We start from the raw sequence: 256,532 nt of genomic DNA on the forward strand, positions 1-256,532 counted from the left end.
CCCTGGCCTTCAGCTAAACAAGGCCGAGAGCCTCCAAATAAACTCAGCGTGCATCTGAACTGGATTCGGCATCACCGGAAACGGCAACTCCCACTTGGGGCGCTGCGGACACACGAGTTAAGGCTGCCTTCCAGGAAGCCAAAAAAAAAAAAAAAAAAAAAGGGAGAAAGAGAAAAAGGAGGGATAGTGGGGAGCAGGCCCTCGACCGCCACCCACACGCCGCGCCCCCACCTTTTCGCCGCCCCCGCTGCTGCCCTTGGCCTTTGGCCGCCCCCCCGGTGGCCTAGCCCTCGGACCCTGAGGCCTGCCGGCCGCTGCCCGCTGGTGGGGACCTCAGGTGCGTACCCCGCCCCCGCCGCCATTAAAAGCGGGTGCTTTCCTTGGAACTTTCTCCTCCCGCGGGCCTGCAGCTCTGAGGGGGAGGTTTATGGAGGTCGCCCGCCCAGGCGCACAGAGGGAGGTGCCCCCTTCCCTGCTGGGTCAGCGGCCCGAACCCGGTTGCTCGAGGGTACGGACGGAGGAGTGGGGGTGGGGCGAGGAAGCCCTGTCGTTGGGGCAACGGTCCTACGCACAGAACGCTCATCCTTCTCCCTTCTGATTGGCTGGGCGGGGTGGTAGGGGAGGATGCTGCAAGCCACCGGCTCTCGGGGGGCCAGATGCCTGTGACATCAGGCCTAGTCTGACTTGTGCTTACGCGGGACTGTTGGCTGCATGAAGAAGTGCCTGATTGGTTAGGTGAGGGGGCGGGGCTTCCTCTGTTGCCTGGTAACTGCCCCCGTTTCCAGAGTGGAGGCGCCCCGACTCCGCCCCTCACATTGCGCGTTACCGCGTTACCGAGTGACCTGTGGCGTGGGTTTTGTCGTGGAGGTCAACCCGCCAGTCTCCAGAGGCCTGATGGCAGAAAGTAAACCCAGAGGGACTAAGAAGAGTTTCTGGCCCAGGATGGCGGTCCATCACTTATGGTTTAAAAGGGAGAAAAGTCTCGCAGGGCTGTATTTCCCTCCCTTCAAACCCTAGCTTTGCTGTTTAATAATAGCTTTATTGAGATATGCTATAAAATTCACCCTTGGAAGTTCGTAATTTATTGGTTTTTATTTTATTCATAGAGTTTTGCAACTATCACCACTATCTAATTCCAGAACACTTTCATTACCCGAAAAGAAATCCCAATTCTAATGGCAGTCGTTTCCCATTTCACACCCCAGCCCCTCTCAACCACTAATGTACTTTCTGTCTCTATGGCTCTGAATGTTCTGAACGTTTTCTGCAGATGGTTTGTTTCATTCTTTTTATGGATGAATAATCATTGTATTAGTACAATATTTTCATTTTCTGTCCATTTACGGCAATTTGGGTTTCCACTTTTTTTATTTCATTTTTTTACTATTATGAATAATGCTACTATGAGCATTTGTGTACGTCTTTTGTGTGCATATGTTTTCAACTCTTGGGTATATGCCAAGAAATGGAATACCTGGGCCAAGCTTTGTGTTTTAAGGGTAAAATTCTTTCACAGTTTAATTTCATGGTGGTAATTTGAAGTAAGCAGATGTCTAGGTATAAGGTTGGATATTGCTCAGAACTGCAGCTGAAGAATTAAGCAGCCTTTTCTTCCACTTGGAGAGGAAGGCTTGATCAGTGTCACTGGCCACCTTGCCTTTAGTGGACACAGGGCTTGGCGTCAGCTGCAGCAGGTGTTACTCTGCAGTGGCGATTTGGAGTGGATCACCACCGTTCTTTTCTTTTGTTTAGCCCCTGATGTTTGCTGCCTACGGCTCCGGGTCTTTGCCCGCACCTTCAGCCGGCACAGTTTTTCCCCTCCTTCTCAGGCTTCAGAACTTGCTCAAGTGCCCAGTTGTTGACTCTCTCTTGCCACGTGCTCTGGACCACTTCAAGGACGCCTGGCTTTCATTTTGCCTTTGTTATCTGCTGTTCATATCCATGCAGGTGCGCCTCACTTGAACGTGCAGGGGGCGGATTTTACTAACCTTTGTTTCCCTCTGCCCATCCTGCCAGCATGTATGTTTTCACATATGAGGTGCTCAGTACATTTTTGGTTGTTTTTTAAATTTTTATTAATGTATTTGACTAAGCTAAAGTTCTTTCCTATTTGTTAATCATTTAAATTTTATTGAAAATACATGTTATTTCTATTTCTTTTCCATACTCCTGTATCATTCCAGAATAGAAAGAATACCTTGTGGAATTTATTATTCTTTTTTTAAATTTCCAGTTTTATTGACATATAACATTATTTGTTGTAGGTGTCCACCATAGTGATTTGATAATATGAATGTATTGTGAAGTGATTGCTACAATAAGTGTAGTCAACATTCATCAACTCACATATTATAATTTTTTGTTCTTGTGATGAGATCTTTTAAGATCTACTCTCTTTGCAACTTAATACAGTATTGTTAACTCTAGTCACCATGCTACACATTACATCCCTAGGATTTGCTTATTTTAAACTGGAAGTTTGTACCTTTTAACCATCTCAATATGTTTCTGTTGAATGCTGAATTGTGGAGTAGGTGGCACCTCAGAAACTTGTTAATTAAAAAAGCAAGACCTCAGAGACTTGAAAAATTAAACTTTTAGGAAAGGAAAATTAGAAATACTCTAAAAAATAAACCAGGCCTCTTTTTCAAGATTTCAGAAGTTCAATAAACATAGTGGATGACATTCTAAGTTATGAAAATTATAAGTGATGGAAATGAATTCTAGATCAGAGATGAGCAAACGTTTTCTGTAAAGGGCCAGATAATAAATATTTTTGGCTTTGGCGGCATATGGTCTTGTCAGGTCTTGTCACATGCATACAATCCAGCCTTTGCAGGAAAGCAGCCATAGACAAGATGTAAATGAATGTGGCTGTGCTCCAATAAATCTTTACTTACAAAGTAGGTGGCAGTCTGGATTTGACCCACAGATTGTTGACTCCTGTTCTAGATGTTTTCATTGGTAAAATACGTCGAAAAGGCAAGGAAGTCCTCAAGGATTGCTGGAGAAACTACATGAGATTTGAGAGTATTTTTTAGTTTACATGTCTAGTTTTTACAGAGCAAAAAAGTAAGTATTATATAAAATCTGTGATCTAAATGAATGTTGATCATGCTTTAGATTTGAATAGAAAAGAAGTTAATTACCACGTAGACTTTGGGAGATTTTACTCTGTGACACAAGCTTTCATTGTCAAGGATTTTTCGTTTTATTAGGATGCAAAGATGTTTTTCTCAGGGAAATGTTCTTAGTGCGGGGAAACCCCATGTTAGCTTATAACCATGTTTCATTATTTTTGATATGTTAATACATGATGTGTTCTAAATTAAAAATATAAAAGACTAAGTTCCTGCTTTCATTTATTAAGGATACAAACAAAGCAATAATTATAAAACATTCATTTTTTTAATTATTGCTGGTATCCCAGTTGATACCAACTGAAAATATGATTCTGAGATCCACCTAGTTTAATTCTGCCTATTATTTTATTCTCTCAAAAACCAGAGTTTTGACATCACAGTCCTCTTAGGGATTACTGTGGTGTAATTAGCAGAAACAGTATCTTTACCACTGGCACTAACAGATATCAGGCAAGCAGTTTACTTTTGTGTTTTAGAGGAAGGCTTTGTTGAAGTCTTCTCTAAGGAAAGAATCATGTGAAATAATAGACAATGGAGTCACACTACGGTTGAGCTACAAAAATAAAATGAGAAAAATACCTCTTAAAATATTTCAGGTGCTTTCTGCCATCCCAATATAGGAGCATTTGACTTAGCAGCAAGCATGAGCTGGGAACCTGGAATATGCCAGTCCCTGCTTATATAGTCTTTCTGGGACAGGTAGTTACTGCTCCCTTGGATAATTTGGATGATGCTTGAATCTGCCTTTGAGTATACCTACTTCCGTTGTAAATAGGACTCTGCTATATGAGACCTTGTCTTTATTTTTTTTTAAACAGTATTTGAAGTAGTTTATTCTGAAAGATAATGGTCACGAATATCAGCTTCTTAGTCATCATTTTAAATATCAATAATATATTAAAGAGCTTTGGTTGTAGACTTATCTTTTGAACCGGGCCCATTTACCCACATTAATCCTTTTTTAAAACAAATATTTGCCTTATTTTAGATGAAAATTGAACACATGTTCAATATATTTAAAGTTTATTTTAAAATCTTTATGAGATGTCTATAGCTTCTGTGGAAAAATAATTTTAATATTTCAACCAAGTAATGCAGTTAATTTTTAAAAATACAAATAAGAAATTGGAAGGAAAACTCTAGTTTTGCCAATGGGCGTAGTTTGAATAAAATAGAAATCATTTCAACTTGTGCCTTTTCACATGAAATTATTTCATCTGAATTCTTGATGAAACATTCCAGATATTGATTCTCCCAAAAGGAATTACATAGTATTGACCATATAATTATTAAAAACAGAAATGAACATATAAATGACATATGTTTAGGTCAATTTGTAAAAATAATTTTTAAAAATCTGAAGCAATCTTGAACTTACAAAAAATTGCAAGTATAATACCAAGAACTTTTATTTTTTTTCTGAACTACTTGAAAGAAACTATCAACCTGAGGACACATCACCCCCAAATACTTTACAGTGAGTATTGTCTATAAACAAGAATATTCTCCTGCATAACAGCAATAATACAATCAAAATTAATCTTAGTACATAATAATCCTAAAACCTCATTAAGTATTTTTTAAGACTTTATTAGTTTATTTATAGAGATTGGAAGGGAGGGAGAAAGAAAGGAAGAGAAACATCAATGTGAGAAACATCAGTCCGTTGCCTCTCACATTTACCCTGACCAGAGACCAAACCTGCAACCAAGGCATGTGCCCTGACCTGGAATTGAACCTGCAACCTTCAGTTTGTAGGACAATGCCCAACCAACAGCCACAGTGGTTAGGGTTCCTCACTAAGTTTTACCAGTTGTCTCAGTAATGTTCTCTATAGCAAAAGGGAAAACATTTCCAAATCACATATAAAGGTCTTGTCTCCAGAATATATAAATAATTCTATAAATTCAATAATAAAAATAAAGAAGCAATCCAGTTTTTAAATGGACAAAAGATTGGAGCAGGCATTTTGCCAAAGATAATATACAAATGGCAGATAAGCACATGAAAAAATGCCTAGCACCATTACACATTATGGAAATGCAAATTTCAACCACAAAGTGATATCACTACCCATCTATCAGAATGGCTAAAGTTTTTTTTAAGCTGACAATTCCATGTGTTGACAAAGATGCCAAGCAGCTGGTGTTCTTACGTATTAGTGATAGGAACACTAAATGGAACATTCACTTTGGAAAACAGTTTGGTACTTTATTATAAAGCTAAAAAAAATACTTTTGATATGACCTGGCAACCCCCCTCTTGGTTTTTACACAAGAGAAATGAAAAGTTTGGTTGAAACAAAAGGCTACATGTGAGGGGTTGTAGTGGCTTTTTTTCATAATCATAAAAAAACGTACAAATAACATAAAAACTCTTTAACTGACAAAAAGATAAATTATGTTACATCCCTACAATGGTAAACTCACTGATAAAAAGAATAAGCTGATACAGTGAACCGCACAGCATGCGATTCCATTTGTATGACAATCTGGAATAGGCAAAACTGATCAGCTATGGCCAGAGGCTGGGGTGCATGGTATGAATTGAGTGCAGAGTCATGGAGGAGTTCGGGGGTGATGGAACTGTCTGTCCTATACTTTGGTTTCAGTGGTGGCTACAGACTTGATATTTGTCAAAACATATAAAGCTGTACACTAAAAACGGGTATAATTACTATATGTAAGTTATACCTTAATTAAAATTTTATGACATGAACAGGTATTTCACCTTTAATAATCAAAGAAATGAAACAGTTCTAATGAAGATCTGGTTTACATCAGTCAGAAGTATTTTTATAATATGGTAAAAATGTATTCCTTTACTTGAAAGAGTAAATGGTCATTTTGACCATTTTTCTTCTTGCTAAAAAAATATGCAGACATAAACAGCGTTTGAGCTCAAAGGTGACGTCCCACTTTGATTGCTTTTTGACACAGGTCATCAAGAGACCTTTGAGCGTGAAGGTTGTTTTAAGGACGCACAACATCATGCCCTCACTGTTTTTTCATTTTACAAATCATCCGCATAGGACCACGTAGGACCATTTTATAGGCACCTGAGAGGGAAGAGAGTGCTGTTTCCGGCCTCACCAAGGCAAGGTGAACTAGGACTGTCCTGGCCCAGCACATGTGGCCACTCTAATCCTGGGGCACCTGTCCCTTCGAGGTCCGTTTGAGGTCCTCTGTCGACGTCTTCGGTTTGCTCGTACGCTCCGCCGCTGTGGCCCCGGTCCCTGCTCCACCATGAGTCGCTGCACAACCCTGAACAGGCTTCCTCCCCACTCCTAATGCTTGCATGGCAGTGATTTTTCCCTTAGCGAGGGTGTGAGTATTAAATTGGATTAAGAGAAAAGCACTGGCACCTAGTATGTGTTCTCTGAGGGTTAATTTCCTTTTTCTTCATCCGGCCTCTTTTTTATTTCATTGGATTGATTGATTTTTTAGGTGATGTTTTATTGTATCTTTTCCATTACTATTTACCCCCTTGATTTCCACCTCCACCCACCTGATTTCATTTGATTTTTAAAAACAGGTTTATTTAGACGAAATTCATATACCATACAACTCACCCATTAAAGTATACAATTAAATGGTCGGTAGTGTATTCAGAGTTGCGTGGTCATCACCACAGTCAATCTGGAACATTTTTGTCACCCTAAAAGAAGCCCTGTACCCTGTAGCTACCCCACCCCTCAGCCCCAAACCACCGCTGAGATTTGTTTGTCTCTATGGATTTCCCCATTCTGACCTTTTCATTTGGATGGACTCATAAAATATGTGGTTTCCTTGATTTTAAAATGAGGGGACTCAGAAATGGTCAGAGGTGAAGGTGGTTGGTTTAGTGTTTCCTTCACAGAAGAGGAGCCTGGGTGCAGTCCACTGGGGTCAAGGTCAGTGGTCTGGGAAATGTACTACCTGGCTCTCGTGGCAGCCGGTTCTGTGGGGACCAGCGCATCGTGCCCCATGCGCCATAAGCTTGCGTCCGCAGCCTGGCCTGCTTTATGTACCTTTTACTTACAAATGTAATTAAGCCAGCTATGTCAGGGGCATAACATGTGTTGATTTTTGTATGCTTTATTTTAAAAAACTTTCTATGGTGTTAGAAAAACTTTTTCAAAGGAAAATTTTAATGCTAACTTGATACAGAGTTTGGCGAAATTTAAAGTGAGCTTTTATGCAGGGAAAGTCCTAGCAGGAAAAGAAAGGGGATTTTCTCTTCCCATCTTCAGGATGCAAACGCACTCATCTCCTTTTTCTGTGTAGGTGAAAGGGAATGTCGTATCTGGCTGCCATGTTGAAATCTGACAAAACATCATGGGATCAGTAAGGTTCATTTCCTTCCCCGCTTCAACTAGGAAGTAGTTAACATGCTTCTCTAGCATAACACCTGAATTTGCTTTATGAGGAGGTGATTTCTAGGTTTAGTGGAAAATACACTATATGAAAATTAGCATTTGTATACAGAGGTCTTGGAGTTACTTAATGTCTTTAAGGGTCAATTTCTTCAGCTCTAGAGGGGGTTTGAACCAGGTCATGTGGAGGACCCACCCAGCTCTAAATGAGTGTTTAGCAGGACACGGTGGGTTTCTGCCACTCACTTTCTCCTTACTTCTCTTGCACAGGAATCATGGCCCAAGTAGCAATGTCTGCCCTGCCCGTGGAAAATGAGGCGTCCTCAGAGAGCAGGATGGTGGTGACGTTCCTCGTGTCAGCTCTGGAGTCCATGGTGAGAAGGTCTACGGTTCTGTAACACGTGCCATGCTGGGTCACTGTAGAAATGACAGAACTGCGAAACACTTCACTGTCATTTTTAAATTTCAACTTGAGTTTTGCATGCTGTCTGTGTTAAGCATACCCTTCTTCATAGAGGATATGGGCTTGTCAGATAATTTGTTTAATTATCTTTTTTTTCCTTATATAACGGATATAATGATATAAATTTAAGCTTTCCAGATCTGAAAATGTAATGAAGGCATCTACGTTACCTTGTTTGAGAATATATTTTCTCTAAATTTAAAGGTAAATTAATGATCCACTTACATACATCTATTTATATCCAAATGGAAACTTTACCTTGTGTGAGAAAATTTGATGCTAAATTTCTATACCCTCAAAGTATCTGATCACAAAGTACTTGATTGATTAAAAAGGGAAAGCCACACACTTTATAAAAGTGGAGAAACCAAAGACAGCCCCTTAATCGAGTGATTCACGGGGCAGACTAACATCATGTGCCTCCCTCCGTGAGGCACTTAGAAGGAGCAGAACCACTTCTGTGGCGTTCCCACCAAAAGTGCACACCCTGAGTCTTGTGAGAAAACGTCATACTAGCCCAAATTAAGGGACATTCTACAAAATAATGGACTGGACTTATATAAATATAAGTGTCATGAAAGATGAGGAAACTGTCCCAGATGGAAGGAGACTGAAGAGACAGGACACCAAATAGAAAGTGTGACCCTGGATTGGATTTTTGACCAGAAAAATATATATGTAGCTATTTATTTATTTTTATTTTTCTATAAAGAAATTATTGGGTCAATTGGCAAAGTACCAAACACACACATAACACATCCACACATGCATGCGCGCACACGCACCCCTCAACCTATCATACTCAAACTGTAGAAAACCAAATAAAGAGAAATTTTGAAAACAAACTATGATAAATTGAATAATGCCTCACCCCCCTCCCCAAAGATGTTCATGTCCTCATCCTGAGCCTGTTATTAGAATATTACCTGATTTGGCCAAAGGAACTCCACAGATATGATTAAGTGAAGGCTCTTGAGATGGGGAGATTTTCTTAGATTATCTGGGGATAAATAAAACTGTTTTTCCTTTAAAAAAAACTTGGAATAAGTTTTATTTTTTATTTATTTCAATAAATAATGTTTTGGGTTTCTTCAGTTAAATATCCTGAAGTGGAGTTCTGGGTCCTTCTTTGTCTCTTGCTATAGCCTTTTTTTAAAAATATATTTTATCTGGTATAAAAGTATTGCTTTTTTGTTTTGTTTCTATTTTCATGAAATATCTTTTCCATCCCTTTATTTTCAGTTTGTGTGTGTCTTTTGATCTGAGGTGAGTGTCTTGTCGACAGCATATGTAGGGGTCTTGTTTTATAGTCCATTCAGCTCACCGTGTATCTTGTTTTTTCCTTTCTATTGAATTTATTGGGGGTGACACTGGTTTCAGATGCACGATTCGACAGCACATCATTTGTACGCTGTGTTGTATATTCACCACCCCTGGTCAAGTCTCCATCCATCACCATCTATCCCTTTCATCACTTCGTATCAGGGGTTCATGACATCAGCATGTCTAATCACTGGTGACATTCACCTTGATCACTTAGTCAAGGTGGTGTGGTGATTAATTTTATATATCAACTTGATTGGGCCATGGGATGCCCAGACAGCTAGATAAATAATATCTTCGGATGTGTCTGTGAGAGTGTTTTTTGGAAGAGATTCGCATTTGAATTTGCGCCCTGAGTGAAGCAGGTGGCCCTCCCATTGTGGGTGTGCATCATCCACTCTGTTGAGGGCCCAGCGAGAACAAAGAAATGAAGGGGGCGGAATTAGTTCTCTGCCTGCCTGTTGAGCTGAGACATTGATCTCATCCTGCCCTCTGCACTCCTGTCTTCAGACTTGGACTGGAATTTAGTCCATCAGCTCTTTACCTCTCAGGCTTTTGACCCACACTCCAGGCTTTCCCACAGCTTGCAGACAGCGGATCGTGGGGCCTCTCAACCAATTACATGAGCTAGTTCTTTGTAATAAACCTCGTATTATGTGTATAAAGTCTCCTATTGGTTCTGTTTCTCTGGAGAACCTTAATACAAGTAACATCTGTCACATTTCTCTGTTGTCAAGTTACTATTTTTCCCTCGTCGTGTCCTGTTCTGGGATGTAAGTCACTGTGCCCAGCCCACAGACAACAGTTCTCAGTGCTTGTAACGGTGAGGTGGCGTGGACTCCACCACAGGGCTTGTGGGAGCGTGGGCCCCTCTGAAGCACTGTTTGTAATATGTTTCAGGAACCTTAAAATAATTTATACCCTTTGACTGAGGTGTTCCACTTTTCTGATCCCATCCCATGGAAATAAACATGCACAGAAATATTGATGTTCTTGGTTGTTTATTATAGTATTGTTTATAATAGGAAAAAACTTTTTAATAATGTTATTGGTTAAACTGGCATATGGTGATTACATTGGGCCCAACTGGACAATTCAGGACAGAATATTATATATTCATTTTAAAATCATGTTTTTCAGGATCATAAATGCTCATTAATAATAAGCAGAAGGCCAACCTATATACAGCAGTATGATTCTAACTTTATTTTAGAAAATTGTATATGTATGTGTGCATATTTCAGAACATGAACGGTGGTTAATTCTGGATGATAGGGTTACAGGGGATTTCTTTTTTTCTGTGTACTTTTCTGTATCTGTTATTGATAAAATTTTTATAATATGCCTATTTCATAATGAGAAAAAGTGCTTTTAAAAAGATCTTTGCTACTGATGATGACCAAAGTAAGGCTACAAATTGGCAACTTCACCTGATACCAGAGTCTGTGTGTTGGGTTAACTGCTGAATTTTTAGCTCGTTTGATATGAACAGATCTGCCAGGAAGCGACAGAGCCTCGGTTCTGGGCTTCCCACTTGCCCTGACCCTCCCCCGGTCTTGGCCGAGTCCTAGCAATATGCGCATGTGTGTTTTTTGTAAAACTTGCTAGAATAAGGTATTTTAATCACATCAGTGAAGGTTGCTGTCTCCTTCTACTCTTTCTCTCTGCCACCGCCCCTGAAATAGTTTCCTGTGGCTGCTGTAAAAAATTACATCAACTTCGTGGCTTTAAACGACACCCATATATTATCTGATAGTTCTGAAGGTCAGAAGTCACAAAAGAACTTTGTGGGGCTAAAATTGAGGTGTCAACAGAGCTGCATCCCTTCTGGAGGCTTCCAAAGAGAATCTGTGCCCGGCATTTTCCAGCTCCCAGAAGCCACCAGTGCCCCTTGTCTTGTGGCCTCTTCCAGCAAGGGCACCGCTCTGCTCTCTGATTCCATTGTCACATCTCCTTCTGCCTCCTTTTTCCTTGTCAGGCCTCTCATGCTTACATTGGGCCACCCTGGATAATCCAAAATTATCTTCCCATCTCAAGATCCTAAATACAATCACATCTGCAAAGTCCCTTCTGCTATGTAAGGTTACCTGTTCACAGGCTCTGGGGATGAGGACAAGGACATCTTTGTAGGGCCATTATTCTGCCAATTGTATCCACTGTGTCCGGTGATGTTGGAGAGGACATGGCATCTTTGGGGTCTTGATAAGGGGAAGTTGGACTAGGGATCCCTTTAGTTTTAGTTTAGCAATAATTAATAATAATTATGTGGCTTGCTGTTATTTTTATATCTGGTAAGTTATTGATGCACATCTCAGTGCAGGAATAGTTTCAGGAATATTCCCACAGTCCTCTGTGTCCTCTCATCCAGTAACATGACAGCAAGAGACAAAGCCTGAGGTCGTATTGTGGTGTGAACATATCTGGGTAGTAGACATGAAACAAGGTCTTAAATGTACAGAGCCAAAAGCTCATCTGGAGGAAATTCTTCTACTTATTTAACAGGTAAAATCGTAAACAGGATTTGTTTTTCACTGATGCCTTTTCGAAACCAAACTTCTTTCTAGTCAGGAATATGCCCAGTAATGTAGCATATGTAGTTATAAATACACCAAATATTCTTTTAACTTTCTGAAAGAAAATACACAAAGTAGAATGTATCAGAATGCTTGTCTGGAGGCCATAAACCTGCAAGTATGTCTGTGCATGAATTTGCATGTGTTATGCATCCCTGCCATCAATAATAAAAACATAATCAATCATGTTGGAGGAAATATTAAATTATTAAAATGATATCTAAAAAATTATTGTCCCAGGAAGAGGCAGTCTAAGAATCTATAGCCAAAAGTGTAGGAAAAAAGATTCTGCACCCAGTTCCCTTGCATTGGGGCAGGTTTCCCACACCAACAAGCAATTCTCCAACCACTGCTGACGTCTTGCACTTCAACTCAGTTCTCACACTATCTACCCAGAGACAGCATCCAGTCTCACAGGTTGCCAGCTCAGTCCCCCAAGACTGCCCCCGCCCCCACTTCGGATGCCAGTTGCAGTCAAGGTTGTCACCGGTGCTTCTGATCTATCATATCTGATCTGTCATAAGCGGGGGTTCCTATGACCCCCCCTCCTCAGGTTTGATTAATTTGCTAGAGCAGCTCACAGACCTCACCTTTATCTCTTCACTTAGAGAATTCCAAGGGTTTTATGTGCCAGGAACAGTGAACAAAGACCAAATAAACCTATTTTTGTTGTAAATCACAATATCACAGGTAGTTAATAAAAATATGTTCTTCTTGCCCTGACTGGTGTGGCTCAGAGGATTGAGTGCCAGGCTGCAAGTCAAAAGGTTACTGGTTCAATTCCCAGTCAGGGCACATGCCTGGGTTGCAGGCCAGGTCCCCAGTTGGGGGCGTTCAAGAGGCAACTTATTATTTCTATTGCTCAACGATGTTTCTCTCCCTCTCCTTCTCTTTCCCTTCCGTCTCTCAAAATAAAGAAATAAAATCTTAAAAAAAATATGTTGTCCTCTGGGTTTTATGATGCTTATGGTATTAGCTTGATAAATTTGTTTTTTTTTCCTTGGTGATTTTTCTCATTCTAAATAAATAATTAATTTTGTACCTGAAATTTTGTATTTTCTTAAAGCACACCTCTGAGGTCCTACAAAAATCTGGATCTACCCTTGAATAAAACACTTCATTCTTTGGATTTCAGTGCAAAGAACTGGCCAAGTCCAAGGCAGAAGTGGCCTGCATCGCAATGTATGAAACAGACGTGTTTGTCGTGGGAACTGAGAAAGGACGAGCTTTTGTCAATGCCAGGACGGATTTGCAAAAGGATTTTGCAAAATACTGTAAGTGTTAACAGTTTCATCCTTTGCATTCATAAACCTTAAAGTATTTACAGGCAGGTCTTATGTAATGTTTTCCTCTAAGATATTATAAGCATTGTTCTAAAAATCGTTCTGACATATCTCCTTTGACGTGGCATACCAGTGAATAGATACTTAACACTGGCAAGTCCAAGAAACATTGTCATTGTGTTTTGTAGAGGGTCTGCAGCGGGGCTCAGGTTTTGTAGGCTAAATACGAAGCACATAAAGTAAATTGTCTTTGATTTCTAAAATAAACCCACATTTAAAAAATACTCTTATGTTGCTCCTTCCCAAAGGAAAGGGTAAAACTCCATCAGGGCTTATTAGGTATTATTTTTGGTTAACAACCATTATTCTCCATTTCCCCTTTTTTTACTATGGGACTTTCAAGCCTTCAGTATGCCAATATGTGTTGCAAATGCCCAGGGACATTATGTAGTCTTATTCTAGGGAAATGATACTCTCAGGCAACTGTTTTCACCCTTTTTCATTTCATGGCACACATAAACTAATTACTAAAATTCTGTGGCCCACCAAAAAATACAGTTTTTGCTGATCAACATAGGTATAATTAACAAAAATGTAGGTATAATTTTGATTCATTCACACTGGACAGCTATTGTTGTGTTGGCTATTGTCATTTTTCAATTTTACAGTCTAAGGGAAAAGAGGTCGATGCCCCTAACTAAACAGTCAGGTATGGCATGTTTTAAAAAGTCTTGTGACATACCAGTTGAAAATTGCTCCCCTAAGGTGTTAAAACCTACATTTTGTATAGTGATTATCTGTACCACTGTAGAACATCTACCAAGTATTGAGTTAGCAATTTTGTATATCCTGGAATCAAGATAGGGGAAAAAAAAAAGTTTAATCAAAGGGTAAGTATAGAGATAGCTATACATATAAATATAGATATATAGGCATGTAGATGTCTCCAAGGATTGGCAAAGGCTATATACACACACACACACACACACACATATGTATATATGTGAGTGGATCTTGATGTATTTTTGTGCATGCATATATATATGTATAATCTTGATTTGATAGATATACATTTGTTTTTAATTAAAATTATGTATATATAATTTTTTTCAAGGACGATGCCTGGGTCGTGTTATGTGCCCCACACAGCATTGCCTTTGGTCAGGCTGAAGGAGCCCCGATCTGATAGTCTGGGGGAGATAGAGGCGAACACAGAGCATGACTAAAATTGGAAGGGCCTTAGAGATATACAGAGAGCGGGCACACAGGCTCCTTGGGAGACTTGTCTCAGAAACCGCAAAGGCAGGACACCTTACCAGGGGGCTCAGGGCCTGGGGAAGAGACCTTGATGCTACTTCGACATTAAGAAACAGGCTGAGCTGGGACATGTCCACCAGCTCCCTTCCCACTCACAGGAGACTTTCATGTACATATGAGATTGATGAATTCAGATTGACTTCTAAAACCAAAACTTAGGGTCTCTACTATCAAGAAGATAGATTGACAAATGAGGCAGTGAATATGGTAAGTATGTGATTGGTAAACAAGAAGAATATTCTCCGTTCATTCGTATCAGCTGGCAATTGGATTTCTAATGCTGAAATTTAATTAGAGTTTTTTTAAAGTTTCACAATTGCATGCTAATTTTTTATACATAGGGCTATTCAAGTTTTTTTTTTCCTTTTGTACCCATTTCAGTAAACCTTTTTTTGTTATTTGTTTTAAATTATGTTTTATTGATAATGCTATTACAGTTGTCCCATTATTTTCTCCCCTTTATTCTTCTCTGCCCTGTACCCCACCTCCCACCAGCAGTCCCCCAATCCCCCCTGCCCTAGTTCATGTTCATGGGTTGTACATGTAAGTTCTTTGGCTTCTCCACTACCTGTATTATCCTTTACCTCGCCCTGTCTATTTTGTACCTACCATTTATGCTTCTTATTCCCTGTACCTTTCCCCCCATTTTCCCCCTCCCGCCCACCTCTGATAGCCCTCCATGTGATCTCCATTTCTGTGATTCTGTTCCTGTTCTAGTTGTTAGCTTAGTTTGTTTTTGTTTTCTTTTAGGTTCAATTGTTGATAGTTGTGAGTTTGTTCTCATTTTACTGTTCATAGTTTTGATCTTTTTCTTAGGTAAGTCCCTTTAACATTTCATATAGTAAAGGCTTGGTAATGATGAACTCCTTTAATTTCACCTTATCTGGGAAGCACTTTATCTGCCCTTCCATTCTAAATGAAAGCTTTGCTGGATAGAGGAATCTTGGATATAGGTCCTTGCCTTTCATGACTTGGAATACTTCTTGCCAGCCCCTTCTTGCCTGCAAGGTTTCTTTTTAGAAATCAGCTGAGAGTCTTATGGGAACTCCTTTGTAAGTAACTGTCTCCTTTTCTCTTGCTGCTTTTAAGATTCTCCCCTTATCTTTAATCTTGGGTGATGTAATTATGATGTGCCTTGGTGTGTGCTTCCTTGGGTCCAACTTTTTTGGGGCTCTCTGAGCTTCCTGGTTCTCCTGGAAGTCTGTTTCCTCCACCAGATTGGGGAATTTCTCCTTCATTATTTTTTCAAATAAGTTTTCAATTTCTTGCTCTTCCTCTTCTCCTTCTGGCACCCCTATGATTTGGATGTTGGAACATTTAAAGTTGTCCCAGAGGTTGCTAAGCCTCTATTCATTTTTTTGAATTCTTGTTTCTTCATTCTGTTCTGGATGAATGTTTATTTCTTCCTTCTGCTCCAAATCGTTGGTTTGAGTCCTGGTTTCCTTCCCTTCACTGTTGGTTCCCTGTATATTTTTATTTCACTTTGCATAGCCTTCATTTTTTCCTCTATTTTGCTACCACACTCAACCAATTCCGTGAGCATCCTGATTAACAGTGTTTTGAACTCTGCATTTAATAGGTTGGCTATCTCTTCATTGCTTAGTTCTTTTTCTGGAGTTTTGATCTGTTCTTACATTTGGACCATGTTTCTTTGTCTTGGCACACCTGTTATGTTAGAAGGGTCAGAGCCTCAGGTATTTGCCAGGGTGGGGCAGCTCATGTCACTTGGCCTTGTGACACTGTATGTGGGGGAAGGGGTCTGAGAGGGAACAGTGCTGCTTGCTTGCCTCTCAGTTGGCTTTCAGTCACTTCTGCTGCTACCCACAAGCAAATTGGGCCCTTCTGATGCTGATTCCCAGGTGGGAGGGTTTGTGTACATTCTAGGACCCTGTGGGTCTCTCCAGTGAACTCTCCTGTGAGGCTGGGAGTTTCTCCCACCACTGCAACCCCCACAGATTTTTACAGACAGAGGTTTTGAGGCTTTCTTTTCCTCACGCTGGAACCCTGGGTTGCTTGGTCTGACTTGCACCCCTTTCATTCCTCCTGGTTTATCTGCACGCAAGTGTGAGACCACCAGCTGCCATCTGTCCCACCCAATCCTCCAGCCACTGCCTTGCCTCAGGTCCCCTCCACCCCAGCTGCCCATCTCCACCCCTCCTACCAGTCTGGATGAATGTTTCTTCTTTAACTCCTCAGTTGTCGGACTTCATAGAGTTTGATTTTCTGGAAAATCTGTTTTTTTTTTTTTTTTTAATTTGTTGTTCTTCTTTTGGTTGTGCAAGGAGGCAAAGTGTATCTCCCTACACCTCCATCTTGGCCAGAAGTCCAGTAAACTTTATTTTTAATTTCCTTATTTCATCTAAGTTGTCAAATTTGTTGGCATTAAATGGTTTATAATATTTGCTTTATAATTTTAATCTCTGTATTGTTGTCTCTACTTTAGTTTCTGATATTGATAATTTGTGTTTTCTCACTTTTTTCTTGATACATCTTGCAAGGAATTCATCCATTTTACTTACCTTTCCAATGAGCCAACTTTCAGCTTTATGATTTTTCCTTATTTGTCTGTTTTCTTTGTCAATTATTGTTGCTCTTAACTTCATTATTTTCTTACTTATAATTTCTTTGGATTGATTTGCTTTTCTCTTCTATCTTTTTGATTTGGTAGCTTAGGTCATTGACTATTTAAGAAATTATTTATTTAAAGTTATGATTTTCCCTTTAGGCTCTACTTTAGCTGTATTCCAAAGACTTTGAATGTTGTGTTTTTATTATCGTTTCAAAATATTTTCTAATACCCCTAGTAATTTTTTCAACCCATGGTTACTTAGGAGCATGTTCCTTAATTTTTTAATATTCAGGGATTTTTTTGTTATTTATATCTAATTAAATTTGATGGTGCTCTAAAGATATACTCAATATGATTTTAGTATTTTTTATTTATCAAGCCCTCATTTATGGCTTAGCACATCATTTATGTTGGTGACTGTTCCGTATGTACTTGACAAGAGCCTGCAGTTAATAGACCAAATAGGTCAGGTTGTTAAATAATATTATTCAATTCATCTATATCATTTTGATTTTCCCTACTTATATTTATCAATTACTGACAATGGATTGTTAAAATCTGCAACTATATTGTGTGGAAGAGTTTCAGGAAACTGATGTTAGTTATTTAAATATTTGATAGAATTCTCCAATGAATCCATCTGGTCTTCAGCTTTTCATTGTTGGGAGGTTTTTCTTTATTGATTCAATCCCATTACTTGATTTTGGTCTGTTCAGATTTCATAGTTCATAATTCAGTTGTGGTATGTGGTGTGTATCTAGGAATTTATCCATATTTTTCTAGGTTATGCAATTTGTTGGTGTACAAATACTCATGTATTCTCTTAAAATCCTTTTTATTTCTGGGGCATTGGTTGTAATGTCCTTTCTTTCCTTTCTGATTTTAGTTATTTGAATTTTCTCTCTTTTTTTAATCTAGCTAAGGGGTTGTCAATTTTTGTGACCTTTTTAAAAACCTAACTTTTAGTTCCATTGATTTTTAACTTTCTTAATTCTCTATTTCATTTATCTCTGATATATTCTTTATTTTATTTATTCTTTATTTTTATTTAATTTTATTTATTCTATTCCCCTTCATTCTGCTACTTTGGGGTTTAGTTTGCTCTTCTTTTCTAGTTTTTTTAAATTTTATTTTATTTATTGACATGAGAGAGAAGGGGGGGAGAGAGAGAGAGATCAATTTTGTTCTACTTATTGATGCATTCATTTGTTGCTTCTTATATGTGCCCTGACCGGGAGATCAGACCCTCAGCGTTGGCTTATCAGGACAATGCTCTAACCAACTGAGCTAGCCAGCCAGGGCTCTTTTCTAGGTTCTTGAGATGTAAAAGTTAGTTGGTTGATTTGAGATCTTTTTTAAAAATACTAATTTTTATCTACAGAGTTTCCTCTTAGCATTGCTTTTGCTATAACCCTTAAGTTTTGGTATATTGTGTTTTCATTTTCATTTCCCTCAAAGTATTTTCTAATTTCCACTGTGACTTCTCTGGTCCATTGTTTAATTTACATATATTTATAGGTTTTCCAGTTTTCTTTGTGCTATTGATTTCTAGTTTTATTCCATTGTGATTTAGAAAAAGATACTTTGTATATCTTTCATCTTCTTATTAAGACTTGTTTTGTGGCCTAATATTTGGTCTCTCCTATAAGATGGTCTGTGTGCACTTGAGAAGAATGTACATTCTACTGTTGCTGGGTGGTCATGTCTGTTATGTCCAGTTGGTTTATAGTGTTGTTTCATTCCTCTATTATTTTTTTATTTTTTGGTCTAATTGTCCTCCCCACTATTGAAAGTGGGGGTAGTGAAGTCTTGTACGTTATTGTGTTTCTCCCTTCATTTCTATTTCATATATTTAGGAGCTCTGAGATCTGGTCCATCAATATTTACAAGTATTCTATCTTCCTGGTGAATTGACCCTTTTATCATTATTTAATGTTCTTCTTTGTCTCGTAGCAGTTTTTTATTTAAAGTCTATATTGACTGACTTTAAAAGTAGCCATTCCTAGCTACTTTTTGCATTACCATTACCTTTTGCATCTCCTTTGGTTATCATTTGCATGGAATATTTTTTCCATCCTTTCATGTTCAGCCTATATAGGCCCTTAAATCAGAAGTGAGTCTTATATGACATAGTGTCCGTAAGTCCTTTAAGCTTTCTTCACTTTTTTCTTTATTTTTTTCTTTTTTCGCTCCTCTAACTTAATGACTTCAAATGACTTATTTTGAGTTTGTTTATTCTTTCTTCCATCTAATCAAGTAGGCTGTTGAACACCTCTAATTTTTCAGTTCAGTTATTTTATTTTTCCGCTTCATAATTTCTGTTTGGTTCTTTTTATAGTTTCTGTCTTTGTCAGTATTCTCATTTTGTTCATGTATCATTTAGTTGCCTATCTGTATTCTCTTTCAGCTCACTGAGCATCTTTGCATTATGGCATTATGACACTTTTAATTCTTTGTGAGGCAGTTAGTCCATAGATCTTCATTCCTTTAGAATTGTTTCTGGATCTTTATTCTGTTCCTTCAGTTGGGCCTGTTTCCCTCTTTCTGTGTATGCCTTGTAAGGTTGTTTTTTTGTTTTGTTTTGTTTTGGCTGGAATTTGGGCATTTGAAAAAACAGCCACCCCTCCTAGGCTTTGCATACTGGCTCTGTGCAGGCAAAGACCTTCACCAATCATCCTGCTGGCTGTTCTGAGACCTCTCCAGCCTTTTTGAATATCTTTCTCCCTTGGTGTTTACCCACAAACCTGCAGCTCTAACATGCTCCTCACCCCTGTTTTCAGCAGCTGCCAAACTGTTTTCATCATACCATACCATACCATACCAATGTTTGATCTCATCATACCATACCATACCAGTGTTTGAAATAAGATGAGACAGACACTGGTTTCTCCTGCAGCCACCAGCCAAGCCAGAATGTTGGACACACAATCCACTCTTTTGTTTCCCTCCCAAGAGAGGAGCCCCAGTGTGGTTTCCTCCCAGTTGCTCTGCAGCTGTATTATGGAGAGGGAGAGGCACAAATACCCACATCAAATGCCAGGAATTTTCCTGCCCCTTCTACTGGAATCCCTTCTTGGTTTTACAATGACTGAGGTGCTGTGGCTTCTCAGCTGGCCTGTGGAGTTCCTACAGAGGTGTTCTGGTCTATTGTTAATTCGCTGTATCTATAGGGGAGAGAAGGGTGGTTACTTCTTTATCTGCTGTATTGCCAACATCACTCTTCCTGCTTTTGTTTTTGAAGTATATTTTTAGGTGATATGGAATTCTAATGACAGTTTTTCCTTTCAGCCCCTTAAAAGTTTTATTCCATTGCCTTCAGGCTTCCATCGTGTTAGATACAAAGTCAGGTTAGAGTTCTTACTTTTTTTCGGAAGGTAATGTGTCATTTCCCTTTGCTCTCTTTAATCTTTGGTTTTCAGCAGTTTGGCCATGATATGTCTACTTGTGGCCTTCATCAGGTTTGGACATTTTGGCCATTATCTCTTCAGATATTTATTCTGAACTTTCTCTTCCTCATTTACATATATAAAAGAAAATTTGATATTTCTTTCATACTACAATAACAAGCTGAGTGGCTGCAACAGAGACTCTAAGGACCCACAGTCAGAGAGTGACCTATTTTCTCCCTGCCCCATTAAAGAAAAGAAAAAGTTTGCCAATTCCTGGTTTATTCTATATTGTTTTTAATATTAAGCATGTATGTTGGTTTCTAACTTCAGAGTGGAGGTAAATGTGTGTGTTTTTTAAATCTTCACCCAAACATGTTTATGGATTTGGGGGGGGGGGAGAAAGGAAAGGAGGTTGGGGGCTAGAGAAAGCGAGAGAGAGAGAGAGAGAGAGAGAGAGAGAGAGAGATAGACATCGATGTGAGAGATAAATATCAATCGGTTGCCTCCAGTGTGCCTCCCAACCGGGAATCAAACCTGCACTATTTTGACGCACAGGACAATGCTCCAACCAACCAAGTCACCTGGCCAGAGCTAAATGTGTTTTCGACGCAATTCCACAGTAATTTTTTCTTACACCCAAGATAACTTTTAAAGAAACAAACATCACATATTCAAGAATCACATCCAGTATTTCAGTTGCAGTGATGGCAGAGAAATGTGTGTATTTGCCAATAACAGCAATAGGCTCTGGACAAAATATTAAAATCAAATATTTGAATACACTGAAGTTGTCACCAAAACCAGACAGAAATGAGAAGGAATGCTATCTTTGAAAGAAGGAAAGGTTAAATACTGAGTGAGAGTCAGGCTGAACTGGCTTTTCCCCTGTTAGGGATACCTTAGTTCCTCAGGTTCTCAAGGAAAGAGAGCTTAACCAAAACGCAGCATGTTTGCCCTGGCTGGTGTGGCTCAGTGGACTGAGCACCAGCCTGCAGACAGAAAGGTTGCTGGGTTCGATTCCCAGTCAGGGCACATGCCTGGGTTGTGGGTTCAGTCCCAGTTGGGTCATGTGCAAGAGGCAACCAATCCATGTTTCTCTCACATTGATGTTTCTTTCCCTCCCTTCCCCTCTCTCTAAAAATAAAGTACATAAAATCTTTAAAAAAAACAGAGAGAGAGAAGATAGAATTCTAGAAATAAAAAAATAACTGGAAATGAAAATATTAAATAGTAAATTAAAAAATATTTTTTATTATTATTCTTTTTTCTATTTAAGCTTCAAACTGGATAGTTTCTGTTACATTTGAGGACACTGATTCTTTCTTCAAAAGTGTGCTGTTGTTAAGTGCATCATGTGAAATTTTCATTTCCAGTTATTTTTTTATTTCTAGAATTCTATCTTCTCTCTCTCTGTTTTTTTTAAAGATTTTATGTACTTTATTTTTAGAGAGAGGGGAAGGGAGGGAAAGAAACATCAATGTGAGAGAAACATGGATTGGTTGCCTCTTGCACATGACCCAACTGGGACTGAACCCACAACCCAGGCATGTGCCCTGACTGGGAATCGAACCCAGCAACCTTTCTGTCTGCAGGCTGGTGCTCAGTCCACTGAGCCACACCAGCCAGGGCAAACATGCTGCGTTTTGGTTAAGCTCTCTTTCCTTGAGAACCTGAGGAACTAAGGTATCCCTAACAGGGGAAAAGCCAGTTCAGCCTGACTCTCACTCAGTATTTAACCTTTCCTTCTTTCAAAGATAGCATTCCTTCTCATTTCTGTCTGGTTTTGGTGACAACTTCAGTGTATTCAAATACTTGATTTTAATATTTTGTCCAGAGCCTATTGCTGTTATTGGCAAATACACACATTTCTCTGCCATCACTGCAACTGAAATACTGGATGTGATTCTTGAATATGTGATGTTTGTTTCTTTAAAAGTTATCTTGGGTGTAAGAAAAAATTACTGTGGAATTGCGTCAAAAACACATTTAGCTCTGGCCAGGTGACTTGGTTGGTTGGAGCATTGTCCTGTGCGTCAAAATAGTGCAGGTTTGATTCCCGGTTGGGAGGCATACGGGAGGCAACCGATTGATATTTATCTCTCACATCGATGTCTATCTCTCTCTCTCTCTCTCTCTCTCTCGCTTTCTCTAGCCCCCAACCTCCTTTCCTTTCTCCCCCCCCCCCCCAAATCCATAAACATGTTTGGGTGAAGATTTAAAAAACACACACATTTACCTCCACTCTGAAGTTAGAAACCAACATACATGCTTAATATTAAAAACAATATAGAATAAACCAGGAATTGGCAAACTTTTTCTTTTCTTTAATGGGGCAGGGAGAAAATAGGTCACTCTCTGACTGTGGGTCCTTAGAGTCTCTGTTGCAGCCACTCAGCTTGCTATTGTAGTGTGAAAGCAAAACGGGGTAATATGTAAGTGAATGGGCGTGGTCAAGAAAGCCCTATTTATGGACACTAAAATTTGAATTTTCATTCATGTGTCATGAATGATAGTCTCTTTTGAAACTTTTTTTAACCATTTCAAAATATAAAAATCCTATTTTTAGCTCACAGATCGTACAAAAATAGGCAGTGAGTCTGCAGGATCTGGCCCACAGGCTGTAGTTCCCTCACCCCTGGAGTAAACTCTACAGGAAATATTGTCACTTCTCTAGCACTCTATTCACTCTTTACCTGTAAGCGAAAATTGTTTGAGTGACCAAACACATGTAGGTTTTCAACTGCTTCCTTCTTTTAGCCTGGTTGACTATTTCTAAGATATAAATGTGCATAAGAATTGCTTCACAGAACTGTATATACAAAACTATATATTCTGCACTTAATTGCCTGTACACAATTTTTGCCTTATGCTTGACCTTAGAACGTGACTCCATTGTATGGGCCTCTCTAGCTCAAGAAATCGCTGTAACCGTTCCCTGTGACAGTTATCAGGTTATTGCCTCTGTACTCCCGGTCCACCCCTCTCTGCCCTGCCTTGGATGTTGGAGGTGGGCCCTGTAAACATTTCTCCTTCAGCAGGACACAGTGTTCACCTTTGTCAGAAGAGAGCTGAGGAGGTGTGCTGGAGAGGTAGGAGCTTCTCCTCCTGATTCCAGTGGGTTCTCAGCTGCTTGTGCCCGTGGCACCTGATGACCCGAAGCAGTTGGGATTCCCAGGAACTCCCCTACCACACTCAGCATCCAGTCAGTTCCACTGGCACCCCAGCCGGCTTCCCAGCAAGTCTCACAGAAGTCCTAGAAAGTTCCAGAAGGAGACTTCCCAGTGAATGTCAATAGCACCATCCCCACAGATAGTTTCTCAGGGAGGTCCTCCAGGGCCCCAGAGAGCAGCTTCCCAGCGAGTTCTGTTGGCAGCACCCGCAGGTGGTTATCAGGGTCCCACCAGCACCCCAGAGGGCAGCTTCTTTGCAGCTCCCAGCAAGCCTTGCAGGCACCTGGGGGCAACTTGCCCGTGATTTCCCTAGCCACCGCCAGGTGGGTCGTGGCTTGCCGGCCCCTGCTTGCTGCATCCCAGCCAACTTTTCCACTGTCCAATAGGCCATGACTGCATTCGCCCCAGAGCTCTGGATCTCTCTGGGGACCCCTCTTCCAGAGTAGTTCCTTCCTCAGGGCTCTGCCTCAGCTCCTGCAGTGGGGCTGCTCCCACTACTGCTGCTGTGTGTTCTTTGGAGTTCTTGTTGCTCCTTAGTAGTCAATCCCTTGCTAGTATAAATAGTTAATGAATCATTTATTATACTTTCCCTCTTCAAATTAACATGTGGTTTCTGTCTCTTGACTAGCTCTGATTAAAACCACCAGCCCTGGCCTGGTGGTTCAGTTGGTTGGAACGTCATCCCATGCACCAAAGGGTTGTGGGTTTGATCCCTGGTTCATGCACGTGATGAGGCAAATGATTGGTGTTTCTCTCTGTGTCTCCCTTCCTCTCTCTCTGAGGTTGATAAACATATCCTTGGGTGAGGATTAAAAATAATAAACCCACCAGTTTCAAAACTTTTGGAACAGCAGCTGATAGGGGTGATAGAAGGCTGGTGCAGAACATGTTCAGTGGTGAGGGTCTTCCTACACAATGACCGTTAAAAATAATTTACTTTGAACTACAAATATTTCCTTGTGTGTTGTATGACTTACAGTTCTTTATCAATTGATTCATTTCAGAGATGATCACTATGTTATATTATCCTGTTCATTATAAATAGCTCATTCTTTGTTTTTATTTAAATAAACAAAGATCTTGTTTTATGTTTATTACTCTGTTTCCCTTTTTATTTTCCGTATACAAGAAGCATAGAGGTTAAGAATGTGTATGGTACAAACGCCTGGAGACTGACTTTGCGCTGATGACTTGTTCACAGGCATAGCAGAAGGCCTGCCTGAGGTGAAACCCCCGCTCCCGGTGAACAGGACACAGCTCCACTCGGGAGAAGCGGAAATACTCAGAAAAGCAGTTGAGGACTATTTCTGCTTTTGTTATGGTAAAGTGCACTTGAAGCACTAATTCCCTGAATAGCTCCGGAGGACGACTAGGACAGTGTTAGATCATCTTATTGATGTGACAATTTAGAAGGTTTCTAACATTTGAAAATCCACATTCTCATCAAGCAAAGAGCCAGTTCTTAATGTACTAGGTCAGGCTTTGTTACAGAAGACAACTTGGTTTATTCTGGTCCATAGAAAGCTCCGCCGTGGTCAGTTTTCAATTTTTGCTCCCATTTTAGGGAGCCCCCACTCCTCAGCCAACCCAATTGATTAAAGGTTTTTATTGCTGCCCTGGTCACCAGTTTCACCCTCATCTGTCTCTCCATCTACCCACATCTTTCCACAGGCATTAAGACGGGGATTCTTTTAAAAAATACCTACACAGTGTTATAAAAAGCTAGGTAACTGTACAGGTGTTGTACTTGTGATATACGTACCCTAATGTCCCGAGGCCTTGTTTATCATTCCTAGACAGCTGCGCACACTTATGTGACCTGCAGGTCCCTGTGAGTCCTCGACTTTGGGGACTCCCAGCACATGAGGTCTTGGGACCTCAGGCTACAATTCTTTATGAGGAATGGAGCTCCGGCACCTGAGGGCTGGCTGGCCAGTATAGAAAGACATGCAGCCCCAGGTGGTGACAGGAGACCATGGTGACTTCATAACTCTTCCACAGGCAAGGTAGCCTGACTTGTTGGTGTGACATACAGACAATTGTCCTCTTTTGGGTGCAGTCTGAATAACCGTGGGGTGCTCTCTGCAGCCCTGGGCGTGCTGGGGCAAGTACCCCAAATTGTCCAACCCCCAAGAGAATGGAGAAAAAAGATCTGTTATTTTCTTTCTTATGTGAAGGCTTAAAGTAAATATCATTAATTTTGGGGGGGTCCTTTGGTTGGGAATTTTTCTGACTTGGGACATAGAGAAGTAGGGTACCTTATATTTCTAATGTATCTTCAAAGCCAGATGTCACCACCTGTGTTTATTACACTGAATGAAACTGACTGGTGGGGTTTTACACTCGTACCATTTAAAGTCAACTTGCCTCTTCTTCTAGGTAAAGCATTAGGAACAACAGCAATGGTGCCTGTTCCGTATGAGAAGATGCTGCGAGATCAGTCGGCTGTGGTAGTACAGGGGCTTCCAGAGGGAGTTGCCTTTCAGCACCCAGAGAACTATGATCTTGCAACTCTGAAATGGATTTTGGAGAACAAAGCGGGGATCTCATTCATCATAAACAGGTGACAAGCCCTGTCCTTTTATAGCAGTTAGTTTACTTAAAGATAAACTGAGGGCTTAATTTCAGTTAGTTAATTATGTTCTGTTACATTTAGAAGTTGTTTATTTCGATGTTTAATCTTTCTGTTCCTGTTGGGTAATAGTGTTGGTTTTCTTGCAGACCTTTCCTAGGTCCGGCAGATCAGCTAGGTAAGTGTAAGCTTCTCCTACGTCGTGACTGCCCTTGGCCGCTAAACAACCTCTGCTTTTCTAAATAATATGCAAGTTCGGAACATTCTAAAGCTTGTTTATTCTTTGCCTTCTCCTCTTTGAGGAAGCAACCTCGCGACTTTCCAGGGTAGGTGGTCATGCTGTTTTCCGGATATGCAGCTCAGGGAAAAACACGCCCTGCCTGGAAAGCCGGGACACCACCCTCCCCCCAGCTCCCATGCCAGCGAGTTTCTGCATCCAGGTTGCAGACAGCAGTAGACCTACCTTGTCCTGGTCCCAAGAGTGTGGGCATTCTGGGGTCATGCCGTGGTCTTTGACCACCACCACAAGTCAGGCATTGTTGGGTTCAGGAGTGGGACTAGGATGTGTGGCTCTTCCCATGCTGCTGAAATTCACAGTCTAGGAGGAGTGAGACTGTCCAGCAGGGGACCAAGTGTGGCCTGTGCTCTCAGAATGGCCAGGGGAAATCGCTGAGAGTCCCTGAAAAGGGGTTAGAATAGCGTAATCAGAACGGCTTCCTGAGGGAGCGGGCCCTCCAGATAAGCAGGGTATCCACAGGCTGGTTCTTTCAGGAAGCATATGAAGTGTGATCAGGCAGAAAGCTATGTGGAGAGTGTTTGAGGACACAGTGGAGAACCACTGAGTCCTTAAAATCTCCTGAACTTATGATTATGAAGAGACAAAAAATAATAATAATAATTTACCAGAAGCGTTTAGAGATCTACCTATGCCCACTTCTTTTCTGAGGTTACTATTCAGAATGTAAGTGGAAACCATAGCTGGATATGAAAGATCAGGTCTAATAGGGACGTCATACTGAGCCTGTGTAGGTAGAGGTGGCCTGGGGGGTGTAGGTAGGGTACTCACAGTGCACAAGGCACACTTGGGGTACAGAGGGCAGCGTGACATGCTCCAGGTCTTATGCGCATGGACTACACACAGAGCAGAGTTTGTTCCGGGAACAGTTGTGAGCTCCTGGAATCCTCTAGCTCACCTGAAAGGAGGGACTTGAAGGTGAGGGTGGCAGGTGATCAGGTGATTGTTGTGCCAGATGACTTGTATTTTCATTTTAAAACAATAATAATAGTGGCTGGCACTTATTTAGTGCTTATGGTATGCCAGGCACTATTCTAAGCACTTTACATGTATTAATCCTCACCCAACCACCATTTTCTGGTAAAGAAACTGAGGCACAGGGAGGTTTAGTAAGTTGCTGGAGGTCAGCCAGCTGGTGAGCAGCGACGTGGGACCCACACCCGTGCTCCAGCCCCAGCCTGCTCCTCGGCCCCCATCCTGCCCACACACGGCCCCAGAGCTCGGGGTCAGGCTTGAGTGGGTCTCTCCCTGCACTGCTGTTCCACGGCGACTTAGAGATGAGAGTTCTGCACTCTCTGTACTTGCTTTCACTTAACGCGCCTTTGAATGTTGTCATATTTCAAGATATGGAAAGAGGCTAGTGTGTGTCTTTTTACTCCTGCACAGGTGGCCCTGGCATGGTAACAGATGCTGAGCGATCAGTGCCGTCGCCAAGTGAAAGGTAAGGGATGAATAAAAAATACAACCCACATCTAGCCCCAAAGTGTTACTTTTTAAACTGGAATGTCTTCCTTACTTTTTTTATATAGCAGACCCTTGAACAACATGGGTTTGAACCACATGGCCCCTCTTGTACCATTAGTGGACCAGTGCAGTTCAGACCCACGTTGTTTAGGGGTCAGTTGTATTTCCAGACAGGGCTGAGAAGCACGTATGCAGAGGGTCAACATAAATTATACTCGGATTTTCGACTGTGTGGTCGGTTGGTACCCCTAATCCCCAAGTGTCCACAGATCAGCTGTATATTCTTGGTTCAAAAAGATGTTCAGGATTATAAGGCTACATTCAGCTGACACCTTTAATTTTGTAAAAGATTAATAAGAAAATTAACATTAAAGTTGTGGCAGTTTTGCTTTCAGTTTGCTGTGGGAAGGGAGATTTGACAGCATGGAGATCTGGGGAATTTGAATTCACCGTATACCGGTGCTCAGTTGTCCCCCGCCTGTCTTGACCAGGGTTCCCTTCTCCTTTCAGTTGTGGCCCCATCCATGTGAAAACTGAACCCATGGAAGATTCTGGTATGTACACTAATGATTTTAAAATCCAGTATTTAGCAGGTTATCATTCGACTCCTTTCTTTTGTTTTACTTAAAAAAAAAAAAAGGTGGGGGGACTCTCAGTAAACTTAGAGGGGAACTTCCTTGACTTGATTTTTTTTTAAATCTACAAAACATTACAACTAACAGTATAGCCAATGGTGAGAAACTAGAATCTTTCCCCCTAAGTTCAGGAACAAGGCAGGGCTATCCCCTGTCATCACTCCCTTCACCTTCATACTGGAGCTCCTAGCTAGTGCAATAAGACATGAGAAGGAAATAAAAGGTATACAGATTGGGAAGAAAGAAATAAAACTGAGTTTGTTCACAGATGATATGATGGTCTGTTCAGAAAATCAGAACAAATCCACCATAAAAATGGGAATTAAGGCACTAATTAACCCCAAATGGGACCTTATTTGCAGAATAATCATATTTTATTCACATACCTAGAAAAGAAATGTTTAATTCAGTAAATAATAGGTATTTGATATTATTTAGTAGATGTATTTGTGGCAAAAAATATTATTTTAACTATATTTAAATTAGAACTTGTATGTGAAATGAGTAAAATGTCTTGAGTACGCATTTGGAATTATGACTTGATTTATAAATAGAGTAGTGTTTTCATTTTTGGATATATTTTACTATTTTCTTGCACTCTTCCTTCATTGCTAAATGTTCTATATCCCTGGCTGGTGTGGCTCAGTAGATTGAGCACTGGCCAGGGATCCTAAGGGTCGCCAGTTCAATTCCTGGTCTGGGCTCATGCCTGGGTTGCAGGCCAGGTCCCTGGTTGAGGGCCTGTGAGAGGCAGCTGATCAATGTTACTCTCACACATCGATGTTTCTATCCCTCTCTTTCTCCCTCCTTTCCCCCTCTCTAAAAAATAAATAAAATCTTTTAAATAAGATAAAAAAATAAATAAATGTTCTACAATAAACATGCATTACTAAGACAATGTAGAATGGAAAAAAATCCCTCTTCAGTGATCAGAGTACTTTGTCCCCATCCCTGCCTCTCCCCACTCCTCAAAAAAGAAAAATGGCATTGAGTAGAGGGTAAATATTTTTTTTAAATAGATTAAAAAAAAAACTCAAATGTTTAATCAAGAGATGGGAAAATATTGAGAGTATTAGAAGTGGAAAGGTTAGAAAACTCAAAATAATCACATATATAAAACTAAAACTCAGACCTCAAAAAGGTAAACATGAGCCCTTCCCAGTGTGGCTCAGTTGGATGGAGAGTGGTCCTGTAGACTGAAGGGTCGCTGGTTCAACTCTCAGTCAGGGCACATTCCTGGGTTATGGGTTTGGTGCCAGTTGGGGCGCATGCAAGAGGCAACCCATCATATTTCTCTCTCACATTGATAATCCTCTCCCTCTCTTTCTCCCTCCTTCCCCCATCTCCAAAATCAATAAGCATATCCTCGGGTGAGGATATATTTAAAAAAAGATAAAAACAAACACAAGCTGACTATAAAAAACAAAAACTAGAATTTAATAACGCACACAAAAGCAACCTAGAATGTGAAATAATCAGTTTCAAAATGTAAAGTTAAAATTAAATCTAAGATAGCTCTGGCTGGTGTTGCTCAGTGGGTTGATTGCCCACCTGCAAACCAAAGGGTCGCTGGTTCGATTCCCAGCCAGGGCACATGCCTGGGTTTCAGGCCAGGTCCCCAGTAGGGGGCATGGGAGAGGCAGCCACATATTGATGTTTCTTTCCCTCTCTTCCTCCCTTCCCCTCTCTCTAAAAATAAATAAAATTAAGATAATCTAAAAGAAAAACAGTATTTAATGCTGAGAAGAGAAGATGTGAAAAACAGGGAAATAGAGACTTACCTTGAGTAGAGTGGAAGGCAGAGCACCAGCACCATAAAGCCATCGAGATGTGGTTTATCCTCAGGAGCCCCCCAGTCACTAGGGGGACCCCAGTAGCCAAGGGTCTCCCCACCACAACTGCAGGTGCTTGTGTCCCTTCCATCCACATGTAAATATGTGCTTAGTAGAAGCTCCACCTTAAATGACAGAGTCTGAAAAATAATGGTGCTAGTCCACTTTAGTTATTGTAGGTAAAACCAACACAAGTCAATGAAAAGAAAGGAGCCATGGATCTCAGCTGAGCAGAATTCAGCTGTGGAGTCTTAATCTCACACATGACATTGTCTTCGACTCGCACCCATTTCATCTTCGCCTTTCAAAGCTTTCAAAGCTCAGATATGTCTTCCCGCAGTCTCCTCTCAGAAGGATGACAGGTGGGGGCGGAGGGAGTCGTCAGCTCTCTCCAGGGGCTGTTTCATGGGTCCAAACCCAAACCCCCCATCACCTTCTTCACCAGCTTTTGGCCCAGTGAGCATTTCCCTCCCACTTAAACATAGGCCTCTTGTTGAGGCCTTCTTTGGAGATGTGGTTCTGTTTAAACCAAAAAAAAATGCTATTGCCCTGACTGGTGTGCTAGGTTGGGTGTCGCCCCACAAAGCAGAAGGTCACTGGTTTGATTCCAGTTCAGGGCACATGCCTGGGTTGCAGGTTTGGTCACAAGAGGCAACCGATTGATGTCTCTCTCTCACATCGATGTTTCTCTCCCTCTCTCCCCCCCTCCCTTCACCTCTCTCAAAAATAAATAAAAGTCTTATTCAAGAAATGATATTAATGAATTCTACTGTGGATTTCGTGATGCAATACAAATTGCTTCCAGCTGCCTGCAAGGCTTCTGAGAGCCAGCCATCAATGGGCCTTATTTCTTGGGATATTTATGTAGCACTTGTTCCATAGAACAAGTGTTTAAATGGTTTTGAATTTTGAATTCCTTTCTCTCTCTGTCTCTCCCTTTCTCTTCTCCCCCCCCCGCCCTCTCTCTCTCTCTTTCATTTTGAGGAAGAGCTGAAGTAAATGTTTTCATTAGCATTTCACACAGATTCTGCACTGTTAAATCTGGCTTCAATTGCCTGGATTAAAAGAAATTTTCCTTGATAGACAGCTGTCATATGTTTATCAAATGTTTCTGTTAGTAGAGTCTTTAGTGCCTAATCAACTTGGAATATGTACTTGAATTAAAATTTTATTATAAATATTACAAAAGTTATACATGTTTAAATTTTTTAAAACTCAGACTTTTACATGTAATAAGAAAAATTCCTTTTCACCCCTTCACTCTCCCCTCTCAAAACCCCATGCCCCCCTAAGTCTCCCTGCACAACTCAAATTGCTTCTCCACATTAGACCAACAACTTTTAACCAATGGGTGAAAATTCTTCCAGATTACTTACAAATAAACACATAAATAGCATCTTCCTTTTTTCTTTTTTGAGCAAAAGTAGACGTCCATTTGATGAAACTTTTCTTTCATCTTTCCATCAAATTACCTTTTTGTCTTGTTTCTGAGCAAATTCTTCAACTTAATCTACCATTTCACGAATAGGTCCATCAGCTGCATCCATTCTGTTCCTCAGTGGTTCTAACAAATTTTCCTTTTTGATAATCACGTTTTAACTATCCAGTCTCACTCTCCTCATACCAACAGCTGTTCGTTTTTGGAAGACCCCTCAGAATTGTACATTGACATTAAACAGTGAAGCCCATGCTGTCCCACAGTTTTTGCTTTTGATGTTATTAACATTCATGGTAAAATCACATGTATACTTCAGTAGCAGTTATCCATTGCTGTATTAAAAGGCACCAAAACTGTGGCTTCAATGGTTCCGTTTTCTCACAATTCTGTCAGTCAGGTGCTCTACCCAACTGAGCCACCTGGCCAGGGCTGTATTATTTTATTTTTATATTATTTGTATTTTTATATGGATAAGCCATTTGCTCATAGTAAGTAAACAAGTTCTTTTGCTGATTATACTGTTGCTATGGTAATCAAAACAGAACCTGGAAGTGCTATCAGCTGGTCATATTTCTGTGTTGGTGGGTTTGACCTAACACATAATTCTGTCATTTCCATTGCATCCAAAGGCATTTCATTGAAAGCAGCAGCTGTGTCAGTCAAGAAAGAATCGGAGGATCCTAACTACTATCCATATAATATGCAAGGTAATACTGTTTTATAATCATTTTTTTCTCCAAAAGTTATTTGTGATGAAAAACTTTAATTACCTCCCATCTGAAAACTAGGCAAAGACTAATAAAGACCCATGCACATTAACTTACGTTCTAGCATGCTGTCATTTAAAGCAAAAAATTTATAGTTACTAGGTAGATTCTATTTAGCCCAATCCATATGCTCCTAAGCATATGTGAATGTAAAAGTATTTCTGGGTGCATTTTATTGAGTTTGTCTTTTAAGTTCTCTTCTTTTGTGTGTTCTAAAATATTTCCGTCTTAATCCTGTCCAGTCCAGTCTGTCCCTGTGTTACTAAGAAAATATTCAAAGCTAAAAGAAATGGAGGCGAGAGTTAAGAAATTCAAATATCCTTCCTTAACAATAGTTGCTTCAGTTGACATTAGTTGACATCATGCAAGTTAAGTGGGGAGCGGAAGAGCATTATTACCAAACACACACAATTGTCAAATGTGACACAGGTAGGCAGTCTCTACAGTTCTGTGGCTCAGTCTTCTACCCAAAGACAAGAATCCTGCTAGACCCCAGTGTGACACCAGTTTGGTGAGAGGGTTTGTCACGTTGATGGCTGTTGTACAGCCTCCCGATCTTTTCTCCATCTCTGAGCTCCTGTGTGAATGTGGGCAGGGTGCTGGACAGTTCGCAATTTCATTCCTTAAACATTGTTATCACATTGGAAATGCTTTCTGCAAAATCTTAACTTGGAAGTGTTCCAACAGCATCATGTAGCTCCATAAATTTTACTAAAAACTTTTTTCAAAAAAATCTAAAGGCAGAGACTAATGGAAGTGTCTGTTTTTACTGCTGTCCCTGGCCAGGCCCCCCACCTGCCTGCTGCAACCTCTAGTGACCAGTCTCCCTCCCTCTGGGCGGGGACTGTCCATCCTATAGCATTCCCTCCCGCTCAGAACAGCTGTTCTCTGAAAACTGCGGCCTGTCCACTGACCCCCTCCTGCCTGTGGCTCCTCATCACCTGTAAAGTCCCAGGTTGCAGCAGCATCTCTACTGTGCTTTCAGTCTGCTTCCCTTTCTACCACCCTCCCTTGATTCTTTGGACACACTGCTCACTCTGGGATTCCTTAAACAGGCCCCAAATCCTCCTTCCACCCAGCTTTGTATAACTCCATCCCTTCGTGGGACACCCTGCTTACTTGCAGACTTCTGATGAGTCCCAGCCCTCTTTCTGGTGGCGAGGATCTCAGCTCCCTAATCACATGCAGCATTTAGTGTGACCTGCTGTGTTCTGTCCACGCCTTTGCTGGGGACTCCCTTAACTCGGCAGTGAGCTTCTGGAAGGGAGACCCAGCATCTTGCTCCAGCCCTGCAGCACCAAGCCTAGGGCTTCATAATCACTGGGCACTCAGATGTACTTGGTGCTGTTGTTTTGGGGTTGTTTTTTTAAAGATTTTATTTATTTATTTTTAGAGAGAGGGGAAGGGAGGGAGAAAGGGAGAGAAACATTGATGTGCCAGAGAAACATCAATCAGTTGCCTCTTGCATGCCCCTAGTCAGGAGTCTGGCCCACGGCCCAAGCATGTGCCCTGTCTGGGAATAGAACTGGCAATCTTTTGGTTTGCAAGACAAAGCTCAACCTACTGAGCCACAATAGCCAGGGCTCATGTGTATTTGTTGACTTGAGTGTGTCCCTCATAGGGAATCAGTGTAACCTCTATTTCTAAATTACTGTGTTTTTTTAAAGTACTTATAATTAAATTATGTCTTGATTACCAAGAATATATTTTTTGATTATTTATTGATTGACTTTATAGAGAGGAAGGAGAGAGAGAGAGAAACATCAATTTGTTATTCCACTTATTTATACATTCACTGGCTGATTCTTTTATGTACTCTGAGTGGGGATCAAACCCACAACCTTGGTATTTCTGAATGATGCTCTAACAACTGAGCTACCTGGACAGGGCGCCAAGAATATAGTTTTTGAACTTAAATGACCTTGGTGTTGATCAAAATGTGTACAGTTGGGGGTAAGCTACTTGTAGAGCCAGCTCCCAAAGTTAACACTGGAATAAATAAGTGATTAGATAAATGTACCTGCAGTCCTTCTGTCTTAATTTTCCAGGAAGAAGTACATTATTTTTAGAAAAACATTTAGGTTAAATGTATAATATATAACTTTTCTCATGCTTGGCTTGGAAATGACAGAACTAATCAAGAGATATTCTTTGTAGAATTCCTTTAGTTGGGCAGCTTCCTTCTTTTTTAAAAAAAATTTAGTTGCAATCATACAACCAATACACATAGTGCTTTTTTTTTTCTGAACAGGTTTTATTACAGAGGGGACGGGGCTCAGTCCTTGGCTGCTGCCTTCCTCATGGTGCTTTAAAAAAAAACAAAAAGATTTCATTTATTTACTTTTAGAGAGAGGGAGAGAAAAAGGGAGGGAAAGGAACATCAATTGGTAGCCTCTGGTATGCGCTCCAACTGGGGACTGAGCCCACAACCCAGGCATGTGCCCTGACCAGGAACCGAACTGGCAACCTTTTGCTTTGTGGTACCATGCCCAGCCAACTGAGCCACACCGATCAGGGCAACTTCCTTCTTTATGGCCAAAGAGTTAAATATGCCAGATATCATGGACTGTTTCTAGCATTGCTTGTTTTTGTACCCATTTAGGTTAAATACTCCAAATTTGAAATATTGATGTCTTTGAATATTCTTTAAGTAAGGGAGAAATTTTTAAATTCGTAAAGACAACAAATGTGACCTCCTCAGACTGATGGCTGGCCCTTGGGGAGACCCCAGTAAAGTCAGCCATTGTCCCACAGTGTTCAGAAGCTCATGTAATGTTTCTGTGAAAACTCGATTCCCCACTCAACCCCACCAAAACCTCACGCTGTGTCTGCAACACAAACCCCTTAGAAAACCCCCTCTCTCTCTCTCACACACACACACACACACACACACACACACTCTCTCTCTCTCTCTCTCTCTCTCTTTCTCTCTCTCTCTCCCTTGGTCCCTGTGGAACCTACAGAAGTCCCATAAGGTCATTTATACATGCAGGGACCTCATCACCAGGGCCCCTGGAAATGCAAAACCTTAGGTAGGAGCTTAGCTGAGATACACTGTGTTGGCCTCCCCCTGACATTGGTGCGTGTAAGAATATGAACACCAGTTCAGTTTTCTTTCCATCTGACAAGTATGACCTAGGAGAGGAGCCTTCCAGGCAAAGGGAGAAGTGGATGGAAAAGCCCAAGACCAAGGAATTAGCAGTGTCTTCTCGCAGCACGTCACTCTGACACTGACTCTTCTGCATCCCTCACCCACATTGTGATTCCACTGAGCCCAGCAGGATAACGCAGGATAATTTTTCCCGAAAGTCAGCTGATTAGCAAATTTAACCCATCTGCGACCATAATTACCCCTTGCATGAAGCATAATATAGTTAGAGGTTTCAGACATCTTTGGTTGGGGGCATGTGCCTACCACAAATATTATGAACAATTGTAAGCCAACAAATTAAGTAACCTAGATGAAATGGACAAGCTAGTATAACTGACTGAAGGTAAAATACAAAATTTGAGTAGTCATATAGCAAATAAAGTTTGAATTAGTAATAAAGAAATTTCTACAAATAAAAGCCCAGGACCAAATGACTTCACTTGTGAATTCTACCAAGCATTGAAAGAAGAATTAATACCAGTCTTTCAAAAACTCTTCCAAAAAATAGAAAAGGAGGAAATACTTCCCCACTCGTTTTATATAAGACTAGCCCTACCCTTGTATCACCAAACAAAAACATAAGAAAACTAAAGAACAATGACCTTATTAATAAAGACACAGAATTCTTCAACAGAATGCTGGCAAATGAATGCAACAACAAATAAAAAGGATTACACATCATGACCAAATGGGATTTATTCTATGAATGCAAGGTTTGTTCAGCATATGGAAATCAATCAATGGAATATAACATATTAATAGAATAAAGGACAAAAACTACACAGTCGTCCCAACAGATGTAGGAAAAAGACTTATGATAATCCAACATCTGTTCATGATACAAAAGAAAACTCAAGAAACTAAGAATTGAGGGTAAGTTCCTCAACCAAATAAGGAGCAGCTACAAAATACTGCTAATGTCATACTTGATTATGAAAAACTAAAAGCTTTCCCCCTACCCAGGAACAAGACAAGGATGGCCATTTTTGCCATTTCTTTTCAACATTGTACTGGATATTCTAGGTAGGGCAATTATGTAAGGGGGAAAGGCATCCAGTTTGGAAAGCAAGAAATAAAATTGTTTCTATTGGAGATGACATGATTTTGTATATAGAAAACCCTAAAGAATACACACATACATGCAAACTATTAGAGCTAATAAGTTTAACAAGATCTCAGGATACAAGATTAATATACAAAAATCAATTTTATTTCTATAATTAGCAGTGAACAATTAAAATATGAAATTAAGAAAATTCTCTGAGAATCAAGATGGCGGAGGAATGAGTGGAAGTTACACTGGCCTCCTCCCAGGACCAACCGGGAATTACAACTAAATTGTGGAGAAATCGCCTGGAACAAACAGCTGAACAATAGCAAGAGAGGAGCCTTTTAACCTCAGACAGATAGAGGAATCAGCTTTAGCACAACCTAACTGGTAAAGAGCATGGTAGAGACTTGACAAGGTGGGCGAGGTGCCCATTGGTGGCAGCACCAGAAGGATATTGAAATGGCCAGTTGGATCCCCCTGAGAAGAGCGGGGTCTAAACCATAAGCGGAGATCTCCAGCCTACAGCACCAGATCTCAAAAAGCACACAGATAACAGCCAGCTGTGAAAAGCTGCAGTGTGCTCTCTGCCTAAGACAGGCAGCTGGAGATGCAAAGAGCTGTTTAAAGGGCCAATGCATACATTTTTATTGGTAGCCGCTTACCCTGGGCTTCGGCAAAGGCGAGGGCACAGTGGGCTAGAGACACCTAAGGAGAGACTGGGGAAGGAGGCTTTGAAGAGAAAACTGAGAGAGTAGCCAGTGGGATCCCAGTGCTGACTCATTCCCCATACAGTGGCAGCCAACTTACTCAGACAGACCACTCCCCTGAATGGCAACAAAGTAAGAGGACACAATAGCCCCACCCCTGGGAGGAACTCGGCCCTGCTGAGTACAGAGTGGCAGTCACAGATATGAGATCCCTGGCTAAAAGGGGCACAGAGTGGTCTAGAGACTCTTGAGGAAAAACTGGAGACTAAGGCTCTGGGGAGAGAATGGAGAGAGTAGCTGGCAAGATCCTGGTGCTGACTCCTCCCCGACATGGCAGCAGCCCTCTGGCTCAGGCAGACCACGCCCCTGAGCGGTTGCAGTGTGAGAGGACCCAATAACCCAGCCGCCAGCAGGGACTCTGCCCCGCCCTGTGGTGTCTCTAAGCCGGCCTGCTAAGTGCAGAGTGACTAGATTAACAGCTGAAGGAGACAGTCACAGACAGCAGATTCCTGGAAGTCTTGAACAGACTGCCTGAGGTCACACAGGGTCAACTTCTGACATCATCAGAGGCAGATCTTGAAAGAAAAAACAGCAGTCTCCTACCATAGGAGTTCACACCACAAAGTCAGGAAATGAAGACAGATCAATTTAAGAAGCAGAAGCAAAAAAGAAGAGTCTCACAAATAATGGGAAGACAAAGAAACACCCCCCAGTCAAAGGGAAAGGAGGAATCCCCAGAAAGAGAACTAAATGAAATAGAGGCAAGTAAACGATCAGATATTGAGTTCAAAACAATGGTTCTAAGGAAGCTCAATGAGCTCAGAGAGAACTACAAAAAACTACAGGGAAACTACGAGGAACTTACTGCAAACCATATCAGCATGAAAAAGGACATAGAAACTATCAATAAGAGACAAGAGGAAATGAAGAATACAATTTCTGAATTGAAGAACACAGTAGAAGGAATCAAAAGCAGGCTAGATGAAGCAGAGGATCAAATCAGCAAGTTGGAGGATAAGGTAAAAAAAAGCTCCCTGAAAGAGCAAAAATTAAAAAAGACTCAAGAAGAATGAAGGGGCGTTTACAGAAATGCAGGACAACCTGAAACATAATATCTGTATAACAGGGATACCAGTAGGAGAAGAAGAGGAGCAAGGGATAGAGAACCTGTTTGAAAAAGTAATGATGGAAAACTTCCCTAATTTGAGAAGAGAAAAAGTCATAGAACTCCAGGGAGCATTGAGGGTCCCATTCACGAGGAACCCAGTGAGGCCCAGTCCAAGACACATCGTAATCAAAATGGCAAATATCAAAGACAAACAGAATCCTAAAGGCAGCAAGGGAGAAACAGGTAGTAACATATAAGGGAGCCCTGATACAGCTCACAGCTGACTTCTCAACAGAAACACGACAAGCAAGAAGGGAATGGCAAGAAATATTCCAAGTCATGAAAAGCAAAGGCTTGCAACCAAGACTGCTTTACCCAGCAAGGCTCTAATTAATATGGAAGACGAAATAAGGAGCTTCTCAGAAAAAAGAAAGCTGAAAGAATACACCTTCACCAAGCCAGCATTGCAAAATATGCTAAAGGGACTGCTTTAAGAAGATAAAGAAAAAGAATCTATAAATACCCAGTTCCTTTCACAGTCACTAATACTTGATATTGCTGATAGTTTTAATACTTAATCTGATTGTGACAATGATGTGTTAATTGTTACTTTACTATTGGTTGAAACTAAACCTGTTTTTGTAGATTTATTGCCTATTTCTATTATTTTTTAAAAAAGCTTTAATGACTTTTTGGTATTCCTTATCCATTTTTTGATTAAATGTTTGTAGAATTCCCTCCCCCAAAAAACTATTAACCCTTTTTTAGATGTGTTACAAATACTTTCCTATTCTATTACTTGTCCTTTAACTTTTTTATACATATATTACTCTACAGTCTTAAATGTTTAATATGCTCATATTGTCAATATCTTACTTTATAGCTTCTGGGTTTGAATATGTTACTTCAGGATAAGGAAAATATTATTTTGTATTTTCTCCTAAAACTCCTTAGATTTTACATATTGATTTTTAACTCACCTGAATATTTCTTGTATAATGTGTGAAATAGGGCTCTATATTTGTTTTATTTCAAGTAACAGTGAATCACCGTTACATGCACCTTATTTGTTGAATAAGCCTTATTTTCCCCATTGATCTGAAATATCAATTTAATCATATATTACATTGTTAGAAAGATATATACATTTGTTTCTACAGTGCTCATTTTATTTCATTGATTTACTTGATTATTTCTCTGCTGGTGTCATTTTGTTTTAATTGCTGAGACTTTATAATGGATTTAAATTTCTTAAAATTTTATAATGGATCTTGACATTTAAGAAAAATAAATAAAATCAGTCTGCATTTTAAAAAAAGAAAGAAAGAAAGAAGGAACTCTTAGCTTTTGAGACAACATGGATGGAAGTGGAGAATATTATGCTAAGTGAAATAAGCGAGTTGGTGAAGCACTAATACCACATGATCTCACCTATGAGTAAAATCTATTCAACAAAATAAACTAACGGACAAAATAAACCAGAGACAAGGAAACATGGAGCAGACTGACAGTGACCAGAGGGGAAGAAGAAGGAGGACAATGGTGGAAAGAAGGAGAAGGGACTAGACAAAGAACATGTATGAATGACACATGGACATGGACAACAGAATGGAATTGACTGTGGGAGAGGGGGGTGGGGTGGGATGGGTGGGAAGGGCAAAGGAGGAAAATTGAGACAACTGTAATAGAATAAACATGATTTAAAATGTTTTTAAAAATGAAGTTAACTTCAAAGCAAAAAAATATATACTATGTATTATTTTAAATAAAATATCCCTCTACAAGAATGTAAGCTCCCTAATGGGACTTGTTTATTTTGTTCCCTGAGGTACTTCTCAGTACTTAGAAGTTTCTCAATAAATTAAACTAAATTATGTGAATTCAAAAAACAAAAAACAAAAAAAGAAAATTCTGCTTACAATGTATGAAAAATAATAAAATACCTAGGAATAAATTTAACCAATGGAGTATAAGACTTGTACACTGAAAACCACAAAAACAAACAAACAAACAAACAAACAAACGTTGAAAGATATTGAAGAAGACCTAACTAAATGGGAAACCATCCTGTGTTCATGGTTCAGAAAACTTTCATAAGATTCAAATGGGAATGCGGGGGACCCTGAATAGCTAAAGCCATCTTTAAAAAGTACAAAATTGCAAAAACCAGTAAAATTAGAGAAGTTATCACAGCCAAGAGGAGTTTAAAGAGAAATGACAACTAAATGTATTCTGGTAACCTGGATAAAATCCTGGAACAAAAAGAACATTAGACATAAAGAAAGAAAATTTGAATAACTGTGGATTTTAGCTAACAATATTAATATATCAATATTACTTTATTAATTAGGTAATTAATGAGGTAACAAATATACCTTATTCATGTAACATTGTCAGTTTAGATGGTATAAATATCTTCTTTCTATTTATTAATTTTTCCATGGTTCTTGTGATATACTTTATTAAATAAAAATTTGAAAAACTTTAATAAAAAAAAGAACAAAATTGGAATACACAAACTTCCTGATTTCAAAACCTACTACATCCCTGGCCAGGTGGCTCAGTTGGCTGGAGCATCGTCTTTGCACCAAAAATGTTGTGGGTTTGATTCCTGGTCAGGGCACATACCTAGGTTGCAAGTCTGATCCCCAGTCAAGGTGTATATGGGAGAAAACTGATTAATGTTTCTCTGTCACATCGATGTTTCTCACTCTCTCTTTCTCTCATCAATAGTGTGAGGATTGTTTTTTTTAAACCTACTACAAAACTAAAATAATCAACTCTCTGTGAAACTGGCTTAAAGGTAAGACGTGAATCAATTAAATAGTCCAGAAGTAAACCTTAAATTTGAAAATTGATTTTAAACAGGGGTACTAAGACAATTCAATAAGGAAAGAATGATCATTTCAAAAAATGGTATTAGAGTCCTGGCTGGTGTGGCTCAGTGGATTGAGTGCCTGCCTGCTGTGAACCAAAGGGTTGCAGGTTTGATTCCCAGTCAGGGCACATGCCTGGGTTGTGGGCCAGGTCCCCAGTAGAGGGTGTGCAAGAGGCAACCACACATTGATAAAACGCTCCCTCTCCTCCCTCCCTTTCCCTCTCTCTAAAAATAAATAAAATCTTTTTCAAAAAATGGTATTAGAACAATTGGATATTCACAGGCAAAAAAGTAAATCTGGATCTCTTCCTCACATCATATAGAAAACTAATTCAAAGTGAATCAAAGACTTTTAGAAAAAAACATAAATGTACATCTTTTTTGTTTTTTAAAGATTTTATTTATTTATTTTTAGAGAAGGGAAGAGAGGGAGAGAAACATCAATGTGTGGTTGCATCTTGCACACCCCCTACTGGGGACTTGGCTTGCAACCCAAGCACATGCCCTACACTGAGAATCAAACCAGTGACCCTTTGGTTCACAGGCCAGCACTTGATCCACTGAGCCACACCAGCTAGGGCTAGATGTACATCATTGTGACCTTGAATGAGGCAATTGTTTCTTAGATATAACACCTAAAGCAAAAGCATCCAAAGAAGAAATAGATAAATTGAACTTCACCAAAATTAAAAACACTTGTGCTTCAAAGAATACTATCAGGAAAGTGAAAAACCACCAATAGAATGTGAGAAAATATTTGCAAATTATATATCTGCTAAGATTCAGTATCCAGAAAATGTAAGAACTCTCTCAACTCAATAATGAAAAATACAAACTGCCCAATTCAGAAAATGGGCAAATGATTTAAATAGATTTTTCTCCAAAGCTATACAAGTGGCCAATATGCATGTGAAAAGATGCTCAACATAACTAATCATAGGGATATACAAACCAAAACAAAATGAAATATTACTTTATACCCATTAGGATGACAATAATTAAAAAGGCAGACAATAAAAGTGTTGGTGAAGACATAGAGAAATTGTAATCCTCATACAGTTCTGTTGGAAATGCAAAATGGTCTGGCCGCTGTTGAGAATAGTTTTGCAGCTCCTCAATAAGTGAGAGAGTTACCATATGATTCAACAATCCACTCTTAGATGTATGTATAATTCTATGTATATACCTAAGAAAATTGAAAACATATGCCTAAACAAAAACTTGTACAATATTCTCAATAGCCAAACGTTGAAACTAACCCAAGTGTTAATCAACTGATGAATGGCTAACAAAATGTGGTATATCCATACAACAGAATATTATTGAGCCATAAAAAAGAATGAATTAGTGATATGTGTTGTAACATGGATGAACATTGAAAACATGCTAAGTGAAAGAAGCCAGACACAAAAAACTACATATTGTATGCATACATTTACATGAAACATTCAGAATAGGCAAATCCATAGAGACAAAGTCTGTAAGTAGTTACAAGGGTCCGGAGCAAGAAAGGAGCGGAGAGTGACTGCTAGAGGGTATGGGGTTTCTTTTGGGGGTGATGAAAATGTTCTGGGAATAGATAGTGATAATGGTTGTACAACATTGTGAATTTACAGAAAGCCAATGACTTGTATACTTTTACAAGGATAAATTTTACATTGAGTCAATATATCTCAAATTAAAAAGTAAGCAGATTCAACATAAAGTTAACCTATAATTATGATCTGTATAAATCTGTATAAAATAAAATTTGTGAATAATTTTAACATTTGACTTGAAAAGACTGATTATCAGATCATTTCAACACATTTGATACCTATTCACTAGACATGGTTTTCACTGTTAAATCTCTAGACTAGGAAAATATTTTTGTTACAAGTGTCTATGAATAAAGTTACCAGCATCCTTATTCTGTTGGTAAATTGACATTAGTCATCTTTTTTTAAAATTATATTTTATTGATTATGCTTTTACAGTTCCCATTTTTCCTCTTTTATGCTCCTCCACCCAGCACCCACCACTCTCTCAGGCAATCCCCACACAATTGTTCATGTCCGTGGGTCATGCATATAAGTTCTCTGGCCACTCCATTTCCTATACTGTACTTTACATCCTCATGGCTATTCTGTAATTGCCTATTTGTACTTCTCAATCCCCTCACCTCTTCACCTATTCCCCCACACCCCCTCTCCTATCTGGCAACCATCAAAACGCTCCCTGTATCCATGATTCCGTGTCTGTTCTTGTTTGCTTAGTTTGTTTTTTAGATTCAATTGTTAATAGATATGTATTTACTGCCATTTTATTCTTCATACTTTTGTTCTTCCTTTTCTTAAATAAGTCCCTTTAACATTTCATATAATAATAGTTTGGTGATAATGAACTCCTTTAGTTCTCTCTTGTCTGGGAAGCCCTTTATCTGCCTGCTGTCAATTCTAAATGATATCTTTGCTGGCTAGAGCAATCTAGGCTATAGGTCCCTTCTTTTCCGGACTTTGAGTATTTCTTGTCAATCCCCTCTAGCCTGCAAAGTTTCTTTTGAGAAATCAGCTGACAGTCTGTTGGGAATTCCCCTATAGATACCTAACCACTTTTCTCTTGATGCTTTTAAGATTCTCTTTTTACCTTTAATCTTTGGAATTTTAATTATGATGTACCTTGGAGTGGGCCTCTTTGCACCTGTCTTGTTTGGGATTCTCTGTGCTTCCTGGACTTGCCTGTCTATTTCCTTCACCAAATTAGGGGAGTCTTCTTTCACTATATTTTAAAATAGATTTCCAATATCTTGCTCTTTCCCTTCTTCCGGCCCCCGTATGATGTGAGTGTTGGACTACCTGAAGTTGTCCCGGAAGCTGCTTATACTATCTTCATTTTTTTTTATTCCTTTTTCTTCTTCTTGTTCTGATTGGTTGTTTTTTGCTTCCTTATGTTCTAAATCATTAATTTAATTCTTGGCTTCATCCACTCTACTGTTGTTTCCTTGTATATTGTTCTTTATTTTAATTAATGTATCCTTCGTTTCTGACTGGATCTTTTTTATTCTGTTGAGGTCCTCACTAAGTTCCTTGAGCAACCTTGTAACCAGTGTTTTGAACTCTGCATCTGATAAATTGCTTATCTCCATTTCGTTTAGTTCTTTTCTAGACTTTTGATCTATTCTTTCATTTGGATCATGTTTTTTTGTCTCCTCATTTTGGCAGCCTATGTTTGTTTCTATGTATTAAATAGAGCTGCTTTGACTCTGTGTTTTGGTAGTGCGGCCTTATGTAGCAGGTGTCCTGTAGGGTCACAGCCTTGTCTATCACCCAAGCCAGGTACTCAAGGTGTGCTCTTCGTGTGGGCTAAGTACACCCTCCTCTTTTAGTTGAGACTTGATTGCTGTTGGCAGGTCAGTGGGAGAGATTTACCCAGGCCAATCAGCTGCAAGGACTGGCTGTGATCACTGACCACCACCCTCTGCCCTCTGTGGAAGATCGGCTGTGTAGGGAGCAGGCTGGTGATGCTCTGACGTGGCCAGTAGCTGTCCACTGGGTGCACAGGCTCTGGGGTTTCCAAGGTGGTACAAGCCAAGGTCAGCCCTCACCTTTGTTTTGCCCAGGGCCACCCTGCCTGAGCTATAAAGCAATCTGAGATGGCTGCTACTTGTACTGTGTTTGGAGATTCCCAGGTGAACCCAAGCTAGTGAATCTAGGCTGGTTGTTGCTAGCTCAGGACTACTAAGCAAGAGGTACAGGTGCTGGGGCTCACAGAATGGGCTGCTGTTGCTTGTTTGAGAGGATTTATGAAGTTGTGAAGCCTGAGCCAAGACCTGCCATTCATATGAAAAAGCAGCTTGAATGAACCCATAAGTTGTGTGGGATGGAGTCTCTAGGGACCTCTAAAGTCTCTAAATTGGGTCAAACAGTGTTAGCCATGTTGATGGAGTCTCAGATAAGGCATCAGCCTGCCAGCTCTGTGGCTCTGTGTGGGGAGGGCTCAGGAAAGGGACAGAGGCTTCTGCCTGCCTCTCTGTCTAGGAGAAAGCTGTCTCCCAGCTCTTGCTTTGATGCCAGACATTTCAGTTACTCTCTGTATGTCACTGGTCCCTTTCAAGCTTGCTTACCCCAGTGCTGGAGCTCAGAGGGAGTTAGTCTGAGTAAGTCCACATGTGGGTTCTTTAAGAGGAACTTCTTGGGACTCTAGAAGGTTCTTCCCCCAACTCAAAACCCCCTGGTTTTTGCAGCCAGTAGTGATAGAAAGTTACCGTGGCACTGGAACCCTGGGCTTGGGGGCCTGGTATGGGGCTGGGACTCCTCGCTCCCAAGACATCCCTCCTGAATTTTCATCCACCACATGTGGATGTGGGAGCAGCCCATTCCACATTTCTACCCCTCCTACCAGTCTTGATGGACTTGATGGTTTGTTTAATTCCATAGTTGTCAGACTTCCACTCGCCTCTAATTTCTGATGGTTCTGAGTAATGGTGGTTCAATATTTTAGTTGTACTTTTGATGTGGTTGTGCAAGGAAGTGAGCTGTGGTTGCCTATTCCATCATCTTGATTGAAAGTCGACATTAATCTTCTTGTCTCTCACTTCCTTTTTTATATATTATTGTGGTAGAATTATTTTAACCATTTCTAAATGGACAGGTAAGGACATTAAGCACATTCACATTGTTGTGTGACAGTCACCACCATCCATCTCCAGAACTTTACCATCTTCATGAAGATAAAACCCCATACCCATTAAACATCAGTTCCCCACTCCCCCTTCCTCTCTGCCTCTGGCAACCACCATTCTATTTTTTGCCTCTATGAATTTGTTTATTCTAAGTACCTCATGTAAGTGAAATTATACAATGTTTGTCTTTTTGTGACAGGTTTACTTCATTTAGCATAATGTCCTCAAGCTTCATCCTTACTATAGCGTGTGTCAGAATTTCATTGCCATTTGTTTTTAATTTTGCCTTTTTTCTTTATGAAATGACCTCTATTCTATATTTTTAACCCAAATTTGATGACTAAATTTGTAGAAAGGACCTGCTTCGTATTTTGTATTTTTGGAGGCTCCGTGTTGCCCAGCATGAACAGTTTGATGATGCAGTGTTGAATTTACTTGGTGTTCTGTAATGAGCCAAAGATGGCCTCTGTATATTGGCCCTTAGGTGGTTTATCTCTTCACAGCAGGCTAAGACCTATTAGCTCAAAAGCCTGCTGGTGCCAGACTCCAAGTACACCCAACATCTGCTAGGGACGTAAGTGAGGAAAACTCCAAGACCATAAAGACCCCCAGCACTGCTATCCCCCGCAGCTCCCTGACCCAGAGACCCCCCATCCACGCTGCTGAGCAATGTCACTTAGACACCTAAGCCCCTCTCCTGTCTCCCTCTCCCTGGGCATTCCCTTGCCGCTCACCTTCCTGCATGTTGGTTGCGGCACTGAAGCCACAGGACCTTTCATTCTGTGAGGGACATCCCCCACATGCAAACCAGTCCCAAGTGTTGCCCCTACAGAGCTGTGTGTGCTCGCGCCACCTGGTGGTCGCATCTCTTTTTGGTCAGCCCTGAAATCCCTCAAACCCCCCAAGCTTGATCTTTAGCTGAGTTGTGACACACATAGACGAACTGATGAAGCAGTTTGCATATTCAGTTGTCACACTGTGCACTTCAGCTGTTGAAAGACTTTTCCATCCTCAGGTGAGGATTTTTTTTTAATAAAAATAATAAAATATCTAACATAAAAAAAGAAGAAAGGCTTTCCCTGTATCTGTTCTGCCTGTGAGCAGCCCAAAATGAACTTGTCTTTCCTGTCACCACAGAACCTGTGCAGCAGTGTGCTGGAGATTTAACACGGCAGTGAGAGTCACTGGGTAAGGGGACCGAGGGCCTGTGACTACACAGCCCCACATGAGTGCTGGTGGGAGGGCCCGCCAGGGGCCTGTGCTGGTCTGTGTGGGTAGCCCTTCTCCCTCTTACCAATAGCCTCTGCTCAGCCCACATTCCCTGCGGCCTCAGCCTCCCTGCTGCCCCTTCCCTTCCAATATGACCAAACATGGCAAGAGGCTGGAAAGAGAAGAAAACCTTTCTTCCAATAATTGCAGAATTAGTAAATAAATTAAAAGTTAACTGTGGTATCAGGCTGTGGGCCCTCCTGCAACACTGTTTGCTATGAGTGTCCAACTTGAAATATGCAAGGAGTCTTCCTTTAAGACTTCAGTAGCTCTGACTTCAGCCATAAGAATGGGCATTAAAGCCCCACGTTGTTAGTCATCACACAGTGAACAGCGATAACATGGCAGGTTTCTTTTTGTCACTCACTGGAAGAAAAACTTTATATGAGTTAAGTTCCATGCCCATGTCTATGCTTCACAGTGAGGAAAATAATATAAGAAAAGCATAAAAGCAAGACTTTTGGTTTTTTTGTTCTTGTTGGCACACAGACATTGATTAATAACTTTATCCTATAGTTAGAATCATTGATAATAAAAACCAAAATGTATTGGGATTCATTTGCCTAGTAAATAAAGTATTGCTGAATTCCTCCTCCTCCTCCCCTCTTCCTCCTCCTTCTCCTTTTTCTTCTTTCTCTCTCTAATTACTTAAAAGAATTTTGGGAAATAAAACATAAGGCTTTGAAAAAGAACTCTGGCTGGTGTGGCTCAGTGGATTGAATGGTGGCCTGCGAACCAAAGAGTTGCTGGTTCGATTCCCAGTCAGGGCACATGCCCGGGTTGCAGGTCAGGTCCCCAGTAGGGGGCACATGAGAGGCAACCACACTTTGATGTTTCTCTCCCTCTCTTTCTCCGTCCCTTCCCCTCTCTCTAAAAATAAATAAATAAAATCTTGTTTAAAAAAGTTTAAAAAAGAAAAAGAAGTCATAAGTTGTCCCTGTTTTGCAACCCCTGATATAACAATGCATCCAGAGTTCATCACAAGTGGATCAAGTTGACAGGTCCTAACTCACTGGCTCATTATTAACCTTATACAGTAGAGGTAACCAAATATTATGTACCTCCTAATGGGACCTCGTATGAAGTACACTTTTGGTATTCTTGCCCCCCAAAATCAAACCTAAGTCTGATCCAGTCTCTAGACTTAACTACCAATTTGTAGGAAATTCAGGAGATACAGGAACATGGGAAAACACCACCACAAGGACTCATGCAATAAACTCCAGAATGGGAGAAACGCGACAAGACCAATGTGCTGATTTCTTCCTCATATAATTGCAGGGTTGTTTTGTTGTATTTTGTTTTTTAATGGAGAGAAACCTGTTTTGTGTTACTAGGGATTTAAGAGGCATTTCAACCAAATGCAATGTGTGGGCCTTGTTGGGATCCTGATTTGAGTAAACCAACTGCAAAAAGACAATTACTTCCCGTGGAACACCAAATGATGACTGATAAATGACAGGAATGCTAGAGTTGGAAAGTCATTATTTTTTAACCATTGTAATAAAAGATTGGATCAAGAAGGAATCATCAGTGGATACTAAATCTAGAGAAAAATTTAAGAGTAGAATACTTATACGATCTTAAAATTGCTTGTCAGTTAATAGGGAGGGGAAAAAACAGTAATTATACAGTGGAGAAATCAAATAACACCTTGATCAGATGATCAAATTTCACATCACCAGAGAGAGACAGACAGACAGATGAGTTCTGTCTTAGTCTGAGATACTATGACAGAATACCATAGATCAGGGGGCTTAGAAATAACAGATATTTATTTCTCATAGTTCTGGAGGCTGGGAAGTCCAAGATCAAGGTGCTGGCAGATCCAGTGTCTGGAGAAGACCCACTTCCTGGTTCATAGATGGTCATCTCATTGTGTCCTCCCATGGTGGAAGGGACAGAGGAGCTCTCTGGCATCTCTTCTATAAGGGCACTAATGCCATTCATGAGGGCTTCCCCCTCATTACCTGATCACCTCTGAAAGGTCCCAGCTTCAAGTACTATCACACTGGGGAGTCAAGAGACTGACTTATGAATTTTGGGAGGATACATTTAGTCTCTAGCAGACATCAAATGCCTCCAGATGTGATATCCTGAGAAGGACACACCATCATCCAGGCAGTATTCTGGCTGAAAACACAAAACCTGCATCCTATCATGAAGAAACATAAGACAAGCTCAAAATGAGGAGCATTCTGTGGGAGGGAAAGGGGTTCCTAGTCAAAAAATGCCATAAATATCAAAGACAGGCTATGGAACTGTTACAAATTAAAGGGAACTAAAAGAGACGTAACAGCCAAAAAAAAAGAAAGAAAGAAAGAAAGAAAGAAAACCATCCTGATCTCAAACTGGATTCTCTACAGAAAAAGGAAGAGCTACAAAGGGCGTTTGGGGCAGCAGACAAAATTGGAATATGAATGATAGAATAAATAAAAGTGTCTCAGTTTCAAATGCTGTGATTTTTATAACTATAATGTGATCATATAAGAGAATATCCCTATTCTTTGAGATAAAGGGCCATGATATGTGTAACTTTCTCTTAAATGGTTCAGGGAGAGGGAAGTATGTATATATACAGCTACCTCTCCCATATAGATAGATTGGAGGAGAAAGGAGAAAGATTACAAATGATGAAGGAAACAGTAAAATGTTAACATGTTATCTGAGTAAAGGGTATAGAGCTCTTCTTTGTTCTGTTTTATTTTTGCAACTTCTCTGTATGTTTAAAATTATTTCAAAATAAAAATCTCTTTTTAAAAAAAGACATTTATGAGACAATTGAGAAAACTTGAACAATGACTAGATATGAAATGAGATGAGATAGAGAATAATTGTTCATTTTGGGAGCCACCATGATATTGGGGTGATGCTGAAGGAAGAGAGTTGTTGTCTTACTGGTACCTACGCGGTGTTTGCACTTTAAATTCTACCACATCTGGGATTTAGTGGAAACCAGAAGTGAGCAGGGCTGGGGTGGGCTGACCTCAGACCAAGCAGGATCACATGCGTCGGTAACTGCTGACGCTGGGGGTTGGACACAGGGCTTCTTTATACCATCTCTTTGTTTTGTATGTTTGAAATTTTTCCAAAGGACAAATAAAGGAACAAAGAAAAAATACAAAGAAAGGATCATTTTTGCAAATTTTATTTAAGGAGTCGAAGTATTTCATGTACATTCCTGTGCGGGTCTTGAACTGTTTGCATTGCTTTAAATTACTTCTTTTTTTAATTTGTATTTCCAGCTTTTTAATACATTGTTTGCTTTCCTTTCAGAAAGCCATCATTCCTCTGCAATCAATGAAGTAATTGAAATGGAACTGCCAATGGAAGGTCAGAAAAACAAAGCATTTTATTATATATACTTTTTTTTTAAGTCTACCATATTTTACAGAGAACACACTCTTTTAAACAGACATTTGAAAATAAAGAAGGGGACTACCTGGTGTACTTTTTGAGAAAACTGGCTGAGACCTAGTCCTAAGATGTCATACTTTTTTAAAGATTTTATTTATTTATTTTTAGAGAGAGGGGAAGGGAAGGAGAAAGAGAGGAAGAGAAACATCAATGTGTGGTTGCCTCGTGAGCGCCCCTTACTCAGGACCCGCCCCACAACCCAGGCCTGTGCCCTGACTGGGAATCAAACCAGTGACCCTTTGGTTCACAGGCCAGCACTCCATCCACTGAGCCACACCAGCCAGGGCATAAGATGTCATGTTAAGAATGCTCTCACTCTCTTACTTTCCTAATTAGTAAGTGATTCTGCTTAAAGCACTTGAATACAGAAATTAAGTGGTTAAAAAAAAAAAAAAGTCAGTGCTTTAGAGAGAGTTTGTTGCTTTATTTGATTTTGTCTTTTTGATGGGCATGCCCAAATTCTTTTGAACTGATTTAAAAAGTATTATAGGAAATTCTTTTTTTATCCTCACCCAAGGATATGTTTATTGATTTTAGAAAGAGAGGAAGCAGGGGGAGAGAGAGAAAATCAATGTGAGAGAAAAACATTGATCAGTTGCCTCCTGTACTCACCCCAACTGGGGAGTGAACCTGCAACCTTTTGGTCTGTGGGACAGTGCTCCAGCCAACTGAGCCACCTGGCCAGGGCTTAGGAAATTCTTGAATTAGAACTAAAATTTGACAGTACTTCCCTCCATTCATTTATAAATCCTGAGCCTCATATTTAAGGCCTGAACTCTTAAAGTGGTTTACATATGTCCACAGTAACATTAATAAAGTATACTTCCTCTCCAAATTTAGAGGCATGGAACATCTTTGTCAGTTTACAGGCAAGATGATCTTGTTTTAAGGAGCCATACATCTGTCTTAGTAGCAAAATGACTTGTATTTTTTCTCTAAGTCAAAAGCTTTCTCCAAGGAGCTGATTTGTAGTTGTTTTATTTTATTTTTTTAACCACTTTTTATTGTTACTCTATTATAGTTATCTTTTTTAAAATCATTTTTTATTTTTATTCTATTACAGTTGCAGTCATTTTAATAGCTTTTCTGATTTGGGGGGCCTGGGGTTCTCTATTGTGGAGGACAGTTCAATAGCCCCCTGAGCCATTTGTCCAATCTGCTAACCTAAAAGAATTTGGATAGATTTTGCCAGAGATCATACTATACTAGAGTCTGGTCTTAGAATTATTCATTCCCTCATAAAGTTAGTCGTTTTGAACTTAATTGCTTTAAACCAGCAAAACAAGTTAATTCTGTCATTATTCAACTTCTGTTTATTTTTATAAATTATATGCCATGTCCTGCAGAAGTAACCCCTGCCTGAGTGTGGTTGGTAGGGGAATAATATGGGAGTAATAATTTCTAGTTTTAATTTGAACACTTCACCTAAAACGTAACGTGGTGTGCTTGAGTGTGATATTGTTATGTTACAGAATTACATGCTTATAATTGTGAAATAAAAGATTTTGTAATAAGAAAGGGGCGTTATTTGTGCTGGACCCTTTATATATTTTTTAGTTGTGGTAAAAACACATAACATAAAATTTACCATCTTAACCATTGTTAAATGTGCAGTTCCGTACTGGCTGAGTCCTAAGTGTTAAGTATGTTCACATGGTTGTGAAACAAATCCTGAGAACTTTTTCATTTTGCAAATCTATTCCATTAAAGAGTCCCTTCCCTCCTGCCCTGGCAACCCCATTCTGCTGTGTCTCTATGAACTACTCTAGGTGCCTCATGTAAGTGGAATTTTATAGTATTTGTTCTACTGTGACTGGCTTACTTCACTGAACATAGTGCCCTCAGGGTTCATCCGTGTTGGAGCATGTAACAGAATTCTTCCATTTATTTTTTGGGGTTTTTTTTGTTTTCTTCACTGCAATCTCTGACCATCTCTGGATGTGAGAGAAGACAATTATTTTGAATTCTGTGGAAATCTGTTCCTCCACTGTAATACTTTACTTCCCTTTGTTCAATCCTAAGATGTTGTTTGGTCATTTTTGTTAATGGATAGATAGTGTTTAGAAAAAAGAAAACCTATGCAGGAAACAGTCGTACAATTGGTGTTCAGTGAGAGTCAAAGATTTCATTGGATGTTGCCTTTGAATTACTTTATTTCTGAAGACATTTTTATTATCACACAATAGTGGGAAGCCTATTTTTGATAGAGCTGAGTTAGTTTGATCTCTTCTTTTAATTTTGAAATAATTATAGATTTACAAGATGCTGCAAGAATGGTACAGAGAGGCCCTATATTACCTCCACCCATTCTCCCCCAAGGTTGCATCTTGTATGACAATAGTACAATATCAAAACAGATAAAATTAATTTTGAGTTCTAGTCTTCCTTCCTATCCTAACAATTAATGTAAGCTTTGCCAAATTTTTCTAAAATAAGCCAGTGTTAAATGAGATAATCTAACCAGACTTTTACCCGCAGGTAAAACTTAGTAATTTGTTATAATTCTTGTCCACCAGAAAATTTGGTTGTGCGTCCACGTAGTAAGAGACTGTGAACACCCATGGGCTGCTAGCAGGATAAGAGGGGAGCTATTAACCAAAGCAAATGACTTTTTGTTTTAATCCTAGTAATTCTTAATGACAAGAAGAAAACACTGTGACCACATGTATCCCATTAGCTCAAATAGAAGGATATTCTGTGTCCATTAATGTGGATGACTCCGTATTATTTGATGTGTGAAAGGTTCTTATTTCTCCTTATCCCTTTTAAGTATATCCTTTATTACCCTTTTATCCCTTCTGAAATTAAAATTATCTTTATGTTTATGAAGCACCAAATGTATTTAAAATTCCAGGATAAGCTATATTTTGGTGTAGGAGCAGTAAGATGTTGGAACATGAGAATACATAATAATGAATGTCATTTTAGAAATTTTTTTTTCAAGATTCTACTCAGCTTGTCCCTTCAGAATCGAATGAGAACCCTGAAGCCAAGGTGAAAATTGAAGGTTAGTTGCCAAAAGCTTCCTCACATTCACGCTGCTAAATATAGTTTTCATTTCTTCTTAAAGGATTATTATGGGGAAAAGATTGAACTTGATGCTTGTGCACGTATGACCAGAGCAACGCATGTTCCCGTCAAGTACATAGTGCTCTAGGCTTTTTAGACTTTGATTAGGGCATGCAAATTAGCACTGGGCCACCAGGGAACCAAATTGCACTCAGTCCTAGTGATAACAGAATGACGGGGGAGGAGGGAAGGAGGGGACAGAGAAGGAAGGGGCTGGTTCACTCGGGAACATTCCTTTCCTACTGGAGTGTGATAAACAGCTCAAAAATTACAACCAATCAGGCCAGGAATCAGTGAACTCAGTTTAAGTGTAAGTATCTATGCAAGTGAACGTCAAAGTGTGACTTTAAAAAGATTTATAAAATCCACTATGAAAGATTATTTACTTTAAAATACTTGCAGTCTGTTTGGTTTGGGGTTTTTTGTTTTTTATTTTTTTAATGTGGCATAATATTTTATTAAAACTACATCTTTTCTAAAATTAAATTAATTGCAGTGACTGGGTTTTTGTTTGATATTTGTTTAAAACCTACACCTAATAGTCATAAACATATTCCAAGGATATTCTTTATAATTACAAATTCCTAAAAACATTTTTTATTGTTCATACAAATTAAACCATTTATCCTGGAGTTTGTGGATTTTTCAACTCACTTAGTTAAAAGAATGTATCTATTTTCTTTCACTGTAATCCATTTAATAATCTGCTAAAAATATTTTTATCTCTGATGCTGGAATATGAGCTGATCCATAGTGTCTTCCTAATATGAGAAGTTCTTTTAGTTTATGTATTTAGTAATGTTAATGAGGTCTCAGAATCAATGTCATTAGGTATATAATTTTACCATAGCATTTAATAAAATCTCACTTATATGAACAGATGTGATTTTAAACTAGTAAAATCTGAATTATAAAATTGCAAGTTTATCTTTTTTCCATTGGAAGCATGATTTAACAAGAAGACATTAGTATTTGGGTAATAATGTGCAATCTATACAAATTATGCTTTGAAAATAAACATTTATGCCCTTGAAGTTGTATTTACTTTTGTTTATTGAATGAGTCCTTTTTACTTATATATGATATGACTTCCCTTGAAATATCATAGGGTCTGAACCGGTTTTGCCACGATTGGGGGAATGTCGAAATTAAATGAATATTCGTATCCTAACTTGTTCATTCTGACGTACTTCACTTTTTTTGAATTCTAAAAGTGGTTTCATTAAGTTGATTATTTTAGGGGGAAGAAAAACCTCTCTTGTCATTGTTTATAATAGTGAAAAAGTGGGTACAATTTAAGTGCCCAGCAGGTAGAGAACGGATCGTGGTGATCCATTTGGAAAAATGCTCACAGTACGTTCAGCAGGAAACAAAACTGTCTGGCTCAAGACAAACTATACACAATATAGAGGGGAACTACAAGACATCACAATTTACTGTGGGAATCTCAATTTTGTTTAGGGCTTCTAGTCAAGATGGCAGAGTAGGAAAATCACTGTGCTCGCCTCCTCCCACAACCATATCAAAATTACAACTGAACTACAGAACAACCATCATTGAGAATCCCCTGAAGTCTAATTGAACAGAGGTCTTATAACTAAGGATAAAGAGAAGAAGCCACATTCAGACTCATATGGGGGCCCGAGGCATAGAACGGGCTGGTCCCACACCTATGTGTGGCAGGTTAAAATCTGAAGAGATATCTTGGCTTCAGAGGTCCTCCCTGAGGAGCAGGGGAGCCCAGCCCCACACCAGGCTTCCCATGCTTGGGAGAGAAGTCCCCATAACCTGGCTGTGAAACCAGCGAAGGTTGTGGTTGAGTAAGACAGAGGGCAACTGGAGTTTAAGGTGTTGCTCTTAAAGAGACTGCACATTGACTTACTCATACTTACTTGCTCTGAGCTCCAGTGCTGAGGAAGCAGCTCAGAAGGCACCAGGGACATACGGGGAGGAAATGAATTGTCTGGATTCAGGACAAAGGCTGAAGGGACAGCTTTGTCCCAGGCAGAAATGCTAGCAGACACCATTGAGTCTTTGTTGAGTCTTCCATCCTCTCCCTCCCACCACAGCCTGCAGGTACAGGTGAGCGCCATATCTGATTCTCCATCAACCTGGATAATACCTTTCACCCTGACCTGTTGATTCTCTGAGACCCCAATCTACCTGACTTGCAGGCCCAAGCCTCTTTCACTGGCTTTTCCATACAAATGGCCTGTCTTTGTCCTCATACTGTGGACTTCCCTAAAACCTCTCAAAGGTTCACCCATACAAACAGCATCTGGCCTCAGTGTGCAGCATACCTCTTGCTAAGCAGCTGCAAGCCTGGACTACCAGCAGCCAGCCTTAGCTTGCAGCTTAGCCTCTCCCAGGCAACGCTAGGTCCAATACAAGTGACAACCATCTGCAGATCACTTTGAAGTTCATACCAAGTGGCCCCAGGCAGGGCTCAGACAGTGGCTGAACTTGACCTGCAGCAAAACGCCTCCTAACAGGCTCTAGAACCAACACACCTGGTGGCCACCTTCAGATCACACCAGAGCAGCACTCAACCACCTCAACAAATGAACCCAAAGAGCAGATTCAGCAGGCACCAGAGCCCTGCCAAAGTGAATCCAGCTCCATAGGGCCAGCCCCTGTACAACAGCTCCTCCTCTGGAGTCATGGCCAGTCCTCACAACCAGTCTGCCTGGGGGCTGACTGACCTCCCACTAAAGTGCCAACAAGAAGGCACATGCAACTCTCAGAAGGGGTACACCTGGAGTACCAGCTCAAGTGACCAGGGAAACTGCACCAGTTGGCCCTACAGGACTCCTACTACATGAGGCCATGCTACCAAGACTGGGAGACACAGCAGCTCTACCTAATACATGGAAGAAAAAAATACACACACACAGGGAGGCAGCCAAAATGAGGAGACAAACATGTCCCAAATGAAAGAACAAAACAAAACTCCAGAAAAAGGACTGAACAAGATGGAGACAGGAAATCTACCAGATGTAGCATTCAAAACACCGAATATAAGGATACTCAATGACCTCAGTGAGGACTTTAACAAAGATGTAGGAAACAGCCCTGGCTGGTGTGGCTTAGTTTATTGGAACATCATCCCACACACCAAAAGGTCAGGAGTTTGATTCCCAGTCAGGGCACATACCTAAGTGGTAGGTTCCATCCCCAGTTGAGAGGTGTATGGGAGGCAAATGATTGATGTTTCTCTCTCACATCAGTGTTTCTCTCTCTCTCTCTCTCTCCCCCCCCCACCCCCTTCTTCTCTCTCTAAAATCAGTAAACATTTTTTAAAAAGAGAAGGGAAACATAAAAATGGAGGTAGAAAACATAAAGAACTAGTTACAAATGAAGAACACAGTAACTGAAGTGGAGAATACACTACAGTGAATCATTAGTAGATTAGATGTTACAGAGAATCAAATCAGTGATTTGAAAGATAGGGTAGCAGAAAATACCCTGTTGGAGCAGCAAAAGGAAAAAAGAATCTAAACAAAAAATGGTACTTTTAGAGGCCTCTGTGTCAACTTCAAGCATACCAACATTCTCATCATAGGGTACCAAAGGGAGAAGAGAGACTGCAAAGAATTGAAAACCTATTTGAAGAAATAATGACTGAAAACTTCCCTTACCAGGTAAAGGAACTAGACATATAAGCCCAGGAAGCACAGAGTCCCAAATAGGATGAACCCAAAGAGGCCCACAAGACACACCATAATTAAAATGCAAAAGGTTAAAAATAAAAAGAGAATCTTAAAAGCAGCAGAGGAAAAGCAGTTAGTTACCTACAAGGGAGCTCCCATAACATTATCAGCTGATTTCTTAACAGAAACTTTGCAGGCTGGAAGGGATTGGCATGAAATATTCAAAGTGATGAAAAGCAAGGATGTACAACCAAGATTACTCTACCCTTAGTAATTTTCAACCTTTTTCATCTCATGGTACACATAACTAATTACTAAATTCAGCAGCACACCAACAAAATATATTTTTTGCCGATTTCACAAAAAAAAAAGGTATACTTTGATTAATTCATACCAGACAACTATTGTTGTGTTGGCTGTTGTCATTTTTTTAATTTGACAATCTAAGGGAAAAGAGGTCAGTGCCTCTGACTAAATAGTCAGATATTGCATGTTTTAAATTTTTTTGCAAAATACCAGTTGAAAATCACTGCTGTTCCAGCAAAGCTACCATTTAGTATTGAAGGACAAATAAAGAGCATCTCAGACAAGAAAAAGCTAAAGGAGATCATGACCACCAAACCAGTATTACAAGAAATGTTAAAGGGACTTCTTTAAGAAGAAGGAGAAGGAAAAGGAGGGGGAGGAGGAGGAGAAGATCAAAAACATGAATAATAAAATGGCAGCAACTACATATCTATCAACAATTACTTAAAATGTAAATGGATTAAATGTGCCAATCAAAAGACATAGAGTGGTTGACTGGATAAGAAAATAAGATGCTTACATATGCTGTCTTCAAGAGACTTTTCAGATCAAAAGACACACACAGACTGAAAGTAAAGGGGTGAAAAAAGATATTTCATGAAAATGGAAACAAAAGAAAAGCTGGGGTAATAATTCTTATACCAGACAAAATAGACTTTAAAACAATGCTGTAACAAGAGACAAAGGACTGAGCAATTCCACCCCTGGGTATTTATCCAAAGAAACAAAAAACACTAATTTGAAAAGACATATGTATCCATATGTTTACTGCAGCATTATTCACAATAGCCAAGATACGGAAGCAACCCAAGTATCTATCAATAGAGCAAGTAATATTCCATATACAATGCCATAAAAAAAATGAAATCTTGCCATCTGCATGGATGGACCTCGAGGCTAAGTGAAATAAGTCAGACAAAGAAAGACAAACACCATATAATATCAATTATATGTGGAAATCTAAAGGGCAAATGAACAAACAAAACAGAAAACAAACTCATAGATACAGAGAAAATTTTGATGGTTGCCAGATGGAAGCAGTGTTGGAGGAATGGGTGAAAAAGAGGAAAGGATTAAGAAATACAAATTGGTAGTTTCAAAATAGTCACAGGGATGGAAAGTACGGGGGATATATAGTCAATCACATTGTAATAATTATGTATGGCGTCAGATGGGTGCTGGATTTATCAGGTGAACACATCATAAGCTATATAAATGTCTAATCACTATGGTGTACACCTCAAACTAATATTTGTGTGTCAACTTTAATTGAAAAATAAAAAATTATTTAAAAATTAATATGTAGGAAAAAAGTACACAAAAGAAAATACAAAAAGAACTATACCAACAGTATTGGAATTATGCAGGATTTTACATTTCTTCCTTTTACTCTCACTATTCCCCTAATTCCCCACAATAAGCATATATTACTTATGTATTAAGGGAAAAATTCAGGTATTGATTTGGTCTGTGTGAATGGACAGCTTCTGCTGTGTTTAGCCCACTAACAGCTTTCCTAGAAATTATGTGTGATGCTGTCTGGGTAACTGAGTACCAAGGAGATGCTTCCTCTCTGAGGGTGATGTCCCTGACCCACAGATGGATTTTCCATTAGTAACGATGGATTTGTGCTGATTCATCTGTACTTGAAATCAGTGGGGCCTGAGTAGGTTAATGGATAAAACATTTATATGGCCCAGTTTCACAGTCATCATAGGGTCTCAATGTGGCATCAGGTTCCACCATTCTGAGCCATGCAGTGAAATTTTTTTCCCTTAAAACTCCACCAAATAAAACCCTTAAGTTACTTTTAAAATACTTTGTTGAGCCCTGGCTGTTGTGGCTCAGTGAACTAAGTGATGGCTGGGAATCCCAAAGGCTGCCAGTTCAAATCCCAGTCAGAGCACATCCCTGGGTTGTGGGTCAGGACCCCAGTTGGGGGCATGCAAAAGGCAACTGATCAATGTATCTCTCACACATTGATGTTTCTCTCCCTGTCTTTCTCCCTGCTTTCCTCTCTCTCTAAAAATAAATAAAATCTTTTTAAAAAATTTTATTGAGCCGAAGTTAACGTAACATAAAATTAACCATTTTAGAGTGAACATTTCAATGGCATTTAGTACATTCACAATGTTGTGCAACCAGCACCACCTCTCTATAATTTCAAAACATTTTCACCTCCCCAAAGTAAAACCCCATGCCCATTGAGCTAACCTTCCTCCTTCCCCACTCCCACTCAACTAACTAACCCCTGCTGCCAGTGATTTATTTTCTGTCTCTATCAATTCTCCTCTTCTTCATATTTCATATTGATAGAATTATACAGTATGTGGCCCCCTTTTTTTTTTTTTTTTTTTTGGCTTCTTTCACTTAAAGTCTTCAGGGTTTATCCATGTTGTAGATATGTCAAACTTCCATTTTAAGTCTGAATAGTATCATCTATTGATGGACACTTGGGTTGTTTCCTTAAAGTACTTTTAACTGTAAAGAATCCCACATTGGCATCAAAGTCCAGCAGTGATTTGAATGCCGGAAATGTTCTCCAAGGCAACCTCTCTACTGTGCCACTGTCTTGTGGGGCATCACGATTGCACAGGAAGTGTAGGCTGGACCACGCTTTTGCTCTGGATAGAAGTTTTTAAAAGAATTAGCCCTAAGTTAGCCCTGGCTGGTGTGGCTCAATGAATTGAGCATCCACCTGCAAACCTAAAGGTCACTGGTTTGATTCCTGGCCAGGCCACGTGCCTGGGTTGCTGGCCAGGTCCCCGGTTGGGGGCATGTGAGAGGCGACCACACATTGATATTTCTCTTCCTCTCATTCTCGCTCCCTCCTCTCTCTCTAAAAATAAATAAATAAATAAAGTCTGAAAGGAAAAAAAAAGAACGAGCCATAAATTACTTGGCAATTAATTTAGCCACTAACAAACATGCATCTAACAGAGGACTAAAAGTTTTTGGAAGTTCATCGTAGGAGTGTTCATGTCCTTCATCTGACAAGGATTATTATGATGGTTCATAGAATATGAACCAGAAGAGCAGTTTTAAACTAACTTACAAAGTTACTGAGCAGTCAATTCAAAAAGAGTCATTGTTTATGTAAAGTGAGACTTTTAGAGGAGTTACAACTTAGACCCATTAGTGAAAATGCCACCCATTTATTTAAAATATGTAGGGTAATTAAAATGGATTAACTGCCAATTTAGCCACTAATTGCAATTGGATTTTTGATCAGTTTTTAAATTGTGCTTCGTGTGTTTTGTGACAGATGTTTATATTATGAGGAGTCAGTTTTAATGATAAAACATAAGCACTTTGTGAGAAATGCTGCCTCCCTTCTGGCGTGCACTCTCTCCTTGTTGGTTCTAAGGGCCTGAATTTGGTCCTGGGTGTTTTGGGGGCTCAGTGGTGTTAAGTCTCTGAAAGATTGTGCTTATTTCAATGTGATGATGAAACCTCACAGTAGTTTCAGTAATCCCTGAATGTTGAATCTGACTTAAGAATCAGACCTTACAGGATTTATTAGATCAGAAAAATGACTAATTTTGAGGAAAAGAGCAACAAATTTTCCCACATTCCCTTCCCCATTTTCTGTTTGAAGCAGCACGGAACACGGCAGGGAAACCTGCCGGCTGCCGTTGCCGGTGTGCCGCCTTGTGTCCCTCTGAGGCCTTGCTGTCCGGACGGGTAATCTCCAGGGCCCAAATGGTCACTCACACAACGTGTGGACTGAGCTTTGAGTCCCTAGGATAGGACTACACAGGCTCATTTACATTTGTCACCTAGAGCTTAAGCGAATGTTGTATTTGTCATTTGACAAAAATCATGATAACATCAACTCTGCGTTTACTGTCAACATTGAGCGTTTTTTGTGACTACATTAAATCTTATTTCACAGGATGTCTGCTACTTACATGTCCTCTTGGACACATTTGTGTGTATTATTTCCTTTTTCCCCCCTTTAAACTGAGAATAACAACAAAGGTAATATACTTTTAAACACATTTCTTTTAATATCTAATTAGAGTGGCTGAAGTATTGGGGCTACGAACTAAGTAACAGCAATAGTGCCCGCCCTGCCCCACCCCCCCGACAGCACCATTAAACGGCAGAGACTCAGATGTCAACTTACGCCACGCCATCTGGTTGTCCTCCAGCTAAATTTTCTCAAGCTTTAAAAACTTCATTCTGGGCTTCTGAGTAATGGCACTTAGACATTTTTAGAGGAGAATTGGCCTAATTTTCTGAAAGTTCTAAATTTCAATTTCTGTCTTAAGGAAACACGAATTCATCCAATATTTCAAGTTCTGCAAAAGGTGTAGAAGATCTTAACATCGTTCAGGTGACAATTCCAGGTATGGAAGTTTATCTGGCTTTATCATAAATAATAATATATTTTTTATTTTGTTACATTTTAACCATTTTGTGACATGAATTAGCCTCTTGGAGTTGTGGCATTTTTTGTTTTTATTTTTGGTTTTTTTTCTTAGTTCATCCTGTCAACTATGGAATGACAAGTCAAGAATAGAAAATATGCTGCAGATTCCCACACACTAAATATCTTGCTTTTATCAAACATTGTAAATCAAATATATTGCTCTCCCAACCATACATTGGCATTATGTGGAAAATACACCTCAGGGCAGACAACTCCAAGCATTAGCTACCATTGAATTAGACTTGGCCACATCATTGAAATTTATTTCCTGCCCATCAAGCAATCTCCTTTTCTGAACAAGCGTATGTAAAATGTATTCGGAGAGATACACAGAATCTAATAGCATAGCTCCTCCGAAGAAGGAAACTGAGAGCTGAGATAGGGATGGAAGAGAGATGTTTCATGATATATTGTTTTATATCTTTTTAAAGTATATTTTATTGATTATGTTATTACATTTGTCCCAATTTTACCCTCTTTGCCCCCCTCTGCTCAGTACCCCCTTCCCTCCAGCAATACCCCCTTCGAAGTTCATGTCCATGGGTCATGCACACAAGTTCTTTGGCTTCTCCATTCCCTATACTATTCTTAACATCCTCCTGTCTATTTTGTACCTACCAATTATGCTTTTTAACCCCTGCACCATTTCTCCCATTCTCCCCCTTCCCCTTCCCAGCTGATAACCCTCCAAATGATCTCCATGCCTATGATTCTGTTCCTGTTCTGGTTGTTTGCTTAATTTGTTTTTGTTTTTTAAATTCAGTTGTTGGTAGTTGTGAATTTGTTGCCTTTTAATGTTCATAGGTTTGATCTCCTTTTTCTTAAATAAGTTCCTTTAACATTTTATGTAATAATGGCTTGATGATGATGAACTCCTTTAGCTTCACCTTGTCTGGGAAGCACTTTATCTGTCCTTCTATTCTAAATGATAGCTTTGCTGAATAGAGTAATCTTCGATGTAAGGCCTTGCTTTTCATCACTTTGAATATTTCTTGCCTGCAAAATTTCTTTTGAGAAATCAGCTGACAGTCTTATGGGAACTCCTTTGTATATAACTCTCTGCTTTTCTCTTGCTGCTTTCCTCTTGCTGCTTTTAAGATTCTCTCTCTCTCTCTCTCTCTTTAACCTTTTGCATTTTAATTACTGTGTGTCTTGGTGTGGTCCTCTTTGGGTCCACCTTGTTTGAGACTCTCTGTGCTTCCTGGACTTGTATGTCTATTTCCTTAACCAAATTAAGGAAGTTTTCCTTCATTATTTTTTCACATAAGTTTTCAACTTCTTGCTCTTCCTCTTCTCCTTCTGGCACCCCTGTAGTTCGGATGTTGGCATGTTTGGAGATGTCCCAGAGTCTTCTTACACTATCCTCATTTTTTTTAAATTCTTGTTTCTTCTTTCTGTTTTTGTTGGATGTTTGTTTTTCCCTTATATTTCAAGTCATTAATTTGAATCCTGGCCTCCTTCCCTTTACTGTTGGTTCCCTATAGATTTTTCTTTATTTCACTTAGTGTAACCTTCCGCTCTTCCTTTATGTCATTGCCGTATTAAATGAGTTGTTTAAATATTCTGATCACCAGTGTTTTGAACTGCATCTGATAGGCTGGCTATCTCTGTTTTGTTTAGTTCCTTTTCTGGGGTTTTGTTCTTTCATTTGGGGCATATTTCTTTGTCTGCTCAATTTTGCAACCTCCCTGTGTTTGTTTCTGTGTATTAGGTAGAGGTGCTTTGACTCCCTGTAAAAGGCACCTGTAAATTGTGTGGGGTGGAGCCTCAGGTAGTCACCAGGGTGGGGCAGCCCACTTCACCACTTTGTGGCTTTGTGTGTGGGAAGAGCTCAGAGAAGGGACTGTGCTGCTGCCTGGCTTCTGGGGGTTTGCCCGGCACTTGCCCCATTTCCCTGAGGGATCTCTTGCTCCCCAAATATCCCTCCCAATTTTTACCCACCACGCCTAAACTTGGGACCACTTGTTCCTGTTCTACTCTCTCTCCACGCCACACTGTACCTCCTCTCCTCTCCATGCTGTCTCCATGTCTTCGCCCCTCCGACCCATCTGGATGATTGTGGCTTCCCCAAATCCATGGTTGTCAGTCTTCCATACAGTTCGATTTTCTGACAGTTCTGGGTGTTATTTGTTTTGAGATTTAGTTGTAATTCTTTTTGTGGTTGCACAAGGAGGCAAAGCATGTCTACTTATGCCTCCATCTTGACCGGAAATCCTCTATTTTATATCTCTTGAATTTTGTACCATGTAGTTTCTTTATTTATTCAAAATTAAATAGAATAAAATTTTTAAGGACTGAAAAATCTTCCTTCTAATATTAATACATCTTATTCATTTTTACACATCATCGCATTGGCTAGGATTTCTATTATAATGTTAAAGAGTGGTGGTGAAAGTGGACATCCTTGTCTTACATGATATTGAAAATATTCCTGAAAGTAGTACATAGTATGTTTATATGGAGTTATAATTTTGAAAATTCTATACCATCTATAATGGCTTCCATTTACAAATTTATAAAATGCTTAATTTTTGCTAAAACTAAACTGAATGATAAGCCAGGTAAAATGATTTTTCATATGCTAATGAGCATTTTCTTTAACAACTTTTTTTGGGGCAAATACATTAATAATCCTAGTTTACTTATTTGTTTAATTATTTTTAGATAATGAGAAGGAAAGGTTATCAAGCATTGAAAAGATAAAACAACTCAGAGAACAAGTCAATGATCTCTTTAGCCGAAAATTTGGTAAGTGTTTTTATCATTACATATCTAAAATTTATATATTTGCAATATTTCTTTTTGTAAATAACTTTTTAAAAAATGTTATTTATTTTTTAGAGAGAGGGAAGAGAGGCAGAAAGAGGGAGAGAAACATCGATCAGCTGCCTCTCGCACACCCCCAAGCAGAGACCTGGTCCACAACCCAGGCATGTGCCCTTGACCAGGCGACCTTTTGGTTTATAGTCCAGCATTCTGCCCACTGCAGCTCACCAGCCAGGGCATGCACTGTTTCTCTTTAATTGAATACTTTAGCTAAGAAGCTGATTTTTGTGTGAAGGAGCTATGATCAAAATTAGTGTGTATTTTTACTGAAGAATTTTTTCATGGAAACACTAATTACATAATAATAATAGCTATCTTTGATTTACTGCATTCTTACCATGGCTGAACATTGTTTTTGGTGCTCAACACATGATTAAACATTTAATCCTCACAAAAACCTTTTTTGGTAGATACTATGATAATACCTATTTAATGGACAGAGAAACTGAGTCTGCTATACTACCCATTGCCAATTCCAAAATCAGTAAGATTATTCATACATCATAGAACGGCTGGAAATTAAAGTAATAATGGCCGATCACCAGCGCTGTTGCTTGATACAAGTGATTTTTAAATCTTGACATTAAAGATAAAGCATGGTTTGGGTAAGCACATGATGAGCACAACTCATTTTTTGCTGTTTATTCACCACAGGTGAAGCCATTGGAGTGGATTTCCCTGTGAAAGTTCCCTACAGGAAAATCACATTCAACCCTGGCTGTGTGGTCATCGATGGCATGCCCCCAGGGGTGGTATTCAAAGCCCCTGGTTACCTGGAAATCAGCTCCATGAGAAGGATCTTGGATGCTGCAGAATTTATCAAATTCACAGTCATTAGGTAAGTAAGAAGTCCCCTCTTACCCATGAGCATGAATCTGCAGGTAGTACCTTGACCAAAGTGGACTATAGGGACCTATAGGGACCATAGGGACCTATATCCAGGGAGGTGGGTGGTGGGTCCCTGGAGTCAACTGCTGTGACAAGCTGCCTCTCAACTCATTTTATTGTATTCCACTTCTGCGAGCTGTGTGTCCTTGGTCCTGTTTCTTGATGAAAATGGGGAGCCTGTCTCAGTTTCAACCCTCACTGCTTACTTAGCACACAGTTGGCACTCACAAAAGTTTGTCAAATGGAACTAAATGGACGTTGTTGCATTCACCAATGTCTCTTTCTCTTCAGACCACTTCCAGGCCTTGAGTTCAGCAATGGTGAGTATTCGGGGTGGTGAGATCATTCCAGCAACCACCGTGCTGTGGGAAGTGTCGGTGGAAACTGACCACAGGGTCCTTGCTTCTTGAGCCTTAGAGCAAAGCATGCTGCTCTTTATAGGCATTTTATTTTTCCTGCTTGTTGGAAAGTGTTGTAATTCTGTTCCTTGAATTTAATTAGCCAGGCATTTTTTTTTTCACACATCAGTTTGAGGGAGCTTGCTACACAGTAGAGTGTGTGTGTGTGTGTAAGAGAGAGAGAGAGAGAGAGAGAGAGAGCCCAGTACAGTCTAGGCTCATATCATGATACTGAACTACTCCTTCTTAGTTGGTAGAGAGTGGGTGCTTGGCCACCCCAGCCCCACCCCCTGGGCCTCCCAACTGCCCCAAACTCCCACAGTTCAGAACCAAGAGGGGTACCACCTGGAACAGCAGGTGCTCCCAGAGTACCCCCTAACTGCCCCTTCCGGTGCTGAGGTTGACATCTGTTCTAATTGAGCAATGCCCAAGGCACTCTGCTGGGTAAATAAATATTGTGAATGTCTCCCCTGGAATTCTTACAAGCAAGTCAATATCCTATAGTGTGAGTGAGGCAAAAGGTGCAAAGACTTCTCAAGAGCTTGAATTACTAGGGAACCTCCTCAAAGTTTGGAAACTTAAATATTCTTTTCAAATGCTCAATTACTCCTAAACTCCTCTGGTTCTAAATGATTGTTTACATTTTTAATAACTTTATTGAGGCATAATTTACACACCAGAAAATTCACTTGTATGGAGTGTACACAATTTAGTGGTTTTTGTAAATGTAGGGATTGTGCAGACATCACCACGATCTGATATTAGGACATTTCCATTACCCCCCAAAACATTCCTCCCAACCATTTTCAGTCATTTCCCACTCCCATCCGCAGCCCCAGGCGAGCCAACCACTAAGTAGACTTCCTGTCTCTGCATATATTTTATTTTTTTTAAATTTGATGTCAAGTTCAAGCATTTAATTTTCTATCGAAAGACTACCAAAAGTGAGTTGTTATGTCTGTGTTCTCTTGAAGTAAAGCTTACCTGCATCGTGGCCGGGTTATTTAAATTGAAACAAGTAAGTTCTGTGGCTGTCACCTGTGTCTTTTGTGACTCACAGCAGCTAAATTATATACTTTCTGTGCTCATTCCCTTCTCTGACTTCAAAGTTCTCTTGAGAATCAAATGAAAAAAATATCTGTTAAATGCAAATATACTTTCAAATCATTCTTGTTTAAACAAAATGTGGCAAATAGAGCTACCTGTTGAACTTCACCAAAGATGTCTTTTGTTTGGCTCATATACCTTTTAAAAATGGGAATTAGTTGCCAATATTAAAAGCCAGGGACTTTTTCATGAAAATCGATTTCCAGGTTTTCTTTAGAAATCTGAAGCTCTGGCCTCGGAGGGCCCATCACCCTCTGGCAGCAGTGTGCTGCGGTGAGAGTCAGCTGTCCCTCTCTGCAGGGGCGGGTTCCTCTCCGGTAACCACGCCTCCTAGCCGCTTTATCTCTCCCGTGTATCATCATGCTTTTGCTGTTGTTTTTCTAATAGTAGAGTTAAAAGAAAAGTGAAATGTATTTGTCTCCATGTCTCTATCAAAAGTGGGAAAAAGAAAGATAGACCAAGAAGGCCGTGTATTTCAAGAAAAGTGGGAGAGAGCATATTTCTTCGTGGAAGTGCAGAATATCCCTACGTGTTTAATATGCAAACAGAGCATGTCTGTGTCAAAGGAATACAACCTAAGACGCCATTATCAAACCAACCACAGTAAGCACTATGACCAGTATACTGAGAAGATGCGTGACGAGAAGCTTCATGAGTTGAAAAAAGGACTCAGAAAGTATCTCTTAGGGTCATCAGAAATTGTGTGTCCTGAGCAAAAACAAGTATTTGCAAATGTGGGTCAAAATGAAAATGCTGTGGTGCAGCCCGTAGAAGATGTGACTGGGAACTTATGGGAGAAGTTGCGTGAAAAAATCAAATCATTTGTGGCATACTCTATTGCAATCGATGAGATCACAGATATTAATAATACCACTCAGTTGGCCATATTCATCCGTGGTGTTGATGAGAATTTTGATGTGTCAGAAGAACTTTTGGATACGGTGCCTATGACAGGTACAAAATCTGGAAATGAGATATTTTTGCGTGTTGAGAAAAGTCTTAAAAAGTTTAATATCGACTGGTCAAAATTAGTAAGTGTGGCCTCAACTGGCACCCCTGCCATGGTAGATGCGAACAATGGACTTGTTACAAAACTTAAGTCCAAGGTGGCAATGGTTTGCAAGGGTTCAGATCTGAAATCCGTTTGCTGCATTATTCATCCGGAATCACTTTGCGCTCAAAAGTTAAAGATGGACCACGTCATGAATGTGGTAGTTAACTCTGTGAACTGGATATGTTCCCGTGGACTGAACCATAGCGAGTTTACAACTTTGCTTTATGAACTGGACAGCCAATATGGCAGCCTCCTATACTACACAGAGATCAAGTGGCTCAGTCGTGGGCTGGTGTTGAAAAGATTTTTTGAATCGTTGGAAGAAATTGATTCCTTCATGTCATCCAGAGGAAAACCCCTTCCTCAACTGAGCTCTCAAGACTGGGTCAAAGACTTGGCCTTCTTGGTTGATATGACGATGCATCTGAACACTTTAAACATTTCTCTCCAAGGGCATTCACAAATTGTTACACAAATGTATGACTTGATTCGGGCATTTCTGGCTAAACTGTGCCTTTGGGAAACTCATCTGGCAAGGAATAATCTGGCCCACTTTCCCACACTGAAATCAGTTTCTAGAAGCGAAAGTGATGGCCTGAACTACATTCCCAAAATTGTGGAATTAAAGACTGAATTCCAGAAAAGACTGTCTGATTTCAAACTCTATGAAAGTGAACTGACCCTGTTCAGCTCCCCTTTCTCTGTGAAGATCGAGAGCGTGCATGAAGCGTTGCAGATGGAGGTTATTGATCTACAGTGCAACACAGTGCTGAAAGCCAAATACGACAAGGTGGGAATACCAGAATTCTATAAATACCTCTGGAGTAGCTACCCAAAATATAAAAACCACTGTGCAAAGATTCTCTCCATGTTTGGGAGCACCTACATTTGTGAACAGCTGTTTTCCATTATGAAACTGAGTAAAATGAAATACTGCTCCCAGTTAAAGGACTCACAGTGGGACTCTGTCCTCCACATCGCGACATGAAGAACATGCTTCCGGCAATTCCCCATGGGATGTAACACCAGAATCCTCTAGGCCCATGGGATTTTGAGATAGGGAAATGAGTTATTAAATGTTTCTGTTTTTCAATGTTTTTCATTATAACTTGGAAACATAATTTACAGTATCATACTTGTTTTTTTAATGATATTTTATGCTTCACTATAGCCCAGTAAAAATCAAGAAAGTTTTCTTGTATTTCTAGGAGTTGACTTTTCTTATGCCTGGCCCGTGTCACTCATTCACATACTTGCTTGATGCCTGTAGCCCTTGGGGATGGGATCTCCAGGTTTAAATAAGTCAATAGAGAACAGAGGTAGGTGTGTGTATTCATTGAGGAGCACATATGCACACACACTTATCCCCACCCACCCTTTCAGGTGACGTCCCTTGTGACCTAACATGATTCCAAGTTTAAGTAGAGTTGGTTGGAAGCATATTCACAGACTGTAATGTTCCCGTGTTATCAGTCTGCCTCCACAGGAACCCAGAAAGGTAGGGCTTAAAATGGAAAGCCCCAAAACTAGTAACATTTGCCTTAAAAAGGCAAAGAAAGTTGAGCCCTAGCCCTATTTGTATTTTTAGCTTTATTTTGAAATAATTCAAATGTATAGAAAAGTTACAGAAATGAAAATAATATGCCTTTTAGCCAGATCCTCATATTGCAGCATTTTACCCCTATGTTTTATCACTTGTTTGCTTTCTCTCCCTGTCTCTCCTATGTGTACAACATTGCCTACAAGTGTATAAATGAATAACTGTAACATGTATATACAGGTCTGTGCATAATTTTTTATGAACATTTGAGGGAAAGTTTTATACATCATTTACCTCTAAATACTTTATGGAGTATTTTCTAAGAATAGGGATATTCTTGCTCTGACCAGTGTGGCTCAGTTGCTTGGGTGTTGTCCCGCAAAGAGAAAGGTCACCGGTTCAACTCCTGGTCAGGGTTCATGCCTAGGTTGCAGGCCTGGTCCCCATTGGGGCATGTGCGAGAGGCAGCCAACTAATGTTTCTTTCCCTCTCTTCCTCCCTCCCTTCCCCTCTCTCTAAAAATAAATAAATCTTTTTTAAAAAATAGGGATATTCTCTTAATATTACCAGGATTTAATTACCAACTCCAGTATATTGGACGTTGATGTAATACTTTCATCCATTTTACCATCCATACTCCAATTTTGTCAGCTGATCCAATAATGCCCTTTGTTTTATAGCATTTTCCCCCTGGCAGGTTGTCACTTGAAAGCACGCGCGCCTGTGTGTGTGTGTTTGCGTGTGTGTGTGTGTGCCGGTGTTCTTAGTCTCTGCCGTTGGTATTAGTGACCGAAAATTGTGAATACTCTCCAGGTTATAGGAGTTAATCTCACTAGGGCGCTAACAGGCTTACGATTCTGACCTGATGACCCACTCAGGAAGCAATGGGGAAGAAGGCTTTAGTAAAAGTGAGGGGAGGCTGCAGGAGGGAGAGACCCACCCCCAGGTGGTTACCAGACAAGGCACCCAGCCCCCACTGGAGCCAGAATGCTTGTCCTCAGGCACAGGGGAAATGGCCCAACCCTGGCAGTTCCCGTCATTGGAAGGTTGACTGCAGGTACAGCTGGGTCCCGCTAGCTCAGAGGCTTACTCCCTGGAGAAGAGATCCAGGGTAGACTGGTTTAGGTGGGGGTGGGAAACCAGCTCCTGGTACCTCTTAGCAGCTGTGGACGGACCCCGGATATCGGAGGTGGGGCCCTGCATTAACCAGACTGGCCTGAGATTTGGGATCTTGAATAATCTGCAAACACGGGTTGGTCAGCAGGGAAAGCTCAGCCTCTCCATTTTAGGGACAAGCAGCTGAGGCTCAGAGTGGTTGAATGGCCTGCGCTGGTCACACACCCAGTAGAGGAGTCTTCAGGATTCACACCGAGGCTTGTGTGACTCCAAAGTCGGTGTTCTCTTTCCTTTTCTAAGTGGCTACTGTGCCTGACATGGAAACCTATTGTACAGCCTCAGCTCGTCGTCTGTCATGTGTGTGGCTCCCTGATGGTTAGCCTATTGGTGACAGGCAAGGGACAGCCGGGGATGCCTTCTCTAGACTGGACCATGTGTGGGGTGCTTTGAACTAATTCCTAAGGTCCCTAGATTCCTTCACCTGGCAGTGTGTGTTGGGACCTGGGTGGCTTGACCAGCACTGTCACTCATGTGACTGGGGAAAATGATTGCACAAGCAGGGTGGTTTCCAGGGTCATGGTGATGCAGGGGCTACGAATGGGAGCACTTTGGGGAGCTGTGGTCACAGAGATGGGGAAGGCTCAGCCCAGGAGCTGGGGCCTGGATTTGGTGGGTCCCTGTCAGTCCCTGGGGCAGGGGTGTCCTGCATCTGCCCCAAGGCCCTGTATTCCCACCCAGGGTGGGCAGGGGAGCTACTTACTCCTCCAGCATAGGAGACGACGTGAGGGGCTGCGGAGGGCTCTGGAAGCTGCCCCGCATCACGCTGTCTCCTCTGAGTGTCCCTCAATCGCAGCACCGCAGGGTCAGGATAATGTGGTGGGTCCGGTATGGCTTTGGAATCAGAAAATGAAATCCCAGCTCCACCTCCCAACTCTGCCACCTACTTTCCCTGTTACCTTAAACAAATCAGCTATATTTTCTGAGCCCTGGTTTTCTCATCCCTAACGCACCTACCTGACAAGATTGTTGTCAGAACTAAAGATAATGTAAAGTGCCCAGCACTGTGCTTGGACTCAAGGAAACTGGCTGCACAGACAGTGTAGGCCTAGCTTAGACCCCGGCACCTGCCACACACCCACCCAGCAGCACCCTAGTCTGCTCCCTGTGCATGGCAGAGGCCTGCAGGGGTGCCCTCCGGACCTCGGGCACACCCACTACCAGGGTCCTCCACGCCAGCGTGCTGTTGTGGGGCCAGCACACCACCACCTCCAGGGAACAACAAACACAGAAAAACATGGGGGAAAGCACTTTACCTTGAAGAAAAAAAAACTAAAAATTATTAAAGTAAGTATTTTATCTTATACTGTATTTAAGTTTTTTTAAGTTACAATTGCAACTGAACAAGCAAAAAGGTTGGGGTGCCTGTGGTTAATTTTCCCACAGCTTTGCATGACAGTCCCTGACACTGGACTCTTCCAGCAAAGAGGCCTGCAAAAAAGCAAAAGAAGGGCCCAGTGGTTTTCTCCAGGCCTCTTTCAATCATTTCATGGTCAGTTATTCTCTTGAGAAGCATCTGTCTCCTTACCGATTTGCTCTGATCTCTAAGGGGACCAGCCTTGGCCATCCTCAGGTAGACACTCTCCCACAGGAGGAGAGCTCTTCACATCACCCATGGCCTTGGTTACAAGCTGCATCTTTGCAATACTTGCAGCTCCTGTGTGCACCTTAGAGTCTTTGCATTTTGGGAAAGACCCACCAGGAAAGCCTTGAAGCCATAGGCTGGCAGTAATCCTGGGGTAAGTTGTGAGGATCTGTTCATTTGAATATTTGCTTTCTGGGACAGCCTCCTTCCTAACTGAGCACATTCTTGCTGAAGAATCAGAGACTCCTCCTCCCTATACCTAAATTACTTTTTTTTGGTCAACTAAGGTGCACACACGAACACGAAGTCACACACTTTCCTGTCCCCCTTCGCTGGGTACTGTGTCCAACTTCTTCAGGACTGTTCTGCAATGGGGCCAGAGTTCAGAAGGCAGTTGGAGTCCAGAAGTTCCTCTTGCATTTGGCCTTGTGCAAAGTTGATCTTGGCCAAGGCCACTGCGGTATGCAACCAGACCTTGGCTCTTGCAACTTCCCCCACCACCACCACCACCCCAGCAGAGCTCACAGCCATGTCCTAATTCTAGCCCAGCACCCCTCGCGTCTCTGCAGAGCCTCTGTCCTCACCAAGCAACATTTATTGAGGGTGGAGGATAGCTAGGCAGAGCGAGGCCCAGAGCAACCCTAAGCATCCAGACCTCAGGCTCTAGTAACATATACAGGGATCCGGGCCTTAGGGGGCGGAGGGACCTGGGCGCCATCTGGGGGCTGTGCCAGGGCCTCAGACAGCAGACGCCAGCTTCCGTTTGGTGCTCTCGCTGCAGCGGTTCAGGATGAGGTCTGCACTAGGCCGCGGGGGCACAGCCGGCTGCGGCTTCGGGCGCTCGGTCTGCAGCTGCTCCTCTGCTGCCAGAGAAAGCGGCAGGGTAAGAGGCCCCGCCTCCAGCCCGCAGCCCTTTTTCCCCGCTCCCTGCCCCACCTCTCCTCCCCTGGCCCGGCAGGATCGCACCGCTCTCCGTTAGGACCAAGGTGGCCCCGCCCTGCCCCGCCCCAAGGACGGATACCGCACTCACCCAGCGAGCTCCCTGCGCTCTGCGGCCCTGGCCGCGCCTGGCGGCGGCGCTGCTGCATAAAGCGGACGCTGTTGCGCCGATAGGTGTCTTGGCTGAGGCGCTTTCGTGATCGCTGGTGGATGCTTTGCGCGTTGCGAATTGATGACCTGGACCCAACAGAACGGGGACATTGGTCATCGTCGCGGCATCCCCGCCGCCCCGAAGCGGCTGCGTCCCTGCCCGCGAGAACTCGCATGGTCACCTCTGGGGTCCAGCTACAGCCCCGAGGAAGTGGGGAACGGCAGGGGAACGTGGCGGTAGGGGTGGGAAGGTTGGGCACGGCCTGAATGCGGCTGCCCTTCGGCGACGCGGGCCTTTACGGTGCCTCAGAGCCCAAGTCCATTTCCCACGCCCCTCGCCAGCCCTCAACCAGCTCCACCCCCCACCCCCCAGGAAGCCCTCCGGACTGCCACAGCCCTCGCGGACCATCCCCAAAGACTCTGGGCATCAACGCCTTCACCTCCACCTCACACCCCTGCTTTCCTACCAAGCCGGTGCAAGCGCCACAGCGCGGGGTAGGGGAGGATGTCCAGACTCTTGACTCAGCGCTGCCTTCCCTGCCAGGCTCAGAGCCCCTACCCTGGCCTGCCAATCCAGGACAGACCGAGGGAACCCGTGGTATACCCCAACCCCAAGGACTCACCTCCGGGGCGGTGCCCCTCGGCTCTTGATCCGGCTTTGGGCCTGGGCTATGTCCTGCCCGGCCTTCTGCAGGTACATGGATGGGAAGTAGCCTGTGACATCACCTTTCCTGCAGCAGAGATAGAAGCCAGAGAAGTGGGAAGATCAGGGTCCCCGCTAAACAGCTGGATAAGGCAGCTGGGAGGTTGCAGACACCCACCTGGCCAACACCAGACCCTGCCTCTCTGGGCCTCAGTTTCCACATCTGTGCAACACAGGCCCTACCAGCTGTGACGTTAGGGGAGGAAATTAGCAAATCCAAATCTCTCCAGGGACGTGTGTTTACTATAAAACATCTTCAAATATTGTATTTATCCATTTTTCTTTTATGGTGATTACCTTGTGTGTACTAAGAAACCTTTGCTCAACTCCATGCACCAACTTCTCCTATGCTTTCTTCCAAAAGCTTTTTGTGCTTGGAAAAACCTGTGATCCAGCCAAAATAAATGTGAATGGTATGAAGTAGGGGTCTCAGTGGGGTTTTTTCTTCCATATGGATATCCAGTTGTTGAACAGATTTTTTTTTCCCAGTCTCACTATTGTATTTGGGAGTGAAAAAAATTTTTACATAATACAAAGTTTACTTGGTAAAACTCTGATTCTTCTTGGCTGGTGGAAGGATCACAAGCAGATTCTCAGGGGTGCATGATAGGGGTTAAATGTGAGTCTAGAAGGGTGAGAAACCCTGTCTCAGAGCCTCCAGCCCAGACCCATGCAGAGGATGGTTGTTACGGCCACAAGCTCACCAGGGTCATGCACTGGTCTGTGACCCAAGGGCCCGAAAGCATTGTGCAGGGACCTGGAGAGGCCCACCGGCTCCAGGGATATGTCTCTGCTTTCCCCAGAACTGCGGGGAAAATTAATATGGAATTTCAGTGAAAGATTTAAAAGGAAAAGGGATGAAGGGTCAGTTATCAAACATAATAATTAATACAAAACAGTTATGTTGCTGAAGAAGGGCTAATAGATGGACTGGTCAGGGTAAGTGACCCCAAGTAACAAAGGAAAAATGTACCCACTCTGATGAGGACACTGAACCCATAACAGGAAGGGTGGGATTATCACTCATCTGCTACCATAATGGAAACTGAGCCCCGAGAGGTGCTTACCCCGTGTCACATGGCCGAGCAGCAAGCAAGTCAGCCCAGATCCCAAACAGGCCCTGCCCGGGGCCAGGGCTGGCGCACTGGGAGGGAGGGGTGCTCTCTTACCTGATGACCCACCAGCCGTCCAAGAGCTTATGAATGACCTCGATGGTTTCACCTTCCTGGAGGGACACCTCATCCTCCAATAAGGCAGTGTAGGCTTTGATGGCGACGTAGGGCTCACCTGGTGCACAGTGACGGGGAGGGGCCTGGTGTGAGCATCTGCCCAGCACAGGACTCAGCACCCTGCCTCTCCGCTCTGGGCCTGGGGCTTCCTCCAGCAGGTCCTACTTGGTCTCCTCCTGCAGGCTCCTCCCGGCCTCACGTGGGGGCGTCCTGGAGTTCTGCCCTCTCTGCCCTCTTGACCCACTCCCACCCACCACAATCCACACCAGGGGCCAGGAGCTCCCATGACTTCAAAGCTTTGGTCAGGCATCTACCCAGAGAAGTGGGCCCGCAGGAAGTGTGGGGGTGGGGTGCCCCCCCACCTGGTTGGTTGGTCAGTGGCAACCAAGCCACTAACTCCAGCCCACATTGAGCACAGGGCTGCAGGCCCAGTGTACACACTTTTCCCAGTTTTTAAAGAGGACCCATAAACCCACATAAAATGGTGAAATCTCTCCATTTTGAAATATGGGGAGCCAATTCTGATTTTTTTTCAAACTCCACTAGAGCCCCATTCAGCCTGGGGGCTGCCAGCTTTCCCCTCTAGCTGGCAGTGATGTCCCCTCCTGCAGGCAGCCCTCCTTCCTGAGCCTCAGGGTCTACTCGCCATTCAGCCTCCCTGAGACCTGGCCCCCGTCAACTGCCCCACAGTCAACAACCCATGTGAGCGTCCCAGGCTGACGGCATCACCCCCACCTCATTCCTCCTCCTGGTTCCCTGACCACCTCCTACCAGAGCCTCCAAGACAAAGTGGGAGATCTCAGCTCTGACTCCCCCTCTGCCCAGCCCCCATGATGTCCCACCCCGAAGCAGTCCCTTCTGGCTTCTCAATATCCCCAGGCCCCTCCCACCCCTTCCTGCCACACCCCTGTGGCCATGGAGGATAAGGGGTACCTTCATAGTTGGGCTCTGGGTCCTCTGCCTCGTCGGGACTGTCCAGGGGCTCCAAGTAGGAGGCCGGGACCCAGCCTCGCTTTGTCTTCATTTGGCAGAACCACCAGCCTGCGCCCAGGGTGTGAGGCAGTCCGTCAGGGCAGGCCTGGCAGCCTCCCTCAGCCACGGGGCGGGGAAGACTCAGACACACAGGCGTCCAACGCTCAGGCTCAGAAATGTCACCTTCGCCACACTCCACACTGAAGTCTCACCCACCCACACACACAGGGTCACAGAATCACAGTTTGGAACCCACTTCACACACACAACGACGAGTCGGCCTGCCCACCCGGATATGACCCCCCGAGACGTGCAGCGAAGCCGGCCACGTGTGCAGATACCCACAGCGGCCCCCGAGCGCACGCTCAGAGACAGGGTGACCCGCAGTGTGGGGAGGACAGTCAGCGCCCCGGGGCAGAGGCTTGGCGGGGGGGCTTGTGGCCATGGGCCCAAGCAGCAGGGGAGGGAGGTCCAGGCAGGGCAGGAGGCTGACCGCTCTCGCCCTTCTCCACGACGTCCACCACATCGCCCGCAGCCAGAGACATCTCGGAGCCCGAGCTCTTCTCATAGTCGGCGATGGCCCGGTACGTCTGCAGGATGATGGGGCCTGTGATGTCTGGGCAGAGGGAGCACAGGGTGAGCGGATGCTCTGGGGGTGCGCTGCCTCCCCCGGCTCTCCCTGTGGGGCCACCGGACTGGCACTGGCGTCCCATCCCCGCCAGCTCCAGGCACGCCACAGGCGGGTGCGCCCTGCAACCGGGAACGCAGCAGAGAAGAGCTGCGCAGCCCTGCATTGGGGAGCGCCTAGTGTGTTCCAGACACTAGTCACACACTTTGCACACTCTCCCTCATTGGATGAGGTTAGTGAGCAGCCCTCCTCAACTTTAATTGCACACAAATCACCCAGGGATCAAACTGAAATGAGTTTCTGATTCTACACAGGTCTATGGGGAGACCAGAGAGTCTGCGTCTTCAACCAGCCCCCTGATGATGCAGCTGCTGGTGCCACGTTGTGGGCTGAATTGTGCCCCCACCCCCTGAACTCTCACACTGAAGCCCTAACCCCCAGTACTCTGGAATCTACCTGTATTTGGAGACAGAGCCTTTGAGGAAATGATTGAGGTTAACTGAGGTCATAAAGGCGGAGCCCTGATCCAACAGGACTGGAGTGTTTATCGGAAGAGGAAGAGACACCAGGGATGTGTGTGCAGAGGAAGGGCCATGTGAGGGCACGGCGAGAAGGCAGCTGTCTGCGAGCCCAGGAGAGAGGCCTCAGCAGAAACCAGCTCTCACACCTTGATCTCAGACTTCCAGCCTCCAGAATTGTGAGAAATAAGCATTTGCTGTTCAAGCCACCCAGCCTGTGGTACTGTTATGGCAGCCAGAGCTGGATAAGACACTGCTGTGTCACCCCTGAAGGCCACCTTTGCCCCGAACCTGTTCATTCATTCAGCCATCGCATCCCCAGCGTCTGTGCTGGTCTCTGCAGCCACGAGGGCAAGGGAAGTGCCTTCACCACGGCTCTTACCTCCTGCTCTTTGCCCTGTACACCCTGAGCTCAGGTCCCTGACCGCCTTAGGGTGACCTGCACGGGCTGCCCCCGGCCCTCTCACCTGCAACATTAGTCTTGCCATCTTTAGGCACTAGGTAAGTCTCCGGCTTTTTCGCCCTGCAAGAGAGAACGGTGTGGGTTAGACGCTTAGCTTTCCCCCGGGAAATGGGACGCTCCCAGTGGACCTACAGAACTTCCCACAAGGAAAAGGAATGTGGGAAAGGGCCACTGCAGAGAGAAGGGGCATGGGGGTCTGCGGGGTGGCTGTTATGCCAGCCTGAGGAGAGGACCCCAAGGAGAAGGCGCCAGCTGTGAAAAGAGCAAGAGCCTCCTGCCCTGGCGCACGGGATCTGGGAGAGGCTCCCGACAGCTCCGGGGCCACCTCCCCTCTGGAGCCTGGGGAGAGCGGCCAATGGGAGGTGGGGGCCTCCACGCCTCTAGACCCAGAGCTGATGGGAGCTGCCCAGCCCCGCATCAGGGTGAGCCAGGGGCCCGTAAACACTGGCTGGAACGATTGTCTACGGCAGCCCCGTCCTTTGGTCGTCCCCATATTCAGTGTCCAGAGAGGGAACCTTCCCAGACTGTTCCCCTGAGATCTTAGCCTCTCAGATGACGTCCATGCAGGGGCCTGAGGACAGGAGACCTCTGGGGCAGGGGGCAGGCAGAGAATGAGGTGACCAAAGGGAGCCAGCGGCCTGAGAAGTGTTCGGCAATTAACAGGGGCCGCCAGACCCCCACACCCTCTGGCACTCCACCACTGTAAACACGCTCGGGACTGCATTTGGCGCTCACCACCCCGTCACACACGGATAAACAGCATTCAGAAGGCTTTCAGACCCTGCTCCCGCCCACCCCATGCCTCCTGCGGCCATAAGACTCAGAGGGGTCCAAGCGGAGACTTGGAAAGGATGGTCAGTGGTTAGAGGTCACATGGGTGAGAGTTGGGATCTTGCCTCCTCCTCTTTCTGGCTGTGCACCTTTGGGCAAGTTGCTTCCCCTCTCTGAGCTTCAGCCTCCTCATCTGCAACACGGGGAAGTCCAGCCCCCATCTGGGGTGGGGTTTACCACCCCACATTTTCTCCCACCTGCCTCCGAACAAGACAAGGAAGTCACTCACTGGCTGTCCGTGGGGAGCTTGAGGTCGTCGGGGCGCACCTTGAAGAACTCAAGGAGGTGTGGGCAGCGGGAGATCTTGACCGGCAGGGCCATGAGCGTGTTGCAGTACTCGGTGAGCGTACCCTGGCGGCTCTCAGTTTTCCGCTGCCCATCAAACCACCTTGGTGCTGAGAGGACCAGGGAGGGGCACCAGAGAAACAGGGAGCACATCCTTGAGGTCAAGTCCAAGAAGGGGCGGGGGAGGAGGGGGCAGCTTGAAGCGCAAGTGAGGGGAGCCAGGACAAGTAACCCCGCCCAGGTGACTCAGCCCCTCACCTGGCAGGTGGGGGATGATTCTGCTCTCTGGGTTGATGTCCCCTGCCTCAATAGGAAACAATTCCTTTAAGGTTTTCTAGACAGCAAAAAAGACAGAAAAGAATATTTTTTCATTACAACACTGTAAAAGCACATTGGAAACAACCTAAATGCCCTCCTAATTGGTCAGGCTACAAACTTCTGGAGGCATCCCCGACTCCTCTCTTTCCCTCCCTCCTCACATCCAGCCACCAGCAAACCCTTTCAGTTCTACTCCAAATGTCTATCCAGAATCTGACTCTTCACACTACACCCAATGCTTGTCCGAGCTTCCACAAGGCCTGGATTTTACAACTCTCTTAGGTCATTCCCTGCTTCTACCCTAGTCTGTCCTCAATCCAGCATCCAGAGGGGGCCTCTTAAAAGCTACATTGGACTCCTCTCCTCCCTGCCTCTCAGCTCACTAACAGTGGAAGCCAAAGGCCTCGTGTGGGTCAACAAGGCGCCACTAGACTTGGCCCTGCCCACCTCACTCGCCCTTCTGCCACCAATGTCCCCGTTGTTCACTCTGCTCCAGCCAACCTTCAATACCCCAGGCCCACTCCTGCCCCAGGGTGTTTGCACTTGCTATTCCCATCCTTTCTCTACATATATCAATGGTGCTCTCTCTTTCCCTCCCCTTCTTCAAGTCTTTGCTCAGATATCACCACCACCCCGCCCCCCGCATTTAAGCCTTGTCTTTGACAATTGCCCCTCCTTCCCCACCCAATCGTCCTCTTCTCCTCCCTGCTTTATTTTTCCCCATTGTTCTAATGACCATCTAGCGCACGGCATAAATTACTTGTTTTTGTCTGTTATCCTGACTTCTCTACTAGAACTTAAGGTTACAAGGGCACGCAAGGATTTGCACCCATCCGTTGTTTGTACCCTTATCACCTTCAATAGTGTTTCCTGCTCACCAAACACAGCATGCCTGGCATGCAGGTGGGGCTCAATAAATAGTTGTTGAATGAATGAGCCCACCCATGAATAAAAGGGGCTAATCCTACAATGAAGTAACTCAGAACAGCTTAAAAGGGTGAGATGGAGCCACACACTGATCATCAAGGACAGATCTCAAAAACATAGCCTAGGAAGCCAGTGGCATACGGGTGGCTTTTATATAGACTGCAGACAGTGCACCCTCAACACTACCACACATGGCTCTTGAGCTGGGTGTGTGTGCCCAGTCACCCAGGATGGAAGCTGGGACAAGGTATGGGATGCAAGGGGCCTTCCACTTCTTTGGTAACATTTTGTTTTGCTTATATCTAAAAAAGCTTTGTAGCAAATAGCCCATGACATCAGCTGCGATGCGAGGTGCTGGGTGTCCGGGGCTGGTTAGAGTCTTCTTCACATTTATCTGCATTTTGTTTTAAATGCTCCTCACAAGAGAAATGCAGGAAGCCGCAGAGTCCGGCTCCCTCCCTGGCTAGGAAGGGCCGTGCGTATGGAATGGGCTCTTGGGGGGACCCATCTGGCTTTCGCGGTCCCTCCATCCACGTGTCTCAGACCAGGACCAGGCAGCTGAGCTCTGCACAGCATGACCCCGGGGAAACCACCCCCAGTTCTGTCCCACCAGTGGCTGGTGTGGGGATCCTATGAGGTTTTAGAGCCATTGCATTTGCTCACGTAAAACTTGATGACAGCCGACACCCACAAAAAAAAGGTCCCAGTTTCTTGAGTGTCAGGCTTCTCAGCCCTCCTCCTGACCCCCTGGCAGTCCTCGGCAGGCCATTGACCATGAGCGAAAAGGCAAGCTCCCGGGGGGACGGCCGTGGTGCTGACACTGGCCAGGCCGTGCCCCTGCAGGGACAGAGCATGGCCCTAAATAATGCCCCTTTGAGTCCGTGTCAAATGGGTACAGCGTTTCTGTGTGGGAAGGTGAAAATGTTTTGGATGGTCGTGACCGACACACGACACTGTGAATATATTTAATGCACAGTATATTTTACCACAATAAAAAATATATTAAGGAAAGTGTTTCTTAAAGTTTAAAAAATGTCCCCTTAACTGTGGGCTGCTGCGGGCAGACCCCGGGGCTCCTCACACCCAGTCGGCACCTGGGTGGCTCTCCTCCCCAAAAGGCAGAGCTGGGACTGGGTGGGGGTCCCCTCCCTGACCCCTGCCCACCGGACACTCACGTGGAACTCATAGATCTCCGTGAACCGCCGGTAGACCACCTTCTCAGACAGGTCCTGCCACTTCACCAGGAACATGTACACCTGGGGGTGGGAGGACCTAGCTCAGCTTCCAAGGGGGCGTGGCCATGCTCCCGGGGCTGCGCCGCACCCGCTGGTGGAAGCCAGAAGGACAGGGGGTGGAGCGCTCTTTAGGGCGACCTGGGCCACAGAAAGGGCACGAACTTCATGGACCCCGGAGCTGCCACTCTCCAGCTTTAGGACCCGGGACAAGATGACCAACCTCTCTCATATTAACTCAAATTCCTCACCTGCCATTGGAGATAAAAGTAGGACCTCCCCCAGGGCTGGTAGGAGAGAGTTACAGGAGATTAGATGCAGAAAGGGCTGGACCCAGGCAATACAAGAACACTGGAAGGTATTGTATAGTTCCATATATGAGGGGGAACCCCCCCAAAACCGGAACTTACTTATAAAAAATATATTTATTCTTACATGTTAAACTTCAGTCCCCTTCAGCCATGACTGGTGTGGTTCAGTGGACTGAGTGTTGGTCTGCGAACCAAAGGGTCGCTGGTTCAATTCCCAGTCAGAGCACCTGCCTGGATTGCGGGCCAGGTCCCCAGTTGGGGGCACACGAGAGGCAACCACACATTGATGTTTCTTTCCCTCTTTCTCACTCCCTTCCCCTCTCTCTAAAAATAAATTAAATCTTTAAAAACAAAACAAAACAACTTCAGTCACCTTCAAGGTACTCTCCATTTGATGTAATACACGTACCGAGACTTTATTCCGCTGCTCAAAACAGTTTTTGAACTCATCTTTTTTGACGCCTTTTAGTGCTTCTGCCATTTTTTGTTTCACCTCTTCCACATTGGCAAAATGTTTCCCTTTGAAGACTTTTTTCATTCAGGGAATCAAAACAAAGTTGCTCAGGGTGAGATCAGGTGAATAGGGAAGGTAGGGCATGGAGGTCATGCCGTTTTGTGTCAAAAACTGCTATACACTCAGTGCCATGTGGGCAGGTGCACTTGTAAATCACCCATCATGAAATGGGCAGCCGCACCGAAAGAGTCTTAAAAAAATTCACTGAAGCCAAACGCAGCTTCTCACAACAAGGGCAGCTGGTGCACTGATACAGCTGTGTTCCTAGAACACTCACCTAGCGGGGGAAGCCTGTACTACAAGGAGCTGGCCCTCCAAAGATAGTTCCGGTCTTTTTAGGGTCCCCCCTTATGTATACATATATGTATATATGTATATATACACAAAAATAAGTATATATGTGTGTGTATGTATATGCACTTATTTTTGTAAAGAGAAATACAGAAAAGATGAACTAGAATGAGTCTTTGAGTTTATTCTTACAAAGTTTTGATGTCTGATCACATGTGGATAATTTACATATTTAAAAATAAACTTAAATCAATAAGGAGGGGCTTCAGGTCCAAGGTGGCAGTGTAGGAAGATGTTGAACTCACCTCCTCCCAGGAATACATTGAATTTATACCTATAGATAAAGTGATTTCCTGAAGGAAAACAGGGCTGAATAGCTTCTGCACAACAAATGACAGAGACTACACAGAAACAGACAGGAGCGCAGGAGACAGGCACGTTGTGGGCAACCCACCCAACACACATCCTGCAGTCGCCTGCCCTTGGGCATAGCTTAATAACAGTGATCTAGAAGGACATCTAGGCTGTAGAGGAAGGAAATCTATTTAATAACCCTAGAGCATTTGCTAAGTGGCAGAGGAACTGCGGGTACTCTCTGGAGTTGGAGGCAACAGAGTGCCGCTTGCGCCCCCTCCTAATGATCCAGGCGCTCTAGCCGCAGGCCAAGGCTGTCCCAGTGCACCCCAGCCCCCAGCAGCTCTGCTGCTTGTCCCCAGGGACTCCCCACAGCCAGCCGGCTCCAGCGCCCAGTTCCAGCTGGCCTGGCAGGGCAGTCCTGTGCTGCTTGCCTCTGGGACTCCCCTCAGCTTCACGCCTGCCCTAGCTACAGGTTCTGCCCACATGTGGCTTGTCCCCTGGACTTGCTGTAGGAAATGCCACTTCAGCTACAGCCCCTGGGGCTCACCCCAACTCCAGCTTCAGCTCCAGGCCCAGGTTCATCTTGCCCCTGGGGCCTAACTAAAGCCTGAGCCCACTCCGACTACAACTCCTACCTGCCTGCCAAGGCAGTCCTGGTGCAGCCTGCCCCTGTGACGTTCCTTGGCCCATGTGCCTATTCCACCTATAGCCCCAGGCCCCAGTGAAGTTGGCTCCTGGGACTCCCTTAGGCCCGCGAACACTCCCGCTCCAGCGGGCCTGCCAAGGACACCCGGCACACACAGTCCTACAAAGGGGTAGCCCCTACACAAGGTCACTCCTTCAAGACCAGGAGACGTTGCTGTTTCACCTAATTCATAGAAACAAAAACAGAGAGACAGCCAAAATGAGCAGAGAAATATCTTCCAAATGAAAGACCAAGACAAACCCCCAGAAAAAGAACTAAATGAAAGAAACAAGCGATCTATCAGATAAAGAGTTTCAAAATACTAGTTATAAGGATGCTCAATGAACTCAGGAGAAGAGTAGATGAACTCACTGAGAAATTTCATAAAGAGAGAGAAATCACAAAAAAGAACCAGTCAGAAATGAAGAATATAATAACTGAAGTGAAGAACACATTAGAAGTCAACAACAAATTAGTTGATGCAGAATAATGAGTTGACACGCCAGAAGGCAAGGAGGTGGAAATCACCTTTTCAGAACAGCAAAAAGAATAAAGAATTGTTTTAATATTAGGGTAGTTGAAGAGATGCCTTGGATAACATCAAAGCATACTAACATTTAAATCATAGGGGTCCCAGAAGGAGAAGAGAACAAGAAAGAGATAGAAAGCCTATTTAAAGAAATAATGGCTGAAAACTTCCCCAGCCTGATGAAGGAAACAGACATCCAGGTCCAGGAAGCCCAGAGAGTCCCAAGCAAGATGAACTGAAAGAGACCCACACCAAGACACATCATAATTAAAATGCCAAAAGTTCAATCAACAAGGATTTTTCTTTAACTTCGAAGTTAGAAACAGAAACAAATTTACCAGTAAATCAAATGGGTAATGATCATATTAAAAAGAAATGAAAAAGAAAGAATCCAAGTAACTTTTAGCTACAGTACTTTCACTCCTCTCAGTCTGAAGATAAATGGACCAGAAAAATGGCAAAGAAACCTTAAATTTGACTTAATAGATTAGCAGGTTTATTGTTAATAGTGGTGTGGGCGTAGAGATCCTGAAACAAGTTTATGAGTATTGCAGAATTGAGCAAAGGAGTAAATATGTTGATTTTGTTGGGAGCCAGGCTTCTTGGGTGAGAGAACGGAGCTACAAATATAAATTGATGAAAGGCAAGAATGATATGAAATGGCAATTTTCCCCAGTCTGTCCACTGGAAGGACATGAGCGATGACATCTCAGTGACAATGAGCACACCTAGCTTCCAGATCTTGGGTTCTAATACCACTCTCACTGAAAAGAATCAGGGGTCTTTAGCAAAACGTCTGGGTCCAAGGCTGGGGGAGGTGGGCGAGTAAGCATGGATCATCCTGTGCCAAAAGGATGTGCTCAAAGAATGACAGGCACAGAAGCCAGCTTGGAGGAGCGCCCACTGGCCAAATCTGGGACAATCTGAGCATCAAAAGTAAGTCATGATATAATGGATTATAACCCATTGAATAAAATCAGAATCCATGGATCCATATGGACAGAAGTAAATAAATAAGGGAGAAGGAAAGACCCTTACAGTAAAATGTTGAGTAATAAATGCAGAAGGAATGATTGAGTTTAAAAATCACTATCTGGCGTCCTGGCCAGTGTGCCTCAGTTGACTGGAGCTTTGCCCATAAACCAAAAGGTCGCAGATTTGATATCCATCCAGTAGGTTCAAATCTGGGTCAGGGCACATGCCTTGGTTGCAGGTTCCTTCCCAGCCAGAAAGGAGAGGCAACCTATTGATGTCTCTCTCTCACACTGATGTTTTTCTCCCTCTCTTTCTCCCTTCCTCTCTCTTTTAAATCAGTGGGCATGTCCTCTGGTGACCATTTAAAGAAAAACAATCATTATAGTAATTTGATTCAGGCAAGAGCCATCAACTACTATAAAGAACAGGATATTCCTACTTGAAATAATCTCCCCACAGTTTATTTGCTTATTACAAAGGGGAACTATACTAACTTTACATCAGAGATACTTGTAGGGCATGTCTAGGACTTAGTGGATCAAAGTTAACATCACCAATATGGGGAACAATTCACAATCTCATGCCACCTGATAGGATCAATGAGAAAAGCATAGGATCTCTTCTGGAGTATTCCTGCCATTTATGCACAATCTGAAGCTAATGAAGCATCAATGAACCCAAATCAAGGAACAGTCTACAGAACAATTGGTCCCATCTCTTCAAAATGCCTAAGTTGAGAGGACAAAGCAAGACTAAGACTGATCCAGATGAAGGAAGGCTAAAGAGGCATGACAACTGAAATGCAACAGAGGATCTTGGATTGGATCCTGGGCCTGAAATATTACTACAGAGAACAAGTAGGACAAAGGGTAAAATCTAAATAATGTCTGTGAGTTGAATAACAGTGTTTTATCAACGTGAATTTCCTAATTTTGACACGTTTGCATTGTGGTCATGTAAGAGAATGTCACTGATTTTAAGAAATAACATGGTATTTAGAGGTTAAGAAAAAACTTCTCCAATTTGGTCTCAAATGTTTCAGAAAATGTATATTCAGAGAAAGAAGGTGTGAGAGAGGAAAGAGTAGAGGGAGAGGGAAAGATGGGGGAAGAGAAGGAGAGGGGGGAAGAGGAGGAAAGAGAGAGAGACTGGATATCCTCCCTTGTCTTCCTCTGGGCTTGGGGACACTATGGTGGGGTGCCATGTCTGGGCAGACACTTCCCCAGCTCCTCAGAGGCAGGAGGGGGGAATTCCCCGCCCCTGCCCCCCGGGTGGTTTCACCCTACTGGAAGGGATATGACTCAGGTAACTGACCCCACAAGCGGCTAGGGGAACAGAAGGGCCTCCGCCCTCTGCCCCCGCGTCCCCCGCCCCCTCTCCCTTAGGGAGGACCACTCCCTAAGAGCTGGGATGGTCCGGGAGGGCTGCGTGGAGGAGTGCGTCCGGACCTGAGCGCCGGCTGGCGGCCGGGAAGGATACTACAGGGAGTGGAGACTGGCCTCCTGGCTGGGGCTGGAGAGCCGGGAGTGAGGTGGGCTGGCGGGGCCGTGGTGCCAGGGCGCGCTCCCTTTTAAGGACCCACATCCACTGCGGACCCAGACGGACAGACTGGGGCCCAAAGATAGGGAGCCGTTTGCCCACGATTTCGCCCTCCCGGGAGCCCGGGTCTCCGGCGGTGGTCCTAGGGGGGCGCTGCGTGGCCCCGCGCGCCTGCCCGGGCCCGTCCAGGCGCGCTGCAGGGCGCGCCCGCTACTCACGTAGTGCTGGCTGGGGACGAAGCGCTTCTCGAAGCCCAGGAGGACGATGTGGCGGATGAAGGTGCCCTCCATGGCAGGACTGTGCGCGGCCACACTTGTCGGGGCGCCCCCGGGCTGGGCCTTAAATGGTCTGGAAAGAGGAAGTCGCTGCTGGGGACTGTGAGCACGGGAGGGGGAAGAAAGGGCTTCCTCCTTTCAGTTTCTGGGACTCCTCAGGCTCCCGCCACGTGGATGTGGACAGCCTCACACACGCGTGCGTGCGAGGACAAGCTTGGCTTGCCCTTCTCACGGTGCCTCGCAGGTCGGGGGATTCCATCTACCGCCCCTCTCCTCGTGGCTCTCCCTGTCCCCCGCCCCGCCCTGCCCCGAGCGGCCTCGCGGCGGCCCCTGGCACACCTGGGCCGCCTTCTCCCGCAGATCTGTCGGTAACTCCCTCCCGCCCTTTCTCTGCGTTTCTGCTCAGATGGCGCGCCCTGTGAGAGGACTTCCATGATAACTACACAGAAAACAGCCAACGCCATGCTTCCGCCATGCTGCTTACCTGCCTTTATTCCGAGTACTCACGGCAACTGACATATTACTTATTTTACTTGTTTACGATGTTTCTCCTTACCAGAGTGTGAGCCTCAGGAGAGCAAGGGCTTGGCCTGCTTCAGCACCCAAAGCTGGGACGGGCTTTCTAAGCTGAGTTCAAACGCTGATCAAAGAACAGACCCTCAGCCTTGGCGGGTGGGACTCATTGGGTTGAGCGTGGTTCCGCCAAGTGAAAGGTGCGCGGTAGAGGTCAGTCAGGGCACATGTGGGGTTGGTCGGGCACGTGGGAGAGGCAACCCATCGATGTCTCTCTCCCTCTCTCCCTCCCTTCCCCTGTCTCAGAAAATAAGTAAATAAAACCTTAAAAGGAAACAGACCCTTAGGCCCCTGCTGGGTAGCTTGGTTGGACTGCCCTCTGGATACACCAAAGGTTGTGGGTGCCATGCCCTGTCCGGCACAGGCAGGAGTCAGTCACTGACTGAGTGAATGGGCTGAACAAGTGGATGTCACTCTCTCTCTAACATCAATAAATTAAAAAATAATAATAAAAGACCCTAAGAGCTGACTCAGCTTCCTTCTGAGTGAAATGGGGACTATCCTCTCTGCCATCTCTGCTCAAAAGGGGATTGGGAGGAAGAGGGGCAGAGGGGGGCAGCGTGCCTGAACAGAGGCTGAGGCCCGTCGCACTAAAACCTGGGGCACTAGGACCAGGCAGATGGGGGCCTGGAAGGCTCAGAAGTTATGGAGCTGGTTCCAGAGCACACAGCCAGTGGCTCAGACCCTGGCAGCCTGGCTGCAGGCTCAGGTGGGGAGGCACGGGGTGTGGCCCAGGGGAAGACTGCAAGGCTGAGAGACATGGCAAGGCAGTTTGCAACGGAAGTACTCATGGCTGTGGGTCCCCCTGGACTATCGGGGCAGAGGGTTGGCGTCTGGCTCAGAAAGATTTGCTTGGGAGATCCCCTCCCGTTACTGCTGCCCCCCCCCCCGCCACCCCAGGAGGTCACCCTGGGTGTGACAAGCCTTGCAGGTCCTTTCTCTGGTCATTTCCATTTATGTATCCAGGATCTTCCAACATAGAAGGATACACTACACAACAGTGAAAAGGAATGGCCGCACACATGGGTGAACCTTCCAGACACACGTGGTGGGAGAGAAGGCAGACACAAAGCACCCCTGCAGAATGTTTGTCCCAAGCCCCAAACTGCTCAAGCCAGTCCGTGGAGTTGGCAGCCAGGGTGACCTGGGGCGAGGGTGGGGGCTGGTAGTGACTGGAGGGGAGCAGGAGGCAGCAGGTGATGGTCTTGTCTTTTTTTTGTAAAGATGTTATTTATTTATTTTTAGAGAGAGGGGAAGGGAGGGCGAAAGAGAGGAAGAGAAGCACCAATGTGTGGCTGCCTCTCATGCAACCCCCACTGGGGACCTGGCCTGCAACCCAGGCACATGTCCTGATCGGGAATCGGACTGGCAAGCCCTTTATTTGCAGGCTGGCACTCAATCCACTGAGCCACACCAGCCAGGGCACCTTTTCTTGATAAGGATGCTAGTTCCACAAGGGTGCTCACTTTCTGAAAATGAACCTAGCCCCAGGCACAGAAGATTTGTCTATGGCTCTGTTCTGTGGGTATGTTTTACTTTAATAAAGAGTTGAAAACAGAATGGGTTGAATGGGGTCATATGATGGATGACTGTTCTCACTTAACTTCATGGCAGGAAGGCGGCACCTGGCAGCATAGGGCTTCGGCTCACTGTGGAGCAGCTGCCCCACAGATGCTGCCTTGAGGTTGCCACATAGAGCCAGGCCCACAGCATTGTTCTCATGGACAGAAGGAGAGAGGAAGGGCAGAGCAGGACCTCATACTGAGCCCCGGATGCCCTCAGCACTTCCTTCTCTTCCTCCCAGTGGCCTTTCCACTCTTGCATAACTGCCTGGCCGGACTGCCCTGTCCGGAGGACACCCACCGCAGCGGCCAGAGCCATCAGCTGCTACCTTTCCACTTCCCTCCTGGTGGCCTCCCTGCGGCTCCCCTGGCAGAGAGACATCTGAAGTACGAAGTGAAAGGAACGCATGTTTTACCGAGTCTGCAGGCTCAGAGCCTTTTGCCAGGATGAGACAGGATTTGCTTTCATACACAGATGAAACAAGGGAGTGACCAAATGATTAAAAGAGAAAAGGAATAAACAAAAATGAAGGAGGTAATAAATAAAAGATGTGGGGGGTATGAGATAACAAAGTTTGTAAAGTTTTATAACTTTTAAATTGTGAAATATGTAGAAATTGCAGAAAAATGTACAGTTTAACCAATGATTATAAAATTTTGGTTATTATAAAGTAGAGGTCTAGCTATACGTGTCTGGTAGAAGTAATGCTTGCTTGAGTGTGGTTAGTAGGGGAATAATATGGGTGTAATAATTTACAGTTTTAATTTGGACATTTCACCTAAAATGTGTGCTTGAGTATGATATTGTTATGTTATAGAATTGCATACTTATAATTTTGTAATAAAAGAGTTTGTGATTTAAAAAAGAGGCGTTATTGGTGCGGGACCCTGTATCTCGCCAGCCTGGTATAAGAACAATGCCAAGTGCCCACAATCCCCCCTTCCCATCGAGTGTTAGTGAAGGATTTAACCTGTGTCAGGGGTGCTTTATATCTATGATCGCTTCTTATCCTCCTCCTGAGGCGGTCGGGTAGGTACTATCATCCCCACTTTACAGATGGGAAAGCCGAGGCTCAAGAGAGGTAAATACGTTGCCACAGCTGGTAAGTAAAGAACTTGGATTTGAACATAGGCACTCTGGATCCTAGGCCATGCCCTTAACCACTGGGCTCGCCTGCTTTGTTCTTGAAGACTATATGAATGAATGATAGTTGGCGGTTCACAAGGGAGGAGCTGACCTGCATGATACCCCAAAAGAGGGAGACTCTCACATCAGGCCAGAGTGGAAGGGAAGCAGGGCTTCCCCGTTGGGCAAGAATCTTGGCTTCTCCCCAGATGCCACTTTCTCCACACTCAGGCCTTACCCAGATGGGCTGGACTGACCAGTTCCTCAGCCAGGAAATCCCCAAGGCTGTGCCATGGGGACAGGCTGTGTGGAGAGGGGGTTGGCGTCACAGCCTGCGGCACTGGCAGTGCTTCTGAGGGGATCTTCCTAGGATTGGAATGAATCAGGCCTCGCTATAGAACAGTTCTTTCCCAAGTTTAAGTATTTATTTATTTTTGAAAATCCTCACCCAAGGATATGTTTATTGATTTTGGAGAGAGGAAGAGAGAAAGAGAGAGAGAGAAACATCGATTGGTTGTCTCCTGTACGTGGCCCTGAACGGAGATCAAACCGGCAACCTAAGTGTGTACCCCAACCAGGAATCAAACTCTAAACCTCTTAGTGTGCAGGGCAACATTCCAACCAACTGAGCCACCTGGCCAGGGCTTTCTCCCAAGTTTGACTTCAGGCCCTCCTGTCCCTTCTCAAGTTAGAATGGCCTGGATCTGCATGCCAGGCCCTGTGACGAAGGCCTCCTGGGCCAGCCCACAGGACAAGTTCTTACCTGGCGCTGGGAGTAGACGTCACTGCTCACTGGGAGGCAGAGGGGCCAGTTGGTGGTGATGCCAGCTGTGCGGGGCTGAGGCTCTAACCACAAGCAGGTGTCTCTGCAGCAATGCAGACCCCTCATTGCCTCCCGAGGGACCTCGAGGATTTCTTTCTCGGCAAAATCAGACTAGGAATGGGCTCTGGCTGAGTCTGGGCTGGACCTTGAGGCCTCATCAGAAGAGAAACAGGTGCCTGCACTCAGGAGGCAGGCTCAGGGCACACCCGAGTCACAGTCCTGGGAACCACACACCCTGGGAATTCCTTCTCCCATGGCCTCGGGACATGGGAGGACATGCACACACTGACCGCTTGGCTGTGGGCAGTGGCTTGGTAAGTACGCGGACCTGCTTTGAACTAATTCTTTCACTTCTAGTTGCATCCTTTGGCGAGGTAACGCAGGCTTCCTGCTTTTTTTTTTTCTCATCTGTAAAATCACACTAACAAATATACCTATTCCTTGGGCCGTTAAGTCCCATGAAAGCAGACAATCCAGGCTGCTGGGACCACCTGTGCAAGGCTTGCGCCACGGGGCAGCTTGTATTCTCTGTGGGAACTGTCGGTGGAGAGGTGGGTAGCAGTGTGTGGTGCAGCCTCTGGTCTAGACCTGGGAGACCTCAGCCTTCGCTCTGCCCAGGGATGGAGTTGAGGGCAAGGCCTATGGGAGTAGGACGTTCTCCCAGGCCAGCTTGGGCTGAAGACAGTGATCGAGGCCATGGAAAAGAGCCTGAGAGTGCTGGGGGCAGGGCTGAGTTGTTCCACGGTAATGCAGCTTCCAGCCAAACTCCTGACACCAGCCCAGCCCTTGGCAAATACCTAATGAACGGGGACTCCAAGCACGTTCCACTGCAAGGCCAGGAGCTCTGACTCCTCCCACACTGGGCACCAGGGAGCCCCCCAGGGCCTGCCCTACCCACCCCCTTCCAGACCCGCCTCCTGATGCTCTTCCTTGCTGTGTGGGCCCAGTTGTGTCACGCAGTGAATTATTTGAAGCTTATCACCCAACCACCAAGGCTAAAATCCAGCAGCAAGCTATGACCGCAGGGAATTTTGTAATGTTTGAATTTGAAACTAATTCCTGTCATGGGGAAATTATGCCTCTTGATCCAGTCACCAGGGCTGGGTGGCTATTTCTACATCTCTCCAACCCTGACGGCACACAGTGCAGGAAAATCAGCTGGCAGCAGGATGAAGTCAGACTGGGACTTGTTAAGGGCTCAGTACCTTTGCCAATTCCAAGGGGATACATAACAGTAAAGACACAGGATGCCCTGACTGGTGTGGCTCAGTGCACTGGACATTGTCTTGCAGACCAAAAGGTCGCTGGTTCAATTCCCAGTCAGGGCAAATGCCTGGGTTGTGCGTTCAGTCCCCAATCGCTGCACATACAAGAGGCAACTGATCAATGTTTCCCCCTCATATTGATGCTTCTCCTCTCCTCTCTCCCTTCCTTCCCCTCTCTAGAATCCACTGACTGGATACCAGTTTTTTAAGACACATAGGTGTGAAGTGAGGAAGCGGGTCCCCTGTAAACAGGTGGCTAACAAAGGTGTGAAGCAGCTGGTCTTGCATCAAGCATCAGAAGCAAAATGATGCCATTTGTTGGAACGAAAGCTCCTGAAGGCCAACAAATCAACACTTGCTGTGGCGTTATGACCATACATCACGGGTTGCCTGTTCAACCTTGCCTTTTTGGAACTCGGCACTTCCCATCCTTTATCAAGGATTTTTCCTATAAGATCTAGACTGTTCAACATAAGGGAGAGGACAATTTCAGTCTAAGTGCAAAGCATCAACAGACCCTTTCATGATCTAGATCTTTGCATGACCTAAGAGGTGGGCTGTCTCTTCTTTTACTGCTCCTTGGTGGGTCTACTCCACTGCTTTACTGAAACAAGTAGGGACAACCTTGCACCCCTCCACCCCGGGGCCAGGTCCCTCAGGCACTGCCAAGGGCATGGTCTTTGATAAGGGTCACCATCACTTTATAGAACTTGAGACACTGACTTCAAGTGGGCAGCCTTGAGACCATGCATGTTTGTAAACTACTGGCTCTTGCTTCTGAGAAGGAAATCCGGCAGGAAACATCTTTACAAATGGGTATTGTATCATAGCTTGCTTTCAGTGCTTTTTCTGACACTTCCTCAAAACAAAACCACAAAGTAAGTGTGGTTTGGGGGTGAGGCAGGGCAAGAGAGGGAGGTAACATGACACATAAGACCCTTATTGACAAGAGTAAGGAAGCTGAGAAAGCCAAGAGCCAATCCCGTTTTGCTTTGTTTTCTCCATTTCTGGGGATGAGGCGGCCCCTCTGAAGCAGCCGGGCTCAGCCAGGTCCCGTCTTCTGTCAACAGGCCACCAGCCTTGTAGGGAGTCGTGATTTCTACCGCCAGCTGCAAGCTGCCTCAGATTGTCCTTTTAGCCAAGGTTGGCAGCCATGAGGTGAAGTACAGAAGCTGATGATCTCTATCACACAGCGAAGTAAAACAGAACCCAAACTGGTGGTCTAAACAGAAGGACGAACGGTCCCATCTGTGCTCATCCCACCAGACTCGCATGTCTGAAAAGCATGGGGAGTGGGTAAAAGGGGCCTTAAGGTCATCTCAATTCCTAAAATCCTGCTCCCTCCTCCTTCCCTGCCACAGGGGCACCGAGGGATCCCTGAGAGAACTCCTCACTTTCCAAACACTTTCACTGAGGAAAAAACAAGTTACACTTCAGATGCCCACTAATAGTTAAGCCAAGCAAGTTCCAGGAATTTTAGGAAGGGCCTAGGGTGTTAAGTGAACACCAGAAAGGCCCAATCAACCTACCTTCCTCTCACACTGACTGATCTTCTTGCCCCTGAAGCGCAGGCTAGCAGGAGCAAAAAAAGCAGAAATGGAGTGGAAGGATGCTCAAAATGACCAGCCTGCTTCAAAAGGGAACTGGCTGCATCCAGCCCTGTCATGGAGTAAGGCTGACACCTAACGTCACTTCCCATATTATATGTAGTTTAGACCAATGAACAGATAAAGGCAGCATGGTTTGCCACTGAAAGGAGTAAGCGGTGTTCTGAGTAGTTCATATTTAGGTAGGCTTAGCAAAGGAGAGTAGCTACTCAGCCTGCCCTCAGTTGCTCTGACCAAGCCCCACCCACCCCCATACACCCACGGTTAGAGGCTGCTCCAGGCAACTGCTAAAGGTCCAGGACTCAGGATGGGGTTAGCATTTAGCCCAAGTCCATGGACAGCATTTAATACCACGTAATACTTCCTTGGTTTTGCTGTCTTCCTAGTAGAAAGTCCCTCAAAACAGCAGCTGTCTAGAAATGGAGCTTGGGTAGGTAACAAAGCCTGTTTCTAGTCACTCTACTACACTCCTGGTAAAATGTTTAACTTTTAACTATTAATGGAATCAGAACATTGTTTCAGAAACACTAAGCACACTGAAATTATTTCTTAGACCTATCTGAACTGTATTGTAAGTCTGGTCCTTACTGACCTCATAAAGACCTTGGTGGGCCACTTGAACCCCCACCCCCAAAACAATTTTTTTTTTTAGTCAACTGTCTCATTTATGGATGCACTGACTATTCATTATTATAGGAGCTAAAGGCTTCATCCCACCAACTGGGCTCTGGTTTAGTGAGCCAGGGAGACACTGGCACTCATCTTTGAGAAAGGCCACAGTGCTGGAACCAGGGTTAATTTTGCCACGTGGGCAAGCAGACAATTTACCAGGAAACAGCGGTGTTCTAAAGGAAGCTTTACTAAGAGATAATCTGACTGCAGGAAGCAGAGACTGAGTAAGGCATGTTAAAGCTTCAGGAGACAACGGTAAATTAAAAGGACTTTGTACCACCTTTCTGAGTTTTCCAGAAGACAGAAGCAACAACAGCATCCCTTGCCTGAGGTTCAACATTTAAAAAAATTTTTTTTATTCATTCTTAAGAGACAGGGGAGGGAGAGAAACATTGATCGGTTGCCTCTCACACACGTCCACAACCCAGGCAGGTGCCCTGACCAGGAATCACACCAGTGACTCTTTGCAGGATGCCACCCAACCAACTGAACTACACCGGGGAGGGTGAGGTTCTACGTTTAAGGAATTAAGCCTGTTCTGTTTAGGAGAGAAACATAATGGAACAGGGGAGCATTCCTTTGAGGGTACAGCACTGACTCAGTGCTGTTACCCAGAGTACAGAAATGGTCTACTTCAGAGGTGAGAATATTTTCTTAAAAAATGCTTTCTAATAGTGTGTAAAATGTGTATTCATATACAGACTTTAAAAAATGCTAACATAATGTATAAAAAACCAAAAATATGGGTATGCACATACAGGCTTTTTAATTTTTTTAGGTGGTTTTATTTTTAGAGAGGGTGGAAGAGATAAACAGGGAAAGAAACATTGATGTCCGAGAGAAACATCAGTCAGTTGCCTCTCACACGCCCCCAACCGGAGGCCTGGCCCCCAACCCAGGCCTGTGCCTTGACTGGGAATCAAACTGGTGACCATTTAGTTTGTGAGACAACACTCAATCCACTGAGCCACACCAGCTAGGGCTAAATAGACTTTTTGTACTAGATAAGAAAACAAATCTCTTTGGTTAAGTCTGTAATCCCACAATATTTTGGTTAAAAAAAAAAAGTTCTGTGTAGTAGCTTACCTCCCTTTAAAAGCCACCTTTGGAGGGCTGACTCCAACAGCTGGGATGGAAAGTGTGGGGAGGGCAGCACAGCTGTCCTCGCTTTCTTAGGACACCTTAAAGGACCCGTGAGATTCTACCGTAGGATCTGTCTCCTCATTTTGATTCATAGATTAGGAACAAATTAGCTTCCCTGAGCCCAGATTTCCAGGTACAGCAGAGGCAGAAGGCTCTGCTGAGAACAAAAAATACCCTGAGCCAGTGTGATTTGTATGTGGAGGAGCTAATGCGCACACACTGTCAGGGAGGGATTCCGACCTCAACATCACACGCCAGCGGCAAGCAGCCGGTATACACAGATAAAAAGCAGGGGTCTCCAGTCTCAACTCAAACTAGACGCACAGTCTCAAAAACGCCAGAAACAATGGTGTGCTTACCGACGGTGTTCAGAGGACCTGGGCCTCTGAACAGTGCCCACCTAACCCTCATTTTGCGCTCCACCTACCACCGACCCACCCACAAGGTTCCCCAGACATAATCATGAAAACACCTTAGAAAGAAATGAATTAGTGTGTGAAAGGCATGGATGGATTTTATTTATTACCCTATATCTACATTTTAATTTGAGGTAAAATATAAGCAACACATAAAAATGCCTATTTCTGCTACCATGTAATATAATTCTCCATTATGAATATTGTGATAAGCTAATGAACACGCTATGCCATCACATACTCTAGCTTTTCGTATAGCTGGTATTTTACAACTCTTATTGTCTGTGAAATCTCAACACATGTAAGATTCTCCTACAAATGGCGCAGAATATCAGCGGGTGCATAATTAGCTTATGACCCCTCCTCACTCCCCACACTGGAGCCTCAATGTTACAAGTAGAATTATAAAATAATGAAGGCAATGAAAACCCCTTGAGATTGATCCAAGCTGGAACAGTGTTCCAAAAAAAATCCACACAACACCAGGTTCCACGATAGTGAGGCTTTAGTGTCATTTAGCTTGCCCAAACACTCATACCTGATCTTTAACTTCTGGTACACCATGCATTTTATTTGGATGAAATGTAAATGTGGAAGAGGTCCTTTGTATTCCATCTATAAGCCACATGTTGAGATACTGACCTCTTACTGGCTACTAGGTAATCCAGGTGGTTGTGTTTTTTTTAATTATGATAAAAAAACATATGAACCATGATAGATAGCTTAGGAAAAGATTTAGTCAAATATACAGATACTAAGTGTTCACTCAGTCATTAAGGAGAGCCGTGAACAAAAGGATCATTTAAATGATTTTTCAAATAGAAAAACTAAAGAACTAAACTATCTCAAGTGTTTTCTTCACTGCAGAAGCTGAGATGTTCCAGTAGGAGATATCTTCTCTTGATTGGAAAATAAACACCATGGCTGAAGGCTCTGCTGAATCCATAAAAAAATCTGGTGAGATTCATCCCTGTCGTTTTCCCTGTCGTTTTTCCAGCATTGCTGTAAAATCCTTATAATACATTCCAAAGTAAACCAGCCATTCCAAATCTACAGTCACTCTGCTCTTTAATTCAATTCACAGAACTGCTGAAAAAGTAGACATTTCTATCTAAAAGTAGAAAAAAAGGTTTGTATAGAAGGTATTTCTGTTATACAAGTATATTACACAGCTTGGGGCAGTAACAGGTCCAAAAAGCTCTTCTCACCCATTGATACTTTAAGCTAAAATAGGAGAGAAAACAAATAAAAAAATAGGTTAATTTAATTAAAAGAATTTAACATTCACAAATACCACAACGTAGTACTTAAACCCACAAACTGACAGTACATGGCAAACCCCATGACAAAGAGTCTATATTAAAAAAAAAAAAAAAAAAAAAAATGCACCATCAGATGCAGATCTGGACTGTCAAGCTGCAACCTGTAACTATCACCTAGTCCCAGACAGTCAACAGCGCAGGCGTACTGAGGTTCAACAGACAACGAGAACCAAGTTTTGCTGATTCCTGGTCTAGGGCTGCCCCTCCTGTTACTGACCTGGCCAAGTTTAAGTCTGGAATAACGGGATCAAGCTTGTAACTTATGATTATGGGAAAAGTCAGTGTGGTGGTACTGACTCAGTGAATTCCAATGTGAGGACAAAACTTACCCTGTGAATTAAAACATTTTCCTTTTAAGGCCAAAGTGCATTTATATCTTTGAATGACAGACACGTATGGATCCAAGGAAAAGTCTCTGCTGCAATCTTGTAGCTAGAACAATCCCACAGGGCCCTTGGACCACATATGCCCTGAAGGCAGGGCCACCAGTTATAGCCGAAGCAGGGACAACACATGGGCGTACAAATACACAGCTGGGCTCAGACGGACACTACACGGCATCCCCGACAAAGAAGCTGAGTTACCCTAGGAGGGAAGAGGTCTACCACGTAGGGTCTGGTTCTTGCTTAATCTGAGAGCTTCCATCAGTCTCCTTGATTTCTATCAAGAAAAACAAAAGGGAACCCTTTAATTGCACTATCAATGCCAATCTGCTCAATTATAAAGCCACTCATACCAAATTATTGACGAACATGATTTAACAGGAATAATGATACTAAAAATGACATTTTCAGAAACGTTTCTTTAGCTCTAAGTCCCAAATTTTGCTACTTATGTTCTCAAAATAACATATATCTTAATTACATATGTATATAAAGGATTCTCACTACCTAGGCTACATAGCAGTCATCCTGTGTTTTCAGGATTCATTTAGAGCCACTTGAGGAAAATGGAACCAAAGAACCCAGGAGCCATCTCCAAACACAATGTTTCTGGGCATAAAACTATAAATCCTACTCACCCAGAAACAAAAGAACAAAACCACCACAGTTCTAGTTTAAAAGCTGTAAAAACACGATTAATCCTTTCTCCTAATGAAAGTCTTAAGGAACTTTTTTTGACAATCAGGCTACCCTTTTTACCTTCTGTTGCAGGAACCTCCAACTGGCTTGGCTCAGCTGATTCTGAAAAGAAACATACGCAGATTTACTGTAACATTGTTCAAAAGTCGCTTTCAATTATTTAAAGAGAACAGACGGAGGAAAAAGGAGAAAAAGCTCCTCAAACTGTGTACACAAGTCACAAGTCTAAGATGAAACAGCAGCAACAGACTTGGGATAAACACAATTACTCAACTAGACTTTCAAAAATCTACTCTTCTGAAATGTGTTAAGTAAGCTTACAAAACCAAAGTCTTAAATAACAGTCTTAATCAACTCAGCGCTAACAGGATAAGCAAGAAGTTCCTTTTTTTATCATCCTCCTCCTTCTCTAAGTTCCCGTTTAATAAATGCTTTTCATTACTTTCAATGAATCGCAGTATTTGTTTCTAAGGAATTTAAAAACCACAATAACATGCATTTCCACCCAAAATAATTTGGCTTACAAACTACCATTATAAACAAATGGCATGAGAATAAAGTTAAAAAAGGTGACCTTCTCACTGAAAAACTGCATTCTATGCCATTGATCTTCAGGTGCCTGACCTTATCATACCTGAGCTGGGACAGTGGGATCAAACGCGATGTGGTCCACAGTTCTCAACTATGGCCTACAAACTGAACTTATACAGGCTTTCAAACACAGGAGTCAAAGAAACAAAGTCTCAGTGTACGAATACACGTGTGTGCTGTGTAACTGACTCTTTAAAATATCAGACAAATATAAGTATGTGAAGCCACACAATTTTATCTGATCTATTTTACTGAAAAAAGTAGGAATAGTCCTGTTTCACTCTCATTAGCTTACCTTGTATCACTGGGCCTTCTGACTCACTCTGATCAACCAACTCTGAAAATAAAGCAAATTCATTTAATAATTCAATGGCATACTATTACATTTGAAAAGCATTTTTATATACATTCTCTATTTTGATGCTCTAATTCTGCCATAGCAGGTACTATTTTCCTTATGACAAGAAGGGAATAAACATTAAGAGTTCTGGTATTTCCCAGCAAATAACTAATTCATAGTAATTACCACAAAATTACTACAGACCTGCACAATGATGAGAACAAAATCGAACATTTTAAACATAAAGAAGGCAGAAAAAGATTACAATACAATATTCTTTGAAACTAAAAATAAGGAGACAAGGGAATTGGGATTAATAAAAAAAATTATAGAAAAATAATTATAATGGGATTTCTTTAAAATAACAAAATTCCCTGGTGTGGTTAAAGCTGACTGTCACAAAAATGACTTAAAATCTATGAAGCAAGATACACCTCTCTTTCATATGGACATTACCAGATACTAACATACTTGGCCATGATAGAGCATATACTAAAAACAAAATCTATAAAAAAAAATAACTCATGGATTCAAGGTATAAGCAAAAACTTGGAGGCAGAAGAGAGGTAACCAAATCCATGATCCTGAAGCATGAAGGTGAGAGGACAGGGTTGACAGGGTCAACAGTGTAAAGCAGAAGGGATGGCAGGGGACAGGGGTAATGACAGCAAGCACTCCTGTCAGATCAGGGGGGCGAATCAACAACTCACAAAGTTCTGTCACTCAACGGTCACTGATGACTTCTCAACATGAAACAGAGAGGCTTTCCCAATGTAAGTTTATAGTTTATAGAATAAACTATAGAATGGAATGTCAAAGAATTTGTATTTATTTATATATTTATTTAATCAATCAATCCTCACCCAGGGCATGCCTAATGATTCTACAGAGAGGGGAAGGTGGGGAGGGAGGGAAGGAAGACATCAATGTGAGAGAAACATGGATCAGCTGCCCCCTGCAGAAGCCCTGACTGGGGACCGAACCAAGTGATGCCCAACCAACTGAGTCACAATGGCCACTGTAAACGTAGATGGATTTTAAAGAATCAGAATAACGATACTAACTGAAAAAAGACTGAAATGCCAATTGTATTAGAAAAGGATCATTCTCACTTATAAAATTTTTAATAAAAATTTAATAGAACATAAAACATATGAGCACAATTAAGTATTGCTAAAAACTTAATTTAAACTTTAAATTAAGTTTAAAATGATATGAACATCACAGAACTGGAAGAACGTTTAATGTGTTCATGCAAATGTCTACCAGACACTCTGCTTAATATTAATAGAAGCAAGCTAAATCACATTAAAAAGACCTATTTATTTCAGCACAATAATTATATAACAATGATAAAAGTAATAACAACAGTGATAACAATAACAAATAAAGATTTTATTTCCTCAGGACATACTATAAGGCCAGGCATTGGTTAACAAACTTTTTTATAAAGAGCCAGTCAGTAAATATTTTAGGCTTTGCAGATCACATAAGTCCCTGTTTCAACTTGTCAATCCTGCTGTAAGCAAACTGGCCTGGCGGTGTTTTAATAAAACTTTATTTACAACATGGGCAGGAGATTGCAGACCCGCGTTTTAGAAGCCTGGCATATAAAGGGCCATTTAAAGTGTCCTAAAACTCCCAAAATGGGCACTAATATTATTACAATTTTATAAATGAGTAAACTGAGATTTTAAAAAGTTAAGCAACTCATCTAATATACATCTAGAAAGTGCCTAGCACTTTAACACTAAAGGCTAAATTAGTAATGACTTTGCATGGTTACTGCTATAGGTATATAGTAAAATCCTGCGAGCTAAGTCCATGGCATACAGCCACACCCTCTCAAATTTAAAAAAAAAAAAAAGACAAAGACTTCATGAAATACTCACGGTTATTAATCACAAGTCCTGGAAATGGTCTAAAGAAAGAAATAAATTATACAATAGTTTATTTCTACTCTACAAGAATTTACAGGTCTATTCAGTTTATACAACTCATGACACTTATGTGCTAGAATGAGAAATGTTATCCACTCCTTTTTAATCTTATATACTCTTAAAAAAAATCTCCACCTGTTTGTTGATTTTAAAGAGAACGGAAGGCAAGGAGAGAAGGAGAGAAACACCAATGTTACAGAGAAACATCAACTGGTTGCCTCTGTATGTGCCCCAACCAGGAATCAAACCTATGACCTTTCGGTTTACGGGACTACATGCTTCAATGAAGCCACACCGGCCAGGGCTTAATCTTACAGACCTTTTAACCAAGTGACTGATTTATATATATACGCACTAATATGAAACATTAGAAAATGTTACACTAAAGATGGTGGAAAAACAAACAAACAAAGAAAAGGGGATGGAGTGATTATACTGAAATAATCTAATGGAAAAAGGCAAGTTTCCCAGATCCCCTGGGGCACAGCATAGAAAATAAACATTGGTTAAGTGCCAAAAAACAAAAAAAGGAAATTTTAGGGAAAGTGTATTGGGAGAAGATGAGCAGTTGAGAAAAAGCCTTGGTAGGGTAACATTTAGCTATTTCTGAATGCTAGTCCTAAGCCATTTAAACTAGAGACAGTGGGAACTTAAAATGAACTCACCGGGGTAGACTTAGTGATAGCTACGTTTTTGTGAGTTGCAAGAGAAAAGTGAAGACACCTTGGGACTTATGAGTAGGTGGATGTAAGAGAGGACGTTTGTTGTACACTGTGGTAAGTACATATTAATGATGTCATTCTCGTAATGCTGTTACAGGGAGGTAAACTCATCATTCCTACTTTGTGGATTAAGGAGTTGATGCTCTCAAAGGAAACAAGAACAATCTCACTGTACAGTCAAGAAAACAGAAGTGACTTGGCTGACCTGGGACCAACTCCCTGAAATGACTAAGATGGAAGTTGGCAAAAGTTTTCTGTAAAGGCCAGATAGTAAATATTATAGGCTTTACAGACCATAGTGTCTCTGTCCCAATGTCTCCATTTCATCACTGTAACATGGAAGCAGCCATAGACAATATTTAAACAAACAGATGTGACTATATCTGAAAAAGATTTTATAAAGACAGGAGACAGGCTGATCTGGTTCACAGGCCATGGTTTGCTAACCCGTGCCTTAAGACCCAAGGAATTAAGAGAGTCAGCTCAGAGAAGGAGAATCTAATAGTACAATAACTATTTTATTCAGTTATTACATAGTAAACATGATTCTATGACTGCATATAACTACATTTTGAAAGATGACAGCCTCATGATCGGCAGAGTCATTCTTATGAGCAAGCAGGGGACTCTCACTTACCTAATGACTGTGAACTTAATGAACTCAGCTGAATCTAGAATCCTCCTCATGGAGCTGATTTCCAGGTAACTGGGGGCTTTGAATGATACTCCAGGAGGCATGCCATCCACCACCACACAGCCAGGGTTAATTGTGATTTTCCTGTAGGGAACTTTCACAGGGAAACCCATACCAATAGCTTCGCCTGTATCGAGACAAACAGCATAAAACATAGGTTAACCTATCAGCTTAGGGAATGTTTACAAAGCACATGACAAACATTTAAAGACTGTCCCCACTGCTAACTAAGGTCTTTGAATACTTCAAACAACCTTACATACAAACCTTAATTTTCTTCACTTTGATATTGACCATTATCAATAGTACTGATACATTTAATGCATTCTTACCAGAACTTTAGCAAAACCAAAATACTTATTTTATAACTTCATTTCCTTTTAAATAAGATTATAATTATCTGAGCATAATCTACTGTTAAGAGCTTATTGAAACAGAATTTCCTCGCTTAGTGCAAACTGTACTACGCAAATAAAAAACTTACCAAATTTACGACTGAAGAGGTCATTAACTTGTTCTCTTAGCTGTCTAGCTTTTTCAACTTTTGACAGTCTTTCATTATCATCATCTAAAAAAAAGTTAAGAGAAAATTCATTATAATTTAGCAATGCCATTTTAATTCCAAGTAAATTTTAGGCTCTCAGCATACTTCACTTTATGGTTTTGGAATACTTAAGTATTTTGAACTAATCAATATTGGAATGGTTTAACCAAATGATTTAACAATAACACCAGACTGAAAATGCTACAATTTTATTCCTGTTAAAAAGAACTTTACCTGATGTTTTATATAGATTTTTAAAAACAAGACACTAGGTATCCGGGTAGTCAGTAGGTTTTAGCTCACGCCAAGTTCAATAAATCATCTAGAGCAGATGAGCAATAAAACTGACATGCTGATACATTTGGTTAATTTCTGTAGGGAATGGGAAGAACACAACAATGTGCCATGTACTCAACATCTCTGAATGAATAAGGCAAACCCCAATAATCCATACGCTGAAAGAAAACACTGAAGAGGAAACCACCCCACAAACTATGATAAAGGCAGAGAAAGCATACCTGGAATTGTCACCTGAATGATGTTAAGATCTTCAACACCTGATGCAGTAGTATTAACATTGGGCGATGAATTTATTTTTCCTTAAAATAGAAACTTAAAATTACAACATTATACAAAATGGAATTAAACATTCTCAAATAATGTGTTTACAATTCAAACTACACAAAATACTATTTTCACCCAAACTTTTGTTCAAGGTTTGTGGCTTTTCATGGAGTGTTTAGTCACTTAGTGACATTAAGCTTCCTGAAAGGCTTTTTATTTTTTTCTCTTCCTTGTGATGCTTAGTATAGCACACACACAGATATTCTCAATTATTAAAGAACTAAAATTCCTAAGCTAATCACAACCCCATTTTTGAATGAGCTTTCCTGGTTTTAGCTCAATAGCTGGTCTTCAACAATTTTTTAACCCCTGATGCAGAATGAATGTCTAGTAACACATTTCCTGCAGCAAGAGCTTACTTGGAGGGCTCTTAGAGGAAGAGGTGCTCTCCTTAATTGCAGTCTCAAACATTTCAGGCCTAAAAACAAGAGGAAAAAACATGTATGCTAATTATCCAATAGTAAAATATTAAAAATTAAACAAGTAAAAGATTTTAAAACCAGTAATTCTCTGTAAATATATACTAAGTTCTTAGTAACGAAAGAACAGAAAGGCAAGTTTATCTCAAATAACACACACAAAAAGTTTAATTATCATTTTGATTATAACATCCATCCAGCCCTATCTAATTTAAACAGCTGCTTCTTCCCATGATTTTAAGATATCCTGGAAAGATCCAGTGTTAGACTTGAGAATGGAAACAGGAAGCGCCCTGTGTTCAGGTACCATGGAAACGTACGACAGGTTGTGATAACTTGAGCAAGAATCTTTCTTCTTTGAAGGCAGAAGCAGAGGCCATACCTCTATAGATTTGGATGAAAGTACAAAAGGTGGCCATTATGCTTGGCAATGTCAGCTTTGATTATCTGGAGGCACTGCTGGGTGACTCAAAAGTAAGCGTTAATAAACAAAACCTGGCTCCCAGCCAAGATGGAGGCGTAGGTAGATACACTTTGCCCCCTTGCATAACCAAAAGGAGGACAACAACAAATTTAAAAACAAAAAATAACCAGAACTGCCAGAAAATCGAACTGTATGGAAGTGCGACAACCAAGGAGCTAAAGAAGAAACATTCACCCACACCAGGAAGAGGGGTGGAGAGGACGCCTGACAAAACGCTGGCTGGCGGACCACAACTGCGTGCGGATAAGCCAGGAGGATGAACAGGGGAGTGAGACCGTGCAATCCAAGGTTCCAGTGCAAGAAGAGAAAGCCTCTAAACCTCTGGCTGTAAAAATCTGTGGGGGTTGCGGCAGTGGGCCAAACTCCCAGACTCACAGGAGTGTTTGTTGGAGAGACCAATAGGGTCCTAGAACATACACAAACCCACCTGCCTGGGAATCAGCACCAGAAGGGCTCAATTTGCTCGTGCGTAGCACGAAAGCAAATTGACTGAAAGCAAGCTGAGAGCCAAGCAAGTGGCATTCCCTCTTGGACCCCTCCCCCACATACAGCATCACAATGCAGCGACCTGGGTTGCCCCCCCCTTGGTTGAATGCCTAAGCCTCCACCCCTTACAATGGAACAGATCAAAGCTCCAGAAATAAAACTAAGTGATGAAGAGATAGCCAGCCTATCAGATGTAGAGTTCAAAACTGGTAATCAGCATGCTCACACAGAAATGGTTCAGTGAAGGCTATGCAAAGTGAAATAAAGAAAAATATACAGGGAACCAACAGTGAAGGGAAGGAAGATGGGACTCAAATCAATGATTTGGAGCAGAAGGAAAAGATAAACATTCAACCAGAAGAAAATGAACAAACAAGAATTAAAAAAAATAAGGAGAGGCTTAGGAACCTCTGGGACAACTTTAAACATTCCAACATCTGAATCATAAAAGTGTCAGAAGAAGAGGAAGAGCAAGAAATTGAAAACTTATTTGAAAAAATAATGAAGGAGAACTTCCCCAATCTGGCCTAGGAAATAGACTTCCAGGAGACTCTGGAAGCTCAGAGATTCCAAAAAAGTTGGACCCAAGGAAACACACACCAAGACACATCATTACTCAAGATTAAAGATAGGAGAGAATCTTAAAAGCAGCAAGAGAAAAGGAGACAGTTGCTACAAAGGAGTTCACATAAGACAATCAGCTGATTTCTCAAAAGAAACCTTGCAGGCAAGAAGGGACTGAAAAGAAGTACTCAAAGTCATGAAAGGCAAGGACCCACATCCAAGATTACTCTCTCCAGCACAGCTATCATTTAGAATGGAAGGGCAGACAAAGTGCTCCCAGATAAGGTCAAGTTAAAGGAGTTCATCATCACCAAGCCCTTATTATATGAAATGTGAAAGGGACCTATCTAAGAAAAGAAGATAAAAAACTATGGATAGTAAAATGACAACAAAGTTACAACTATCAACAACTGAATCTAAAAAAAAAACAAATAAACAAACCAAACAAACTAAGCAAACAACTAGAACAGGAACGGAATCACAGAAATAGAGATCAGAGGGGACAAGGACAAGGGAGAATGGGGAAAAAGGCAAGGAGAATAAGCAGCATAAATAGTAGGCACAAAATAGACAGGGGGAGGTTAAGAATAGTATAGGTAGTGGAGAAGCCAAAGAATTAATATGTACGACCCATGGACATGAACTAAGTGGGGGATGCTGGTGGGAGGGGGAGTCATGGTGGAGGGGAATACAGGGGAGGAAAAAAACGGGACAACTGTAATAGCACAATCAATAAAATACATATTAAAAAAAGAATAAACACAACATAAAATTCATTTCAATTAATTTCAAATAATTCTTGAGCATCAATATACATTTCCTAATTCTACCTATTATTATCTGTTTCAATTGTATTGGCTTAATTCATAGATCTCCAAGCACTTAGGAAAGAAATTTAAAGTACTGTGTAAGTTGGAGAAATAAATTGGTTTTGTAAAACTGAACCACTGGTTAAATTCCGGCAGCATCAACCATTGAAAAATACAACTGTGGATAGATCGACCAAAATCAAGTTGTTATCCTTCTGAAAAGCTAGAGCCCTACTTCCCTCTTGACCTATTTTAAAAATTTCAAACAGATACAAAAGTCCAGCTTAAGGAGCATTTTTTGACATTGGGGCTAACATGGCCCTACCACGAAGGTGATTCCATATACCCGCCTCCCCGTGTCGAACAGTATCAGCTCAGGGCCAATCCCGTTTCATCTAATTTCCTTACTTTTTAATAATGAACTTAATTTTCGCTTTGTTTCTGAGTATCTTCTCCAGCCTTGGAATGCCAAAAGTAGACGGTCGTCGAAATGGCACACCCTCAGGTAAGCCTTCCACGTAGAAGTCTTCTGGGAAAGACTCAAATAATGCAAATGGCACTTTCACAGCTTGTTTAAGGCCAAGAGCTTCACCTACAAAACACACACATACATTTCTCACATTTATAACTTAAAAAAAAAGAAAGCTTTTTAAAACATGCATTTTAAATTACATTTTATGGCAACTAAAATTACATTTAAAAAGTCACATTAATTTTAATTTTAACTTGTAAAAAATTTCTTAAATTTCTCAATGCTCATAAAAGTGGGAGAAATTATGAAATACATACCTGCAAACCCCACACACTTCCAGTAATAGCATAACTTAGATGTTGAACATTTTATTCTGCTCACATTCTTGTACTTTTAAAAAGCTGCCTCATATTTTAATAATAATGTTTCAGAATAAACTTACCACACTTTTCATTGAAAAGATTTTCAACTTTTTGTTTTAGGTCTGTGATTTTGGCATTCCAGGCCTCTGTATGTGAAAAAACAACATAGTTAACTTGTTAGTAATATTTACCAATACGCCTTTCATGGTCAGGGGTTTATTTTAAGTACAAAAGAAGAAAATATATAGGTTTTTAAAACAGTCATGGCTTGACAACTACTCCAATATAGTGACACATTATTTAACTGTTTGATTATATGACTAATATGTTGGCTACAAATAAATGACATATGCTAAAGCAAACAATAAAATAATAAGAAACAAATAAAGCCCAAAAACCTCCCAAAAGACAACTATAGTATCCACTAAGTGCCAGGTATAGTTCTACCTTATACATGATTTAGTATTTATAATCCTCATAATAACTCTATGAAGCATGAAGTAATGTTATCTCCATTTCCAAATAAGGAAACTGAGGCACAGAAAAGTTAAGCAGCTTGCCCAGGGTAACAGAATTACATTGTACTGGCACGAGATTTGAACTAAAGCAGTCTGTCTATATCAGTAAGTGCTAATATATACTGCTTACAAAATAAAAAACAATTAGTAAAATATTTTTATGAATTCCTTTTATTTAAAACGATGGAATCAAGAAAAGTAAAACGCATATTTACCAAAGGAAAACTCTCTCCCTCGGGGCTTAAAAGGAACATTAGAGCCATTAGTCTGAGTAGGGGTTCGAACAGCTGAGGTCTGAGGGTTGTTGTTATTAGGGCCTAAATAATTTAAAAAAAAAAATAACATAATCAATACACATTTAATCATGCCTACTGAAGCCTAGCCTGTGCCAGAAAACAAAGTTAGATTCAAACAGTACATAAGCACCTTGCAATGAAAACAGGTTCTGCTGCTAGTTTCACAGACTTCTACCCATTTTCCCTCTTGCATCCCTACAATGAGGCATTCTCTCCACAAAACAGAATTAGCTTTCCGTCTCACCTAAGGTTCATACAATTCACTTAATGCTTTATCATGCCCTCTCAGAGCCATGCAATTTTTGGTTGCCTATATTTGCTTATGTTTTCCTTTCAGCCCTTGAACACAAACACAGCTTCAGGTGCAATTATATTATCTCCAGTGCGAAGTTTTCCTTTGGATTCTCCAGCTGACCCGGACAGAGCCTTTCTTTGAATTCTTAGTACAACTTAGAAGCAATCAGTTGTTTATCATTAAATGAAAATTAATGTTAGTTTCAGCGATCCTTATAAACCCCAAGCCCTAACCCTTCTTTACGAAGGATCATCTAATGCTTAAACAATAAGCTTATCTTAATCTGAAGCTAACAATTAAAAATAAACAAACAGACTTCAGGTGATGGTACAGGCAGACACAACTCCCCTCTTCACACAGTCATATCAAAATTACAACTAAAATATAGACCCACCATCAACTCAGAACTGTCAGAAATCGATTGACTGGAATTCTGACAACTATGGAATTAAACAAACCATATCCATTGAGGCTGGCAGGAGGGGCGCAGACACAGAACGGGCTGGTCCCACATCCACGTGTGGTGGATAAAAATTCAGGAGGGATGTCTTAGGAGCAAGCAGTCCCAGCCCCACACCAGGCACCCCCAGTCCAGGGTTCCAGTGCCAGGAAGGTGAGTTCCCACAACTTAGGGCTGCAAAAACAAGTGGGGACTGACAGTGGGAGAAACTTTGAGAGTCCCAAGTAGTTCCTCTTAAAGAAGCCACACACAGGCTTAATCAGACCTACTCTCTCTGAGCCCCAGCACCGAGGTAGAAGCTTAAAAGGCACCACTGGCATAAAGGGAGAAACTGAGGCATGTGGCATCAAGGTGAGCAGAGGCCATTGTCTCTTTTGTAAACCCTCCCTTCATAGCACTGGCAAGAGGGTGTCATATATAAGACTCCATCAACCTGGCTAACACTGTGTGAGCTTCCTTAGAGACCCCTAGAGACACTGCCCCCGACCCAACTTATGAGTCCACCCAAGCTGCTTTCCCATATGAATGGCTGGTCTTTGCCCATGTTTTACAACTTCCTAAATCTGATCAAACAAGCAACAACTGGCCTCAGTGAGCCCCAGGCACAGCACTGATTCACAGTTTGGCCTCGCCTGGGAATCTCCAAGCCGGGCACAGTAGCAGCCATCTCAGATTGCTTTATAGCTCAGGATGGGTGGCCCCAGGCAAACACAGGTGGGGGCTGACCTTGGCTGGCACCACTGAGAAACCCCAGGGTCAGCACAACCAATGGATGGCTACTGACCACACTGGAGGACAACCACCCTGCCCCTGCACAGCTGACCCTCCATGGAGGGCAGAGGTTGGTGGTAAGTGGCCACAGCCAGTCCTTGCAGCTGACTGGCCAGAGTAAATCCCTCCCACTGACCTGCCAACAGCAATCAAGGCTCAACTACAAGAGGAGGGTGTGCTCAGCCCACAAGAAGGATGCATCTTGAGTACCCAGCTGGGGGTATAAGGGGAGACTGGTCCCTATAGGACACCTACTACATTAGGCCACACTACCAAGACAGGGAGTCATAGTAGCTTTATCTAATACATAGAAACAAACACAGGGAGGTTGCCAAAATGAAGAGACCAACAAACATGGCCCAAAAGAAAGAACATATCAAAACTCCAGAAAAAGAACTAAACGAAATGGATATAAGCCATCTATCAGATGCAAGAGTTCAAAACACTGGTTATAAGGATGCTCAAGGAACAGTGTGGACCTCAGCAGCACAAGAAAGATCCAGTCAGAAACAAAGGATACATTGATTAAAATAAACAATTTACAAGGCAACTACAGTAGAGTGGATGAAGCTGAGATTCAAATCAATGATTTGAAACATAAGGAAGCAAAAAACAACCAATCAGAAAAGAAAAAAGAATAAAAAAAATGAGGATAGTATAAGCAGCTTCTGAGACAATTTCAAGAGGCTCAACATTTGCATCATAGGGGCGCCAGAAGGAGAAAAGAAAGAACAAGAACTGGAAATCTATTTGAAAAAATAACAAAAGAAAACTCCCCTAATTTGGTGAAGGAAATCGACATGCAAGTCCAGGAAGCAAAGAGAGTCCCAAACAAGATGGGTGCAAAGAGGCCCACTCCAAGATATATGAGAATTAAAATGCCAAAGATTAAAGATAAAGAGAAAATCTTAAAAGCAGAAAGAGAAAAGCAGAGAGTTACATACAAAGGAGTTCACATAAGACTGTCACCTGATTTCTCAAAAGAAACTGCAGGCAAGAAGGGACTGGCAAGAAGTATTCAAAGTGATGAAAAGCAAGGACCTACAACCTAGATTCCTCTATCCAGCAAAGCTATCATTTAGAATGGAAGAACAGCTAAAGTGCTTCCCAGACAACGTAAAGCTAAATAAGTTCATCATCACCAAGCCATTATTACATGGAATGTTAAAAGAATTTATTAAGAAAAAGAAGATCAAAACTATGAACAATAAAATGGCAAAAAACACAAGCCTATCAATTGAATTAAAAAATAAACCAAGCAAACAAAAACAAGCAGAATCATGGATACAAAGAGCCTTTTGTTGATTGCCACATGGGAGGGGGTGTGGGGGAATGAGTGAAGAGGTGAGGGGACTAAGAAGTACAAATAGGTAGTTACAGACTAGCCATGGGGATGTAAAGTACAGAGTAGGAAATGGAGCAGCCAAAAAACTTATACACATGACCCATGGACGTGAACAGTGGCGGGGGGATTGCCTGAGGGAGTGGGGGGTGCGGGGTGGAGGGGGGCAGAGGGGGAAAAATCAGGACTGTAATAGCATAATCAATAAAATATAATTAAAAAAATAAACAAAAGAGTCCAAATAATGAAAAAATATAAAAAAATTAAGTTTCTTCAGATTTCTTCAGAAAATAACCAACATTTTAAAGATATATCCTGAAACTATGAATTTTCCAATTTGCAAAAATGTTTGTATAGACTCCAGGTTTTCGTCTCAGTTACCATTCTACTGAGTTATCTAACTTCCTATGGCTATCTTCACATAAAGGCTTTTGCTTAAAGAACAATTTCTGAAGCAATACTACTGACAGCTAAAAGCACATACTAGTCACTGTACCAAGAATATCATATGTAGATATTAATTTAGTTTTCATAGGCATTTCTACTTTACCTATGGAGAAACTGAGCCATGGTGGTTATGTGCTCAATGACATCACTGGTACATGGTGGAGTTGGGATACCAACCTTCAGAGTCTAGCTCTTCAGCCTTTACCACTACACTATCTCCCTGAAACACAATACTTTCATGAATCATTTTCTAGATTTAAGCAAAGGACGGCATACCCACAGCACACACACAGCCACTCCTATCTTCCTTGCTTAACCTGGATATGGACTCAGAATCCATTAAGAGTATTGTAAGTGTCTGATGGGAATGGAGGATGAAGTTGAAATTATCTGTCGTTCCCTATGAGATGTCAAGATTCAACATTCTAGTCTCAAAGTATCTCAAAACTCCTGAATAAAAACCACAGCTTCCTGCCCTGGCTAGTGTGGCTCAGCAGATTGAGTGCTGGCCTGCAAACCGAAGGGCCACTGGTTTGATTCCCAGTCAGGGCACATGCCTGGGTTGTGGGCCAGGTCCCCAGTAGGGGGCATGCAAGAGGCAACCACACATTAATGTTTCTCTCCCTTTCTTCTCCCCCTCCCCTGGTCTAAAAATAAATAAATAAAACCTTTATAAATAACCACAGCTTCTTTAGACAGTACAGTGATGAGAGCAAGGTGTTTCTGGACTACCTGGCTCTATCAACCTGGTTTACTAGGCAGATACAACAACATAGAGGAAATCAGTACATTCTGTTAACCATAATTCTGTTATCAGGCTACCAAGGTCATCTGACAAACATCTCTGCTGAAACTCCATGCTCTTGAAACATCTTAGTAACAACAGGGCAACACAGGAAGAAATTTATGATCAGCTGACAGAACTGAGTGGAGTAAAACATCCAGTTCATAATTCTAAATCAATAAACTGGCCTTTGGTATATACTTACGTGAAACAGCACCATGCGGACACTACAGTAACTAAATTAAAGAGAATGAAAATACCAAGTACTGTGAGGATGTGTAGCAAATATCTAGAATTCCCATCCATTCCTGGCAGGAGTGTAGAATAGTTAAACCCCCTTGGTAAACTGTTGGGCAGTTTCTTAGAAAGATAAAACCCCAGCAATTCCACTCTTAAATATCTACTCAAGACAAGAAAAGCATGTCATATTTGGTATGAAATGTTCACAGCATTTTTATTGAAGACTAAAAATAAACTCAAAAGTTCATTGACAAATGTATAAGCAAAATGTGCGGAATCCACACATGGAGTAATAATACTCAACCAAAAGAAAAAAGGAAATACTGCAACTGGCAACAGCGAGTATAAATTTAGTAACACTACGCCGAGCAAAAGAAGCTAATCATTAAAAAAAGATACAGCAATATTCCATTTATTTGAAATTCCAGAACAGGCAGAAGTATTCTGTGGCAACAGAATGTGGATCAATGGCTGCCTGTGACCTGAACTCTAAGGGACTGACAGCAGAGGAACATGGGGAGAAACACTTTGGAGTTGACTTAAGTGATTATAACAAATGTTTTTCAAAATGCAAACTGCAGAGTTAAAATGGGTACATTTTATGATGAATAAATTTTATTATACCCGATTAATTTGATTTTTAAAGAAATAAAAAATTCCACTTATAGGCATGATGCATGATTTAAAATATTAGTGAGGTACAAACAAAATACCTCCTTATCACTAAAATGACAAAAAGGTCTAGGATACAGACGCAGCTATTCACAACTTAAATCACTTTCACGTACTAGTAACTTTTATGGTATTTTAACCTATTTAAATTAAACTGATACATTTATAGCACTAGAGAGCTACTGTGAGACAGCCACCTCTATTACTGGCACATGTAAAGGAAAATAAAGCTATTAATTCATTTCTTTTGACGCAGACACCAAAAATAGAGGAAAGTGTAAATGTGCAAAGTGAAGATTTAACACTAAGATGGTATTTTTTCCAATTTAGAAACATGATGTCTGGTGTAACAAATAGGTTACCTAAAAGAAAAGCTAAGGAACATGGCGGGGGTAGATTTCAGGATGGAGGTGTCCTCTATGTTCTATCTGCAGTTATGTAAAAAAACTGTTTTAATTAATACATTTATTTGTACTTAATTATCAAATCCTCAAAAAAAGGTTAATGTTGAATTAAAAACATATGTCCACACAAAAATTTGTATATGAATATTCAGTTGCGTTACTTATAATAGCCAAAATGTGGGCACAACCCAAGTGTTCATCAAATAATGGATAAACAAAACGTGGTATTATCCACATAATGGAATGTTACTTCATCAATAAAAAGGAATGGATACCTATTAGGATGGATATTATCTAAAAAACAGAAAATAAAAAATGGTTGTGAGGATGTGGACATTCAAACTCTCCGGGACATTGCTTATGGGAACGCAGAGTGACGCCACTGCTGTGGAAAATGATGGCAGCTCCTCAAAACCTTAAACACAGAATAACCGTATGGCCCAGCAATTCTATTTCTGGATACAAAACCAAGAGCACTGAAAGGAGGCACCTTAACAGCTATTTGTACATCTAAGTTCATAGCAGCGTTGTTCTCAAGAGTCAAAAGTCATCAGGGGCTGGGGTGAGAGGGGAAATGGATGGGGAGTTACCGTGCAACAGGCAGGTTCAGTAGGACAGATGCGAAACTTCTAATGGTGGGAGGTGGTTATGGTCACAAAAATGTGAATGTACTAATGCGAATGAACTGTACACTTAAAAATGGTTAAAATGGTAAAGTTTATGTCATATACATTTTTAAAAAAGCATTTTTTAAGTGGGAGGGAAAAAGAAATGGCATGCTGGTACATGCTACAACTTAGATGAACCTGGAAAATGAAAGAAACCAGTTGAAAGGAACCACTTATTATATGGTTCTATTTATAGGAAAAATCCAGAACAGATCTATCCATAGAGACAAAAAAGTAAATCAGTGGTGGGAAATGGGGTACAACTGTAAACTGCTGTGTGTTTTTTCTTCTTCCCTGGGTGATAAAAATGACTGGAATTACATACTACTGACGGTTGCACAACCTTATGAATATAACTAAAAACTACTCAACTGTGTATTTTAAAATGGTGAATCTTATATGTGAATTTTATATATGAACTTAAAAACAGCATGAGTTAAGCACTATTCTTGTTCCCATTTTACAAATATGCTAACTAAAACACAGAGATTTTAGTTATGTGCCTACAATTCAAATCCAAACACACTGGCCTCAGTACCTGTGCTTTATTTTATTTTAAATCCCCCCCCTCCCCGTGGCCATCCAAAAGACTCAGAAAATATCTGCTAGGGAATTCCAGAAAAGCGCCTTGCTTTCCTTAACAATGGGTGCAGGCAGGACTGAGGCTGCATTTCCTTTATGTCTTGCCATGAATGCAGAATGGTCACTGAAGCTCTACGGGTCATCCTGTACCCATAAAGGAAGGGCCTCCAGGAAACGGTGAAGCCAGTCAAACTGTTTGAGCTATTGAAGGAAACCTACCATCAGAATTTTTTGTGTATGAGAAAAGCACGCATCTCCCTATTGGTAAAATCACTACTGGCTGCAAGAGAATACAATCCTAAATTATAACCTTACTTCTATAGGCCTACTCATTTTAACTCATTACATTCACTCTTCGCTTCTCTAGTTTCCTAAGATCAAATTAATATATGTTTACTCGGTAAGCTTTGCTTTAACAGGCGCAATGGATAAAGTCTAAAAATATCTCAGAGTAACTTCTAGAAGTACATCCCTTGTGTGTGAACTGACAATTATGAATTAATCTAGTTTGGGGAAATGTACTAATTCTAATACTCTACAGTATAATAGTGCCTCTAAAACTGGTGTGTATTAAATGGCTGTTTGAAACACTCACAGATTCATTTATTAGAGAACAGGACACCAGTGTGTACACAATGTAACTTTACACTAGTCCAAAGGAGAAAAAAAAACTCTAGAAGTTGTAGTGACTTTTACTACATGTTGTCCTGTGTATAGATGGTCTTAAGCCTTTCTTAATGTCCAGAATGTTTGAAAATAAGATAGTTTGTATGTCTACCAGGGTTCTTTGACAGCAGTGTCTCCCTTTTTGAGATGCACACTGTTTTCTTAGGCCACTTTTACTCCTATCACAGAATATACTGTATATAGTAAAATACCTTTCTTACCTCTTAATTTAAGCATGTGTTATTCTACCCCATCTTTTCTTCCAAACTGTACTCTCTTCCTGACCTCTAATCTCACAACCTAGTTACACTTTGGGGCCATTACTCCTTTAATGGCTTTTCTCATCAATCTATCAAATGAAGATAGCATGGATCACTCATTTCAAGAAGACAGCTATCATGACCCTAGAATCAGCTGGTTCCAGGACTCTCCCAGCTATCGGTGTCTGAAAAGTTCCTAAGATAACAAGTACAGTTGGAACAAGACACACAACTATGCTACTATATTTAATCAGCACCTCTGCTCACACTATGCTCTCTCTGGAGTAGCCTTCCTGTGTCTCTGTCTGAAGGTATTTTACTCTTCCAGCAAAGCCTAATTTAACTGTAATCTTTTCTATGAAGCTTTCATCACCATCTTATGCAGTATCAAACTGTTCATATTGTTAAAATCTATATGGTTTCAGTCCCAGGTTTGTCCAGTTCCTCAGCATTTGTGTCTTTCTACTAAAAGTAACACCACAAGAATCTTATTATTTTGTACTTGAGTTTATTCAGGAAAGTATGGAAAACTTGTGTATTAGAGAAATCTTCCTCAGATCTTATTCAAAAGGAGGAAAGTAAAGGATTGAAACATTTAAATTTAATTCTTGGCGATTTTTAACAGCAATGATTAAACTGGGGTATGATATCCATAAATTACACAAAGATTCCTGAACAGGGAGGGACTAAGGCTCCACTTAATGTCAACGTGAAAACTCAATACAAAACTTGAGGTTCTGTGACAACAAAGAATTATCCTAACGAAGCTACCTTTCTCTTCTGCACTAATGAAAAGACAGAAGGAAACGTGCACACCTAAGATAAGGCTGAGGATTGTCTTTAATATCGTACAAAGTACTTTAATACTGTGATCCTGAAAAAGAGAAGAATCCTACAGACCCAATGGAAGTGGAAAGAAGGAAGTAAACCTGAGGATGTAAAAGGAACTAGTTTAATCAAAGGTATTGCTGTTTAAAACATCCCTAAACTCCCTTTTTTCCTGAAAAGAATAGGAAAAAAAAAAAAGGAGATAATCTCACACATACCTGTCTGTATCCTTACTGTTTTAGTAGGATAGAAAAGCATTTCAGGGATTTTCTTGCAAGCAGTTTACAATATATGCACACTGAGTATCATGTTGATCATTTTGAAAATCTCAATTAGAAACATTCAGAAATTTAGCTTTAATCAGGTAGCCTATTCACATCTAAAACCAGTTTTGTAAAAACTCATCTGCATTAAAAAAAAACACACACACAATAATCTGAAGAATCAACAGATGAAACTAGCAACCTGGAAAATCAACAGATGCACACAGCAGAGTGGCCTCACCTTCCACAGTGACCTCAATTTCAGGAACTTTAGAATTACTCCCAGGGCTTCGTGGTCTTTTCGGGGACTGCAAGGCTGTAAAGTAAGCGCACAGTTACTTTTGCATATTATATGGGAAAAAAAGAAGGGGATGCTTTATAAGAGCAGAGTATTAAAATTCATACAGTTTGGCTCTTTTCAAAGAAACCTGAAGAATTAAACTGGTTGTGTAATCCTCCACATGAGTCTCAACAAAGCTGTGGAAACATGAATGAAGGAGGATTGGAAATTTTCAATAAATGTTTGAAAAAATAAAAGGTCCATTAAATAAAAAACCTTAAAAATATTGGCCAATGATTCAGTATGACTTGGGTAATGTTGAAAAATAATGTTTAATGCACTGAAGTATAATAAAGAGCATATACAATCTCTTACCTTTAGTGTTTATTTTACTAGCCATTCCAGGAGGCAAGTAGGAAATAACTAGTTCAGGTCTAGAGAAAAAACCAAGAAGCATTACAGTAACCAGTATAATATTGGTCTTCACAGCAAGTAAAAATGATCATGACCAATGTTTTTTATAAAGGCGATCCTAGGATCATTCTGTAATGCAACAATAACGCCTATCTTTCTGGATCAAAAAAACTCACTTTTCCTTCCCACAACTATCTATCTGCTAAATAATTTTAGGAAGAGCAGGTAACTTCTTTCACGGAAATAAAAATTAACTCTAGTTTCCTCAGCTACTGAAATTCTGGAGATATGTAACTAAAAAATTTAATCAACGAAATTCAGTTGTCCGTAAGTTTAACCAGGGATAAGAGAGAAGATAACAATCAGCGTTTTCATCTTCCATCCAACTGTTCAGGGATACTAAGAGACATAGTGTCTCTAACCAACTTGGACACCACTGTGAAGCAAGTGTTCCAATTCTTGTACTAACGAAGAAAAATCAAGTGAAAAGATTTGCGAAGGTAATGGACAAGGCCAGGACTGTAGCTCAGAGACACACTTTTCCATCATGAATGTCAAAGCCTTAGCTGTCACATGTAGCTAGAAAATAATTTAAATAAAACTTTATCATTTTAATTCTAGAAATAACTACACTGGCAAAAAGAACTTACTTTTTAACAACAAACTTGATTTTATTACTGCCACGGACAATCCTTTCGAGTCGTGGAATTCCAAACCAGGTAGGGCTTCGAAAGGGAATTCCTTCTGGCAAGCCTTCTACATAGAGGAACTCAGGGTTTGATTCAAACACAGGGTATGGTACTTTTACTGCCTCTGTGAGTCCAAGAGCTTGCGCTGAAATTGTAAGAAAATATAAATATAAAAAGTAAAATTTTACACTCTTTTATTTTTGTCTGACAGTATTCTTTTTATTTATTATCTTTTTATTGAGGTACAACTGATATATAACATATTAGTTTCAGGTGTACAATATAACCATACAGTATTTGTACATATTGCACAATGTTCACCACAATGAATCCAGTTAACATCTGGACATTATCAAATGTGTCATGCAAAAGTTCACTACAATCTATTAATATCTACTTAATATGAAGGCATTTGCTCAGTATATTGTGAGAAACTGAAGAACAAGCCTAAAAATAAGTACTTTTAAGATGGACATATTAACACTTCAAATCAAAAGGATAGTTCATATTATTAGCCAAAATTATCTCTGGCTCTGGGCAGAAATGAACTATAGCCATTCCACATCGAAAGCATATGTACCCAGCCTTTGTGTTATCATCTAGAGTGAAGTTTGCTGTTTAAAAAATAAGCTGCAAATGATATATCTAAGCATAACTCAAGTTACAGATCAGTGGCAGAGCAATTAAGATTCCTGATCTAGGGCACCATCATCAATACCAGGCAGTAAAGTGATGGACGCGACCGCCCAGGGAACAGGGCTAACAGGGCTATCGCTCCCGCTCCTTACTTCCTTCTCCATGACAGACACACCCAATCAACTGAAACACTCTTGCTGAGCCTCCTCAGAATCCTCAAGACAGTGCTCCAGGAAACCACTGTCAACAAATCTACGTTGAAACAAATGGTGAAACCTATTTGCCGTCCGGTGTTAGCCAGATTGAAAGTACAGACAGTGGACTGAGATTTATCCCAACTCCTCCCTTCCTTTCCCATTCTGATATGGGAGAAAACCGAGTCCAAGAGAAATAAAGTAACTTGTGGGTTTAAGTAGTGAATTTAGTAGCAGAAATAAACTAAAACCCAGCTTCTGGGACCCTCCTTCTTTAGGTCCTGAACTTGCTGTAATTCATTCAGAACCACTGCGTTTTACTTACCAAATTTCAAATTAAAAATCTCTTCTACTTGCTTTCGTAGCTTAGTAATTCTGACGTTCCAATCTTCTTTGACTAGAGGCAAAATAGAAATCTAATTACCAATGCTCCTTGTTGGTTCTGACACAAAATTAGATTGGAAGCTGTTTTTGTATTTGCTTTCGTGTACATCCAGTGATGCCCTTAACTCTATTTTGTTAAAGATCAAAAAACTTTGGGTCTTAAGGAAGAATGGTTTCCTTCACTGGTCAAATATCAGAAGAACTGAGGGAAATAGAATTCATATTTAAGTTCACATTGTAAATAAAGTACTTGTTCATAGGAATGCTTTAAATGAGTGGTTTTCAAACACCCCTCCTCAGAGTCACCTCAGAGAACCCTGCGGGGACTGGGAAGGCCAGTTGTGTAAGACTCCAGGCCTCCTACACCAGGTTCAACCACAACAGCTTCAGTTCTATTTACTTTCCATATAGGCATTCCCTGTTTTATTGAAACAGAAAGGGCAGAGTGCGCAAAAGTCACAGTTAACTGTGAAAGTAACTAGTGTTTGCTGACAAAGGCGGTGGAAGACGTTGGAGACGTTCTGAAAATACCGCTAAAGTTGGCGTCCTCAGAAAGTCTTTTAACATTTCTTTACTTTTATTGTAAAAGTACTTTAAAAGAAACCCCAGCATCTCAAGGGTTTAACACAGTAGCTCAACCATTCAACCAGAATAACTCAGGTATAAATCAAATCTGAATTATCACTGAAAAGATATTTAGCCTCTCTTTTCCCAAGGCAAAGAGCATCTGTTGACTTGTTGCTCAGTCACCCCTTCTGCCTCATCCTTCACTTCCTTCTCTGGTATTTGCTACTCTAATAAAAAACATCTCTGAACTACTACTCTCAAGAGCCAAGTAACATCTCATTCTTCCCATTCAAAGCTCAATTACTTGGCTAGTGCCACAACGTACCCACAGCTGACATACATCTTTTACCAAACTGAAGGCAAAGTCCATTCACAGTGTATTTAAGCATACAACTGTCACCTAATCCCAGGTCATGCCAAGAACTAAAAAGACAATGCTGATGACAACAGGACTCACAAAATCCTTCTGTTGTGTAGTCTATGACTTGAGTTGGCCCAGCAAAATGCTAATGTTTGGTTCACTGGCAGACGAAGTTAAGGTTTTGTTGGAATGAACAATGATAACCATTCATTCTTTCCAAAATCTATGACTAATAGGAGGCGAAACATTGTAAATGATTCAGAGAATCGAGATTCTTCTTTTGATAACAGGCATTAAATTATGCTAGAAGACAGCAGATCAAGTACTGCTGAAAATGACATTACTCAATCCTTGGAGTAACCGCTATGGTGTCTGTACATCCCTTCAACAACACATGTTTAACATTTTTCATTTATGATCAATATTAGAACTGCCCCTAACAAAAGCAGTGATCAATCACATTAATCACAGCTTTGAATTTGAGGTCTGTCTTGAGAAATGAGGCTCAAACAGACTTTCATCATATCCTGCCTTATTCATGTTAAAGCTCTACCTTTGGGAATGATTTTATTTCTATTACTTCCCTTAGCAAAGTCTGTGTCATCTCCAATCTTCAATTCATCACCAATACTTTGTTTCTTTGCCTAAATCAAAAACATGCTGAGGAGGCTGCTGTGCAGATTTTGATGCTCAACCTGATTATTAAACATTGATTATATCTTCCCCTGATGAATTCCTGGCACAGGATAATTTTTAATCCCTAGTTCAGTACTTTTCAACCACTTCTCATGCCATGATAAAAACGAAATTATACAATCCATTTTGCATACTGGCTGACCTTTACCAGTTACCTCGGGTACCCTAATAGTTGAAGGATCAGGTTTTAGTACAAATAACCCCACCGTAGTGTTTACAAGAATGATTAACTACATGAATTCAGAAACAACCACTGGTTCTTAGCAACAGAAGTCCCTAAGTTGTAAAAGGTCTACAAGTTGTGGTCACTTTTCTAATATTATGCAACGGTAAACAAAGAGATGTGAAAGAAATAAATGCAGACTTATGGCTCAAAGAAAGAAAATAAAACCCTTAACACAACTGAGACTGAGACTTCACAGTTCTTTTTACTGGGCAAGGACATCGGTGTAGCTGCTGGAATTACAGTGTTTTCTTATTTCAAAAACAGGGTCTGTGTAAATAAAGATTGAGGTCTAAACCCATCTGGTCTGAATGGTCTGACACATTAATCACATTTGGCAACTGGGCACTTGAAAGTGGATAGTTCAAATGAGACTGAGTATAAAATACACATGGCCATTTCAAATAAAATATAAACATATAAAATAAAAAATGTAAATTTCTTCATGTATTTTTGTATTGATTACAGGCTGAAACATAGAATTGGCTACTAGAAAATTTAAAATAACAAGTAGCTGCATTTGTGACACACCTTTTATTCTTACTGAACACCACTGGTCTAAATTCAAAGCTCAAGTTTCCAAAAACTGCTTATATTCGTATTGATAAATTAAAGGATGTCTGCACTGAGCTTCCTCAAAAGATATTTTTGGGGGAAAAAGAGGAATTCCATTGCTTTAAGAGATTTTTTTAAAAGCTAAAAAACAATTGATCTAATAAGCTTTTTAAAAAAGAATTCACAATTATTTTACCTGGTGTATTCGTTCTTGGCTGAGTAACTTCAGTAGTACTGTGAGTCAGAAGTTCTGGTCTGTAAAAAGACAGTTGATATTAGTAACAGCATTTAGGAATGCCTTAGAGGCTTTCCCCACAAATCTGTGCATTGCAAATGATTTTCAATGTGGTTCATTCTACCTTCTTATGCAGTGAAAAGTATCATTCTGGTGGACTCCACATTATTTAGACAGTAACAATTTTAACAGATTGAGGTAGGACCCACCTTTGTGTCCTCAAAGGCATTTTAAGCTTAAATGTACCAAGTGTCACCTTTCCCCCCAAACAGCTCAATCTTCTGTTTCTAAACCTCAGATGAACTATACCACAATACAGCTAGAAATATCTAGGTCTGTCATCCTCAAGTTGCCACTCCCTTCTACAATTAGTCCAACAAACATACACAAATGCACAATCCCCTACGATTAAGCAAGCATCCCTGACCACAACCCTTCTGTAGGAAAGACAGGCCTTCTGTTCATACTCCCTGCTCCCAAATTACCCATTCTGCTATCCTTCAAACCAAAGCCAAAATAGCATTTCTAAAATGCAAATCCAAATTATTTCATTACTCCACTGATTGTATAAGACATAAGGCCTTCCCTCCACTTGGCTATCTCCATCTATCATACCATGCCCAAAAGGTACCTCACTCATCCCAGACAGAATGGTGTGATTATGTAAACATTAAAGTACATTTGACGCCTCCCTGTTCCTATTTCTATTACTTCCTTTTATTTTCTCATATCTCTATATACAAGTGACCAATCTACACGCTACCCCTTGTCCTCTTCCTCAAAGTGCTTAGTAACACTTGATTGCATTTATCTCTGTAATAAGCCTTCCAAAAACAATTCTGTACATCTGGTGCCTGATACTAAACATTTGCTCAATAAATAAATCTAAACGTAACACCTTAATTCTGAATATCAGAGTAAGTCCAACTGAGAGGGAAACAAAAGACCCATTTTCATGAAATTAATATTTTCTTAAAGACAACATTAAGTTTTTTTCTGCAGATTATAATCTTACCTTTTAATAACAAATTTAATTCGATTGCCCACTTGAATGATTTTTTCCAGCCTTGGGATTCCATACCACGAGGGACTTCTAAAGGGAATGTTTTCTGGCAGTCCTTCCACGTAGAGATCATTAGGATGTGCCTCAAATTTCTGGTAAGGCACAGCCTTGGCTTCAGTGCTCCCCAAGGCTTCAGCTTTACAAAAAAAAAAAAAAGTAATTGAAGAGACTAAGTTTCTGCTGAAATCAAACTGTGGTACAATCCAAAGCGATGTACATGTCAACTTTTTAAAAAGGCCAGTATACTCTGGAAACACATACACTAACTACTAAAACAGACTGAAAGCCGCAAATGCAAGTACAAAGGGCCCCTGATCAAGGGTGACTTGTGTGGACTTAATGTTTCCTGATTCTAAGACCATCTTAATAATGCTAAGATCTTATGAAAAATTTTTTCTGTATCTTTGGGAAAAAATAAAAAAGGAAAATTATGACACAATAAAGAATGCAATTTAAATACTGCTTTTTCATATATTTGAAGACAGGTTTTTGCTACTTAATGTTTTTAATGTAATAATCCTTTTACTGGTTCCTGCAACTGTGAGATTAATATTCTTTACCCTTTAAATTTTAAACATCATGAGTGAGCCATTTTACAAGGAAATAACCCTCTACAAAGAATATATGGAATGGGAAATAAAAATATTAAGCAGAGTTTGGTTTAGATTAAAAGCAACATATCAACCAATTAGTGTATGAACCTTATTTAGATCTATATTCAAAGCAAAAACTTCCAAGGTACTTCCTGGATGAATGAGGAACCTCTATGAGGGACTAGATAAGAGCAGATACAAAGAAATAGTTAATCTTGTCAGATATGATAATAAATGACACTGTGCTTCTGTAAGAAAATGTCAACACTGTCATGGATGCACACTAAGTAAGGAAAATGACACAACACCCAAAAGAGGAAAAGATGAACAAATGTGGAAAAATCTTAATGATCACTGAATTTAAAATTGGGTATATTTTTCAGCTTTTGAACAGGTGTAAAACTGAAATTTTAAGATTTAAAAATGAAAGTCCTAATCCCTGCTCTGAAACCACATCCAAACATAATTTTAATAAAAGAGTCAAACAGCCCTGACCAGTGTGGTTTAGTAGGATGAACGTCCGCAAAGTGAAAGGTCGCTGGTTCAATTCCCAGTCACAACACATGCCTGAGTTTCAGACCAGGCCCCCATTTGGGGGTGTGAGAGAGGCAACCACACATTGATGTTTCTCTCCCTTTCTCTTTCCCTCCCTCCCTGTCTCTCTAAAAATAAATAAATAAAATCTTTAAAATAAATAAATAAGAGTCAAACAATTTACACAATTTCAGCATATATAGGTTTCCCTTGCATTCTGTGTAAGTATATTTAATATTCTACAATCTGATGGTTTAACAGTGCCTCCCTGAACAATTAATCTGCATTTCTTTGATTCTTAGATTGACTTTCCTCTCAAATGTAAAGCTCTTCTGTCTGAATTTCTTCCTTTATTTCATTAACACCAAATCTGAAGGGCTCAAGTACATAATCTCTTTGATATGAAAAAGGAATGTGTACTTGAAAAACCATATACAATGTAATGAAGATCATAGCTGTTAAAGAAACATTCCCTTAAAAAATATGATAAAGGCTTTCACACTCATCTGGGTGTAGTATTAATTACAGTTAAATATAACAACGAAAAAAGTATATCGTAATTCTAACAGATTTTCTAAAAAATAACAAAAGAATCAGTTTTTGGTGTTGAGAAAGAGTGCAAGTTATAGAAAATGGTGACAGCCCACTGCATCAGTTATTCATCAACAAGGCCTCCTCTCTATAAAGTAACAGTCGCCCTGTCTCCCTAGTCCCCTTATTCTGCTTCATTTTTTCCCCCAGGCTAATTAACACCTTATATAACACACATTTACTCGTTGCCTTACTATGCATCTTCCCCTACTTTATTAATAAATGCTTCTTGGGGGCAGGGTGGGGGGAATGTCTTTGGTCTGCTGGTTCTCAGCACCTGACACACAGGCATTCACAGGTACTGAATGACTGCTTATGCTGCTGCCATACTGAAAATTTCAAAACTTGTGGTGTTTGACAGTTACAGAGAACCTAAGTTTTCATCTTTCCCTTTCAGGAACCTTAACTTAAAGAAAGCAGCATTCTGCTGGCTTCTCACTCTCTGAAGTTGCTAGACTCCTAGACCCACTTAAGGCCATTCAAACCAACAAAAAAGAGCCAGGCTTTTGTTGTTTGTGATGCAGTAATACATAAACTCTTACTATTTTCTTAGCTCTGCCACAATGCCAAAATATTTTCCACTGGCCACTTTTTCTTTCCTTTTTAAACTGTTTATTTATTTAATCCTCATCCAAGAACCTTTCTATTTCCATTGCTTTTAGAGAGAGAGGAATATCAATGTGAGAGAGAAGCATAGATTGTTGCCTCCTGCATGCTCCCAACCAGGAGTCAAACATGCCCCACAGCCTAGGCATGCTCTTAGGGGAAGATGCTCCAACCAACTAAGCTAATTCATTGACAGCCTCTTCTCTCCATGGTACAGAAGGAAGCTTGCCTGGCAAGAATCAGTGATGCCATTAGGTTTGGCTGCTTCTTTTACCAGGCTCATTTCCAGAACCAAAACATGAGGGCATAGTTTAAGCCTGTTCATGCAGATACCCATTATCGAACGTCACCTACTCATGAATTACAATAACACTATGGTAGCATCTCTAATGATAAACAATGTACTTCATCTGATTTATTTTACTAAGTTTCTTGGAATAGTTATTTTTAAAGTGGTAAAAAGTTTGTTAATTAGCTGATTTTGACAGATTAAGGAGACACATTAACACTAAAGTTCTATATTTGTGTTGGGCAGTCAGGATGCTGAAGAGGAGGAAAATCTTAAAATTCTGATTTTTTTCCTGATGCATTAAATTCTCAGGGAGTTAAACAGTATAATAAACCACATGGTAAGTACATGCATTCGGCAACCACCACCCAGATAGTGACCTCAGTTTGTAGCTGCCACTTGAGTTGCACCTAAAAACTGGTTTATTGGGATTTTAAGACCCAGTGCCAAGCAGTCCTCTTGGAAACCACAGTACAAACAAGAATCCTCACCCAGGAGACTTTCCATGCCAATAGCAGCAGTGGCACTTCTGTACTTTGGTCTTTTCAGTGTTATAATTCAATGAGGCACAATGTATGCTATGTGATAGAAAGGCCCAGTGATTTCTGAGAGTGTTAGAAGACACTTATCCACTCAGTGAATATTTGCTTAGCACCTGACCAAGCACCAGGCAAAGTTCTAGCAGTAAACAAGACAGACAAGATTAGGGTGGTCATATCTATTGTGTTAGAGTGAGAGGACATAGAAAACCATGAGTGTTTTGAGGAAAATATGAGGGTGATTAGTTATAGTGTGCTTAGCAGTTTATGCTAGATGTGTACTCAGTGAAGACCTCTCCAATGTGGCCACATTTAAATTGAGATGTAAATAAAAAGGAGAGGCACAAAAAGACCCAAGGTAAGAGCATTCCAGAAATAAGAACATTAAAGTGCAACAGTCCCAAAAAAGGTATGAAATGAAAAAGCACAGAACAAGTAGATGGCCATTACAGCTGTTAAGAAGTGAGCAAGTAGGATAGGGAATGAGTTGACAATAGAGGAAAGGCAGGATGGCCATGATCAGGGACTGTGGGGTTTATTCCAAACAGAAAGAAAAGCCAAAGAGTATGAAACAGGGAAGTGACATGCCCTATGTTTTTAATGAGATTAAAACCTGGCCACGTTGTGGCACTGGCTCTGACTGCAGTGACAGTGGTAAGGAAGAAAAGGATATGAACCAGGGATATGTTTTAAATGTAGAGTCAACAGGGGGCCTCATGAAAATAAAAAATAAAGAATAACTAAATCCTAGGGGACATGGCCAGGATAAGTGTGTAGAGTGCGGTGCCACTGGGTGGCCTGGGGAAGGAACTTTCTGCAGCAGGGGAAACCAAGGTCTGGTTAGTACATGGGAAGTCAAAAGACGTATCAAATACGTGAGTGAATATAAAGATCTGGTGGTAAGGGAAGTTTTTTTAAGACTAGAGACTTAAATTTGAAAGTCATCAGGATATACACAATGTATAAATTTAAAGATACAAGATGAAATGTGGTTAATTGTGGAGAAAGCATAACAAGAAAAGAGAAAGAGGAAGGGCTCAGGACTGAGCTCCAGAGAACCACTCTCAAAATTTAAAAACTGAACAAAATGGAAGTGCCATCAAGAGAAGGAAAATGACAGCCCATAAGACAGGAAAAAAAACAAGAGTCAATAAAGCCTGAAACTGCCCATTTTAATAGTTTTAAAAAGAAAAATAAGAAAAACAACTATGTTGAATGCCTCTACGGAGCAGGATAAAGGAGGGGAGAAGAGTGACTTCTGCCACACAGGTTGCTATGACAAACGAAGTCTAAGTATTTTAGGTGTTCAGGGACACAAGCACAGCAAGCAGAACAAACAGGATAACCACTGTAGTGTAGCCATGTGACATTTTCTGATAACCACCAGTGTACGACACAGCACGCCAGTGAAATGCCACTGAACGTCTCCTTTATTCCAGAGAAGCACACTAAACATTGTTAAAAGATTCCAAGGCAAAATGATTCCAAAACTGTGAAATGCCCTATGCAGAATAAACTATACTGTATTAAAAAAAATTACACAAAAAGACTATCTAGAGGGTTTTTATACTATTTTTTCATACAGATTTAAAACTTTTCATTATATATATATATATTTGAAAACAATAGAAGAAAATTGGAAGTGAGTCACATTCACTGTCTTTACTTTCATAAAGCAAAGTTGAGGAAAATTATTCTGTAGCATATTTTAGTTGGGGGAAAATCAGACTTACCAAATTTTTTGCAGAAAAGCTGATCTACCATCTTTCGTAATTTAGTGATTCTGGCATACCACTCTTCCTTTACTGTAAAAATAACAAATATAAAAATTTCCTCAATTTGATGGTATTCATGTATTATAATTTTAAAATAGGTAGTATTATTTTTCTATTCTTACTAAAATTATTTCTAAGATTTCAGAATGTGTTTGTTAAAACAGTACTGACACTGAATAGAATGAGTAAGAAAAACAGAACATGGGGAAAATGGAAATTTTTAACTGCAGAGTAATTTTACATAGGTATTCTAAAGTACCATAATTAAAGGTAGGAAATACCACAATTCAGTTTACTGAAGAAGAGCTCACAGGAGATTTTTGCAATGATAAATTTAGGCATTTAAGGCTATTAGCAATCATTCCATTAAAATTCTTAAGTGATGTAAATTCTTTGTTTTTTAATTTTTATTTATTGATTTGAGAGAGAGAGAAAGAGAAATACCAGTTTGTTAACCCACTTATTTATGTATTCATTGGTTGATTCTTGTACGTGCCCCAACCAGGGATCCAACCTGCAGCCTTGGCATATGGGGACAATGCTCTATAGCCAACTGAGCTACCTGGCCAGGGCTCGAATTCAATTTTATACATGCACCCCCACTCCACTCCAGAGCAAAAGCAAGCAAGAGGACACATCACGACTGTATTTCCTTCAAAATACATCTAACAAACAAGTGATAATAACATTGGCTATATGCTTTAAGAAGTATATCTATTTATGTCCTGGGTATATTAATAAATCATTATTCAATTCACTAATGTAAACTTGGGTAATACATTTTTCAATACTTTATGCCAGATAACTTTTGCATTTCAAAAGTAGAAACAGACATGTCCTAGCCAGGTGGCTCAGTTGGTTGGAACATTGTCTGTTACACCAAAAGGCCGTGGGCTCAATCCCTGGTTGGGGTGCATGTGGGAGAAAACTGATGGGTGTTTCTCTCTCTTTCTCTCTAAGCAATAAACATATGCTTGAGTGAGAATTAAAAAAAAAAAAAAAAAAAAAAGTACGACACACATGCTTCTTCAGTCTATCCCAAAATATGATGCAGACTCATACTTATTTATAATGGATTAAGAAGAAAACTAGTTTATTCTTCTGGAGAGTACTGAACAGTATTTTGATATTGTGTATTTCTTATACATAATACTCTGATTTCACACAAGACTGGAAACCCACCTCCGGAAGCAGGTTTGTCAAGCTGTAAGTCTTCACGTGTTGAATTCAGAAGTTCATGTCTGCAAGGTGAGAAAAAGTACTAAATATTCACAAAGTAATATTGAGCAAAATTAGTAACTACTAGTACTTATTTAATATTCCATCATCAAGACCAGTTTAAAAAGAGAAGATAATCTGGAGTCCTGACTACAATTAAATCCAAATGTCTTGAGATTGCCTCAGAATAATAAAGCTATATGGTAATTATACGCTGTTTCATAAGGTGCTTCATAGAGCCTACATACTCAAAGGGTTAATTATGCAAACCAAAGGAAACAAATTACAAAAATTTTATATGAGATCCTTTAATTTTACACTTCAAGACTACCTTACTTCAATGAATCTACAAAGTCTGTCCGGAAAAAGTCCAGCCATTGTTAATGTAACGAGAATGGTTTGTGTGACATCAATGTAAACTGGCAGCCAAGGAGAGTGGACTGGAATGAGCATGAGTGAAAAATGATGACTTCATTGTACTACTCAGTGGGGGTGGTAGATGCCACTGAGTGAGCATGTACTGTGAGACAGTCGCATTCAAAATGACTAAGTGAATAGGGCAACAATTCTGCATCAAAGTTTGCATTAAGCTCAAACATTCTTCCATTAAAACTAGTCAGATGATTCAGAAGGCTTTTGGGGACAATGTAATGGTGCAGTCCAAATAAAAGCATGGCACAAATGCTTCAAAGACATTCAAGAATCTGTTGAAAGCGATCCACGATCTGGAAGGCCTACAACAAGCAGAACACCTGAGAATGTTGATAAGAGCTACAATCAACACAGTCTGGCGACTGACAGTGCAAGAACTAGAAGCTGATCTGGGAGTTCCAAACACTACTGTGTCTGAGATTTTGATGCAGGATTCTAGGCAGGAAACATATCGTGGCAAAATCTGTTCCATGGTTTTTTTGCTACCAGAGCAGAGGGAACACATGCTGCAATTGCTAATGACTTGATTCAAACCGCTACCGATGAACCAGATTTCCTCAAGAGGGTCCTAACCAGATAAATTGTGGGTCTACAGCTAAGATCTGGAAAGGTCCCAATGGAAGTCGCCTGGTTCTCCATGCCTGAAGAAAGCACAACAAAGTCGCAGACAGATCATGACCATGTTAACTGTTTTTTATTTTAATTGTGAATGTTTTGTCCATCACAACTATGCCCCTCCAGGCCAAACAATAAATAAGGAGTACTACACCTCAATGTCCTTCATCAGTGAGAGACGCAAACAACGAAAACAGCCACAGCTATGGGCAACTGGTGATTGGCAGCTTCATCAAGACAACACACCCACTCATGCATCACATATAGTGCAGAGTTTCTAGGCAAAACATCAAATCATCCAGGTGTCTCAGTACCCCTACAGCCCAGATTTGGTGCCCTGAGACTTCTAGTTCTTCCTAAAACTAAAATCATCTTTGAAAGGGAAAAGATTTCAGACCTTTGATAAGATTCAGCAAAACACAAAGGGGCAGCTGATGGCGATTCCAACAAAGGATTTTGTAGAGCATTCGAACAGTGGAAGAGACGCTGGAAAACTATGTGAGCTCTCAAAGTGCTGACTTTGAAGGGTACTAAGGCATCATTGTCCTATGTACAATGTTTCCTGTATCTTCTTCAATAAATGTCTCTATTTTCCATATTACATGGCTGTACACTTTCTGGACAGACTATGTATAAACTGGTTACAGAAATCCTAAATACATTTCAATACTACCATTTGCAGGACAATATACTTGCTTTTAAGAATTTTTCCTAATAAACAAACATCCCATAAAACATAATTTTTAGAACACACAATTTTCACAATCTTAACTTCCATATCCCATTATCACTCTATTTTGTCATAATGGCCTAAAGTAATTGGGGGTGGAAGTGGGGGGAAAGATAGAAAAAACATACATAACCATGCTTATATTAACAATAATCCCAGAAATGATGGAAACTAATATAGGATTAAGTCAGTGACATACATAATATTTGATCAATATTAGTAAACTGTGAAATAAAACATTTGCTAAACTCTATAGAATTATCCTTTTAAATAAAAATTTTTTTAATGCATAATATGAACATGGTTCAGAGACTCATTCAAAATAGAACAACTTAAAAATGAAAGCCATGCCTTTCAGAATAAGCAAATCCATAGTCACTCTCTGGGTGGGAGGGTGAGTACTGCTTGATCTAAACACATCAAGATACTCTTTTTCATGCCTGGGCTTGGTTGAGAAATAAGCACTTGAAATAATTCTAACCAGAGAATTAAGGCCATATTCCAAGGTTTCCGTGCTCTCAAAAAGAAACATAGGTCGCTACTGTCTTTCCTGCAGAGAAGTGTCTAGCTGCCATGTCTGGAACTACTGCATCCAGCTCAAGACCAGCCTAAGGAAACTATCAAAGCAAGGAAGGAAAGCCCTGGCTGGTGTAGCATAGTGGATTGAGCGCCAGCCTGCGAACTGAAAGGTCACTGGTTCATCTGCAGGTCCAGGCACAAGTCTAGGTTGCTTTGCGACGGGCAACCAAACTATGTTTCTCTCCTTCTCACTCTCTCTCCAGTTCCCCTCTCCCTTAAAAAAGAAAAAAGCCCAAATCTAGAAAAAGCAGAAGCAAAGCCCTAGGTGCCACAAGTTTCAGTCACTGCATCTCTGACCTCCTTGCTAGATGAGATAAGCAACTCACTGTACTAAGCTAATTTGAATAAGGGTTTTTGTTACCTCTGGAGATACCCTAACTGCTCTCTTTCCTTTTCCAAGTTGAAAAATCTCTATTTGCTTTCATACTTGTTTGGTTGGCTATAGAATTTGAGGGTCATAACATTTTACTTAGAACTTCGAAAGAATTACTTAATAGTGTTAGAATACCTATTCCTGCTTAAAGCAGGTTTTCATCAGTGTGGTTTCATTCTTTATGGGTGACCTGCTTTTACTTTCTACAACCAAGTGATTTTTTTCCCTTATCGTTAGGGCACTGAAGTTTTATGAAGTGGCTCATTTTTGACACTTTCCTTCTCTTTTCACTTTAAGTCAGATGTCACTAGATAACTCAGTATCCTTTCTTGTGTCTCATATACACAACCTTCTTTACAATTTACAAGACTAACAACCCTTGTAACCCAATTTCATTGAAAATTTTAGTTTAGCCATTACATTTTATCATTTCCTAGAAAACTATTCTCCAATTGTTCCCTTTTACAAGTGTATCTAGTACTTGTTTCATGGATGTAGTGGGAAGTGTCCATATTTGCATTGCAGAAATCTGCTGATAAATGCCCTCTTTGTTTTTTAAATCTTTTACTGTAATCTTAATAGAATCTAAGAGAATAGAAAATACAGAAATGTGGGATGTGGCTGTTGTTTTAAAATGGAAGCATTTACACATCCAATTGCTGCACTCATTTTTTAAAAAGAGTTCCTTGTGCTGTGATTGGTGTGGCTCCATTCGATGGGCATTGTTCTGTCAAGCAAAAGGTCACCAGTTTGATTCCTGGTTGGACACATGCCTAGGCTGTGGGTTCAGTCCCCGACTCGGGCACATGAGAGGCAACCAGCAGATGTTTCTCTTCCTCCCTCCCTTCTCCACACTCTAAAAATAAATAAAATCTTTAAAAAAAAAAAAAAAAGAAAAGCTTGTCACAGCCTCTATGTCAATGTTAAATAATTTATAACATTTTACTGTCTTAATTTTTCCTCCCATTCTTACTTGTGTTGTTTCATTTATTGATTTTTTTTTTTTTTAAGATTTTGTTCATTTATTTTTAGAGAGGGGAAGGGCAGGAGAAACAGAAAGAGAGAGAAACATTGATGTGCAAGATATACATCGATCAGGTGCCTCTCGCATGCCCCCAAACTGGGGACCTGGCCCACACAACCCAGGCATGTGCCCTGACTAGGAATCAAACGGGCAACCTTTCAGTCCGCAGGCTGGCACTCAATCCACCGTACCACACCAGCCAGGGCTTGTATTGTTTATTTTTAATCTCACAATTTACATATACTTCCACATATGTGTTAAAAAATTCAGACCTAAAAACAAGGCATTAATACTGTATTACTACTTTCTTTAGCATACTTAGCAGAAAATTGGAGAGGAAAATGACAGTTGTATGCAATCAGGTATGGCAGGTGTTCGTGTTCCAAAAGCCAACTTGAGCATGACTGACACAGATACAATGACAAGTGGAAAATAAAACAATATATAATAATTCAAACTTAATTTAAGTATAGCCCTAGTGGTTGAATATTTGTCAATATTTTAAAATACGCACTAATCATGAACAAAGAGAAAAGTCCAGAAATCTTACTTCTTAATCACAAAACGAATCCTTTCCTTTGCCAGTAATATTCTCTCAAGGCGAGGAATTCCGTAAGTAGATGGCCTTCTAAAAGGAATTCCTTCCGGAAGTCCTTCTACATAAAGATCTTCAACATGTGACTGGAAAAGAGGGTATGGGATCGTCACAGGACCTTTGGCTTTTATAGCTTGAGCTTTAGGGATAAAAAGAGAAAAGTGAAAAATCATTAAATGACAAGGATTAAGCACGAAATAGTTGAATACATACTGCTCTGTAACTTTTATAACTTTTATTTACTCCCGTTTATTATAATTAAATCAGAAAACAGTACAAAAGAACTAAAAGGAAAAGAACACCAAAGATGCCAATGCTCTATTTAATCAAATCTGCAATGAGTTAAAGTATATTTTAAATTAATGTAGATAATAGCCACACTTCCTCTTGAAATTTAACCTACATATGAACCCAGAAGAACATACCAGGTAGTATCAGCTAATGCATAGAGTATGTAATGAGAGGAGTATTTTTTAATCATTTAAAAGATTAGTGTAAAAGAATTTTTAAAAACTGAAACAGAAGATTTAACTAAAAATTCTGCTAGATTTATTTACTCAAGAGGAAAATAATCCAAGAGCTTCAAAAAGTCAAAGCATGGGGAGTATTAAAAATCAAATACACTCAATAACATTATAATAACTTTGTATGGTGACAGTTAATAGATGTCACGGGGATGATCAGCTCAGAATGTGTAAATGTCAAAGCATTATGTCGCACACCTGAAACTAACATAATAATGTATGCCAACTATACTTCAATTAAAAAAGAATAAACTATAATGAGTAGACCTTGATCTTATTCAACAAACTATAAAGGGTCAGTTTTTCTGAACAATAAGAGACATTTAAGTATCACTGGGTATTATATATGTTTTTATATGTGATAATAGAACTGAGATTAAGAAAATGCCTTCCTCTCACCCGACTCCCCAGTTGACATACAGATTTGTGAAAGGTGAAATGACATGATATTTGGGACACTGGAGTTTTAAAATATTCCTGCATCAAAAAGAAATGGGACAAAAGAGAATAAAGAAGAAAACACTGTAAAATGTTACATGCTGTTGAATGATGAATACTTAGAGGATCTTTAATTCTTCACTTTTGTTTTTGTTTGGAAATTTTCATGATAAAAAACTATTAAATAAATATTAGTATGTTCATGCATAATATGGGCACATTTATAGTTAGTATTAACATTCCCACACGTAAGCCTTTTGTCACTAAGCCAAACTTTCTATGACTACAGACACGTATCATACACATTCCATACTTCTTTCTAAGGCTTCCATCTCATTTAAATCACACAAGTTACCTAAAATGCTTTTTAGTAGTTGAAAGAACAGCAAAGGTGCTACTGTCGCTGCTTAAAATGTCCCAAAGCAAAAATGACTCCTATGGATGCCATTCAACCTCTCTTCCCTCAGGAATTACCATCAGAACAGCCCCACTTTTTTTGCTGGTAGTTTATATAATAGTCTATTTGCTAAACATTAATGTTTGTACTAAAATTTCAAGTATACCAGTTATATATTAATAATGAGTCAGATTTAACATCTTTGTTGATATACTACATCTGAAAATCATATTCACATAACAATGAAAATAGTTTCCCGTAAGGCAATCATCATGTTATATTGCTTCCTGTATAGTGTTATCAGTTCTTGCCTTTTTTTTTAAAGATTTTATTTATTTATTTTTAGAGAGAGGGGAAAGGAGGAAGAGAAGAAGAAAAACATCAATGTATGAGAGAAAGCCATTGGTTGCCTCTCACACAGCCCAACTGGGGACCAAACAAGCAACAGAAGCATGTGCCCTGACTGGCAAGCCCTTGCTTTGCAGTACTATGCTCAACCAACTGAGCCACACAGGTCAGGGCCAGTATTTGTTTTCAAGTGGATCAATTAAAGTCACTGGCAAAACACTGTGACAATTGAAAAGTGAGACAAACTGGCCAGTGCGGTTCAGTGGACTGGGCACTGGCCTGAGATCTGAAAGGCTGTCGGATGGATTACTAGTCAGGGCACATGCCTGCATTGCCAGCCAAGTCCCCAGCTGGGGGCGTGCAAAAGGCAACCAATTAATGTTTCTCTCCCTCCCTTTCTCTCTTCCTCCCCACTTCTCTCTAAAATGAATGAATGAATGAATGCATAAGAGAAGTGAGATAAATATTACGAGAACCAGAAAGATAATAAAAAATTTAAAGAAATGTTATTTAATTACTAAATTTACTGTAATTCTAAATCTTCATTGAGGTTCATTCATGATAAACAGAAATGTTAATTTCAAGTTTATTAAAGTAACTAATGCTAATGTGGTTTATCATTTAAATACTTAGAAAAATTCAGTCATAAAGAATACCACACCACAGAAATTAAATTTTCAAGTTAAAATTCAGTATATTATACAATTTTATAGTTGATAGCAAAGAATCCTCCAAATAACCCCTCCAGCAAAACATGGTATTTTTAAATAATTGTTACTTTTTATTATTATTATTATTATTTTTCATCCTTACCTGAGGACATTTTCATTTGCTTTGTTAAAGAGTGGAAGAGAGAGAGAAACATTGGTGTGAGAGAAGCATCAATTGGTTGCCTTCATATATGCACCCAGAGACCAGGGGTCACAAGCGTCTGCACCTGGACAGGGGATGCACTCACGCCCTAGGCATGTGCCCTGACAGGAATCAAACCCACAGCGTTTCAGTTGCAGGATGATGCTTAACCCACTGACGTATACTGGCCGGGGCTGTTACTGTTTTTTAGGTGAGCATCTGATGTACCATGAGATGACAATGAATTGCTTGTTTCTTTGATTACTATATAAAGTATAGAATAGTAAAATAAAAGGAAAAGAATTTGTGATGTAACTTAAACTCAGTTATATATCAAGATAAAATAAGGACATCTAGACGAATACTAAATTTAACATAAAAGATTAAGAAAGATTATTATTTAAGAAAATAATCTTCAATTAAATCTCTATGAACCAAGACTCTGCAACATATCTGGGGGGAGGGGGTGCAAAAGTAGGTTTACAGTTGTTCATATGAAAAACAATACAATTATTAATAAATAATATAAGAATAAACTTTGGCCCTGACTGGAGTGGCCCAGTGGGCTGGACGTCATCCTGCAAACCAAAAGGTCACCAGTTTGATTCCAGGTCAAGGCACATGCCTGGGCTGCTGGCCAGGTTTCCGGTTGGGGACTTGCAAGGGGCAACCATCCATGTTTCTCTCCTTCTCCTTCTCCCTCCCTGCTTCTCTGTCTAAAAATAAATAAATAAAATCTTAAAAAAAAAAAAAAAGTAATAAACTCTGTGTTTCAAATACAACTGTAAACCTACTTTTGTCCCAAGAAGTGCTTATCGATACTTAAAGGGAAAAAACACTTTTTCTAAGCTTTGTACTCATCTAGAAACAAAGACTGTAATATTTGGTTAGACACTATCCAATAATCTTTCGAGGGACAGATATGTAATTAAGGCATGGTTTACTAATAGAGCTGAACCTTCTCACATTCAATGATCAGTAACTCCATTATTAAGAAGCTTATGAACAAGCCCTGGCTGGGTGGGCTCAGGTGATCTGAGTGTCATCCTGATATGTGAAGGTTGCAGGTTCCATCCCTGGTGAGCATATATAAGAATCAACCAATAAATGCATAGGTAGGTGAAACAAGATATTCCATGTTTCTCTCTGATTCTCTTCCTTCCCCCCCTCTCTAAAATCAGTAAATTAAAAAAAAAATTTTAAACTGCTTATGAACAAATTATTACAAGAATTTTTTAATTTAGACTTACCATATTTTCTTTCAAACAACTCTTCAACTTGTTTGCGTAGATCGGTAATTCGAGCATTCCATTTCTCTGAAAATTGAAAGTTAAATCTCAATAATAAATCCCTCTTTGGGAACACTAATAAGTTCTTAGGACAACCTAATATCTAATAGCTTTTTCTATATACCACATTCTAATTTGTTAATAATCCATCTTCATCTATACAATTTTATTGCTTTCCTAAGAATTTTACCCTTTTTGGTGGTTCTAGAATTGATTCAATAGGAGATTACAGGGGCTGTTTTAAAGTTTATTTTTTAAACAATTCATACCAAATACCTCTTTTTAGCCTTATAATCTCTGAAAAGCAGGAGTGCAGAAAAGACCAATACAATATAATTAACACTACAAAATGAAGGCAAAAAAGAGGGAGGCCTCCAAGGTCATTCAGGAATCTTTCTAAATCACATCTAAGTTGTATGACCATGAGACTGTATGACAAGCTGAAATATTAACATGCTTTCTTAAATGTATACAAGCTAAAGGTTCTATCTACTCAAAACAGAGATCACAAACACAATCGGCCACTAAAATTTTATTTAGTCCCTTCAAAAGGCTACATCAACCACCGGGGTTTGGTTAAATTAGCTGCTGTCAGTTACACAAAGAAAAACTATACTGAAAATATAAAAATAAATAAAGGCTTTAAAGCTAAGAAAAATAATTAAATTACTAAGTCATTAACACTGATTTAAAGTCTGCTCATTGTAGTTAGACATCCAAGATGCAATGTCTTACGCTCTGGTAAACCCAAACTACGTTTAAACCATGTAAGTTTACTTCAAACTATCCATGGTCTTCCTCAGATCAGATTATAAAACAGTAACACATGTTAAAGCATGCCCCTAAAGAATGCTGTAACTTTTATCAGTAATAGAAGTTGTTCAGAATCAAAGAAAAAGGGCTTGTATTAAATCAAGAACTTACCAAAGTTGAACTCCCTCACTTTCCGTTTTCCGGCATTGGCAGGTTCAGTGACTGGCGGCTGGGGTGGCTCGTTGCTCTTTGGTCTCTTGGTAGGTGGAGAATAATCATCATCTTGAAAAAGAAAACTGTCATCAGTGGGGGAACAGACTAAATAAGTTACAGCCATTCACCTGTTAAATCCTCAACATTCAAAAGATATGGGGGGCTTTAAATCATTATTTCTGTACTGTCATTTTCAGCCAGTTTTTCCCAGTTACATTTGAAGTCTTCCTACTCTATTGGGGTATAGTGCTCAAGTGAATATACCTCATTTTGCCTGTCTTCATTTTTTTTTTTTTTACTTTGCTTAATTTAAATTGTCACAATAAATTTTTCCTCTCATTAACTGCTCTGAGATAGCTGCCTAGAATTTTGTCTATTACAAAAAAAAAAAACAAAACAACTCTGTTTTGTCTTTCAAAAAAAAAGGTTTTGATGGAGACAGCCACCTACAACTATACAAATATATAAGAAAGGGGATAGAAAACACAGCTTGAATGGAAAAAAAGTTAAACTTACATAAAATTCAAGCACATAAACAAGGGAGGTTGAACAACTATATATCAAACACTTAAACACAGAATATATATAGAATTAAAGAAATATAGCTATATTATTTGTGAAACAGGTAATATTGATTTGGTCAATACAAACCCTATGTAGAAATGAGCAATCATATATTTAAGCACAAAATATAGACTTTTGTAAACATTTGTAGCAGGAGTTCATGCTAGTTTCTTCATGGATATGTCTGTAACAGAACACTGCTATGATACTTTAATATATATAAAATGCTAGAATTAAAGACATTTGGCTCAAATAAAAAAAAATTCTATCATCATATAGTCCCTGAAAATGCTGCACACTAAGATTTCTACTCAAATACCATGTGTAAATTACTGAAAATATAATTGTACATTTATAAATATGGGATAGAGAAGAAAATAATTACTGTATTAAAGATAATAGCAATAACAAAAGATACCATTAAAATACAAGTCACCTTTTTAGATTAGTATAATTTTCATTCTCATTTTAAAGGTAATGAAATAAGCTCAGAGAATGTTATATGATTTAACCACGTCACATCACTAGATAGTGCAGCAGAGATTAGATTATGGGTAAAACTCTTTCCACTACACTAACCGGTAAATTCTCAAATAGATAGCACGAATCCACATTCAACCTAACATACAATGTTGCCTGAAAGACCAATGGATAACTATTATATACTTTGCATATTAATCAAGAAAAAAATCTGAGTAAAGCCTAAAATATTTTGTATCGCGTTGCTACCACAGCCTCAGAGTACAGACATTGCTGCCCAGGTGCACTGACTTTGGGTTCTTCTTATAATACCTACAGATAATTCTGGTAACCTGAAATCATTGACTATAGGAGGAAAAGGTACTAATGTCACCAGTACCAGATGACGCATCATCATGATCCAATTATGTGTTGGAAAAGGCAAAAACGCTAATTTAGGGGATACTACTTCAGGAAAACATTATCATACAGACAATTTACAACATTAAAAAACTTTCATGTGCTGAATACCACTGAAGAAATGCATGTTCAAATATAGAAAAAAAATCTATGGTAGAAAACTACTGAAAAATGACAAACTACTAGTAAAATAAAACTTGACTATGTCACCTGGGTTTATAATTATTAAATTAGTATAAGAATTAAAAATGGTCAAAAGACCTATAATAGATTACTAAGTAATTAGATTCAAACCTAAGTAGATACATTGGGGAAAACATTAGGTATCATTAATATGTTTGGCCTTCAATTCTGAAAACATGCTGAAAAAATAAACTGTCTTTTCCAACTCCTGAACAGGTTTTTAAAAGCCTAAGAATATTTTTATGCTAGTTTCCAAAGGGTAAAATGAAATATACTAGCTTCATCTATAAATATTATCAAAGCATTTTAAATGTTTATTTAATATTAGTAATTCTTCCCAAACATTAAGCAATGACATTTAAAACAAAAGTATTTTCCATAAGCTAATGTTGCCTAAAATATTTATAGATCATCATTTAAACTGGTTGCTAACTAAATTACATAAAATGAAAAAGAAAATATAGTTGTAGGATGGTAATGGAGAATTACAGTTATTAGTAATCTCAATTATAATGTGCACTGTTTGAAATTGAGGCCAAGGTGAAGGGCCAAGAGTGTTTTTCTTTAATGTCAAGACCTCACTTCTTCAGTCTAATCTATGTTAGAACACAAAGGGTTTAACAGTATAAATATATTTATAAGAGTAAACCTCATATAAATATGAGGTTGATCATAAACAGGAAAAGAAAACAGAGAAAAAGGCAAGTCTGGGAGAGTATTTTTTAACAAAACAAATGATTTAAAAAGTTTAACAAAGATTATAAAATATTAAAAGTGTTACCACATTTCTCAAGTGACAAGTACTGAAGAGATTAATTTAATTATTTGTGATAACATATCATACAACATATTAAAAAAGTAACCCATTTAAATCATATAAAACATGCAATTAAATCATAATAGCTATGAACTTAGCCACACCTTCCTTTTTTATCCCCGCTCCGCTGAAAAAACTATATTTGGTATTAAGGATGGATGAGAAAATGTTTTTAATTGACCTCAAAATCAAAATTATTTCTCTGTAGCAGAGAATATAAATAAAACTCTAAGACTTTACCTCTAATAACTGGGTCCAGGAGGTAGAACTGTTTTCTAAATATCATGGTGTTTCAACATTATAAACAACTACTTTTGTGTAAAAAGACGTGTTTTACAGGATGCTTCAAAATTAAACCCAAACTACTTATAGCATCAAAACTAAAAGCTTAAAAAACAAGTTTCAAAATATTTTTAACATGCAAAAACTGTTACTCAGAAATATATAATAGTTATTCTGCCAGTATTAACAGTAGTGGTTCCACACCTCAGAACATGGCAGCAACAATCCCTAGCTCAGAATTTGTATTTAGAAAAAAACCTGTGTTTCTTTTAGCATCGTATTTACAAATATGGTTGTAGATAATACAGACTTCAGAGCTAAAAACTGTTACTACAATCTCATTGGTAAATGCATTAATAGAATATGAAGCATTTTCAGCTACTTTTACTTTCATAACCAAATTGGTAATGTTTTATCACACAAACTGACATCTATTCAAAGTAAACAAAAAACAAACTAAAATCAACCAGGCACTGTATCCCTTTTGAGATTACCATACACAGTTCAAACTAATAAATGGCATTTTTCATCCATGGATCCAGGCCATAACTCCTTTAACAAAATCTTTAAATGCTAACCTACTCGATTACAGATTCTATGAGCTCTCCAGTTACATTTGCAAGATAAGGAGAGCCCTGACTGGTATAGCTCAGTGCGCTGGGCATCATCCTACAAACTGACAGGTTGTTGGTTTGATTCCTGGTCAGGGCATGTGCCTGGGTTGTGGGCCAGGTCCCCAGTTGGGGGCATGCAATTGATGTTTCTTTCTTACATCAATGTTTCTCTCCCTTTCTTTCTCCCTCCCTTCCCCTCTCTAAAAATAAATAAATAAAATCTTAAAAAGATAAGCACAATAATTAAAGAATGACAAACAGCAAAGCATATAAGCTTTATCTTTAGAACAGACCCAAAATTCAACCCCTTAGGTCCACTTCCAGCATCCTATTTCCAAGCACCATGTTACCTGCCCTAGATAACTCTAATAGCCTCCTAAGTTGGATTTCTTGCTTCCACTATGTCTGCACTCAGACTTTTGCAACACAGCAGCCCTGCTTCTCCAAAGTGAAAGACAGAACTGCTGCTCCTTTGTTCAAAACCCTCCAATGGCTCTTGCCTACCTTGCCCACTCCTAAATCCCTGACACCGAGTACAGTCCTTCCCCAGTACAAACAAGTTGCTTGGTATTTACAGAATGATTAAATGAACATTTGAATAGTGTATCCTTAATTATATGCACCAGCCAAATATTTACCAAGGCGCTAAGCATGAATTTCACAAAAAAGGATACCACCAGAGGATGACAACTACTTGAAGCTCTACAACAGTCCAAATTGTAGTTCATGTACTGTATGTGGTAATGTGAACCAACTCTATGTAGAACTGCATTCTTGTGTTGAAAGTTACATATATTTTTAAATGTATTTAAAAACATCAAAGACAGTTTCACTTTGGAAGATACAAAATTAATTTTTAAATGGATGTTTAAAATCAATTTAAAGAAAAAACTAAGGAATGAACAGGGGTAAGGTTAGGCCACAGCAGAATGAACACATGTGAATGGCTCAGGTTTGGGGAACAATGCCTTAAAAGAGAACTGCATAATTAGTAAACCTCTTTCAAAGCAAAAAATTTCCCATATTAGTTTGTCCATGACAGCTAGACCTCAAACAGGGTTGAGCTAAGAAGTTGCCTGCACACATCAAAGATAATCACACAAAGGTAAGCGTGACAGCAATTTGATTTTACCCAAAGTGTAGTCGTGATGTTTATGAAATTAAGGCTTGCACATTCGTCATTTGTATTACTGCAAGGGCTACTTCTAAGTCACACAACTTGTAAATGTGTACCACTGATGTAAGCACAGGTAGATTACTACAAACGGAGGAGCACACCACCGGCAATGGGTAAGGAAATGTTATCCTGAAGAGATAATGCATTTGCATTAATGCCAATTAGCCCCCTCATAACTCCACATAATTTCAAGTAAATATATCAAAGTTAAAGTACTGTGGAAAACGTGACAGACTTACAAGACCAAGTTCTTTTTTAAAATCTTTTCTATAAACTATTTGGGAAATGCAGAAAGATACAACAGGGGAAAATAAAAGTCATCCACAGGCATGCAGGATTATCTTCATTTATCTTCTTCCAGTATTTTTCTGAACAAAACGAACATCATTCTCTATGTACACTTCTCCTTTTAAACTTGCCTTGTTCATGAAAGGCAGGAATTCCACCCCCCACCCCAACTAAACATATGACAATAGGGGTCTTTTTCTGGACCATTTACATTAAACAAACCAACCAAAAAGTCACAATTGCGGGGCCTGTATGTTTTTTTCTATTATGAGGATATACCAAAAGTTAATTTTCTAACTATAGATGTTTAATGAGTTTCTACCATTTTGCAACCTTTCCAGAAAAAATAAATATTATTTATCAAACAGATGCGCAAGTTCTCATTTGACCTTCCTTGCTAATATCACAGACTTAAACTTTACCCTCCTTAATGTACTGATAAAAAACAATCTAGGCGCATTATACACGGCAAAACCATTTAGGCGTCCCTGAAAAATCATGTGTGTTTTTTGTCTCGTGCAATCCTTTTACCTTCTTCTGGAATCACCTTGGTTGAAAGAGAGATCCCACTTTGACGCTGCTCCAGATTGCACGTCTTCACCCCCGGCCTCTTCGGAGGCTTCCCTCGCATTGCCTTCTTCTGCCTCGGCATCTGAAGAAGCTTTTCTTCCTGCTGCCTCCACAATCTGATGACACTCTCTGCGGGAGGAGGTCCAAAGTGTCTCTCGGCAGCTCTGTTGCCATGCTTTTTAGCATATTTAATAACTTTTAGCTTAAAGCTTGCAGTGTACGAAAACCGTTTCGACATTTTCCAAGGGATTTTCCAATAATTTCTCCTGCCTAAAGTGTACGAAGAGAAATGTTGCGCTGTTCACCCGATGGTAATAAAGTCCGCATCACCTATCTTATCAAGTGGCTAACAAATGGCATCATCTATTTTACTCTGTGGATAACAATACGTCGCTCTTCATTTCATTTCGTTGAATCGCTGGCCAAAACTGCTTTCGTTGCAAGTTCGTCGTAAAATCAAGAAAACTGCTCATCGTATTCCATGGTATTATTTTGCATAGGGATATTGTTATTGCTTTCCAGAGTTAGACTTTTAACACGTAAGTATAAATAAAAGAATTAAAAACATTTACACAGATACTGAATTAGTACTACTCATGTATAATGCACATCCTTATTTTTCCCTCAAAAATTGAGGCAAAAAATGCACATTATACACAGCAAAATACAGTAGTAATTTCATTAAGGTTGATATATAGTTTGTTCACAAACATATGTGCCACAGAAAAACTACTCTGTGAAGTAATTACTTACAAAATCCTGGTATTTCACTGGTATTCTGAACATAAAGCCACCTATATAGCAAAATTCTACTACTTGTTGACAAGTCTGGATGATAGAAGCTTTTGTAGTATGTCTTAGTTTTAAAAAATAAGATTTACCACTCTTTCCGAAGACTTAAAATTGAAAAGATCGACACATTTCAGGTTCATGAGCCATTTATTTTGTGATTATCATTAACATCTCTTTAAAGGTCTTATACTATATAAAATCATGTGTTTACTTTCTAAACACTTTTAATACAGCCATTATCTGCTCTAAGATATGATAAAAAGTAACTTGGTTTCCTATTTAAAGCTTTGTCCTAATAAACTTTAATAATAATCTGTTTCCCCTATCTGTATAGAAAGGACAAAGTTCTCAGTATTTATAATATTTATAAACTCTTAAGATTTCCTTCTTTGGTAGTTAATGAGGCTTAAAGTAAAAATTTAAATTATTTAATGCTGAACTATAAACAATTCAAAATTGCTTTTAGGTTAGTTAAATTAATGATAAAAGTAGATATTATTTTGAGACATGAAGGATGAAAAAAATCTCATGTTAGGTGAAAAGTATCAATCAACTTAGATTTTTTTTAGAAGCAATGAAGACATACATTTTAAGTAGTTAGTTGTTAAATAGCCAAGTATTATAAATAACCAAGTGACACCAGAAGACATGTTACTTGAGAGAGAGAGAGAGAGAGAGAGAGAGAAATCCAAGAAAAGCTATGCAGCAGTTAAAAAAAAAAAAAAAAAAAAGTAGTACCAAGGTGTGTGGTTATGGGGAAAAAAAAAAACCTATGGGAAATGTGATATATGTGTATTTTAAGTGTTCATTATAATGCTGTATATGCTGAAAGCATGTATTTCATAAAACTAAATATATATACATGTGTATATATCAAATTATTTTTAGATGTATACAGAAAGTGAGTGCAGGGACTTTAGAGCAGGGCAGGTATAAACATAACACTGTAATTGTTGTTTTGTTTCACTATTTTTCCTTAGGAAATAATTACTTTGAGGGGAAAAAAATTTATAGAGTAGTGTGGGACAATGTAAAAGGAAAAAAATCAATACATAATCAATTATTAAATATGAATTATGATACTGTTAATAATTATATTAGCTGAATTTTTAAATAATTCAGGACAAACCCAGTCATCTGTATTCATGCATTATCTTTGAAGAATAAAAAACTAGGTTTAAAGCAACTTTAGCTATGAAGATTAGTTTAGAATATATTTATTTCTAGCTACTAATTCAAAAATAGTTTTTAAGAACAGGTTATATGTTAGCCTCTAGTAGTATTTTAGGGGGAAACTCCCTTTAAAGATTGACTAAACTATCAACACTTTCTTCTCCACTTTACTCAAGTAGATAACAGGGGTTATTGATACTAATTAGATCTAACTATCACAACCCAATAACAGATTACAGAATCTGATTTCATGTGCATCCAGTCTGGTCATAGTTTTCATTTTTTATCCTCAATTCCCAATGATAAGGCATAGCCTGGTCCACCGCTAATTTGCATGGCTTACTTTTGTTGTCTAAAACTCCCAAAGCACTGGGTGCACTGCTGGGAAGTGGGCTGCTTTGGTCAGACATACACATATATGCTTCAATTCTTATCACAAGTTTCCTTCAAGAATGAATGAAATGCATACTTAAAAATGTGAATGTGACAAGTGTTTTTATGACCAGAAGTAAACTTTTGGAATCAAGGCTTTTCAATAACTAACCTTCAATAGTCACCTCAACTTCAGGGTCCTCACTTGTTTCTGAAGGGACATGTTGAGTAGAATCTTGAAAAAAATAAAATTCTAAAATGACATTCATTATAAAGCACTTTCTATATGTTCCAACATTTTATTGATCTGATACTCCAAAAGCAGCCTACTATAAAATTTTACTGGCATTTTAATTCATCTCATATTTATTAAAATATCTGACCCCTTTAATTAGAAATAGGGATAAAAAACAAAAAGTAGAAAATTTGTGGAAAACTATTAGATAATACCAAGTTACCTGCATTGATGGACTCAAGAGACTTGTATTTTTAAGGTAAGATTATAATAAAGTCACACTTTCCTACTGTAGCTAGAAAATGCTAGAATAAAAACAAAGGCTTTATTTTTTTTTCTTTTCTGTTTTTACTATTTCTCCTCTGCTTTCTGAAATCCTAGGAGTGGTTTAATTGTTAAATAAAACCACACTTTTTTGCAGTGGGGACCTTTAGATTAGACAACTATAAAAAATGCAAACAGAACTATTTCCCCTAACTTTATATGCAAGATACGTTTAAAAATTAAATATTTTATTAATATTTGTGTTACTGCACAAAACAAATATATGTATATCAGAATGTTAGTGCTAGAAGCTAGAAGTATCTTCATAAACTCTCTTTGATTTTGCAAAGATTGAGAGATTAATTGATTTGCCAAAGATTATGTTTATTGGTTAGTAAAGGAATGAAGACCAGAACCCAGGTTTGATTCAACTCTATTAATACTGCAATAGAACAATAAAAATCTCCTTAAAAATAAAGTATGTGAAAGCCTAATATCTAATGATAGAATTGTAAACTGTGAAGAAATTCATAGTGCATAATGAAACCTGTCCCATGTATCTTATATATAGATATTTTGTTGTAAATACTACCTATTCAAAATAGAAGATTTTGCTTTACAGAGAAAATATTTCATTAACTCCACACAGAAAAAAAATTCATGTATAGTATTCTTCTACAAAAAGATCTCAAAAATATATATAATATTGTTTAAAATGAGCATCTTAATATTTCTTCCAGAAATGTATTCCAGTTAGACCTTAATTCTAAAACTGAATTTGGAAAGATTAGCCAACATTCCAGGGATCTTAAGAACTCCCTCCACTCAGAGGGGAGGTAAAAGATCAAAGTAATGATTTTTTAAAATAAAAAAAGGAAATATACGAAGTAAAAAGTTACACAACAGATTTCATTTTGATCTTAGAAAAATAAGGTACAACACGACCAGTCTATGAGAAAAATAGTATTTCTAAAACAAGATTCAGTTACCTTACCAGTCATTTTCCTTGGGATCAACAAAAACTCTTGAAACTGTACAAACCTCTTAGAAATAGGAAGCCATTCTACATGCTAACAGCGTGACTCAATATTCTAGTAACTTAAAAAGCTGTACCACAGTTAAATATTCATTCAATCCTGAGAGTAAAGGAGGATGGCTGGTAAATAGAAAACATTGTTCATGGGGTAGTTCTGGATATAAAATAAGCAGAGAGGAAAACTTTCTCTTATTAATCTTATGTAGAATGTATTACCCTATTTTTAAAAATGACACCATTAAATAGTATGTTTAAAACTGAAATAGGAACCAAGCCAGTAATAATTATAATTCTAAAGTACTGAAGCTTTTTTTTCTTTAAAAAATGTTAATATGGCACACGATGACCAGGGGGAAAAAAGGGAGCGTTTTCCATCAGGGAGAGTTTTACTTACCACTTAAGTTTTCATCCCCATATGCTTTATTATTCAGTACAGTAAAAGAGGTATATTACATCTTAGGACTAAAAAAAAAAACCTGTTGGCTAAGAAGGCATACCAAAACAATCATCTTTTTATTTCCAAATAAGGTATTTTAAGGATATAGTATTCTCTATAATATGGAACATAATACAAATACAGCAAAATAAAAATCCCTGTATTTCTAACCTTCTGCTGGTACTTCCATTTCTGTTCCTTCATTGCCTTCTGAAGAATGATGGCTTCCTAAAAAGAAAATAAGCCACATATAATAAACCAATAAAAACCTACACTCAAAGAAAAGAAACTAGGTAACAATGCAAACCATTTAAAACACGTAATACAACATGTACAAACTGATTCTTTAACTCCTTAGTAGTTATTTCAAACAATGTGATCTAATTCAGAAAACATTTAACACTTATATTTGAAAACTCAAAGAATTATTTTAAAATGTAAAATACATAGTGTAAACCTAAGTAGGTTTGGGGATTTACAGTCAATTATTGTAACTACACAATATAATTACTTGTAGATGTTAGAATTTGAGAGATACAACAATTATGTTTCCAAGTACCATGCTCATCTGCCAATGACACACACACACAAAAAATACAAATCACAGTAAATTCGCTCTTTGCTCAAAGGCTCTATGAAGTCTAGATAAACAAGTTCAGGTTTTGCTGTGAAATGTTTCCTGGTTTCCATTTTTACTATGGTGGAAGCTATGGAAACTCAATCCCCGTTATCTATTCAAAGTTAAACTTAAAGGAAATTTTTAAGTTAAAATTTAAGATACTACCTTTAGTCTCAAAAGCATTTTAATTCAGGTAATATAATCTGCCTGCTTCTAAAAACTGGAACATAAAGCAATGTGTCAGGTTAGGCAGTCACAAGGTAAACAGGCTCATCCTACTAGCGCAGAAGCTTTACTCATGAATAGGAAAATGGTCAACTAGAACATTAGAGAGCCACTTAGAATTAAGTACCCAAACTGCCCCAAAATATTCATCTTCTGTCCTTTAGTATCTCAACAACTAACATGGAAAAGGTTGAAAATCCCTGCCTTTGTGTATAAATATATTACATATGAGTAAAAATATATCCCATGGGGGAAAGAGAAGTGAAATCGAGTTTATTTTGTCAGCCATTGATAACTAATTTCAGAAACTATACTAAACATACAACACTGAGATACAGATTTTAAATATATTTTACCTTGATTTTTAAAAAGCATTGATTACAGTTTCAAAAACTGTCAGTCAGTGTTCAGTGTTTTTGAATTTGAAATGCCATACTAAGGTCAAATATTTTTGGTTTTCGATGTCTAGTTTTATAATGCCATAATTATCTTGGGATTCTCTTCCACTTCATAATATGAAAACTCACCTGAGCTCAAAACACTAGGCAAATCTATAAATCTAGATCTATGAATTATTCTTTAACTCTTTAAATATATCTTCTCAACAGAGACTATTCCCTCTTTTTTTTTTAATCTTCAACATTTGGATTTACGAAGCATTAGGTTCTTTGCTCTAATGTCAAAGAAAACAAAGATGTGAGTGAGGTCAAAGGAATGGGAGGTAATGGAGAAGAGACTAATACTTAAGAAAAGGAAAGACTGGATAAAGAAAAAGAACACTTAAGGTGGTTGTTCCACTCTCACAGTTACTACAAGAGTGGGTGTAAACAACAATTCTTTGTGTCCTTTTTGTTCTTTCAAGATCTGAAATAAGCAATTACATTTACATTAAAAGTAAAGCTAAAGAAAACAAATTTTAAGTGCTCAAAGCCAGGACAGATAGAAACAAAAACCATCACAAATAGCCTATGATCATTAAGTTAGGAACACTATAAAAATTCTCAAAAAAGTATTCAATTAATGAACTCAGGGATTTACAAGTGATATTTTACAATCTTTCAAAAAGCTAAATATCAACATGACCTTATTGCTATTTACATTACCAACTACACAATAAAAACCTTACTTCTGACTATTCTGATATAAGGTATTTATAAATGTGTACTTTACCTTAAATATGAAAGTGTGTCATGTACCCATTTCGAGATTCATTACTAGATTCACAAAAGGGAAAATTGGTTTTGAAAAATTGTTGCTTGTGAAGTTCATTTATGTTAAAAAAAAAAAAAAGGCCAATACATTTTTTCCTTTTCCATTTAGAAAAGTAATTATACAGATATAAATACTAAAACACAGTCTGTCCAATATAAAGAAACATTGACTAAAAACAATATGTGGGAAAATGGAAGTGAAAAGTCATATATACCTTGCAAAGACTTCGAAAGGGGGAGTTTGTCATCAACATCATCAGTTTCAGAAGGGCCTGCTTTGGAATACAAAGATAATACTTCAAAAGCAATCCCAAAAATATATTTTGGGTTACTTTAGTAAAGAAATTTCGGTGAAAGATATGGAATACTGAAGCCTTTTCATGAACAAAAAAGGCAAAATTAAAAAAAAAAAAAGACTGACAAAATGAGTGGCATCAATTTACAGTCTCAGTGAATGAAAAAACTGAGCTCAGATAAATTCATATATAGTCAAAAGAAATTTAAAAAATGATTAGACATGAATTAGATGGGAATGATGTCTAAAATGGTGAATATGGTTTTTTTTAAACAGTAAAAAGGTTCATAAAAGCAAACTGCAACTTCTACATAGTACAGATTACAAGTGCAGGTTTATTTTACAAGGTGTTATTTGTTCCTTCATTGACAAATAGTCACTTAATCTTTTGTCAAATGCAGAATCAACTTGTTATGCCTTAGGGACCTCTAAAATCATGTAATTAAGCTATGAGAAAGCTTGAATCTCCTTTGAAATAGAAACATGACAAACTAACAGTTAATTCAGAATCATCCTTTCCTGCAGATTCGTAAGCACTTTTTAAGAATATAACATGGTTCTCTCTGATTATTACCATATAACATATTTTGGGTTAATTAAACCTTCACAAAATGCTATACAGATTATGGTAACACATTTGAATGAACTATACAAGCATTTTAGTAATGAAATATTTAAAACAGAAAAGTGTTTTCAATAGCTACTTAACATCATCTTGCATGAATATGAATACAATCTCCTAATATTATTTGGAAAATATCCTAAGACCCTTTGATTTGCTAATAATGCATGAGGATTTTCAGAGGCGCAAAACCACACATTTTAAGCAAAGGACATATCATAGAGGAACACAATTTTATAGAAAATACAAAAACTGTATTTGGAATCACAACTAAGAGCAAGACTCTGAATTAAAGAGACCTGAATTTAAATACTAGATTCACTGCTTCCTATTTATGTGATCCTGGGTAAAGATATACAGAAGAAAATTGATTACATGATACCTAAGGGTACTAATTGACTTCTAAATGTTTAACTGTTTTTTTTACAAGCTTAACTATGTGGTATTTTCAATATAGTTCTAAGTTCTTTTTCATGAGGTCCTCTTTACATCAAAGTGTATTTCTTAGGCTTTCATTATATAGGATTTCTACTTTATATAACCTGTTTATTACTAAGTTCTAAATTACATTATGTTTAGGGAACCTTTTAAGGCTGTCTGTGAACAAGTAGAAAGTCAATTTTTGTAAAAGATCTATGATTTGTAAATGAACATTTTTTTGCTGGGTACAGAGTTCTGGATATACTATAGAATTTAAATATTCTATCATTTATTAAGTACTCGATGACCGTAAATCTATAAATATGTCATAATTATGTCCATTCTATATTTCTACTTTTCTTTTGAAGCTATATTTTGAAGGATATAAAATTAATGACTGCTTTATCAACTTAGTAACTCATTACTATATATGTTATATAGTCTTACTATTTATACCTATTATTTTTTCATTTTTTGGTCTCAAATTAATATTGCAAAACTTTAATTTCTTTTAGCATACTGTCACAGATTATTAAAATTTCAAATTATCTATGTTTAATTTTACATGTTTTAGCTACATGTTTTAACAGCACACATTTGGATTTTATTCATCATGTGATAGGCAGCATATTTGACCCTTAGACTCAAATGCTAGTAATGTCTACCAATCATTGTGAAAATCAAATGTTACCAACACTCACATCTGAGCACCACTATCTTACAGAAGAATGCCCTGTATGCAGAGATATGTACAAGCCTATTTGGGAATACTAAAATTTTGGAAGATCATAAAAGTGTTTATGTAGAAGAATGAATAAATGATCATAATGTAACTACCACAATGATAGTCATGTGACAAAACACATACATCTTGAAAACTTATACTGAATGATTGACACACAAGAACACATACATGATAATATACAGTATGATACCATTTGTGTCAATCTTAAAAACTAAGAAAATACTAGATATAAAATTTAAGTGCATAGATACACACAAAGAGACACTTCCATGGAATTATATACAAGTGAAAGTATAAAAGCATTATCAGGAAGGACAACCTTCATTCTGAGAAAATGGTTAACTTGGGAGGAACAGGGAAAAAAGTGTAATCTGGGAGAGCTCAAGAAGGGTATCAGCTACATACTGAACATGTTATGTCATGTGGGAGATGAGGACAACAAAAGATTTCAGGACACCTTGGCAGATGTACAATTTGTAGATTTTAAACATTTGATATTAAAAACCATTTTAGAAATATAGCAATGCAAATAAATGAAGTGCACCAAACGATATGTCTCACAAATTCTGTTTACAAAAGAAGCCTAAAACAAAAGAGTGTATACTGAAGGATTCTGTTTACATGAAATACAAAAACAGACAAAACTAATCTAGGTTGTTACAAGTAGGACAAGGATTGGTTGCCAGGAAAGTAGCCCAAGAGAAGGAGCTTCTATGAGACCGACAGCTAACAACAGACCTTCAAACTGCACAAAGCACAAGTGACAGAAATGAGAGGAGAACTAGATAAACCCACAGAGGCAGCTGGACGCTTCTACACTACTGCAATTTACAGAACAAGTAGACAGAAGTTATTAGTAAGGAGAGGGCAGATTTGTACCACTTTATCAACCAACCTTAACAAAGTTAAATGAAATTACACAAAGAATGCTCTCTAAGCACAAGAAAAATAAACTGAAAATCGTAACAAAAATATCTGAAAAGTCTACAAGTTTTAATTTAGAGAAATTAAAACTACACACTTCTACATAAACCACAGGACAAAGAGGAAAACCACAAGAGAAATTAGAAAATATTTTGACTTGAATGAAAATACACATAAAAGTTTATGAGGTATTGCTAAACTAATGCTTAAGAGTGGGAGTTTATGTCATTAAATGCTTGTACTGGAAAAGATCTCGAATCAATGATTTAAAATTCTATCTTAAAAAAATAAAAACAAAATTCAAGCAAGCAGAAAAAAAGAAACATTAAGAGCAAAAATTGCAAAATAAAAGCTGGATCATTGAGGAAAAATATTTTTTGAGAAAACTATAGAGCTGGACTAATGGTTCTCTACTGGGAATTATATTGTTCCCCAGGGGATACGGCAATATCTAGACACATTATTAATGTTCATAACTATAAAGTTGCTAATGATACCTATCTAGTGGTTAGAGGTCATGGAGTTTACTAAACATCATACAATACATAGCACAGGACAGATATCAACAATTAACTGTTTGATCTAAGTATCTGTATTGTACAGCTTGACAAACCAGAGCCAGACCAAGAAAAAAAGGAAAGACACAAATTACAAAACTGGAAATGAGGGATCACGATAAACCATTACAAACATTAAAATAAAGAAAGCTTAAAGACAAAATACACAAATTCCTTAAAAGATACAATGTGCTGAGTCAATCAAGAAGAAATACATAAACTGAACAGTCTTGTAATTCTTAAAAGAACTTTAAGAATTAACCAAGTAGGGCCCTGGTGGGAATGGCCCTGTTGGTGGAGGATCCTCCTGTGACTTAAGGGTCGCAGGTTCAATTCCCGGCCAGGGCACACAGGTTGCAGGTTAGATAAGGACAGGCAACATGGCAGCTGATTGATATTTCTGTTTCTGTTTCTGTTTCTGTTTCTCTCTCTCTCTCTGTCCCTCGCTCCCCCGTTCTCTAAAAGCAATTAAAAAATGTCCTCAGGTGAGGATGAAAAATAAAAATAGGGAGGGAGGAGGGGGGGGGCAGGGGAAAGTGGTGGTGGGAAGGTGGAGACAAATGTATTTTAACAAAAATTAAAATTTTTAAAAAATTTAAAATTAAAATTAAAATTAACCAAGTAGGGTTTATCCCAGGAATACCTGCCTGATTCAACATTTGAAAATTAATGTCAACAACCATTTGAACATTCTAAACAAGAAAAAACATGTAATCACCTCAATAGCTGCAAAGAAAACCTTTTACAAACATCCAACACCATAAAACTCTTCACAAACTGACACAAATCAACAAAAAAGCCACAGCTATCACACTGATTTTCTTCTAAAACTGTGAACAAAGTAGAATTGTCTGTTCTCACTACTCCAATTCAACATAACATTAGTTGGATCCCAGGCAGTACAACACAAGAAGAAAAAAAGAAAGAAAGAAGGGAAGGAAGGAAAGAACGGAGAGAGGGACGGAGGGAGGGAGGAAAGAAGGAAGGAAGGAAAGAAAATAATAACAATGTCTACCTAGAAAAGCCAAAAGATTTTACCAAGAAGTTGCTAGAACTAGTAAGTGAATTTTTAGGTCACAAGATACAAGATCAGCATGTAACAATCTATTGTAGTTAGCAATAAATAGTTGGAAACTGAAATGTAAAAGAACAGTACCACTTATTAACACTAACAAACATTAACTACTTAGACATAAATCTTACAAAGTATGACCAAGACATCTATACTGAAAACAATGCACTGATGAAAGAAATCAAGAAGAGCTAAACAGATAAGATATATATGTCATGCTCATGAATTAGATCCCATATTAAGATATTCAACCCATTAGTCTATAGATTCAGCACAACTGTCATTAAAGTCCCCAAAGGATTTTTTAACCTATCAGCAAGCTGATTTTTAAAATTAATATGAAAAGTTAAGGAGCTAAAATAGGCTAAATAATTTTGAAAAGGAACAATTTTGAAGGACTCTCACAATATGACTTCAAGACAATGTAATTTTGGCAAAAAGATAGACATAGAGGTCAATGTAACAGAATATACTCAAGAAACTGACAGAGATGAAAAGGCAATGCAATGGAAAAAGAGCAGCCTTTTCAACAGAGGATGCTGGGAAAAATGTGTAAGTTTCAACTCATTATCTTGCACTCTGGAAAACCGAGGTCTAAAATGATCACAGTCCTATGTGTAAAACTATAAAAATTTTTATGAAATATAAGAAAAATCTCTGTAATATTGGGTCAGGCTAAGATTTCTTAGCTATGATATTTCAGCACAATCCATACAAGGGAAAAAATGCATAAATTTGCAAATCATACCACAAAGGACTTTCACTCAGAATACATAAGGAACTGTCAAAATTCAATGATTAAGAAGACTATCCAAACTGCATGGGATGTGTCTATCAGCTTGCTAGATTAAAACAAACAAACAAACAAAAACTGTCTAGCTCCCACCTTCTTCAACTGCATTTAAGGTATCATATCAGACCCAGCTGGTGTGGCTCAATGGATTGTGCACCATCCTGAGAACCAAAGCATCACCAGTGTGATTCCCATTCAGGGCACATGCCTGGGTTGCTGCCAGGCTCCCAGTAGGGGGCCATGCGAGAGGCAACCACGCACTGGCACTGACAACCACGCACTGACGTTTCTTTCCCTCTTTCTCTCTCCCTTCCCTTCTCTCTAAAAATAAATAAAATCTTTAAAAAAAAGATATTATCATTTTAGACAATCTTTCCCCTTTCATAACATCTGAGTTCCAACTCTTATTACTCAACCATCACCTTAAAATCACTCATGCTCCCAATTTCAAAAGGGGACCAGAAAAAAAAGCTTCTACAATCATGGTCGACATAAAAGAAATGTTAAAAAGACAATACTGAAAACAAAGGTAAATTATTTTAAAAATTAATCTGTTGGAAAAAAGAGAATATTAAACAGTATGTAATAAATGTATGCATGTTTTTAAGGTACTGACAACTGCTATGGAGACTAAATATTTTCCAAATTTTTAACTTTTTAATTAAAAAGAATCAGATTTATCTTGAGTTTTTAGCCATGCAATTCTTAACATCAAAACCAATAAAACTGTTCAAAACTGAAAGATAAAAATCATGAAATTCACTATGAAAAGTTTAATATATAGATACAGATATTCATTCACATAATTACAAACCAGAATAAATTCATAACACTTCTATAATATTCCAGAACTGATAATGGCTAAGCTCTTTAAATGAACTAAACCTATTATGCAAATGCATATTAAAACCAAAATGAGTTATCATAAGACACTCACTAAAATGGCTAAAATGAATTAAGACGGACTATGTAAGTGTTGACATGGATGTGAAGCAACTAGAACTATTGTATACTGCTGAAGGAAATATAAAATAGTACATGCACTGTGCAAAGCAGTTTGGCAGTTTCTTAAAAAGCTGAATACCTACCATATGTCCCAGATATTCCATTTCTAGGAATCTACTCAAGAGAAATGAAGGCATATTTCCACAAAAAAATTTACACACAAAAGGTGACAGCAGCTTTATTTTCTAATAGCCCAAACTGGAAACAACCAAACGTCCATCAGTAAACAAAGGACAAATAAATTGCAGTATAGCCATACAATAGAATAATACTCAGAAATAAAATGAAATCAGCTACTGAAATATGCAACACCATGGGTGAGTTTCAAAACAATTATATGGAATGAAGGAATTCACAGCACTGCCCCCCAAGAAAAACAGTACATACTTGGTGATGATTCCATTTATATAAATTTCTAAAAAATGGGAACTAATCTAAAATGATAGAAAACACATCAGTGGTTGCTTGGGGAGAGCAGTGAATTGACAAAGGGACACAAGGAAACTTGGAGGTTACAGACATTTCATTATCTTGATTGCAGTGAAGATGGTATGATCAGAATATAGAAAAAACTAATCAGATTTTACTCTTTAAATGTTTTGATGTACTTGATACATGCATAAAAATTAAACTTACTATTAAATCTAGAAAACTTTCTTCTAAACTAAAATCCATAAGGCTTAAAAGCAAAATTCATTATAAAATTATAACCTTTAATTCCTCATAAATGAAGCAAAAAGCTATGTACAGTAACTAAAACTTATTCCTCTTACCTTTTATATATTTTTAAGGTAACAATAATGTTTACAGATATTTTTGTTGCACAAATAGAACTATTAAAGTTTCAACACCTGAGCTGAATAGCTCAGTTGGTTAGAGCATCCACCCAATACACCAAGGTGCCCTGGTCAGAGCACGTACAAGAAACCAATAAATGCATAAATAAGTGGAACAACAAATAAATATTTCTCCCTCTCCCTCCCTCTCTCTAAAAGCAATTTTTTAAAAAAATTTTAAAGAAAGAACTATTAAAGTTTCAGAAGGTAATTCATGCCTTGCAAATATCAGAAACTGGAACTGAATTCTAAATTGTGCCACTTTTGCTTTACCTTTCAAGGATACTAATGGCTATTTTATGTTTCCCCTGTAATTGTTTAAGTTTATTATATTGCCTTATTTTTTTAATCCATTTTATTCTAATGACTTATTCTAGTATATTACAAGTACACATGTCAATCAAGGAACAATAAATAAAAGGTATTTAAAGAACTCAGACAATGATAAATTTAAATTTTCACCACTAATAACTTTTGGAAAGAAAAACTGTATTAGATAGGATTACCTTGAATGTTATATTGATAGTAATCAGGATCTTCTGATTCTTCCTTTACTGTCACAGCTGCCATTTCCAAGGAAATACCTGTAAAAAAACAAGTGAAATGATACGATTATACTTCAGTGCATTCAGTTAACTGGTATAGGGAAATCTCTTCTGCCCGCCTGATAATACAGTGTAATGCATACATATTTTAAAGACTTTGAAAGGACAAAAGAACACTCGACAGCAGGGTGGGGAGTAGTGAGGAACGGTGCGGGGAATGACCTAAAATCCAACCTAGAAAAGGTTTTAACTACTATTAATATTCTGGGCTTATTTGCTGCTAATTTTTTTCTCTGACAGTTCTTATCTTTGGAATTAAAGAAAATTAGTCACACTCTGTATTCACTCACTATTAAAAATACTTTCACTAGCCACTGAAAAGTACTTGTAAGCATCAGTTTTCATGACAGTATTTCAGAGCAAAGATGGCATAATTTTTGCCCATTTTAATAATGAGATGTACTGAATTTTTTCTAAGAAATTCCTTTGTTAACAAGGGTACAAAAGCAATTTTTTGCATAATCCTTTGCCCACAATCAGAGCTGATAATTTGAGGTGGACTTTTGTAGCCAGATACAAAAGACCTCATGTTATAGAATTCCACATATAGAAAGGTCAAAATTAGGGAAAAGAAATCTTTGTTATTAAAACTGAAATAATGGCAATTATACCTCAATAAAGCTGAAGAAATAATAAAATCAAATGCACAAAACTCTGGTTAAAAAAACACTCAAGCAAGTGGCTGACTTTGGGAGAAGAGCAATGAGAGGGGGCAGGAGAGGGCCTTCTTAGCATGTCACTAATGTTCAGTATCCTGAAGTGAGTGTTAGGTTACAGAGGTGTGTTTCCTTTTTATTTATACTTTATACATTTCATTTAAAAGTTTTAAGAAAGATTCTCAACAAATTCTTTAATAAATTCTTATTAAAGATATAGTCCCCATATACTGGGTGGGGTAAAAGTAGGTATACATTTGTTCATATGGAAAATAATACAGTAATTAATATATAATAACACAAGAATAAATGTGTACTCAAGTGTAAACCTACTTTTGCCTCAACTCTGTGTTGTTAAAAAATAGAGTGAAGCCCTGGCCAGGTGACTCAGTTGGCTGGAGTGTCATCTGGTACACCAAAAGGTTGCAGAGTGGAGAACTAGTCAGGTAACATACCTAAATTGTGGGATTACGGGTTCAATCCCCAGTCCAGGTAAGTACGGGAGGCAACCAATCAATTTTTCTATTTCTCTCTCCCTCTTTCCATCCCTCCCTCCCCCTCTCAAATCAATAAACATATCCTCAGATGAGAACGTTTTTAACAAAGGGTGAAAAAGGTAAAGGGATTAAGAGGTATAAATTGGTGGTTGCTAAATGGTCACAGGGATGTAAAGTACAGCATAGGGAACATAGTAATATTGTTAATAACTAGATATGGTGTTAGGGGGGTACTACACTTATTTATGGGGGGGGGAACCATTTCATAAGTTATATAAGTATCTAACCACTAGGCAATATATCTGAAAATAAGATAATGTTAAATGTTAACTGCACCTGAAAATTTTTAATAATTTAAATAAATAAATAAATAAATATCCCTTGCTGGGCAGACTAATGGGGCTCAACCGTAGGGACTTTCAAAAAAAAAAAAAAGTTGATTTCCTCGTATGATTGCAATAGATAATGCTCTCAAATAGCTTTAAGAAATAAACAACAAGCTGATGAGATATGAATAGAATCTAATAATTTTTTTAAAAAAGAACAACAAACTAGTGTCCGTACACATTTCAGACTAAGATATTCAAACACAATCACACCAGTCCTGTTAGGAACTTAATATTGAAGTGGTGTTATGTGATTTGAAAAGAATATTTTCAACTAAAGAATTAGCTTTCACCTAGGCTGGTGTGGCTCAGTGGATTCAGTGCCCACCTGAAAACCAAAAGCTTGCTGGCTCAATTTCCAGTCAGGGCACAGGCCTGGGTGGGCCAGGTCCCCAGGTGGGGGTGTACAATGTTTGTCTCCCTCTTTTTCCTTCTCTTCCCCTCTCTCGAAAAATAAATAAAAATCTTAAAAAGAACTTTCAAACAGAGAGTTAGCTTAATGTGCTAAAGGATATTCATCTCTAAAGCAACCAGCAAAGAAAGGGTTACTCTATGGGCTGCAAATTACCACTGGGAAACCGCTTGGCTGCCACACTGTGGTGAGGGGATGTGCCCGGAAGCCCTGGGATTCTGCAGGCTGTCTCTACTACATCCAGTTTGTCAGTAAAAGTTAAGAGAAAATCAAAGCAAACAAAAAAGGCAGATCCACTGGGAATTCAGACCCTTCAGGAACAAAGGTCTGAGTCACCTCAAGCAGTTAAAGAACTTTACCAGCTAAAGTCCTGGCTAAAAGCAAAGGAAACACAATAAAATGGGTAACGAATTAAGGAAGGTATGAATTCTTGTGACAAGCTGCAGAAATATGGGCACTGTGCAGAGTTTATTCCTTGTTATGATTATGTTTTTGTGAATGTAATATATTGGAATATATTAACTGTTCTCCCTCATCCTTCACATTATTGTTTTACAAAAGTACTGTTGGCATTTCCTTCACTATTTAGCTCTTAGATAATAGTCAAATAGGTTAGGAGTGAATTTGAGGAGTAATTAATACAGCTCATGACTGGAAAGTAAGTCAATCTCCCAGAGATGAGTACAATGACTACTGGAACATTGCATCTCACTTGGGGGAGAGGGCAAAAATGAATTACTTTGTAAAATGGAAAGCTGTTTCCAATTAGATGGGAACATCTCTTTGTTATATGTAAGTTAAACTATGTGGAAAAGCATGTGTATGAATGTTGAGTAGCCAAAGGGTAGCCTGCGCAGTCATTAAGCTGTTGTCCTGGTTCCAGGCCTACCCTCTTAGACTCTGCTGAAGCAAACCAATTGGCTCCTTGAGAGTTTCTGCCACAAATGAACACAGCAGGGAGACCAGAAGAGAGAAAGGCGACCTGCATCTGCCTTTGTAGATTCTTGTCAAGAGTCACTCACTGCTTTGTACACTATTTCAACCTAGTGAAAGCAGACCCGTCCAATCGCTGGACCCACTTAAAATTTTTCCAACAGTACCAGAACCACTTTCAACATGTCCCCTCAGACACCAGTACCATCCAAATAATCTCCCACAGTAGAAGTTTTAAGGGTAGTACCCAATTCCTTGAGTTGTTTCTTATATGACACCTAGGTACTCTTTTTTTTTTTTTTTTAACAAAGTTGGTAGCTATAACTAGCTAATCTTTCCATTAAATTTTCTTTCAGCCCTGGCTGGTGTGGCTCAGCAGACTGAGCACTGGCCTCTGAACCGAAAGATTCCCGGTTTGGTTCACAGTCAGGGCACATGCCTGGGTTGTGAGCAGGGTCCCTGGTTGCAAGCCTGCAAGAGGCAACCAACTGATGTTTCTCTCCCACTCTATCTCCCTATAAATAAAGTCTTTAAAAAAAATGGTTTTTTCTCCATTCAAATAACTGGCATGGCGTTTTCCTCCTGACTGGACCATGATGGTTATGCCCAAGAAATATAAAAATATAATAAATTAAAATGAAAATATTAAAAGAAATTGCAGGATAAATTAAGAATGTCAAGATACAAAGTGTAAAGCAGGGAAAAAGAAGCTTCTATGATAGTGATGCATACTATATTCAGACATAAAGATAATTAAAGAATTCAATAAAATGATTTTTCTCAATTCAGGATGTTTATTTTTGGATGAAAACTATGCCAGAGATAAGTATATAAATAAAGGGGAGAAAATTTATGAAATGGTTTTGGCACAATCAAATACAAATGAAACAGAAAATTAAGATTTCCTGTGGTATTTAAAAAAAGAAAAAAAAAACTTCTGAAAAAGTGTAATAGATTCAAATACTTTTTCCCAGAAAGGACAGTTCAACACTGCATTTCTTGCAGATTTCCCAAAAAACTAACAAATCTGTAACATCCACAAAAGTTCTCATTCATTCACACATGGTTATTTAACCAGCCCTTTCCCTAACAATTCATTCCAAATGCCAATACATGGCACCAAGCAAGGGAGGCAGCTGCATCAGGGAGGTCCCACCGCCTGGAGCAGGGTGGCCGAATATGAGGTGTTGGAGACTGAGGGGGCAAGCATGAGTGGTTCCAGCCCAATAAGGAGTGTCAGAGTTTAAGCCAGATAAGGAGTGGCAATGAGACATACGTTGACCAATGGAATATGGGTTAAATGAACATACAGAAAATATTTGGTTACTATGATTCTCATTGTGACAGAATGGAATTACTGGGCTGGCCAAAAGTTAGTTTGTTTTTCTTCCATAAGATGACTCTAGTAGTGCTTATTATATTTTGATGCACACCCACGTTTTTGTGCACTTTATACTCCAGATTATTATACCCATGGATAATGCACATTTTTATTTTTCCCTCAAATATTAGGGCATTATACTTGGTAAAATACGGCAGTTGTCTTTAACTTCATTCCAAATGATTTTGTTGGACTGTATTGGAACAGCTGTCCCATCAGCATGCATTTTTAAAACACATCAAAATTGAGGAATTTTTGTGTAGCCATTTTAATACTGAAGATGAAAAAAATAAGCGACATTTTTGGCATATTATGCTTTATTATTTCAAGAAGGGTAAAAACGCAACTGAAATGCAGAAAAGATTTGTGCAGCGTATGGAGAAGGTGCTGTGACTGAATGTTTCAAAAGTGGTTTGCAAAATATCATGCTGGAGGTTCTTCATTGGATGATACTCCATAGTCAGGTGGACCAGCTGAAGCTGACAGTGATCCAATCAAAACATTAATTGATGACAATCAGTGTTATACCACACAGGAGAAAGCCAACATACTCAAGATATCCAAATCAATAAAGTTACTGGTAAAATGAAAAAATATGTCTTTTATTTTTACGGAGCAAACACCACGAACTTTATGACCAACCCAGTATATAGGAAAGGGAAAGAAAAGTGCCTTGGGTGTTAAAAGAGGAACTGAAGATATAGGAATGAAAAAAATGTAGATGTAAATATATGTATGTATGTATATGTAAACACATACATTCCCTAGCTTTGCCTTGTCCACTTAGAAGTGACATCCCAGCTGCAACAGCACATGTAACACCAAGATACTGATTTTCTAAAAATCTTTTTAAAGATTTTATTTACTTACTTACAGAGAGAGGGCAAAGGAAGGAGAGAGAGGGAAAGAAACATTGATGTGAGAGAGAAACATCAATCGGTTGCCCCTCAGACGCGCCCTGACCTGGGACCAAACCTGCAACCCAGGCATGTGCCCTGAGCGGGAATCACACTGGCAGCCTTTCGCTTCTGCGGACCACCACCCAAACTGCAGAGCCACTCAGGCCAGGGCCACACCAATTTCTTACTACCCCTCTCCTCAAAAAGAACCAGGGCTTCTTAGTGGTACAGATGATTCTAAGGAATAGAGAAAGAATAAGATAAAACCTGACTATCCTATTTTGCAAGAAAGTAAATATAAAAAGTACTTTTCAAATGATGGTGATACATCCAAATGACACAAGTACCAGGAAAGGATACAGAGGACATCCTAAAGTGGCCGTCAATGGCCAAAGCAAGGACTATTTACAAATCAAAATAAATAAATAAATAAAAATAATAATAATAATGGATTGTAATGCACTGAGTAAAACAGAAATACATGGGTGTACTCTAATAAAAATGATTAATTTTAATTGAAAGGTTGATGAGGAGTGGTGTATATTTCCACGGTCTCAGAGAAACTCACATGAATATATTTATTACGGAGGAAAACAATAAATTAACAGTAGATAAGCCAAGAAAAACTAACTCTAATCACATAAATATCATTAAAAGGGATAAACAGATATCCACTGCCACCTGATTTCATTAAAAAGCACAGATGTCTTCTGTGATTTTTGCAAACAAAATGCATCACATGAATCTAATCATGAGGAAATAGAATTTTCTTCAGAAGTGTCAAGGTCATAAGAAAGACTAAGAAACTATTCTAGATTAAAGCCATTAAAAGAAAAATTGCCAAAACTTGAAAAGGGTTTGAAAATTAGGTAAGAGTAACTTATTCTCTTTATTTTCATAATTGTATTGTTTGTATATCCTTGTTTGTAAGAGTTACACTACAGTAGTTAAAGGAATTAGCACTTCACGTTGGCAACTTGCTGTCAAATGGAATAGGAAAAAAGTTCCTAATGTTACACATGCAGGTTTTTTATCAGTTTGCCATATTTTCAAAATTTAACATTTTAAAATAAAAAAAATTTGCCCTGCCTGGTGTGGCTCAGTGGGTTGAGCACCAGCCTGTGAACCAAAGAGTTACCGGTTCGATTCCCAGTCAGGGCACATGCCTGGGCTGCAGAGGAGGTCTCCAGTAGGGGGTGTACAAGAGGCAACCACACATTGATGTTTCCCTCTCTCCCTCCTTTCCCCTGTCTAAAAATAAATAAATAAATATTTAAAATAAAAATTTTTTACTATTACATGATTCATCTCTTTCACATACAACTTTTATCCAAGTAACAAGTAGTCTGTCTTACACATACCTACGTATCAGTAATACAGATTTATCTTACTATGTTTAATACCAACATGAAATTCCACTGATGGAGCTATAGGTTAATTGCCATTTTTGCAAGGAAGCAACAGGTCAAAGAACATGAGCATCTTAAAATGGTTTTTTAAAACGTCCAACTATCATCCATAAGATAGCAACAATTTTTATGTAAATCAAGAATTTCTGTATCTGCTGTTTCTTCATACCCTTTACTGAAAGTGAGTATGAGCAAAATTTAATTTTTGCCAATCTGCTGGGTGCCAAACTTTATCTTCTCAGATTTTAATTTACATTTCATTAACCAGAATGAGCATTTCTCCTTTCTTCATCTTCAGTCATTTATATTTTGGATTATCTCTTTGTTAAGTCAAATAAAACAATCCTTTGTCATTTGTTTTACAAATAGTCATTTCCTACCTTACATGTCTCCTTTAACACATTTTGGCTGATTCTGCCATACTAAATTTTTAACATTTTCATTAGTCAAATTTATTGCTTAGAAAGTATTCAAAGGATTTTTTTCAAGTGCTTTTATCTAAATTTTTATTACATCTGGAATTTTTAACACTTATTGAGGTAAAAATCAGATTATAAATGTTTTGTTTTCAGTAGCTGTCCAGTTGATTCTCTTTGTATTCTATAAATGTAGTATCACCTGTAAAAGTTACTGGTGCCCTCCACTTTCTACTTACTTATACCTCGTATTTGTATTGGTTTGTACATCTAAAGCACTGGTAAGAAAACTGGTAAAAACGTGCTTCTTTCTTGTAAGGAGTGCTTCTAGTAGTACGCTATTAAATATAATGATGAGTTGACATCTACAATCATATATGATATTCCAACCAATCATGTTAAGAATTTCTGCTGCCTTTCCATAAACTACCCAGATGATATTTTGTCTATTAGTTCAATAATGTAAGAAAATGAATTAACGAGATTTTCTAAAATTATCCTTGTATTCCTAGATGAACCCTAAACCTGAAATTCACTGCATCTAAGATAATTTTTTAACTAATTTCAGAGCACAGTAAAAGCCCTACAAAGACATGCTATACACAACAGTGAGGACTCAGATATAATACAATTATCAACTGGCTCTCATCCTCTGCAAGAGGTCAAACCAGAGATGTCACTATTTTGCAATGACATGAAAATGCATTTTACATAATGGAAATGTTTGGACCCCACCTATGGCCTATGTTCAGGTTACACAGTTTAGATATTCCTCTGATAAGAAAATAGTGTAGCCTTGGCTGGTGTGGCTCAGTCAACTGAGAGTCAGCCGGCGAACCAAAGGGTGGCCGGTTCCATTCACTGTCAGGGCACATGCCCGGGTTGCAAGTCAAGTCCCCAGCTAGGGGAGTGCAAGAGGCAACCAACTGATGTTTCTCTCCCAGTCTTTCTCCCTCCCTTTCCTTCTCTGTGAAAATAAATCAAATCTTTAAAAAAAAAAAAAGGAAATACTGTAAATATCCATTTTTCTTTGCCAATCAGAGGCTAATAAAACATATGCAATGACTTTTTAAAGTTATACATTACTTTTAAAAGATGATGTTGCTTTCATTCTGAGTTTTATCACAGAACCTGTATTACAAAAAAATTGTAACAAAATTGCAATCAAGTCATGAAGATCTGTGTCCACTATAAATAAGCAAAAATACTCGTGTCCATAGAAATGGAACATGTCAAGAAAGCAAACATTAAGTTTCCAGATCATACTCAGATCTGACAGAAACTAAACAGCAAGAACAATTTTAACTATACAGTAAAAGTAAAGAGTGTAGCCCAGACCAACGTAGCTCAGTTGGCTGGACACTGTTTAGCAAAGCCAAGGGTCACCAGTTCAACTCCTGCTCAGGGCACACGCCTGTGGTTGAGGCAGCCGATAGATGGTCCTCTCACACATCAATGTTTCTCTCTCCCTCTTCCTCCCTCCCTTCCCTATAAATAAAACCTTTAAAAAAGAAAAATAATTAAAAGAAGGTAAATAGAATAATAATGATATCCTTGCCCTAGCCAGTGTGGCTCAGTTGACTGGGAGCGTTGACTCATACACCAAAATGCTGAGGGTTCAATTCCTAGACAGGGCGCGAACAGGCCGCAACTAATCGATGTTTCTCTTTCTCTCCCTACCCCTGCCTCCGGCTTCCTTTCCCTCTAAAATCAATAAACATTAAAAACATAATAATGATATCTTCATTCTCAGTATGTTAACAGGAAACAAAACCAAACTTTAAAACTACATAAAATGCAATGTGGTACATGGGGTACTGGATAAAAAATAAGTATTATAGTTCAAGGGAATAGAAATGAAGTAAACTTGGCCATATGACTTTTGACAAAGGTGCTAAGGCAATCCAATGAAGAAAGGATATCTTCAATAAATGGTACTGGGACAACATTATGCCCACAAGGAAAATGATGAATTTAGACCCTTACTGACCACATGCACAAAAATTAATTTAAAATGGATCTTAGGCCTAAACCTAAACATAAGAGCTAAAACTATAAGACTCAAGAATAAACTGTAAAAATCTTTACAACTCAGGTGGGCAAAATTTTTCTAATGTAACACCAGAAGCACAAGCAATTAAAAAAAAGAAAAAAAAAAACACCCTTGGTAAATTGGGTTGTATCCAAATAAAACTTTTTAGGCTTCAAAACAAACCATTAAAAAGTGAAGGAAAAAATCCCTGACCGATGTGGCTCAGCAGGTGGAACGTCATCCCACAAAACGAAAGATTACCAGTTCAATTCCCAGCCAAGGCACGTGCCTGGGTTGCTGGTTCAGCCCCCAGTCCGGACACGTACAAGAAGAAACCAATCAATGTTTCTCTCTCACATTGATATACTCTCTCTTTCTCCCTCCCTTCCTGTCTAAAATAAACAAAATCTTTTTTAAAAAAATTTGGGGTGGGGGGGTAAAAGAGAACTAAATGGTAAGGGAAAAAATAAATAAAAAAATTTTAATGAAGAAAAAGAAAGCCACAGACTAGAATATATTTATGAAATCTTATTTCTGATAGTAGACTTGTATGCAGAATATATAAAGAACTCATATAACTAAAAAAAAAACCCCAAACCATCCGTTTTAAAACTGTGCAAAAAATTTAAATAAACTTTTTTTAAAAAGATTTTATTTATTTTTAGAGAGATGAGAAAGGAGGGAGAAAGAGAGAGAGAACTGTCGATATGTGAGAGTTACATCATCCAGTTGCCTCTCACATGCCCCCAGCCAAGGACCTGGCCCACAACCCAGGAATGTGCCCTGACAGGGAACTGAATCAGAACCTTTCAGTTTGCAGGCCAATGCTCAGTCCACTGAGCCACACCCACCACGCTAAACAGACATTTCATTAAAAGTGATATAAGAATGGCTAATGAACATATGAAAATAAGCTCAAAATCGTTAGGAAAATGAAATTAAAACCACAATCATATGACATTTCTGGACACAGTAAAAAGATCAGTGATGGCCAGGTGTTAGGGGAGACATGAAAAGGGTGAGCACAGAGAATTTTTAGTACAGTGAAGCTACTCTGTATCCTACTATCATAGTGGATACATGCCATTACACATTTTTTTAAATCCAAAGAATGTGTAAGACTGAACCCTAACATAAACTATGGACTTTGAGGGATCATGATGTGTCAAGGTAGGTTCATCAATATGAACAAGTGGATGCAGGGGAGGCTGTGCATGTGTAGAGGTAGAAAGTGTATGGGAACATTCTGTACTTCCTGTCCAATTTTGCTAAAACTGCCACAAAAATATCTATTTAAAAGCAAATAAGGAAAAAAAGGAAAGAAAAGAAACACCCACTAAGACAGTTATAATCAAAAAAGACAGATAATAAGTGCTGACCAAGACACAGAGAAACTGAAAATCTCACACACTGCTGCTAAGACATAAAATGGTGCAGCAACTTGGGAAAAGTCTAACAGTAGCTCAAGTTAAGCACAGAATTTCCATAGAAGTAGCAATTCATTCTTAGGTATCCACCTAAAAGAAACAAACACATATTTCCACACAAAGACAAATTATGTGGATGTTCATAGCAGTGGTATTCAAAACAACCAAAAAGTGGAAACCACTTAGATGTCCACCGAACAGTACATGGATAAAGAAAAGGTAGTATATTCATACAATGGAATAACATCCAGGTATGAACTACTTAAGTACACTATAATATCTTTTGAAGATGAGTCTCAAAACATGATGCAAAGTAAAAGAAACAAAATGTAAAACATTAAGTGCTGTTTGATTCCCCTTGTATTAAATGTCTATTAAACCCAAATCAGTGGTGGGTACAGGGAGTAACTCAAAATGGGAACTAGGTTTCTAGTTGGGGTGATGGAAATATTCTAAAATTAGACTGTGGTGACCACTGCGAAATTGTGTATACCTACTAAACATCGTTGAATTATACACTTAAGATAGGTAAATTCTGTGGCATATAAATTATATCTCAATAAAGCTACCCAAAAAAATCTGTATGAAATAACATTATAAACATAACATTTAAAAATAAGGAACCAGGAATCAAATAGCAAAAAAAGCTCAGAGTTAAAAACAGTTTCCTTGGAGAGTAGAAAATGGGAGTATACAAAGGGAAAAGGAGACTAAGAGTATTATATTGATTTTTATAAAAAGCACTATAGAACTAGCTGGCATTTTACATTATTGCTGTATAACTGGAAAAAAAAACCTATTAAAAACTTTTGTCTACAAATGTGTAATTAGCAACAAACTTCTAGCTACCATTTATCAAACAAATTACTGTCTTTTGAGGTTTCATATCATATGCTACCAAATATGTCACCATTGAAATAAATTTGTATTTTTCATCAAAACACTAAGTAATGAGTCAAAATATAACCTACTAAAAAGTCTTCCTTACTTACATTTCATAATTGATTCTAAAAGTACTAGTACTTACCAGAATCTTCTGTGGGTTCAGTTTTCACTTTGATGGGGCCACAGCTGAAAGAAAAAAGGAAGGTCTGCATTGGCGAGAGCCATTCACACAGTATTCAAATGTACTGGATCTCAATATAAAATCATTCATCTGATCAAGCTGAATGCAAACTGACTCAACTTTAAAATTTACAGTTTATTTCTTGCATACATATGATTTGTCAACTGAATTTAGTACTTTAATTCTAATTGAACTTTCTTGGGGTGGGGGTACTATTAACAAAATAATATAGCACAGCAAATTAACTTCCAAATTCCACTTTACTTCTAAGGCCTTTCTCTCTACAATCTGATCATCAATCACATCAGCTTCACCCATGAACTACTTTCATTTAGAACTAGTAAGTCAAAAACTGCATCTTCACAGGATCCCCGAATGATTCAATTGCATATTAAACTACAAAATGTGTGACACAAGCCTTTTTAATGTTCTGATAACTCAATCTAAAAACTAAAACTTGGTAAAGTGAGCAAGTTAATTAGTACTAATGAAATTTTTTTACCTTCCACCTGGAGATAGCATTGACCTTTCAGTATCTGTTACCATCACACGACCACCTATATGTACAAAAAAAAAAATAATAATAATAATAGATTTAAGTTCTTACAACACTTCAAATATGACTAATGCTTCCAAAGGTCCTAAATATAGAATGTACTGGGAGAGGGGGAGTTCACAGCTCTGGGTCACACTAACATTAGTTTATAAAAGTATCCTTTTCTCTCCCTTATGAGGAAGATAGACAATCATCTAACTGTTTTCATCCCTTCACCCACAGCACCCTCCCTTTAATGAAAAAGCTCTTATTTTTATTAGTGAAACAAATACAGCAATATTTCTTGCATACATATGCAAGCTATTATTACTAGCTATTACTCTAGTAACATAGAGTAAGGCTCTACTGGTGCATAAACAATAAAGACTGCTGTTAAGAGTGGATCTAGCTCTACAGAACTGAAAAAGAGGGACTGCTGACAGGTACACGGTTTCGTCTTAGGGTGATGCAAATGCTCTGAAATAATGTAGCAGTGAGAGTTGTATATCTTGTGAATATACTAAAACCCAATGAATTGCACACTTTATCATCATGAAATTTTATGTAAGGAAGGGAGAAAGGAAGGGAGGAAGGGAGGGACAAAGAAGCTGCCCTCACCAAATGCTGATGAAGACGTAGTCTCATACACTGCTAGTGGGAATGGAACAATCATGTAAAAAAAACAGTCCAGCAGTTTCTTAAAGTTAAATGTATAGCTACCATACGATCTAATCATTCCAACTTTACATATTTACTGAAGAAAATGAAAATATATGTCCACATGAAGACTTGCACTCAAATATTCATAGTACTTTCTTTATAATAGCCAAGTAATGAAAAACCAAATGTTCATGGACAGGTAAATGACTACACAAATTGCAGTGTATCAATACAATGGAATACAACTCAGCAATTTAGAAAAATGGACCACTGATACATGGAACAACATGAATTAGTCTCCAAATAGGAAGACAAACAAAAAAGTACATACTATATGACTCCATTTATAAAATAATCTGCCATGGCTGGTATGGCTCAGTGGACTGCATGCCGGCCTATAAGCCAAAGGGTCACCAGTTCAATTCCCAGTCAGGACACATGCTTGGGTTGTAGGCCAAGTCTCCAGTAGGGGGCTCACAAGAGGCAACCACACATTGATGTTTTTCTCTCTCTCTTTTTCTCCCTCCCTTCCCCTGTCTAAAAATAAACAAATAAATTTTTTAAAAAATAAAACTTAAAATAATCTAGAAAATGCAAACAAATCTAGAGTGACAGCAAGATCGGTGGTTGCCTGGGGAAGAGGGCTGCAAGAACCAGAAGGAGGATCACCCAGGGGTGTGAGGAAACTCTGGAGTAAAAGATATACTCACTATCTTGATTGTAATGATGGTTTCTCAGTGTCAAAACTTATCAAATTGTACACTTTAAATGTGTGTAGTTTATTGGATGTAAACTGTATCTCAATAAAGCTGCTAAAAAGTTTTTAAAAGCAGAAAATATAATCCCATCACAATCACAAACATTTCAGTTACTTTAAGAGCTGGTATGGCAAAGAAGCTGAGTAATATAAACCCCCCTAACTCAGACCACCCATTACAAAACAACCCTATAGAAGTATTCATTAGCTCTGACTGCTACGGCTCAGTGGGTTGGGTGTCATCCCACAAACCACAAGGTCTCCAAAAGGTCTCCGGGTTTGATTCCTGTTCAGAGCACAGGCCTGGGTTGCAGGCCAGGTTCCCAGTTGGGGCATACAAGAGGCAACTGATCCATGTTTCTCTCCTCTTTCTCCCTCCCTTCCCCTCTTCTCTAAAAAATAAACTAAATCTTTTAAAAAAAACTCAAAAATTTCATTGATTAAAGACCAGGCCCCAACATTTCAAAGCAAGTTTTTAAAACACAAGATTTCACAAAATACAAATAGCAGACTAAGTATAATCTAGAAAACTTTAAGGGAAAAAAAAAATAGTGACCACAAAAAAAGTCTGAATTTTAATTTAAACTTGACAAAGAAATCTTTCTCAGTCTTTAAAAAGGACATACATAGAAAAACAACAGCTACATCATAATGGTGAAAGCCTGGATGCCTTCCAGCTAACATCTTGGAGAAGGTGAAATGTTGTATTGGATGTTCTAGCCCAAGCAACGAAATTAAGAAGTAAAAAGCATTCATTTTGAAAAAAAGTTGGTGGGGGGGGGTAGGCAGAGACAAATGTATAAAGGAAAAAAAAAAGAAAAAAGATAAACTGTCTTGATTGACACACAATATAATTCACCATGTAGAAAGCCCAGAAATAAACAAGGTCAATGAAAGTTTAACAAAGATGACAAAGCAATTCTGGAAGAAAGAATAGTCTATTCCACAAATTCTGCTGCCACAAATGGAATATGAATTTATACCCTTACCATGTACCAAAATTATCTCAAAATTGAAACTAGATCTAAATGTGAGAACTAAAGCTATAAATCTTAATAGAAGAAAACAAGAAATCTTCATGACCTTGGGGTTAGGCAACAGTTTCCTAGAGAACGACATCAAAAACATAAATAATAAAAAGTAAAATGAACTTCACAAAAAGTAAAAATTTTTGTTCCTCTAAGAACATTATGAAGCAAAGTGAAAAGGCAATGTGTGGAACTAGAGAAAATATTTATAGGTAGAATATATAAAGAACTCTTACAACTCAATACTAAAAATACAAATAACCCAATTAAAACATGGGGAAAGTGCCCTGACTGGTGTGGCTCAGTGGACTGAGTGCTGGCCTGTGAGGAAAAGGTCACTACTTTGATTCCATGTCAGGGCACATGTCTGGGTTGTGGACCAGGTCACCAGCTGGGGTCATGTGAGAGGCAACCAATCAATGTATCTCTCACACACTGAAGTTTCTCTCCCTCTCTTACTCCCTTCCTTCCCCTCTCACTAAAAATAAAAAAAGAAATATCTTTAAAAATCTTTAAAAAAAAAAAAAAAAAAACCAACAAAAAACCATGGGGAACAGATCTGAACAGACATTTCTCCAGACTATACATTGAATGGCCAATGAGCACATGAAAAGATACTCAACTTTAGTCATTAGGGGATACACAAACCGAAACCACAATGAAACACCATTTCACCCTCATTAGGATGGCAAAAACCACAGAGATGTGGAAAAATCTGAACTCTCAAGCGATGCGAGTTAAGAACATAAAATGATACAGCAATTTTGGAAAACAGTTTGGCAGTTTCCTAGTAGAATGAAAACTTGCACTATGACTCAGCATTTCTACTCCTAGGTATAAATATCCAAGAGAAATTCAAGTACATATAAAAACTTATTTAATTACGTTCATAGTATTACTGTTAATAATAGGCAAGTAAGAACTATCTAAATTGTCTATCAACTGATGAATGGATAAATGGGTGGTATATACACACAATGGAACACTTAATATTTGGTAATAAAAAGGAAAAAACTAATGATATGCCCAACAATCTAGATCAGGGGTGTCCAACCTTTTCATGTCTCTGCGCCACTCTGGAAGAGTTGTCTTGGGTCACACATTAAATACACAAACACTAACAAAAACAAAAATATCTCATAATGTTTTAAGTAAATTTACAGTTTTGTGTTAGGCCACATTCATAGCCATCCTGAGCTGCAGGTTGTCTCAAATGAATTACACTGAGTGAAAAAAAGCTAATTTCAAGGCCCTGGCCAGTAGCTCAGTTGGTTAGAGTGTCGTCCCAATGTGACAAGGTTGTAAGCATACATACCGAATATTTCATTTATATAACATTCATGAAATAACAGATGGGGATGATGAAAATATTCTAAAATTAGACTGTGGCAATGGTTATAAAAGTCCATTTTAAAATTTTTCAATTGTACATTTTCCAAAAAATCACTGAATTATATATTTACAACTAGTGAATTTTATGGCATATCATTTATACCTCAATAAAGCTTCTAAAAAATAATTTTTTCATCATGGTGAGAACAAAATAAAGGTTATTTAACAGAAAACAAGTTTGGGTGTGTATACATTATTGTCTTTTCATCCTTACATTGGTTAAGAGGTTGCCAATGACAATAGCTATTTACTTTCAAAAGTCTCAAATAAACCTGGCATCAAGGAATACCAGTCTTCTAAATATCAATTTTCCCATCAAATGGAATGGGCTTGACTTCCCAGAAGAAAATCCTGTTCCAACTCCTCCCCATTTCTTTAAGGGCCCATCTTATACCCTCTTCCTCATGAAAGCCTTCCTGGGCTAGGAAAGAATCCTTCCTCCAACAAACTTCTGCAGTACTTTCTCTAACCTCTCCTGCGGCATGTTCTTGCTGTGGTGACTTCATGGATTTTTTTCTTTTCCATTAGACTACCAGCACTGAAAAAAGCTTTAATGCTTATATACCGTCATATATCCCCTCGTGACCCAATCGTGCACTTAGTAATTCCGTGCCTACTCAATAAACATTAAATAAATTAAATTATATCATATTGCAAGCAAAAAACTTTGAATACACAGCATAAGACAAGTAGCAGAGCTGAAAACGAGTCTACTTTTTCAGCTCAAAGATTTTTCATTGGTTTATATAAATATCATAACATACCACTTCAAAATGTCTTACATCATACCCTCAAAGAAAGTAAAAGAGAAATCATTATAATGTATTAAATTTGGCACTAGGAACCCAACCAGCTATCATGTAAGCAAAGTGATCACTTACCTAGGTGCTTCTTTGGCTCTAGGAAAGGTCTGCATTAAAACAAACAAACAAACAAAAATATATATATATATGAATACACAAACCAAAATTACTGTAGAAGATAAATTTAAATTACTTCTACAGTAAGCATGAACTTTTAAAATATATTAAAATAAGCTGAATATTCAATTTTATATAAACAAACTGTTGATGGTCAAGGGAGAAAAGTACTTTACCTCTTAATGATAAATGAAATCCCTGCTTTGTTCTCCAAAATCCATTTCAGAGTTGCAAGATCATAGTTCTCAGGGTGTTTAAAGGCAACTCCCTCTGGAAGCCCCTGTACTACCACAGCCGACTGATCTCGCAGCATCTTCTCATATGGAACAGGCACCACTGTTGATTTTCCTAAAGCTTTCCCTGGGGTGAGAGACAGTGATGAGGTGAGGTGGAAAGAAGATAAACATCATTAAATGTTAAGATTAAAAACTAAACTATCAGTTTATCATGGCTCAATAAATGGTATCCATGCTATCTTGTAATATCTAATTTCAAAACTACTTTGAAATATCATAGGACCCTAGTCCCACGTTAGCAAAAGTTCTAAACCAGAAACAAATTCAAAGGGCCAAAAAGAAAAGTACATAAGATATTTATATAAACCTACATAGAAGGATAGGAACAATGGCTGATTCATTGCATTATTCTCTTTCTTCACGATGGTTCCACTCTGGCATAACACAATCTTTCCATTTACAACTCAGTCTCAGAACACGAAAGCCTGACAAATCTAACTGCTACCACAAAAGGCAATTTTTGATTAATATTGTCACTGAGAACTTATTAAACAAAGCCTATGTTTACAAATGACTGTATTCTGTCAGGTGTCAGTATGTACAAGGCAGTGAACCTACGGATGCTACAAACTCCATTCCCTAGAGGTGACTATTACGTACAACCTCACACCACAACCTGTATCTTCTCCCTTTGACCACTTTTTTTCCTTAAAAGAGCTTTATTTACCACATAACTGATTTAACAAAAGGTGGGTTTTGGGGAGAAACTGGCACACATATCAAAAATAAACAATTCCTTCTGGATGGTTATGATGTGCTGATGCAGGCTTGTCTGGTGGCAAAAGGCTATGCATGTGTGAGGGTAAATGGTATATGGGAGATCTATGCACCTGCCTCTTAATTGTGCTATGACTCTAAACCTGCTCCTAAAATAAAAAAAAGTAAAAAAAATAGAAATTAAAAAAAAAAACAACAACAAACCCACCCAGCTCTAATACTGTATTTGTTTCTAGGTTCCTTTAAACTGCAAATAGAAAATAAAGTTCTTCCTAATGTTAATCTAACATTTACAGATTCATTCAATTTTTGAAGTGTGTTGTATGATGTTAAATCTACCTTTTAGAAAACTCAATCACATAATGTATCTTTCAGAAAATTCAAGTGTATAACCTTACCATAGCAAAAGCAGAAATAGTCCTCAACTGTTTTTCTGAGTGTTTCAATCTCTACAGCATCTACACTCATCCGATTTGACTGGGTTGTAGATTTCATTTTATGCATCTCTGCAGCTTTTTCTTCTTCTTCAACACCTGTAAAATAATTAATGATATACAAAGATTTATATCCATTTCTTATTATCTAGCTATTAGTAAGATTATTTTTTCCAATATTCTACTGTTTATGATGCATTATATAAACATAGAAAGGAAAGGGAAGAAGGGGAACATTAAAAATAAAAAGCTAAGCCCTGACCAGGTGGCTCAATTGGTTGGAATGTAGTCTAGTACACCAAAAACATTGTGGGTTTGATCCCCAGTCAGGGAACATACCTAGGTTATGAGTTCGAGCCCCAGTCAGGGAGCATACAGGAAGTAACCAATCAATGTTTCTCTTTCTCTTTTCTTAATTGATGAGAGAGAAACATCGATTAGTTGTTCCACTTATTTATACATTTATTGGTTGCTTCTTATATGTGCCCTGATGGGAGATCGAACCCACAACCCTGACATATGGCAATGATGCTCTAACAAATTGAGCTATCTGGCCAGGGCAGCTAGTAATTTTACCTTAAGAGCAATTTATCAGCTGCAAATTTACATAAGGAACGATTATCAACACAAAAAAATATTCTAGGCCTGCAAAGTCCAAACACAACAGCCGCTAGACAGACACCTGTGCTACTTAGCACTTGAAATGTGGATAATCCAAATTAAGGTGTTTTATTTTTAAATTTGCCACACTGGATTTTTAAGACTTTAGTACAAAAAATATGCAAAATATCCCATTAATAATTTTTATATTGACTACGTATTGAATGGTATTTTATAGATGTATCAGGTTAAAATAGAACTACTAAAATGGATTTCAATTCTTTCTTTTTACTTTTTACCAACATCATAACTAGAAAATTTTAAATTACATGACTAATTCACATTATATTATTTCTGGTGCTTTTCTAAACCATAGGAGTTTTGAATTCTCCCCAAAATTTTCTGAAACTGACCACAAAACTACTGATTAGGCTTCAGAAGACCTCTATTAATCTGTATCTGTAAAATAATTTATAGAATTATTAGGTACCCAAGAATTCTATCCAAAGATTATTCTCCATGGCATAAAATTAGGGGTAGCAAAAAGAAAGTGTGAATACTAACAGACAGGGACTACAGTTCGCAACCGAGGACAATTTCCCTAATGATTCATTCTAACCACTAGAGAAATACATAAGCAAGGCAGTACTGGGAACAGGAATACAAATACAGCTGCCAGTGGGATTACTGTATTCATGGGACAGATTGCAGATGACATAACCGAAACAACATTTGTATAAACAAATACACAAAGATAATCAAATTCTTAAAAATTCTCAAAATGATAAGAAATGAAAAAAATTAAAGATTACTACTATAAAGTTTAAAAGCTCACAGCTGGGTGGGGAGGAAGGAATATAGTAAAGATGTGTTTTTTAAAAAGAACTAAAAATATAACTGGGAAATGGAATTAATGAATTAAGAAACCTATTTTTACTTACTCATAATTTGCTCTATTTATCATAAATTGGATCTAATGATCATGGAAATTTAAATTTGGATCTTAAAGACATATATACTATATGCCTATAGACATACACACCTTTATTGTTCTCTTTCTGTGTTTAAAAAAATGCTCCATCACAGAGTTAATATAAAGGCTATGAACAGTGTTAGGTTAAACACAGACACAAAACTGTGATATTGTGAAAGGGAGTAAGTATTAATACCCTAACAGTGAATTTCTCTACCGCACTGGTTCCAGTGTCAAGGAGGATGATTCACTGGAGGAACTCCCAGTTGGCAGATCACAGAACTCAATGAAACCTCTGACAAGTCTATTCCACTGAGGGAGTTGGGGAGATCCGTTTAACATTGTACTATGCTTACAAAAAAATGAATGCACCGATAGACTTGTTTTCAACACACTACCAAGAACTGCTTGCCTGAATTAAGAACTTCCAGTCAATTCAAAATTTACTTTCTCTTTCATGTGTTTCCTCAGAGTAATGCCGAGTAAGGAACAGAGTACAACAAACACCATTTTCTTACTCTTCAGTATTTACCTTTATATATTACCATGTTAGTGATTCATTTTGAGCACTTTTTTTTACATTTTATTTATTTTCAGAGAGAGGGGAAGGAAAGGAGAAAGAGAGGGAGAGAAACATGGATGTGGGACAGATACAGCTGCCTCTCACAAGCCCCTAACCGGGGACGTGGCCTGCAACCAGGCATGTTTCCTGATCAAGAATGGAACCAGCGCCATTTCGGTTCACAGGCCTGCGCTCAATCCACTGAGCCACGCTGGCCAGGGATCATTTTCAGTATTGTGCAATGTCTCCATGGACATTTCACAAAGTACTTTTTTAGTATAAACATCATTCTGCTTTAGAATACAATATGACGTGTTAATGCATAAATATTTAGGTTTAATATTTACGAAATATAAAAGCTAAAAATACAATACTTACAGTATTTCACAAAATCTTTCTGAAAGTCCTTTCTGGTGTTGACAAAAGCACGTCCTCTCTCAGTTCCAACGACAAACACGTCTGTTTCATACACTGCAATGCAAGCTACTTCTGCCTTGGACTTGGCAAGTTCTTTACACTGAAATAGAAACAATGAAGTATCACATACACATATAATTTAAAAGCACTATTTCGGATGAATGAATAAAATCTTATAACTTAAACTGTCTTAATACATAACCTGGAAACAAAGTTTCTAGTTGTTGGCCTTAAGTTATATACAAAAACAAAAGAGTCCACATTTTTTTAAGGTAGTTTTCTTTTTGAACCCTGGTTTTAAACAGAAGAAAACATAGAATTTATAAGAAAAAAGGCAGCATTCCCTTGTAATCTGTTAAAGGTCAAATTCACAAGAAACAGACTCGTGTGCACACAGCCTTACTGGAGAGTACTCTCAATAACAACACCTGTGGAATGTCGGAGGCGCAGAATTCACAGGGAGTTAAACACAGAAGTGCCTGCACCAGGAGAGCTCTGGAACTGAAATGGCCCTCCCCAAAGGAGGGGAGAGATTTGGGAAGGGATCCTCTAACATACACAGTGGCTGTGGTGATTAGTGCCATCCGTCCTAAAGAGGGGTCTGGAAGTCATAGCACAACATCCATTACTCGTGCTCTGCACGCCACATGCGGCCCAGAATGGCTATGAATGCAGCCCAACATAAAATTGTAAATTTACTTAAACCGTTTTCTTGCTCATCAGTTTTTTTCAGTGTTTGTGTATTTAACATATAGCCCAAGACAACTCTTCTTCTTCCAGTGTGGCCCAGAGACTTGAAAAGGTTAGACATCCCTGCATTACATAATCCCACCTCCAGAAGTATCTCTCATATGTATACACAACTGGAATCACATTTAGGTGTGTATGCTTTTACTAAGAATGGTTTTTACTAAGTATATTCCTATAAGATTAAGTATTCTTTAAAATCTTAATAGAGTATACAACCTAACATTCCATTTTACGAATATACAATAATTCATTTCATGCTAACCTTATTGAGAATGTTGGTGATTCTAATGATCACTCCTAAAAATAACATGGAATTAATAATCTGAGAATAAAATATTTACGTATATTTTGAATAACTTTCTCAGAAGAGACTCAGAGACATGGAAAACTTTGACTATGAAAGTAAATATTTTCTTTTTTATCCTCACCCAAGGATGTTTATAGATTTTATAGAGACGGGAAGGGAAGGGGGGAAGGGGGGAAGAGGAGGAGGTGGGGGGGGGGTTGGGGAGAGACAGAGAAAGAGAAACATCACTGAGAGAGGGAAACATCTATCAGCTGCCTTCTACACATGCCCTGACCAGGGACTGAACCCACGACCTACGTATGTGCCTTGACAAGGGATCAAACTCACTACCTTTCAGTGTACAGGACAATGCTCCAACTGAGTCACCTGGCCAGGGCTGAAAGCAAATACTTTGAAGGTTCTCAAAACCTACTAAAAAGTAGAGAGCAAGGTACTTTCAGTTTATACTCCCATTTGTACTTCTAGAAGAGCTAACAATGCCTTACCTAGCAAATAATGTGTAAGTTTCCCAAAAGCATTTAAAAAGGGTGCTTAGTATAGTCAATAAGGCATTGACTGGTATTAAAATGAGAGTTTTGTACTTTAGATGCTTTTCTGTAAATTAACATATCCTTTGCTTATTTCTCTATTGTGGTAGTAGTGTTTCCCCACTGATGCATAAAAATACCTCAATGATTTCAGGCATAAAAAGCTGCTTACAGAACTAAATACACAATTACATAATTTTTCTGGTTTTTAAATATGTCTTAATATAACTATTTTTTATTTTTACTCATCTAGAATTTAGCTTGGCACAAGATAAAGACTTTAAATTTTCTTTATTCCTTTTTTTTTTTTTTTTTTTTTTTTGCCAAAAAGCTTTTTCTCATTTGAAAACTACAGGTTTCCTCCATTTGTCTTTGATTTGTATAATAACCACCCTCTTATTTCTTAAATGGAAATGACATACATAATATTACTTTAAAATGTTATCTAGAATAAATAATGTTATACCTGCTGCAATACAGAAATCTTTTGACCTGGAACAAAGCCACAGTAGAGAACTTATGACCAAGAGGTCAGCCAGAAGATGTTCCCAGCAAGAAGAATCATGCTATACTACAACTTGGTTACACTGCATTTGTATGAGATGCACTCTGGCTGCTCACCTGTAATATTATATTTTCTTACCTTGTGATAAATGAGAATGCATTCTTGTTACACTAGCCACCCTTAGTTGGACAGCCCTGTCACCAAAGGCAGTATTTATGAAACAGCAAAGCAAGGTTCATGCACTGTCCAAGGATTAGATCAAAGAAACCTATAGGCCAAGGGAAGGATGAAACCAATCTATACATCTACAATTATACTTCAAAATATACAACTAGGAACATGAGGAGAGATACTCTTACTCCTGCGGATGAGGGGGAAATAAAAGTTGAGAGTAACAAAGTGGCTGACAAAGATGGAAAAACTCTAAAGACATTCTAAGGAAGAGAACAGATCCTATGTGACCCACCCTATGTCATCCTATGTAGAGATTAGTAGAAAAGAAAACATTTTAATACCAACAGAGTAGGATTTAATCTCTAAATCAATATTTAACATTAAGGTCCAAATTTTGGCTGTTTTTATGATTACAAGGAAGAAGTAAGTGATTTTCAGAAAATAACGGTAAATAGCCACTAATCATTCTAACATTTCTTTCTTTAAGGAGATAATTTTAAATTATTACATAGAAAAAGAAATGTCCTAACGGGAAAACAAAACAGAACCTGCAAACTATGTCATACTGAGACCTGTAAGGTTAAAACACTAATACTAGTCAACACTTAACACAGAAAATAAACAGCTTCCTCCTACTTAGAATATTCAATTTCGGTATATCAAAAAATACCTAGCCCTGACCAGGTGGCTCAGCCTGTTTTGAGCATTGTCCAATACAACTAAAGGTTGCGGGTTCAATCTCCAGTAAGGGCACATACCTAGGTTGCATCTATCCCTGGTCAGGAGGCAAGCAATCAATGTTTCTCTCTAAAGTCTATGTATATTTCTCTCCCTCCCCGCACCTTCCTCTCTCTCTGATTGATATTTTGTGTGTACGCGCGCGCGTTCCTCCATATCCTCAGGTGAAGATTTTAAAAAACAAAATCTCTAAGTCTGATGCTGTTTTTAAAAAATCTATGAAATCAAACACAAGCTTTCCAGCTACCTGTATTTTAGAAAATGATAAACAACCCTGACTGGTGTGGCTCAGTGGATTGAGCACTGGCCTGTGAACCAAAGGGTTGCTAGTTCAATTCCCAGTCAGGGCACATGCCTGGGTAGCGGGCTAGGTCCCCAGTAGGGGGTGTGCAAGAGGCAACCACACATTGATGTTTCTCTCCTCTTTCCCCCTTCCTTTCTCTAAAAATAAACAAAATCTTTTTTAAAAAACCATGATAAGCAAATTGTATTACTAATATTTTGCTGTAATTATGTGCAATATAGGTCTTTTGAAAATAAAGAGCTAACACACTACATGTTTAGAATCAGGTAGGAGAGTTAAGGACAATTATGAATGCATAACACAGTAAAATTAAAGGTATGAAATAGTGAATATGCTCTTATGGCCCAAAATTCTGGTAATATTATTTATATGGATACAATAAAACACCAGCACCACACTATAATATACGAACTCATTCTGAGGAACTTCAAATATTACATATAATGTAAAACTTAATGATTGCAAAACAAGATACTGCCCAAGATATTTGTAACTAAAAGTTGAAATTAAATATTAAACAGTTAGAAACGTTAATATTCTGAAACATGGTAATAAAATTTGATTTGAAAGGCTTAAATCCATAACTATTATTTAAGCAAAATATACCATTCTTATTAGTAAACTAAAAAGCATGTTTTATATGAACAAATCAATCTCATCCACAAGTCTATATCCATCCAAATAAGTAATGTTTGATAGAACTGTAAACCATCTCACCATGGACTCAAGAGCAGACATGAGAAATGTCACCACCATCCTGCTCTCTGAAGACTCCTCATCTTCAACCGGCAGGCCAGACATTGCTACTTGGGCCATGATCCCTGCGTAAAAGAAGAAACTGAGTGATTAAAAACCCAGTGTCCTGCTAAACATAAGGTTATAGGTATGAGGTCCTCCACAGACTGCTTAAAGTTACATTGCACTGAAAAAATAAGGCTCAAAAACCAAGTATTAGTTGCCAAAAACTCCTGTTAAGTTAGAGCAGCTAACTTTACATTTAGTTTTATTTCCATAAAATTAGGCCAGCATCATCCCCCAAATAAATTCCAGAACCAGTTAAAATTCTCCCAAGTAAAAGGAAGAAGCAATACACTTCACAACCTACCAACAGTTTATCAAAATTCAACACAGGAAACGGATGCAAAATTCCCTTTCTCCCTTACACAGACTCATTATAGAAAAGAGCAGGTAAAGTAGACTGCAGCTATGTGAAGATAATTTCTTCTTTCTTACTAAAAAGGAAAAGGGGCCCGGACCTGTGTGGCTCAGCTGGATAGGCACTGTCCTTCATACCGAAAGGTTGCCAGTCCGATTCCAGTCAAGGCACCTGCCAGGGTTGGGGGTTTAGACCCCGGTCAGGGCACATTCGAGAGGCAGCCCATCGATGTTTCTCTATCACATCGATGCTTCTCTCCCACTCTTTCTCCCTCCCTTCCCTTTTTCTAAAAATAAATAAAATATTTTTTTAAAAAATAAAGGAAACGGGTTGCAGGACAAATGTCATCTAAGATTTCTTTGTAATACAGCATATTATTCTTTTAAAAAAATTTCTGATACTTTGATATCAGCAAAAGCCTCAGCTGAATTTTACGCACTATAAAAATACAATACATAAATTTTGAATAGTAAGTGTTGGCAAGGATGTGGAAAAACTGGAAGCCTGTGCATTGCTGTTAGGAATGTAAAATGATGCACCCATTGGAGAAAGCCATTTAGCAGTTTCTAAAAAAATTAAACAGAATTACCATGATACAGAAATCCCACTTCTGGGTGTCTACCCAGAATAACTAAAAGCTGGGACTTGAACAATATTTGTGCATGCATGTTAATAGTAGAATTATTCACAATAGCAAAAAGATGGGAACTCAAATGTCCATTGTCATATAAATGGATAAACAAAATGTGATATATAAGGTCTGTCTGGAAAACATCCAGCCATTGTTAATATAATGAGAACGGTTTGCATGACATCCCCGTAACCTGGTAGTCAAGGAGAGTAGACTGGACTACGCATATGTGAATAGCAACTTCACTCTACCAGTTAGTGGGGACAGAAGACGCCACTGAGTGAGCATGTGTACTGCATGGCCACAGCATTCAAAATGATTGTGTGAGCCAGGTGACCTGTGCCTATAGTCCCAGCTACTGGGGAAGCTGAGGCAGGAGGATCGCTTGAGCCTCGGAGTTCTGGGCTGCAGTGCACTATGCCAATCAGGTGCCCGCATTAAGTACAAGTTCAACATCAATATAATGACCTCTTCCAGGGAGCAGGGGGTCATGAGGTTGCCTAAGGAAGGGTGAACCAGATGAGGTTGGAAACAGAGCAAGTTAAAACTCCCATGCTGATCAAAATGACTGAGTGAGTAGAGCAATGAATCTGCATCAAATTTTGCCTTAACCTTGAACATTCCTCCGTGGAAACTACTTAGACAATTCAGAAGGCCGCAGCTATGGGCAACTGGTGATTGGCTGCTTCATCATGACAGCGAGCCCACTCATGCATCATGTCTCAGGTAGAGATTTTTAGCAAAATAACAAATCACCAAATCACCCAGGTGACTCGGCCCCACTACAGCCCAGATTTGGTGCCCTGCAACTTCTGGCTTTTCCCAAAACTAAAATTACCTTTGAAAGGGAAGAGATTTCAGACCACTGATGAGCTTCAGGAAAATATGAATGGACAGCTGATGGTGATTGGGAGAACTGTGTGAGGTCCCAAGGTGCCTACTTTGAAGGAGACTGAGACGTTATTGTCCTGTGTACAATGTTTCTCGTATCTTCTTCAATAAATGTCCCTATTTTTCATATTACATGGCTGAATACTTTCTGGACAGACCTCATGCATACATGTATGTGCATATACATACATACGTGCACACAATGGAATATAAAGACTAATAAGAAATGAAGTTCTGACATATATGCTACAACACAGATGAACCTTGACAATATTCTATTAAAAAAAAGACAATATTCTAAGTAAAATAAGCCAGATATAAAAGGACAAATATTGTATGATTCCACTCACATGACACCTTTAACAAATTCATACAGAAAGTAGAATGGTAGTTTGCAAGAACTTAAGGGAGGGAATACTGGGGAGTTATTATTTAATGCATACAGAGTTTTAATTTGGGATGATAAAAAAGTTCCAGAGATAGTGGTGATGGTCACACAACAATGAGAATGCACTGATGCCAGGGAACTGTACATTTTAAAATGGGTAAATTTTGTTATGAATATTTTATCAAAATTTAAAAGCAAAAACACCCCATAAAAATACCCTAAGGCAAAATCTAAAGCAAATTTTTAAAAACCCTCATACTAGATAAATTGTTCCTTCATCAATTAGTATGCTATATTAGATGTTTGTTAAAAGTTCTCTCCTTCAATTTAGTTGGATTAGCTCTAGTTTTAGCTAGGGATCAAATAATGAAATGAAAGGATGGCCAAAAAATTAAAGATTAGAAGTATGAATGGGAATTCTAAAAATACATCTATGTATATAATTAATTTACTGAATAACTGGGTATCCCTGAACTGAAGCCTCAATATTCCAGAGAATACAAAGAACTGCTGGCATGAAAATCATTTTGGTTAAAAATGTACCTCAATCTTTTCCCTTCTATTAAATAGGATGATCTATTTCCTTATTACTAAAAACTGTGAGCTCTAAAAATAAATAAATAAAATCTTTAAAAACAAAAAAATAAAAATTGTGATCTATCGTCCACCTGTTACCTCATAAGTTAACTGTTAGACTCAATTCAGGCATCAACAAATAATAAAGTATACATACTGAGGAAATACTAGTGGATAATAAAAAAAGATGATAAAACCAAATGATAATTATCTCTATATATCGATGAACAAATAGAGGCAATTTTGTTTCCCAAAACAAGGTCTCTGTTCTGAATAGAGATAGAATGAGGAAAAGCATCAAGCAAGAAAGTAATTAAAATCAGAAAAAGTTTTCCCTAATTCTTTTCTCTTGGATAAATAAATTTATATTAAAATGTAGCTCAGTCAAAATGGACAACGAATGTATATTATTTTTCCATAATCAAAACGTTCACTTAGAATGCTGTTATTATTTCTGAAAGTTCATATTTCTTAATAATCTCACTTTTCTTTTAATTCTCCAGCAATAGAAAAAGGAAATGTGTTCTCAATTTACAAATGCAATGGACTTGTTAAGGTTATATACCCACTATCAGAGCCAGAACATAACACTAGGACAATTATCGGCCTACTATTTCCACTTCTCACTTTAAACTGACATAAATCTGATATGATGCCATTCACACTCAATGTTAAGAAACAGGAGACAGATGCCACACCAAGAGCCCTGCAGAGGTGCCACAAGCAATAAGAGGTCCTATTTCATTAGCAGAGCTTTTCAGGAGGCATTTTCAAGGGACAGAACCTTGAGGTGACCAAGTTTACTCAGGTTTAATGGAAAACAACACATTTTGTTTGAGGCTTTCTGCTCTCCAGAAATGCGTGAATTTGGATTACAACAGCAAATTCGTTGAACTGTCCTTTGCCAGTCCCAAGACGTTATTTCCCTTTAGTCAAGACTATTCATAAAACACTTTCCCTGCACCCATCACTCAATGACTGCTATCTCTCTCTTCACCGTTTCCTCAAAAGAAACTGCCTCACAGAGTGGTAGTATCAAACACCAGAGGACATACCAGGCCAGTGATGTAAGCTTATGAGGCATCAGGGACTGGTCCTCACAAAACCAGCCACCAGGAAAGCTGGGTTGTAGGTTACCCAGACCACTAACAAAATCTGTAACGCCAGTGGGCTGCACCCAGACTCCTCTTCTATGAACAGAGAACCAAGATTAATTCAACCATTAACTATCAAAGTTCCTGACCTTTCATGAGCACCCTCACTTCAAAATGAGTTGGCTAGACAAATAAGAAATGAACGTCTACTGACTATACCTATCATGCTTTTATTGGTCTTTTTTTTTTTTAATATTCACAGGGACCCTGTGAGGAAGAAAGGGTAAGAGCAGACAAGCAAAATGGAATTATCTAGGGAGCCTAGAAAAAAGAAAACCTTTAAAGGAGGTTGTGTTCGTAAGCCACTGGAGCAGGGCCAATGTAGTCTTTTTAAGGTTTAAACAAGGTGTGCCTGTGCATGTATCATTATAAATGAAAAACACCATCACAACAAAAATCAACAGCCTATTATCTATCCTACTATCACGTAAAAACTCAGAAGTCTCCCAAGAGAGGGCATGAAAACAAAAAATTTAAAGGAACTAGAATAGGACACTTAGCTCTGCACTTGTAAGTAATTCAAGTAGGCAGGATTTGTACCTGGGAACTTCATCAGTAATAGTTCTTAGGAACAAAAGGGAAAATTTTGACCAAAATGAGCATATACTCTAAAAAACATTAAATACAAAAAGGATGACTTGATCCCTTTAAATCTTTTTAAACAAAAATGGAAGAAAAATTGAACTGAGACAATTCACATGTTGAAGCCAATGTTAGACAAGAAAACAACTTTGGTTTTTGGGTTTGTAGCATAATGTACTTGCTTTCCCATTGTTTATCTCTGATGCTGCCTTGGTAGAGGAGGAGTGGTGTGGGAAGAAGAGGTGATCTCTCTTCATAAGAAGGTAATCATCCAAGGCAGAAAATCAGTAGTCAAGGAATAACAGGAAGGGTGCTGCAATATGGTAGCCAATAGCTACATGTAGCTATTCAGATTTAAATTAATTAAGATTAAATAAAATTTAAAATTCAGTTCCTCAGTAGCACTAGCACATTTCAAGTGCTTAGCAGCCACATGTAGCTAGTGGCTACCATATTGAAAGTCACAGACAAAGAGCATTTTCATGATCACAAAAACTTCTCTACTGCTATAGAGACGAAACTATGTTGAATAAACTCTCATGACCTCTTGAACACTATGAATGAGTTAACTAAAGGAAAAGAAAACTTAAGGAAACATGAGCCAGTATACAAAGGTCCATCCCAGCTCCATGTGAGCATTCTTCACTGCCAATCTCCAAAGATAACTGGGATAAGGGTATCCACACAGGACAGGGTAGCAAGGTAGATTACCTGAGAAAAGGAACATAGAAATACAGTCTTATGATATACTAAGGTTAAAATACATGTGAGATATCAGGGACACAGATTCTTAGGATAAATTAATAAAATTCCAAAGAGCCTAACCCACGACAGGTGCAGTAACCTTGCCTTGATGATCAACTAGCATCAAAATGGAATCATACAGTTTCTCTTAACATCTTTATAAATAAGCTAGCTTCTTCCTTATTTCCATTATTTTATAATTCTGAATACTGAAATGAATAGCATGAACATCATTATAGCTCTTAATACATAATGCTAGAATTTTTACATTGCTATCAAAAATGTTTATAGATACTGAGTTCACCAGTCTCACCAACATTTTGAATCTAGGACCTAATCACTATGAATACCTCATTACACTAAAATAGTTGAATTTCTCTGCTTACGAAAGAAACACTTTTTATACTTTTTGTATTTCTTCTTGGGTGACTCATCATGTACTTAGGTCCTATTGTCCATGACTAAACTGATGTCTGAGAGTAACACTACATATTTGCATTAATGGTCAATAACTGTCAATTCCAGTTCATTCTTTTAATTCTGATAATTATGATGGAGATGCAGGTCCTTAATTATTCAGCTTTCTAATTATGTTCATTTTAATTCTGTATTTTTAAATGTATTTTTGTTTCAAACAATTCTTCAGTTAACCGTATTTATGCCATTCTTTGCTCATTCTTTCTTGCATCTTAGACTTCTTTTAAGTTAAATCCCTTAGAATGTTTCTGTCTCATGGCAAACTGTTATTTATTAAAATTCTCCTTATTTTTGAAAGATATTTTCACTGAAATAGAAATCTAGGTTGACAATTAAGACTGTATTTATTTATTTTTAGAGAGAGGGGAAGAGAGGGAGAGAAACATTTATTGGTTGCCTCTCACACACCCCCAGGCAGGGATCTGGAACTCAATCCAGGCCTGTGCCCTGACCAGGAATCAAACAGGCAGGTGATCTTTCACATTGTGGAAACAACGCCCAACCCATTGAGCCACACACCAGTCAGGGTGACAATTACTTTCTATCAGCATAGTGAGATTATTTCATTATCTTTTGGCTTCCATTGCTGCTCTTCAGGAGTCATCTGAAGTCTACTTTGAAAGTAATCTCCATCCCTCCTCCTCCCTCATTTTTAAAGATGATTTGTCTTTGGTTTTCTAGTTTCATTCTCTGTCTAGATATAGATTTCTTTTCATCAAGTATATTTGTCATTCACTGGGCTTCTTGACTAAGGATTACCAACCTTTCGTTGTAGCAAATTCTCAACTATTAGCTCTTCAGGTACTGTCTCCCCCATTTTTCTATCTCCTATACTACTGAGACTCAGATTAATTATATGTTAGTCCTTAAATCTCTTACCCTCTTGTATATTTTTCTCTCTGAACTAAACTCTACCTTATCTTTTAACTCATCTTCGATTTCACTAATTATTTCATCTTTTCTTATTGTTATTAAAACCACCTACTGAATTTTTATTTTGTTTATGACTTTCATTTCTACAACTTCTATTTGCTGCTAGGTCACATTTTATCATTTCCTACTCCTTGAAGAAGTTTCCAGCTTGACAAACTTCTTTAAGTATAATAGGATAATTGTTTCATAGTCTCTGATAATTTAAAAATCTCAAGTTTTTACAGGTGTATTTCTTTTGTTTCTGGTGGTTCTTGCTCACACTCATGGTACTTGATCCCATGTATGCCTGATTATCTTTTACTATGTCCTGATAACTTTACATTAATAAATTTTAAATTTGAGACCCACAATGAAGGCAGTTTCCTCCAGATACCTGGAAATACTACCTGCCTGGGATCACCATCATCCCAGTTCAAGGCTTCAGGTTCCTTGGACCACCAAGGAGATGTTAACAGAGACCACATATAGGGATGCAGACTGGTTTACTTGTCAATCACCCTTTTTTTTTTTTGCACTCCCAGCTTAATGAGAAGGATCTCCTATATAACTCCTGAATTTTGTGCAGGTTCTGAACTTTGATTTCCGAGCCTCTCATCTGACAAGGTTTTCAAAACTCAAGCTGAGGTGGTGTAACTAGCAAATGCCCACAGGACAAAGGTAATTCTGACTTCTAATACTGGAGTTCCTATTTTCTTTTTAATATTAGCCATTTCACATTACCCCTCCAAAATTCCTCTCTATCTTATCAACTTTTTCGTATTTTTACAAACATTTTGCTTTATAATTTTATAACATTCTTCTGAGTTCCACCAACTCCAGGAACAATACCTTAGCCAGACTGAGGTTATAAATTCCCGATTTAAGCCATCTTAAGTAAAGAAGCGAATTTTTATTTTTATTTTTAGTACTCAGCCTAAAAGTGGCACTGACTCTAAGACAGCTAGATCCAGGAACAGTAAGACATATCATTAGGTTTATCTTTACTCCCTCCATGTGGGACTGCCTCACTTGAGCAGATGGGTTTCTTCCCCAAAACAGAGATGACAGCCACAGACATCTTTAAGTTTACCACACACCTGTACTATGATCCCAGACACAACAGACTATCATATCTTCCTGCTACTACTTGCACAAAAGTTTTAGGAGTTTGTGTCTCAGGCTTATCATAACCAAGCCCATTGTGATTAGCACTGTTGCTAGAACCACATGAAACAGGAAGACAGGCAGCTATTCAAAAGGCAAAACAGGACACTTACTGGAGAAAAGGGATGAGAAAAGCATGCTAGGAACACAAAACATAACAGCTACCTGAGTCTCTATATCTCCTTTCAATTTTTTCAATTTCCTTAGTTCTTCCATTCTGAGTTTTTTGTTTTATCTTTTGTGTCCCTAATTTGATTTTAATCGTCCTTTATGAGTTTCAAACATGAACTAATTGGCCTGTTCTTGTTTCATTTCCTTATCTTTCATTCTTGTCAGCTATTGTTTCATAGATACATGCATGGCCTTCTTTTATCTTTCTGAAAACAGACTCCAGCCATTCTTTAAAACCTTCTTGTGTTTCTGGTTAGAGATCCATTTCAGGGATTAGGTTTAACTGCATCCTTACTGGTCTGTTCTACCTCAAAACATGCCAATAATTAATTGCATATAAATTTGTTTCATTTGCTCCTATTTCTGCTTTGAATTTACTGATCCTTGCTGTTAATACTGAACAGTAAAATGACAAAAGTTTATAGTGAGTCAAAGAGCTCTTGAAGATTTTCACACACATTATCATCACTCTTAACAAAAAAAAAAAACTGATGATTTTCTGAGTGTTTTTTTTAAATTATGTTGATCTCTAAAATATTACTGAATTTTCAACATACATCTGCTTCAAATTAAGCTTCAGGTCAGACTGGTAAGTGAAAGAGGTAGTATAACCCTGATCTTGTTTTTTTATTATATTCACGTTGCTTTTTCCATGTGCAATTATGTTGTTTTCAACACACATCTTCCCATTTTAAACTTACAATGTACAATCTAATCAAGAAGAAAATTCAAGATATTTTAGTGCAACCATTTTGTTGTATTATTTTATAAATAAGAAGCACAACCTAGAAAGATCAGCCATCTTACTAAGGTCATCCAGTTAATTTTATAACAAGGGACTAGAATCCACATCTCCAAATTCCAAACTACTTCTTTCATGCACAATAAAAATCAAAGACAGGTTAAAAAAAAAGAACCCAAAGTAAATAATTATATAGTAATTAGACTTTAACACTAGGCAATCTTTATGAGGCAGTAACTTATTAACTCTCCCTCATTACAAAAATAGTAAAAGCAAAAATATCTTTTTTGTCCATGACATAAAGATTACTGATGAGTTGAGGAGTACTTGATTTATATCAACATAAATCATGTTCTACAAAGAAAATAAAGGATTTGGTTCCAAGAAAAACATATTAATGTGTTACAAGAAAACTGTCTAGATGAACGCATAACTTTTATCACAAAACACTGCTGCCAAGCAGTAACAGGCAAACCTATCTCCTTTAACAGTCATAAACAGTGTGAGAGTTGAGTTTAAATAACAGTTTGACTTAGTAACACAGAATCTAAGATCCAAGATCCCACCCTCAACTAGAAGGAAATGGATTTGAATTGATCAAGGCACCAGGACCATTATTTTGTTTTCTTCAGGAAAAACTTATTTTCACAATTTTCTGCAGATTACTGAAGTCATCTCAGTTATTTTTCCTTATAATCTGCACTGTACACTTACTTAAGTATGATGAAAAAAAACTTCAGGATTGCAAAAACCACTATGTATAGTACCAGGTGGGTACTGAAAATATTGGGAGGAACACTTTGAATGTATATGAGTGTTTATATGAATGTTTAACCACCTGAAACTAGTACAAAATAATACTGAATGCAAACTGTAATTTAAAGTATTTTCCAATGAAAAAGTAAAAATAAAAAAGATTGCAAAAATCAGTAACTTTTCCTAACTCAATGTTTTGTACTAGAGCCATAATCACTAAACTCCAGATACCTGGATCAATTAAAACTGAGAAAATCTTCAAACTAAGCTAAAATACCTACCACTAGGATACTGTTCATTGAAGGCTACAGTGTGAAAGACAGGTAATTGTATTCAAATCTGTAATTATTCAACGGGCTTTTGGGGGGGGTTACTTTTAACAGAAAAATCTTCCATCCAAACTTAAGTTTTTAACCTTTACTCCAAAAAAATGCAGTGTGACACTCCTGTGCTGTGGATGTTCTTTTTCTGAGCTAAATTTTAAGACAAGCTATCTCTTCCTTGTTTTCTCAGTCTTCCAGTTATCCCCTAGTCTCAGGTTATTTTGTGTAGATGAGGTAAAACTCAAATTTACCAATTCATTTGACTAAAAGCTAGTAAATCCCAAGTTTCAACAAAATTAATGACTATACACTCCAGCACAGTCTTAAATACGCATACATAAACTAAGAGAAACACCCTCACAGTGAGAAGTATAAAATAACTTCAAGTATCATCTAATTCTAAAGAAAATGAAATCTCAAACTTTTAAAAAAATAATTTTTATTTATAAAATAATTTCATCAAAATCAGGAGTACTAAGAAAAAGTTATAATTCATCATCTAAGTTGTTGCAAATTTTGTCATGATGGTGCCTAAAATAAATGGAAAGGATCTAAGAGTTGAATCAGCTGACTTCATCCTAAACAAGATTCAGTCACATTAATATTATCTATATTATCATGTAATATAATATTCTGGCAATCTTTTACAAGTTGTCTTTCTACCCATGAAATTAATCATAATTTAAATAACTCCATGTTCAACCTATAATTACTAACTACTAAAAGCTAATCTGTTCTTCAGAAGAAGAAACTTATTCCTAAAATGTCAGTATACATTTAGTACAATCAGTTCAGATTTTGAACAAGAATTTAAGTCTTAAATGTTTCAATATACTACCATTTGTTCTAATTATGTCCACTTGGTAGCTTCCTCAGAAAAGGCATTTAAGGTATTTCATTGACTTTATTGTCTCCTGAAGGATACCACAGAAATAACTTAGTACCTTGGTGTGTTATTTATAAAAAGGATGACATCTGCCTGACACATTTAACAAAGCACGCCTTTAACATAAAAACATTTGGTAACTTGGACATACAATGTAATATGCCCAAGGTCACAAAATTATTAAATAGTATTTAATCCAGACCTGACTGTTCTTAATTCCCCATGTTCTTTCAAACCACATCACACACTGTAAAATTTAATCCAATTCTTAACATTTTTCATATTTAAATCTCAGAAAAAGATTACCTTTTCAGGACTTAGACAACAACTATAATGGAATTTTTAAGTCCTTGCACTAACCTAAAATTAAAAACAAATAAATTCTCAGCCTCAGAGATTCCTTGATCCTAAAAAAAGATATTTTCATTATCCCAAAGTATTGCCACACAAAATACTTATCAACAAAGGAAAGGATGGCACACACCATCTTAACTAAGTGATCAAAGTTAACACTAGTCACAGGACAGACATCATGCCCACCCTAAAAGAACACAATGAGAACAGTGTGGTATTCCTACCCAAAATGCATTAGACAAACCCAAGTTGAGAGACATACTATAAAATGACTGCCCTTTAATCTTCAAAAAAGGCAAGGGCATGAAACTCAAAGACTGAAGAACTATTCTAAAGTGAAGTATATTAGGCAAGACAACTGGTGAAAATATAATCCTGGATTAGACCCTTCTGCTATAAAGTGACATTTAGCAGAACTGAATGGGGTTTCTGTGTGGAAAACTTTTTTTGTTTACTGTTGGCCCGTTAGCAACAAGGGATTTGAACTGCACAAGTGCACTTACACAGAATTTTTTTTTTAAATATTTTATTTATTTTTAGAGAAAGAGGAATGGAGGGACAAAGGGAGAGAAACATCGAAGACTAAGGGAAACACTGATCAGTTGGTTGCTTCTCGCATGCCCCAAACTGGATACCTGGCCCACAACCCAGGCAAGTGCCCTGACCAGGAATTGAACCCATGACCTTTTGCTCCATGGGACAACACCCAACCCACTGAACCACACCAGCCAGGGCCTTCCCCCCGCCAATGAATTCATATAATACTGTAAATGTATGCTGTCTTATTATTTTCTTAAATTTCTTTTTCTCTAGCCTACTTTATGATAATACATATATAACATATAACATACAAAATATGTGATAATCGACTATGTTATCAGTAAGGCTCCAGTCAACAGTAGGCTAATAGTTAAGTTTTGGTGGGGAGTCAAAAGTTATAAGCAGATTTTCACCTGTCAGGATCAACACATCCCTCACCCCCATGTTATACAAGGGTCAAATGTATTTTGTGACTTTAAAATTAGTGTTTCAAAATTAGCCTTGGCCATGTAGCTCAGTTGATTAGAGCCTAATCTGGATGGGTCAGGGTTGCAGGTTCGATCTGCAGTCAGGGAACATACAAGAAGCAACCAATAAAGGCATAAGATAGGTGGAAGAACAAATCAATATTTCTCTCTCTGTCCCCACTCCCCCTTCCTCTTTCTCTCTAAAATCAGTATCTTTTTTAAAAAAAAGTGTTTCAAGTTAATTTTTAAAGCAAATCAGCCCTGGCTAGTGTGGCTCAGTGGACTAAGCGTTGGCCTGTGAGCCAGGGGGTCTCTGGTTCAATTCCTGGTCAGGGCACATGCCTGGGTTGTGGGCCAGGTCCCAGTAGGGGGCATGTGAGAGGCAACCACACATTGATGTTTCTCTCTTTCTCCCTCCCTTCCCCTCTCTCTAAAAAGAAAATAAATAAATAAATTAGAGCAAATTAAAATTTCTCCTTTTGTCTTACTTATTTCTTTTTCTGCTTTTGTTGTCACAGGTGTTCTGGAAACCAAAATTGGGAGAAGAGCATAGGGCATTAAAAAGTTACTGATTACAATTTGCATCCATTAGCTAAATAAAACTAGAAACAGCTATTTTTCATTCTTTTGTTTTAAGAAGGGATTGGAAATTCATAAAGGTAAATATGTTCAAAGTATAAACAATCTTAAGATTATCAAATAAAACTCAACAGACTGCACATCAACCACTAAATTAGGTCATTCAATTTGGACAGTATTTGTTATTGACTACAAACTGAGTTGGGGGGTATTTTAGGGGGAAAGCCCTTTCATCCCAGCACCAACACAATGCCTTGCACACATTAACCACTCAGGACACACATGCTGAATTCCAGAATAAATTCTACACTGCTGGTTGGACCTCTCCGCCCCCCCCCCCCCCAATTCTAGAAGTTGGTCACAGTGCTATTGAATAGATCACAGTCTAGAATATAGAAGTCATAATTTTATGCCAGGTAATTTTACCTGATTTTCAAACTTGTAGCTATCTTGTTTATTAGAAGTTAAAATTAGCCCTGACCTGCGTGGCTCGGTTGCTTGGGCACTGTTCCGCAAAGCAACAGGTTGCTGGTTCAATTCCTGGTCAGGGCACCTGCCTGGGTTGCAGGCCTGGTCCCAGTTTGTGGCATGAGTGAAGGCAACCAATCTGTTTTTCTCTCACATTGATGTTTCTCTCCCTCTTTCTCGTTCCATTCCCCTCTCTCTAAGACTAAATAAAATCTTTTATTTTTAAGTTAAAATTCATAAAGATGATGCTCCTTGAATTTAGTTAATATTATCTATACATAAACATTAGTATCAGAACAGGAACTTAATATAAGATAGTAGTTAAGGTCTCAGGCTTAGAATCCAACTGCCTACATTTATATTAAAACTATTCCTCGCTAGTTTTTTTGGATGAGTTAGCATCTCAAAACGTCGTTTTCCTCAGCTTTAAAATAGTAGCCCTAACAGTGCCTACTTTAGGACACAGGACTGCTGTGAGGATTAAATGAAGTAATGAAGGTGGGACAACAGTAAGCTAATTATAAGCTCTCAAAATATGTTACTAGTTGTTACTGGTATTATTGCCTAATTCTCCCTCTAACCCCCAGTTTTGAAACGTCCTCCAGTAGAGAGCTTGCTACTTTTAAAGTAATAAATTTACAACTACTGGACTAGTTTAAAATTAGCCCTTGTAATGAGAAGAGACTACTTCTACAAAAGAGGCCTTTCAATAATGCACTGTGCTCCCTTCACAATTCCCTTTTCCAAACTAAGCATGGCCCATGCATTACCTGTAACATTATTTCCAAAACAGTTCACAGCTCTAACACCCTCAACATATTCCCTATTTTGTCCAGACAGTGTCCCAGAAGTGGATGTAACATTTTGGATATGATCAGTTCACCAGAGACTACACTAAGACTTGTAACTCCCAGAATGTCCTTGTTCATATTAACACAGAAAAATATTTTAATTCACATTTCTAAGAGTGTATCTCCATAGGCTTAATAGGTCCTTTCCAAAGGGAACCAAACTAGGTTGGTGCTTCATTCAGATGATCCATTTTATAAATAATAAAAGAATATGCCGCATCATTTATAGTTAATTATATGTTAACATATATTTAAAATATACACTTCTGCAAAAAATAAAAAGAGACATACAGCCCATTTTAGTTTCTTTTAACTTTCATTAACTTTTAGAAATTATATATAATGGCAAGTGCTTAAAAATAAAATTAGAACCCTGGTCAGTGTGGCTCAGTTGGCTGGAGCTTTGCCCAGTAACTGGAGGGTGGCAGGTCTGATCCCAGGTCTGGGCCCGTAATGGTGGCAACCAACCAATTGATGCTTCTCTTTTGCATCGATGCTACTCTCTCTCCCCTCCTCTCTCTCTAAAAGCAATGAGAAAATGTCCTTGGGCCTTGGCTGGTGTTGCTCAGTGGACTCAGTGCCAATCTCCACACCAAAGGGTTGACAGTTCAATTCCCAGTCACGGCACATGCCTAGGTTGCAAGCCAGGTCCCCAGTAGGGGACACTCGAGAGGCAACCACGAAATGATATTTCTCTTCCTCTCATTCTCCCTCCCTTCCCCTCTCTAAAAATAAGTAAATAAAATCTTTTTTAAAAGCAATATCCTCTGGTAAGGACTAAAAAAAAATTTTTTTTAATATTTTATTTTTTTAGAGAAAGGGAGGGAGGGAGAAAAGGAGGGAGAAAAAACATCAATGTATGGTTACATCTCACGTGCCCCCTACCAGGGACCTGGCCTGCAAGCCAGGCATATGCCCTGCACTGGTAATTGAACCAGCGACTCTGGTTCACAGGCCAGCGCTCAATCCACTGAGCCACACCAGCCAGGGCTTTATAAATTTTTTTTAAATAAATTTAGAAATTCCTAAGACAAAACTTTCATCAAGGTTGATTTTTTTAAGTCAAGGATTTTAAGTTTTTACAGCAGGCTAGGCTTGTATTTTAAGATACTAAATTCTTAATTTCTATCTGCTGCCCTGGCTGGAGTGGCTCAGTAGTATCTGCTAAAATAAAGGTGATAATTATATCAATAAAAACCAAATGATCCTCAAGAAGAAATAAAATCTATTTGAAGGGTTAAGATTTGAAAAGATCTGCAACTGGCCCTGGCTGGGTAGCTGGGTTGGTAGACCATCGTCCTGGTAGACCAGGGTTGTGGGTTCCATCACAGGTTAGGGCGCATACAAGAGACAACGGATGGGTGCATGGATAGGTGGAACAGCAAATAGATGTTTCCCTCTGTATCCCTCTCTCTCCCTATCACTCCTTCCCCTTTCCTCTCTCTAAAAAAAGGGGAACAAAATCAATTTTTAAAAAAGATGTGGAACTCTAAAATTTTATATCCTTCTCCACCCCATTTCAAAAAATAAGAATGCTGAGAGCTAACAGAAATACGTTTTTAAAAAATTTTAACAGGAAAATGACAAAATAATAAAACAAGGCCAATTAAAGGATCACATGTTCAATTCTGAGTCTCACAGTAACCAAAACTATATCCTTGAAAAACAAATTAAATTCAAAAGAACCTATGCACCCCAATGTTCATAGCAGCACAATTTACAATAGCCAAGTGTTGGAAGCAACCTAAATGCCCATCAGTAGATGATGATTGGATCAAAAAACTATGGTACATTTACACAATGGAATACTAAGCAGCAGAGAGAAAAAAAGAACTACTAAACTTCGCAACAGCATGGATGGAACTAGAGAGCATTATGCTAAGCAAAGTAAGGCCAGGGGGCGAAAGACAAATCAAGTAATTACGATCTAAAAGTCCACCTCTATTTTTTAAAAATGTACTCTTCCCCAAAGGCAGGCAACAGAGGAAAGCTATTATGAACACCAATTCTGGAATTAGGCCAGAGTTGTGAATTCAAGCACTACCTCCAATACTAGGCATGGCTGATCATGGGATTCTTTAATCCTAAATTTACCAGTCTAGAAAAAGACAATAATATATGTATACTTACCTCACAAGGTTGTTATCAGAATATATTTAGTAACCGACATTTCAAATTTTATTAAAATATTAGTTATTTTAAAATACATATATATTGATTTACATATAAACTCTCCAAATCCAAGTTTGATAAAATGAAAATTTCCCAATTAACTGCTTTAATCATTACTGCTAAATATAATAATTTATTTTCTGATGCGGCAGGAAAATTAATTGAAAGGTGTCAAAATAAATGTTTTTTTACATTTATTTTTACTTATCTATCTTTCCCAACCTACTGAGATATAACTGATACAACGTTGTCTAAGTTTAAGGTGCACATAAATGACTGCTTTGAAATAAAGTATGTTCACCTTTTAAAGCATGCATGTGCAAGAATGAAAATTTGCTTATATCTAATGTACTCCTCAGAGATTATGTTTTAAAATTTAAGTTAATGTCACCTTAATCCAATTACCTAAAAAAGTAAACTAGACTAATATGCAAACTAGTCTTTATCCTGAAGCTCTCAACAAAAAATGTCATTTGCCCGTACCCTTCAAGAAACAGACTGTATTCTGAAGCTTCACAGAATACCTATACCAAAGGCCCAATATGTTGGGTGAGGGGATAAATAAGTACTGTAGCAAATATAAGAAAGGATTCCTTCTTTTTCAGAACATAATATACAATAGATGAATAGTGAACAGTAGCTTAAACACTCATTTGGCTGTTTTTCTACAGATAAACTACAAAAGAAGGGAAAAGTTATGAAATAAACTCAAAAAGTGAGTATCTAGCTAAGTAATCATCTCATTATGTTACAAGGTGCCTGAAAAATTACTCTAAAAACTATATAGAAACAATCAACCTCACAAAAATACATAATTAGAAAACATTTTTAGCCCTGGTGTGGCTCAGTGGATTGAGTGCCAATCTGCCAACCGAAAGGCCATGGGTTCAACTCTCGGTCAAGGGTGCACGCCTGGGATGTCAGCCAGGTCCCCAGTTGGGGGCACCCGAGAGGCAACCAACTGATGTTTCCCTTCCACACTAATGTTTCTCTCCCTCCCTTCCTGTCTCTCTAAAAATAGATAAAATCTTTTAAAATAAAAGAAAGAAGAATTTAACTTACTATAAAAATACTAAAGCCCATGTATGTAAATGCAATCAAAACACACACAGTAATTCTCAAATGTATACAACCTATACCATCAGAAATCAGAGGCTATCTAACCAGGGCTCATTTTAAGCAATTCTTCACTCTCTCTGCTTCTACAATTACAGTATAATCTTTTACCGTAGTGTTTTTTAAATTATTCCCTTTGCCATACTATAAGAAGAAAAATTTCAAAAATCACAATGAAGATTAAAATGGAAATTCTGACAAATCCTACAACATGGATGAACCTCAAGGACATTATGTAAGTGAAATAAACGTAAGGATTTCCCGTACTATTGAGTGAGTTGTTAAGATCCATCCAAATTCTTCTGCCTGAATAAAAGCATTAAAAAGAAAAAAAAAACAATGACCCAATAATTCCACTCCTAAATATATACACAAAAAAATCTGAAAACAGCGATTGAACATATACTTGTACACCAATTGTACAATACATAGCTGCAATATTGGCAACAGCCAAAAAATAGCAACAATCTTAATGTCCATCAACAGATCAATGTATAAAATAAAATGTGGTATATCATACAAAGGAAACTTCCTCCGTTATAAAAAGGAATGATGTTCCAGTACATGCAATAATCCAAATGAACCTTGAGAACAATATAGTAATGAAGTAAGCCAGACACAAAATGACAAATGATGTACGATTCCACTTACAGGAAACATCTAGAAGAGACAAACTTACAGAGACAGAAAATAGACTAGAGGTTACCATGGAGGGAGGAATGGAGAGTTATTGCTTAATGGATATAGAGTTTCTAATTGGGGTGATAAAATTTTAGAAGTAGTTGTGATGTTTTGTGTGTAAGCATGTATATAACAGATTCTATAGAAGCCCCATTATATTACAGAGAGCATACAAATCCCTTTCCTCACAGGGAAAAGCAGTTTCACTTCACCTGGAAAATATATATGCCTCTCCCACTGTCCCCACCTTTGTCTTCTATAGGTACTTTCCACATCAGTTAAGATGTTTGTAAAATTAAGGGGGTAGAAAAAGGAAAAAAAAAGAAAAAAGAAAAAAAAGAAAGAAAAAAAGAAAAAAAATAGCTGATGTGTCTGTTAAGGTTGTGCTGGTTATCAATGAACATCAGATTTCCAACCATTTTCTTCTTTTAGATACAACACTTCAATCCATTCCCCTTCCAACCTTGAAGCTATCTGGGCCCCTTGAATAGTTCTTTGGGTTGCTTTTCAAAATTTTCTAGGATCCCAATGTTACCATACACCCCAAATATGGCCCTCTACTCATTCCAACAATCAATCACTTTGGGCAGCAGAAGGGTTAGCTTTGCATGTAACAATCCAGGAACACCAAGAGAGAAGCTTCTGCATGCCAGGGCACCCAACTCCACAGGCACCTCCCTGCACCCCCAGCAAGGCTCTCTGCCATTGTTCTCTCCCCTACAACAGCCCATCACTCTAGCACAGGAGTATTGGCCAGAGGGTACCTTCAAGGAGATGATAGGGATCACCCACCCTAGCCTCATATAGGTACCAGGTAGACAAGCCATCTTCGGCCTCACCCAGGTAGCTCTAGTTGTGATGGTTTTAACAATGTGAATGTAATTAATGCCATTAAATTAAAAATGTTAAAAAATTAAGAAAGAAAGAAAAAGAATAAGATGAAGAAATGGAGCTAATAAATCTTCTACCTCTTAAGCTGATTTTAAACCAATTCCAGTACTGGGGTCAATTTCTCTGCTTTCCTCATGTGTCAAGTGGATAAAATATATAGGGGTAGACAAAAATAGATTTACAGTTGTGAGGATGTGGCTTTATTCTTATATTGTATTTATTAATTATTATATTATTCATTTATATTATCTTCTCATTATTATTTTGTATCCTTACTTATGAATTACCTTTTAGGTAATGATGGCTCGTAATTTATCTACTTTTGCCCACCCCTGTAACCTTGCTGTCACCCTCCTTTGTCAAATTATTTCACAACTAAAATAATTTAACCTAAATGTTTTCAAGTCTGAAGCTAAGATCATTTATTAATTTTAGTTCAGCTCCAGTACCTCATTTTATTAAATCAATTTTGCTATGAAAACAAGTCCATTCACATTTATGTTGCAGTCAATTATCAAAATATAACAATGCAGAAACAAAGTTCTCTCAGCTTACATCAATTGTCAATTTCTAGTAGAAACATTTAAGTGAGTGGGTCCTGGCCAGAAATCAGATAGCTAAACTTTTCTTATCTCCTTTAACTGCCCTATAAAAGCAACGAAACTGCAACTACCTTCAACTCCTTTACTAGTTTCTAGCTCAAATATTGTATTTCAACATCCCCAGTTGGGAAATAAGGTACTACCTCCAAAACTTACAATAGCTGAAGATAGAATATAGGTGAATTTATGTATCTGGGGTTTTTTTAAGATTTTATTTTTTATTTTTAGAGAGAAGTGAATATAGGGAGAAAGACAGGGAGAGAACTATCAATGAGAGAAAGAGCCATGTGAGAGTGAAACACTGACTGGTTTCCTCTCAAACGTACAGGGGGCCGAACCTGCAATCCAGGCATCTGTCCTGACTAGGAACTGAACTGGCAACCTTTCACTTTCCAGGATGACGCCCAACTGAGCTACACCTGTCAGGGCAATCTATCTGCTATGTAACCAGTTCCAGAGGCTAGCTATTTCAATTATACACTATTTGCAAGATAGACATCAGTCTCCATAATACTGTATACACATACATTAGAAAGGGAATACTACTCAGCTATAAAAAAGAAAAAGAAAATTTTACCCTTTGTGACAGCATGGAGAACACTATGCTAAGTGAAATAAGCCAGTCACAGAAAGACAAATACCATATGATTCACTCATACGTGGAATCTGATAAACCAACTGAACTAACAAGCAAAATACAGACAGGCTCATAGATAGAGAGCAGGATGACAGCTATGGGAGGGTGGGGATAGAGGGACCAAGGAAAAAGGACTCATGGACATGGACAACAGTGTGGTGACTGCAGGGAGAAGGTGGGTACAAGGGGGATACATGGTAATAGGGAAAAATACAATAAACAAACTTAAAAGAAAAAAAAATGTACAGGTTCTATCCACAAACCAGGGCTCATTTTAACCAAATACCCACCCTAAATAAGATCTCTTCACTACTCTCTGCTTCTAGAATTATACCATAATATAATCATATACACTACTTATTAAGGGGAAAAGTAATATTTTCCTTGCCATACTACAAAAACAAAAACAACTTAACAAGAGGAAAATCCCAAGAGGAAGAACAAGTCCTTGTCCTCACAGGCTTTACAGAGTCTCCAGAGTTTCTGGAGATTAACTTTGTAGCCACTATCATAAAACTTTTATTTACTTAGAAAATTCAATTTCTCAAAAGTATTAAACAGTATTTTTATGGCTAATACTTACTGAATGAAATTAAGGCACAAAGATGTAAAATCAACCACCCAAGGTAACACAGGTAGGAAGTGGCAAGAACCAGGATTTGAATCCAGGCAGTCTGATTTCAGAACTTGTGTCTATATCCACTAAATGATATTCCCTCTCTCAATTATAAATCCATTTTGCCTCGCAAGCTACACTTTTTAAACAAATTAATTCTTTAAAAGTCCTCTATAGTTTTAATCAAGTTACAACCAACTCCTCCATCAACTCTTGACAATCCACAACTAGATCAAACTTTATCTTTACTTTCCCACTAGACCGAAGTGGGAAACAGCAGAGCGGTAGTGCCAGAAACAAGCATGGAATACTAAGACAAGAATTGTAGAAAAAAGAGGAAAGGGGGGGGGGAGAAAAACAAAAAACCAACCTGCAGTGATGAGAGCTCCAGGTAAAGGACAAGAAATAATAAAAATGGTAAAGGCAGAAAGTGGGGAAAAAATGTAAAATGAATATCAAGATAATACCCTCAGCACTTCTGATTTATCCACATAATGTTTCCAGTATACATACATCCTCTGAGATACTGTTAATGTTATTGCCCCAGGCAGATAGCCTCAGCTACACTTCAGTTAATCGAATAATTAAATATTCTTTGCTGCCTTTTTAAGCCCACTGAGTACAATGAACTGATTAACTGAATTTCTTCAGTTCTTTCAGTTAGTAACAATGAATAAGAACAATGAATTATTCTCAGAGTAATACTTCTCAAACAACTCTTTAAGAAAAATGCTTCTCCCTAAATATACATAAAAATGACTTGATCAGCATCTGCAGAACCCAAAGGTTAAGACAATTTCACGTTAATTATAACCACAACCAATAAGAAGAGGGCTGCAATATTTAAAAACTCATGTTTTCAGTACAGAATAAAACAATGGCAAAACTGAATTAGGAGAAATACAATGCAAATAGCTAGTCACCAGTAATAACAGAAAAGGTTCAGTGTTCAGTTGTTTTTCAGTGTTTTATTTACTGCTCCTTTAGATAACCACCACCACCTGGGTTGGGGATCTTGTCTTCTATATTTCATGTTTTGTAACACATCAATTTAAGAATCACCAAAAATGATAGATAGTAATTGTAAACTAATTCCATTCCTCCTACCTAATTTGAGATTACTTTCCCCATTAAGAAATACACTATAATAGAAAAATAAAATCTTTCTCAACAAGACTTGTGCGCCAATAAAAAGGACCCAAAAGCCTACATTTTATTGTCAGACTCTGTAGTCATATTCTTAAAAGTAAGCCAAATCCTTGGAGGTCTAAGGAGCTGGGAGAGGAGGGGCAAGAATTCTATCTGCTCTGCCAGCCTTAGCCTGGCCGGACCTATCTCAGTCCCAAGCTCAAGCCCTAAAAGCCCACCTGTTCTGTTCCAGTTCCTAAACTTTGTACTCCAAGATGGGGATGGGAGGCACTTTTAGGCATCTCTGGAAGGAGAATAATGCCTGTGCTGTGAATAAATTAATAAATGAAAATGAATTATTAGATTCCTAATTTTATTCTGTATTTAAACATCCTCGGCTTTTTTTAAACTGGAGACTTTTTTAAACTCTTAATTTTGTAATCATGGGTAATAAAAAACCTTAACTCTCAATAAGTTGTAAACAGCTCAAATTATTTTTAAGATCTAGTCTGTTTCTTTTATTTAAAGATTTTATTCATTTCAAGAGAGAAGAGAAAAGAGGGAGAACATCAATGTGTGAGAGAAATATAGATCAGCTGCCTCCTGCACACCCTGTAACTGGGGACCTCGCCTGCAAGCCAGGCATGTGCCCTGACTGGGAATCAAACTCACAACCTTCCTTCTGGTTTGCAGGCCGGTGCTCAACCCACTGAGGCACACCAGTCAGGGCAAGATCTAGTTTTCAATTAATGAAAAGCAAACATCTATAACTTTTCCTAACTTAAAACAATCTGTCATTGTGAAAGGTTTTGAAGCATCAACACCATGAGGGAACTGGTTAGAAATGCTAATTACTGGGCCCCACCCCAGACCTGCAGAATCAGGTTTGGGGTGGGCCTAGCAATTGTGTTTTAGCAAGTCCTCCAGGGGATGCTGATGCTCAAAGTAGTTTGAGAACCACTGGCTTCAGGGTTAAGAGTCAGATGGCCTAGATTCAAAATCTTAAGAGTCAAGGTTTCCTTGACTGGGTGATCAAGAGTAAATTACCCAGCTTCTCTAGGCTTGTTCCTCATCTATAAAATGGAATTAAAGCATTGTTCTGAAGATTAAATAAGAAAACATATGGTAAGGGCTTAAGAGCAATGCCAGACACATAAATATTCAAATGTTAGCTGTTGTTAAAGTACTTTAACAGTTGTAGACTAGAAGGGGGAGAGACAAAGGCAGAAAAGCCTTAATCCCTACCCATCTAGGAGTTTAAAACCTAGTGAGTAGGCCAGACATGTGAAAACAAGACAGAACCAAACACATGCATAGAGAAAATAAGATGTCCTCCTAGAAGAGGCAAACAAGTTGATTGGCATAATGTAAGAAGAGCCAATTCTGACCAAACGACATGTAGGCTTGAAAAAAAGTGAATGCATATAAGTAAGAAGAGCCTGAAGAAAAGAAAGCCATTCTAGCCTACAGGTGTGAGCGAAGATACTGAAAGGCAGGCTAAGGAAATCACAAGGCAGTAGACTACAGTGGCTTAAGAATGGACAAAGCAAAAATATATATACAGTAGTCCCTCCTTATCCACAGGGTATATACGCCAAGGCCCCCAGTGGATACCTGAAACTGCAGACAGTATCAAACCCTACATGTACTATGTTTTTTTCTATACGTACATACCTTCCTCCTTAATCAACTCCTTCAACTCTGCCGGAATTGTGGCAGCAGCTTCTTCAACACCAGGCACAGCCTCTGCAGTTTTTACATTTCTCAGTCCAAACCTATTCCTGAATCTGTGTAACCATCCTTTACTTGCAGTAAATGGCTTGATGTCACTCCTTTCAGAGGATCCCTTGCTGAAGCGTTCATACAGGCTCAGTGCTTTTTGGCGTAACATGCTGCCGTCAACCGGAACACATTTTCTGTTCATGTCTTCCACCCACAAACTTAATGCCTTTTCCATCTTAACTAAGCACTTATCACGCACTGTGGCAGTAACTTTTGCAGTTTGAGGTGCAACAGCAAAACTAGCACGAATTTCTTTTTCCTTCTTCACTATTTCACGGATAGAAGATTCGTTCTTACTGTAGATCTTAGCAACATCAGCATAAGATTTTTTTTCTTTCCTTATTAAGTCAAGAATTTTCATCTTTTCACTTAAAGGAAGCACTTTTCGGCTTCTTTTTGGCATATTCGAACTGCCAGCATCACTACTCTTGCCCTTCGGGGCCATTATTAAGGAAAATAAGTGTTAGTTGAACACCAGCATTGCGATACCAAAAGCGTTGATTAGCGGCTGGTGGCGTATATAGTGTGGACAGACTGGACAAAGGAATGATTCACATCCCGGCGGGACAGAGCAGGACCTCATCACTTTAATCAGAACGGCGCAAGAAATCTAAAACTTACGAATTGTTTATTTCTGTAATTTTCCATTTCTGACCTCGACTGGAACCGCGGGAAGCAAAACCGTGGATGGGGGGGGATGTCTACTGCAGTAGAAAATAAAATTAGTCATCCCAAATCATAGGCTTTAAGGGGAAGGGGGGGTAAGCCCTGCCTTCTCAGGGCACTCTCCTGCACATTCTCAGTTGCAAACTAGCTTCCCCTTTTGTCTCTTTAGCACTAGCACCCACAGATTACTCTTAGGCACTGTGGCCTATCAAGCCATTGTCTGCAGCAAAGTTGAATGCAGGGAGGGTGAGAAGTCAGTACCGGCCCCAACATTCGCAGTAGTGAGCACTACTTGAACTAGACCCGACATCTGAACACTCTCAGTCCCAAATTAGCGCAAAACCATAAAACTAAAAAAATAAAATAAATAAACGAACCTCGCTTTAATAAAGGAAAAACTTGGATAAGCAAAAATGGAGGGGGGGAGGCAAAGACTGCAGTTTTTTGTCTTCTTCCTCCCCTCAAACCCGCCTGAGTGCTGGCCCAATCCAGACGGCTTATATTCGCGGCCTGAAGGCTAAGGTTTTCCTTCCGGTCATTGTGTTTATTTCCCCCCCACAAAAACCGGCCCCGCGGGGCAGGCGCGCCCGCCGGGCGGGGACAAAGCCCACTTCGGGTTCCACCTGGGCGCAGGCAGGGAGGGGCGGGGAGGGGCGACGCTCCCCAGCCTGCCCGCCCACCGGCCGAAGTTACCAAGCACCGCGGCGCCGACCCCGCCCCCGCCGCCCGGCGGCCAATCCGGCGCGTCTGCTGCCTGGGCGCACCAGCCCCGGAGACACCAGGCTAAGCGCGACCCCACAGCTCGAGCCTGGCACCGCGCGCGCACCCGCACCGCCCGAGCCGGCCAATCAGCAGCCGGGCATGCGCAGCCGCAGGCTCGCTCGCGCGCGGGCCTCACGCGTGAGACCCCCCCCATAACACGGCGCCGGCGCGCGCACCCCTCCCCCATGAGTACCCAGGCGCGCGCGTGCAACTGTCGTCCCCCGCGACCGCGTCTGTTCCTGCCCCACCCCCAACGCCAGCCGCTCGGGGTTGGGGGGCCGGGGTACCCCCAACACGGCCGCCGACAGTCCCCAGGCTCCTGTCCGTGCAGGCCCCGAAGGGGTAGTCTCAAATAAAGGCCCTGCTCGCGATGGCAACTGGGGCGGGGGACGGGGGAATGAGGCGACAGGGACTCACCCGAGTGCAGCCGCCTCCAGGCAGCGCCGGGGTAAGGGTGCTGAAGGAAAGCGAGTGTGGGCCGTACGCGAGCTGTGGCCGCGGCGGAGCAGCCTCAGGCTGAGGCGAGCTGACTAGCGGGCAGGAGGTGAGAGGGCGAGGGCCCGTGCGTCTCAGCCGAGCTTCTGTCACCGCCGCATGGCCGCCCCGACAGGGCCTCGCTCAGAGCCTAGATCCAATCGCAAGGGACCGAGAGAGGGGCCTGGGTAACCGCGGCAGGCGGGCGGCCACAGCTAGAGAGCGCGTGCGGGGAAGCGGGGGGGCGATCAGTGGCCCCTTTTCTCTGCTCTCCGAGCTTCTCTCTCACCCTCCTCCTCTTTTTTTTTCTTTTTCTTTTTTTTTTTTTTTTGTCCCTCGAAGGCTCGCGGCGCTTGCGCACCCGCAACGCCGCCCAGCGGGAGTTGTAGTTTCTGATTCGTACCCATTAACGCGATGGCGGGGGCGGTGGACTACAACTCCCAGGAAGCCTCGGGCGAGCGAACCCCGAGCCGGGGGACGCGGAGAACACGGCGCCCGGCCCTCTCTGCAAGGACTGTCAATGGAGGCGCGGGGTGGTGGGATCGAGAACATGGCTGCACCTGGGGCCTGTTCGGCCGCCCGGGTGGGGGAGGGGAGCAGGGACCAAAATCTAGGCCGGTGGTGGCTCCCGCTTGTTCTCTCTGGAGCTCCGACCGGTTTCAGCCGCCGCCGAAGAATCGCACTTACTCTTGCATCCGAGATTCCCTGCAAATTGCGAGACCGGGACATGGCAAAGGCCGAGTATCCCCAAGAGCGGCCTGGCGGCCTCCTTGTTCCTCCAGGGGATTTTCTCCGCCCTGCACCACCCTCTGGGACACAAAGAGCTCCCGTTAGTTTTGTAAGCGTGCCTCAAAAGAAACAGTTTGCCCCGACTTTTGACGGGGGAGGGGCGGGACTCCTGTTTTTATTTACCTCCTGAGGCTTTGCTCTCTTGTCTGCACACGATATTTAGAAAGAAAGTTTAGGAAAAACCATGGAGTGAGAACAGATAACATGATTTGTAGCCCGTTTTGTTCACTCACCCGCTAAGCAATTTTACTCAAAACCATCCCTTCCCCCAGTTATTTTTGGCTTCTCAGCTTTAATTATTAGCTTATGAATTTTGGAAATGCAGACATTACTGTTAACCTAAGTTAAACTCAAAAGTTTAAAAAACTTGACCCAGAGGTTGTATATGTTAATGTAAAGCGCACGACTGAGTGATTTTGTGATTTTTCGATTTTTCTCCCCACCGGGGACTCAAGCCATGCCGGCCATCCTCCCCATCCTCCCTCCCCTATCCCCCCGCCCCCTCTCCCACGCCTCCTCCCTCCCCCCCTCCTCCTCCTCGGTAGGTGGCGACCACAGCAGCTCCTTTTTCAGCCTGTGTAGCTGGAAAAAAAACTTTGCAAACAGCCACTCCTGATGTGCAGTAGTCCCCCCTTATCCGCGGGGAAATACCTTTCAAGACCCCCAGTGGATACCTAAAACCCCAGATAATACCAAACCTTATATATACTGTTTTTTCCTATACATACCTTCCTCCTTAATCAACTTCTTCAACTCTGCCGGGAATGTGGCGGCAGCTTCTTCAACACCAGGCACAGCCTCTGCAGTTTTTACATTTCTCAGTCCAAACCTATTCCTGAATCTGTGTAACCATCCTTTACTTGCAGTAAATGGCTTGATGTCACTCCTTTCAGAGGATCCCTTGCTGAAGTCTTCGTATAGGCTCAGTGCTTTCTGGCGCAACACAGTGCTGTCAACCGGAACACATTTTCTGTTCATGTCTTCCACCCACAAACTTAATGCCTTTTCCATCTTAACTAAGCACTTATCACGCACTGTGGCAGTAACTTTTGCAGTTTGAGGTGCAACAGCAAAACTAGCACGAATTTCTTTTTCCTTCTTCACTATTTCACGGATAGAAGATTCGTTCTTACTGTAGATTTTAGCAACCTCAGCATAGGATTTTTTTTCTTTCCTTATTAAGTCAAGAATTTTCATCTTTTCACTTAAAGGAAGTACTTTTCGGCTTCTTTTTGGCATATTTGAACTGCCAGCATCATTACTCTTGCGCTTTGGGGCCATTATTAAGTAAAAAAAAGGGTTACTTTAACACCAGCACTTCGATACTGAGACAGTCGATCTGATAACAGAGACGGCTACTAAGTGACTCATGGGAGGGAGCGTCTACAGCGTGGAGACGCTGGACAAAGCTGGGGAGGATATTAGAAAGTGAGTTGTAAAAAGTTCATTTGGGCAAGATTACCCTTGTCATTTAAAATTTCTTGGGAGACAGCCCCCTGCTTCTGTGAATTTGTTAAATGTTTCAGAGTGGAATTTTGCTGCTTTTTCATGAGCAACTCCAACTTCCTTGATGTTGAAGCAGTTCCTAAAACTTAAATCCTAAAGCAGTTTCTAAAACTTCAGCTGGCTTTGAATTCCCTCTAGGCAGAAAGCTGGCCCTTTGGGACAATGAACAGTATATGGAACGCTATGTGGTTTCAACAGCACATGGAGGCCAAGCCTTTTTCTCAGTGTACTTATATCACTTAGCATAATACTCTCCACCAACTGGTTGATCTCTCTCTCTCTCTCTCTCTCCCTCTCTCTCTCCCTCTCCCTCTCCCTCTCCCTCTCCCTCTCCCTCTCCCTCTCCCTCTCCCTCCCTCCCTCTCTCCCTCCCTCCCTCTTTTAATTTTCAGAGAGAGGGGAAGGGAGAGAGAAACAGACATTGGTTGTTTGGTTGCCTCTCACCTGTCCCCAACAGCGGACCTCCCTGGCAACCCAGGCATGTGTCCTGACTGAAATCTAACCAGGGACCTCCTGGTTCACAGGCAGCGCTCAATTTACTGAGCCACACCAGCCAGGACTCTCTCCCTCTCTTCCTCCCTTCCCCTCTCGCTAAAAACAAATACGTTATCGTCTTAAAAAAAACACATTGTAGCCCTGGCTGGGTAGCTCAGTTAGTTGCAGGATCCTCTCAATACTCCAAGGTTGCCCATTTGATCCCCAGTCAGGACACCTACAAAAGCAACCAATGAATGCATACATAAGTGGAACAACAAATTGATGTTTTCCTCCCTCCCCCCCACCTCACTTCCTATTTCTAAAATTAAAAAGTAAAAAATAAATAAATAAATTTAAATAAAAGGAATCTGGTGACATTTGAATGTCTTCACCAGTTCTGAAGAATAATTACTCTCCTTGGGTGTTATATATATATTTATATATGTATATTATTTACTTATTTTTTAGAGAGAGAGAAAGGAGGGAGAAAGAGATGGAGGGGAATATCAATGTGTAAGAGAAACATCCATTGGTTGACCTGGAACTGACTAAACCAGTGACCTTCTGGTTTGTGAGATGATGCCCAACCCACTTGGGTTCTTAATAATTGGTGCCAGGAGTGGGCCTTCTCCATTATCATGTGTCCTACCCAGGATAGGAACCCCTGATCACCCATGCTGACCACCCACATTACACCACTTGGCCAAGGTCATTGTTGTTGAGATCATTTAATGCTTCTTTTAAAGATGCTCTTTCAGGCCCTGACCAGCATGGCTCACTAGGTTGTCATTCTGGCACATGCCTGAGTTGTGGGCTAGTTCCCACCTGGGGTGTGAGAGGCAACCAATGGATGTGTTTTTCTTGCAGATTGATGTTTCTCTTCCTCTCTTTCTCCCTCCCTTCCCCTATCTCTAAAAATTTTTTTTAAAAATTTTTATTAAAAATATGATGCTCTTTCAAATCCTAACTGAATAATCTTTTTGACGCTATCATACAGTTTAAATTGCCCACAACCATATTTCTAGCAAAAGTTGAGATACTTTTTTTGTTGTTGTTCAGTTACAGTTCTCTCCATGTGTCCCCCCCCCCCCCCCACCGCCGCCCTTGTTGCTTTCCCCTGTCCCTTCCAGCCTCCACTCCCAAAGACAATCCCTACTCTATTGTCCTTGTCCATGGGTCCCTTGTACATGTTCCTTGACCTGACCCTTCCCCTTCTTTCCCACACTATCCCCCTCCCACCTCCCCTCTGGTCACTGTTAGTTTGTTCTTTATTTCCATGTCTCTGGTTCTTTTTTGTTCATTTGTTTGTTTTGTTGATTAGGTTCCACTTATAGGTGAAATCATATGATATTTGTCTCTCACTGCCTGGCTTATTTCACTTAGCATAATGCTCTCCAGTTCCATCCATGCTGTTGGAAGGGTAGGAGTTCTTTCTTTCTGCTGCATAATACTCCATTGTGTACATGTACCATAGTTTTTTGATCCACTCAATTACTGATGGGCACTTAGGCTGCGTCCAGCACTTGGCTATTGTAAATAAAAGTTGAGATATTCTTGACACAGTTATTTTTCATAACACATCCAGTCTTTTGATGAATACTAAACAGAGATCTTTCTTCCCATAACTGCTTGATGCAGACCCGATATCTTCTGGGTTCAATTTCTTGGTTTTTCTTTAGAGTATATATAGTACATTATATATAGGGAATGGGATGTAAAATACATATAGCAGTTTGATCTATGAGATCAGGGTTCACACTTAGGATTTGCATGCCCAATTCCCATCATATGGGAAGGGCCACAGGAATATCTTTAGTTGTTAAGTGGTGTCTGCACTCTAGGCGGTAACGCCTTTGTAACTATTACAAGGATGCTTTTTTAACTGATCACAAAACATTGTTTTTAAACAGTTTTTTTGTTTGGATATCTTAATATTCAAATAATATTTAGAATCCTGGATAAATGACCTCTTCCAAAGGTGGGGAAAAAATAAATCCAAGTTATAATTTATTCATAATAATTAATAATGTAGAGGTTCTAAATAGATCTTCCAACTCTCATTATGTCTTTGTGCAAACATCTGCCATATGCAGTGAGCCTAATATTCATGTAACACCAGTTGAAACAGTTTTATTTGTTGAGTTAACCAGATTTAGATGAACATTATATTTAGTATTGTGTTAATATTGCTGTGATTGTTATGTAACTTAAATGTTTAAAAGTAAAATCTCTATAGTATTTTCTCTCCCTCACTCAGGGATTTGGGGGATCAGATGATATATAAATGAAAATACTTTACAAACTCTTAATTAAATATTATATAACTATTAGATGTAAGTTAGCATTCAAAACAGTATTTACAAATATCTTGTGAACAAAATGTCCATGTTTCATTTCTAAATAAATACCTTGCTTATTTTTTAATTTTTCTTTAAAAATTTTGTCTCTCTTTTTATTTCCAGTATCAACCTAATGTTCTGTTTCTTGATTTTTTTTTAATTTTTAAAGTTTTTCTATTACAGTTTACATTCAATATTATTGTGTATTAGTGGTTAGACAATCATATACTTTACAAAGTGTACCCCTTGATATTTCCAATAAGTTTCTTAACTCTTAATCTTTGCATAATTACCAAGTCTTTCCTCTTTTTCTGGTGAAATCATAGAAATCCTTTTAACCCCCTTCAAGATCTTGTGTTTATTATAATTAAGGTAGATTTGCTTGGGAAAGTTTTTATCTAAGAATAAAGGGAATGTTTGAACAATGATTAGAGGGGAAAAAAGAAGTCAATAATGATGCTGTTCAAATGTGAAATTAGCACACCATCAGTGTGCCAAGTACTTGAATTGTTTTTCCAGCAGTGGGGAAGTGTTCAGTCATCCTCTCCATTCCACTGAACCTAGGGAGTGGTCTGGCCCGGCTCTGAGTTGTACCTGGGGCCTTTGACTGACTTCATTCATTCCAGCAAATTGTGCTCTCCAATCCCAAATGAATTCAGATTGGCCCCTGGGTAATGGGTGAGGAGCAACAGAAAAGAATCTGAGCACCTATTAAATTCAGAAAAGTCTGAGACAGTCTCGGTCCTCCGGAAATGTATAATAATGGCTAACAGTTATTAAACATTCCTTTGGTACCAAATGCTGTGTTCAACACAATAGATTACCTCCCCACACATTGACAATGCCCTGTGGTAAGTGCTTAGAGGCTCCCCATATACTAAAAAAGTTTAAAAATTTTAAATAATTTAGCCAAGGACACACAGAGGGCAAAATCCATATTCTAATCAGTCTATGTCCTAGCCTGAATTCTTAACTACTGCTGTCTATTTTTAGACTATAGGCAGATATAGTAAATTAATGAAATACAAAGTACACTCAGGTATAGCACCAATATATAATACAAGAAGGTTGAAGATGAAGCAGGAACTTTTTCATGGAGGAGGTAGATTTGCAATTAATATTAAAGAATGGATGGAATTTAAAAAATAAAATAACACGAGAGGAACTCTCTTAGCCTTCTAATACTTCTGATTAAAGGCATCCTTTCAGGAAAAAAAAAAAATTGTGCCTATAGTGAGCATATACCCATTCTTTAAAAATGTATAGAAATGAGCTCATACTATGCATATTATTCTTATCAGTCCCCTAATAATGGACATTAAGGGTGTTTCTTCCATTTTTGCTACATTATTGCTTGGCATTTTTTTTAGTATACTGTTAAAGCAAATTCTTAGTAAAATTATCGCAAAGCATCTGTGCACCTAAAATTTTGATGCATGTTGCCAATTTACGCTCCAAAAAAATTGTATCACTGTTAATTTTGGTGGAAAGTAGCATTTTTTTAACTGTTTTGATATGCATATTAATTATGAACAAAGTTGGACATCTTTTCACATTTTTATTAGCTGCTTGCATTTATATTTTCGCAAACAATATATCATTTGCATTTTCACAAATAGATCCTAGTGTTTTTCCCCATCCTCTTATATGAGTGCTTTATAAATTAAAGAAAATCGACTTTTGTTGTGTGTGTGACAAATATTTCCCTGGTTTACTTTTTTACTATAACATCTTTTTATGTGGTTGTTATACTGGTTCCATTTTCACACAAAGTTATCAATTTTTTCTTTTTTAAACGATTTTATTTAGTTAGTTTTAGAGGGAAAAGGTGGGAGAGAGGGAAAGAAACACCCATGTGGGAGAGATACAGTTGCCTCTCGGGAGCCCCCAATTATGGACCTGGCCCACAACCCAAGCATGTGCCCTGACTGGGAGTTGAACTGGTGACCTTTTGGTTTTCAGGCTGGCATTCAGTCCACTGAGCCACACCAGTCAGGGCTCAATTTTTTTCTTTATGTCTTCAGTGTTATAAAATAAGTGGTGAGAAAAGCCTCCCCCACACCAATGCAGATATAGACATATATACGTATACATACACATTCTTCCCACAGCAAGGTTTCCCTATTTCTCTATTTCTAGCATTTCCCTCGTATGCTAGGGCTGTCTGGGGCTTTCCATTCCAAGGACCCTTTAAGGCTTTGCTTCAAGGTAGGCTACGCGCTGCAGCCCCAGGGACATCATTTTCTGATGCCCCTCTCAATGCTGGGAGGACTTCTGGGGATCGCTGGGTTTCCAGCGCAGAACCTGCAGGCTCGTCACTAACCTGGTAGCTCCGGACCATTTTTTTTTCCCAGCCAGAGAGGGAGTCCTTCTCCTTCCCGCTCGCAGGGGCTTTTCTTTCCGGCAGGCTCCCAACACTGCCTTATCGCCTTTCCGGCTCCTTTTGTGCCTGGAATCTAACTGGTTCTGGGCGTCCCAGGAAATCCCAGAAGCACCGTGGCCCAAGGAGTGTTTCTGAGGGTACTCAGGTACTGGGTGACGGAGGTGGGAAAAAGGACCCATGATTCTCCTGAATCTTGGGCAGTCTTGGGTACCTGGCCATTCAGCTTTGAACAACAGCCGAGTTGCGTTGGACCTTCTGACAATTCTGATTCTCAGTAAAAATTTTGAGTAGATATTCTCATTTTATAGCTCAGCGTTCATGACTTGCTCAGGAATTAGCCTCCCTAATCCTCCTCCAGTCCTACTGAGCCAGACAGCAACATTGACCTATATATGGGAAAACATGCTGCTTTTCTTTAAAAAAATTGATTTTAGGGAGAGAGAGAGAGAGAGGCATTGATCTGTTGTTCCACTTATTTATGCTTTGATTGGTTGGTTCTTGTATGTGCCCTGACTGGGGATGGGAAAACACATCCTTTCAGTCTTTCTAACTAGTTAAAGAGAAAAAAAATCTCAGCATGTCCTCAGGTAAGGATAAAAAAAATGTTTAATATTCATATATTTGTGAATTTTCCAGGTTTCCTTCTGTAATTGATTTCCAATTTAATTCCATTGTGGTCAGTAAAGATACTTTGTATGATTTCACTGTTTTTAAAGTTTTATTTATTTCTTTTTAGAGAAAGAGGAAGGGGGAGAGAGGGGAGAGAGAGAGAGAGAGAGAGAGAGAGAGAGAGAGAGAGAGAGAGAGAGAGAGAGAGAGAGAAATATCCATGGCCCAAAACCCAGGAATGTACTCTGACTAGGAATCCAACGGGCAACCCTTCACTTGGCAGGAGGATGCCCCGCCCACTGAGCCACACCAGCCAGATGTGGCTTGAGCATTTCTTGTAGGGGAAATTTGCTAATAATGAACTCCTTCAACTTTTGTTTATCTGGAAATATTTTTGTTTCTCCATTATTTCTGAATGATAGTTTTACTGGATATAGAATTCTTGGTTGATATATTTTTTTCTTTAAAGATTTTAGAGATGTCATCCATCTGTCTTCTGGCCTCTGGTTTCTCATGAGAAATTAGCTGCTAATCTCATTGAGGCTCCTTTGTACACTCAAGTGGCTTTTCTCTTATTGCTTTCAAGATTCCCTGTTCTTCTATGGGTTTGGCAATTTTACCATAATTTGTCTTTGTATGCGCCTCTTTGAGTTTTTCCTTCTTGGAATTCATTGAGTTTCTTGGATGTGTTTGTTTTTGTTTTTCATCAAATGTGGGAAGTTTTCAGCCATTATTTCTTCAAATATTTTTTCTGCCCCTTTCTCTCTTTTTTCTTTCTACATTCCTATGTTTCTGTTGGAACTCTTGATAGTGTCCCACAGTCCCTCAGGCTGTGCTCATTTTTTTTCATTCTTTTTTCTTTTTTCTTCTCACACTGATTTTTTTCAATTGCTTTATCTACAAATTTGATGATCATTTCCTCCTGTTCAAAACTACTGAGTGTTAAATGCTTCTAGTAAAATTTTCATTCCAGTAAAAACCATTAGGTTTTTTTTGTCCATGTTTTCCTTTAGCTCATTGTACATATTTAAAATAGTTGATCTAATATCTTTTACTAGTAATTATAATATCTTGACTTCCTCAAGGATGATTATTCTTTCTTTTCCTATGAATGAGCCATACTTTCCTGTTTCTTTGCATGCTTTGTAATTTTTTATTAAGAATGGAACATTCTAAGTATCATAATGTGGAAGCTCTGAGTATTATAATGTGGAAAATCTGATTCTGTCACTCCTTAGGGACTGTTGATTTTGCTTACTGAGAGTTTGTGTCTTTTCCAAACTATTTTCATAAGGTGTATATTCCTCATCGCATGTGGTTTTTATGCTATTATCACTGCAGTCAGCCAGTGACCTGGAATGATTCCCATCTTTTCTACCAAAATAGAAGGATCTAGTCTCATAAATTTTCCAGTAGGTACTTCCAGGGAAGTGGCCATTGCCTGAGCAGGGCAAAACCAAGACAATTGTCTGCACTAGTCCCTTAGAAAACCACCAGACCAACCAAAACGCACAATCCACAACTTTTTCACAACCTCAGATACTTAAAGACAAGATTGCCACTGACCGCCCTGGCACCAATCCAGTCGCTGCCAAAGCACAGGCTGCTCTCCTCACAGTCATTGGGGGGGCTGAGGGCTGGGCAGTATAGCTGGTTTGTGTACACTGGTTATGAAAAATCATCAGGCTCTCCCTCTCATGCTCTCTCTTGGTTGTTATACACGTTTGGTTAGTTTCCAGAGTTTTGAAATCGTTGACTATAATTGTTCTTTCCAGTTTAAAGTTTGCTTCAGTGGAGGAGGAACTGACTCTTAGAGCTTCCTCCTTCACCATTTTGCATGACACCAGAATGGATCTTTTTGGTCATAGGAATTTTTATCCTTATGACCAATTGATATATAACATTGTGCAAGTTTAAGGTGTACACCATAATGATTTGATGTATGTATATATTCCAAAATGATTACCACAGTAAGGTTAGTTAACACATCCATCACTTTACATAGTAATCTTTTGTGTGTGTGAGAACAGAGTAGACTTTTAAAAATCAACTTAAGTGCACCCATTGTAAGAACACAGTTCTTTATCTCTCCTAAAGTTTCACAAAAGAGAGTCATTCCATAGATAGTCTTCTGTATCTGTTTTCTTTTACTCAGGAGATTTTTGGGATTCATTTACATTGTTGTCTATATCACTGGGGTTTTGTTTTTATTTTTTTTTCTGAGTAGTATTTTACTGTATAGATATGCCATAATTTGCTTATTCTTTCACCTGTTGTTAATGAACATTTTGAGTTGTTTCCATTTGGGGGATACAAAGCTGCTTTGAATATCTTTGTATGTATATTTTCATTTTTCCTGGGTAAATAAATACCTGAAAGTGGAGTTGCTAGGTCTTATTGTATGTAATTTTATAAGGAATCAACAAACTGTTTTCCATACTGGGTATATCTTCTCATATTTCATGTTTCCCCACTGAATTACCCTGGCATCTTAGTCAAAAATCAGTTGTTCACACGTGTGGTATATCTCTCTATGCTATTCCAGTGATCTGTTTGTCTATACTGATTTTTTTTCCATTTGAGGTAGTGATATAAAGTTCCGTTATTAAATTTATATGTACTTAAATTTTATTTTTTATCCTCACCTGAGGACAATTTTATTCATTGTTTTTTAAAGAGAGAGGAAGGGAGAGAGAGAAGCATCAATGTGAGAGAGAAGCATGGGTTGGTTATCTTCCATTTGCACAAGGGATCGAACCCACAACCTTTTGGTTATAGGACAACGTTCCAACCAGTTGAGCCACACTGACCAGGGCTGTACTTAAATTTTTAAAAGGTAAGTCTTTGTATATAAATGTATGTAAGTATTATAAATTATAGTATAAATTATATAAATATAATAAGTATATTATAAAATGTAATAAATAAAACATATAAATATTATTTATATTTAATATGTATTTAAAATGCTTATATATAACTATTTGCAATTGTTACACGGACATTGCAAAAACTGTAAACACTGAACACAAATACCTGAAAAGTTTTAGGACAAAAGTATGTCCTAAATAGAGGTAGTTAATTTTCGATGTATCTTCTTTTGGTGAACTGTCTTAGTGCTCATTTGGCCTTTCTCAAAGTGCCTCATTCGCAATTTCTACAAACTTTTGCAAAGTCCAAATGACACTTGCTTCAAGGAGTTTTCTGTAGCTGGGGACAAATATTTTTGAATAAGATTTAGCTTAGCATTATTCGTAATAGCAGAAAAGTAAAAATAATGTCAATGCTCAACAAGAGGACAATAAATAAAATAATGCGGGTGCATCTATAAGATATAATGCAGCAATTTTAAAAATCAGCACTCTGAAACAACAGTAATGACATGGAAAACGCTTGCACCATACCTTGGGCAACTAAAAGTAGGCTCTAAACATGATATGCCTGTTTTATAATTGGAAAAAACTGGTAAAGCCCACATGAACTCTCCATTTAAATGTGATTTCTCCCTTCTGTGGAATTTTACAGCTTTTTATAAATTTGTTAGGTTACTTATCACGGTCTAGCTTGTGTTATAAATACCTTTAAGCCTATCTTATTTTACTTTTTCTTTTTCAAAAATATTTATTTATTTATTTTTAGCAAGAGAGGAAAGGAGAGAGAAAGAGAGGGAGAGAGACATCAGAAACATGGATGTGAGGGAGAAACATCGATCAGTAGCCCCAGCCGAGGACTGGCATCACAATCTTGGCACGTGCCCTGACTGAGAATCATCCATACCAGCGACCTTTCACTTTGCGGGATGATGATGGCTAACCAACGGAGCCACACTGGTCAGGGCTATTTTACTTTTTCCATTTGATTTCTTGAGAACAGATATCTCGTCTCATACATTTTTTAAAAAGATTATTTATTTACTTTTAGAGAGAGGGGAAGAGGGAGAAAGAAAGGGAGAGGGAGAGAAACACACCAGTCAGTGCTCATCTCATAAATTTTTTGATCCCCAGTCCTGAGACAGAGCAAGTGCCTGTCAGGACAGATGCCTGATAAAATAAGTATTAATCAGTTGTTGCCAGTCAGGAGCATAGGTTCCTAGTTACTGGATGTTCTGATTAAGAGAAGCCAGAAATTTGGATTTTGGTAAAAATCTCCTGATTTTTAATCGCATAAATATTCAAAGATTTTTTAAAAAGTAAAAAAAATATGAGAGGAAGGAGTTTGCAAACAGACATTATTGGAATAGTGCTAACTTCTTTCCATGCAGAATTACTGGTTTGAGATTTCTGGAATCTGAAAAGTCCCTGGACTTCATTTACTAAAATAATACTCTGTATGTGTTTACCTAGTCACATTTAGCACCCAAACATTGTTTATGAAACAAACAAGAATAAATCAGGAGGTACTAACTAGAAAATGAACTATGGGGAAAATTTTGTTTCTGTGTGTGTAGTTGTTCATTTTTTAAAAGTATTTGTTGCCCTGGCTGGTGTGGCTCAGTGGATTGTGTGCTGGCCTGCAAACTGAAGGATCACCAGTTCTATTCTCTGCCAGGGCACCTGCCTGGGTTGCAGGCCAGGTCCCTGGTTGGGGGCATGCGAGAGGCAATCAACTGATCAATGTTTCTCTTGCACATACTGTTTCTCTCCCTTGCTTTCTCCCTCCCTTCCCCTCTATCTAAAAATAAATACATATAATTTCTTTAAAAAGTATTTGTTCATTTTTATTGAAATATAGTTGACATATAACATTGTATAAGTTTAAAGTATACATTATACACTTATATATTGTAACATGAGTGGCATTGTAACATTAGTATCTCTATTACATCATATAATTATCAATATTTTTTGTGGTGTTAATAATTAAGATATAGTCCCTTAGGTAGTTTGATGTATTTGTTTCTTTATTAAATAAAAACGTAAGAACAATTGAAACAATTATATAGGGCAAAATTCTAAGAAATGGATCAATTAAAATAGATACAGGTAATTTTATAGATTACCCGAGAAGTACAACAGGTCCAAAATGTTGACTAAGTTAAAAGAAACCATTCATTTAATAAAGGAGAATTAAAAACTAAAAACAAATTTTATCTTATTGTTGCCACTTGCTGGTTTACAAAAGATAAAGTGCAAATGAATGAAAATTCCTTATTTAATCTGGAAAGGGTGTTGGAATTTGGTTCTATCACTTTTTTTTGTTGATGTATTTTTTGTTTGATGTAGTTTTAATTTTGTTGATGCAATCAGACAAGAGCACAAATTGTGAATAGCTTTATAAATTTTCAAAGTGAGCACATCTTATGTCTAGAACCCAGATGAAGAAAGAGAACACTGACATCTTAGAAACTGCCCCACAACCCCTCAAGGTTGCTGCTTCCACCTGTGATACCTACTGCCCTGAATTCCTTTCCCACAAATCAAATTTGCCTCTTTTCGAACTTTACATAAATGAAATCATGACATGTACGTACTCTTTATATATTTTTTTTCTCACTCACTATTATGGGATTCATCCATGTGCTTGTAAGTAGCAATAATTTGGTTTCATCATGTTTTGATGATAGGTTTAATTCCTATAAAAACATAAAGTAAAATATAGGTGCTAATTTCTAAATTGCATTATTCTGGGTGGTACTGTGAAGTAAAATACAGAGCACAATTTTTTAAAGATTTTATTTGTTTACTTTCAGAGAGAGGGGAAGGGGAGGGAAAGAGAAACACAATGTGAGACAGACATTGATCAGTTGCCTGTCACAAACCCCAGTTGCGAACTGAACCTGCAACCCAGGCATATGACCTGACCCAATGACCCTTCAGTCTGTATGGAGGATGCCCAGCCCACTGAGCCACACCAGCACTGTTTTATCTGTTCTACCAATGACTTGAAAATGGGGCAGAAAACAGGTAACACTTGGCCCCAAATAAAAGGTTTACTTTGTTTTCAAGTAAAGTGAAATGATCTCTGATCTATTTCTTGACATATTAAGGACAGGCATAGGAAATTAAAGATTTTTTTTTAAAAATATGACTAGGAAATTTTACTCTCTCAAAGTTGTAGAAAATAACACAACTTTCCAGTGGCCGTTCTCCTTCAGAGAAGACCAGTAAGTGGCCACCATAGGGCCCAGCTGAAATGGCATGATCCCAAAGTCCCACTTCCACAAGGACTGGCAGGAGCACGTTGCCACATGGTTTAACCAGGAGGACTGCAGACACAAGGCCGGTCAAGCCAAAGCTGCAGCATCCTCTTCACCCTGCCCTGCATATGGACCCATCTGGCCCACAGTGGCATGCTCCACAGTGAGGTACCACACTGAAGAAAGCCTGAGCTGGCAGAGGCTGCAGCTTGGAGGAGTTAAGGATGGCTGGCATCCCCCAAAAAAGGTGGCCCGGACCATTGGGGTCTCTGTGGATCTGAGGAGGGAGAGCAAGTCCACCCAAGGAGTCCTTGCCGGCCATCTGAAGGAGTACCGCTCCAAGCTCATCCTCCTCCTCAGGAAGCCCTCGGCCCAAGAAGAGAGACAGTTCTACTGATGAACTCAAGTTGACCACCCAGCTTACAAGACCAGGGGTGTGCAACCTTTTGGTGCCTCTGGACCACACTGGAAGAAGGTCTGGCTTGGGCCCCACATTAAATACATTGAGACACGTAATCACAAAAATATCTCACAGTGTTTTAAGTAAATTTACGATTTTGTTTTGGGCCACATTCATAGCCATCTTGAGCCGCATGTGGCCCATGGGATGTAAGACCCCTGGAAGGAGAAAGCCAGAGTCATCACAGAGGAGAAGAACTTCAAGGCCTTTGCCAGTCTTCACATGGCCCTCACCAATGCCTGGCTCTTTGGCATCCAGGCAACAAGAGCCAAGGAGGCTGCAGAATAGGATGCTGAAAAGAAAAAATAAAGTGCTGTTGGCAATTTGTAATAAAATTAAAAAATAAGAAGAAAACAAAATGGAAAAACTTATTCACAACAAATATCTGGATATTTGCTACATTCCAGCTGTGTTCTAGTCACCAGCAGAGACACTAAGTTTATAAACTGACAGGGAACCTTATTTTGGCACCTTTAATGTATGGTGGCCACAGAGTCCAAACTCAAATTCTAGCAAAAATGCAAGCAGTGCTTGCATAAACCTAATTAATAAAATCAACCAGATTTTTGTATGATAAAATGCAAAACACAGCTGTGACTGAAAGCCTACCAAAGAACTATAAATCCATTGGCCAAACCATTCCCTTCGATCCATAGCTGGCTGCCTCCTTTGAGATGGGGTATACTAAGGTTCTGTGGATTAGGTCCCTCTGGGGTAAAGGGGGGCACTTTTTAAATGAGAGCCAAAAGAGGAGCATTTGAGTCGGGCTTTGAAGGATGCATGAAGGATGCATGGACTTTCCTAGCAAATGAAGTTGGGGTAGGGGTATTGAAGGCAAAGAGAAGGTGGGTACCTGCTGCACCTACTGGTGGCAGACAGCAGAGGGGAGAAAAGGCAGCTTGTATTCATTCATTCACTCATTCATTCATTCGTTCATGTTTCCATCCAGCATATATTTTCCGCTGTTTGTGAGCTTTCCTCCTATATAAGCTCCCTGAAGACAGCAGACAAGCTTCATTCATTGTCCCACCCTCTGAGCCTAGGACAGTGCCAACTTCACGCATTTGGTGTTTGTTGACTGAGTGAATGAAGGTAAAGAGCACAGGCTTTGAAACCTTAGATTTAAGTCTGCTACATCCTGCCTTTAAGATCTTCAGCATCAGCCCTGGCTGATTGGCTCAGTGGATTGAGCACTGGCCTCTGAACCGAAAGGTTGCTGGTTTTATTCACAGTGAGGGCACAAAGACGGGTTGATGTGTCTCCCTCTCTTTCTCCCTCCCTTCCTGTCTCTCTAAAAATAAATAAATAAAAACCTTAAAAAAAAAAATCTTCAGCATCATTGCCCAAAGTCTCTGAGTCACATTTTTCTCATCTGCAAGTTGGGAAGGAAAACATCTATTTCTTAGGGAGGCTGTGAGAATTAATTTAGTAAATTTATTCTGACCTACCATACTGCTTAACAGGCATTCAAGGAACATTTTGTTGCTGCTGTGTTTGGGGATGTGCTAGGTACTGTGAGGGATGCAGAGAGAAATATGGCACTATCCTTGGCCTCAAGGAGATTACAGACTTGGGGGAGGACAGAGTAGCAAATAGGTTATAATACGGTAGGACCAGTGCAACCATAATGAGAGCCCAGGAAAGAACACTTGAATCAGGCTTTGCTGGACGCATGGAAATTGCCTAGCAAAGGATGTGGGGTAGGGAGTCTTGAAGTCAAAGAGAAGAGCATGTCAAAGATACAGAAGTGTCAAAATGCACAGGTCACAGAAGAAACGGCCCAGAGTTTGTGCAGGCTGAGGCTCAGGACCAGGAGCAGATCAGAACTCAGGGTTGGAGAAAGACTTTGGTCTGATCACAATGGGCCTTCTGTGCCACCTCAGTAGTTTGTGTTGGGCACATTAGTCAGGATGCCTGTCATTCCAGCCTCCATGTCCAGGCGAAATTGTGCCACCCACTCAGGGAGGCTGGAATAAGCTGCTCTTAAAAACAATAACAAAACTTTTATTCAAGTATTTTATTTGCACAGGATAAAATGATTTATTTTTATGTGTTTAGTTTAACTGAGTTTTGACAAATGTTTTTACCCCTACCACAATTAAGATATAGAACATTTCCATCATTCTAGAAAGTTCCCTGGTACCCCATCACATTCCATGAGTCCCTCCCCTGGACTCTAGGCCCTGCAATTCCTCATCTGCTTTCTGTCACTAGTTTACCTGCTCTAAAATTTCACATAAAAGGATCATCCAGTGTGTAGCTTTCGCGTCAGGCTTATTTCACTCCCCCAGCCTAATGTTTTGGAGATTAATTCTAGTTACTGTATGTGTCCTTTTTACCACTGAGTGGTGGTCCTTTGTGTGGACATGTCACAATTTCTCCAACCACAGTGAACATCAGGTTGTGCCCGCTGGGGCTGCCTTACGTGTAAAGCTGCTGTGAATGTTCTTACATAAGTCTTTGTGTGCACAGGTTTTCACTTCTTATGGGTAAATAGCTGGCAGTGGAATTGTTGGGTCTAACGGTGAATATACATTTAACTTTTTAAAAACTGCCCAACAGAGAGGGAGGAAAAAAGGGAGGGGAGAGAGAGGGAGAGAAGAAGGAAAGAGGAGAGAGAGGAGAGAAGAGGAGGAGGAGACGGGGGCATGTACCAGCCAGCATTGAGCTTCCCTAGGGCCAGCGGAGGGATTATGGTGGCAGGAAGCAGCCAGATCATCTAGGGGAGGAGAGGCCATGTGGGGCCTCCCCGCATCACTCATCCGCGCCCACATCTCATTCCGGCCCAGGCCACCACAGCCACCACTAGTGTCCTGAGCGAGCCACCCCTTCCAACATGCGAGCCTTGCGGAATAGCACATGGGACCTGAGGGGCCCTCGTGAAAATGGCAGGGCAGAAAATGGGGCCAGGAGTCCTCTGAGACCTGGGGACAGGCAGTCTGGAGCCTCCAGAGAATGAGGCCTCGGGAAGGCAGGAGGTGGGACGGAGTGGGAGCTCGGAGCTTGTGGAAAGGCAGCACCCAGAAGGCCTTTAGGGGAGCTCGCACGGCCCTGGGCTCTGACTGGAGGCACCTCCCGGGTGAGCGCCCCTCCAGGCCCCAAAAGAGGCCTGTTGGTGCACACCCAGGACACTCAGGGCCCTACACGGGTGGCCCGTTCCTTGCAAACCTTTGATGTGTAAAAGGGAGGATGGAACTCCAAATAAATTGCACAGCAACAAAAGCAAAGGGGGAGGGGAAGAATAACAGTCCTGAGGCTTCAGGGAGGGCCCTCCCCACCCACATTCCTCATGTCACACTCTAGAAACATGGAAGAAGCCACAGGTTGGTGTGGCTGCCCGTGTCCCCTGGCAGTGCTGCACATTCAGGCTGTAGGCCTATGCTGGGCTCCACTCTGCCAGCAGTGCCTTCCACCCAGGAGCACAGTTTCTAGAACATTTTGTAAAATAAGAACACAGTGGTTTTCAGTGTGGAGACATTAATAAGCTATCTCTAATGGGTTTCCTGTCGTGGTCCTCAAGGCACCTGCTTGTTGCAAGTTCCTCCTGGATCCAGCCTACCTTGACCCTGGGCCAAGTTGGCACCAGAGGTACAGATAACATTGGGAGGCATAGTAACAAATCCTCAAAGGCAAACCTGCAGAACCAGATTGAGTCTTTTGTGAAATTCCCAGGCCAGAGCTCTGAGCCCCCAGGCCTCTCTGTGCACCTGGCCATGGTTTGATCTCTGAGGTGGTTGCTGTTCCTTTTTGCAACTGCTTTCATGTCGGGTTTCAGCTCCAGGTTGTGTCCTGAGAACCCTCTCTGCAGGTCCATTCTTGTACAATTTGAAAGACCTTGACCTTTACCAGTTGCCACATGTACACTTTTGTTTTCTGCTCACCCAGATGAAACACCTGGAGGAGAAGTTTCAAGAAACAAGCTGTTGGTGCCCAGCACAGATGGACTTTGTCCCAAGCTCAGTTCTGTAAAAAGTATGATGTGTGAGAGGACGTATGAGTGTGTTTTACACGCTTATTCATAAAATTCAGGTTTTCAGATCTTTTGCTTTCTGACTGTGAACTTGATGTGATACAACTTAAGTGAAAAATATTTGCTTGCACAAAAAGACAAATATTATGATTCTCCTTATATGCAGTACTTAGAGTAGTCAAATTCACTGAGACGGAAAATAGAACAGTGGTTGCCAGGGGCTGAGAGGTTGGGGGAATGGGGTGGTGTTACTTAACAAATGTAGAGCTTCAGGTTTGCAAGGTGAAAAGAGTTCTGGAAATTGGTTGTGCACAATATGAATGTACCTAACACTACTGAACTATACACATAAAAATGGACAAAATGGTACATTGTATGTTAAGTGCACTTTACCACAATTAAAAAACAATTGGCTTGGTCTGTAGAAGATGGCAAATGTTTTGTGGCTTTGTAAGACCTAACAGTGGGTGGCTTTGTTTATAAGGATGGTCATCAAACACAAGCTCTTTGCAGGCACATAAGGCAATCAGAAGTTAGGATGCACCATCAATGTGATTAGGTTGATACAACAAAGGAGTTACAGATGTGCAGTGTGGCACATCTCAGTGGATGTGTGGCCCCAATAGAAACATACCTAGATTCCAGCAGCCCGACTTTTGATTTTGGCCAGAAGCTGCTACCACGGGCTGCCCTTCCTCTTGGTTTCTAAGGCTTCAAGACAGAGAATGTCTCTGTTTTGAAGAGGGAACATTTCATGCACATTTATTTTCTACCAAGATATGCCAGGGCCACATTTACAACAAGGCCTTGTTTCATATGTTATTACTCCTGGAAAGAAAAGATGTATGAAAATTGTTTTGAGTCCTGGCTGGTGTGGCTCAGTTGGCTGGGTGTCATACTGTAAAGTGAAAGGTCGCTGGTTCGATTTCCGGTCAGGGCACATGCCCAGATTGTGGGTCTGGTCCCCGGTTGGGGCATGTGCAATTTTTCTCTCTCACATCAATATTTTTCTCCCTCTATTTCTCTCTCCCTTCTCCTCTCTCTATTTATTTTTATTAAAAAAAATTTTTATTGTTGTTCAAGTACAATGGTCTCCATTTTCCCGCCACCCCTTTCACCTGCCCCACTCACCCCCCTCCCACCCTCAATCCTAATCCCCTTTGGCTTTGTCCGTGGGTACTTTATAGAAGTTCCTCGACCACCCTTCCCCTTCTTTCCCCCATTATTCCCCTCTCCCCCTCTTGTTACTGCCAATTTGTTCTTTATTTCAATGTCTCGGGTTATATTTTGCTTGCTGGCTTGTTTGTTTTGTTGACTAGGTTCCACTTAGAGGTGAGATCATATGGCATTTGTCTTTCACCACCTGGCTTATTTCAGTTAGCATAATGCTCTCCAGTTCCACCCATGCTGTCATGAAGGGTAGGAGCTCCTTCTTTCTTTCTGCTGCGTATTGTTCCATTGTGTAAATGTACCAGAGTGTCTTGATCCTCTCTCTAAATAAATAAATAAAATCTTTTTAAAAATTCTTTTGGTTTTAATACAAAACAGTTTTTTTAAAAAAAGACTTTATTTATTTATTTTTAGACAGAGGGGAGGAGAGGGAGAAAGAAAGGAAGAGAAACAGTGATCAGCTGCCTATCTCGTGCCCCGAGTCGGGAATCTGGCCCTCAACCCAGGTCTGTGCCCTGGCTGGGAATCGAACCAGCAGCATTTCAGTTCACAGGCTGGTACTTAATCCATTGAACCACACCAGCCAGGGTCAGTTTTTTTTTAAATGTAGGGCTTATTTTGAAAAATTATGAGTTCATTTCAAACATGCAGATATCCTCCCAAGAAAGGTAATATTATACCAAATTATTCTTGATAACATAGCATGGAGGGAATTTCTGGAACATTCACATTTGAAGATCCCTTATTATGAATGCCTTTGGCTTAAAACTAACCAAAAATTGCTAATATTTTCATTACAGAGGCTTATATTACTAAAAGCATCATTGGGGGGAAAACTGGGGTAGACACAGAAGGGGAGAAAGATGGAAGGTGTTAAAATCATATATTGGAGTAGTCATCTAATGCCTTCGGCTATTTGGACATTAATTCTAGAAGCGTCCTTATAATTATATTAGAGATCTCTCAAATTACAGGCCACAGATATCCACTTTCAATGTTGAATAATTCTACAAAGATGCTCATTAAAATGCTGCTCAAATCCCGGCATGAGAGTATGCCCATTTAACTTGGTGAGGTCAGGCCAGCCTTACACCGCAGGGGATCTGTTGGGTGGAATTTGAAGCAGCTGTTTAACAGAGTCATTTAAGCGAAAGCTTTGGTTTCTTAGCTGGCAGAGTCTTCAGCAAGGAAACCACTTGACTACTCAGAGGAAGGCCGAGTGCCCTCAAGGACGGTCAGGGGATTACCATGTGGCTGCCTCAAGATCCGCCCCACCCCTGCGGGACTGTGTCACTGGTGCCCTGGTGGGCTGAGGGCTCCCTGGTGACTCCAATGTGTAGCCAGGCTTGAGAACCAACCAAGAACTGGTTGACAAGAGAATGATAACTTTGATTTGACTGCCATGCACGTGTTTCTTGGAGGGGAGACAGGCAAAGAAAAAAGAAAAAAGCCAGTGGGTAAAAATATTTTAGTGACCTGATAAATATTTGCTGTAACTCCAACCAAACTTAAGAGTTTGAAAAGTATTTTCAAGGGCATTCTCCCCTTGCACTCTACAGTTCTGTGAATAGATATTGTCATTATGTTTAGGGTTGAAAAAACTGGTTTAGAGAGATCAGGTGAGGGGCCCAGCTGGTCCGAGGTGGAGCCAGGGCTCAGACAGGCCTAATCCATCTGCCCCTTTGTTCAGAGCCTGAAACAATTCTCTTCTGTAAGGTCCCATCCATTCTGCTTTTTGTTCTCTGCTGCCATTCAGCTAGCTTGATTCTTTTCTTACTCTTTTTTTTACTCACAGTGTAAATTGAGATCAGTGTAATTTCTGAGAAAATAGAAATTAGCAGGGCAGCCAGCCTGAGAGGAGAAAGTCAGGGACATACTCAATCGGCCTTGAAGCATGAAACACTTCCAGATGCCAAAATCACTTACCGCTTGCTTCACTTTGTTTGGCAGGGCTAAAATTAAATACTGCTTTCCAGTCGCTGTGGTGGGAATTGAATTTTGCATCTTCATTAGACCGGGAGGAAATGACCTTGAAAGATAGAAGAACCTCAGTTTGTGTTATTTGGTCATCAGGAAAACAGTGACACTTGAAAACAGTTCCGTTTTTAAATCAAGGGATTTTTTTAAAGCATAGATTTTCTTTAAAAACAAGCCAAGTTCAAATGTATGAAAGTATTCTCTTTAGTGGCAAAAAAAAAAAAAAGAGAGAGAGACAGAGAGAAAAGAAAAAGAAAATTTCAAGCAAGATCATGTTTCCCACAACTACTTGAAGAACTGCTGCCACCTCATGGAAAATTTTTAGAAACTTCCAGTTTAGCCAAGAATCCATGTTTGCTCTCTTCCACAGTCTTCCTCTAGTCGCTGCTACCGTGTAGTGTTCCCTCAGACCCAAACCCCTGGGAGTCCTTGGCCTGCAGATGGCAGTTTCTACGTCATTGTGAGTCGGTTCAAAAGTAGTTAGAATGTCAGAGAAACAATGTGATTAGAAATCAAGAAATAATATTTCTTCTAAAACTGTTAAATATAAACACTTTTAATTGAAATTGAAATTTTAAACATTTCTTTTTTAAAAGAAAAGTCATTTCAGTTATAGTTGAAATGAGCGGAGAGGACATAATGATGAAGAAAACTGTTCTCTGTCTTTCTTCCTCCCTGTTATTTGAGGAGAACACTTCTGTAACGAACACACCTATGCTGGCTGAACATAGTGAGCCCCTTCATGCCTGTCCGCTTTCACACATACCTGAAATGACCTTCCCACTGTTGGATTCAAGTGAATTCCTTTTTCAAGGGTCAGCTAACGGATGGCTCCCCCATGGAACCATCCTCAGTTCATTCTGGTGTCTCATTCCCCTCTCTGTTTCTGCAAAGTTTTTTGCCTATTGCCAGGGTCGCATTTATCGTTACCATATTTACTGCCTGAGCACCATATGCATTTTACTGCGAGAGTTTTCTAGAGGGAATAAATAACATGAGAGCCAAGAGCTCCCACTCCAGATTCGAATCCTGACTCTCCTATTACTGGCTGTATAACGCTGGGCAACTTTTCTCTGCTACAAAAGGGAGGTAGTAGTGTCACTTCAAAGGGCTGTCTGTAGTGAGCCTTAAGTGAGTTAATATTCACATGCTTAGAGCAGGGCCTGGCACAGAGGGAGCACTGTGCCGGGGTGAGCTCTGACTGCTACTGTCCACATTGTAATTGCCCGCGAGCACATCTGTCTCTCCCTCACCAGACTGGCTCCTGCAGAGAAGGATGGGCTTTGTTCATCTTTGATACCCCCGTGCTGAACAGAGTGTGCAGTGCTCCACTGTGTTTGATGGGTGCAGGTGTGCACAAATGAGACATTTAAAACCTCATTTTCCACACAAATATTATCATAATAATGAGCTCAGAGTGTGTAGGTGCAGGAGCCATAGCTCTCTCACCACTGCCCTAACATGTTCTAGCTCCACAAGCCAAGTCCAGCCCCAACATGTGCACGTTATACTAGGCTGAGGAGGTGCCAGGCTCCAAGGCAGCCTCCGGCATGCAAAGTTGACAACAGCTAATCTGTAACCCAAAGCAGAACCGATGATGTGCACATGGTAGGAATGCATCTGTGTCAGAAGTCCAACTTGGGAAGTAAGGTTTCCTTTACAGACCCCAAGCCACAGACACTGCCAGGTACCTCCTAATTTCTCCATCGTTCCCTGTCTTAGTTATTGCCTCCATTCCCGAGGGCTGCCATAGTGAAGGACCATGAACTAGGTGACTTAAAATTGTCAGGAATTTATTGTCTCACAGTTCCAGAGGCTGGACGTCCAGGGTCAGCATGTTAGCAGGGTTGCTTCCTTCTGGTCATGATGCAGGAGAATCTGTTCCGGGCCTCTCCCCGAGCTTCTGGTGGTTTCCCAGCAATCTCAGGCATTCCTTTGCTTTCACGTGGCATTCTCCTGTGTCTCTACACATGGTCTTACACTTCTGCATGTCTGTCTCTGTCCAAAATTTCTCCTTTTATAAAAACATCAGTCATATTGGATTAGGGCCCACGCAAATGACATCATTTTAACTTAATCACCTCTGTGAAGACCCTATTTCCAAATAAGGTCACATTCTGAGGAACTGGAGATTGGGACTTCAACCCTTTTTGGGAACAACACAATTCAACTCGTAACAGTTGTGGAGAAGATTTGGAGATGTTACTGCTGGACGATTGGCAGAATTGTCACATTCTTAAGCTTCATGAGTGAAGTTGTGATACAGTATTTCAAATTTGGGGCTATTATTTTTTCTAGTTTTATTGAGGTATAGTTAACATATAACACCGTATAAGTTTAAAGTGTACAGCATAATCACTTGACCTACATATACTGTGAAATACTATTTGGTTTTAAAAGGGCATAGGAATCAGCACAAATGTTCATTGTTGGGTTATTTATAACGGACACCTAACATTATACTTAATGGCGAAAGACTAAGATCTTTTCCCCTAAAATCAGGAATAAGACAAGGATATCCATTCTTGCCATTGTTATTTAACCTCTTACTAGACGTTCTAGCCAGGGCAATTAGGGAAGAAGAAATGAGTCATCCAGTTGGAAAGAAAGAAGTTACTTCTACTTGCAACTGACATGATTGTGTATATATAAATCCTAAGGAGTCCATAAACACACACACACACACACACACACACACACACACACACACCCCTATTAGAGCTAATAAATGAGCTTAGCAGGACTGCAGGATACAAGACCAAACACCAAAAAATCAATTCCAAAAATGAAATTAAAATAATTCTACTTATTATAGCATCAAAAAGAATAAAATACTTATTTATTCATTTACTTAATCCTCACCTGAGGACTTTCTTTTCATTGCATTTTAGAGAGAGGGAAAGGGGGAGAGAGAGAGAAAAACATCAATGTGAGAGAGAAACACTGACTGGTTACCTTCTTGTAGGCGCCCCGACCAGAGACTCAACCTGCAACCTGGGTATATGCCCTGGCCATGGAACCCACAACAGTTCGGTCTAAAGGACGATGACCCAACTAACTGAGCCACACTGGCCAGGGTAAGAATAAAATATTTAGGAATAAAATTTTGAAAAGAAATATAAGATCTTTACACTGAAGAGTATAACACATCCATTAAAGAAATTAAGCAGTTCTTCCTGGCAAGATGTCAGAGTAGGCATGCACACACAGACACAAGCAATTCTATTCTGTTGCTATTACAATAGCAATATTATTGCAAAGCAAGCTCTCTAGAAAGCCTTAACTAAACATGAGGATGTTCTCAGAACCTCCTAAGGTTATCTATAAAATAATGAAGAGTTTCAAAATAAAATATCATTTTTATACTTAATTTTTATATTTTATATATATATATAAAAAGAAAACAAAACAAAAAGACAAAACAAGTGGCATTTAAAAAGCCTGTCCAATAATTTACTCTCAAGAACAAGAAAGAAAAAAGAAATTAAGGAAAACCTCAATTAATATAAAGTTAGCACATATTCATGGGTCAGAAGACTTAATTTTGTTAAGATGATAATACTCCTCAGATTGATTTACAGAGTTAAAGCAATTACCATCAAAATCCTAACAACTTTTTTACAGAAATTGAGAAGCTGATCCTAAGTTTATATGGAAATGTAACAGACCTAGAATAGCCAAATGAAAGAACAAAGTTGGAAGACTTATTACTTCCTGATTTCAAAACTACTACAAAGCTATAGCAATAACTATAGAGTGCAGAACTGGCATGAGAATAGACATATATACATGTCTTACATATATATGTATATGTATGAGTATGTATATATTTGTATGTATTGAGAGCCCAGAAATAAACCCTCACCTTTATGATCAATTAATCTTCAACAAAGGTGCCAAGACCATTCAGTGGGGGGGCGGGGGGAATAGCCTTTTCAACAAATTGCAGTGGTACAATTGTATATATACATGCAAAAGAATAAAATTAAACCCACATTTTACACCATATCCGAAAATTAACTCAAAGTGGGACAAATAGCTAAATGTAAGAGATAAAATCATAATAATCTTAGAAGAAAACAGATTAGGCAGTGGTTTCTTAGATATAAACAACTAAAGCATAAGCAACAATAGTTAAAATAATTTGGACATCATTAAAAATATTTTAAATTATGCTTTGAGTAACACCACCAAGAAAATGAAAAGACAACCCACAGAGTGGGGGAAAATTTTTACAAACTATATATCTGATAAGAAACTTGTGTCTAGAATATATAAAGAACTCTTATAACTCAATAATAAAAAGATAACCCAATTAAAAATTAAGCAAAAGACTTAAATAGCCATTGCTCCAAAGAAGATATAAATGGTCAATAAGCATATGAAAAGATGATCAACATTAGCTATCAGGGAAATGCAAATCAAAACCACAATGAAATACCAATTCACACCCAGGAGCATAGCTAAACACACATATGTAACAAAGATAGACACAGCATGTATTGACGATGCTTTGGAGAAATTGGTACCTCCTAACACTGAATGTAAGAAGGTGAACTGGTGTGGCCACTTTGGAAAGTAATCTGACAGTTCTTCAAATGGTTAAACATGGAATGGCCATATAGTGCAGCAGTTATCTACCCAAGAGAAATGAAAACATATGTCCATATATTAATTTGTACATGAATGTTCATAGTTAAATATTTACAATGAACTGAATGTTTATCCTCCTCCAAAATTCCTACGTTGAAACCTATCCCCCCAACACGCTACGTGGGCAAGGCCGTCGGTAGGCCATGGAACCCTCATGAATGGAATTAGTGCCCTTTTAAAAGAGACCCACAGAACTCCCTCTCCACTTCTATTATGTGAAGGTGCAGTGATAACATGGCCCTCAGTGAGGAAGTGGGTCTCGCCAGACACGCAACCTGCTGCCACCTTGACCTTGGACTTTCCAGCCTCCCGAACTGTGAGAAATAAGCTTCTGCTGTTTGTGTGCTACCTAGTATTTTGTTATAGCGGCCCAAATGGACTAAGAAAATATTCATAGTAGCCAAAAATAAAAAATAAATGAAACAACCCAAATGCCCATCAACTAACAAATAGATTTTTATATTACATTTTATTTATTTATTTTTAGAGAAGGAGGAAGGGAGGGATAAAGATAGGGAGAGAAACATCAATTGGTTCTCTCTTATACATGCCCCAACCAGGGACCGAACCCACAACCCAGACATTTGCCCTGACTAGGAATTAAACCGGTGACCTATTATTTTGTGGGACTATGCCCCACCAACTGACCCACACCAGCAAGGGCCTAACAAATAGATTTTTAAAATGTAGTATAGCTACACAATGAAATATTATTCAGCAATGATGAAAACAAATAAAATATTGATACGTGCCACAACAGGGATGAACATCGAAAACATTATGCTAGGTGAAAGAAGCTAGTGACAAAGGACAACATATTGTGTGATACCATTTATATGACATGTTCAGAATAGGTAAATTCATAGAGACAGAAAGTAGATTCATGGTTGCCTAGGGCTGTGGGCATTAGAGGGAAATGGGGTGTGACTGCTCATGGGTATGGGGTTTCTTTCTGAGGTGATAAAAATGTTCTAAAATTGATTGTGGGGATAGTTGCACAATTCTGTGAATACAAAAACCATATGTGCAGTTTAGCCCTGACCAGCATGGCTCAGCTGGTTGAACGTCATCCCCGCAAAGAGAAAGGTCGCCGGTTTGACACCCAGTCAAGGAACCTGGCTGGCACCTGGGTTTGACACCTGGGTTGTGGGCCTGGTCTCTGGTTGGGCACGTGCAAGAGGCAACGGATAAATTAATGTTTCTCTCCCTCTCTTTCTTCCTCCCTTCCCCTCCCCCTAGAAGTAAATAAATAAAATCTTTAAAAAAAAACTAAAAACCATATGTGCTGTTTAAAGGAGCGGGAGGGAATTGTAAGTATACAAATTGTATCATATCAACTATCTAAATATATCTGTGTAGGAGATACTGTTGGCAGGCACCCCAGCTCCTGTCCCTCTTCTCCCAGCCTAAAAGACCATGCAACTCAGGGAAGCTGGCCCGGCTCTGGGGATGATTGTTGTAAACCGATGGCCGTATTCCCACCACTTTATCTGATCCACACTGGTCGGTTAGCAGATGGCATTCCCAATGACAATGATTCGCTCAGGAATGAACCAGGTTGGCCCAATCAGACTTGTAGGCCCTTTAATCATCTCCTTGTTCCAAGGGGTAAATGAGATGCTGCCCTTGTAGTTTTTGCTGCAGAAAAACCCTTGGGAGGAAATCCCTGTTGGGATGGCCAGGAGAAGTCATCTGGGTCCTTCGGAAAGTCACTGATCCCCACCACCCAACAACTTGCTGCCTCTAGGTGTCCTGCTCCCTGAAATCATTAACAGCTCTCCCTCTATTTTAGCTTATTTGAGTCAAGGTAGTTTTTGCTATCTGACAAAAACATCCTAACTAATACAATATGCATAGAAGAAAGAGTGGAAGGAAATGTATAAAAATGTAAGTAGCAATTATCTTTCAGTGGTTGGACTATGGGTATTTAAAAATTTCTTCTGTATATATTTTTGTTTTTAAATTTTTCTAAAACCAGCATGTATCACACTGTCAGTCAGGGTGAAAACTACACATTTTTAAAAGAAAAGGGGAATATAAAAGGACACGTGGTAGCCAGCCACTGGGGGAACATGGCCCCCATGTTCCCTGTCTCCTAGTGTTCACACCCTTGTGTAGTCTTCTCTCACATTGTGCTAGGGTTTGTTGGTGTGATCAACAATATAAGGCAGAAAGGATGACATTAGATTGTAAAAAGACTGTGGCTTCTGTTTTGGGTACTCCCTTTCTCTCTCAAATCACTCTCTCCAGGGGAAGCATGCTGCCATGTTGTGGGCAGTCCTGTGGACAGGCTCATGTGCTGGGAAACTGAAGCCTGTGGCCCACAGTCCTCAGGGAACTGAGCCCTGCCAACAGCCACATGAATGAGCTTGGAAGCGGATTCTCCCGCCCCAACTCAGCCTTCAGATGGCTGCAGCCCAGCCAACAGCTCGAGTGCCGAATCCTGGGAGACTGACCCAGAGCCACCCATCGAAGCTACTCCTGGATGTGTGACCCGCATAATCATAAGTTAATAAATGATTGCTATTTAAAGCTACTTAAGTTTCAGGATAATTATTTCATAGCGATAGATAACACCAATAGATGCAACATTCTTTCACTCAGTAAGCCACTTGGAGACAATCTAAACTTCAGAAACACAAGTACCAGTGTCAAAGGATGTATCTACAAGGATGTTTGTTGAAACTGCTTGTTTTAGAACAGCGGTTTTCAATCTTTTTCATCTCATGGAAAACATAAACCAATTACTAAAATTCTGTGGCACACCAAAAAATATATCTTTTGCTGATCTGACAAAAAAAGAGGTATAATTTTGGTTGATTTACCAAAAAATAGTAATACCTACTCTTTTTGCTCCAAAGTGACTTTTTTAAACATATATTTTATTGATCATGCTATACCAGTTGTCCCATTTTTTTCTTCCCTTTATTCTGCTCTGCCCTGCACCTCCCCTCCTCCCAGCATTCCCCCCACCCCCTTAGTTCATGTCCATGGGTTGTACACACAAGGTCTTTGGCTTCTCCATTTCCTATACTATTCTTAACCTCCCCCTGTCGATTTTGTGCCTAATATTTATGCTTCTAATTCCCTGTACGTTTTCCCCCATCCTTTCCCTCCCCCTCCCCCTCCCCAATGATAACCCTCCATGTGATCTTCATTTCTGTGATTCTGTTCCTGTTCTGGTTGTTTGTTTTTGTTTTGTTTTTTATTTTAGGTTCAGTTGTTGATAGCTGTGAGTTGTCATTTTACTGTTCACAGTTTTTGATCTTCTTTTTCTTAGATAAGTCCCTCTAACATTTCATATAATAAGGGCTTGGTGATGATGAACTCCTTTAACTTTACCTCATCTGGGAAGCACTTTGTCTGCCCTTCCATTCTAAATGATAGCTATGCATTAGATAGACTAATCTTGGATGTAGGTCCTTGCCTTTCAAAAGAGACTTTGAATACTTCTTTCCAGCCCCTTCTTGCCTGCAAGGTTTCTTTTGAGAAATCAGCCAATAATCTTATGGGAACTCCTTTTGTAGGTAACTGTCTCCTTTTCTCGCTGCTTTTAAGATTTTCTGAATATCTTTAATCTTGGATAACTTAATTATTATGTGCCATGGTGTGTACTTCCTTGGGTCCACCTTTTTGGGGACTCTCTGAGCTTCCTGGATCTCCTGGAAGTCTATTTCCTTGGCCAGATTGGGGAAGTTCTCCATTATTTTTTCAAGTAAGTTTTAAATTCCTTGCTCTTCCTCTTCTCCTTCTGGCACCCCTATGATTCAGATGTTGGAATGTCTAAAGTTGTCCCAGAAAATCAATGATTTGGAACATAAGGAAGCAAAAAACAACCATGCAGAATAAGAAGAAAAAAGAATCCCCCAAAATGAGGAGAGTATAAACAGCCCCTGGGACAACTTTAAGAGGTCCAACAGTTGCCTCATAGGGGTGCCAGAAGGAAAAGAGAAAGAGCAAGAAAGTGGAAATCTATCTGAAAAAACAATAAAAGAAAACTTCCCCACAACACAGTGACGTGGGTTGCCCCGCCCTGGCGAATACCTAAGGCTCTGCCCCTTCCAACATAACTGGTGAGGTGAGACGAAGAAATATGGCCCAAATGAAATAACAGGTCAAAGCTCCAAAAATAGAACTAAGTGATGAAGAGATAGGCAGCCTGTCAGATGCAGCGTTCAAAACTGGTAATCAGGGTGCTCACAGAATTGGTTGAGTATGGTTGCAAAATAGAGGGAAAAACAACCTGCTTCCTTAGGTCCACCTTCTTTGGGACTCTGTGAGCTTCCTGGATCTCCTGGAAGTCTATTTCCTTGGCCAGATTGGGGAAGTTCTCCTTCATTATTTTTTCAAGTTTTCAATTTCTTGCTCTTCCTCTACTCCTTCTGGCACCCTAATGATTTGTATGTTGAAACATTTAAAGTTGCCCCAGAGGTTCCCAAGCCTCTCCTCATTTTTTTGAATTCTTGTTTCTTCATTCTGTTCTGGTTGAATGTTTATTTCTTCCTTCTGCCCCAAGTTGTTGATTTGAGTCCCGGTTTCTTTCCATTTACTGTTGGTTCACTGTATATTTTTCTTTATTTCACTTTGCATAGCCTTCAATGTTTCCTGCATTTTGTGACCATACTCAACTATTTCTGTGAGCATCCTGATTACCAGTGTTTCAAACTGTGTATCCGATAGATTGGCTATCTCTTCATCACTTAATTCCATTTTTGGAGATTTGATCTGTTCTCTCATTTGGACCTTTTTTTTTGGCCTCAGAGTACCTGTTACTTTGGGAGGGATGGAGCCTTAGGTGTCCACCAGGGTGGGGCAACCCAGGTCACTGTGTTGTGGCACTGTAGGTGGGGGAGGGGTCAGAGGGAACAATGCTGCTTGCTTGGCTCTCAGCTGGCTTTGAGTCACTTCCCCTGCTGCCCAGAAGCAAATGGGGTCCCTCTGGTGCTGACTCCTGGGTGGGCTGGTTTGTGTATGTTCTAGGACCCTGTGGGTCTCTCCAACAGACTTTCCTGTGAGACTTGGAGTTTATTCCGCTGCCCCAACTCCCACAAGTTTTTATAACCAGAGGTTTGAGGGCTTTATTTCCCTGTGCTGAAACTCCATGTTGCATGGTCTGTCTCGCTCCCCAGTTATTCCTCCTTGTTTATCCACAAGCAAATGTGGCGCCACCCGGTCCTCCAGCCCCCACCTTGCCGTGCATCCTCTCTGCCCCGCTGCCCATCTCTGCTCCTCCTACTGGTCTGGATGAATGTTTCTTCTTTAACTCCTTGTGGTCGGACTTCCATACAGTTTAATTTTTCTGGCAGTTTCAGTTATTTTTTTTTTTTTAATCTGTTGTTGTCCTTCTTCTGGTTATGTGAAGAGGCAAAGTGTATCTACATATGCCTCCATCTTGGCCAGAAACAAAATGACTTTTTTAAGAAATCAAATGCCTGTATATAAGAATTTCTGGTACCAAGAATTAACCAATCAGATACAACCTTATTATGTGACATGACCAATAAGATGCAACTTTTTTTATATGGTTCAAGTTAGGGCATTCACACCAGATGGCTATTGTTGTGTTGGCTGCTATAATTTTTTTTTTTTTTTTTTTACAATCTAAGGGGAAAGAGGTCAGTGTCCTTTACTAAATAGTCAGGTATCGCATGTTTTAAAAATTCTTATAGCACATGTGTATGTCACTCATGCATACTGGTTGAAAAACACTGTTTTAGAAACATATTGGGTATAATTATAAATCACGGTGGTACCATTCTGTGGGACTATTGTGCAGCTTTTAATAGAAATGAAGTAGACCTATGTGCATTAGTCTGGAAAGATTCATGTCATAGTAAATGGGGAGAAATACTAAGGTGCAGAGTAACATGTATGGTATCTGGGGAAGCACTGCCAGATGTGTCTCCCCACTATCAATACTCCCTTCTACCTTATTCATAGGCCATGTGCTCAACTTCAAAAATAAATCTTTATTTCTCAGCTTCCCTTGCAGCTAGGCATGTCCATATGAAATATTTCTGGCTAATGATATATAAATGGAAATGTACAGAAAAGAACTTCTGAGAAAACTATTGTTTTTCTGGTAGTATGTATTATGTGAGCTTTTCACCAGAGTTACTCCGTGTGTGCCTGCCGGTTTTTGCTGGCTCTCTTCTTCCTGTTTGGAATGAACTCAGTGCCTGGAGGGGAGCAAAGTCACACTCTCAGAACAGGAAGCATAAAGAGGTGGATCATGTGCCTTAGCAGCGGCAGTAACCTGCATCATCTAATGAAATACTTTTCTTACTTAAGCCAATGTTTAGGTGCTGAATGCAGTTCTGATTACCTTATGATACATTTTCACTTAAAGGAAAATAGGGAGAAAAATCATATGTGTGCATATGTATGTGATTAATTATTTGAGCCTAAGATGAAGGATAGATATCTCACCGTTAACACTGACGGTTAATAGCAAGGGGTAAGACTGGAGGCAAAGGAGAGATCATGAAATTTTTATTTTTAGTCTACGTTGTTCATATTGTTACATCAAATGTGTTAATCCTGTGATAAAATATAATAATATCCAAAAACCTTATAAAAAGAGAGGGAGAAAGAAAAGAGGGTATAACAGCATTCTGGAATTACCTGTTATCACTCAGCTGGCTCAGGCTCAAGGCAAGATGGGCCCCAGTGACTGGGTGGATACTGGGCTGAGTGTTGGGGGAGCTAAGTAGGGATGGAAGGTTTGGCAGAGCCCTACAGTTTGAGCCAACAGTACCAGCTTCAAAGTTGTTTTGTGAGCTTTGGTGTGGAGGGCCAGGCCCCAGCCTATCAGCTTAACAGAGGAAAGCCAGGGGAACCTGGGGTCTGGAGTGAGGGGGTGCAATTCAGGGACACTGACCTGTGGCCTGGCACAACTGTGGCATATAAGGCTGGCCCCAAGCTCCCCAGAGGTGGGTTCTTGCTTTCAGGGGCAGGGCTCAGTTACCCTCCCCACTCTGGAGGCCTGGGCTTGCAGTTAGAGCCCACTGTTCATGCAGCTGAGCGGGTCCGGGGCACCCAGGAGCCAGGTGTTTAACCCAAATCACAGAAAGTTGTGTAGCTGATGTGCTCATGATTTGTCTTCTCAGCCAGTGGCTCTTTGCTTGCCGGGGCCTTCATGGCACCCACTCTGTGCAGCCAAAGGGTTGAGGGTGGGGGTGAGGGTAACAGTGTTGTGGCCCTGGATCTGGACCGCCTTCCTCATCGCTGCCTGCCTGCTCCAATTTCCTTTCTTACCACAGCCAGGGGCTTCCTGTCCTCTCTGGCTGGCTGAGCAGCTTCCTTATTTCTCTCTCAACATCTTGCGGCGAGTGTCTGGATTGCTTCTGCTCTTGGAAACTCAGGCTGGGACCACGCAGAGAGTCTCTGGGATTGTTCAAAGGGGCACCATGGAAGGAACTCAGCCTGGCAGAGCCCAGCTAGGTTGAGGGGCAGCTGGTGCAGGAGGCCGCCATTTTCCTGAAGCTGCCTGACTGCTCTGCTTCTTGCTCTGCCCTCCCCCACTCAAAGGCCTTCTGTTTGCTGATAACAGACTCTGGCTCAGAAGGTAGGGTTGCCAGAAAAATACAGGAAGCCTAGCTCAATTTGAATTTCAGATGAACAACAAATAACTTTTTTAGTATGTTATGTCCCACCTATTGCATGGAATGTACTTGTACTAAAGAATTATTTGTGTTTATCTGAAATTCACATTAAGCATCCTGTATTTTCGTTTGCTAAATCTGGCAACCTGATCCTAAGATGGCTCAGCTTTCAAAGTTCTAATCAGATTTCCCAGAAAGGAAAGAGGGGGAGGAGGAGACAGCACAAAAGAAAAGAAAAAAAAAATCCCCCTGAAAAGAGCATGAGGGTGATTCACAGCTGCCCCTCGGGTCTGAGGGCTGAGGGACCCCCTGTGTGCCCAGAGAGGAAGGCCAGGCTAGGAGGTGGCACTGGGTGCCAATCCTGGCTCAGCCACCAGCTTCCTGTGGGTCACCCTGGGCAGTGGCTGGGCTTCCCTGGCTCTTAGGCTGGCACCTGTGGCCTCCAGCATTCATCCGTTCATCACACTTCTCCTGAAAACCCTCTCCACGTGCCAGACTCAGGCCTGGGAGAGGAGTGGGTCTCAGTGCCCCTGAACAGCTGGCCAGCACTCAGCATGTGGTGGACGCAGGCAAGATCCAGGAAGATAGAATTTCTGCTTCTCTCCTTCAGCCAGAAAGTTACTTGGCCTCCACTAGGTCTTGCACCTGCCCCCTGCCTAGTGCCAGTGGCCACTCAGGAATCTGCAGGGGATGCCTATGGGTGGCATCAGCGGCGATGGCACTTCTCACATTACCCAGAGGTGGCACTGCCATCGTCCACAAAAAGCTACCCATGTCGCTGTTCTTTCTCCTGCAGCTCCTAGGATGGTGGCAGTGAGCTTGGTGAGCAGGCTGGTGTAGTGAAGGGAATTGCTTTCCCTTGACCGGCTGATTTGGGTTGGGTTGAAGCAAGCTTGTGTCTCCTAGACACCCACCTATGAGTGTCTAGGGGCTTCGGGTTACCTGGTGGAGCGGGGATGAAACAGATGGGAGTCTTTGAATGACAAGCTGAAGATGGTGTGGTCGATACTACCTGCTTTTTCCAGCTTGGATGGATGGGAGGAAAAATGGAAGAAGGGAATTTGATTTTGATGACCAAGGGGATCATTTAGAGGTTGCCACTCTCCACGCAGCAGCCAGAGTGCTGTTTAAAGAATGTTTTTACATTGGAACTTTGATTCATGAACTTCATTCATTCTGGAAGGTTGTTCAAGAAGCAATTTGTTCAAAAACTGAGTCACACCTGAGACATGCATGACTGATCAAATAGGTGTCAGCAGGAAAGAGTTGTTGGGTCGAGAACCGAAGTTTCGTTCGACAACTGAGACTTTTTTTTCCCATGAATGACTTGGTCAAGAACTGAATTGTTCGCGATGGGAGACGTTCAAGAACCGAGGTTTGACTTACTGTGGTAAAATTATAATATTAACATTTACTATTTAGGGGTACAACTCAGTGGCATTGAGTACATTCACAATGTTGTGTAACCATCACCATTACTTCCAGAACTTTTTCACCATTCCAAACTCTGTACCCATTAAACAATAACCACCCACTCCCTCCCTCTTCCCTCTGCAGGGTTTCAGAGCTAGTCACCCCAAGATGTGCCATTGTGGTATGCAAGTTGCTTTGCGCTAAGGGCAATGTTAGCTGGAGGGCAAGGAGTTGGAGTTCTATCTGAGGAGCCTCAAGGCTCAGAAAGGCGAATAAATCCTCCTCCCTCCTATCTTAGCTCATGTTTATTCTGTAAGCAAACAAAAAAATAAATATATGCAACTTCAGCTGCAGGCTCTAGAGAAATTCTGCCTCTCCCTTCACTATCTAGAAGAACTCGAATTAGGAACCTTGTCTGCAGGAAGGGACTATCAGAGATCACCTATTTTGACCTGTCTATAAGGGCAGGACAAACTTCTATTTCCTCAGCATCTGCTGTTATCATCCCGCAGTGACCAGGAGAAGCCCCCAGAGCACACCACTCCTCCCTCGCTCAGAATGTCTCACGCATTTCAACTCCCCTTTCTATTTCTGAACCTCTCCTGCGTGCGGGGTGTCTGATTCTCTCGTGTACGTGGGGTTCCCATACATATGCATGTAGTAAGTGTGGTTATTTTCCTCTGGCCAGTCTGTCTCATGTCTGTTTGATCAGACCAGCCAGAAGGACCTTGAGGGCAGGAGAACATTTGTTCCTCCTCAACACTTCCCACCCCCTGGTAATCTCTAATCTATTTTCTGTCTCTATGAATTTGCCTGTTTTAAATAGATTTTATATGTGGAACCATACGGTATTTGTCCCTTTGTGTCTGACTTCTTGGACTCAGCATATTTTCAAAATTCATCCATGTTGTAGCGTGTCACAACTTCATTCCTTTTTATGGTTGAATAATATTCTACTGTATGGATATAGCAGATTTTGTCTATCAATTCATCTGTTGGTGGACATTTGGGTTGCTTTCCACCCTTCGGTTTTTGTGAATGAAGCTGCAATGAACACGGGCACACAAGTATCTGTCGGAGTCCCTGCTTTCAATTCTTTAGGGTATACACCTACAGAGAATTTGCGGGGTGCAAAGGAGAAAGTCTCCTGTGTTTCTTCCCTATTCTACTACAATACCCTGACCGCCAAACACGTGGGGTTCTCCCACATCGAGCAAGTCTCAAATACCAGTTGGATGTTCTACGATTTAGTAACTCGATTCTGACAGTTTCTACCCGAAGATAGCCGCAGATCCCACACGTTAAGGGCTCAGCCCCTCGAGACAGCCCCACTTCAGTCACCAATTGCAAGCTGACATTGTCACCTGTGCTGAGGGACGGGCTATCAGTTGGAGGTTCCCATGACCCCCTCCTTGGGTTCAGTCGTTTGCTAGAGTGGCTCACAAAACTCAGGGAAACTGTTTACTTATTAGGCTTCTGATTTATTACAAAAGATATTAAAGGATACAATTGGAAGGTTCCCATTTTCCTACATCCTCACCAAATGAAGAGTTACACAGGGCAAGGTCCAGAAGGGTCCAGAGCGCAGGGACTTCTGTCCCCTTAGAGTTTGAGGGGTACCACCCTCCTGGTATGTGGACATATTCTTCACAGGCCTGCAAGTTCTCTGAACCTGTACTGTAGGGGGGTTTTATGGAGGCTTCATTACATAGGCATGGCTGATTAAATCACTGGCCACTGGGGCTTAATTCAATCTCCAGCTTCCCCCTTCTCTCCCTGGAGGTCAGGGAGTGGGGCTGAAAGTTTCAACCCTTTAATCACATGATTGGCTCCATCCTGTGGTAAAGTCCAAAAGTCACCTCATTTACAACTCTTTGGTAGCTGAAAGGACTTGCTATGAATAACAAAAGACATCTTTATTGCTCTTATCATTTAGGAAATTCCAGGGGTTTTAGAAGCCAATCCCAGAAAGGCAAGTGAAGACCAAAATATATATTTCTTATTATATTACAATATCACACTGGGTCATATGATAGCTCTGTGTGTAGCTTTTTGAAAAACCACAGTCGTTTCCCACAGTGGCTGCACCATTTTATATTCCCACCAGCAGTGCATGGAGGTTCCCACTTTCCACAGCCTCACCAACACTTGTTATTTTCCGTTTTATTTGTTATAACAACCATCCTAATGGATGTGAAATGGCATCTCACTGTGGTTTGGTTTGTATTTCCTTAATGATTAATGATGTAGAGCATCATTTCACGTACTGATTGGCCATCTGTATATTTTCTTTGGAGACAGGTCCACTCAAGCCCAACCGTTTCTTAGTTGGGCTGTGTGTTTTTGTTGTTGTTGAGTTGTAGGAGTTCTTTATAGTCTCCACATAGCAACCAGAATGATTTTTTCAAAAAACACAAAGCGGATTGTGTCACTCCCTGACCAAAGTTTCTTGGCGGTGCCCTGGGGCGCACTGAGAGACATCTTACTTCCGCTCAGCTCTCCAGCCTCAGGGCTCTTTCCCTTCCACCTCCACGTCCTGCCTCCCCCATCTCAGAGTCTGCAGGAGCCGCTTCCTCTCTCTGGAGGGGTTTGCCTTCCTTCTGCTCTTTGCCTGGCTGACTCCTACTGACCCTTTAGGACTCAACTTCGTGCCCATCGCTGCAGAGAGGGCTTCCCTGGCAGATCCCAGCCATGGTCCCAACACATTGTTCTTTTCCTTCTCAGCTCTGGTCTTCCATTTATTGGCCGTCAGAAACAGGAGGCACAGGGTCTTGGGCAGGGGATGTGGTTGAAGCTTCATGAATGCTTGTTTAATGACAAACTGTCTCTCTGTTGGGCCTTTTGGGCAGACATTGTGATCGTTTCCACCTCCCGGCCTTAACAGCCAACTCAAGGGGCCAAGTCTCACAAACTTACTGAAGCCACAACAGGTGACTTCTGCAGCCTCTGCAGTCTCTCCCCTTTTCTAGATTCACTTCAAACTTCTCTCTCCCTTTGCGCCCAGGCAACTAGGTGTTTAGGCCGTGAGGATGCCCAAGGTCCTGAGAGGAAGAAACCACTTGGGTCATGGACAAGGCAGGTATGTGAGCCTACCCAGAGCCCTTGGAGCATGTCCCCTGATAGGGGGTGGGGGCAGCAGCAGGAGAGAGAGAAGAGGAGGGGCAGAAACTAAGGAAGCAGAGCCAGACTGCCGCTGTCAGGGTGGTTGCCTGCAGGACCTCACAGAAAGGCAGAGCAGGGAGAGCTTGCGGGGAAGGACAAAGCCTCACGAGACCGGCTGAGCCCCGGCTGGGGGGTTCAGTTGGTTGGAGAGTCGTCCTGTACACCAAAACGGTTACAGGTTCAATGCCAGGTCAGGGCGCCTCCAGGAGGCAGCTGATCAATGTTTCTCTCCCTTCCTCTTTCTCTCTAAAATCAATAAACATATCCTCAGGTGAGGATTTTTAAAAAAATTAAGTGACAGGCTAAATGGGAGAAAACATTTGCAAATCTTACATCTGATAATGCATATTTAATATCCAAAATATATAAAGAACTCAAGCAACTCAATAGTAAGAACACAAACAATCCAATTTAAAAATGGGCAGAAGATTGCAATAGATATTTCCCCAACAAGACATACAGATGGTCAACAGGCACATGGAAAGGTGCTCAGCATCACTAATCATCAGGGAAATACAAATCAAAACCACAGTGAAATACCACTTCACACCTGTTAGAATGGGTACTATCAAAAAGAAAAAAAGAAAAAGAAATAACAAGTACTGGCAAAGATGTAGAGAAAAGGAACCCCTTGTGCACTCTTGGTGGAAATGTAAATGGTGCAGCCACTATGGAAAACAGTATGGAGGAGCCTCAAAAAATTAAAAAGATAGAACTACCTATGACCCAACAATTCCACTTCTGGGTATTTATCAAAAGAAAACAAAAATATTAAAAAGATATCTGATATCTGTATCCTGATGTTTATTGGAACATTATTTACAATAACCAAGATATGGAAGCAACCTAAGTGCTAATCAAATGATGAATGGTAAAGAAAAAGTGGTATATATATACACAATGGAATATTATTAAGGCATTAAAAAAAAAGAAAGGAAATCCTGCCATTTGTGAGAACATGGATGGATCGTGAGAGCATTATGTTAAGTGAAACAAATTAGACAGAGAAAGACAAATACCACATGATTTCACTTATATGTGGAATCTAACATTAAGCAAGCCCCAGAGAAACCAAACACACAGAATACAGATTGGTGGTTGCCAGAGATGGGGCGTGGGGTGGATGAAATGAATGAAGGTGGCAATAAACAAATCTTGAGGCTGTTACAGCATGGTGAACAAAAGAGGCTTCAAGAGGAATGGCAGACCTGACTGGTGTGGTTCAGTGGGTTGAGCGCCAGACGGCAAACCAAAGCGTTACTGGTTCGATTCCCAGTCAGGGCACATGCCTGGGTTGCAGGCCAGCTGGTGGAGGGTGCACGAGAGACAACCACACATTGATGTTTCTCTCCTTCTCTTTCTCCCTCCCTTACCCTCTTTATAAGAATAAATAAAATCTTTTTTAAAAACCCCAACAAAACAAAAACTGAGGAATGGCAGATTTCCTGAGCAAAGGTGGCCTATATTTCAAAGCTTGTAAAGCATGATGTCTGGAAGGCTGTGGAGAAGGAAAGGACCTTCTTTTGTTCTGGAGGATATTTAGGAGATATTAGAAGTTTGTGTGTCAGGCCATGTGTTCAATGAGCTATTTTTCAGAGGACAATAGCACATTGTATTAAGTGCTCTGGGAACACCTGCTGGACCGGGAACGCCTGGGGACACTACACAGAGAGGACCCTTCTGCTGGACTATAAAGCAGAGCAGACCCTCACCAGACCAAAAAAAAAAAAAGAAAAAAAAGGGTGGGGAGGAGGGCCTGCCAGGCCGGGGGAAGAAGGCCTGGGCAGTGGTGTGGAAGTATGAGAGGCTCCATAATGTTCTGACGACAGTAAGGACATGGTTTGGCTGGAGTCCAAGGCACACTGGGCGACACAGGAGTGAGTTGTTGGGGGCTGGGCCTTGGATGCCAGAGCGAGGCTTGTGAGTTTCCCCTGGGACAGCGGAGGCCATCAGAGCCAGGCGGAGCGCCAGGGTGAAATCCGGTGGGGGCAGGCTCGGAGCTGAGGGTGGCAGGGCTCTCTTTTTCAGATGCCAGTTGCTAAATACGTGTGAGCCAAGCACTGTGCTTTATAATTGGAGGTTGGCAACACCTCTAGTTAACAGTTTTTAAATGTGTGTGTGTGTGTGTTGTGCGTGTGAGTACATGTGTGTTATATGTGTGTATAAATATGGATGCGTGAGTACATGAGTGTATATGTGTATGAATGTGTGTGTGTGTGTGTGTGTGTGTGTGTGTGTGTTCTTCCAGTCCTTCCAGCTGTGGTCTCTGCTGAGGTCCGTTCCCTGTGGATTGAAAGTAGTGTCTGGTCTGGACAAGCCTGAACTGGCTGACACCCACTTGTTTTTTTCTTTTCAAATGTATTGCACCTCTTCTTCAAACAGGGGGAAACTGGAAGAGAAACTCCCCTGCCCCCCGCCCCCAGCCTGAAGTTGCCACTGCTTTTCCATCTCTGTTGGAAGGCCAGTTGTAAACAGGATCCACTCTTGGGGGGACTTGGTGGCCTGAGTCTCTTGAGTCAGGGGCCCTGACCTTGAATCCTGGGTTGGTGCTTAATTTTTCCTGGTTGTGTAACCCTGGGTATAGCCCTTGATCTTTCTGAAACTCACATTCTTCATCTGAGTTTCAGAAGAAATAATATTTACTTTGCAGGGCTGTGAGGATTAACTGCACACAAAAGGTTTTGCCTAATGGCTGTGACATTGTAGGCATTAAGTATGTAACAGTTGTTTTTACTATTGGGCTGGCCAAAAAGTCCATTTAGTTTTTTCCCATAAAATAAAATACACAGTTTTCATTCTGACCAATAACTTTATTGATTTGGATATTTTGAACATGTTGGCTATCCCCCGCTATTGGCTTCTAGTGGGCAGAGGCCAGGGGTGCCGCTAAACATCTTCCAATGCATGAGACAGCCCTGCAGCAAAGAATTATTTGGCCAAACTGTCAACAGTACCAAGAAACTTCAGAACCCACTTTTGACACGTTCGATCAGTCACAGCACCTTCTCCATACACTGCACAAATCTTTTTTTGCATTTCAGTGGAGTTTTTACCTTTCTTGGAATAGTAAAGCATAATCCACTGAAAATGTTGCGTATCCCATTCCACTTTCAGTTTTAAAATGACTGCAAAAAAATTCACCAGTTATGATGTTTTTTTCTTTTTTAATGCACGGTGATATGACAGCTGTCACAATACAATCTAACAAAATTGTTTCGAATGAAGTTAAAGACAACTAAGCGCTACTAGAGCCATGGTACAGAAAAAAATGTAACAGACTTTTTTGGCCACCCCAATATTAACTGCAGAAGTGTAAGCAAGGCAGAATGTTTTTGGAACCTCTGGTAGTGGCCCTCTCTGCCTCTCTCGGCACCTAGAGTTTACCCTGGGTCCCATTTCCTGCATCTCGTGTAGCTGGACAGGGGCCTGGCCCTGAGCGGGTCTGCCTAGGGCCAGTCAGTAGTGTGTGGGTTCTTGACTTTGAGTAGGAAAGACTTTGTAACACGAGTCCAGGTGATTATGAGGGTATGTTTATTAAAGCTGGGGACAGTGAAACAAGGAACGGCTTAGCATCAATGAAGCAACAGGAGAGTCTAGGCTGGGCTGCCTTTGCTCACTAGGAAGTCAGGGAAAAGGGGGTCTTGGGGACAGGTAGAGGGGATTAGCCTGGGACAAGCTGCTGCCGCCCATTGCCTTATCGAGTTTAGGGAGACGCATGCCTGTGGGGAAAGAAGTGGGGAAAGGGAATGGCTGGAGCTGCTCCCCAGAGGGAGATTGCACGCTGGGTCCATTGTCTTGAAGCTTTTATTTTTCTTACAGGTGGGAACCTTAGGAGATATCTCAGGGGAGGGTTTCAGTAGAACATTCATCAGTTTTCCAGGTGAACTCTTCAGAGTTGCGGTCTCCATTGATTGGTCAGCACCAGGGCAGGGGATGTTTAGTCATTGCAGTTGATCCTGGTGTCCCTCACCCGGTTTTGCTGCTTTTCTGAGCCTGGAGCTGAAAAAATACAACTGAGGCCTAGATGTTATCTCTAGGGAGGTGACTTTGTGCACTTCATTGTAAATTGCTCGGCCATTGTTTCAGCTGTCTGTCTCAGTTTCCCTATTCTACTTGCCAAGGAATTTTCCTCACTTCTTACTCTCCTGTTTCATTAGGTGGGTTGTCTCAGGGACACTGATTTTGAAATCTAGGGCTTCTGGAGAGAGTCCAAACACTTAATCAGGAATAAAGCAAGCAAGCTTTAATGGTGGAAGAACAGGCAGAGGCACCAGGCAGGATTTCCTTAGGCATGGATCCTGGGGTGGGGGTGGGGGCACGGTTTCTGGAATCATTGTGGAAGAAGGATTTAGAGTTAAGGGAGCACTCATTTTCTGTTTCCTGGGGACACAGGTGTGGTTGATTCATGCGTCCACGTGGCTCACCTTTTGTGAGCAGCTCTCACGTCCTGTGCTGTGGTAGGTGGTTAGGCTGTAGCAGTGAGCAGATGAATGCTGTGTCTGCCATCATAAAGCTAAATAAAGCAAGGCAGACAGCCAGAAAATAACAGCACAGAAAATAAAGTATTACACATGGTAGTAATAAGACGATATTTTAAAAAGGAGATGAAATTGAACAATTATGAGGTGAGGGCATCTGCTTTAGACTGGGTGTTCTTGAAAGGCCTCTTTGAGGAGAGGACATTCAGTGACATTTCAGTGAAAGGTAAAACAGGAAGGAGCTGCTGTGTGAGTTGGGAAGGGAAGGCAGTTTTGAGGAAATGCATGAAGGACCCCTAGCCCCATGTGACAGAAGGCAGTGCTATGGAGACAGCCCAGGATTTGAGAGTAGAGAAGCATGGGGCAGAGGCCAAATCATTCAGAGAGTCTTGGGGTTGTTGGAGTCCTGTATTTTTTATTTCTCACCCGAGGATATTTTTTCATTGCTTTAGAGAGACAGGAAGGGAGAAAAACATTGATGTGGGAGAAACATGGATTGGTTGCTTCCCATATGCACCTGGACCGTAGACCATCTGCGCCTGGACTAGGAACCAACACACAACCTAGCACAAACACCGATCTGGAATTGAACTCGCAACCATTTGGTTACAGGATGATGCTCCAGCCAGCTGAGCCACACCTGCCAGGGCTGCTGGTGTCCTGTTTTGATCCACACCTCCACTTTGCAATTCCCATTTCTGTGTCCTCAAACCTTGATTACCCAGAATGTTGCCAAGAAGAACAGTGCTTGTGTCCTAAGCTGCCTGCCCAGAGACCATTAGCCTCCAGTCCTGATCCTTCACTGTCTTCATGCCTCAGTTTCTCCACTGAAAAACAGTTAATGTCATTTTCCCAAAAAGAATTCACTTTTCATTGAACCACTACATAAGGCTTAAAAGAGGGGCTATCATTCCTCTCCATCTTTTCTTTCTGTATTTTTCCCTGGGCCAAGTGGGAAGGAGGGAGGGGACCCTGCACATTGGGGGCAGTAGACTATCATTAATAAAACTTTGACTTTTCATTTAAAAAAGATTTTATTTATTTACTTTAGAGAGAGAGAAAGGGAGGTATAAAGACAGGGACAGACACATTGATGTGTGAGAATCATGAATAGGTTGCCTTTAGCACACCCCCACGTGGGAACCTGGCCCCCAAGCCAGGCATGTGCCCTGACCAGGTGAACAGGAGACCTTTTGGTCTGTGGGACGATGCCCAACCCACTGAATCATGCCAGCCAGGGCAAAACTTTGACTTAACAAATTAAATAAACAAATAAAAAGAAATAAATTCACAGGATTGTTGTGACGCCCCTGCTACTGGAGCTCAGGATCAACCACCTCTGTTTTGCAGAAGGTAAGCACCTGGGCAGCGAGGGAGCCTTCCACATGGGAGCAGGTGCAGCAGGAGCGGCTGTCCCTCCATTGTCTTCCCCAGCCCTCGCGTCCCCAAGGGCCTCACCCTAGCTTTGTCCCAGTGCCGATTATTGCTTTATTACTGTTTTCAGTCAGATATAATTCTGGCGTTTTCTATAATCTCAATCTTTTTGTTGATACCAGATTTTTATACAAAGATTTGTATATAAAATGATTATGTACCCACCAGAATACATTTCCCAGCAATTAGAATGTTTAAGATGCAGCTCCTAACACTCCTTCTGCACATTCCTCATTTATTACTTTTGAAAGTGTTTTGTGAATTTTTTTGGTGGATGTGTTTACAAATCCAATAACAATTCTCATTTAGAGTTGCAAAACACGAAGCCATTTTGAACCCAGACAGATGGCAGCTAAATGAAGTTTAATTAAAGAATGAGTGCTTTGAATCAAATCACTTTAAAAAGTACAGTACACTGAGATTCTGGAGAGGTTGCATAAACAGCATCTGGGCTGTTCTGCAGAAAAGCAGGGAGTGCTTGCGAGGAAGTACCCAGGAAGCTATCTCCATCGGATCAAGGCTGAGCAAAGCAAGAAGGCAGGTGGCAAGGGGCCCCAAGCTCGTCCTCTTATCGTCTGCCCTTTGCCAGGACACACCTCGCAAAGCCCAGAGCTCCCGGGACAGGAGGGGACACTGACACAGGCCACCTCTCGATTCAAGAGCTTTGACTGGGGTGGAGGAATCCCCTTCTAATTTTCCTGAATGAGGCTGGGCACCAAGGCGAGAAGGTTTGCTGCACCGACCCACTTAATTGCACACGTCCATTGTGAGAATGAAAGGAGACAGATGAGGGAGTATCTGCAGGATGCAGCGCCACTGGATCCGGGTCCCTGGCTCCTACCCCGGGGTGCCCTCCTCTCTGCGCAGCCGCCGGGGGCACAGCCCCTCCAGGCGCCGCCGCCTGCCCTGCCGGCCCGCGGGATCCACTTCCGGCTCTGGCCGCAGATCTGAGCGACGGGGCGGAGGCGGCCAGGACCGGTCTAGACGACCGGGAGGCGCCAGCTGGCTGCGGGGAGGGTTGCGGGGGCGCCAGGTGGGTCCAAACCCCGGGGGCAGACCGATGCCCCAGCTGCAGCCACTCACTGCGGGGTGGTGGCTGCCGCGGAGAAGAAAGGGGATAGAACCGTGGGATGAGAGACAGGGCTGGGGGCCAGACAGGGAGGAGCCTGGAACGCCGGGGTTAGAAGCTTGTACTCAGTGCTGTGGGGGTAGGAAAAGCACGGAGGTTTTTAATTTGGGGAGAGACAGGGTTAGACTGGAAAAATATGGGTTCCAGGAGAGGGGGGCTGAAAGCAAAGTGTCAGCGGCTAGGCTGGCTATTAGTTCATGGGCAGTTTCTGACTTGAGGGTGGTGGTCAGTGTAGAGTCGACCTTCCCCTCATTTGGAGAAAAGACCTGGCCCAGGGCAGGGGCCTGAGGACAGAACCCAGTGCCCTGAGAAAGCCTGGGGCCACTGGGATGTGGGAAGGAGGTGGTAGCACCAGCCTAGAGAGGAACAGTTTGGGTGGGGCCTGCCAAGCTTGTGGTTTCTGGCTTCTTCCATCATCTTTCCAGGAGGAAGCGGAGTCTGGAAGGCTGAGAAGCCTTCCCTCCCAGCTCTGGGCACGGGGGAATGACTTAGCAGGCTAGCAGAAGCTACTGGAACTGTTTGGATCATGTACTTAGCTCCCTTAGAACTCAGTTCCTCCAAGTCTCAAGCCTCTTGCTAAACTTGGCTGGATCCTGTGGGAACCCTGACCCCTCCAAGCCTCAGCACTCCAGACCAACTGACCTTCAAGTTCTGTTGGCTGACCTTGTTGTTCTCCTCCACCTGGCCCAAACCACTGCCAGTTCTTGCTGGAACAACTTTGAGAGCCTCCCACGTGGTCTTTCACCTTCTCTCACCTCTACTGCTTCCTCACTGCAGGAAGGCAGACCCTTCCAAAACGTAGTTCTGGTCATGGCGCTCCCCACCCCACCCCCGACTCCCATTATCCTGTGAGAAAAAGGATGAATCCTGGCCCCAGAGTGTAGGGCTGGACAAGCAGAACCCAGGCTGCGTTTCTGTCCTCACCTCTTCAGAGCAGCACCATGCTGATAGCCTGCTTGCTGCCCCCCATCTACCCGTCATCTCACTCCCAGCCACTCTCCTTGAGCCCTCTGCTCCGGAGACTCCTTCCTCTTCCTGGAACACCCAGATTGTCAGTCCAACGTCCCCCTGCCTTTGCACACGTGGCTCTCTCCACCTAGAACACCATCTGCCCCACCTCTCCCCACTGTGTCCCACCAACTCAGCTTCAAGAACCATTTCCTGATTCTGTCAGGAAATCGAGGTGAGGTGGCCCTGCCTTGCGATCCCAGAGCACTCTGCACTTCCTCATCAGGGTCATTGGCTGGCATGCCTATCACCCCACTAGTGTGCCAGTGACTCATTTTTCCACCTGTAGTAGTACCCCTTCTTCCACCTTTCCACTTGCCACCAAAGTGGTCTGAGATGTAAATATGACACATCACTCTGCTACTCAAACACCCTGATCTATCAAAAACCCACCCTACCTTCCAGGCCCAGCCCAAAGCCCCTTCTCCAAGATGCCTTCTCTCCAGCCATGGAGATCCCACACTTGATCAAAGTTGGCAAATTTTGACTTCACCTGGGTCATC

At 40.0% G+C, this 256,532-nt stretch overlaps 4 protein-coding genes and 1 pseudogene across 9 annotated transcripts; 2 read left to right on the forward strand and 3 right to left on the reverse strand.

The window, feature by feature from the left end:
* The first annotated feature begins 242 nt into the window (after window positions 1-242).
* Window positions 243-69,731, forward strand: LOC129083758 (general transcription factor II-I repeat domain-containing protein 2B). Its single transcript, XM_054589702.1, has 16 exons — window positions 243-337; window positions 7,768-7,871; window positions 12,992-13,130; window positions 24,786-24,905; window positions 25,964-26,147; window positions 26,306-26,334; window positions 27,838-27,892; window positions 28,426-28,469; window positions 32,450-32,527; window positions 50,688-50,744; window positions 53,773-53,835; window positions 62,128-62,205; window positions 64,953-65,036; window positions 65,769-65,952; window positions 66,294-66,322; window positions 67,946-69,731. The coding sequence occupies exons 2-16, from the start codon at window positions 7,773-7,775 to the stop codon at window positions 69,547-69,549; spliced, it is 2,847 nt and encodes a 948-aa protein (XP_054445677.1). The 5' UTR covers window positions 243-337; window positions 7,768-7,772; the 3' UTR covers window positions 69,550-69,731.
* Window positions 69,732-72,617: 2,886 nt separating this feature from the next.
* Window positions 72,618-87,545, reverse strand: NCF1 (neutrophil cytosolic factor 1). Its single transcript, XM_054589249.1, has 11 exons — window positions 87,474-87,545; window positions 81,998-82,078; window positions 79,836-79,911; window positions 79,522-79,687; window positions 78,466-78,521; window positions 77,346-77,468; window positions 76,814-76,921; window positions 75,821-75,938; window positions 74,572-74,679; window positions 73,890-74,035; window positions 72,618-73,722 (listed from the first exon to the last, which is right to left on the reverse strand). Exons 1-11 carry the CDS (start codon window positions 87,543-87,545, stop codon window positions 73,598-73,600), a joined length of 1,179 nt encoding a protein of 392 aa, XP_054445224.1. The 3' UTR covers window positions 72,618-73,597.
* Window positions 87,546-96,745: 9,200 nt separating this feature from the next.
* Window positions 96,746-209,622, reverse strand: GTF2I (general transcription factor IIi). Of its 6 annotated transcripts, none has more exons than XM_054589705.1 (35): window positions 209,276-209,622; window positions 183,711-183,814; window positions 179,650-179,788; window positions 177,101-177,235; window positions 175,866-176,049; window positions 175,651-175,679; window positions 170,900-170,954; window positions 170,359-170,402; window positions 158,785-158,862; window positions 151,225-151,281; window positions 149,126-149,182; window positions 147,156-147,218; window positions 139,231-139,341; window positions 138,268-138,333; window positions 134,414-134,597; window positions 130,075-130,133; window positions 128,851-128,922; window positions 123,918-124,101; window positions 122,864-122,922; window positions 120,207-120,278; window positions 119,013-119,196; window positions 118,324-118,382; window positions 117,910-117,984; window positions 108,906-109,007; window positions 108,253-108,318; window positions 107,747-107,930; window positions 104,936-104,994; window positions 104,471-104,551; window positions 103,893-103,976; window positions 103,352-103,535; window positions 101,945-101,973; window positions 100,008-100,049; window positions 99,182-99,223; window positions 98,624-98,699; window positions 96,746-97,941 (listed from the first exon to the last, which is right to left on the reverse strand). In XM_054589705.1, the coding sequence occupies exons 2-34, from the start codon at window positions 183,807-183,809 to the stop codon at window positions 98,641-98,643; spliced, it is 2,997 nt and encodes a 998-aa protein (XP_054445680.1). In that variant the 5' UTR covers window positions 183,810-183,814; window positions 209,276-209,622; the 3' UTR covers window positions 96,746-97,941; window positions 98,624-98,640. The 6 variants fall into 6 exon arrangements, with proteins under 6 accessions (XP_054445680.1, XP_054445679.1, XP_054445684.1 ...); XM_054589704.1 differs by having other exon boundaries at window positions 151,225-151,284; XM_054589709.1 differs by lacking the exon at window positions 147,156-147,218.
* LOC129083327 (tigger transposable element-derived protein 1-like) lies at window positions 206,837-208,279 on the reverse strand. The gene is made up of 2 exons (XM_054589155.1): window positions 207,323-208,279; window positions 206,837-206,850 (listed from the first exon to the last, which is right to left on the reverse strand). The coding sequence occupies exons 1-2, from the start codon at window positions 207,873-207,875 to the stop codon at window positions 206,837-206,839; spliced, it is 567 nt and encodes a 188-aa protein (XP_054445130.1). The 5' UTR covers window positions 207,876-208,279.
* A 124-nt stretch (window positions 209,623-209,746) lies between the features above and the next one.
* Window positions 209,747-224,340, forward strand: LOC129083328 (60S ribosomal protein L13-like; annotated as a pseudogene).
* The last annotated feature ends 32,192 nt before the right edge of the window (window positions 224,341-256,532 follow it).

Source organism: Pteronotus mesoamericanus, unplaced genomic scaffold (assembly GCF_021234165.1).
Source record: "Pteronotus mesoamericanus isolate MK-2021 breed Mesoamerican mustached bat unplaced genomic scaffold, CSHL_Meso_final scaffold_167, whole genome shotgun sequence".
NCBI classification, from domain to species: Eukaryota; Metazoa; Chordata; class Mammalia; order Chiroptera; family Mormoopidae; genus Pteronotus; species Pteronotus mesoamericanus.

Coding starts and splice junctions, on each gene's coding strand:
- LOC129083758 (XM_054589702.1), top strand. CDS start 7,773: ATGGCCCAAGTAGCAATGTCTGCCCTGCCCGTGGAAAATGAGGCGTCC. Junction 50,745..53,772: donor AATGGAACTGCCAATGGAAG/GTCAGAAAAACA, acceptor TTTTTTTTCAAG/ATTCTACTCAGCTTGTCCCT. Junction 62,206..64,952: donor CGTTCAGGTGACAATTCCAG/GTATGGAAGTTT, acceptor AATTATTTTTAG/ATAATGAGAAGGAAAGGTTA.
- NCF1 (XM_054589249.1), bottom strand. CDS start 87,545: ATGGAGGGCACCTTCATCCGCCACATCGTCCTCCTGGGCTTCGAGAAG. Junction 79,912..81,997: donor CGGAGATCTATGAGTTCCAC/GTGAGTGTCCGG, acceptor TTTGCTGTCTAG/AAAACCTTAAAGGAATTGTT. Junction 74,036..74,571: donor CGAGGGGCACCGCCCCGGAG/GTGAGTCCTTGG, acceptor TGTTGGGTCCAG/GTCATCAATTCGCAACGCGC.
- GTF2I (XM_054589704.1), bottom strand. CDS start 183,809: ATGGCCCAAGTAGCAATGTCTGGCCTGCCGGTTGAAGATGAGGAGTCT. Junction 128,923..130,074: donor TGACAAACCTGCTTCCGGAG/GTGGGTTTCCAG, acceptor TTATTTTTACAG/TAAAGGAAGAGTGGTATGCC. Junction 119,197..120,206: donor GATTTTTAATTTGAAATTTG/GTAAGTAAAACG, acceptor TTACAATTTCAG/CGCAAGCTCTTGGACTCACA.
- LOC129083327 (XM_054589155.1), bottom strand. CDS start 207,875: ATGGCCCCGAAGGGCAAGAGTAGTGATGCTGGCAGTTCGAATATGCCA.